Below are 251,586 nucleotides of genomic sequence, written 5' to 3'. Positions count from 1 at the left end.
GGACGCTTACTGGATACCGGGTGGAAATCGAACTTGTGACTCTCGCTCCGAAGGTGTGTAGTCTTATCACTAGACTACACATTACTAGATGTATGCACACCACTCAAAATCAAGACGCATGTATACTTTAATGTCTTTCTGGGTTACCTCCTTCCAACTGTCTTTGTTGTACCTGAAGTTATTTACACTCGTTGTTACACAAAATGGAAGTGTAATGGAAGAAAAGAGAGAAGGCCACTAACCACAGATCATCACACACTGAGTGTACGGGTCACATACAAACACATTCATTTATACAATTAATCATTTCATTTCCAAAAGACCATCTTCTTCACATTTTTTATAAACAACCCTTTTTTAAGTTTATAAACTATTGCAGTAGTGATACTGTTACGTCTACACTCTTAACCCTGGACTCTAAACTAGACTTTATAGAGTCTGTGTGGAAACTTTCAATTAAGTAACAACTTGAAGTCGTGACAGCACCCAGACTCGTTTTAAGAGGCTGATGGCAGGAATTTCAGACAAACAAAACTGAAACATACACAGGTGTAATCATGTTGTCAGGATTGTTTTGTTTTTATTTTCACAGAAATGAAACTCCTGGCTGACTGGATACATTTTCAATGATGAGAAGAAGTAACCAGATAACATGTTTTACTATACTTGTCCAATTTGAATGTAATTTGTGTTCACTGTAGTTGGTACTTTACATTTTTATAGATTCCTTTTTGTGGTAAAAGTTGTTAGAGTGTTCGCACAATGATTACAAATTTAAATCACATTTTAAGGCGACAACTTAATAAACTTGCCTTTTTAAAAGCAGAACTTTCAGATTAAACAGAAACCAAACACATATAATGTATTTTTTTGTCTCACACAGTCACCACAGGCATTTTATTTTCTAAGGGTAAAGAACGTTCAGAGACAACCCTTTGTTATGTACATCAGATTCATGACAGCAGGGAGAAAATGTGAGAAATGTCACAAGACACCTGCTACAACCAGTTTCACATGCATACCAGAGAAAATGACGTAAAAACAGTGAGGTGCCACCGTGAGGATCTGGGGCTGGAGAGCTTTCAGTGTGTGTCATTGAATGTGTTGTGCTTATGGGTTGGTAGAGCAGGTCATCTACTAACCGGAAGCTTGGGGGTTCAATCCCAGTCTGTTCCAGTCTATATGCCAAGATAGTACCCCCATGTTGCTCTCCGATGCATCCATCAGAGTATGAATGTGTGTGAATGTTAGATAGGAATTAGAAACAGTGTAGAAGAAAGTGCTTGGGTGAATGCACAAGTTGTGTAAAACGTTTTGAGTGCTCAGGTAAAGTAGAAAATTGATGTATAAGAACCCGTCCATTTGCCATAATGCATGCGACTTTTTTTTTCTGTTCAGCTTGAAAAACCAACACAGCATGTTGTGAGAATTCACTGCATCCTACCACCTGTGTAAATCATGATATACGCTATAAAAAAAAGCCACATGTCATTTGGATCTTTGGTGTTGCCTGACCACAAAGCCACAGCAAATCCAAAGAGGTCTTCTGTAATCCATAAAAAACAAATATGTCATGTCTCTGTGTTTTGTCTTTGTTTATCCCCAATCCTGTGTCAGGTTTGGGGGTTCGTGTACTTCCTGTTTTACTTTAAAGCCTTATTATTTTTATTTGTAACTTACAGCCTCGCATCCTGTGTTCAGTGGGTTTAGTTTTACTTCCTCCTGTCTCCTCATGCTTAATTCGTACCCCTAGTGTTTCCACTTCCCCCATCACCCTTCTCCATATATATTGTGTGAGTTTCGTTTTTTTCCTTGTTAGGTCATCTGCTTATCACGCATCATGTTCTCTCAGGAAAGCTACGTTGAATTTAGTGAAAGTAGTGTTCAGGAGTAGTTCTCCAGGTTTTTTGAAGTGCATTCAAAGCTCTTCTTTTGATGTTTCTTCCTTTTCTTCTCTTCTATGTCAAGATGATCCCACGCTGCTACAATAATATAAAAATGTTGAGGTCCACAGTCTTCGGAGGCCAGTCCATGGCTGACGTGTGGTTTTCTTTTATCGTTTTGATACATGCTCAATCATCCAAATAAGGAAACCCCCAAAAGTTGATTCTGTCTATCTGGATGTAACGTTTTCATTGGGAGAAAACAAAAGAATATTATATCAAGAAGGCCCTGAGTAAAAGTGATCATCCCAGCAGGATATTTGTCCAAGCTGGGAAGGCTGCTAAAGAAACCTCGAGGTGATCCAGGAGAGAAGAAGGACAACTGCTGTCTAACCAAAAACTGTTAGTCATCCCATATGTGTCAGGAGTATCAGAACAGCTAAGACACATTTTTTCTAAACACAGAGTCTCTGTGGCTTTAAACCCCAAAACATGCCGTGCCAAACATTGGTCCACTCCAAGGATCAGGTCCCCTAATGAAGCCATTGCCAGTCAGACAATTTCCAGATAGTTTTGCATGTTGGATCAAAATGTGATGGCAGTTTTCTGAGTTTGTAATTGAGGAGGTGTTTAAGATCTCTTATTGGAGTTGAGAACTGACAGAGGAACTTTCAGAGAGATGATTACAAAATGTTTGTCAGTCCAGGAGAATGCAAACATTTCCTTTAGTGTTTAGTGTGAGTACACAACATTGTCTGTACACATAATGCAGCTGAACCTGGTTTTGGAAATGGACAGATGAAAGCAGTTTCATTTTTCTAACTAAAAGGTTTTTTAACTCTTGTTTCAGACATCAGGGCTCGAGGGGGTTCACCTAAAACATCAGGCTTTTGCAAGAATATGAGTATAAATAGTCTTACATTGTCTATTGTAACGTGAGGGTTCACTAGATGGTTTGGAATCTCTCTGAATAATTAGGAACAGCAAGATGGAGACTGATAACTTTCTTAGCAGCCTCCTTACTCTCAGCACACAGCAACAACAACCAACACTTCCTGTGTACCGCTCTCATGAATACTTCACTGGCCTCTCAGAAGCTAGGAAATCTTATATGAAGCGCCTTGAGGCGACTTTTGTTGTGATTTGGCGCTATATAAATAAAATTGAATTGAATTGAATTGAATTATACTCAGATCAATGCACGGAAAACAAGTACCGGTAGGTAGTTATAATACATACTTATTACTGCTTTGAACATGCATGTGTAAACATTCAAATGTGTAAACATGTAAATATCAAAACACGTAACCACCAAATAGCTACGTAACCAGCTCTATAACCCTTGTAAACACCTCTTTGTATATCAATTTATATTTAAATTTACTTCTACACTTTACAGTATATATAAGAATTTTCAATTAATCAATAAAGCCCTTAGGCTTTATCTACAGTGATATTACTGTTCTGATCACAGTAATTTCATAGAAGCTAAACTGAAAGTAAACCTGTTCTACATTGTTGTTTCCTGGTTCAGGTGATTGTGCTTACTGAGGGCAAGTCATGCTACAATCTCTGATTTTTAATGGAAATAAACTTGTGTGACTGGATACACTTTTAGTGATTAGAAGATGTGATCACAAAACACACTCTACTATTCTCGTTGAAATTGAAGATAATTTGTGTTCAATATACTTGTGAAATGATCAGGTAGAAAAGGGGAGGAGTTAGTGTGGTCACATGGTCAGAAATTGTTATAAAATCCTGTCAGATCTTCCAAAACGTCCCTTTTGATCAGCGACCCACCTCTGCTGCCTCGTAGGTAAGTTTCTTTGTATCCTGTTTTTATACTTATACTTTGTCACAAGGGTTAAAACGCAAATCAGAGTTTCTGTGGCAGCTTAGGCAGTGAAGTGAACAATGTAACAAACTCTATGGATCAAAAAAGCATGTTTGTTTCAGCTTTACTACTATCAAAACACAAAAAGAAAAGCAATGATTTGGTATCAGCTTATTTGGCTCATAGCTTGATGAAGTAAACCTGTTCAGTACCGTAGAGCAGTTATCTTATCTGTCTACACAGATATAGATCTCTCTGTTCCTTACTTTACAGATAGCTATATGTATACATGCATGTGCACACAGATTAATCACCTCGGGCAATTTTAAAAGAAAGCTTGATAAGACAACACTTTCCTTGCACAAGAAACTGAAACAGCTGGGAGGACAAAAACAAGAAACATCTATAAAAGTAGGGCAGATACCTGCTGCATGTAGTTTCACAGGGACACAAGAGTGAATGATGCAATAAAAATTAGATTTGACTGTGATAATATGCGACTAGAGAGGGTTCAGTGTATGGTATCTAACATGCTGTGGTAATATGTGTAATATATTTTCTATTTAGGTTGAAAAATCGTAACAACTTTTTGTGAGAATCCAGTGACGTAAATCAGCTCAAACCAACTACAACCACAACCACGATTCATCAGTCCGTTACCATGGAAAAGTATCTGTTTTTAAGCCATAGAAAGCAAGTATTTTACATCATCTCAGTTTGGATATTAACTGTAACTGTCTCTAAAATCTTTTCTTCTTTGTTTTTATTCCAAGTGTAGCATATACAATTAGGTCCCTAAGTACTTGGACAGAAACACAGTTTTTGTGAATCTCCCCTTTGTTTGATTAAAGATGTGGTTGAAGTTCAGAACTTTAGCTGTAATTAAAGTGTTTTATTAAAATTTTGCATTCAGTCATTGTTCAAATAATTGCAAACCTGACTGTATATTCTGTTTCCCCATATTAAGTTAAAATGTTAATGATCTCAATTATCTGTTACAGGTACATGGCTATACATACCAACGGTAGGTTAATAACGCTTGTTTTTATGGGCTCAAATTGTGGTCATAAATATTTTGTACTTGTAAATCAGGATTTGTATGTGTAAAAATAATTTGTGTGTTTAAAAAAGGTTTGTGTGTGGACTTAGCCAAAAAATACGTGTGTCAATCACAAATTTAACTATCCAATCAGAGAACAGGTGGGTTTGGCTATTGGAGGGGTGCTTTATGGAGCTTCAGGTCCTCCACACATACTTTTTGGCTAAGTCTACACACAAATCTTTTCTTTACGCACACACAAATTGTTTTTACACATACAAATCCTGATTTACAAGTACAAAATATTTATGACCACAATTTGAGCCCATATGTTTTCCTTTACATTTTCTTGAAACTTGGAAGTTAAAAAAAGAAAGTAGTAGTTACTTTTATCTTATTTTTTGTCTTATTTTTACTTGTCTTTTTTAATTAAAAAAACACTTTTAAGTTAAAGTTAAGGCACAAATCATACAATGTTCAATTAGACTTTTTTTTTTTTCAATTATACCAGCTTATTTTGAATTTGATGCCAGCAAAACATTTTGCCTATAACCTCCTGTGGTTTGTCTTCTGTCCTGGTTAAGGCAATGTAAGAAACATTCCTCTGTTCAACACATGAAGGACAAAGTCAATTAAAAACAGTTATGATGATGAAATGGAAATCACTTTGTCAGGAGATAAAGCTCATCAGCGCATCTATTTAGACTAAGTCCAAGCTAAGAGCAAAAAAAGTGGAATGCTGTCAGGTTTTTGGTCATACACCAATGAGAATCATGATTTAAAAAAAAAAAAATGTATTTACTGGTGCTTCATTTTTGGAGAACATTTGTTGCTGGCAACAAATTCAAAGAGAGTAAATTCAGGTTTTCTTCTTTTCTTTTCTTTTTTAAAGGAAGGAAAATGCAAAATATCACTGGTAAAAAAGTTGATGTATCATATTATTAGTTTAATGTTTGTTCAAACAGTTTGCAAATTCATGGATTGTGTTTTGACTCATTTATTTACTTTCTGAGGAAAGTTGCTTATTGTGGTTTTAACTGGGATACCATATAGAAAATCTTTTTGTAATTTGGATCATCCAACCCTTTAAATAATGCAGTTAAAGCAGTTGTGAATTCCTTAATCATACATCTTTTTTACTCTTTTTACAGCTAAGAAATCAGCACCCTTGTTCCATAACAAAGAAAATCACATTTTTAAAATAATACCACAAATATCATTCAGTTTTAATTATCTCCATAAAGGTGACTTCATCTTTCGACGTGTTGTCTTTAAAAATTGGTGTGATAAATCAACTCAGGTTCATACTGTATCTAAAACAAAATCTAATAACCTCCTCAAAAGAAAATACGCATTTTCAAATGTTTTTACCGTTCCTAAGAAATCAAAAAGAAATCATGAATATATAAAATTCTCTGAAATTCCTTTTCCTTCAAAAATTCTCAGCATACCCGGCAATCAGATTTTTTTTTTATCCGAAGTTAAAAGTTTCAATGCACAAATTTTTTCTGAGATATTGACAGCAGCTGAAGTGAAACATTTAAATGATAAACTCAATACTTGTAGAATAGAAGAGCAGAAAGAACTGAAGCTTAAGGATGAATGTAAACCGATTCATCGACAGAATAACGATAAGAAATTTTATCATTTAATAATTGAAGAAATGCAGAAAAAAATTCCAAGTGTTGAGCCAAACAGATTTTTTCCATTTCTGAAAGAATACCTTCAAAGTAATGAACAAAAGCAGTATGCATTTGCTATTGTTGTCATGAAACATAGTAAAAATATCATTGTTTCTCCAGCATTTAGGCCAGATTTTAAAACCCAAAAAACCCAGAAAACGATAAAGCATAGTGAACCTTGTTTATGTGAAGCTTTGGAACCTTTTTTGCAACAGTTTGGAATTTTAGTGGAGGATATTCTGATTTATACATTCAATAGTCCTTGTTTAGGTTGTTTGTGTCTACTTCTTGGAAAAGCTTATCTCTGGCGCTTTAAATATGGATTTTCCACAACTGTAGCATTCACACAATTTTATAAACAAAATTGTTTCCAAACTCTCACCTACTCATCTACCAACATGTTAGGTCCACGCGGTGTGTTTTATGAAGACAGTCAAAGATGTAAGCGTGATTGCTTCAAACTGAAGTCTTTCACAGTCACACGTAAAATCTTCCAAAATATCAGGAAACTTAGTGAAAAAGAAGAAAGACGCAGCTTCCATAAGAAAATAAAATCCTATGTGTCTGTGCTGGAAACACTGGCAAAAAATTCCTTTTGTTCACGTGAAACACATTTACAACGTGGTAAAAACACAATTTATTCTTTCGTATTTCCCCAAGAGATCCAAGATGAATGTAGAGAGAGTCTTGTAGAGGACTGGTGTGAACTGGTGAACGACAGTGCCATGTCTATGATATGCTGTAGTCAAAATACTCCCAAGGCATTTGAAATTACTGTGGCAAAAATTAGAGAAAAAATGGCCATGAATTGCACTGATCCCACACTTGAACTTATTTACCAAAATCCTATCTCCTCTTGTGAGACCAACAGTCCTTTAAATCTTTACCATCTTCAAAATAAACCATAATTAAACTGAAATTAATAAAATTAATATTATTTTTGATTAATAATAGAAAAACAATTATTAGTAATTAATTAATAATATAATAATTAACCCTAAAACACTATCACTATAAATAGTAACACCATCACTAACGCCGGGTGATTTTTACCCAATATAATATACCCAACAAGAAGTACTTGGCATCAAAATATATCAAAATATGACAACACATGATCAATTAGAGTGGCCGTCTTTTATTTCCAACTGTGCCATGTCAAACAAAATGGAAAAAGAAGTGCCATGGGGGACCCTAAAAGATGCTCCAACATTACTGAAAAATTATGAATTTGAGAACAAAAAATTCCTAAACAAAAAAATAATGAATGGAAAATTTTAAACTTCTCTGGTGAAGGCACAGTCTCCTCGACAAGCGCACAGGTGCAGGATAGAGAAACAAAAAGTTGTACTTTGTTGTATTGGTGGGTAAAAACTAAGTGAAATTCACCCAAAACCTACTTTACCCTCTATCACTATTGCCAGGTGAAAATCATACATGGCTGTAAAAAAAAAAAAAAAAAAAAAAAAGAACAAAAAAGAAAAGAAAAGAGAAAAAAGCAGGCTGTACCTTCAAAGACATCAAAGACAATGCTGAAGCTACCCAAGGACCCATGACACTCAGACAAACGCAACATATTCAAAATCATTTAAATATATTTGCTCAAGTGAAAATCATCCGGCGTTGTTCTAGAGTTAATTAATAATTAATAATAAACCCTTTTTAAAAACGTATATTAAATTATATATCATAAGATATATAATTTAATAGATATTTATATACGTCCAGAGTAACAGCCGTAGACTGCAGTTTGCCGCCTGTCAGGTAGTCAGTAATCCAGGGGAGCTGAACTCTGAGAGCAAACAGCCTGGTGACTGTAGCGTGCCGAGGGGCTCACGTGGATCTGTGGCTGACTCTGGAGCTGAGACTGGAGGTGTTCAACGAGGACTCCTACGAGGCAGCAGAGCTGATGCGCTGATCATTAATGGCCGAGGCTGCTCACACCAAAGGTGGGTTGATGAGTTATAAACTGTAATAATATCTTGTAGCTTGGAACAGAAAAATCTCATCTTTGTTCTCTGTCTTGCTGCCTCCTCCTGTTGGTTTGTGTGTTAGTGAGTGGCAGGATTCTCCAGTCCAGTGAGCACAGCTCCATCAGCTGGTGGAGTTCAGTCAACACACCTGCTCTCAACAACCAGCAGTGTGCTCAAACATCGGTTTCTCCTCCATCCTACACGATGTTTTACACTCCAGAAGCAGTAAATCAGGATTACATCACCTCTCTGTAGAAGGAAACTTTCCAAGTGTCCTTAATTTGGATTCTTGTCTCCTTCTCAGTTCCTTCCTGGTGTGTGTGCTGGACTGGATCCTCTGGCTCTGTGCCATCTTTTACTTATAATAAAAATCATTGAAACTTGTGTCACTCGTCTGAGTCTGCATTTAAATCCATGTGTTCTTGTTCTCTGTGTCAAAGATGTGAGCCACAACCACAAACCAAACTAAATTTAGTCCATAAAGGCAAAAATTGCAAAAACAGCCTGAATGTTTGTCAAAAAGATGGAAAATTGCATGAGGTTCTCTTTGGGTGGGTGACTATAACCTACTCAAGGTGGCTCTGGAGGAATAGATCCACCCAGAGGGAGCAGAGAGGCTTTTCCTAGATTGAACTAACTGTAAGAACCTCAAGTTCCTTCACTTGCCAAGAAGCTAAACCCAAGACAAGCCAGGTGGGCTCATCTTTAATATATTTAATTTCACATGTCATATTGACCATGCTGTAAGAACACAAAACCTGATGCACTCTCTCACCTATGAGTCAGATTCTTCCACTGAACCTTTGACCACGGTTCTTCCAGCCTGCAGCTTTGTGGAAGTCGTTACCTGGAAGAATGAGGAGAAGGTCAGGCAGACTTTGAGGTGTCTGTCAGGAAGAATGCAAAGCTTTCATTTAAGATAAGATAAGATAAGATAAGATGACCTTTATTAGTCCCACACATGGGAAATTTGTTTTGTCGCAGCAGGAAGTGGACAGTGCAAAAGTTATGAAGTAAAAATTAGAATACAATAAGAATAAATACAGTACACAACTACACAAATAAAATAAATTACTATATACAGTAGAATAAAATAGAACATTCTATTCTATTTCGAGGGCCTCCGGCCTCTGGGCCTGCAGCTCGATTCACTCTGGCGCAGCTGGCTGCCGGCAGAGCCGGCGGGCACGCCGGTGCAGCCCCCTCTAGCTTCTGCTCGGTGGCTACTGGGTGACGCCTCATCTGGGGATCCTCAGCCCTTCCCATGAGGGTGGCACGGATGCCCCTCCGGTGGTCCTCCTTGGGCTCTTGCACTCTGAGGCCTCTGGATGTCTGGGGCCTGGATCTCCTCCATGCCTGCTTCATGCCCTGGGGGACGGGGCTATGGCTCGCTACATCCTCTTGCAGACCATTACATGTGGAAACCATTTGAATACAAGCGCGCTGATCCACACAGGTGTGCACACGGATGTTCACTGCTCGTAGACTTAAAGTACACCTTTCTTGGCTGCTACTTCAAAGCACATTGTGCGCTGTCTGTCCTGCGTGCTGCACAACAACATTGAATAAATAGTATTTACTGCTGTTTACACTTAGCTAGATTATTGCGATGGTGTTGTGTTTAGTATGTTGCTTTGGTTTTTTTTTTTTTGCTTGTTTTCTATTCTTTTTCTCTCAACAGGTGATCCAGGAGATTTTTTTCTCCCCCCCCCCTTTCTCACTGTCCCTCTCCCCTTTTGTTTTTCTTTTCCTTCATCTTTCTTTCTCCCTTTCCTATCCCTCACTCATGTCTGTCCCGTCTGTAACATCTGAAAATAAAATATAATAAATAATAAAAACAAAGGTCGATCAAATGGACCAATACGGCAATGCCACGATGATTCATTTGGCAAAGTAAATCCATTGGGTATCCTTGTTGGTCTTCAGACAACAATTCTGATGGCTAAAGAACCAAATGGGACAGGCAAAAAAATAAAAATAAAATAGAATAAAATATACAATAAGATAAAAATAGAAAACAAATGCTATATACAACTGAGTAAAAATACAACGATGCCAGAAAAGATGATTGCACTTAGTGTTATTGCACATGTGTGGATGTGTGTGTTTGATCAGTTAAAGTCTTTATTGTGGAGTCTGACATCAGTGGGGAGGAAAGACCTGCGAAATCTCTCCGTCCCACACCGTGGGTGCCGCAGTCTCCCACTGAAGGAGCTGCTCAGTGCTGTCACAGTCTGCTGCATGGGGTGGGAGATGTTGTCCAACAGGGATGACAGCTTAGCCGCCATTCTCCTGTCACTCACCACCTCCACTGTAGCTTGCCATCACCAGTGTGTGAATGGGTGGATGACTGGATATGTAAAGCGCTTTGGAAGCGCTATATAAATACAGGCCATTTACCATTTACCTCCACTGGGTCCAGAGGGCATCCTAGAACAGAGCTAGCCATTCGGATCAGCCTGTTCAGTCTCTTCCTGTCCCCGGCAGAGATGCTGTCGCCCCAGCAGACCACACCATAAAAGATAGCAGAAGCCACCACAGAGTCATAGAAGGTCTTCAGGAGTGGGAGTTCAGTGTGAGTGCCCGACATCATCACGAAGCTTCAAATGTTCATTCATTCATGACAGTCATAGCTCTGTTCTCTGATCTTTGCAGCCTGATGTCAAAAAGTGTGTGAGCACCACTGTTATGGTGGAGTTTGCCCCGTTTGTTAAACCTCGATGAGTTTCTACTGTTGAAGGCATTTTTATTTTCTAAACTGGGAGCACACCAACATCTGCTGCTTTGATGGACTTACAGCAGACCATTAAAACTGAGGTTAAATACTCAGCCTCACCGATTTGTTCAAGTACTCAGCTGTGCCTCATTACAAATTTGAGGTTCTTGCACTTTTCTACACTGCAGTTCAAGTTAAAATATTCTTCTTCTTCATTTTGGAACACATTTAGCTTTATATCTTCAAATAACTGGCAAAGCATTAAAGCACACCCACACAGGTTTTTCTCGTGATGATGTCAGGGATTTCAGAGAAACAAAACTGAAAGTGAGAGTATTGTACATTATAGTTTCCTGGTTCACTGAGGGCTAATCAAGATATAATATCTGGTGAGTTTTTGAATGCTTAAATGATTCAAAGTTTAATGCTGAGTGGCTTAAACAAATTAATCTGAAAATAGAAAAAGGACTGGATTGAGAATGAGTGAAAAAGCAGCCAATGACCCAAAAAATAAAAAACAATTGAAAGACCTTCAGAAAGCCTGATGAACTATTACTCAAGACCACTTAAAAAAATTTACAAGAACAGCTGGTTGGGAAAAAATATATATAAAGAAATGAGGAGCAGGTCAAGACTTTTGCACAACACTGTCCTCATATCGACTGGTCGAAGGTTTCCAGCTGGTGCTACAGAACCTTTACAGAACCAGATACTTCACCACACAGAGCATCTTTACTTCCTGTCGGCTGATGAACCGGAGACCATGGAGACCAAGTACAGCAACGTGTCCCTGGCATCATTCATTAATCCTCCTCAGCAGCTGATTCTTCTTTGTAGTATAAAAGGATGTCAAGAGATTTATTCTAAAGACACTTCTTCAGCTGAGAGTCAGAGAGTAGAAACACACACGCTGCAGTTTTTACTTGCAAGGGCGGTCACAGAGCGCTCACACCAGAGTGGGGGCCCTGTGATGTGCGCTCTGTTCTTGCACTTGTCTTTATTTATATACAAAAACAATACAACAGTGAATACGTCTATTGATAGACACAGGAATGTTAGTGCGTATGTAGGTGTGTATGTGTGATTCTGAAGGACGCGGCCCCTCTTCTTGTTAGGGAGTGCAGATAAAAGTGTCCAGCTCTCCTCCTCCTGGTAGGGAGTGAAAAAACTATCTCTGTGGTAAAGAATTTATAAAACAGAACAAGTCATAAAAAGGTCATCATGCAGTATTCTATCACATGTAAACTTATATCATTAAAAGCTTATACTGACTACTAAGTACAATTTTCCATTGACAAAGGACAAATTTCTTTACTGTTTCATTTACTTCAATTAAGCACAGGTACCTGTTCCCTTTAATCTCTTCAGCAGTTGAAGTGTTACAGAGCGCTAAGATTAACTAAAGTTTCAGCTTCACTAAATTAAATCTGTGTAACGTGATCATTTGGACAGAATAAGAGAAGGTGATGAATCAAAGATGACTTTTTGAACCTGAAAAAGGCCTCGACCTCATCTCCAAAACTTTAATGTAGTGTTGGTGTTAGTGCACTTCACTGTGTGTGCACTGTGTGTGCACAGTGTGCTGCTCTCATTTTGTTTTAAAATATTAATTCATGAGCTGCAGCTCGTTTGCTTAACTGACAGTCGTAGCTCTCAATTCTGCTGGTCGTTCAGTCAAACTGCTTCTGAGATCTATACAGAACTATAACACTACAAAGAGTGTGTGAGCATCACTGTCATGCTGCATTCTGTTTAAACCTGCTGATGGCAGCTTAAAAGTAACATTTAAACTCTTTTTTTCAGACTCATTGTGGTTCACCCAGAACATTACAATGGTGTTTTGCAGAGTGTACACTAATATTGACTCACCCCAGCTCTAAAGTAGACCTTATGAAGGCAATATAACACTTTTCAGTTTGCCCACAAAGCACTTAAGAATGTCCAGAGTGTTCCTGCAATGACGACAGTGATTTCAGAGAAACAAAACTGAAAGTCAGAGTGTTGTACATTAAGGTTTCCTGGTTTGAGTGCTGAGAGCTTGTAAACATGTAATGTCTGTTTTTTTTTTACTGAAATAAAGTCCTACATAGTAGATACGCCTTCAGTGGTTAGCAGAAGTGATCACATAACACACACAGCGCTGTTTAGAAAGCTGTGAGAGTTGTGAAAAAACCAGGAAGGAGGGGAGGAGTTAGGCTGACCACATGATCAGGAATCCTCATAAATTCTGTCCGACCTCCCAAAACTGCCCTAATTGATCAGCGCATCAGCTCTGCTACCTCGAAGGTAAGTTTCTTTGTTTATTTGAATCTTTTCTTTGAATTATAATCCAGTCACAAGAAGGAATAATCTGACTTATTCCTTCTTGTGACTATAATTACTAGAGAAATGTCACAAGGGTTAAAGATACAAATAAGAGTTTGTGGGGCAGCTCAGACAGTCAGATGAAAAAAAATAAACATGGCTGCATCAGCACAAAACACTCAGGGTTAAAGCTATTAGACAAAAAGAAGCCAAACTATTAATGTAAATGTGTTAGTTTTTCATACATCTATAAATCTCTCTATATGTCTATATGAATACAGAGCTCTGTCCCTCTGTCACGATCTCTTGGTGAGTGCAGATCGTGTGAGGTTTGTACGAGGACCCAAACATAGACCACAGGAGACAAGGTAGTGGTTAACTAAGGGCGTGCTGTTTATTTAGGCAGATTTTCAAAATGTGAACTCAGACAGGAAAAATCCAAAATAACAAAAAACTAAACCGAGAAACACCTAAACTGTGAGAACTAAATAAGTAAACACAAAAGTTGGAACACTAGAAAAATCTTGGAGGCAACACGGAAACACGAGGAGGGATTCACTGGAAGAAACACAGACAACTCCCGGGAGGAACACAACACACCGACGAAGACCAAGGCAAAACTGACACAATAAATACACACAAGAGGGTGATTGGGGAATTACATTGAACATGGGACGCAAGACTGTCAAAATAAAACAGGAAACACACAGGCTTGACACAGTGGCCGGCATGAACAGGGAGGGAAAAGATGAAACACGAGGAGAGGAGCAGGGCAAGACAGGTGAGACTAAACACGGTGACACGACTAAGACACAGAGCGGGCAAAAAGAGATGAAAACATGGAGACACAAGACACACGGAGGGGCGAGAGACAAATGCAAACACACGGGGAGGAGACAAACACACAAGAGAAACCTCAGGGAATAAATCATAATAAAGGAAAAACCAAAAAACTCGATACAAATATGATACAAAGAGCAACATGCAATAAGCTCAGGATGCTCCTGACACCCTCTCTCATATAGATGTACGGACTACTCAGTATTTGGGTAAAACTACATTACATTTTGAATATGAATGGCACAACATGACTGCGTCATTTATATTCCCAACAAGTCATCTCACGGCATTCAGTTTCTTTTGTGTAAGACCTTAAGAGGAACAGAAAGTTGAGTCAGGAAACTTCTGTAAAACTGCAGGGCGGTAACCTGCTTGGACATGCAAACAACAGTGAATGATGCAAAACAACGAGGTGTGTCTGACATGATATGAGGCTAGCAGCTTTCAGCGTCATTCAAAGTGCTGTAAGACTGTAATATTGTAACATGTAATATTGTTTTTTCTCAGGTTGAAGTCATCACATCTTATCAGCATCCACTGAATGCACAGTCAATCAACCGTGTATCTCAGTGTATACCATCTATACCAACACCAAGTTAATGAAACTGATGTTGCTTGACCTCAAAGTCAATTCAGCATGTACCCTTGGGATCCACAAAAGGCAAGAATCTTATAACAGTTTGGATATTAACTATAACTGTTTCTAAATAGTATGCAGTTAGGATCATAGGTATTGGGAGAGTTTTGTAATATTTCCTCTGTATACCACCACAGTGATTAAGAGCTCAGATGTGGTTTGAAAGTTCGAACATTTTAGACTTTAATTTTAAGGTGTTAACAAGAAAAGTTGCATAACCTGAATTGCAGTCTTTTTTTACACTTTGTTATAAAATTACAAAGTTTTTTCTTACTTTTTGATCTGTTTTCATAGACTGCATTTCCTCAAATCAAGTTGAAAATAATCTCAAATCTTTGTCTTTTTTCAGGCCGAAAAGGAAAATGAGAAAGATGAGAAAGCTGGCACGTTACAGCTGCGAGGCTGTTCGCACCAAAGGTGGGTTGGAAGTGAAAAATCTAATGTAGTGTACTATTTTAAAAAACAACCGTAAAGTCAAAGTTTTTCTGGGTGTTTGGGTGTTCTAGTGGAGCGTATTATTACATGATTTACATGTTACATGCAGCCCTAGTTTTATATATAATATATATCACAGGTTCTGGTTAACAAACTGCTTCTGAATGTCACGTAGAAAGAGACAGGCGACTCAGTCGCAGACTCGGTTTGGCAGTTCAGTTCGTTTACAGTGAGTGAGCAAATGTGCCAGGGAGTTAGTGGTCCAAGGGGGTCCAACCTGTCCAATATTTACAGTGCTCTCAACCACACCACTGGTGGGGTCCAAAACCTGTGCACAGAGATACTGGGAGGTCAGGCAAAGCACAACGAGGGACAATGTCACACAAACACAGAGAAACGATAGTCAGGGTTGCAGTTCAACGATCCAGCGAAGACAGGATTCAACCTCAGCTTAATAGTGGTCTTATCAGCCAGGTGGTCAGGAACAGGTGGAGCCTCACAGGTGCGCACAATCAAAGGCGGGATGAGAGACGAGCCCAAGGACCCGGGGCAAAACACCAGACACAGAGAGCAGAGAAACCGAACCCCTGACACTGAAAGTGTCTCTGTGGGACCAGAATCATTTTGTTTTTACATTTTGAAGTTGTGAGCAACATTTAATTACATAGAGAGACAAATTATTTTGAAAATTAAGCCAAATCTTATTTTGAATTTGACTCCAGCAAATTGTGTCTGCACTCAAGCAGCTTGTTTTTTTCTTGTCCAATGAGAAGCTTTGTTTTGTTTTGTAATAGTACAAACATAGTAAAAATAGATTTTGTTTTTCAGTTTAATATCATTGGATTGTGTTTTTATTTATTTCCAAAGTGTTTTAACCTTTCGGGAAATGTTGCTTAACGTGGTCGTTGCTGCATTGTGACATCTCTTTTGTCATTTGGACAAATCAACCTTTGAATTCCAGTTTCTAGCAGCTGTGAATGTTCTCATCACGCCTTTTTGTCCTCTCTTTCTTTAGTGAAGAGATCTGCACCCTGGCACCAGAAAATAGAAGATAAGTTCAAATTCACTTTCAAATACAAGTTATATAAATTTAAAAAATCAACCCAGATCAGCACCTTTACTAGCAAAAAAGCGCAACAATTATATTTTGGAAATCTTTTACAAAAATCATTTGCAAATGGCAAAAAGTTTGAATTCAAAATTAAAGAAGCTGAAAACTCTACCGATAAAAATGGCCATAATAATCTTCTTGTATCTGAAATCAAAACCAGTCACTACCACACAGTCAAAAGAAAGTTGTCGTTTCCAGATGATCTTGCTGTTATTAAGAAACCAAAAAGAAATCCTGCCTATCCAAACTCTATCAATCCTTTCCATTCAAAGATTCTCCACATATCCGGTAATCAAATTATTCAAGTTCAAATTTTCACTACACAATTTTTTTCCGAGATGTTGACAGCAGCCGAAGCAAAACATCGAAATAAAATTCTACCAAATTTACACCACAACAAATGTAATACTTGTAGTACGGAAGAGCAGCAAAAATTGAAGCTGTTTAAGGATGAAAGTGAATCGATTTGTCAACAGAATAAAAATGAAGAGAAATTTTATCATTCAATCAAAGAAATGCAGAAAACAATTCCAGAAAAAATTCCAAGTGTTGATGCAAACAGATTTTTTCCATTCCTCAAAGAGTACCTTCAGATTCACAAACATAAGCAGTATGCATTTGTTATTGTTGTCATGAAACATAGTAAAAATATCATTGTTTCTCCAGCATTTGAGCCAGATTATGAAAAAAAGGAAAATCCTGGAAAAATAAAGCACAGCGAGCCTCGTTTATGTGAAGCTTTTGAACCTTTTTTGCAACAAAATGGAAATTTAGTGGAGACTATTCTGATTTATACATTCAATAGTCCATGTTTAGGTTGTACTTCTCTACTTCACGAAAAAGCTTATCTCTGGCGCTGTAAATATGGATTTTCCACAACTGTAGCATTCACACAATTTTACGGATTAAGTGGACAAAATTGTTTCCAAACTCTCACCTACTCATCTACCAACATGTTAGGTCCATGCGGTGTGTTTTATGAAGACAGTCAAAGATGTAAGCGTGATCACTTCAAACTGAAGTCTTTCACAGTCAGCAGTAAAATCTTCCAAAATATCAGGAAACTTAGTGAAAAAGAAGAAAAAGACAGCTGCCGTAAGAAAATTGAATCTTATGTGTCTGTGCTGAAAACACTGGCAAAAAACTCCTTTTGTTCACGTGAAACACATTTACAACGTGGAGAAAACACAATTTATTCTTTCGTATTTCCCCCAATGATCCAAGATGCATGTAGAGACAGTCTTTTAAGGGACTGGTTAGTACTGGTGAACGACAGTGCCATGTCAAACATGAGACAAAAAATAACCCTGAATTTTAATGTTGGGTTAGTTGAAATTATTAACCAAAATCTTAAGTCCTCTTGTGGGAACAACAGACCTCTAAAGCTTTGCCACATCCCTCTGAATCTGCAATGATTGAGACGACTCTAAATCAATTATAATTAAAAGAATTTTATGTGTCTGTGCTGAAAATAATGCAAAAATTATCCTTTTGTCCACATGAAACACATTTACAACGTGGAGAAAACACAATTTCTCTTTCATATTTCCCCCAATGATCCAAGATGAATGTAGAGACAGTCTTTTAAGGGACTGGTGTGAACTGGTGAACGACAGTGAAACATTAGAGAAAAAACACATGAATTCCAATTTCATAATAGTTGTGGGAACAATAGTCCCTCTAATTTATGAAATTATATATCTATAAATCTAGAATTGGATGTATAATAAATAATGTATATTCATTTATTCTAAATAAATGAAAAAAATTAAAAACATTTTTTTTTAAATATTAAATTATATATCATAAGATATATAATTTAATAGATATTTATATACGTCCAGAGTAACAGCCGTAGACCGCAGTTTGCCGCCTGTCAGGTAGTCAGTAATCCAGGGGAGCTGAACTCTTGAGAGCAAACAGCCTGGTGACTGTAGCGTGCCGAGGGGCTCACGTGGATCTGTGGCTGACTCTGGAGCTGAGACTGGAGGTGTTCAACGAGGACTCCTACGAGGCAGCAGAGCTGATGCGCTGATCATTAATGGCCGAGGCTGCTCACACCAAAGGTGGGTTAATGAGTTATAAACTGTAATAATATCTTGTAGCTTGGAACAGAAAAATCTCATCTTTGTTCTCTGTCTTGCTGCCTCCTCCTGTTGGTTTGTGTGTTAGTGAGTGGCAGGATTCTCCAGTCCAGTGAGCACAGCTCCATCAGCTGGTGGAGTTCAGTCAACAGACCTGCTCTCAACAACCAGCAGTGTGCTCAAACATCGGTTTCTCCTCCATCCTGCACGATGTTTTACACTCCAGAAGCAGTAAATCAGGATTACATCACCTCTCTGTAGAAGGAAACTCTCCTAGTTTCCTTATTTTGGATTCTTGTCTCCTTCTCAGTTCCTTCCTGGTGTGTGTGCTGGACTGGATCCTCTGGCTCTGTGCCATCTTTTACTTATAATAAAAATCATTGAAACTTTTGTCGCTTGTCTGAGTCTGCATTTAAATCCATGTGTTCTTGTTCTCTGTGTCAAAGATGTGAGCCACAACCACAAACCAAACTAAATTTAGTAAAGGTGAACATTTCAAAGGGAACAGGTTTTAAAACCAAACAAAAATCCAAATTCCAGTAAAACAACAAATCTGCTAGTAACAGATACATTAATGAATTTGTAACTTATAAAAATTAGCTTGTTAATTATGAAAAAAGTCCAGCACTCCTGCAAAGTTCAATTTTTGAGCTCACAATAATAAAAACCTTCCAAATGTTATATAGTTACATTTCACAATAAAGGCATAAGACAAACCCAGCATCAGCGCTGTCAAATCGAATTAGTTCCCAGAACTCAAAAAAATTATGCAAACTCGCTGCCTCAAAAAAACTAAGGCTTACTTAAAATGACTAAGTTAGGGCAACTTATTCATTCTAAACTACCCCATACTAGCAATTTATTACAAAGCAGCTGGTGCCTCCTGTTGGACACGAGACCACATCAATTGTTCTCAAACTTTTTACATCATTCCCCACATGTCAGAAAGAAATATTTTCACTCCCCATCTAAACAAAACAATGACAGAAAAGGCTAGCAGCAACTTTATTTAGATAATAAACTTATTCACAATAATTCCTTCACTAATTTTTGTTTTCAATAAACAACTTTCATTTCAAAAAACTATTTGTAATTTTTGTCACTAGACTACTTCATTAGTCTGCGCCACTTAAAGTTAAACAGAATGTGAACATTGCCAGACGTCTTCATGCATTCTTAATCATACAGCTAAGTAAATCTCCAGAAGATAATTCTGTTCATCTGGACGCAGTGTTTTCAGTGGGAGAAACATTTCGTCACTCATCCAAGTGACTTCTTCAGTCTCAGCTGACTGCAGGTTTCCCAAATCTTATAAACAGGACATTTGCATAATAACTGAAACCAGCCCACTGAAGGAACAATGGGCTGGGAGGTCAGTTCCTTCATCTTAATTATGCAAATTCTCGTGACCATTGATCAACAATCACTGATCAATGGCCATGAGTACCATTAACAGAAAGTTCACCCCACTTTGCAGTTATGTATTTGTAAAAAATGTTTGGAATCATGTATGATTTTCATTCCACTTCTCACGTGTGCACCACTTTGTGTTGGTCTTTCACGTGGAATTCCAATAAAATTGATTGATGTTTGTGGCTGTAATGTGACAAAATGTGTTAAATACCGAATACTTTTGCAAGCCACTACATATAATATATAAGTTCAAACACACTCAAGGTATGCAGCAGGGCAATGATTCGAGTCCACTTCTGAATTACCTCAACAAAACAAAACATAAATAAATACATTAATAAAAAAAAATACAATTAAAAAACAGACAAAGGATTTGGAGAGGCCTAACCAAAGTATATTCTAAAATACTGGTGGTAAAATGAAAATATCCATCCATTCGCTTCCGCTTATCCTTTTCAGGGGCGCGGGGGGCGCTGGAGCCTATCCCAGCTGTCATAGGGCGAGAGGCAGGGTACACCCTGGACAGGTCGCCAGTCTGTCGCAGGGCCAACACACAGGGACAGACAACCATTCACACTCACATTGACTCGCACATTCACACCTAGTGGCAATTTGGATTATCCAATTAACCTATCCCCTCAAGCTGCATGTCTTTGGACGGTGGGAGGAAGCCGGAGTACCCGGAGAGAACCCACACAAACACGGGGAGAACATGCAAACTCCACACAGAAAGACCCCGGCCTGATGGTGGAATTGAACTCAGGACCTTCTTGCTGTGACGCAACAGTGCTAACCACCGTGCCACCGTGCTGCCAAAAAAATGAAAATATATAGGGAAGAATTTAAAGTAAGAGTTTAGCAAAGACAAAGTGGGTGTACAGTCTGTTGTTGGTGTAACAACAGAGGAATAAATCAGCTGAGCCTGTCGATCTTCAGGACCAGCAACCTATACACATCTGTTTGGCTCTCTGAGGTAATGCAGAGCTCAGATGGAGCCAGTGTGGGTGAAGGGAATAGCCCAGCTTTAACAAACTTGGTGTTTAGGTGTGTTCCTTGGATCCGCTGATAACATAATCAAAAACCTGTGCATCCTTACAAGTCAAATCTTACCAGTCACACCTGTTAACGATAGCTCTTCCATATATCGGTGCATTTACTAATCAAACGGGGTTAATGAGGGGTCTGGACAGTAGGCCTCAAGTGACTCTTATACTTAAAAGGCCGGCATAATCTGTAAGAGTTATTTATATAAATAAAGATTACTACTCAGATTTCTTGTCCTATTTCACAGAAGTCCACAATGTCCATAATTTAGACTTTAATTACAGGATATTTTATTAGAGCAACTTAGTAAGGGCAAAGAAAACTCAAAATCAAATAATAATAATCAGAAAACAATAATAAAGTCAGCTGAATCATTTTATCTCATTAACCTACTGTAGGAGCCTACATGCAGTTTAATTTGAAATGTATGCTTTTATTTCGATAGTGCAGAAAAACAGGAAATTGGGCGAGAGGAGAGTGGAGCCACATGGTTTTTTGACCTGGCGATCTCTCTTCATTTTGAATTGAGCTTTATAAGTTTTCATAATTTGGAATTCTGTTGCTGTTTACCTGTTTGGACTTTTGAAGTAAATATTGAGAAACTATCAAGGAGTGGAGCGTCAAGCTAAGGCTCCATTCGCAGGAAACCTACATTAGTCAAAAAACTAAGTTTTAAATTGCTTTGCCCTTTTACAATTTGCTGAGGTGCATGTGTATTGTTTGGAATTTTGCTGCCCATGGACAAACAAAACAGTGGAAAAAGGATTGTAAAAATGACTGAGAAGGCTGTGGAAGACTGCAAGACTAGACATGTCAACGCACGTAGACATAAGCTCTCCCAATTAACAGGCATGATAAAAGAAATTGAGCAATTTGTTTATTTTTTTTGCCTGTCCCGTTTGGCTCTTGTGCCATCAGAATTATTGTCTAAAGGCGAAGAAAGATGCCCAACGGATTTACTTACAAATGGACCATCCCAGCCTTGCTGTAATGGTCTATTTGATTCACCTTTTATTGTTAGAAATATGTAACGCATATGTTTTTTTTTTATTATGTTGCTCTTTGTTGTTTGCTTTCTCTTCTGTTTTTTTTTTCCTCCATACAGGTGATCCAGGTGTTTTTTTTTTTTTTTTTTTTCTTTCTTCCCCCCCTTCTCACCGTCTCTTCTCCCCTTTGGTTTTCTTTCTCTCCCTCTCTTTCTTTCATTCTCTCTCCCTGTCCTATCCCCCAGTCATGTCTGTCCCGTTTGTAGCAACCGAAAATAAAATAAATTCATAATTATAATAAAGGTCAATCAAATGGACCAATATGGCAAGGCCATGATGATCCACTTGGTAAAATAAATCCGCTTGGCATCTTTCTTGGCCTTAAGACAACAATTCTGATGGCTAAAGATCCAAACGGGACACAAAAGAAAAAGAAAAAAAAAAGAAATATGTAACGTACCCAAAAAAAAAAAAAAACGATTCTAGGTCTTACCAACCGTCTTAGCCGTGGGCAAAAAGATGACAGTCAATAAAATTCTAAAAGATAATTTATTGACAAATAATCAAAAGATAAAAGATAAAACAGTCCAGTGTCCCATTTATGAATCAAGTAAAACGCACAGTCCCAAGGCCAGAGCCAGCTATGCCACACTGCCAGTTGCACTCCACGTGTTGAACCTCAACAGGGTTAGAAGTCGTCTTCTGAGACCCACCACCCTGCAAGTATATAGCCAGTGGTCACTCCAGCCTCTGTGTGGCATATAATAGGCCCTGGCCTGCACAGAGAGACAAAATGACACATTCACTACAGAAAACCTATCCAGCCCAAACATATCAGATTTCATCACATTACATACCTGCACAGAGAGACAAAGCACAGCAGTGTTTGTAGTGTGGGCTATAAGTAGACCAGTGTATCAGTGCAATCAAGTACACCTGCCTCTAATTAGTCCGACCCCATTACAGCCATTGGCTCACCAAAAATGTGACACACACACACAACCACTCCCAACCCAGTGCAACTTCACACAACAATATGGAGCTGAATTAACACAGGCACATTAGTCTACCATATTACAAATACAAAGAACCATGAGCTGTGTTGTGTGACTGCTGCCAGCTCTCTTTCGGCCATGCCGGAAGGAGCTGTGCATTTTATAACTTTATAGACTCTACAATAATGTCATAAATGAAATGCAGTGAATTGATTGCTTTAAAATATCAACTTAAGCTCTCAAAAGTCAACAAAAAGCATAAAATATATAACATAAACTAACTGTTAACTTCTTCAACAGGTTTGACCAGCCCACAACCCCCAACCTCACCTTTACTACAGAGCCCTCTCCCCAGTAAGTAATCTGGGCGCTACAGCTTTAAGCAGCTGCGCGCTCCCGCGGACGGTAATCACGATCACTGTCTAGCACAACAGCTGGACATAAGGGGGCAAAACATTCGCATGAGTGCTGCTGCTTGACTGAGGAAGAATAAAGGAGTCGTGGTAAGCCAATCACATGACCACTTAAAGACAAAGCAACAAGGTGATATGTACCAGTTTATAAATTGTGTTGAGCGGCCACGTAAAACCAGAGTCATGATAAACAAGATATACGCGGCGTTTTTTCCTCCATAGTTTCGTCACGTTTACTGTCTAAAGACAGCGCAGCGAGACCTCTCTGCTTATGAGCAAAAAAGAAAAAAACCCGGGAAGTTTTAGGAGTGACGGAGAGAGAGAGAGCCGAAAAAGAGAGAGCGAGTTTTGAGATGTGAGAGATTTGAGGCGACTGCTGTCTCCAGGTAGAAACAGGAGTGATACACCTGCTGCTGTCCGACCTGCAGGTATCAGGCTGTGATGTTCTCCTTTATAGTGGACACAAATTTTTGGAGTGGCACAAATAATTTGTGGCATCTTATTGAAGAACAGCTGATTGTTCTGTAAATAGTTTGAAATGGTTATTTAAAACATCAAGGTAAAAGGTAAATGGATGCAAATAACTTTGTTGTTTGCAAAACTTGTGCATAGGATTTTAAAATTGACATTTATATTTGCATTTAAAGTTATGAAATATGATCATTAAACATGTTTGTGGTTGTTACAGTAAAAATATAACTTTTTCTACTCTGAGTTTATGTTTTTAGTCTGATTTTAGATCAATTGTGTTAATACAGTATGTCAAAATGAAAACATAACTGTAAATTCAGACACGTGAGGTTGTGCTGAAAACAATGATACCAAACAAGGTAAAACGTGGAGGGAAAATCAAAAGTAGTTAAAAATGGCCAATTATACCCTGGACCCCAGAGGGTTAAACGTTTTTTAAAGTAACGCAATAGTTACTTTTCAAGTAATTAATTACTTTTAGAATATCAGTTACTAACTCAGTTACTTTCTTGAAGAAGTAACTAGTAACTATAATTAATTACTTTTTCAAAGTAACTTGCCCAACACTGCTGAAAAATCACTAAAAACGAGTCAAATATTAAACACATCAAAACGCAGCAGTTCAGTCATATTCAAATTACAACTAATGGCCATAGGAAACTTTTATTAGCTGAGGAAAAAAGGAAATAAAATAAATTATTCAGGGTTTATTTTAAGCTTTTCAAAGTTTCAGTTTTAGTTCAGATTTTTCTTTTTTTTTGTTGGAATGTGTTGTTAGTCAAAACTTCGAGACAATTTAAACTTCTGTTATATTGCCAAAGCACCACTCTGATGAAAACACAACATTTGACTCCCAGCTTCTAGTTTCCAGCCCCGTGTTATTTACAGTAGTAACATCTCTCACGTGAACGCGTTAGATGCTGAACACAAGTTTACGCATGTAGGTTTTTACAGGATAAACAGGTTTATTACAGTCAAGTCTGTAGCTGTACACTGACAAACACAGATACCACAGATGTTTCAGAGACATCACTTTAAAACCGAGAATGAAAATGACTTTCATTTTCCTCAACACCTCAGCAGGGAGGCTGATGACATCTACTGACTGGTAAATAACCAAACTCAATCTTTAATCCTGTGTTCCTGTGTGACATTACATTTTGTATTGTATTTACTTTTGTTAAAGAATTTTATTTATTTATCTTTTCTTTTTTACTGCATTTCCAAGCTAAAAGCAGGCTGTTTCTTTGAGCTAAATCTCCTGTTTGTTGACTGTTTAAGGGAATTACATGGGAGCAACTGTGCGAAAAAAAAGCTGTGCGAGATGCACATTTGACATTAAATCAGAACATGTCGGTAAAGCATAAATGCCTGGCCCTGGATGAGAATCTCATTTACCAGTGAAACTGAATGTGTAAACAATGTCAGGTTTTACTGTTCTGGTCATAGCTGTTATTTATTAAAGTTTGTCAATGAGTTCATTAGATTTCTGTTTACTGTGCCGTCTACATCCACAGATTGAAGTGCTAATGTCTCCAAAGTCTATAATGTAGTGCAGTAACTGCAATAAGAAAGAAGATGAGGGTTTTTTTTCAATATCACTTTATTTTTACACCAGTTTCTGTTCTGAAAAGGCAAGCAGCATAATTAAGAACGTGTCATTGGCATGAAAGCTCACGTTTATGAGAAACAAGTGGAGTGTCTACGCCCAAAAGCAAATACAATTTCCTACAAGGCATTCTTCTTTTAGACAAAGAAACTCACAGTGAACCACTGTGTCTCATCTTAATTAGTTTCACACTATCTGAACATTGAAATGATCGATTCAAAGTTTTTCCAGATCATCTATATCCAAGCAGCCTCTCCTAATAATTCTGCTCCTAAAGCACAAAAGAACAACCGAAACAAATCAAGATGGTGTCTTCTGAAGTTTGTCTTTTTACCACCAACTCCTCTCTTAATGTCGGCACATGAAGTAGGAAAATAGATCATGAAATAGCAGTGTGAGGCTGGCAGATCACATCCTCCAGTGCAAGGGGAGTTTTTGATGTCCATCACAAACATTAATGAAGAAAAATAGTTTAAATGAAAAGTGAAACTAAGTGTTGAAGACTTTTTTTTAACACAGGGATTATAAATGTGCATCCTGTGAGCCAGAACCACCAGTGGTTCCAGTTTAGCCTGCAGCATGCCTTAGCAAAGGATGGAGACATATTTATAGCTCTTGATACATTGTTTGAATCCTAAAGACAAATAGTGGTGCTGGTTAGTCATAAAATACTGCACAAGTAAACCACTGTGATCTGCAAACTGTAATGGAAGCAGTGGAAATTTATTTTATTTCAAATGTTCTTCTGACGTCACACATAAGACATCTCATACTGTGGATAATTGTTTAAGCTTTTTTAACTTAGGTCTGTTTTGACTTTTAACGAAAGACAAAAATGTTGTGTTTTATCTACAACTTGAAAAATGAAAAATGTTCAGCTGTTCATAGGCGAGATTTCGTTGTTTGCATGATGCAAAAACAGCCTTAAAGGTAATCTTCACAGACACAGTGATGAAAGGCTCTGGTGAATACTTGAGTTAAAGAATATGTCTGAGATCAGTACTTATGAAATTGATTGTATACAAGACGGGGAAAAGCCCATCCAACCCCCTGAGCATGATGAAATGCAGCACGCAGAGGTGCAAGAACAAAAGGTGAGCACAAGAAACAAACAGATGCACTGACAGCTGACAAGGAGGACGCAGGACTCTATACACATGTGTGGAATGGGTGGGGCAGACAATCACAAAGGGCCCGAGTGGAAGCTCCACTATATGTTACTGTAGGGCGGGGGTAGGGAACTCCAGGCCTCGAGAGCCGGTGTCCTGCAGGTGTTAGATGTGTCCTTGATCCAACACAGCTGATTTAAATGTTAAACTACCTCCTCAACATGTCTTGAAGTTCTCCAGAGGCCTGGTAACGAACTAATCAATTGATTCATGTGTGGTGACCCAGGGTGAGATCTAAAACCTGCAGGACACCGGCTCTCAAGGACCAACGTTCCCTACCCCTGCTGTAGGGTCTTTACCTCACAATATAAAGTACATTGAATTGAATTGAATTGAATTGAAATGAACTCCCTCATCAGTGTAGTATATATCATGCATACATAAAAGTATGCAGTACTTGGATACTTATAGCATTGTATTGCTATTATTGTCGAGACCCCCCTTATCTAAAGCTGACCTTTGCATTTGCTCGTGAGCTCTGGGTGGTAATAAAGGAAATAACTGTGATGCTCTTGTACTCCACCAGGCTGCTGCACCTGGACTTCCACAGAGCGATCTAAAAGAGGCAGACTGGAAGCAGTGCAGAGGTGCACAAAGAGACCACCTTGAAGGGAAATCAAGTCTAAAAAATAGGTATGATTTTTTTTACTTGTACGGGCAGTTTTCCACTTTGTAACCACACATTCTATTTTTTCTAAGAATGTCTTGGGCAGGAGAAGTTGGAAAAGGTTACCAAAGATATTGTAAAATATATCCTTAAGTCACTTTGCATTATATCTCTCACATTCAGTCACTTTCATACGTCTGACTGGAAGATTTATGACTTTAGTTTGCCTAACTAGCTTGACACAGCCATGCCTCTGCTAGTAGTGTCACGAGAGCTGACATGAGATTTTAAACCTTTTTGTTGTGTGCACATGTGAGGGCACATACATATAACTTGTGGAAAACTGCCATGTAGGGCCTTTAGCGGGCTGTATGAATAAGCGAAGAGGAAGTGACATATTGAGAATATTCGACAGTACAGTGCACTCCAGGCAGTCGCTGTTTCGCAGGTTTGGGCCCTGGAGCCCTTCTTCTGTGCCTGTAGCAGCCAGACAGCTAAAACCATTCTTATAGAAGTAAGTATCGGGGTCAACTGTACTGGGATGGGGGTCGTGGACTCAGATCCCACCACCCTTTAGTCGTTCAGGGCAGCCTGTGCACTTCTTCAGCCCTACATAGCGGGGCTAATAGCCCCTTACACACATACTTTCCAAAAGGATAAAGTTTGTATCAGGTTCAGCTCAGTTTAGTTCAGTCTGTTTGAGTTTACTTCACCGTAGCACCATTACAGTCACGTTAACTGTTTTACTTTCTCTGCAGCTGATCATGGACTACGCTGAAGGTATCTTGTCACTTACCACAACCATCAAAAAGATGGCTGACACTATGAAATCCAATAAGGAGCGCTGCAGAAGGATTACAGAAAGAGTCAAAGCTGTGGAAAGGCTGGTTTTAAACATCACACAGAGTGATCCAAGCCAAATATCTGATACTGTTGATGGAGCTCTGAGGGAACTCTACGTCATCTTGAATTCTGCCAAGGATCTGATAGCAAAATTCTCACAAACCAAGTCTGTTAAGACCTTCTTCAAGGCTGGAAACATTGAAGAAAAGTTCAGCGAGGTGAACCAAAGGCTCACAGAGAACTTCCAGGTCCTTTCTGGTGCTCTGCAGATTGAGCACACCACCATGCTGCAAAAGGTGTATGAAGCCGTTTCGAGACAAAATACTGAGGAAGAGGTTTGCAGTATGATGGCTAATACTAGTCTCACACCCCTGATGCTTCCCTCTTCTCCAGTGTCAAGTCCCACAGCTTCTATATTTCCCCCTTCTCCAGTGTCACGCCCGCTATATCCTGAGCTTCCTCCCACACCTGTGTCCAGTCCTACAGCTTCTGTGCTTCCGCCTCTTCCAGTGCCCAGTCCTATAGGTTTTATACTTCCACCTGCTCCATTGTCCAGTCCTACAGCTTCTATGAGTCAGCCTGCTCCGTTGTCAGGGTCTCTATATCCTCAGCTTCCTCCCACACCAGTGTCTAGCCCTACAAATCTTATACTTCCCTCCATGCCAGTGTCTGCACCTTTTGCAGCCCAGCCTCTCTACAATACTACAACATCTCACTTTATCGTTAACAACAACATAGCCTCCACCCCTGTCATTCAAGCCATTTCCCAGGGGTCAGTCACTGACAACGCGAACACCATGCCTGTCTTCAGAACTGTTCGCTCAAAACCCACCAGCTCATGTGGTCAAGAAGCTATGTTAAACTAAAAAAAACCCACAAAGGTTTTTCTAAGGAAGTTTGTTAAACTTGTTTACAGTTAAGAATGAAACTAAACATAAGACTGCAGTCAAGGTCAATTTGGGACCATCTTGCAATGGGTTCACATCAACCACATCATGAGCGAAGCCTTCTTTTCGATGTCAGCTACACAGTTATGCTGAGTTTTGTGACTATTTGGTCATTTTAATCTTTAAAGCGGACCCATTATCACTCATTTGTATTTGTCTGTGTTTCTCCTGATTGGCTGCCATTGTGAACAAAGTTGGTGCAGCTGGTGGCTGGGACTTCTGCCCGACATGACCTTATTAGGGTTATACCCTCTCACTGGTGTCACATGCAGCAAAGAATAGAAAAAACACCATGTGAAGCATCATGAAGGCTGAGCTTTGTGCTCACAGAGATTACTTGTACTTACCCAGATCATCATTTGAAACTTTGGTTTAAAAGTTTAAAATGAGCATCCACCATCGAAACGCGATATATAAGTGGTCACATCTGACTGCAAAAAAACAAATATACAAGCAGCTAAAATGCAAATATTGATGCTCTAAGTGACAGCATGGTGTGTCTTTACATCTTTTATATACAGTCTGTGGTTACGACTTAATAAGGCAATTTTATGATTTTAAAAAATCCAGAAAGGCTAGCAGCTAATAGATAATAATAAAAAGAGTTGTGAGTACTTTGTTTTGGGAAAATATCTTCTTAGATTGGGGGGAATCACTTCTGTAATCTCTCCTGAAACGTCTTCAGCCTGTACAATAGTTATGCTTGGTGACTGGGAAATAGTGAATGTAACTTCAGTCTTGGAAAATTGTTTCGTGTAAGAAACTAGTGCAAGTAGCTTCTGTTGCTTTCTGTTGCATTTCTTTTCAGTTTGATATATTTTGCTTTATTATTCTTAAGTAATTTACAACTTCTTTTGCTGGTGAACCTATAATAAATCATTTGTACGTTCATCCAATCAAATTCAAGCTGTCTGAGCGTTTTATCTGAAGACTTTATGGATTCAGCTGGCCATCCTCTCACCTCTCATCCAGTTACAGTCACTTCTGCTGCCAAAATAACAGCAACATTCCAGTTTGCTAAAACACTAACACTGAGGCTTCAGAATGAATCAAACCTATATTCAATCATTCATTCAAGTTTATAGCGACAGAAAGTTTTGCAATAAATAAAAATACTGTCTAAATACGTTAAGCACTCTGTTCTACATGGAGTGATTTTACAGTTATCTTTAAGTCCATCTCTTAGAAGCTAAATGTAATCTTTTACTCCATTCAGTGTACCTGCATGATGGTTATGCACACCACTTACAGCTGTGAGATTTTCATTGCAATGTTTTGCAAACATCACAGGTATTACTACTTTAGAAAAATCACTGCATGGCGGATAACACATATTTTGGTGACCATTTTCCTGAAACATTTGGTACTCACTGTGTTTAACAGACACATCTTGGCCAAGTAGAATGTGACTTGTTGGTATTTCAGTGTATTTTTGCTCTCACCTGGCTGGCTGTCAAAAAGTTAATGAGATATTCTGATCAGTGTTAAACATAATTTACTATCAGCAAAATCACATACAAAGAACTGACACCATTATGGAATTATGGTTCTGTGTTCAACCATCAATATCCCTACTTTCAAATCATGCAGCTTGATGGTTTGAGTTATCTTCTCACATTCACACTGTCACCCACTAATCTACCAAAGTTGAAGTTGGATCATGCGCACACACAATATTCAGACATGTGAACATTCAGTTTTTCTAGTAAAACTAGATTTCTCATTTATATACTGATCAAAGAATAAATAATAAAAATGCTTTATTATTAGGAAATAAGGAGAAGCTCTGTTTTCTTAATCACATAAGGCTGGATGAGAGGACTTTCTTTTTCTTTCGCATAAGAACTTCAGAGAAATAGAAAGTTGAGTCAGGAAACGTCTATAAGATGAGGGAGGTATCCTGTTTGCACATGCAGAGAGTGAATGATGCAAAAACAATGAGGTGTGTCAGTGATGATATGAGGCTAAGAGCTTTCAGTGTCATTCACAGCTGTCGAAAACGTCAGTGTACACCCACACCATGTTCTCGAAACGCCGATGTTGCCTGACTGAAAAGTCAAAGCAAATCAACATATACTTTCTGTGATTCACAAAAAGCACACATCTTATAACATCTCAGTTTGGATATTAACTGTAATTGTTTCTAAATAGTGTGGAGTTAGTAAGTATAAGTATTTGGACATCTGTATACCATCTTTGCTTCTGTACACCACCACAGTGGATTCTAACCTAAGCAATCAAGATGTGTTTTTTTTTTCATATACTGTATATATGATGTATAGAGGGGCTATTGAAATCTGAGACAATATTTTAAGGAGGGAATGGAGGTCACATGTTTCTCCTTTCTAAATCATCCAAAATGTAACAATAAAGACTTCTTGCTTTAGCAAAACCAAGTGGTAGTTAAAACCTAGACACTAAGATCAGTTCTGGGGCCTCCTGCTGGACACAAGAACAAATGAAAATCAGTTGATTCCAGTTTCAAAATAAACTGCTGACAGAACAGAAACACGTTTGCTCTGACAGAAAGAGAAAACCTGCGTTAGGATGTTGTGACTGGACGAACAAACCAGCTAAATAAATCATTGATGTGCTCAAAACTGTTTGTGTGTGCGTCACAGTGAAAGTGGAGAGCTTCTGTACATCGGATGTGCAGCAGTCAAAAGTCAAAAGGTCAAATTTCAGGTCAAAAAACTCTCATTGTCTGTCTTTTGTCTTCTCTGGGATCTTAATGATGTCACAGAGAAACAGTATCAGTGATATCCACAATGCCACAGGCACAGAAGCCCCCCCCCCCCCCCAACTAGTTATTTAACCCTCTGTTTATAATGGGCAACCAATGAGAATGTTGCTTTAAAGAGGGGAGGAGCTAAAACATGTCAGCTCAGCTAGGTGATGGACTGAGCAGCTGCATCAAGGCCCAGTATAAGAAAAAAGTTGATCTTGAGCTCTTATCCATGCAAAGCTACTATAGTAGATTCGACTAATAAAAATACAGACCTGGAAATGAGCAGAATAACCCCAACTCCAATATTTTTAGCTGTAAACGTATAACCTACACCTGACAGATGAAACATAACAAGAAATGCTCAGTAAAACAGGTCCTGATTGCCAAGTGAAAAACTTGGACGTGAGGTGGGACTCTGGAAAAGCAAAGTCAGCCGTGGCTCGTATTTAAGTTTGAGGCAAGGATGACCTGACCCTCCAGCTCACTTTCAAGTGTCCCCTTGTTAAGGATGGACTGACAGAATTCTGGCATGTTGACTTTGCAGGCCTTTGTCAGCACGAGGTTCAACTCTGGAAAGTAACAAACACATAAAAGTGTATTTTTTTGTGAGTGTGTGTGTACCCCTGCCGTCTGTCCATGCTGTTTATTTGTGCCCTTGGTCTCTCCCCATTCTTTTCATTGTATAGTTGTTGTTTTTTTAGTGGGTTTGTCATTCTTTTTGTTTATAAGGATCATTTGTGTTTAAGCTTCGTTTTGTTTGTAATATAGGTTGTATTGTTTCTATTTATCCTGATGTCATTTGTTATGTCCTCCACCACTCTCTGTTTGTCTTTTGCCTTCCAAGTCCTGCTTCTTAGGTTATGTTTGGCTATGGCCTCTGTGTGTCTCGTCTATATAGTATTTAGTTAATCTCCTTTTATATTCCTATTCTGTTCCTCCAGTCTTGTCATTGTGTGTGTGTGTGTGTGTGTGTGTGTGTGTGTGTGTGTGTGTGTGTGTGTGTGTGTGTGTGTGTGTGTGTGTCTTTGACCTGTGTTACATTGTTCCTCGTGTTTTGAAGTCTCCCTGTGTTTCCTACTGTGTATATCAGCCTAACATCATAAAACATGATGAGTGATGCAGTAATGCACTTTGGTATTTTGGATATCTGAAGTATGTTAGCGTCATACTAGATCTTTTTCTGTTCCTTTCTTTATGGAGCACCTTTTTGATCTCCTTTCAAGTAAATATGGCCCCATCCAAATTCAAAAAACCAACAAGGTGGCTGCTAATACAGTGTCTAAAACCACTAGATGATGATCTGTCTTTTATAAACAGTTTGTGGCAGCTGTTCCCAAACTTAACAGCTTGCACACATAAAATTCATCCTCCCAGCAGAGATTATTTAAATACAGATGATTCAACCTCATAGTCAGTGCAAAACCTATTTACTGCATACTGCTTTGGTAAGTTGTGTTTGTTTGCAGTAGTGCTGTTGCTCACGTTACCTGTGAATGCTGAACACAAGGTTACGCATGTTGGTTTTTACAGGATAAACAGGTTTATTACAGTCAAGTCTGTCGCTGTAGACGGACATAACACAGATGCCAGAAATGTTTGAGACATCACTTTAAAACCTGCAAAAATGAAAATGAGCTTCATTTTCCTCAACACCTGAGCAGGAAGGCTGATGACACACACTGACCGGTAAAGAACCAAACACAATCTTTAATCTTCTGCATGGTATTAATCTTCTCCTGTATGTCATTAGATTCTATATTGTATTTATTTTTATTAAAGAAGCTAAATCCTGCCCTTCAGTAACTTTAATATTGTCCATTTTTAATCAGTTTTGGCCTGCCAGGTTCTAGCCGGGTGTACTGAGGCAGTGCACTAGGCAGACTGAGAGATGAGACTATAATGGGCAAAGAGAAACGTGTATGTATTTGCCTTGAGACAATTTTTCTTTTCAGGGAACATATTTTTGTCTTTATTTTTTTTTCTGTTTTAATACACCCAGCAGCAAAAAGCAGAGTTTTGCAGAGATCAGAGGCTGTAGAGACTCACTGTTTGTTGACTGTTTCAGGGAATTACACGGGAAATACTGTGAGAGGAAAAAGCTGCGTGAGACACATTTTGCATTAAATCGGAGCATTTCAATAAAGCATACATGCCTGGACCTCAATGAGAATCTCATTTCCCAGTGAAACTGAAGGTGACACATCTGATTGTGGATACAGCTTTACAGTCCCAATTCTAGCTGTTATTTTCTAAAACTTGCCATTAAATTCTTCACATTTTTATTTACTGTGTCATCTTCTTCCACAGATTTGAAGCTTTAATGCTTCAATAATCGCTAATGTATTCCTTTTACTCTTACACCAGTCTTGGCCCTGACAAGGCAAATAGCATAATCGAGTAGCTGTCATTAAAAAAATAAAATAAAATCAGTCTTGTAATTTAAAACTCTTCATCATGTCCTGCCATGAATGCTTTCTTAATGCTTGCATTTTTTAAAGAAACGGGTAGAGTTTCTACACTGTTAAAGGACTGACTCAGTTTTTCCATCTATATCCAAAAGGCCCGTCCTAATCCCACTTAAACAATCAGAGACAGAAACAAATCGAGAAGGTGTCTTCTGAAGTTTGTCTTTTTACCACCAAATTCTCTCTTTATGTCCACTCATGAAGTGGGGAAAATGGATCACGTATTGACAGTATGAGGCCAGCAAACCTTTCACAACATAGTTTCACTTTTCATTTGAACTAAGCCTTGAAGTCTTTTTTTGAATGCACGATGCTGTTGCACAGGATGGAAATTTCTCTCTAGCTCTAGATGTGCTGTTTGAATTCTAAAGACAAAGAACAGGTGTGCTGGTCAATTATGAAAGGATGTGCAAGTAAACGTTTCGTACTTCTGTAATCTGCTGAAATGAAAGTAAAAAATATAATTTATGACTGAAACTGCACCCAATTTTCCTGTGACATCTCATGTTGTTGTTGTGGGAATAAGATGTCTTACACTGTGGTTTATTGTTTTAGCTTTTTTCAAAATTTGGGTTCTGGTTTGGGTCTGTTTTTAATCTAAACAAAACCGTTTTATCCCCAGTATGAAAAATAAGCTGTTGACAGGAGGCTGTTGTGGTTTTCATGCTAAAAAAAACCACCTTATCTTAAAGGCAGTCCTCACAGACAGACCGAAGAGCCGATTCTGGTGAAGACTACTTAAATGATGTGTCTGAGATCAAAGCTTGTGATGCTGATTGTTCATAAGATGGGAAAAATCCCATCAGTTGTTGAATTCAATTTGCTCCAAAGAATGACAAAAAAATATATAATCTGACTTTGCTGAAGCAACCGCAGGAAGGTAAAAATCTCTTTAAAGAGAGATCTGAGAACAAAAAAACATTCAACACACATTTGCCAGACAAGAACTTTAAAAAGTATTCGAAAGGCAGTCGAGTATTTGCAGAAAGTTTGCGCAAATGCAGCACACAGAAGCGCTTAAAGAACAAAAAGTGAACTTTCAATGGCTAATATGAAAACACCTGAGTTGCACAAAGTACAAATGGCTAAAACAAAACAGGTAAAAAAGCAAACTGATGAACTGAGAGCCGACAAGGAAAGAGTTAAGACTGTATACAGCATTGCAGACAATCATAAAGAACAGTGACGAAGGAAGCAAAAACATTGGAGGCGTACAAACGAAGTTGTTATCAAAAAACAAGGACAGATGATTAAACTGATGAGCAAGAAAAACTGCGAGAACAAATACAAGAAAACATGTGAAACAAAATATGAAGACACCCAAAAGAGAATTAATACGATGCCAGGAATGCCTCCAAAACCAGACTCAGGGTTGAGCTTTGAATACCTTGGATAACTTACCAGTGCCTCATAATAATTAAAGCGAGAATATAGTAGAAGGGTGGAGTGACAACTGTTGGTTTTAAAGGAAAAGAGAAAGAGAATGCTTGAATAGTAAATGGACTGATTCTTATATAGCGCTTTTCTACTCTCCCAGAGTGCTCAAAGCACTCTATACAACATGCCTCATTCACCCATTCAAGCACTTCTAAACACAAGTGCAAACTAATCTACATTCACACTCCGATGAACGCATCAGAGGGCAATTTGGGGTTAGTATCTTGCCCAAGGATACTTGACATGCAGACTGGGAAGACAAAGATCGAACCACCAACCTTCCGATCAGTATATGATCTGCTCTACCACCTGAGCCAAAACCACCCCATAACTTGAAACGTTGTGTACACTTTGTCCTGAAGAACTAATTTTTTTCAAAGAATACAGGCGGGCTCAAAATGTGATTTTGGCCCACAAGTCCAGCAGATGAGTGGCATCTCCACATAGATGTGGCCTATATCACACATACAAAATAAATAAATGAAAGACTGCTGTGGTTGAAACTGGAAAAAAAGTATTTCCATCTCTGACCAACTCTGACCTTTGCCTTTGCTCATGAGCTCTGGGCGGTTAGGAAATAAATAACTTATCTTCTTATGATCCACCAGGTTTCTGGGCTTGGACTTCTACAGAGGGATCTAAAAACAGCAGACTAGGAGTGCAGAAGTGCACAAGGAGACAACCTTGAAGATAAATCAAATTTTAAAAAGGTAGGATTTTTTGTTTGTATAGGCAGTTTCCCACTTCATGACCACACATTGTATTTTTCTAAGAAATTTGGGGGATTTCCCAGACAAAAGTGGAAAACGTCACATATCCTTCCAGTTACTTTGCATATAAGCTGTCACATTCAGTCTGAACACACCTTCATACGTCCAACTGAAAGATTTCTGGAGGAGGAGGAGGTGCACAAGGAGACAACTTTGAAGAGAAATCAAATCTTTAAAAAAAAAAAAAAAAAAGGTTTTTATTTGTATTGGTAGTTCCCATTTTGTATTCACACATTGTATTTTTCCAAGAAGGTGAAAGGGGAAAGGGTTGCAGTGGCAAAAACAAAACATATCCTTCCAGTCACTTTCAGTCTGAACACACCGTAATACGTCTGACTGGAAGGTTTATGGCGTTAATTGGCTTAACATAGGCACATCCCAGCTTATCATGAGTGCTGAAATGAGATTTTAACCCTTTTTGTTGTGTGCACATACAAACTTTATCCTTTTGGAAAATTTCAGGTTCAGCTCAGTTTAGCTCAGTCTGTTTGAGTTTACTTCACCGTAGCACCACTACAATCACGTTAACTGTTTTACTTTCTGTGCAGCTGATCATGGACTACGCTGAAGGTATCTTGTCGCTTACCAAAAAAATCAAAAAGATGGCTGACACTATGAAGTCCAATAAGGAGTACTGCAGTCGGATTGCAGACAGAGTCAAAGCTGTTGAAGGACTGGTTTTAAACATCAGACAGAGGGATCCAAGCCAAATCTCTGATACTGTCGATGGAGCTCTGAGGGAACTCTACGTCATCTTGAACTCTGCCAAGAATCTGATGGCAAAATTCTCTCAAACCAAGGCTGTTAAGGGTTTCTTTAAGTCTAGCAGCATTGAGGAAAAGTTCAGCGAGGTGAACCAAAGGCTCACAGAGAACTTCCAGGTCCTTTCTGGTGCTCTGCAGATTGAGCACACCACCATGCTGCAAAAGGTGTATGAAGCTGTTTCAAAACAAAGTACTGAGGAAGAGGTTTGCAGTATGATGGCTAATACTAGTCTCACAACCCCTATGTTTCCCCCTGCCCCGGTGTCAAGTCCTTCAGTTCCTATGCTTCCCTTTGCCCCGATGTCAAGTCCTACAGTTCCTATGCCTCAGCCTGCACAAGTGTCAAGTCCTTCAGTTCCTATGCTTCCCTTTGCCCCGATGTCAAGTCCTACAGTTCCTATGCCTCAGCCTGCACAAGTGTCAAGTCCTACAGTTCCTATGCTTCCCTTTGCCCCGATGTCAAGTCCTACAGTTCCTATGCCTCAGCCTGCACAAGTGTCAAGTCCTTCAGTTCCTATGTTTCAGCCTGCTCCAGTGTCACACCCCCAACATCCTCAGCTTCCTCCTACACCTATTTCTAGCCCTACAGGTCCTATATTTACATCCATACCAATGTCTAACCCTACAGCTGCCATGCCTGTCACCTACGTTATGTCCCCTATGTCGGTGCCTACACCTTATGTGAGACAGCCTGTCTACAATACTACAACATCCCGCTTTATCGTCACCAACAACATAGCCTCCAGACCTGTCATGCAAGCCATTTCTCAGGGGTCAGTCACTGGCATCAGAACTGTTGCTCCAATCACTCTTCCAGCCCAAAACATGCCCATTGTGTCAGCTTATGTGGTCAAGAATGCTTTTTTACGTTAAAACAAGACAAAAGTTTTGCTAATGGAATTTTCTTACATTGAATACAGTTAAGATACTGCTTTCAAGAGTGCAGTCAGGCTCAACTTAGGACCATCTTGCTCATCTTCACATCAACCACATGTTTCCTGGTTGGCTGCCCTTGTGAACACAAAGTTTGTGTAGCTGGCAGCCGGGGCTTCTGTGCCTGACATGAAAATATTATGGTTATTCTCTCTCACTGGTATCCTATGCAGCAAAGAATAGAAAAAAAACTGTGTGAAACTGAGTGTTTAATTGAGCTTTGGACTTACAGGGATTACTTGTACATACCCAGATCAACATTTGAAAGTTTGGACATGTTTGAAATGAACATCCACCATTGGAACAGGATATATGACAGAAAACCTGCACGCTCTTTGGACACAGCTTGCTAATTAAGCTAGCTAGCATGAGGTGATTATTGTGCCCTCCACCCTCTCATTCACTGGATCATCCAGTGGTCACATCTGACTGCAAAAAACAAATATAGAAGCAGCCCAAATACTAACTGGCTCTAACTGACATCATGGTGTCCACATCCATCGTTTATATACAGTCTATGGTTACAGCTTAATAAGATTATTTTATATGACCTTGTGTATTTTTATGATGTATTTTGAGATATTCAGGAAGACTAGTAGCAACTTCATAATAAACAAAGATTACTGACTTTTTGGGGAAAATATCTTCTTGGATTTTGGAGAAAAAAAAAATCACTTCTGTAGTCTCTCCTGGAAGGTCTTCAGCGTGTAGCATAGTTATGCTTGGTGACTGGGTTTCACCAACTGGTGACATCCTAGCCTCTTTGTTTTAAATTTTTCACTATTAACAATAGTTTCTTTTTGATAATAATGTTTGTTACATTTGTAGTGTTTGTTTTTCTGTTGCATTTATTCTGGTGGCTCCATAGGATAGTTTGCAGGTTTGCCAGACAAGCAAAGGACTCGTTATTAAAGCCTGGGAGGATTATAAACCCCGTTGTCACATATGGCATCTGCTGCCAAAAATCTGCCAAACCAAATATGTGGAGCTACCCGCTGTAAATAAGTGAGTGGATGGAAGTAGCTTCTCTTCTTTTCTGATGCATTTGTTTTGCCATTAGATATATTTTGCTTTATTATTTTTATGTAGTTTACAACTTGTTTTGCTGGTGAGTCTATAATAAATCAAGAAATCTCCATATCGTTCTCAAAAGCTTCAAGCTGTCTGTTTTATCTGAACACTTCAGCTGAACATCCTCTCACCTCTCATCCAATTAAGGTCACTTCTGAAAATAACAGCAACATAAGTGGTTAAAATGCTAACAGGGTGGCAGAAAGACAGCAGCAGAAATACAGAGTAAGAAGCAGAGAATGGAGGCTACAGAAAACAGCTACAGCTCAAAAGGCTGTTTCTTTATGTGCAGCCAGTTTCATGGTTTCATGAAGAATGAAATTAATGACAGACCAAACCAGTTTTTTAAAATGAAACTTCCTGCACAGTAAGTCGACCTGTTTTGTTGAATTGCCTCACCTGCAGTAGCGAGTTACAGGTTGTTGTGAACTGGATGCTAGAATACATTATTTTTGCTTCAGCATTTGTTATTAAAGTTAATACTCTTTTTGATTATCTGTTGAGAACTTTACGTGAACCAAACTGTCAGTGAAATGCCTGATGTGTCTGGTGTAATATATCCTGAATAATGAAGAAAACTATGGATGTTTTTGTCTTTACACCACATTTGACTCTGACAAGACAGACGGCATAATTATGCATATACTTGTCATTTTCATAAATCAATCTTGTCATTTAAAACTCTTTGACATTTCCCAACATGAATGCTTCCTGTATGCTTGCATTTAGGAGAAATGGGTGGTATTTCTAGGCTCGAAGGTAAATATCATTTCCGTGAAGGCATTCTTTTCGGAAAACAAACTCACTGTAAAGAGTTTAAAGGTACAAATGTGCATGCAGCACTGTGACGTATCCTGCTTAGTTTTATACTAGTTCAACATTTAAATGTTCCAAGTTTATCGATGTAATCTATATTTAAACAGCCCCTCCTGATTACCCCCTCCTAATGCACATATAGCTCTAACAATCAGACACAGACAGTCTCACATCAGACACCAAGAGGGTATCTCCCAAAAACTGCCCTATGACCAACAAATAACTCTTCATGTCCCTGCATGAAATGGGCCTGCGAGGCCTGCAGATCATGTCTTCAAGGGAGCTCTTAGTGTCCATCACAAACGCAGGTGAAGAAAACTAGTTTCACTTTCCATATCAGAAAAGCAGATTTTGCTGATATCACTTAAGCAAATTAAGTAATAAAATATAGTTTTCTTTTTCTTTAATTGATTGATGGATTGAAGAATTTATTGCAGTTGCCTGCCAGCAAAATTAGATCTCTTTATACATATAATACACAAACATCACAATGGGGAAACAGGTCAGAACAGTTAGCACAAAGAACATAATGAAATGTATAACACAGAAGGTAATGGGCTAATGCATATAAAACGAACACTCTTCCTATTTTCAAGTTACAAAAAAGAGCTATAAGAATTATAAACCAATCAAACTATATAGAACCAACTAACATTTTGTTTATTAATCTGAATACCCTGAAATTTTATGATTTAGTTGAATATAAAATGGCACAGATAATGTATAAAGCACAAAATAACTTGCTTTGCCCGAGTACTCAGAAGCTGTTCAAAGTCAGAGAGAGTCAATATGACTTAAGGGGAACAGATTTCTTTTAAAAAAACAAGATAAGGACAAATATAAAGCAGAGATGTGTTTCTGTTAGAGGAGTTAACCTGTGGAATAGTTATGACAGCGATTTAAAAAGGTGTAATTCATTTTCCTTGTTTAAAAATATGTTTAAAAATAGAGTATTAGAAAAATATATAAATCAAGAATGAAAAGAGCAAAAAAACCAAAAAAAACCCCCCCAAAAAAAAAAACAACAACTCTTGATTCTTTTGCTTTGATGTAGTTACTTAACTAAGGTGGAAAGTTTTTTGTTTTTCTTGTTTGTTTTTGCTTTGATTTATTATTTGCTTCGAGCCCTGTGTACAGGAGCTCCATGCAAAAAGATCTTTTGTTAAAAGGGTTGGCGTAATAAGCAAATGCTTCAGCCGATACCTTTTGATTAGCCTTGTCTCATGCTTTCTTGCTTTGCGGTAGATCTTTGTTCTGTCTTCACTGAGATATTTGAATGCTAATCAATAAAATCAAATCAAACAAACAAGACGGTGTCACTAGGGATGGGTATCGTTTAGGTTTTATCCGATACCAGTACCAAACCGGTACTTTTGAAACGGTGCCGGTGCTTAAATGGTGCTCGAACCGGTGCTTAAAGAATGGAGAACACAAACTTTGTCCAAAAACCTCTCATGTTTAGCTGTTTTTTTGTAAAAAGACAAAGTACTCTTTCCAACACTATATACTAACTGAACAAATATACTAAGTGAACAGTTAGCATATCTCTGTATTTAATGACTCTAATCTGTTGCACATCCATTCAGACTCAGGCTTTCTGCATAGCCGGTTGATGCATGTCCTTCCTTACTGTCCAACCTCACATGCACATCACATTCACTATAAGGATTTTCCTTTGCCATCACTCTCATTGCCAAGTCTCCCAGTAGTGCTGTCTACTTCCTTCTTTTTCAGCCTCTTCCTTTAAATACTTTACTTCCACCACCAAGTTTCCTTGCCTTCTCTCCTCTGTCCAGAGAATACAACAAACACCTTCTTGGCAGTTTCCGTCACCACTCCAGCTGTACTTTCCCAGCACACAACAACCTTGTTGTTTATTCCTGCATGACTGCACATTCTTAATAAGATGACAGGAGAATATAGTTACTTCAGTAAAATTATTAATATGACATTAAGATAATACATTACAAGTAAGAAGCTGACATTTAAAATTCTAATTAAGTAAAAGTTTTTCATGATTATTATATTTATCTTTATTATTTTATACTTTATAAATATCATCAGCATAATACTTGGGAAAACTTTGAGTACTTTAGCAACCTAGCAGAATTGTGACAGTGAGTAGAACTGAATATGAAGTAAAAATATGAGCCTTTTTATTGTAAATATTAACATAATATTTAATTATCTGTTAAACCAACCACATTTAATGAGCAACACATTCACAAAAAGATGAGCAGCCCAAGATGTCTTAAGGAAAATAACAGGAAAGGTTTTCCACATTTATTACATCTACTGACTTTTACATCACAATCAATTTACAGATCAAGGTTGATCTATGAAGGCACAAACACTTCACCTGCAGTCTGATTTGGACATTAAACAATGCGACTGACAAAATTAGAAACTTTTATTTTACTGCATATTGATTGAGGAAGCCATATCCTTCCACTGTTTTCTAAAATATGTCTGCATTTTTCTGTGTAAAACACTTTTAGATGTTCAGAGTTAAGTGTCATGCCTGAGATACTCGCTCACAGATTTGCACTGAATTGTCAGCAGACTCTAAAGAGCATCTGGGGAATCTGCTGCTGTTACCTACAACTAGCCAATCATGAAGGCAGTCCTCTCCTCAGGGACCTGCTATTGTGGCACCTCTACTCAGGACCAGTTTAATATCAATTCAAATAGAGACCCTCGACATCTAACTAGGTTCAGAAAGAGGTTTTGATTTGGGACTCACAAAAGGAGCTGGCTTGAAAATGAACAACTGGCACCTTCATTGCCTCAGTACAACTCATAAACACATACAATCACAGTCAACCAAATTGCACACTAATAGTGCTTTTTAAGGGTGAATAGATGGAAATCAAAACAAAATAAAATAAGACACTGAAACAAAAAGACTGACTGAATTGTCCTTTAAAGTTTGTTGAAACCCAAACAGGTGTACTGTAAGGGAAATGTCCCTGTGCAGAACCTATTACCTACTGCCCAGGAAGGACTAACAGTGCATCGGCTTATCTGAAATTCAAGGTAGGGCTTGAATCAGTTCTTCAGGCAATCCCCATAATCCGATCACATGGCTGGTCACACCATTTCACCAACATCCAGGATCTCTTTTGGACTGGGCTCAGTGGTTCTCCAGAATCCTCTCTAGCAGTTCAAAATACAATCAACACAAATAGTGCACACCAATGAATTTCCATTGCATTTTGTGCTCATTAACCTCTTTTCCTCCAAAAGGATATTATCAAATATTATCCACATACTTAAGAATCTACTTGGATTCCAAATGTATTAATAACAAATGGTATTTCTTTTAGCTTTAACAAGTAACCACAGTTACAGTCAAATTATTTTATCACAATTATGTCACAGTAAAGAACATAAGCAGCTTAAACAGTAATAACCACTGTTTACAATGAAAGTGACATTTATCAATCTTACATCTTAACAAGCAAATGCAACTTAATTTACAGTACAAACACTTGAAATGTGCTGTTTCTATTAAAACTGAACCATTTTAATACAGACAGAGCAAGTACTTATAGTTGAATACCTCCCTGATTGTGATATGGCTTGGGGGGCAAATAGCAGCTAGCATCACACCTAGCATCGGCAGTAACATCAGTAGCTTAAAACGTTCAACACTTACACCACACTGTATAAACAACGAGACAAATAAAACGACACAAAGCTCCCGATTGTTTGTTTTCCAAAGGTTTCTGAGCTTAATCGGTTAGTAAAATAAGCTTAACAGGAAGCTAACGGAAGGATTTGACTCACCGGGAATTTCCAACACAAATAACTCGACTGATGTTATTCCCTTATTGGTCAGAGTTCGGGGCCTAATAAAACAGTAGTTTAATAGCATTGATATGTAAAAATAATTTGGTCTCATTAACTGGTTTGCAGCACCGCATACCGAGATATTTTCTGCCCGTGCTCACACACACACTTGACCGTAATTTGAGGGAAACTCTCACAGGAAGAGACAGACACTGCTTCCTGCGCACGAGACGCAAGACTGCATTAAAGCGCCCCCTTGTGACAATAGTAGGCTATAGCTTTAGATGACAAAACGGGATTTTGTAGCCCTAAATTTCGCGCAGTTACACTGTGCTATCAAGTTGCTTGACCATTACGCAACTTAAATTTAGTCCCAACTTATCACATATGATTAGGTGATGTATTTGTGAATCAATACAAGTTTGTGACATGTTCTTTTAAATGACTCAACCTAATAAATTAACAAGACACTGTGCTACATCGAGAAATATAGAAACCAGGATATTATTATTATTATTATTATTATTGCTGCTCAACAGTAGCCGGGGGTGGAGCTTAGCAAATGCGTCAGACGCATTTAGAATGCGTTTTGTTCAAATGAATGTTAGCATTTATGGAAACAAACACATTTTGAAGAATGCTGGCAGAGCTGGTACATGTACTTTGGATTACAGAGGAGAAAAAGAGAGGAGAGGAAAGAAAAAAAGATTATTTTTTAAGGTAAGGACCGCTCGACAAGTGACATTTGCTAAGGTGGAATTATTAAGGGAACATGCAGTGTTCACGTTAATGTTAAACTTTTCTAAACACAGTGTGGAGGGGCTCGGAGTGGGTAATCTGGTGCGCGTGCGAGAGGTGGTCCGGATTGAGTGGTGGCTGGGTGTGGCACCCTCTCGCACGCGCAGGAGGGGCTCCGAGTGGGTAATCTCGTATGCCTGCGAGGATGAGCTTGAATTGTATATCATGGCGTGGGAGCAGCGCCCTTTTCGCGCATACGTTCCTGAGTGCGCGTGCGAGAGGTGTCCTGGATTGAGTGGTGGCTGGTTGTGGTGCCTTCTCGCGCGCGTGTAAAGGGGCTCGGAGTGGGTAATCTGGTGCGCGTGCGAGAGGTGGTCCGGATTGAGTGGTGGCTGGTTGTGGTGCCTTCTCGCGCGCGTGTAAAGGGGCTCGGAGTGGGTAATCTGGTGCGCGTGCGAGAGGTGGTCCGGATTGAGTGGTGGCTGGGTGTGGAACCCTCTCGCACGCGCAGGAGAGGCTCAGAGTGGGTAATCTTGTGCACCTGGATTTTATGTGGGAGCAGCGCCCTTTCGCACATTAGCGAGAGGGCGCTGCTCCCACGCGTTTTTCCTGTCCCTGCGGGAGCAACAGGAACTAAAGGAGGAGCAGGAGCGGCTGGAGAAGCGACCGGAGAAGCAGGACCTGCCGGACGAGCAGCCATCATTAATAAATGCAACATCATATCAAAATAATAAAATCAGTGTCATTCATAAAGTTGAAGTTGTGTCACTTCAGTCTTCAGCACTTCCTCAAAACATGAAGAAATCCTTTCTCCTTACAAATATCTCAAGGTTTTATGACAACATGATTCTTTGATTAAAATTCATTGTTTACGGTTATTTGTTAGGTGTGGCTGTGTGCAGGCAGGAATAGGACCCAAGGTGCAGACTCCGGAGACAGATGTGAACTCAAAACAACTTTAATGTTAAACTCAAATATAACATAACTGGAAAAATCAAAATAAACTTACACCGGAGGAATGACAGCACACACAGCTAGGAAAACGGTAGGTCGCGACACTGACACAGAGAAACACAGGGCTTAAATACACAGAGGGAGTAATCAGGGAATGAATAACAGGAGGGAAATACAGCTGGGGCAAATCAGAACTGACGAGACAAAAGGAAGCGTAAACTGAACACACTAAGACAGAGACCTTCAAAGTAAAACAGGAAACACATAACATAGACTCACATGCAGGCACTACAGAGGGAACAGAGACGTGGGACCAGGGCAGACACAAACACTGACTGAACACGGGGATATAGGAACTAAGGATACATAGAGACGCGAACTAGACAAGGGGATGCAGGTGATAGGGGAGACAGAGCAACTAAAGAAGACAGAGACATAAACCATAAGACGGAACTCAAAGAAACCAAAAACTAGAATTTATAAATAATAACATTAACTCAAAAACCCTGGGTCGACGACCCAGGCATCCTAACATTATTGGTAAATATTGACCCTTGAACCACATCTTCACACTTCAACAACACTGATACACACTGTGAATGTGTATGCCAGTGTTGGTGGTCATCTCAAGTTCACTGTACAGATAAATCCTGTGAGTCTTTGGCACACCTTTGCGTTCATTGAACGTCTTCTTCCTTTTGATCAACTGATGGTCAAGTGTGTGGTGTTCCTGTGGATAACCAATCCTCCTGACATCACCACCGCGTTGCTTTTATAGGAAAATATGTGAAAGGAAAAATGACACAACAGCAACAAAGACAAAACAATGTTTACAATTAAATACATGAAATACTTTTAGGTTCATGGTCATTCAGTTGGCCAAAGAACCCATCTACTTATACAAAAATCCATGAGCAACACAATGTTTGGAGTAAAGCACTTTTAAGCGGGGGTTAAATATACAAATAGATTAGTAAATAGTGACAAAGTAAATTTATGTTCATGTGTGTGTGTCAGTGTAATTCAATGTAGTCTGATATTTTCAACAAACTTCAGTGCTCTTTGAAAATTCCCCAAAGTATGCTTGTCATGGTCCCCGTGTCTCTCTGGCTGGCTCAAGCTGGCGACAGGTTTTTCTCTCTCTATTTAATGATTAAATAGCATTGATTTAATTACCCTGAACCCCCCCTTCCTGACCAGGTTACGGTCCTTTCCTGAGTTTCCGGTGTGTTGTGGCGTTTGTGCGGAGGAGCTGCGGCGGTCATTGTGCTGAAGAGAAAGCGTGTATGTTGATTCCCCCCTCTCCCTGGAGCCCTGGACCCCCACCCAACTAACTGTACATATCTATAGCACTGAGATGTTCCCCGTTGTAAATAAACTGTCTTCTTTTGTTTGCAAAGAACTCTGTCGAGTCCGTCCGGTAGCCATGACAGTGTTGTTCAGAAGAAAAAGGAAAAGATGAAATCTCTACATGGGCCAAATCTGAGTCAGGCTAGTTTGTTTATTAAGGATGTGCTTTGTTTCATACAGTAAAACAAAAACAGTTTATTATGCTTTATTTAGTGAGGAGGCAAAGATTTGGGTTTATGTTTAAAGGAGAAAAACGTTGCTAAAGTGAAGTAAAACAGACTGATAATCAAATAAAGACACAGTGCGGAAACGGAACATGATAAATGGTAAATGGCCTGCATTTGTATAGCGCTTTTCTAGTCCATAGGACCCCAAAGCGCTTTACACTACATTCAGTCATTCACCCATTCACACACACATTCACAACATGATAAATGTCAGTGTTACACATTTAAAATATACCACCATTCGTCTGTGTTTAAGTATCCTAATATCTTAGACCGTATTTAAATTCACTGAGATATTAAATGAAAACGATCCAGCACTTACGTACAGATATTTTTCACTCTAGCAGACACTTGTGTTAAACAGATCCTTTAATTTTAGTACAGGTTCTGTAATGTAAGTACAGAAAATTAAAAAGTAGCTCTTCTGATGACATTTCTGGGGTCTCCTCCTCCTGTGTGACCAAACATAACATGTATCAGCTGCTCGCTATCGTAGATGGTGTCCAGAAACAATAGGGACTTTCTAAATAACTGCCAAACTTTCAATGGAAATCCTTTTCTTGGTGTGTCTGCGTGTGTATGAGACAAAGAGACAGTTAGAATCCATATTAATTTTATGTGAAATTAAATATTAAATTGAGTGCTTAGAGCAGTCTGAAGCCTCGGTATTTAGCTTAAAGGAAATACTTGTACAGACACAGACCTTTTATTGTTTTAGTGTGTGGCTAAAACACAGCTGACCACTTTTGCTACACTTGCTGAGAGACTGAAATCGTTATTAATCAGGAAGCCTCCATCCCCCACAGTGATTTCTACTTCTGCTTCCAGGATAAAGCAGAGTAATCCAGGCCTGTCAGAGGAGCACAGGGGACCAGGAAAGGCGTGTTTATCTGTCAGACAGAAACAGGAAGCAACGAGGAGCAGTGCCACAGTTCAAGGCGATAGAGGCGGTTTCATTTTCTTATAGCATTTAAACTCGGCACACACCTGCACAAAGACAGGAAGACAGGTAAACTAGCTTTCTGCTTTCTTCTTATCTTGCTCTCACAGCAGGTCTTTTCCCATTTGATGACTCTGTGAAGAAACAAGTTTAAACATTTACAGAAAAGCTGCACTTCCTGCTGTGTAGTGATTCTGTTGTGTGTACGTCAGGATGTGTGCGTACTCCAGGGTCGTTTTTTCTTGTTCTTTGATTTTGTTTAAACTGAACCCTCAGTGAGAATTTGAGGGAAATCTTCTCTGAGTGTCTGCTGCAGCACAGTTTTAACTCTTTCACAGAGGAAGAATGAGGGGGGAGTACATCAAAGTGTTGGACACCTGTTACTTTCAGATTTCTGTTTGAGACTGGATCAGTTTAAGAATAAACATCACGGTTCAGGTAAACAAAAATCATTGGGTATTGTGTAAGAGCGGTCAAAACAGAGAAGTTAGAGAAATCCAGAGGGACTATATTTACAGGCGCATCTGTGGTTAAGTCTGAAAAAGTCTAAATTATTTCAGCTCTTTAATAGTTTTCATTAGCCATTTTTAAAATGATGGTTGGTTTCTTCATTTCAATTTAGTTTTAATTCATTCCAGACTCTGGAAATCGATGCATCACGTTTCTCTACAAAAACGATACTAATGCTTAAGGAAAAGAGCTATGATTCTAGATCGAAGTTAGACTTGTTTGATTTTTTCTTGTTACTTCAACTCATTCAAAATAAATAATATTGTACTCAGATTTTTTTTTCAGTTTCAGTTTATTCTGTATAAACTGTCCATCCTCTCTGTCTCTTTAGCTTGTCATGGACTTTGTAGATCCCATCCTGTCCATCGCCTCACAGATCTATGACCTGGTTGAGAATGTGAAGGCCAATAAAAAGCGCTGCCGACGTGTTTGTAACCGAGTCAAAGCCTTGGAGAAGCTGGTGAAGTCCATCAAACGGACGCCTCCAGGGGTAGAGAAACCTCTGAGAGAACTGTCCGTCACTCTTCAATCAGCACAGGAACTTATCAGAAAATATGCCTCAGCCAATTTGGTGGAGCGCATCCTAAACTCCAGCAACCATGGAGACGAGTTCAACAGTGTGAACGAACGGCTCAACGATGCCTTCCAGGTGCTGTCTGGAGCTTTGCAGGTGGAGCAGGGGAACATGCTGTATGAGGTATTTAAACAGACGACCAGAGAGAAAGAAGATCAGTTGGATGGGAGGGAGGACGACGCAGAACTGAAGACATGTGAGGGGAAACTGATTATGGATTTGCTTTTGTAGAGAGATTTGAGCAGAAACAATTAACTACTTGGTCTCAAATGTGATACTTGTCCATTGTTATGCAGGGATAAGTGGACCAAGAGAGCAGGATCTTTACCAGAAAGTTTCCTAATTTTGTTTACAGCTAACAAGTGTGTGTCTATGAAGAGGACTGAAAGTCAGACCCACAATCTTAAAATGAGTTCTTGAGTGAATTGGGAGCCAGTGCAGCTGGAGCAGCAACAGATTTGGTCAGAAGCCTTTCAGCAGAGATCTGAACAACCTGCAGACAATCCAGGGAGCTTTTGCTTAGACAAGTAAACAGTGAATTACAATAATCCAAACGTGATGAAATAAGTGCATTACTAACATTTCCCCATTCTAGAGTGATATAATGGGACTTAACATTGCAATATTTCTTACATGATATAAACAAGAGTGAACCAAAGATTTATAAAGAGAGCTGGGGATTTATAATTACTAATAATTAAATGCAGAGAGGTGTATAAACATTTAGTGAGTGAAAAAAAGTGACTGAAGAAGAAACACTCAATGCATCATGGGAATCTCCCAGCAGTCCACACCTATTGCAGCATAACTAAGGGAGGATTCAGGGTCACCTGGTCCAGCCCTAACTATATGCTTTAGCAAAAAGGAAAGGTTTAAGCCTGATCTTAAAAGTAGAGATAGTGTCTGTCTCCCGAATCCAAACTGGAAGCTGGTTCCACAGAAGAGGGGCCTGAAAACTGAAGGCTCTGCCTCCCATTCTACTTTTAAATACTCTAGGAACAACAAGTCGGCCTGCAGAGCGAGAGCCAAGTGCTCTAATAGGGTGATATGGTACTACAAGGTCATTAAGATAAGATGGGGCCTGATTATTTAAGACCTTGTAAGCAGAGATGGGCAGTAACGCGTTACAAGTAACGCGTTACTGTAATCTGATTACTTTTTTCAAGTAACGAGTAAAGTAAGGAATTACTATTGCAAAAACAGTAATTAGATTACCGTTACTTTCCCGTAGGAACGCTGCGTTACTGCGTTACTAAAACCGTGATTTTTTGCCAGAATGTCTCACGACGGTGACGTAAGCAGTGCCCCGTTAGTGACAACAGCTGTGTGCAGATCAACAATGGATCACATATCGATTGTGGGAGAGAGTATGAGCGTGCAGCGTTTAAAGTGTGGAAGTACTGACCTTACTTTGAGTTTGATTCCATAAAAAGTGACAAAAACATTAGTGTCCGTTGTGCGTGGGAAGAAAACTTCTTTTTACACCAAAAAAACCCCTAAACTTCCGAGCAAGCACCCAGTGCGCTACCACGTAATGGGAAATTCACAGAGAAACTCGCGGATTCTTCAACTGACCGCGGCACACCTGCACGAGGGTAAACCTCCGCCTACCTCAGTCCTGCTTTACAGGTAAAAATAGAGCAACAGGACCGCTGAGTCTTTGACTTTATTTATTTTCTGCTGTGTTTTACTTGCATCTATTTGAAAGAGTGAAGTGTAAACACAAAAAATATTTTATTTTATGTGCTGGAATGTGCAGAAAATAGGTTTAAATGTTAAACAAATTTCTTCAAGTCAGAGAATGTTGCATATAATAAAATTTTTGCTTGATGCATAAAGTTAAAAGATTAAAACTAATAAAACAAGTTTTAAAAACAGACTTTTCCATTTGATTACATTTTGTATGATGGATTATGTAGAAAAAGTAGAATTGGGCTGAAAGATCTATCACTTTATCACCTCTTCAGGTTGTAAATCGTGTTTTTAAAAAGTAACTAAGTAACTAAGTAATTAATTACTTTTGAAAATAAGTAATCAGTAAAGTAATGGGATTACTTTTTGGGGAAGTAATCAGTAATTAGTTACTGATTACTTTTTTCAAGTAACTTGACCAACACTGCTTGTAAGTGAGGAGCAGGATTTTGAATTCTGGATTTAACAGGGAGCCAATGAAGGGGAAATCTGCTCTCTCTTTCTAGTCCCTGTCAGGACTAAAAAGTCCAGCCTGGAAGTAATAAATGCATGAACTAGTTTTTCAGCGTCACTCTGAGACAGGATATTTCTCATTTTAGAGATGTTGCGCAAATGGAAGAAAGCAGTCTTACATGTTTGTTTAATATGTGCATTGAAGGACATGTCCTGGTAAAAAGTGACTCCAAGGTTCCTCACAGTGTTACTGGAGGCCAAGGTAATGCCATCCAGAGCAAGAATCTGCTTAGATACCATATTTCTAAGACTTTCTGGGCCGAGTAAAATAACCTCAGTTTTATCTGAAATCAGAGGCAACAAATTAGAGGTCATCTATAATTAACCTTAGTGTGTGAAGAAGAACTTATATGAACAAAGTTGAGCCTTTTAGATGGTTATAATTCAAATTGGCATGTGTCAGTTATACTGCATTTGTCCAAAACGGCTGTAAGCTGCTTAGCTACAGCCTTTTTATAAAATCTTAGCAATAAACTGTAATTTTGAGATTGGTCTTTATCTGCCAAGAAGTGAAGGACCAAGCTTGTTTGTTTTGGGGTTTTTTTTATCTGTGGATGACAGCATTCTTAAAATAAGGAGGGATTTGGCCAGAGAGCAGTGAGGTGCTGATTATAGTGAGCACTCAGGGACCACTAGCCTGAAAGACATTTTTCAACAAAGACACAGATAAAATGTTGAGAACAGGAAGTTGTTTTTTTCTTTCAAGAAAAAACATTTTCACAATATTTGAGGTAAAGCAGGAGTAACGATATCAGTAATGTTGTCAAATTAGATCCTAGAGTTTGGATGGGGAATCAGAGTATGGCTTTCTCTGTTTGCTCTTCAGTGCTCCTGGACTACATGACGGATCAGCAAGAGAAAACCAACACCATGCTGAAACAGTTTGAGCATCTTAAAGTCAACGTGGAAAAAGTCGTGGAGATGTGTGAGTGCAGCACATATAGAGTTTCATTACGGATAGAAACAACTAAATCTGAAAAAACAAAGGCCCACCTGACCCCGTCAAAATCAGATGAATTTCACATCTACAGACCCTTAGAGTATATAGGGATGGGTCAGCCTCATAGGGTAACGTGAATTTATTTATTTAAAAGGGACAGCGCAGTTTAACATAGTTCAAGTGCAAGCCATGAAACTGATGTGCCGCACAGGTTTATAGCTACTGCTAATTTTCAACAATTGTCCCTTGTTGGGCTTACAATCTAAATAGATACATTTTACAATAAAACATACATTTTCATAAAACCAAATTACATCATAAATACAATTACAGTTACTCGACAATAATTTTAAATGAAATTAAAATCATTAGTTAAAATGACTACATCTTTGATTTCCCTTTAACCACACGTTAACCTTCAATGTAAAAGATCTAATGTCTGTAATCAATTTGATATCGGTTGGAAGTGTGCTCCACAGATGGCGAGCCTTTATAGAAAAAGCTGACTGACCAAATGTAGATCTGCGATATAATATCTTGCAGTTGCCGTTCACCTTACTCCTAGTAATACGAATACTTATGAAGTATTTAATTTACTTCATAAGTAAATTAAATATTCAGATGAAAAAGCCATTTAAGCTCTTTTAAAAAGAGTGATTAAAAACTTCACATCCATGTCACAAATTAACAACTTGTCCTGTATTCAGGACAATTTTTCCATAACTAACTTTGGCCATTGGGCTCTATCAGTGTCTGACTAAACTGCAGCAGTTTAATGTCTGTGATGCAGAGAAACAAAAACAACGACTGGGAATCTGGATTTTTAATCACTGGAGGAAACTCCCAAAAGGCTCATACCACCATGAATTTGGGCAAACAAAATAAACAAAATAAACAAACTGCTGAACTGTGAATGGTTTATGTTTTGGTTTTTTTGCCTGTTTTATATTGTCTGTTTTACCTTTTTATTATTTGTTATGTGTAGCACTTTGTGAATCTGTCTAGAAAGGTGCTACATAAATTTTAAAAAATGTATTATTTATATAATTTACTGACAAGTTTTTTTTCTTCTTTTTACAGTGAATAAGCCCAGCATCACTAGTGTGGACATCCGAATGATTAAACCACAGGAGCTAAAGTACAAACATCCCAAAAAGCCCTTCATGGAAACAGCAACCTCAGAGGTCTACAAAGGAGAATATCGTGGATTCACAGTTGCCATCAAGAGATATATCGACCCTGTGAACACCAACCTAGGGTCTGTGCCACAGTTCAGCTGCATACTGAGAAAAAAAAATAGATTTTTAGATTTTTTTTTACATAAAATAAGCAGTTCTATATAGTCAGAAGCCACCAATGAACTTAAATTCATTTGCAGACTTTGTTTATTCAGAAATACATTAAAACATTGGCTAGAAGAGAAATCTGTCTCCTAGAAACAAGGATTAAAGAATAATTTGATATGAAGGAGTTTAAACTAAACTTAAATTTGAGCTCAAACATTAGAATACTGTTTACGTGTATTTACATCGGTATGTATTCATTGACACCATAAAGGGTTTTTTTTTTACCATTTGCAGAAAGGTGCAGTCCATTTTCAACAAAGAAGTCGACACCATGAAGAGATTTGAGTCGCCCAACATCCTGCGAATGTTTGGTATCAGTATCCTGGGTGAGAATGGTGAGTTGAATGTAGCCTGTCAGTAACGTTGCAGACAGACAGAGGTGGTAAAACTTAGAGTCTAAGTCTTTACTTTGTCCCAGCTGATGTTTGGGAATATATGGTCTCATACAAATGTTCTTATTGAAGGATTCTGGTGGCATCCTCTAGGTCATTTGGTGCCAGTAGGTACCCATGTCATTGCTATCTGTCAGAGCTGATGAGTCTCCTGCAGGGAACAGTGCCATGGAGCTTGCACAAGCACTTTGTAACAAAACCACAGCAGACCCGATGATGTTTGCGTGCTTTTTAGCATTAACTTTATTTACACAGTCGGTCGCTGTTTGCAGGAACCTGAGGTGAAGAGACAACTATCTGACAAGGACTCAGGGAGAAGACGCAGACTATATACAGGAACAGGGATAACAAGGCATTCGTAAACTCAATCAAGACATTGTGCTTGTTTGGCAGAGCATATGATAAAGACTGAATCGTTCTTGTGGTCCTGTGTCTGTTTAAAAAAACAACAACAAGAGACAAGGAACAATTGGACCGTCCAATTTCCTAATATGCCACAGTTCCTTGTAGCATGTTAAGACATTGGACGGTCAGTGGCTATACTAAAATTATCGTATGTTATAATGTTTTTATTATAGCATGCTGATGTCAGTTTTCATGTCCCTGTATATTGTTGTGATATCTGGGTAAGGTAAAGTTTTTGCTGATTTTTGCATTTGGTGTGGCCTTGACCTGATTTTCATCTAAACAAATAGACAGACAGGCAAACAAATAAGGAAATAAGCCAATGGGACTGATTACATACCCCCTCCCTTTTGGGGGAGAACAAAAAATGAGAAGTAAAAACAAAGAAAGTCACATGAGAAGCTACAGTCCCCTTAAAAAACAAGTTTTCACAGAACTCTGTGCAGTCCTATAAAGACTTTCTGTAAAAATAAAACAGGAAGTAAAACAGGAAGTAAAATGAAGCAATTTTTCAAAATTATGAAGGAAGTGAAAATTAGAGATTACAACAAAAGATGGGGAAAAGTTTGCTATGAACTTGTAATAACTTGTCCTTGTGACTACCTGTAGGACCCAACCCTCAGTTCTTCATCATCATGGAGTACTGCGAGAAAGGAAGTCTTCGTCAGGTTCTGGACTCTGACTGCAGGCTGTCCTGGATCAGGAAAGCTCGTATGTGTTTCGATGCAGCACAAGGACTCTATCGGTCAGTGTTTCTGCTTTATTGACAAATTATTATATTATAAATAATTATTATAATTGCTTTTTTTTTAATCTTAGAAAGCACATTTAAAAAAGTCCAAACCAAACAGCAGGTGAGTCGCTGAGCCTGAGATGAGAATGTGTAGTTTATGCACTAATGTTTTTAACTGTCATATTTTAGACTACACAATACAGAAGAAAAATCTAAGGTGCACGGGTGCATCAACAGCAGCAAGTTCTTGGTGGCTGAAGGCTACACCGTCAAGGTACTGAGGGCAGTGCATGCTGGGATTCCTTGCAGTCCAAATTGAACAGCAGCAGCACTGATGATGTTGTTGTTCGTTTTAGCTCGGAGGTTTTGAGCTGGCAAAAACAGAGACGTCTCTGAAAAAGGTGAAGAAATCTACCAATGACGACGCAATCAGGTCCCTGTGCTACTACTCTCCCGAGAGGCTCAACAACATCAACCATCCTTACAGCAAAGAGTGTGAGATGTACAGGTGAGCACCAGCCTGGGATATGCTTCCACTCACACCAGCATTAAATGAGTTTTTGTTCAGCTGAAATGATGTGAAAAAGTTTTAGCACACTTACTGATTTATTATTTTTGGAATATTTGTCACAATGGCATGTTTAAAATTTTATATTAGACAAAGATAAGTTGAGCAAATCCAAAATGGTGTTTAAGTATGTCACGGTCTTGGTTACGAATGACGGAAGAAGGGAGCGGGAGATCGACAGACGGTTTGGTGTTACGGCTGCAGTGAGGCAGACACTGTACCGGTCTGTCGTGGTGAAGAAAGAGCTGAGTATAAAAGCAAAGCTCTCAATTTACCGGTTGATCTACGTCCCTTCCCTCACCTATGGTCACAAGCTGTGGGTAGTGACCGAAAGAACTGTAGTAACTGGATACAAGCAGCAGAAATGGGCTTCCTCTGAAGGGTGTCTGGCCTCTCCCTGAGAGATTGGGTGAGAAGTTCAGCCATCTGGGAGGGGCTCAGAGTGGAGCTGCTGCTCCTCCACATTAAATAGAGCCAGTTGAGGTGGTTCAGGCATCTGACACAGATGCCTCCCGTGTGGCTCGTCGGCAGTGTTGGGCAAGTTACTCATAAAAAGTAATTAATTATAGTTACAAGTTACTTCTTCAAAAAAAGTAACTGAGTTGCAATATTCTAAAAGTAATTAATTACTTGAAAAGTAACTATTGCGTTACTTTAAAAAACATTTAACCCTCTGGGGCCCAGGGTATAATTGGCCATTTTTAACTACTTTTGATTTTCCCTCCACGTTTTACCTTGTTTGGTATCATTGTTTTCAGCACAACCTCACGTGTCTGAATTTACAGTTATGTTTTCATTTTGACATACTGTATTAACACAATTGATCTAAAATCAGACAAAAAAACATAAACTCAGAGTAGAAAAAGTTATATTTTTACTGTAACAACCACAAACATGTTTAATGATCATATTTCATAACTTTAAATGCAAATATAAATGTCAATTTTAAAATCCTATGCACAAGTTTTGCAAACAACAAAGTTATTTGTATCCATTTACCTTTTACCTTGATTTTTTTAATAACCATTTCAAACTATTTACAGAACAATCAGCTGTTCTTCAATAAGATGCCACACAAATTATTTGTGCCACTCCAAAAATTTGTGTCCACTATAAAGGAGAACATCACAGCCTGATACCTGCAGGTCTGACAGCAGCAGGTGTATCACTCCTGTTTCTACCTGGAGACAGCAGTCGCCTCATTGTTCTGACACACAACACAAAACTATCCACAACACTACACACTAACTACACAAGACAACACATTAACTACACACCCCAAACACGCTAAACGTCACAGATTTCTCACATCTCAAAACTCGCTCTCTCTCTTTTTCTGCTCTCTCTCTCTCCGTCACTCCTAAAACTTCCCGTTTTTTTGTTTTTTAATTTTTGCTCATAAGCAGAGAGTGCTCGCCGCGCTGTCTTTAGACAGTAAACGTGACGAAACTATTGAGGAAAAAGCGCCGCGTATATCTTGTTTATCATGACTCTGGTTTTACGTGGCCGATCAATTTATAAACTGGTATAAATCACCTTGTTGCTTTGTCTTTAAGTGGTCATGTGATTGGCTCACCACGACTACTTTATTCTTCCTCAGTCAAACAGCAGCATTCATGCGAATGTTTTGCCCCCTTATGTCCAGCTGTTGTGCTAGACAGTGATCGTGATTACCGTCCGCGGGAGCGCGCAGCTGCTTAAAGCTGTAGCGCCCAGATTACTTACAGCTACTTCCGTGCAACTGATATAAGATGTGGTAAGCTGAACACAGCTTCAACCGTCTGTTTGTTGAAAAATAGTAACGGACCGCATTTTCTTGTTAGTAACTGTAACGGCGTTGTAACGATAGGAATAGTAATTAGTTAGATTACTCGTTATTGAAAAAAGTAACGCCGTTACTTGTAACGCCGTTATTCCCATCACTGCTTGTCGGTGAGGTGTTCCGGGCATGTCTCATGGGGAGGAGGCCCCATGGCAGACCCAGGAAAAGCTGGAGAGCTTATATCTCTCGGCTGGCCTGGGAACAGCTTGGTGTTCCCCTGGAAGAGCTGGTGGAAGCGGTTGGGGAGAAGGAGGTCTGGGCTTCTCTGCTTAGGCTGCTGCCCCTGCAACCCAGCCTCAGATAAGCGAAAGGGGATGATAGAAACTAAACTGAAACTAAACATAAAAATTTGAAACTAAACTGAAACAAGCAAACTCACTCTGGAAACTAAATGAAATTAAACTGAACTAAATAGAAACCAAATAGAAAAACTATAATATCCCTGATTTACAAGGTGGACCTGCTGGTGTGTTTCCACAACATCATCCTGCTGCATAACCTGGGTGAGTTTTAGGGCATGAACTGATCATGCCCAAATGCTTTAGAAAACGTTCCTTCTAAAACGTTCCTATTTTCATTGTTGTCTTTCAGCTTTGGAATCGTCCTGTGGGAAGTCGCAACCCGTAAGAAACCCTTTGAAGGTTTGTATCTGCTGAAAATCAACTTGTATTATCCTGGTATTAAACACTTCAAATAAGGCAGGTGGACTTCATTTTCTTTTGGGAAGACATTTGAACTGTATTCCAAGATGCTTATTCTGCTCTAAAAGCTGATTGAGCTACTATCTTAATGTCTCTGTATTACTGTAAGGGCTTTACTTAAAAATATACAAGGTGAAGGTGATTGCTGTGGTAATTTGGAGCTATATAAATAAAATTTAATTGAATCGAATTGAATAAATAATGGCACGGCATGGTAATGTCTCACAGAGCTGTCACACCTTGGCACATGTGACAGCAGTGGCCCAGGCCTTGATTCATACCTTGGTTCATGTGAAGTTTAATGACTCACATGCATACAGAAGTGAAATGTCTTCGCAAACCAAAATGAAATCCCATCGACTTCATTTTGAGTGCCTAACACTACCATGAACCTGAATCACTGAGAACTTGTGCAGTCAGGCATCCGTACCAAGTTGTCTGTACATGTTTTCCAGGTTTTTCAGATGAAGAAATTTATAGGAAGGCGTTAGAAGAGAAGTGCAAAGAGCCGCTTCCCGATGACTGTCCTCCAGAACTGGGTCAGCTAATAAACGAGTGCCGAGACTTCGATAGCTTCCAGAGGCCTTCAGCTGGAGGTGATAATAATAATAATGACTCCATCAGTATGTTCAGTTATCTTTCTGTGACTGTCGGGGTTCAGTTTACTAAATTTCTAACAATATTTTGTCTTCTGTAGTACTGGTGGATAGACTGCGCAGTGTGGTGGCACAGTTAGAGGACCAATGAAACTCTTCATCTGCCTTTCTGCTGGCCAGGCTCATCCTCAGGGGAGGAAATGCAGCTTTGAATAAAACTGGACTTTAACTTGTGGGCCACTAAATTGTATTTATATTCTACCTTTAGGGTACCTGGGTCGTTGACACAGTGATTTCAGTTTTGTACCTTTTTTTTAGTGTTCTCATCTTAGTTTATTTTTGTGAAGATTTTGGTTTTTGTTTTGCATTTCTATTTTTTCCCCAGTTCTTCTTGGTGTGTGTTTATGTGGTTCTCAAGTTTTGGCTTCCTTATTCCCTCTATTCTGTGTCCAGTCAGGCTCTGTGTCTGCCCTGATCCCACGTCTCTGTTCCCTCTGTTGCAGTGCCTGCTTGTGAGTCTGTGTCTGTAAGTTCAGTCTGTGTTTCCTGTTTTACTTTGAAAGTCTGTGTCTCATGTTAATGTGTCTGGTTTTGCTTCCTTTGTCTCGTTAGGCCTGATTTGCCCCAGCTGTGTTTCCTTTCTGTTTCCCATTCCCTGATTGCTCCCTCTGTGTATTTAAGCCCCGTGTTTCTCTTTGTCCGGGTTGCGATCTACCCTCGTTTCATGCTGTGTGTTCCGTCTGTCCGCTCGCTCGAGCTAGCGTAGTGATGGGTAGATGAGGCCTTGTGAAGTGTTTCAGCACATTCCCCAAACTGTATCGATACTGTGTCGACACAGTGTTGCTATTTTGCTCCATACTGACACCTGCTGGACCTTAAATATCATTGCAGGCAACTTACTTGAGACTCACAACAGACACTGATTCAATGACCTAGTCATATTTGTATACACTGTCCATGGAATCATTTTATATCTTTTACATTGCAAATATTGTAGACATCTTTAAATATATTGTGAATCACATTAAGCGAAAATTAAAACGAAAGTATTATGAATGTAATGTTACCCATTTAAATGTAATTGACTATTCAGAAAAATAAGTTTATCCAATGTTTTTGCATTCAGTCTATTGCGTTTTTTGGACACCATCTCCCTAGCTTTGGAAAAACACGCTCACAGGGCACAGATAAAGCTGGGGTACACAAAAACTGTAAAGCCAGGTGGAAAAGGTTCAGATAAGATGTCCTCCTAGTCCCCCAGTACGTTAAAGGATCCTCTGATCTTGGAATGTTCCTCTCCAACATTCTCCACAATACTAAGGGGTTGGCTGTCCTTTATAATAAAATTCAGGACTGCCTGGTCAAAAACAGTCTTCCTAGATGCTTGATTTCAAAATAATAAAACACATATTTAAAAAAAATATATATATATATGATGATAATGCTGCTCAATGTCTATATAGGACAACCTGTGTTCATTCTCAGTGTGTTTGTCTCCTCATTTTCATGTTTGGCTCTGTAATGCCTAAACATTGAGGAGGTGCTTTTGTTTGTGTAAGAAGCTCCGCAGAACAGATGCGACATTTAACCTGCATAAAATGAAGTAAATATTTTACACTGCAGGTCACATTGCTGTTTTTCCTGTTCTGATAGATTACACTGAAACAAAGACAGACAAACAGTTACCTTATTTGCAGTTAAAAGATCAAAATGACCCCACACAGCAGAAACATTTCTTTTTCTTTCGGGCTCCGTTTTTTTATGGAGAGATATGTTGTTGTTGTTTTTTACCCTTGCGAGAGTAATTTTGTGGGGTTTTTTGTTGGCGACTCATTCCGTTGGCAGATGCGGATGCGGTACCTTTTAAACACATTTTGGCGAGTTGGCAATGAGCGATACAGCAGCTGTATCGATCACGTGACTTTTTCTTAAAGTGACGCGCGCACCGATACAGGTTTGCTCTGTGAGCTTGATACAAGCGTCGGTGTGTCAGTGTTGCTAGACCCATCACTAGGTTATTGTTATTTTCAGTTTAGTATTTGTATTCTCAGTTTTGCTAGTTCTCTGTTTGCCATGTAGCAATAAATCTGAGTTTGAGTTTACTTTCTGCCTCTGTGTGTCTGTGCACTGGGTCCTCCTTACCACCACTCCTGCCTGCACACAGCCTTCAGTTGACAGCATAGCTGGACTGGCCATCGGGCATACCGGGCATTTGCCCGGTGGGCCGCTGGCGATTTTTTGTTTTTATGGGCGGATGGATTTATTTATTTATTTTATTTTATTTTTTTAGGAAGGGTATATATAATGAAAGGTGTTGGATTGGCCAATTGGTCATGATCGACATTTGCAGCACCGCAAAACATTCATTCTCAGGTTCCAATACCTTCTTTTTTTTTTTCTTTGCCGCACAAAAAAGGAATGTACAAAACAAAAGGAGAACAATGCCGGTCCGTACAAAGACAGACTCGACGAAAAGACAGAAAAGATACGAGGAAAAAATCAAAGGAGTGAAAGAGTGGACAAAAGACGTCAGCGTGCTGCCCAACTTTCACCACGCTCAGATTTATAATTATACGCTTCTTGGAGTGAGTGCATACACTCATGAACTTTAGTAACTTCAGGTCACTGCAACAAGCCCAGGTACAGTTTACCGACGGATGGGTACAGGACCTTGAAATGCACCGTGTAGAACGAAAGACTATTGTACGTATCATAAGTTTACCAGTCTCACAAATCGTCTTCATAAATACACATTCGTTAACCGTTTATTAATAGGACCTTTGAGCTCAACGGTAATTAATTAGTAGTGGAAATAATTTCTGGTAGTGTAACAGTGTTTATGTGGTATTATTCCACTTGCCACAAATATCAGTGTAATGGGGAAACAGCGCCCCCCCTCTCGGTGTGGCTGGCTGCAGTAATCGCTGCCAGTCTGCCGTAGCTATACGAGAGGTGAGTTGTATTGTTCCGCACACAATATAGCTAAGTAGTACAGACACATAAAACATGTTTGATTAGCTGACGAGCACCGAGTGTAATAAGTGCTTAGTGGACACATGTCCAACACCAGTTTTATGTACTTTTCATTTGTTTATTAATGTGTGAAACTGTATGCTAAAGAGGAATGCTAATGAGATGTTCTGCCGTAGTGTGCTGTGCGGAGTGGTGTGTGGCGAGCCTGTGCACTGATAATACACCGTTGTTTCCATTCAGGTACATCATTTGTTGTTGCTGTTATTTTATTGTATATTAGAAATTGTAATATTGCTGCAGTAATCGCTGCCAGTCTGCCGTAGCCATACGAGAGTGTGCTGTGCGGAGTGGTGTATGGCGAGCCTGTGCACTGATAATACACAGTTGTTTCCATTTAGGAAATAAAGTGGCAACGATCGATCAGAGACTCCTTGTCTTTTTAAAAACACTACACAACGCAGAGTCGAGGAGTCTGTTTGGGCCGAACTGTTGCAGCGGGATGAAGCAGAAACCGGTTACAGTAGCATTACAGAAATGTAGCAGTGACAATAATATTGTATGTTGTAATCGCAATGGACAATAAGTGATACAAAACAACTGTTTTATCCTGTGAATAAAAGTATATGTTTTTGTCAGTGTACCATGGTAATAACAGGAGTGAAACGCAATATTGTGTCAGGACAATTCACTATTTATGCACAATAAACAAAGGAGCATAGCGCGACAATTTCTGTTCAGCGCCAGACTTGCTTGTAACCTATATCACCAATTATGTTAAGAAAAATGACGTATTAACTACTACAAAACTCTGACCTTTGTGGGAATGCTTGGAGCAGACTAACATGTGAGCTGGAGTGTTCTGAGATGTTATATTTGGTATATCCAGACCATCCATCGGCTCTTACTTCGGAAACATGGCTTAAAAAATTTCACTTCAACGACGTAATCCGATAAAAAAAAAAACGATCTCTTTACCCGTCGGCTTCCTGTGGCTGTCATGCGACCGGCTATTGCAGTTAATAATACAACAGCTTCTTGCCATTTTTTGGGTTTCTTTTTATCGCTGTGTAACTGAGTTCAATTGAAAGCCTGCGTGCGCTAGTACCTCTTGCCACAAGTTCCCAGAATCCTTTGCGGTTTTATCCCTGAATGACGTCACATTTTCAATCTTTATCCTGGTGGGCCGGTCTCTAGTCAAAATGCCCGGGCCGATTTTTTGTCCCAGTCCAGCCTTGGTTGACAGAAGATCGCGACCAGAACATGGACCCCCGCAGACATTTTCACCTCGGAGTACAACGCTGAGATGAAGCGGATGGTGAGCCTGCTCGACCGCATCGCCCAATCCCCAGATTTAAGGACCATGGCAGTCGGGCTGAGTGCAGTAGATGCCGTCATTTGACATAACGTCTGTTGTCCTGGTGCAGCCACAACAACTTGGTGTTGAACGCCCAGACGACAATGGAGAGACTGCAGCATGTTGTGCGCTCTGCTGAGAAGGTGATTGGCTCCAGACTCCCATCTGTGCAGGACCTGTATACCTCTAGGACACTGGGGCGTGCAGCTTCACAGCTGACCCTTCTCACCGTAGACACAGTCTGACCTGCTCCCCTCAGGCAGGAGGGTCCAGTCCATTCGGACCAGAACCTCTCGTCATAAGAACAATTTCTTCCCCTCTGCTGTTGGACTGATGAACAATAACCATAAGACTGTTCCCACCACAAACACATGACCCTATACTGTGTTCTCTGCATCTGTTCCATTTTTGCACTGATCACCACCTGCATTCATGTACGTATCAATCTGCTTAGCATTTTTTTTTTATTTAAGTGTTTGTCTTATAGTATGTTTCACACAAGGTACCGCAGCAATTTCGTAATGTTGTAAGTCTGTTAAACATCTGGAAATAAAGCCTTTCTGATTCTGATTCAGCTGCACTTCTACACTAAAAGTTTTGGTAAAATGCTCCCACCTAGTGGTGAAAGTTCTCATCATCATTTACAGACAGTTTTAAAAAAATGCACCTTTTTAAATACAGAAAATATTTTGACCTTTGATAAGTTATATAACGGGACTCGCAGACGAATTACTAAAAAAAAGTAACTTAGTATTACTTTTAGTGACAAAAAGCAATAGTTATTTGTTTTTTTTTCATGTCACGCGGATGTTGATGTACTCGGAGCTGCTCAGTCCTGCAGTTTGTCAAAGCCGGGCCTTCAAGCACACAAGATTTGTAATGTGTTTTTCTGACCCAAGACACCTGCAGTCCCTTCAAACAGTAAGCATGTCTATTAATGCTCACTCTTTCTAAATATTTAGCAGTGTTGAAAACATGCAGTTCTTTGAATCTTTGGGCTGAAGGAGGGACAATACTCGGTGTATATATGCTCAATCAACAATCATTTATTTCCATACAATTCAACAGTCAGAGCATTACAACGTCCGGACGGGAGAGATGCTACCAGAGGGTCAGGCACATGTCTCAAAATGGTGACGGGTTGCTCAGCTTTTTATAGTCTCTAGTGGCCCCCAGCTAGTCGTAAAAGCCAAAACATCACATTTTTTCTCTGTTACAGCGCCTAAGTTATGACCTCGGCAGTTGTTTCTCTGCTTTCTGTAAGGTGGGGGTGTGGAATGTGGTCTGTCTATCTCCCCTGTCTTTAGACACAGAGTCTCCTGCTTACAACCTTCTCTTCATGATTCAACAATTAAGCATGTCAAGAAAACAGTGTAACACATTCCCAGCAGATCAAGGATACAGAGTGATGCACATTTATCTAATGAACTAATATGTGAATATGTTCTGTTAACTCAAAAGTATAATGAGAACTACACTACATACAGATCACACACTCTATTTTAAAGGGTATAATATGATCTACAGCAGTATACTAATTCAACTACTTTGATTACATATATAAGGTAACATATAATAACAGAATAATATCACAATACCCTCTTTTGATCTCTCATTAAAGAGATCACTAATAACAAGCACTTCAGCGTTGCAAGGTCCAGGTTTTCTTGATCCTGAGGCCCTCTGTCCCCCTTTAACGGGTGGACCATATGTGGGATGACCTCTGTGTTCACGCAGTTCAGATGCAAGCAAAGTTAGATTTACAACCATAACAGCAGTTACAGATGACACTCCCATCACTCCCCATTTTCCCACAGCTTTATTTTGGTGCTCCAGTTTTCCACTCCCATTTTAATGCCCCCTTATACCTTTCAAATGTACTTAGACTAGAACCTCTGTCTAAGGAGCTTTTAACCTTTATTTTTATTGCTGCAGCTACCAGTGTCTTCCAGTTGGGTGATTCTCAGCTTCTTTCTTCGACCTCCGGGGTTAGACCACCCTTTAGTCATTGCACAGTTCTGGGGATTATTCTGCCACGATTTCAAACAAAGATCTGTGTATTTTGGGGTCACCGGCGTGTCCCCCTTTTTGCCAAGAGCCTCTCGAACCTCGTTGGTCTGGTGTTCCTGGTTTTCGCCAACCCCTTCATGGTTATTGCTGTGTCTGTGGGATCCATCTTCTCCAGGAGCCCAAACGTCATGACACTTGACCCCAGTTGCTGTCTCGGCAGTCCCTACATCTGTCTCTGCTGTGAAGGGTCCTCACATCTCCGTGTCCCCGTCTGGTGTCTGTTCCTTTCTCTGCAAGAGACAGAAAACCAAAACACCTCTCCCCCTAGCCTTGATAATCTAATATTGTTATCCATTGTTGTTCTAATGATTCAAATTTGGTTTAAAATATTATGTTCAGGACCTATTCTAATCATAATCTATGTGTGTGTAAAAGAAATCAAAAATTAGTGAACCCTTTCTAAGTCTAACACATTATAAGCTTAAGTTTTACCATAGCTAAATTATTAAACACAGAAATAACGTCATAAGATGTTCATAAAACCATTGTTTGATGTTCGGGCTCAACTCCCCCTTTTTGACACACTCCCATGTGTCAATTCATTGGAGCTAGACAATTAAAAGAGAAGGTTAGTGACATCATATCTCAGAAAGTATCAGAAATTCTTCTCTCGAGTACCGTTGCTCCAGCCTTGTCATCCCTGAGGATCTTCGATCCCGAAAATGTCCCTTCTCCTCATGTAATAAAGTCTGTCATCCTTCCATGCCCTGGTAACTGGTCCATCCAGAGCTGTAACATTTTGAAATGTACATACAACAAGCCAAACCACACCTTGGTCACACCAACCCTTTTCTGCCCCGAAGATGTCCAATGCCATTCTAGTATGGACTGTCAAAAGTGGCTTTAACGCTGACTATCCTGACAATCCATTTTATAACGTTTCCTGGTCAGATTTGCCAATCTCTGCACCAGGGTTGTAATAGTTTTGCAATTTTCATCAGTTTTTATTTTTATTTAGCTTCGACTTCAGATTTTCAATTTTATATCAGTTTTAATTAGTTTTTACCAATTCTTTGCTAGTTTAGTGTAGTTTTTATTTTCTGAAAATCCTTAATTTCAATTTAGTTTTATTTGTGTTTTGCAAAAATTAAGTGTAACAAAATCCCAGTTCCATCATATCAGTCATGCTCTTCTGGTTATCCTTGGGTGTTGAGACTAATAACTATTTACTCTTGCTGCACCGAGTGTTCCTAATTTTGGTTCAAGTGAATTGATAACCTTTTGAAGGCGATCGTTTCACACCTTTATTTAGATGTCCCAGTCCTGTTGTCTCGGGATACATCACGCTGCCTTATCTGGGGTTAGCTGTTTTCTGGGGATGCGAGTTGAGTGGGTGAGCTCTTCAAGGAGGGGGAGTGTACTCCCCCTGATGAGGTCTTCTAGGTAAGCTAGGTTAACCTTCTTGTGTGGGCTTTTCAAGTGCGCTTGTAGCTCGCATACTCTACTTGCCACTCCTCTAAGTCCTGATGTTTCTTAGAGAGGGCAACAGTACCTTTAAAATTATATCACACGTGTGGGGGTGTGGCCTTGCCAATTGTTTTGCCCACCTTTTCAAAATGGCTGGCGTGCCCACTAGCACATTTCATGGAAAAAGAAAGGTAAGCTTGATATTTACATTTAAAATGTTTTGTTAAACTCAGATTTTTATTCTATTCTTTTTGCAAGTACCCCTCCTCGGTGGCGAGAAACTGTTGGTGTGGTCAAGTGGGTGCTCTGGAAACAAATGCTCAGGACAGAACAGTTACCAGTCATGTACTTCCTACAAATTTTGCATATGTTTTATTCCATATTGATCCTCTGAGTGTAATGGTACATTTTAATTTGAATTTATCCAAACTAAACACAATATTTTCTTTATTTACTTTGCTCTTGTTCTTTTTCAGTACCACATCCTATCAAATGTCCCTGTCGATTATATTCTACATTTAATAACTTACTATTTCAAGTGAGAACCTAAATCATGTGGACCAATGTTTATTATTGCATATCTCTATTCTGAATGTGGCCAGTCATTCATAGGTATTGTTCAATTTTGGCGCTTTTCCTCTATAAAATTTAATTGACTTTTTACAGTGGCCTGCTATGGTTAATAATAACATATTCCAGTCATGAGTGGTATCAAAAGTCTTCTCCACTGTAGCATTTGGCATTCCCAATAATATAACATGATACCTTAATCAAAACACAGCTAATATAGCACAGTTTTCTTAATGCAAACATCAGTAACTCAAAATCAGCAACCACAGTGTTAAGTCTGCAGTTCATACTTATGTGAAGCTAGAGTCTCCTCCTCCAGTCTCTCTTATCCTCCTGCTCCTGAAAAAACAAAACAAAACAAAGCGAAGCATCCACCCTTCTCTTGTCGGCTGGGTGAATTGTTTATTGGCATTTACTAATCCTACAGTGGGTGCAGTCATTGTCTCAGTATCAAGTCAGTCAAAACTTTTAGTCGTCAGTCCATCACAGTCCATTCGCATGCATACCTCCATACACATTCATACCAGATGTTGCTGATAATGGAGTCTCACGCGCAACCTATTCGAGCCTCCATCACCAGCAAGATGACGTCATCATTTTAAAGGAAAACAATTCCTTGTTGTTTTTTGGGCCGGATTGACTCGGTGCAATCCTTTTAGACTCAGAACTTCTCAGTGTTCCCTATAAGTGAATTTCTCCCAAGCCAATTACAATCATGGAGAAGCACACTTTGCAACTGTTTACAGTAATAATATTTCATAGCGCTTTAAATTCCAATCTTTCAGGCCTTGTTTAAAGAGCTGATTGTTAAATCATGAACTCACAAAATATCAACATATCACCACCGGTGGATCACACCTCTCAGATGTTTTTTCTCCAGTGCACTGTAACAAAAACGAAAACAGACATAACCAACAAAATACTACTAAAATAACACAAACTAGGGCCCGTTGCAGACATGTCCAGCATAAAGCTATCCCTCTCTCGCTTACGAGAAAGAACACAAGCCAAAGCTCACTGATAAAATCAAGCTAGCGCTAAGCAAAACCAAACAATCAACCAGAAATTCACAGGAACATTTTGCTTCCTGCCGGGACAATATTGTGTGGGAATGAGAAGCTCAGGTGCCGTAACACCTTTTGTTCCTCCTTGAATTAAAACTCAATCACAGAAAATGCCGTACTCCAACCTAACCTTACACTATTAATTCATCAATTTCACTCTGTGCCACTGTTCCTCATCAGGGCTGTGTGAAGCACAGCAAAGAATTCAGTCAAGGCCTTGAGCCATAAACAGACATCACGCACAGACATTGTTTTCATAACCAAACCGTTTTAGAGCTTATTCCTAAAATCTACATAAATGCCTTCTAGGTGACATATAACACATTCTAAGTAATCAATGGCTCCTCATAAAAATTATGCATTGGGATGTTTGTGTGCAGCATTTTGCATATCAGCATAAGCAAAGCATTCTTCATTGCATCAGCGTGTGTGTGTGTGTGTGTGTGTGTGTGTGTGTGTGTGTATGTGGATCACTTCTCAGTGAATCAGCATTCCAATGTGTGTGTGTGTGTGTGTGTGTGTGTGTGTGTGTGTTTGTTTCTCTTCATTCTGAGTCAGTGCATGTAGATGTGTGTTTGTGTGGGTGTTTGTGTTCATCACTTTCCTGTTCTGGTGTTCTGGGTAAACCACGGCCTGAAGCATGCCCTGGGGTCCTGCCCCCCTCCTTTTCAGTTTGTTTGCGACCATTGCTGCTGCTGCTGCTCAAAATTCAGTCCATCCTGGTTCTGACCCCAATTGGGGCAGTCCTTTCTCCAGTGTCGATGTTCACCACAGGTGAAACCTGCATCTTCTTCTGTGTTTTTGTCCATTCTGAGGTGCCTTCTGTCCTCAGTTACTCCTCTTGTCTCGGTCACGCCCTTTTTCGCCACCCGATCATCCGTGTTGGTCCATCACTGTCCTGCACAGTGTGAATGCAAAGTTATCAAGGTCAGCATTCTTTCGCTCGGCCTTACTTTTCATTCGGGCTTGGCGGGCGTCTCGTCACAGCTCTGTCAGCTGACGCAGTCTGGGAATTTTCCCCCGTGTAGTGAAACGGGCCTTAGGTTTAGTGCTCTCCGTCTCGGCTGCATGAGATCACATTCCTGCAGGTCTGTTGACATTCTCAGGTCGTTGTTGTGGGTCCAGCTGTTGCAGCATTTGGTCAGTGTCACGTATGGGGGAGAGCAGGAGTCCAGTCAGCCTCGGCTTTCAGGGCCGGCAAAGCAGCCTGTAATTAAATATGTATAGAAAAAACAAAAACAAAACAAAACAAAAAACAAAAACAAACGAACAGGAAAATGATGTTGTGTTGGCTGTGTTATTCAGAGGGGAGACACACCGGGACCAGGCCCTGTGTCAGCCTTCTCTCCCGATATAATCAACTCCTAACCCACCAAGTTGACAGGACAACACCGGTATATGTTAAAATTCTTAAGATCATGTTTAAAAGCCCAAAAAAGGAACTTTCTTTCATTCAGTAATCACTTTTATTAATCAATCAACAGAAAACATGTCACAATTTGAATCTTTTAACCACTAAATTTGTTGTGTCTTGCCTGGTTGGTTAGACCAGTGTTCCTTTTTTTTTTTTTTTTTTTTTTTAGTTAAATTGTTGTCCTGCAACCCAGAGGGTTTCTTTGTCAGTAATGTATAGACTTCAGTGGCGGCTGGCCCATAGGGGGCGCTCGGGCTCCGCCCCCCCAAATGTGGAGGAGTAAAAATATATATTTTTAAAAAATTCATCAATGATAGTTTTACTATGTGTGTGCCCATATACAGCCAGGCGTATTTTAACATTTTCACCAGCTGACTCATTAAAGTTCAACCAACAAACGGTGTTTTTCTTCTTCTGGGGCGCTCGTCAAAGCGCCCTTGATATGCAGCGAAATAGCCTATCATTAAATGGTTGCCAGGGGAAAATAATAAATATTTGACCTATCAGCGTCGCTGAATTAAATGGTTTGGGGGCGCTTAAAATTGCGCCCCTGCAGAAAACGCGCGAAGATTTGCTGTTCTAGAATTTTACCTCAGTCAGTAGCCTAAGTGAGCTATAAGGTCAGAGAGAGACGATGGCAGCGGTATTGTTAACGGTTGAGGCACAGCCTCCCCCAAATTCGGTTAGATCGCTTCTAACCTACCCTTTTGCCAGAAGGACAATGGCAGAAAAACTGCAAGTTAAAGAGTTGGGACCTGACAAGCCCGAAATTCAACTAACCCAGGCAACGAAGGAGAAGTCAAAAGCATACAACAGGACTTTTTGTCGGAGTTGGTTCCAGCGCAAGTCGTGGCTGACAGGCTGTGGAACAGCTAATGCACTTTTTTGTTTCCCGTGCATACTGTTCAAAAGTGACAAGTGTGATTTGACGTGGACACAATCTGGACAAACCGACTTAAAGCACCTCTCCGAACGAATCAAGAAACATGAAAGCTCACGAGTTCATATGGACAACAGTGTAAAGCTAGCTGTGCTAGGGAAAACTAGCATAGCGGCGCAGCTAGATGATGGACATCGGATTGCTTTAAGAAGGCACAACGAAGAGGTAGATAAAAACCGTCATATTTTATCTAAAATCATCGATTGTATTAAGTTTTGTGGTGCTTTTGAGCTAGCAATGCGGGGACGCATTTAGCCCACCCCCCCAATCAGTTTACAGTTGTTGTTTTCAATAGTTATTTTTCATTCATTCATTCAAAAAAAAAAAATCTGTTCATGTTCATTTTTACAAATCTATACAAATGGCCAGAATATGGTTGTTCATTTTTACAAATCTATACAAATGGCCAGAATATGGTTGTTCATTTTAAATTTAAATTAAAATTGTGTTGTTTGATGTACTCATTAAATGGGTCATTTTAGTCGATATCATAAAAATTGCCCCCCCTGAGATTTTTTTCAGGAGCCGCCACTGATAGACTTCATCATTTAAGTATGTTAATTTTTCTTTAACCTTGCTGGAAAATCTTCACGTGTTCATGAGTGTAAGCTGTTTCTTCATTGCGTGTATGTGCATTTGTATAAAAGCAGGTTAATTTTATCTTTTCTCAAACTAGGCGTTACCTTAAAAGGAGCCTTTCTCTCAGATTTCTCTGCTTGTGTGTGTTTTTGTTTCACCTTTTTGTTGTGATGCTCCGGACGCCTTCCCAACCTCCACAAGTCCGTTGGCCCCAATTTTATGTGTTAAAACTTCTCTTAATTTCTCCTCTAATTCTCTCCTCGCTGCTGTCTGTTTCACAGCTGCTGATTCGTGCTGGGTGTGGTTCCCATTACCTATAATTTTGCTTCGGCCGCTGTGCTTGTGGGGGCAGTTGGTCCAGGTCCGCAGCTTCCTGTATTAACACACTAAGAGATTTATTTAATTTCATTTTCATCACTGTTAAACAGATAAGCAGGCAACACGCCTACCTTGACAGCGTAAACTGTACGCCAGTCTCCCAACACATTCCTCTCTCTACTCCTCCATAATTCTCCACTGCACACCTCTTACTATCTCTCCTTTTTATTTTTATTACACCACAGAGTAATACACCCAATTATGCCCGTCTATCTCTATGTGGCTCCAAATTCCCTCTTTATTCTAATTTCACACTCGTCAGGGGACAGGCACACAACAATTTCAACCACTGAAACGAGGAATTCAACCTTTTTATATTTCTTCACTAATCTAGACTCAACGTTTGTTCGCAAAAATGTGTCTTGTTCTAGTCCGGAATAAATGTGAACCCGTGATTACACGGCCGTTCCAGTGTTATATCCGTAGCTATGCGGGGGCCCTCACCTCCCCAAGTCACCACCTCGGCACCCGGACGCCGCCGGTCCTGGCCAAGCGTCCCTGGACAGGAGGGTCGCCACTCCTAGGGCAAAGGTCCACAGGTACACTAGGCATCAACGTTTGATCCTAAAATGTGTCTTTGCTCTAATGTCCTCCTAATCAAACACATTAACCGTCACTGTCACTGTGTTCACGCTTCACACTCCACACAAAACACACTCAGAGCGCGCCTCAGTCACACTCTCCCTCAGTGCGCGCTTCACCCACAAGACAGCACCCAGAGCGCGCCTCGCAGCTTCACACACACTCTCTCACCCAGAGCGCGCTTTGACACTCACACACAACACTTTTCCTCAGCGGGAATTTTACACAGAAACCTCTGAGCTCAACTTCAATGTACTGAACTTATGGCCGCGTCTTCAGAATAAATTCTAACGTATTATTGCTACAGAAGCCAGTATTAGACAAAATTAAATGTGGAAGGTAAAGTGGCTGCACTCTAGTCCAACGTAGTATGTTATTAGTATCTCGGTAGAGGCAGATTACTGCAATCTAGACCAACGTAGTGTGTTATTAGTATCTCGGTAGAAGCAGTTTATTTAACACACTGGAATTCAGCCTCAACTTATGTTGTTAGTATCTTGCGCCAAAAACCAGACACCGACAAATTTACTGTGAAAATACATGTGACTCAGCGAACAGATTAATTTGGAAAGCCCAATATGCACATTTGGTATTTATAATACAACAGGCTGTGCTTACCTTTCTGTTTTAGGCCGGCCTTCTGTTCACCTCGCCTCACGATCTCACCAAAGGCCAAATCTACACCTCCTCAGCACACCAAAGATCCGGGTCACACGGCACCAAGTTGTTGAAAACATGCAGTTCTTTGAATCTTTGGGCTGAAGGAGGGACAATACTCGGTGTATATATGCTCAATCAACAATCATTTATTTCCATACAATTCAACAGTCAGAGCATTACAACGTCCGGACGGGAGAGATGCTACCAGAGGGTCAGGCACATGTCTCAAAATGGTGACGGGTTGCTCAGCTTTTTATAGTCTCTAGTGGCCCCCAGCTAGTCGTAAAAGCCAAAACATCACATTTTTTCTCTGTTACAGCGCCTAAGTTATGACCTCGGCAGTTGTTTCTCTGCTTTCTGTAAGGTGGGGGTGTGGAATGTGGTCTGTCTATCTCCCCTGTCTTTAGACACAGAGTCTCCTGCTTACAACCTTCTCTTCATGATTCAACAATTAAGCATGTCAAGAAAACAGTGTAACACATTCCCAGCAGATCAAGGATACAGAGTGATGCACATTTATCTAATGAACTAATATGTGAATATGTTCTGTTAACTCAAAAGTATAATGAGAACTACACTACATACAGATCACACACTCTATTTTAAAGGGTATAATATGATCTACAGCAGTATTCTAATTCAACTACTTTGATTACATATATAAGGTAACATATAATAACAGAATAATATCACAGCAGCAATGATATTTTAAGCCGTGTTTAAAACTTTTATTTAGTTCACTCCTGAGTGTTTTGCATTTAATAAAGATCTTTTTAGATTTTTAGCTCGATACCAGTTTCAATCTTTGAAATAAGAAGGATACTTAAGCGTATCACCCCAGTCACCCCTCAGGCGTTCTCGTACCCGTTAGTGCATGAACTTGCATTAGAGAACTCTACTTTTCCTACCACAGTCTGTATGTGTCATCTACAACTTTATGTACTTTATGCGCTTTCACAGTGGTCACACTATCTTGCAAATTTCTAAGACTTTGTTCAACATTGACAGTGTCTTTTAACTCAAACAGGTAGACTTCTGCCACTCCTCTGGAGTGAAGCCCTCCAAATGCAGAATCTTCTGTGCTGCAGGTATAAAAACACCCATTCCAGTCTTTTTGTCAGCTATGAAAAAGTAATATTTTTCAAGTGGAGAACGGCATGAATGTTTCATTTTACACCTTACGCAAATATCTTGGTGGTGCATTGGATAATTGCATTTAGAACGGAGGTGAGTTTGATAAGCTCCAAAATTGCTGTGTGCAACAGGCTGTCTGTCTCGTCGTGGTGCTGAAAAGTTGGTTCCTGGGGCTGGAGATTCAAGGGACCGCAGACTTTTTTAAGTGCTATTTGTCCAGAGTTTTGGCAACCCAGTCGAGATCCGCTGGCTCTCAGACATTGGTACAGAAGACATTACTTCTTTTTTTTTTTTTTCCTCCAGAGAATCTCCAGAAACCTGATGTTTTTTTTTTCTTTTCAGAAATGTAGATCTATCTAGTCATCATCAGGTTTTATATCACTTGAGTGTATGAGGAATATGTAGTTTCATTTAATAATGGATTCTTTGAATTGTACATAAATATGAATTTTACTCATGGCTGGTAAAAATGATTTGTATGCATATGCAGAATAAAATGTTCTTATGGATACTTTTATTAAAGCTGTACCGGGCACCAAACATAACTACCAAAAAGACAAAAACAAAACAAGTCACGGATTTATTCAAAATCTGAGTAGTGGTATGCTTTTAATCCGTTTTTTGACAATTTGACTCTGTTTCACATACCATCAACTTAAAAATGACTTTCCTGGCTCTTTGAACACTCTCTAACATGGGCTATTGTTTGCAAAGACCAAAAGTTTTTCGGTGTGTGACATGATTTCCTTTACGGAAAGACATGAAAATTAAGGAAGATACATGAAAAATACACACTCCTTGTTTTTTGACTTCTGAGTCATGACTTACATCCTGAAAGATCTGTTTAAACTGTAAGGTGCCAGGGAAGTTCCTCTAATTCACAGAATAGGGGTGAAAACTTCACATTCTTTTTCTTGTTGATGTAAAAACAAATGAGAATTAAAACCCTGTGTTGCCTCGGGGCTTTTGAGTCACCGAGATATTTGAAAATATTCCTTCACACACTCCCCTGTTGCCGATACTGTAGTAATACAGCGAGATGATTGTTTATCTTATTGTCATCTGTGTTTCAAAGACATTATGTTCTGATTTTATGGAGTTGCATTTTGCCCTACCCTTTCAAGAGTATTGTTAAAGTTTATAGTTATAGTATGTTTTTATAAATATATTTATAAAAGACCTGGGCTGCTTGCTGAAAAATGGGACCAGGGTTTCCCCCACACTGAGGTGTGGCTTGTAGTAAACAACAGGTTCAGCTTGATTCACATAACGGGGGTTGAAAACATTCTTTGTCTTACCGATGTAACAGACAAAAACAATGAATACTAAGGACCTTGATGAGCAGAGCTTTTGAATGGAGTCCTTTAATGCAGTTTCATTACACACATAAGATAAGATAAAGATGTTTTAAGATGTGTGGTTATCTGCAGAGACCACGTTGTAGAGCAGGGGTCCCCAATCCCAGTCCACGAGGGCCGATGTCCCTGCAGGTTTTAGCTCTCACCCTGGGTCAATACACCTGAATCACATGATTAGCTCATTACCAGGCCTCTGGAGAACTGCAAGACATGTTGAGAAGGTAATTTATCCATTTAAATCAGCTGTGGTGGGACACATCTAAAACCTGCAGGGACACTGGCCCTTGTAGACTGGGATTGGGGACTCCTATTTGGACAAAGAAGACAGATGGTATGAAAGAGGAGTGAAAGAAGCCATCTATGTCCACTGTGAACACAATCTTTGGACAGAGATGGTGGTTTACCACACCAACTGTCTGCCATCTACAATCCAGTTTTGAGATGCCTTCCCAGGTGCCACTCACATTCTGAGCCTTTTGACCTCAGGAAATCACATGATCGGGTGGATCTAGGTCACACAGCAGGTTTTCCCCAAAACCTTGGCTGATTGTGACCTACACACATTTTCACACCTTGGCTCATGTGATTAGGTAAACAGACCATCAGGGGGTCCATGTCTCTCTCCACCATTTGACCTTAGAACTGAAGAAGCTTCTGGGATGAGAGGTGAAACTATGTATTAGGTGCTTTTTTTCCTGAACACCAGCAGGAGACTGACTGAGAGAAATGCCTTTAGTCATCCACTTTGAGCATTCTGAACATTGAACATGGAATGTTCAAATCCATACTTTATTATTTTTTATAAATAAGTTAGAAACGATCTTCGTTTTATATTTTCATTTTGCTTTTCTTACTACATTAGTATAACCACTGAATCGCTGATTCCACACGCTGACGCACGTGTGCAGGTGAAGAAGCCGAAACTTTCCTATTACTACTTTTAAATGCAAAATTTTTCCACATAATAATATAATACAGCGTTTCGTTATCTTTTGCTTTTTTATTTTCTATTTTCATTTAAATTTGGAAAACAATTTCAGGTCAGAAGGATAAAATTTGATACTCTGAAATCACACATCGACGATCCTCTGTTGACCGGAAGATAATCGTCTTATTTACAAACGATCTTCGGCAGTGACGTCGCGGCAGGCTGGAGCGGGCGGAGCGGACTGGCGCCGGGAGATTCGAGCTCTGAAGGCGGGTCTGCCTGACTGCATTAACCGCTGTGAGAAGAAGTAGTAACTCGTCAACACAGCAGCTGGACCCTCTAGATTTGCTTCTTCGACTTGCTTCTGCCATGTTGCTAACTACTGTGGAAGTTGAGACCGGGATCGGCAGCTGTTAAACCCTCACAGGTAGGTAGGGTTCGATCCTAACCGCGCCGCGACGACTACCCGAGCACAGCACAGCCAAGCTGGCTAACAGCGCTAATAACGAGCCTACTAACGTTTACTTTTCTTTTTTGTGTACGTACAATGGTTACCATTACCTTTGGTAATACGCCAATATGTTTAAGCACTAAGCATAAGAGTAAATTTACATTAAAGCGTTTTTACTGAATCGCTCCACTCCAATGCTAGCTAACTTTAGCTCCGTGGTTATCTGGAGGTAAAACGGAAATCACAGAAAACAACAGGTGTTCTCTCCAGATTGTAAAACGTTGCTCTTGTGCCGATAAGTAACAGTCAAGGTGAAGCTGAGTGGAGTTTGAATAGCAGTGACTGTTGGCGGTTTTCTTGCTCCGAGGCCTCTATGACCTCGGGCTTTAGTTCGGGGCTCAACCGAAGAAGGCGCCTGCGTCTCCCGGGGAGCGCAGCGAAGAGTATCCGCTGGAACGACATGGTAGAGACTTTTCAGGAATGGTTTTTCAGCTGTTTGTTGATAATGACTGCTTTAACTGTAGGTTATCCATATTTTAGCTTAGTGATGCTTTTAAAATCAGACCTAACGCGTTGTTCCAATCCTCCTCATGTCCACAACCGACTTTAAGTTTTTGCCAGGTTAGGATGCAGTTAGATCTTTTTGCGTTACCTAAGTTTCCCACCACAGTCTTGTAGTCTTCCTCATCACTCTTTCTGTTATATCCCACTGCTGCAGAATAATCAGACAATTTCTGAAGGTGGCAGGTCTCTGTGCAGTAGCTGAAGTCTGTGGTGGAGAGGCGCTGGTCCCTGCAGGGACCAGGGTTGCTGACTAGGGCTGGGCCATATTATACCGTTCACGGTAATACCGGTATAATGTTAGGCAACGATAGGAAAATGAAATATCGCGATAGAATGGGAGTAAAACGCGCATGCGCAGTGCCTTTGTTTTCATACGCACATGGCCGATTGTTGAGTGAAACAGATGAACCAGAATTGGTTTGTAAAAATGGTGCAACTTCCGTGATAAAACGATCAGCATTGCTGCTTTACCAGGTGTAACTATAAAGTTTAACTTCCAGGCATCCATGAAAACAAAAGTTATTACATTTAACGGAGTTAGAAGTTAGCAGGAAGCTAGCGGAAGTTAGCTCGCTAGTTTCGCTAGTTACCTAAGCATGATATTGCATGTTCTGACTGAGAGATTTCTGAAAAAAATCAAACGTACAGCTCTGCTATCACTTCCAACATAAATGAAGACAGGAAACTAAACAGCAGTGACGTTTGTAGGGTTACTGAAGTTGGGCTAGCTGGTATATAATGATGTGCTACGTGATCGCTAGCGACACAGCTATGTTAGCATAACATAAACAGTGAAGCTGGAGGACGAACACTAACACTTTTCCACTTATAAAAGTTAACGTGAAGGTTCTTCATGGTTAGAAACAAATGCAATCGCATGGCAGGATGCTGTAAACGGACCAAACTTCAGTCAGGAGAACAACTGAGATAATCCATCCACAATATGAGGTTAGTCATTAATATACTGCAACAACATGGGAATAGAGCAGCTGCAGAGAATTCAACATTAATGAATCAAGGGTACAGAAGTGGAGGAAGCAAGAAGAATGAGTTTAATAAAGTTTGATTTATCTGACTGCTTTGTTTCGCTTAATGTGCCTTATAATCCCGTGCACCTTATGGTCCGAAAAATGCGTACTGCACACTGCAGTTTAATGTTGCAAAGCACCTCTTTTTAACCATATAACCATATTATACATGGTTATGCTCAGGATATGTCAGCCCATTTCTACTGGAAATGCCTTTTGGTTAAACTTTCAGCAAGGAATTTGCATTTGCACTGTTACATTTTTATAAAGCTTTAATGTACATAAAAACCAGCTTCTTGTTTAAGTGAAAATAAATGGAAGGTTGTCTTTTTGCGCTAGTAATGTTGTGGAGTTGTATTTTGTCTCGCATCAATTATATCGTCGGTTATATCGTTATCGCAAATTTTCAAATATATATCGTGATAAATATTTTTGGCCATATCACCCTGCTCTATTGCTGACCACACTGTCTCTCACATACTGTATGTGTCCACCTCCCTCATCTAAGCTTATCGCCTAGTAGAGTTGGACAGATGGTGTTAAAGTCACTGGAGAAGTTAAAAAATATTATTTAAAAAAACAAACTTTTTTTTTCTTGAACTGTGCTTGTTAGCTTGTCCAGGTGGGTGTAGAGATAGTTGAGCAGGTAGAGACTGGCTGAAGGGGGTCATAAACGGGCTGATCATGGACCTGAGCTGATTTGTGCTGATAGTGCCACAGGTCTGTCTTGGGCAAAGCCACAAGGTATGTGACCTCTGTGACCTCTTCCACTGCATGGGGACCTTTTCCATATTCGGGCTTGTCCTAAAGATGCAATGGAACCACATAACTGGGTAGCGCAAGCTCTGAGGACTACTGGCCCCATCTGACTCTGCATCTGGTCAGCAGTGTGGTGACAGATGGGGGGAGGAGTTGTAAAATTCGGAAAACACAGTGAGCCTGTGAGGAGGGGCAAAAATGGGGGAGGGTTGAAGGTGTATGGGAGGAAGGCTCAGTGTGGGGAAGGAGGGAGCTGCAGCCACAGGTTTTAAGCTGTTAAAGAGCAGAATTGGTTCACAGATTTGGTTTGGCTCACACCACTACTCCTGGGTAGCCTCTCCACTCCAGACTTCACTCATGATGTGCTGCTTCCACTCCATATTCTTTCTGTAGTTTCTGTTGGCATGCATTTGTTTTCACTTCCCTTTGACTTGTTCATACGTTCTCCCTGCTGAAGGCTATATTCTTTGTTTTAAGCAGGACATTTGTTACCCCCCCCTTCCTTGTTTGGATAAAATTTGACAGTCTCTGTAGTTGAGATCTCCTCATTCCAAGTTATCACAGGCAGCCTCTGTGTTTTTTTTTTTTTTTTTTTTTATTAATTCTTTCCTTCTTTTTCTGTGCCTCTTTAAGGTGGCCCCCAGAGACAAAGCACATACAAACTCCAAAAAGCACGTACAAACTCCAAAACACAACGGAAGTGCTCCAGAACGCTAGGGACAGTGTTGAGCTCGATTTGTAAAATAAAGTGCAAGTTTGTTGCAAACGCTTGGAGTTGGATACCGGCAGAAAACACCTGCAAGAATAGAACAACCACGCTTTATAAGAAAGGTAATGTGCAAACTGTTGTTTGTTTGATATGTTTTTAATTACTATGAACACTTGGTTTATGGTGGAGTCAAATCTGACGTTAGCTAACAGTCAGTGTGCTTTGCTCAGAGAGAAGCTCAACACTGCCCCTAGCGTCCTGGAGCACTTCCGCTTTGTTTTGGAGTTTGTACGTGCTTTGTCTCTAGGGGCCACCGTACCTCTTGACTAGCGGGACGTACCTGAGGGTGAGGAGAACCGAGCTGTGATCTGTTTCCAATGGACAACCTGGTCAGGTGCACGAGAGGCACTAGAGATTTGCTTGTTTACTGTCCAGTGTGCAGGGATGAGTCAGATTAAACATGTGAAAGGTTTTGTTGTGGAATTTGGCTTTTTAGGGTTTTATAAAGAATAAAGTTTGCAGGGATCACCCAGTGGAAACTTCTATAGCAGAAGGGAAATAAGGATTATTGTTTAAAGCCGGTGGGTTTAATGAGCCACACAGCGCAAACTAGGGCTGATATTTATTAGGGGTGCAACGATACTCGTATCGATATTGAACCGTTCGATACAGTGCTTTCGGTTCGGTACGCATATGTATCGAACAATACAAAAGTTTTTATTTATTTTATCAACTTTTCTTCTGATGATGCTGTCTGTGTTGAGCGCTCAGTGGATCTGCGTTTGACTACTCCGCCTAGGCTGCACTGTCGAGTGCAGATCCACTGAGCGCAGCGCAAGCTAGCAAGACAGAAGCTAAGCTCGTTGCAACATGGCAACTGCCTCAATGCTACCCGAAATTGAACCTCCCCCACCCTCATTCAGATCTGGCGTTTGGAACTATCTTGGTCTTTATGTGAAGCATGACCCTGAAGGTAAGCACGTCATGGACAAAAGTAAAACAGTATGTCGGATGTGCCATGCAATGCTCAATTGGTGGGAACTAGTACATTAGCGCAGTTTGCTTGTTAACGTGTTGACGCCGTCCAGCCCCATGCATGGGGCGATCCGCGGTAACTCGTTAACGGAGTTTTGCGGCGTTATGGCGTTAATGTCATTTTAACGAGATTAACGTTGACAGCACAACGAATATGACTGCACATTTACTCCGACATCATCCTAGTGCAAAGACAAGCAGACAAAAACAACAAGCACACATGCTACAAACTTTACCCGAGTCATTTAGACAGCCGTTAGCACAGGATTCTCCTTATGGGGACCTGATATGTTTAATATGCTGCTGAGAATATAGCCCAGAAGAAGCGTATAGTGTAGCTTTTATTTTGGAAAGAGCCATTTCTCTGTAATAAACTCTCTTTTCCAAAGATGAGATAAATCTATCTTGATCAGATAGATTTATTTATTTTTAATTATTTTGTTGTTTCAGCAACATTAAATTTAAAAACTGTACTTTTGAGTTAAAATATATATTTATAATTTTAATAAATGAGAAATTAAAAAGGCATGAACATTGAAAAACTGAAAGTTTGTGGAAGGCGCAGTTTTTGGCTTTCCTCATATTCCAAAACGTGCTTAGTTTTGAGGTGATAAAACAAATGACTTGTATTCCCTTTCTTCGCTATTACTGTCGCCCGGCATAATTTGCAAATGATATTTTTCTGCTCAACCTCTGACTGCTTAAACCCAAACCAGGTCCATGTGACCAACGTTGCACCGGTCTTCTTTATGCGCACCACCTCCTCCACCCCACCTGTAAGCTCCATGATAGCTTGCAGCCACTGCGATGCTTTCAACCAAAACAGGCGCATCAACATGAGCTATCGCGGTACAGCGATACAGTAAAAATCTCTACCATTGGCCAAATTCATATAGTTTCTACTGTATACCGTTTACCCTACACTTAGCCGTTTGGACGAGTTTACACATCAGCCACGATTAGTCTGCATGTAGTTGCTGAACAGAAAATAATGTAGTTTCCTGTCTTGTTTTTTTGGCTTTTTGATACACATAATGCTACCCTGCAGATGGAGGCCATGGAGGTAGACTCTCCTGTGGAGCTGCAGGGGATTGGGCAGCCAGAGGGTGGCGTTGCAGCTCCTGCAGGCGATGCTGAGAACGCCAACGCTGCTCTCGTCATGTCCGACTCTGGCAGCAGCACTGAAGTAGATGACGATGATGATGATGGCAGCGCCGAGGGACAGGCAGCAGCTTATACTCCTCCAAGGCTTCCTGCCACTTGGGCGTTTAGTCAGAGGGCGGTGGGCGGGGCTACATCTACGCCGCCAATACGAAGGAGAGTCAGGTAAGCTGGACAGCACAGAAGAAACATCACATGTGCTTTGTGTGCTTCATCAAGGTGATAAACCTGTGTTTGTGGTGCAGGCAGGGCCTCAGAGTGCACTATCCGAGCCAGACTGCAGCGCCTTCTAGAGGCTTTCCAGACTTCCTGCTGCGAGCGCCGGCTGCCAGCACAGCAGAGCCAGAGTCGGGCAGCGCCACTGAGATAAGTGAGTCTGAGGATGAGGCAGAGGGTGAAGAAGAGAGCACGGCTGCTGCTGCAGAGCCCATCGACCCTGTGCCACCTGCTGGGTCTGACCTCAGCGTCACTGTCCAACCTGCTCAACCACAGGAAGCCGCTACGACCAGTGAGTCTCAGCTGAATCCATTTCAAGAAATCACCCTGATTAAAGCTTTATCATAAAGCTGCAGCTGGGCTTATGATACATGAAGGTAACCAATGAGTGTCCACGATGATTTTTATCTCCGTTCAGACTCCAGTGGCACGGCAGAAGCCGAGAGGGCAGAAGCTCAAGTCCAGGGTGTTCAGGTAGCTTTCAGACATTTTTCTTTTGTGCTTTCTTGTGCTTTTTACACATGTAAAACTATTTTTTTATATATTTTAAAATTGTTTTTAGGATAACTTTATTAAAAAATTCTTTGGTTGTAAAAAAAGAAAAATCTCAGCATTAGTATGCAGTTACTGCTGAAGAAAAGTCGCTTTCCTTATGTTTGCTGTGATGTTTGGTGTCTTCTTAAAGTGTGCTTGGCTTTACCACACACAGAGTGAGTTGGTCCTCAGTTGGTGGAGGGGCCTGGTCTGGTCACCGACCATGGGGTACCAGCCCTCGCTTCATCCTCTCTTAATTGGGTTCACAAGCTCTGTGAACTTGTAGTTATCATCTGCAGTGACCTATAACCACCATGACACGGATGGATTACGCTAAATTGTGTCTTTTAGCTGTTTTCCAAAGTGGTCTCACTGTCTTCATTCTAGCACCCACAAAAACCAGGGTTTCTTTATTGCATCAAAAACAAAACAAGAAAAATATGTTTACCATCATCATTTTGTAACAAGTGTAGTCTTGTACAGTATTCCTTGACTGGAAATTGTCCTCGGAGAAGACCAGCTCCGTACAACACCAAGTCACTGATGCGTTCTTTGATAAGTGTGCAGTTGGTGTTAAATTTCCTTCCACAACAGTAAAGTCTTACAAATCCAACTTCTGCTTAAATATTAATAATTAATTAATTAAAGGAAGACATAATGTCAAGAATTTATGTCAAAACTATTTATGCATTATGTGGAAAATATATCAACTCAAGCCTCACGTGGGTGCTGATGCGTTTCTGTAATGCCACTTTCCACAACAAGGTGGTGCAACAAGTCAGTGTAACCTTACTTTGAGCCTTTGAAACACATCGACAGGCTAAAAAGAACTCGCATTCACTGATAAAACGCTGTCCCCAGTTTGTTTGTTTGTTTTTGGTTTTTTTAGGATATTTACAAAAACGATCATTAACTGTTGATCCTCCCTGCTTCCAGGTGTCCTCAGCAGTTCTGTCTCCCAGTGACGAGAATGAAGGTGACACCTGCACCATCTGCTTCGAAGCGTGGACGACGGCCGGCGAGCACAGACTCGCCGCTCTGCGGTGTGGTCACCTCTTCGGTTACACCTGTATCCAGCGCTGGCTGAAAGCTCAGAGCCCTTCTGCTAAATGTCCGCAGGTGAGAAGGAAGAAAAATCCCATCGACCACCGGTGGAAGATTGAAGGTTAAAATATATTTGGGGGTTGTTTTTATTTTCTTTTTTTTTTTGTGATTTTAGTGCAACAAGAAAGCAAAGCGTTCCGACATCGTGCTCCTGTATGCTCCAAAACTGAGAGCGCTTGACAACACGGAGCAAGAGAGCTTAAAGAAGTGAGTGATCGCCTTCTCTGCTCTCTGCACCGTATCTGTTTAGCTGTGCTAACGAGGAACGCTGCTCTCCTCCAGCGGGACGAATCCTGAGTGAACTCTGTTTATAAACTGTTAAATATTTGCTTAAGAAATGAAAGATAAACCATTAAAGAATCATCACTTGAAATTGACAACAGCTGTCTCACTCCATACCTGCAGGTGCAAGTAAATTCTATATGTATTAATATTTAAAAGGATAATGTCTTACATTGGAGACTGATAGATCAAATGAAAGAATCTGTAATCTGCAAACAGGGACTCTAAAAGATCTCTAGGTAGAGTGGTCGCCCCATGATCGGAAGGTCGGGGGTTCAAATCCACTGAGCTACTCTGAGGTACCCCTGAGCACGGTACCATCCCTACACACTGCTCCCCGGGCGCCTGCTTAGTGGCTGCCCACTGCTTCACTGAGTGACTGGGTCAAATGCAGAGAAAGTAATTTCCCCACGGGATCAATAAAGTATACACTATTATTATTATTGTTATTATCTTATTGGGTCATTCCTCCACCCGACCCCCACAAAACTGGGATGCTGAACACAATGTCACGTCTGTCACTGTTATGGTTTCACTTCGGCTGTAAGACCACCTCTCGATTAAGTCACAGATTGTTCATTGAGAGATGTTGCAACAGTTTGAAAAACATGAGAATTTGTGGAAAACACTTGGATTTTGACTTCTTCTCTTCCTGTATCAGCGCTGTAGTGGCCACACCTGTTGTTCAGGAGAACACTGCAGTGCCTACCTGCAGGTTAGCAGCTAGCATAAACAAGCGACTGTAATATGATGTTGCGGTGGCATGCAAAGCGAACAGTGCAGAGGGTGTACTGGATTCTTAATGGCATCAGCAGAAAAGTTGCTTTACCATCATGTTAAAAAAAATCTAATTACAGTGACGGATCACAGAACCTGCAGCCAGCTCACAGTTGCCTGTTTGACAAGCCTGAAAATGAAACTTAGGTCACGATGACAAAGCAAAAGAATGAATCTTTCAGTTTTTTCTTGCACACTTTTTCCCAGTCTGCATTCACAGGCCTGCTGTCAAAATGGCAAAAATTATGAATAATTGTCTAAAGCCAGCTTCAGCTGTCCTTGTTTGTGCTGTTCTTGTTAGATTTCAGTAGATCAGGATCAGTAACAATATAGTGACATGTTAGGTGGATTTAGTCTGTGGGTTGTTAGTCCCATGACTGATTCCCAACAACGTGTTTGTAGGTCTCTGGAGCAGGAGCAGTCGCTGAGGAGGAAGGCTGAACTGGAGTCGGCTCAGTACAAAATCAAACTGCAGGTCGTCACCAACAAATACGGACAAGCACAGCAGGAGCTGCAGGTATTTCATGTGTTTTTGTTTAAACACAATCAAAGTGCGTAAGTCTCCCTCTGCTTTAGTTTAGTGAAGAATGTGATGCTAATAATCTGCCTTCTCTCCCTCGTACAGGAGCTGAGAGCCCTCATAACCGAGACGAGCAGGAACCTCTTTTCTTCCACGTCCTCGTCCTCCTCCCATGTCCTGAGCCTGTCTCAGAGGGCGGACGGCTCCAGGTCAGCTCAGTACAGCTTCTCCAAAGCGGTGCTGGTGTCTCAGGCTGGAGGCTGCAGGGTTTTATCGTACTGTGAACCTTTGAGCTGCCTGCTGGCCTCTCAGCCGTCGCCTCACACCACGCTGGTGCCCGGTGAGACATCCTTCTTTCCACTTGACAAGTGTGATTCTTTATCGCTCACACCAGACACGAAGAACAGTTTCACCCCGCATTAGTTGTGTAAATGTAGTCGCGTTAGACATGCACACATAATGAGAGAAGTTCCACTAATAGATCACCCGAGTTAGTGTGTGTGTGTGTGTGTGTGTGTGTGTGTGTGTGTGTGTGTGTGTGTGTGTGTGTGTGTGTGTGTGTGTGTGTGTGTGTGTGTGTGTGTGTGTGTGTGTGTGTGTGTGTGTGTGTGTGTTTTGAATCACTCAACTTCCCCTTTTTCCTCTTTTCCTCCATTCAGGGTGCGGGGTAAAGAAGGTCAGTGTGGTGAACATGAGGGCGAGTCAGTACGTTCCCATCCACAGCAAACAGATCCGAGGTCTGTCCTTCAACAGGCAGAACGACAGCCTGCTGCTGTCTGCTGCATTGGACAACACTATCAAACTGACCAGGTACGAGCACGTCAGCATCTCCAGCCTCACAGAGGGTTGAGTCGTGCGCGCCTGTGAGTTAATGTGTTGTTGTTTTGTTCCAGCCTGCTGACCAACACGGTGGTTCAGACCTATAATGCGGGTAAACCAGTGTGGAGCTGCTGCTGGTGTTTGGACAACAGTAACTACATCTACGCCGGCCTGAGCAACGGCTCTGTGCTCATCTACGACACGAGAGACACCAGCACGCACGTGCAGGAGCTCGTGCCGCTGCGCTCCAGGTACGCAAAAAACATACGAAGGCAGAGCGAGCAAGACCAAAAGTTTTATTAAACCACAGTTTCACAAATTCACTCAACTTAAAAACTTTGAATTGTGGGTGTGTGATGTTTCCAGATGTCCGGTGGCATCTCTGTGTTACGTCCCGAGGGCAGCGTCCAGCTCGTTCCCATGTGGGGGGCTCCTTGCTGGCTCTCTGGAGGGCGGGTGTTTCTGGGAGCAGGTGAACGAGGCCACCTACAGGCCCCACGTCCTGCCCCTGGAGACCTCTGGCTGCACCGACATCCAGGTGGAGACGGAGAGTCGACACTGTCTCGTCACCTATAGGCCCGGTAAGACCCTGACCCCTCAGTTCCTGATAGAACACCACGTATGTAGGTAAAAGATGGAGGCGGTGTCACGTGATCTAAACTTTACACCCTCTCATGGCACCTTTTGAGTAACCATCATCTGTCCTGCAGGACGCTCCAATCCGTCTCTGCGCTGTGTCCTCATGGCGCTGACTCGAACCCCTCAGCAGGAGTCGAGTGAGCTGCCCAGCTGTTCCTGCGAGCCGGTGCAGACGTTCAATGCCGGCTCGTCCTGCAAACTGCTCACCAAGAACGCCGTCTTCAGGAGTCCGGACGGAGGCGGGACGCTGGTCTGCGCCGGGGACGAGGCCTCCAACTCCACTATGGTCAGTCCTTTTACATTTGTCTGTTATTTGAAAGAGCAAATTATTATTTTATATTTTGATAAATGATCAGCTTTTATTTTAATGAATTTAGTATTTTTTTATTCATATTTGTTTTATATAAAATATTTGTGGTTTGCTTCGTTAAATTATTTTTGCATTCTAAATTAATTGAAATGTATAAATATAAATACCATATCATTTTTGTTGGTTTTTTTTGTGTAATTTCAATTATTTTAAATATAATTTAATAATTACATGTATTAAATGATGTATTAAAATAAATAAATGTATTAAATTAAAGAAATATATTAAATGGTTTTATTTATTAAATGTAATAATTATTCAATTCCCAATTACATTTTGTAATATTTAGTAACATCAAGTGTCCGAGAGTTTATGTTCTTTAACCCTTTAAAGCCGGTCGGAGCAGCACGCTCCGTTTTGCGTAACTATTTTTAAATCCTGGTAGCTCTGCAACCGCGTAAGCTAGCGCAATCATTTTTTTTTTGCATATGAAACCGGAGGAGTTGTACTTACATCTTATGCCATCAGCTTGTCCTCGGTCACGGTTTCCTTCCACATAAAGCTTTGCAAAAACTGCATAAAAAGCACTTGCAGCAACAAAAACATAATATTCCAGATGCTTTGCTGATCGGATCAGCTGTTCATAAGAACGTATTCCTACGTTAGAATAGACGTCAGCGTGAACTATTGCATGTCCGCCATGACCTGCCCGAAACCGGAAGTGACGTCATTTTCGCGGAAATGTAGTTTTTTTTTTTGTTTTTGTTTTTTACCATCAGGGCCTTGTGAGCCTACACTGGTGTTTTTAAAAGTTATGTTTGACTTTATGACTTTCTGTTTCGTTTCTGGGATGCTTAGGACTCAAATTGCACTGCTGGAAATAGTTTATTTTGATGCATATGCTGTTTTTTTTTTGCAAATATGCATTATAATATTTATATTTGTTTTTCCTGCAGTATATAAAAATTGGTGTATTTCAAAAATAAAACTATGAAGACACTTAAAATAAATTTCCTGTGGTGGGAAACTATTTTGTGCAACTTTTTTGTATTTACAGTTTTGAGGGTTAAGCCTCTTAAATTTCTCTAACTACAAATATATGTTAAAAAAGCAAAAACGATTTTCAATTTTTTGTAGTTTATTGCAATTTATGTAATACACTTAATGCATACATATTATTAAAATTTAGGCTGTAATGATTGTATAGCAACTTGAAATGCTCCCAAAAATGGCTCCACAGCATGTAAAAATATAATATAAGCTCTGGCGGACTTGGTTCTATGGTAGGTCTTAAAGGGTTAAATATTCCTTAAAAATTAAGGAAAATCAGTGATTCTCTTTTAACCCAGATTTTTTTTTTGATTGAATAATTTTTAAATTTAATTTTTATTTTTATGAAATATTAGCCCAAATTCTTTTTAATTGTGCTCGTATTTTGAGCACAGTTATTTTAATTGCTTGGTAAAGGTGTGCAAACTGTGGGTGTTCACAACAACCTGCTAAGAACTAAAGAAATCACAAAGGAGGTTTTTGGTGCAACGCCTTCTTTAGATCCCATTTCACCTCCACAGGCCAGAGGTTGCCACAGCGTCTCTGACTGACACTGAGGCCTTAGCTAATCACTCACTCACTTAACACCTTACTTATGTGCTTGCATATTTAGTTACTGACCTACTTACACAATTAATTATTTACTTAATGACTCACAGTCACACTTACTGAGACTTGCTTATTTGATAGTTTAGATAATTTTTTTTCTTGAATGTTTCTTTTTAAACTTTATATATGATCATTTCTGATGAGTCAGTTTCCAGTTTTGACTTTGCCAAAAGTGTTCTGATGTTGTCTTTAGATTTTAAAATTGTATTAATATTCTTATTTTTTTCTTGAATATTAAGCTTGAAGCTTAAATGTTTCCTTCTGTCTGATTTGTCATCTCGTTCTCCTTTTCCTCCTCAGGTGTGGGACGCCAGCAGCGGCGGTCTGCGCCAGAAGCTTCCGGCCGACCTCCCGGTGCTGGACATCAGCCCGTTTTCTGTGAACGGCGAGCACTTTTTGGCATCGCTTACGGAGAAAATGCTGAAGCTCTACAAGTGGGAGTGAAGTGGGAGGAGTGGGTGAATGCGACAAGAGCAGAAAACCAAGAGACAAACCTCAGTCCCACGAGGAAAGGACGCCATCTGTGAGGAACTGTGGGAAATGTAATGCTGCTAAACTTTTACCTGTGCGTTTACACCGCTGAACAGGTTACCGCGAGTGATCGGACTGAGGAAGCGTTTCACACTCATCGCTTCTTCTTTTTGAAGTGATTCAAATTACGCAGGCGGATCATTTCTGTTCAACATATGAGTGTGATTTCAGGAGCCAAAGATCAGATTAATAATGTCTGTGTGTGAAAGAAAACATGAATGTAGGCCAAACTCGTCTATCTTTGTCATGAAAGTGAGTTCGGTTAGTTCAAGCAGGACTTTCCAACACTTGATGCTAAATTTATCAGATTTTCAGAGTTTCCCCAAAAATTCAACATAAGCCCCCCTTTTCTTTTCTTTTTTTGTCCGCCTTTTAAAAATTTCAGGTTTTCATTTCTGTCAAACTCTGTCCATCTCTGTGGCTCGTTATCGGAGTCAGATTTTATTTAGCCCTCTGACACGGATCACAAAGTGCCAAAGTAATCTGCTGTCGTTTAAAAGTTTACTTTCTTTGTCTTTTTAAAGGAAGTTGTATATATGTATATTTGCCACCAGTTGTTTGTGTACGCCTTCAAAAGTTAATAATAAAAATGTGTTATTTTTAAATAAAGTCAAAATGTTGGATTTAAACTGCTGTGTAATTCATTTATTTTTTAACGTGTGTTCATATGTAGTATTTTTATTTTTTTCCCCCCCAAATAATCTCAAGGGATTATCAGCTGTAGAAAAATTTCTTCTCCATTGGATTATCAGAGAACAGATCAGCTAAAATTATGATCTAGACTGATTTATGCTGAGGATCAAAGATGGATGCTGAACAGAAACTAGATTTAGTTTCAGATTGTGAGACTTTGAGTGTAAAATTGACCTGTGAATAGGTGTTGGTAGTTTCTACTGTTTCCCTGCTCTTTGACATTTGGTCTCTCAGCGTGACTATGGCGCTTACGATGGAGACTGACCACCAGATCAGTTGTTAGAGCCTCCTACATGAGATTAATGTGCTGACTAGAACTCTGTGGCCTGTCACTGTGGGATGGTTCAGTCTAGAAACTTTCAGTTTTTCTGCCAGCTGAGCAAATCAGCTAGATGCTGCCTTCATGGACTGCTCGTACATCTTATCTTCTTAAAAGCTTTTTGTTGGGGGAAAAAAAAAAAAAAAACTCCGACAAACGCTCCTCTTTTAAGGGATTTTTCTTTCTGTTTTTTTTTATTGTTTAAAAAAAACTGGCCACTTCAAAACTATGACAATATACATAATTTGTCAGTTTTGAACCAGAAGTCTTGCAAACTGTAAAAAACTGGCTACATATAACCAGTGTTGGGACTAACCATTATTAAGTAATGTGTTACAGTAACTACGTTATTATTGTGGTAACGAGCACGGTAACTAGTTGTTATGCCAAAATTAGGAACGCGTTAGTCGTTACTGGGATTACCGCGATAGTCACCACACGACTATCATGGAGTTTCCACAGATTAGCCACAAGTAGTGGAGGAGGGAAAGGGGAGGCAAGAGGAGAGTCGCCGGTCCAAGTGTGAACTGAACTTCAGGTAAGAAGTTATGACCTGCAGTCTCTCTGGGTCAGATATAAACCATGCTGACTTTTTCCGTACTGCGTGCTAGCTAGCATGACAGAGTTTCTATACAGCTGGGTGGGTGCTATGATGTTACTGATGTTGAACTTTATTTTGTTCATAAGGTTAATTATTAGAGTTTCCAACCGTCCTGTAAAAAACAGAATCGTCTGGTATTCAGAGAAAATATTATGCATTCCTATTGAGCTGAAAAGGAACAGTTTGTCCCGTAATTCAGCTACAATGAAAAAGACACAAAGCTGGTGTTATTCTGTGTCTTTGCTGCACAGCTGCCTCTTCTTCTCTCATTCTCTCCCCTCCCTCTCCTGTTGCTACTTCAATCATGAAAACTGATCAATGATCAGCTGATCGGCTTTTCTCTCTTGTTTATTTATCGACCACTTTGCGCCAGAAAGAGGAAACCAGCAGATGTCGCGCTAAACAACAGCAGCACGTTTAAGTTTAATAAGCTGCTGTTAGAATATATTTAATATTAATTTCTAGTATCAGCTGATGTTTGCTGGAGCCACAGCTGTAAAGCTGCTGGTCATGATATCGGTTTGAATATGTGATGAGAGTGAAACATGAAGATGAAACCAGGAGATGTCCTTACTGAATCATCAGAGATGGGCAGGTGATGGAGAAACAGGTTTACCTTTTAGGTGACATGAATGAGTTGAAGTTATGAACTGTTTCTGAGAGACAAATAACACCAGGATCCTTTTCTAAGCAGCTGACAGCTGGTAACTGTGCAGGGGCGGGTCTAGCAAAGTGTTGCCAGGGGGCCAGGTAGGGCATTAACAGGGAGAGGTGGGCACAAAGACATACTTTCTTATTCTCATTTAAAATGTCTCACTTTTAAAAAATAATTATCTGAATCTTACAAACGATTGATAGATTGATGCATATATACCATCAAAACAGTGAACATCACTGTCACAACAGCGTTTGTTTTCATTCAAAGGCTTTATGATTTTTCCTATAATGGTGGGCCGGTCTCTAGTCAAAATGCCCGGGCCAATTTTCTGTCCCAGTCCAGCCCTGTAAGCAGCTCATCTGCAGTCTGGTGTTACCTACATCTTCCTATTCAGAAGGCAGAATTTCCGAGTTCTGAGTACAATCGAAAGCACCACGACTGCAGTTTTTGCGTTAGATGTAAAAAAGAGCACATGACGCTGTGACGTAGGCTAGAATCATGGCGGCGGTCAACGACGGTCCAGGCGTGGGATTTCTCTCGTGGAAATATGCACATTATTTTTTTTTTCTATTGGTAGGTGGCACAGTGCACTTGTGGCAAGTAAGCAAGCTAGAAGACTGACAAAGTTATGGAAGCAACACATTAACAAGAGAATTCTGAGTAAAACCAAACTTACTTTCCCTAGTAACTAGTTACTTTGAAAGTAACAAGTAACTTGAAGTAACTGAGTTACTTTTGATAGAAGTAACTAGTAATGTAACTAAGTTACTCATTTAAAGTAACTTACCCAACACTGCATATAACAGTTCCTTTGTTTTGAAGAAAGTACACTGAACTACACCTACATTCTGCTTCAGACATTTATCAACCACAAGACGAGACCACATCATTCTGCTTTCAGTCATCCTAAACCCACGCTCATTTATCTGTGACTTATTGATTTATATTGCACAGACAGTAAGAACGGCATGCATGCAACATCATTTCAATGCACGTTTGACTACTGTTTGTCCTTGTGTTATTCCTAAAATCTTAACTTTCTTATTAAAAAATATCCAGTCTGAACTCAGAGCTTGATTGATCCTGGGTGCCACATCACTTAAGTTTAAGTGGTTTCTTGTGTGCAGTACCACAGCTTTGGACACAGCTTATAATTTTTACATGTTTTCAGCTGTTCTTAAAGGTGCATGTAATAAGAAAACAACATTAAAAAAAAAACCTCTACCACTAGCATTTTAGTTGAAATTCCTACTCTAATTATTTAATTATTCTTTAATTATTTTTGAATTACCGGCTTAAGCTTATCATTTCTAATTAGTTAATGTTTTTTATGTGTTTACCTTAAAGGAAACCGCAGAGTCGCTGTGTCGCGCTATCCTTAGCACAGGGATAGGGTAAAATGGAGGCAGATGATCGTATATGGTGACCCTTAAACGGAGCAGCCAAAAGAAGAGTTCTGTTAATAAAGAGATCCACCATACCACTCCTGAGGGCTGAAAATGCCCAGCTGATGATATTTAATGATATTTGAGAAACACTGAGGTTTTGTTTCCGTTTCAATGCACACTTCGAAAAGTCTGCATGAAAATACCAATTACAATTATTTATTTCCATAACATCCAATATAACACTTTCATTTTAAGACATGAATCAGTTGAAAGTCCAAACTTACCATTACATGTGTGTTTCAGGTTCACACATCAGAGTGACTGAGAACGTCGTGCTGTGTTCTTTCCTGAAATAAAAAGCATCCCCTGAAAACAGCCTGGATCCATCTCCGTTCTCAGGCTGATATGAATTTGAAATCAAATAAGTTATTGTGAGCTTAACAAATGCAGCAGTCTTGTGACTGAAAGGTCTTTAATCATAACATACTTCCAGGCAGAGGAAACATGACCAAATGTGCAGCTTTAATCCGGACTGGGAGGTGTAAACAGATCTCACCAATTAAACTGGAACAGTAGTAACTGAACTGCTCTGAACCACACTGTATGATGTTTAGACATCAAGTTTACACGCAGTGTTCACAGGTTTTAATTTAACTAATTAACTTTATAAAAGATTAAACTTTACACTAAACTAATATCATAAAGAATGCCAGGAAGAGACATTTCCATGGCTGGATGACTCACAGCATGAACACACGAGGACTTATTAAATATTTATGAACTATTCACTAGAAGAAAACAATCTGTCTGGAACTTTATCCTCAGTGCCCATATTTCCGACAGCTCCTGAAAGCAGCAGCAGGCTGACTGGCTCTGTGAAGATGGCGGACTGCATACGTGTTCCTCTGCTCCTGCTCTTGATGTGCATCTTTTTGTTTGTACATCCGATTCAAGCTCAAAACAAAGCTATTTCCAAACTTATTGCCGGTGTCGATAAAATGCAGAACCCAGTTGGAGGTCCGGGGCCCGCGGTGGGAAACCCTGGAGTCGATGAGAGGAACCAAGGCGCCGGGGCCTCGCTGTCTCGGAGGCGCTCTACAGGCTGGAAGTTGGCTGAGGAGGCGGTGTGCAGAGACGACCTGACCCGGCTTTGCCCCAAACACTCCTGGAACAATAACCTGGCGGTGTTGGAGTGTCTCCAGGACAGGAAAGAGGTATATTCGCGGGAATGGTAGCTTTAATCCCGGAGAAAGAGGCAGGGTGTGCCTGCAGAACGAGCTAAAGCTAGCTGCTAGCAACCAGACAACGTCACGCCAAACGCCAGGCAAAATTACAGCAATTTATGATTTTTTGTATCGTTTTTAATGTAACACCCAGTGCACGAGAGGACTCAAAACATTTTCATAGTCGTTGAAGTTTAGTTTTCAATTCGGCGTGCTACAGTGCCAGGAATGCAAGGAACTGTGTCTCAACTGAATGCTTCAAATTGGAAAAGTGAGACGTGGATAAGAAAAAAAGAAACTGGTTACCATTTAAATAAAAGTTGGACTATTAACAGGCCGAATTTATCTGAATATATTACCGACTCAGATTAACTATAAACTTGGATCAGAGTACCTATAGGGATTTAATATTGGGCTAAAACTGGTGGATTGTTGGTGCTCTACGGAGTAGTTAAAACACCACGTATGTTTCGGATTAGCTAGCGGTTAAATGTCAAATTATCAAAGAAAAATGCTCCTTTGCTGGTATAACAGTCCGCAGAAACCCAGCGGCACTCTGGCGTGGACAGATGGGTAACCGAGTAACTTTTTAAACCGAGTGACTTTACATTAAAGCTGTTAACTGTTCGGCAGCAGTTGTCGCTAGCTCTGGTAGCCTTGGCGAGATGCTAACCCAGATAACGTTACCAAACCTGCTGCTGGGTGATTTTAAGCTTTTTTTACTTTTAATTTCAGACCCCGATGGTGATTGATAGGGGTGTTGTCCACCTAGTGTGCGGTTGTTATGTGTTAAAGATTGATGTGAGACAGACTGAAGTGTTAGGACTTATTTTGTCTGATGGTTTCCCCCCTGGGGAAGGCTGTTGGTGGCCTCTCTGTGCAGCCCCGTTATTCTCTGTGGTTTTGGGGGTTGTGAGTGTTGACTTGGCGCTGTTAAAGGTACCTTTTGTAATTACCCCCTGGAAATGTGATTTCAGCTTTGACCACAAGAGGCAGCGTTTTATGTTGGGATGTTCTTAGATGTGCACCAATCTAAGAATAAACTTTTTTTGTTTTTTTGTTGTTGTTTTTTTTTTACAGTAAAAGTCATTTAAATCTAACCTTGTACTCTTGCAGTAGCAGAGGAAGCTTGTGCTGAAAAGGAACCCAAAAATGCTTTACAGTACAGTGAGATATTAAATTGTGATGTTATCTTTAGTTCTAATAGAAATAAAAGTATATGTATTTTTATATATGTGTATCAATATGAAGATAACAAAACGGTTAATAAAACTCTGTAAGAAAGATTTTCTTTTAGATTATCACAGTGGCTGGAATTATGTACATCTGATGACTTTAATGACTGGCCTGGTTAAACAGGGAAGGTACCTGGTTTGACTAGCTGCACTGATGTCTAATCAGAGCAACACATTGACATTATGGATAGACGGTAGGATGATAGTTTTAGTAAAATTAGGATAAATAATAAATCTCCTCATCTTTGGTCTTTGAGAAAATGTGGGCATCTTACCACAGCTGTTTATGTCCTGCAAATAAATCCCTCTTTCATTCTCAGGAAGCTGTATGCCTTTATAAAACAATATGTAGAAAAAAAAGTAATGAGCTTTTTAACTTTATAATGCATTTTCACTTTCCAGGCAGTTGTTGGCTCTGGTTGTACATAATTTAAAGCATTTTACAAAAGGGGCATAAGAACTATTCATTACAGTGGACATTACGAGGCCCTAATTTGCGAACCTATTCACCTATGAAATTAACTTAACTGGAGATCTACCAATAAATTCTTTTCATCCATCCATCCATTCGCTTCCGCTTATCCTTTTCAGGGTCGCGGGGGCGCTGGAGCCCATCTCAGCTGTCATAGGGCGAAAGGCGGGGTACACCCTGGACAGGTCGCCAGTCTGTCGCAGGGCTAACACATAGGGACAAACAACCATTCACACTCACATTCACACCTAGTGGCAATTTGAATTATCCAATTAACCTATCCCCACAAGCTGCATGTCTTTGGACGGTGGGAGGAAGCCGGAGTACCCGGAGAGAACCCACGCAAACACGGGGAGAACATGCAAACTCCACACAGAAAGACCCCGGCCTGATGGTGGAATTGAACTCAGGACCTTCTTGCTGTGACGCAACAGTGCTAACCACCGTGCCACCGTGCTGCCCCACATTCTTTTCAAGTCCAGTTAAAAATATGGATATCTTGCCTTTGTGTACCTTGTCATACTGAGTACCAGACACCCTTCAGAGGAAACTCATTTCAGCTGCTTGTGTCCTCTGTCTCATCCTTTTAGTCTTTACCCACAGCTCGTGGCCGTAAAGAGTAGGAAGATAATCAGTAAATCCAGAGCTTTGCCTTCAGAAAGATATTTGTTCCTCTGCATGGAGCCTGACTGTGTACACCACTGTAAAAAATGAAGCATCTGAGAATACGCATTTATTTTTATTAGTAAATGGTAGAGCTGGGCGATAGAACGATAAAGATATGTATCGCAATATAACTTTTACTCGATAGAGAAATTAAGCTATCGCGATAGACCTCGCCGCTCTTGTCCTCTTAAAAAAAAAAAAAGGTCAGCCAATCCAAATCAAGTAGCGCAGAGCCGAACCAATCACAGCCGAAGCGTCGCGTCGCGTAACTTGTTACGTACAGCACAAGTGCCAAGCCGCACGTGTGTTTGTTTGGGAAGCAGCCAGCGGGTAATGGAGCCAGCGCGTAATGGAGGAAATGAGTGTGCCGACTAGAAAAATCAACCGAGCGTGACCGAAGAGAAAACAGATGGTGGTTCCAATGCCGGAGAGATTGTCGAACGGAAGAGCCAAAGAAGTTCCGTAGTGTGAAGGTATTTCGGCTATTTCAAGTCTGACAAAAAACAGAGTAGCGTGCACTGTAAATGTGCCGAAAGCAAGTCTGGAAATACAATAAACTGGTGCATGCGTCACACTGTGCGCCACGTTATTGTTTCGGTGAAATGAATTTCTACAATACTGTTACTGTTAATTCTACTCTCTGCAGTGTTTAAATGCTTACATATACACACAGTTACTGTCCCTCCACACATACGACTCGGTTCTGCTTCTATGCCCCAGCTTTGTTTACTTTTTCCCACCGAGGCTTCTAGACTTCTGATTGGCCAACATTTCTGCACGGTTAGGAATCTAGCGCCACCTGCTGCTTTGGCATGTTCATAGCAGCGTTTTCCTTCATTTCTGCCTTTATGTGTGGACGGGATTATTTTTTAAAACGAAAACGGAAAATCTCCGTTTTCAAAAATACCCGTGTACGTGTGGACGTAGCCTCAGTCTCTGACTGGAAGCGCTAATTCGTCATTCGGCTTTTGTCAGACTAAAGTAACTGTTAAAACTGTTTGAAAAGCTCAGCTATACAACAAGGAGAGATTGAGAATTTCCTTTTAGTTCTCAGTTTATTTGATATTGACAAAAGTTAGTCAGTTTTGTCTGTTCTTCTGTAAAACAAACTAAGATTTATTTTTAGAATTAATATTTTGTTTCTAAGTGGAATTGACAATTTAGTCTGTTTCATTTGTTCTATTTTGAAACTTAAACGCTTTAGCGGCTGCCTTTTGTGTAGTTTGCAATATTTGCCTTTATTTATCTGAAAAAGTCTCATGTTCCTTAAGTACATCTACCCTGTTGAACTTATTATGGGAAATAAATATTTAAATAAAAACAAGCTGCTGATTATTTCACATTTTACTTGTGAGCAACGGCACATTTAAATCTTACAAATATAGTTATTTGGCTTATATCGTGATAGATATCGTTATCGCCTGAAATGAAAAAAACATATCGTGATATGAAAAAATCTCATATCGCCCAGCTCTAGCTGGGTGCAAGATTTGGCTATTTTCAAGCCGCCAAACTCTGAGTACGTCGTCATTCATACCAAAGGAAGTCAGCTGGAGTGCATCGAGTGAAATAGCCATTTTCCACCCCCCACCATAATTAATGTTACACATTTATCATTGAACTGCTAAAATATCGTTATCATATTATATGCCCATAATTGTAAAGTACATGTAAATTAACACATTGATAATCGGGCAAATTATTAACGCCAATTTGTGTCCTTCCTGTCTCATTTCATTTATTGTCTTTACATCAGCCAATCAAGTCACTCCATTCTATGTTTGATCGCAATTTCTATAACTTCCGAGACCACCAACGATGATATTATTCAGCTATAAAGTGTGATGTGAACATATTTAGAACTTACCGGAATGAAAATGTCTTGAGCACACCAACTGATATCTGGAGACGTAACAGAACTTGATATCAGCTCGTCTCACGGCTGCTATCCAGGCTAGACGCCTTCGTTTGGTAATATCCGATACATGAGCTCCTTCATGTTGCTTCCAGGTTGGGAAAGCATAAAAAGACAGTCCAAACTTATTCCCGTGCCGGTCGTAAGATCGAACATTGCAGCCGACCACACAGCAAGTACGAACCATGGCTATGCTTTCGCTCCTTACTTAGACCCCCAAAATGGCGGATCGGGCCAAAATCCTTTCCACGCCCACCCCTGTGACATCACGCTCCAAAGCCCTATTGCTCTAAAAAGTGTAATAGACACACAGCTCCACCGTGCTCCGTCTTCACCACGACGGACCTGTACAGCAAAAGCACGGCAGACACACACATTAAATGTTCAGGGCTGAAAAACGTAAATGGTAAATAGCACAGCTATCAGGTCTCTTTTCAGCTCAGTGTGAGAGCCTCTCACTGTCCTTGTTTCCTTTCCTTGTATCCTCATGCATCGATCAGTGCATGAGCACATTCAGCATCTAATACTGAAAAGCGTGTTTGTGTGTGTTTGTCTTTTGGATAATGCCAAGCAAAGACCACAGTCCAAGCATCACTATTTCTTTATGTTACCACCCACATTTTGATTTCTGAAGGACATTAATGCAGAAACATTTACCTCACAAATATCACTTTTTTATCATTGCTGTCACAAATCCCTCCCCCAAATAATTAGATAATAAAAAAGTATAAAAATAACAACAACATAGAATTGATTTGAATCGACTGGTCTGTTGTCGTGATGCTCAGTCGATTCTTTTGAGCTGGGATCAGGTTGATGTCAGATATAAAAAAATGTTGGATCGGTTAAATATTCAGTCAGGGGGAGATTTCAGGCCGGAGGAAGTAAGAGGTGGAGAAGGCTGAACCGTGGATGAAGGAGAGTGGCCGTAGGTCTGATGCAATTGGAGGCAGAGGTCGGACGGCTCGACAAACATGAAATGTGTTGGAGCTGTGTGGTCAGTTTGAAAATGTAGGTGCTGTCCTGTTCAGTCTGTTCGTCCTTCTTTATTTTAGTGCAGCTGAAGCGACATCCTAATTAAACTTTCCCTAATACTCAACTTCTGTAATAATGAAGTTATTTACAGTTGGGTCTGTAATTTTGGGCACATTTGACACATTTTTCGTAAAGCAAGCAATCAAAATGTGATTATATTGTGATTATATATTATATTGAACGTTTTACAGTCTCTAATGAGTCTGAATCATTTATAAAACTCATAAAACCTCTAAAATTGCCTCTTAAATGTTCATTATTTTTAGAAATCTTACTGGTTATCATAAAAATTATATGCACATTAAAAATATCTTTAATAAATGAGATCTTTAGCTTTGCTGCCAGTGGTGCAGCAGATGGTTTAAACGTAATCAGGTTGATGTAGTTGAACTTGTGGTGGCTTCAGATTGATTTGGGAGACTGTTAGCACTGAGTCACGTTCATGGTCGCTTTTATTCATCTTCATCCAGATGTGTTCCAGAGAGAGTTGTTTTAAGGAATGTGTACTTCAGCTGCTTTGTTTAAGCTCATTCGACAGCTCCTTATGAGAGACCTGTTGGTGTGGCAGCTTCTGGCTGCTCGCTCTCTCAGTTAAGCTCATTAGCTGTTTGTCTTCAGCAGATCTGCAGCAGACAGAGGCCTCTCTCTGTACGCCACAACAGCAGCTTAGAGCAGCTAAGACGGGTCCTCTCGCTGTGCCCATTATCTGCTTACTCACAATCACAAGACTGCGCCCTCTCGGCTGGTAAAAGTCATCCTGAAATCCTTTGTTTGTAGCCTGCTTATGAAAAATGTAGGGCAGTGAGCTGCTTATAGGTAGATTTTTAAGTGGACAGGATTTGGGAGGTGGTAAAAAATGAATTTATGAAGGCGTTTTAATATTGAGTGTCAGTACAGATGGCCTGCATTCACCCAGAAGGCTGTGGTATTGTTGTCTTCTTGTTACTCATGTTCATCTACTGTTAAGGCCATTTACATGTAAAAATGTTCCAGTTCTAGCTTCTCTAAAGGGCTGCTTTTCACTGCAAATAATCTCTTTTGGGGTTTTAGACCCTGGGCATGAATTACCACATCACCAGGTTAGTAATTGTTTGTGGTCATTTTTCAAGAAAAAAATGTGAAAAATTCAGAGTTGAACCTTTTACTCCTGTTTATCTTTTGGCTTTTGACTCTTTTCTGACAGAACAAAATGTCAGATTGCTCCTCGTTTCGAAATAATAAAAGTTATGGATAGCACTTTCTTAACGTTTTCAGACAGAAATTTAAAAGTATGTTAAGAAATACCAGAAATTTTAAAACATGTTTAAAAAAAAATAAGTAAAAAGAGAAGAGATGAGAACGACACGAGAAGTGAGGAAGGAATGAAAACGAGCCCTCGCTGTTCTAAATGGCGGCAGGTTGATGATATTTTCTGTCTCGGCGCCATCTGCAGCGATTTCCGGAGGATTTTATTTAATTTGCATCAAGACCTTTCCATTCCTTTTTAATGTCACTGAGAACAGTGTTTAAGGTCATGACTTAAATTAATGTGATAGATGAAACAGTTTGTGTTTGTAGTGGGTGGAAAAAGACAAACTCGCACAGTCAGAGGATTAGACGCTTGTTTGATCTCAGCTGAAGTCTTTTGTTTTGTTTGCTCTGACTTCCTGTGAATGTTAATACCCATCTTTGCTTGGAATAATTTCTTTGTGCATCTGGACCAGCTGATTGGTTCTTCACTTCTTCTGTTTTGGAGTGGGTGGGGGTTGTTTTTGTCAAATTAATGCTCAGAACTCAATCTGTGGGCTAAGACAGTTTATGGAGGTTTACTTGTGTAGAAAATGTTATTTTTAGGCCTAAATTTCCCCACTGTTGCTGTACAGGATGTTTGATTCACTGTAAAATATGAAGCTTGTTGGGCCTTACATGTTTACTACTGCAGTATTTTTGCAGTTTAACAGGGAAAAGGGAGAAAATCATTAAGTGATTGACCTAAGATTCAGAGATTAAAAAAGTAAGCATTAAGACATAAAATACTGCAGGCTTTGGGGCATTAACACAGTACTATCATGAAAAATCAGTGAGTGCTACCCGTCCCCCTTGGAATCAGAAGCAAAATGCAAAATTTTACCTTCACAGTATTTGGTGCTGTTTATTTGTTTCTATCATGTTTGAACACTCATAGCTTCATAAGGACAGGAGGTATCTACATGAGATTTTCAGGGCTGAAAAACAAATTTAATCTCTTTAAAATCCGCAAACAAATCAGTTTTGGTTCAGCACAGTTTGTGCTGTAAATATGACCCTCTTTGGTCAGCTGGGATATTGTGATAGACTTTGGGTTTCCCAGTCATTTCTTGCAGGGATATTTTTGTCCCGTTCTCACTCCGCTGAGCGGACAAAGCAAATGACAGGAGGGGAAGTCGGCCTCCCGAACCCTCAGTGAGTCTCAGTTCTGCTGTTTTCACGCTATGAGATGAACGCAGTCAGAACGAGCTTTTTTGGGGGCGGTGACAGCGGTGGAGAGGGGTTCTGATATCTTGCCTCTCTACGCCCACTCTGCATGCCCTGTAGCCTGCCCACATCATGTGTATAAGGCCCAGCTGGCACTCTGCAGGTGTGAGAGTGAGATTGAGAGCTGCTTTTAGACTCGGTGCATTTTTGTGTCTCCGTCCTGCCCACTGTCAGGGCTGCTGCTGGTGGTTGTGGTTTTGTGTACGTGGTGCAGAGGGAGTCCAGAGGGCGGAGGCCCCAGAGAGCGAAGGCTCTGCTCCGGCCTGTCCGCTGAGCCTCGTCTTGTTCCTCCGCCCAGCTCCATAATTACTAATTGGCACATTAAGGCTGCAGGAGCTGTGTTTACAACTGGAGTGCTGTGTTTGATGAGTTGGCAAAGATCAGAAGCTCCACAGAATCCAATCAGTCCATTTTTGAATTTATTAATTAAAAAACTAAAATTATTGTCAGGATTAGATGTTATTAGCGGTGATGCAAACACTGTACTACAGAGCTGTCCACTTTCCTATCCTCACATCAGAGAGCAGTTTTTGTTTCTTTCCATAAAATCTAATTTATAGAACTGTAACAATATTTCCCCCTTTTAATAATCTTTGAACCATTCATCTTCCATACTGACATATCATTTAAACAACGGTAAAACACTTGTGTCTTTAACCCGGCTGTGGTGGCACAACACAAGTAAATAAAGCAAATAAAGCAGTGATACCTCAGCATCTCTGAAACTGAATTACCGCCTCTGTGCAGCTACTTTAATCTGATCTTTGATTATCCTAAACAAAGCGTGCAGGTATTTACTTTGTGTGAACACTACGTTATAAATACTGAGAAGGTACTCAACTGGCAGATAAAACAACGTCGTCAGCTTGACATCAAAGTTAGAGCCAGTGCTCCTCCATATTAAAGCTGGGGTCTGACTCGGGTATCTCCCAGGTGTATTTCTGGCATATTCTACTGAGAGGAGGCTCCAGGGTGGATCCAGGGCATGCTGGTTAGATTACATCTCTTGCCTGGTTTGGGAACACCTTGTCCTCCACCTAGAATAGCTGGAGATAAATAGCTGAGGTAGCTGTGGGTGTGTCTGCATGGACCTGGATATGCAGCCGAAAATGAAAATGTCGATTTAATATCAATAAGTAGAAAAATGCTGAATATTGGCCCCAATAATTGGCCTAACAGTACCACTAGCTTTATCTGATTTAGATATCCATTTACTTCCAGGGTTTTATAATGCAGCACAAATAAAAAGCAGACTAATGGAATAAAGTTCACCGATGTTCTTGGAGCTGGTCTGTAATTGGACCTGTCGGATAAATAAAGCAGCGATACCTCAGCATCTCTGAAACTGAATTACCGCCTCTGTGCAGCGACTTTAATGTGATCTTTGATTATCCCAAACAAAGCGGGCAGGTTTTACTTTGTGTGGATATTTTGTTCCTCAGCCAAGGAGGAGGAAAAAGGTTGCTAAGAAACATCATCCGGTGTTTCTGCGACGCTACTTTCAGGTTCAGCATTGACATTTGTCTAAAAATGATATTTCCTACTGTTGTGTTCACACCAACAGTGATAATATCTTTATGAACGCACGCGTGCATGTGTAGGCAGCGAGCACTCTGCTTGTTATCAGAAGCTTTGCGGTTTCCTACTGTTGTCTGCATTAGGATGTCATATTTAAGTAGACGTGATGAATGTTGGTGTTTATGAGGGAGCACGCCTCTGCCACATGCTTTATGACAAATATAATTGAGCGACGAGGCTGCGCAGTTTATTTAAAATCAAAATTTAAAGAAAAGGATGACTTTGTGCTCTTGTTTCGTCGTTTACTTTTGGATTTCCTTTACAGCTGTATGGTTGTGCTTAGCCCCGCCCCCCTCCCATCAGCTACGGTGGGTTTATTTCAGCTCAAGACAACATGACAGGAAGAGAGAACGATATGTGTTTAGTGTAAGCAGCTAATGTGGCCAACAATAACATCTGTTGGCTTCTCTTCTACTTTCTGTGGTCACATGAATGACATTTTAATGCAACCAGATTCACAATAAAGCCATTCTCACTTTGTGTGTTTCTTATCCAACAACAGTGCTTAGCATGAAATAATGGCAGTCACCTCCTGTCAACACTAGAATGACTATTTGGATAAAAAGTTTGAAGTCACATGAGGCTAAAGTTTCCTGTTCTTTAAGCAGTGTTTATGAATACTTCTCCAGGCTTCTTAAAGGACATCCAAAGCTTTTTTTTTTTTTTTTTTTTTGGATGCTGGCTTTTGTTCTGTTCTCTGTCAAAATGATCCCACACAGTGCTTTAATATTGTTGAGGTCCAGGCTCTGGGAAGGCCAATCCATGACTGTTCCACTTTGCAATTTTATCCAGGTATACTCCATTGACAGTGTGTTTGGGATCATTGTGATGTTTAAAAATGTAGCTGTGACCAATCGCAAGCGTTCCTGATGGTATTGCTTAGAGTCTGCATCGTGTTTTATAGATAGCTGTAAACCGGGGGTGGCCAACTCCAGGCCTCGAGGGTCGGTGTCCTGCAGGTTTTAGATGTGTCCTCGAAATAAATGCAAAAGAACCAAGTTTTGTGTAAATACTGTGGTGTTATTCTGGCTTTTGGAATATAATTTAGAAAACTAATTGTTCAACAGTTATGGCTGAAGCATGACAAAGGAAATTTTAATAGGTGCAATTTCCTGTTTTTTAAAGCTCCTCACTGTGTGATGAGGTGTCAGTGTGTGAAATTGGAGGTAGTGGTAACGCACACATCAGTCACACTCCTGGCCCAAATACTCTCCGACTGCCTGTTTGGTCTAGACAAAAACAAGAGTGCACATCCTCTGCAGATAGCCATTTTAAAAATGTGAGAGAAGAAGCTAAAGCTTTAAAGTGGTTGTTTGCACTGGTTAATCTTTAACTGGCCAATAAAAATCCACCACACACAGCTTACAGGATGCAGTTCCTTGTTTGCTCAGGCTGACTGTTTCGATCTGTTTGCTTTTCTTCTTGGTTGGCTCATGTCCACTGAAGGGTTTCATTTGTAACACTTCCTCCTGCTGCGCTTTCTTCACGCACAGCCTGCTTTTGCTGATTCTTGTTTTCTCTCAGGAGTGTATGCAAATGTGTTGAGTTTTAGTTAAACATTAATTTTTTCTTGTTTCCAGTAAACAGACTACTTTCCTCCCCTCCCCTGTTGTCTATATTTTAAGCTAAATAACTGAGAAGGTGTCAGAAATGGCCATGTCCCCCCTCCGGATTCTCCTTTTCTCTCACATGATGTCATTTTTCTCCTATCTTTTCCTCTCACCCGTTTCCAATTATAGCTCAGCCTCACACCAGCTTCCCCAAGACAAAGGAGGAGAGCTGATTAAGTTTAATTTAGCTGCAGCTGTTAAATGGGAAGGCAGCTTTAGCAAATTGTTCACATTTGGCGAGCGGAGCCTTAAAGCTGGCAAACAAAAAGGCTGAACATCTCAAATATGTGAATGGGTGTGTCTGAGGAGTGAGAGGGTTTATTTACTCTGGTGTTAGATCACAGTTGTAATGCGTGTTCAGCGAGTCTGCAAACTCAGAGATGGATTCGTGGAACAATCGGGATTCAGGTCAGCTGCATGTGAACAGTTTGGCTTTTTGAAGCGATCAGATCCTGAGATAAAGCCGCGCAGATGTCCACATGACTCACATTTTGTTCTGCAACAGTGTGATGGGATACTTAGCTGTTCACTCCACCTTTGGACTGAGCGTGTGCAAATGAGGGTTTTTTTCCCTGTAGGCTAGAAATGGAGGGGGAAAAGTGGAAAAACAAAAGTCCAGCAGTGTTTGATGTGGCGTCAGGCTGTCCAACTCCCTCCAGGTTTCTCCACCCAGCTTTGTACTGCTGTATGTTGACACACTCAACTTTCCAACAAAGCACTGATGGTCAGGAAGTGGGAGAAATATTGAAGTCTTAAGGGCTCAAAAAAGAAGGCAGCTGGACTGCTTCAGGGTGACTTCACAAGACTGCCACGACCTGGATGACTGAGCAGCTCCAAAGACGAGAAATATTAAACTAAACTATTTTCTTTTCTTTCTAGTTTGGCAGCATTCATAACATATAGATAAATTAAACTCAGCTGCTTGTAAAGCTAATTTCTTGCGTGTGCTTTCACTATTATGATCTGACAACAAGAACTGTAAGCTCTTACATCGTTCTGTTGTGTCCAAAACAAAAATGGATATAGATTTAAAGAAAATCATGTACTCTCTGGGCAATATTTACTTTAATTTTGTATATATTCATTTTGTTTTCTTTTTTCCTTTAAAAACTTTAGTGCTGTAAAAATGAGAACAGTAGCATTTTGAGACTTTGATCTTGGTAATACTTTATTTAAAGATGGAGCAGGTTTTGGGTTTAACATGAAACAAAGGCAGATATGAAATGTAAAAGTGAGATCAGAGATCAGATGTGACATATTTGGATGCAAACTGTAATGTGATATTTGGTTTTGTCATATATCACAGTCATTTCCTAAATGCTGACAATACAACGGCAGTTTAACTCGAACCCTTTATGTGAACCGCACATCTCGGCAGAGGGGATTTTTCGGCCTGTGTTCAGACTGCAGTACGTTGTGAATGGTTTGCGTTACTGTGATACGCCGAGTATCCCCGAAAAGCTCATTTTCACTTCCTTCTGAAAACCAATTTAATTTTGTCTCTACCAGAGAGGGTAACAGAGGTACAGTCGTTTAAAAAGGGTTTGTGAAATGAGCCCGCTGACGGGTTCAAAAACAAAAAAAAAAAAAAAAAAAAAGGGTTAAGCATAGTTTTAAAGATAAGACATTTTGCGAAAGTTTGACCTTATTTGACCTTGAAGAAGAGGTCAGACGTCCAAAGTAATGTGGTATTTAGGATCGCCACATATCATTCCCTGTATCCCCAATCTGATTTACCAAAAAAATACAAAGTAGAAAAGTGGCATGTGTGGGCTTCTTTAAAACATGTATTTTAAGGGCAAACACTGTGATAAATGGCTAACAGCATGGCTGACAAGGCAGTAACCAGCGCGGTTTCACAGTCATTTTCCTCCTCACGAGACGAGCATTAACCCTGCGCTGGCGATAATGCTCATCTCAGCCGTCCGAAATGAGCCTCCAGAAAGCAGCGGGTGATGTCACCGTAGCCTCATCCATCTTTCCCCTCTCTGGGGACTGAACTCTGCGATGTGAAAGAGAGGGGGGGACATCGCTCTCACTTAGCTTTTTTTAATTGGTGTCAGTTTGTAGATGCTGCTTGTTTTTCTCGTCCTGCTGTTCTGCGTCAGTCTGGTTCCCATTTACAAACGGAGTCCTCCCAGTGCTCTTTAAAACTCAACGGTACTATCGTGTACAGTCTCCCCCTCCCCCTCTTCACACTGCACTGTTTTTGTGAAGAGCATTGTCACACCAGTGTGTAAAATACGTTGTAAAAAGAGCACACAAACACACTGGCAGTTTATTCCTAGCTGACTGTGGCTACCATGTGGTAAATGGTCAGAAAGTCTTTGGTCATCTGCAGAGCTGTTATTTCACAGACCCACACAGTGAGTTTTCCTCTGGTCGAGGGTGGGGGCAGGAAGTCGGGGGAGGGGTCATCTCGGGTCAAAGCAGAGCTGCAGGAAAATGCCTCGGTGACCGCACTGAAGCAAGAAGCTGAATGCCTGAACGCACCATCCCACAACACACAAGACTGCAGTGGATTATGGGATGTTATAGATTGCAAAATTTCAGTAATTAGGTGTCCTCTCTGTTTAGTCTCAAATATTCAGACCCAATAATTAAACTTTCTGAAGAAGCTAAACTTTTTTTTTTCTCTTCCTCTTTCAGGACTCTGAAATCGCTACAGATTGCAACCATGTAAGTGTGTGGGGTTTTTTTCTTCTCTCTCTACCCTCACACTCCACCTCCTAGCATGCACTATGATGTCTTATAATTTTATGACGCAATGATTTTCCACTAAAAGTATGCACAAGTTTTGTAATGATTCATATAAACAACCGATAGCCAACATCGGTACTACTGCTTTTTTTTTCCCCCCCCGCTATCCAGAAGTTTGTCTCATTAATGAATGTCTGTCACATTAAATAACAGAAAGACTTTATAATATAAAATGATTGACATGTTAAAATGTTGTTTTTATTTTTTATTTGTCCTGTTTTTCTTTCTTGGGTTTTTTCTCCACTCTGTCCTTATTGGTGTAATTGTCATACCTCGTATCTTCTCTCCCCCAGCTGCTGTGGAACTATAAGCTGAACCTGACCACAGACCCAAAGTTTGAGTCTGTAGCGGTGGAGGTGTGCAAGACGACCATCTCTGAGGTCAGTCGCTAAAAACAAATCTCTGCAGCTCAACTTGATGGTCTTCATTCAAGCCTCCAAACGGTTAAAAGAACATCAGATAAACTGGCAAATTTAGAAGTTTTAAGACTGCTGTGATTTTGGAGTAGACTTTAAAATCAGGAACTAGAGCTGTCAGCACAATGTTAAGAAACTGCAGCCAGTTTTTATGTCCAAAATGTCGAAGAGATGTCAGAGGAATCGGGGCCGGGGCTGGTCGGTACTTATGTGTAATACTACAAGGTGGTGGAGTTAGTCAGTGTAACCTTTATTGACCAGTTAAGTCATTAACCCTTTAAAACCGGTCGGAGCGGGCACGCTCTGTTTTGCGTTACTATTTTTAAATCCTTGTAGAACTGGAACCACGTAAGCTAGCGCAATAATTTTTTTGCATATGAAACCGGAGGAGTTGTACTTACATCTTATGGCATCAGCTTGTCCTCGGTCACGGTTTCCTTCCACATATGGCTTTGCAAAAACTGCATAAAAAGCACTTGCAGCAACAAAAATATAATATTCCAGAAACACGCTTTGCCGATCCGATCAGCTGTTCATAACACTTCCTACGTTGGAATAGACGTCAGCGCGATCTATCGCATTTCCGCCATTACTTGCCAGAAACCGGAAGTGATGTCATTTTCGCGGAAAATGTAGGGTTTTTTTTGTTTTTTTTTAACCTTCGGGGCATTATAAGCCTATACTGGTGTTTTTAAAAGGTATGTTTGACTTTATGCTTTTCTGAATAGTTTCTGGGATGTTTAGAACTCATATTGCACTGCTGGAAATAGTTTATTTTGATGCATATGCTGTTTTTTTTTTTTTTTTTGCAAATTTGCATTATAATATTTATTTTCGTTTTTCCTGCAGTATATAAAAGTTGGTGTATCTCAAAAATAAAACTATGAAGACCATCAAAGTAAATTTCCTGTTGTTGTAAACTATTTTGTGCAACTTTTTTGTATTTACAGTTTTGAGGGATAAACCTCTTAAATTTCTCTAACTAGAAATATATGGTAAAAAACCAAAAACGATTTTCAGTTTTTTGTACTTTATTGCCCTTTTTTTGCACTTTATGTAGTTTCTATGGACTTAATGCAGACATATTCTTAAAATTTGGGCTATAACGGTTGTATTGATGCATTGCAACTTGAAATGCTCCCACAAATGGCTCCACAGCATGTAAAAATATAAAGATAAGTTCTGGCAGACTTGGTTCTATGGTAGGTCTTAAAGGGTTAAAGCCGCTTTTCCAGATTAGTACCTACTCGGATCGGCAGGTTTTCACTTACAATTGAGTAACACGTAATGTGAGTGGTCGTCATGGCAACGCTGCCGAGCGTCCTATGACGTAATTAGTATGTGACACAAACGCTATGGGACAAAATCATAGATCATAAAATTTCAGCTGGTTCCTGATCTGGAAGTGATGGGCATGTTGGAAAATATGAGTGGTTAATTGGATTTTATTTATTTAGTTTTAATTAATGGCTGCAGAGGGACAAACACATTTTTCTGCCATTGAAAAGTTGTCACACAGCACTGAGGAAAAACTGCTTACAGATATTTCTTTTCAGTCCCGGTGGTTTTCCTATGGAAGGGCAAAATCTGTTCACGACCCTCACCAATGTAAACCTTTAGCATGAATTACAGTAAAAGGTCCAAATCTAGAAACGATTGGAGTGCAGTACCAGGTAGCACGAAGAAAAGCGCACAGATACAAATGGAGAACTTTTAAAAATGTATTTATTTTTTTCAATGAAAATCACAATTTCTAGATTTTTGTAGGAAAAAGGACATTGGTACATTCAAGTGTAAAAATAAAGCTGAGTTAATCAGAAGTGTTCAGACCTCGTTGTTCTGGACAGGTGACACGAGGTGCTTTTAAAGGCAGGTTTATGTTTCAGCTCTCACCGAAGTGTCGCCTTCGCTTTTCTCCATTCAGATTAAAGAATGTGCCGCGGAGGAGCTGGGGAAAGGTTACCTGGTTTCCTGCCTTGTAGATCACCGTGGCAACATCACCGACTACCAGTGCAACCAGTACATCACCAAGATGACCACCATTGTTTTCAGTGACTACCGGCTGATCTGCGGCTTCATGGGCAAGTGTCGCGATGACATCAACACGCTGAAATGTGGCAGCATCAGCACCGGAGAGAAGGTGAGGAGAAGGGATGTCGGACTTCAGAGAAAGAAGCTTGTTGTGTTTGACTAGTGCTGCTTGGTTATTGGTGGAGTAACATCTGTGTCGCTGACTCGTTGTTTTTGGCTCTTATTTACACTCATGTTGTTAGATGTATAAATAATGGGTTTGTATTCAGAACATTTGCTTGATTAGATAATTCTCTACTTTATTTTTCTTCTATTTTTTTTTAGGAGATGGAGATGAGATTGTAGTCAGTAATGTTCTGCACATTGTTATATTGCCCATTAACTTGAGTCAATACCTACGAACCAATAATCTGCCATGTTTGTTGTTGTTTTTTTGGGGGGGGGGGAAATCATGCATTTCATTTGTATGAGCTGTTAAAAATGAATGTTATTAGTTTTTAATGTTTATTTCAACTTGTTTTTTCAGTTTGTACCCAACAGGTGCTTGCTTAGGATACTAATGTGAACCTATATCGTGACAATTATTGAAAACATTCAATACAATACAAAAAAGTTAAAATATTGACGCGAGCTCTAGTCGCAGGTTCATATAAATCGAAGCCCTAACTGTTATAAATTTGGTTGAATTAGACAAGATCTTGCAGGAGAAACTATAGCTGGTTGTCAGGAATCTTATGTTGATGTGTCCAAAGAAACTGCAGCACCAAATGGACTGCTGCACACACCACAGTTGAAGTAGTTTGTGCTGAATGAGCGCTCCCAGATGCCTCAGGATGTGTTTCTGATGCTGGAGGGTGAATTTGTGGTGCACGACTTGATGAATGTTTCAAATGGAAATCTCACAGTTGTTGCAGGTTTACAGCAGAGGTTTAAAAATGGCGGCCTCTCTGGAGGTGTGTCGATGTGTCAGAGAAGATGACATGAGCTCTAACTATGCCGTAGCTGTACATCGAAGATTGTTTATAGTGCTGCTCATATTCTTACTGACCTGCTGGATTTTGGTCGGAGAGCAGATAAAACTCAAAGTGGACTGAGCTCAAATGAGAGAAGAGGAGTTTGTAGCAGCTTGTCAGCGAGCAGAGCGAATCAATCTTCCACTGAACGTGTTTCCCTGCCGCAGAGCTCCATAAGCTCCTCAGACACACACTTATTATCACGCTGGCACGATTAGAGCTCAGAGAGGATGATTTATCTGTGGGCGGGAGTGCTTTTAGTTTCATTATCAGAAATTTGTCACAGTGGCTCTGAGTGGAAATCGGACAGACCATGTTGGCGCTTTAACTTCTCGCACACTGGAACGACACGAGGCAGGATTGTTTATGAACTGATTCTCAAAATGAGAAAATGTGTTATTAACTCAGCTTTAACTTGATGTTAAACTTTAAAATCAAGCTTCAGCTCTCTACTTTGTGAAATTAATCAGAAATTTGTCTTCCACCTGTTGTTAAAACTAGATGGTTGAGATGAAACGACTGTTTGCACTCTCCTAGATTCCTGAATATAAAAAGATAAAGCCCATCTGGACTCTTATCTAGTCCTTGATCTCACAGGCTTAAAAGACAAAGGAGGAAACAAAAACTGAGGAAAAGGAGCGCGTGCAGTAGCGAGTAAAGCCATTGTTTTATAGATGAGGTGTTTATGTGGATTTGGACGGGAAAGCAAACCCTGAGCCTCCTGAGCATTTAGCTGACAAAGAACAAACGTTTTCCAAGAGCAGAAGCACAAAAGGTCGCTGAAACTGTGTTTAATTTATTTATTTTCTGCAGCTGACCTCTGTATTTGGTGATATCTCACTATACGAAGCGGCCCGGCTTCTTGTAGATAGCTTGTTGATATCATTTCTTGGCTTATCTGTAGAACTGACAAAGGAGATGAGGTTGGTGTGTGTCATTGAGAACTGCATGACCCAATGTGCATGTTCTCTTTGACACATTACATAATAGATGGAATAAATAAAAATAAACTGGTGCTGTTCAATTCAGTTTACACCAACTCCAATCAACTTTGAATAAGTATAAAGGAGACGTTTCAAATGCACCAACTTGTTTTGACCACCCACCTTTCCCACTGACTGATATGAGCCTTTACCCACAATGCATTTCTTTAAGTTGCATTGTGAGTTTCTGTTCCTCACAGGCAGGAAACTGCTGCACTTGTAATAATTCATGATATTGGGGCACAAAGCTGGAAAAAGTGTAGATATCTGCTGGACTAATGAAGTGATAATGTTAAAATAGCTGCTGTCTGGAAACGAATCCTTGTCGTACCGGAGCTGAGCCACACCGGCAGTAGTAACTGTGGTACCTTTGCCCTCCTCACAGGACGTCCACTCTCAGGGCGAGGTGATCGCCTGTTTGGAAAAAGGTTTGGTTCGTGAAGTCGAGGACCAGGCGGGGGCGCACGTCATCAGGGAGGAATGTAAAAAGGCCATCATGAGAGTCGCCGAGCTCTCCTCCGACGACTTCCACCTGGACCGCTACCTCTACTTCTCCTGCAGAGACGACAGAGAACGCTTCTGTGAAAACGTAAGAATCCTTTATTCTAGAGCTCAGAGGATTCTTTTATTCAATTATTTTAAATTGATCAGTAATACTCTTAAATGTCACATTCTGGAAACACTTTCTAACGTTCTCTTCTCCCGATCTACCTTTTTTTTTTTTAAATATTCTATATCCTATTTAAAAAAAAAAAAAACTGCTAAATTTGTATTATTTGTAAGCTGAAGTACCATCCAACTAGGGTCTTCTCAAATTAACGTCCCTTTGTTTCAAGATGAGCTAAAATGTGTTTCTCTGAATGTGCAGATTAGCCGAGACTATATGACGTTAGCACGAGAAGTTAACGATCAGAAAAATGCAGATGTTTTTATTTACTTTGAAAGTTAGAAGACAAACCTTTAAACCGTGAGGGAGAAATTACTTTGTGAACATTCAAATTAAAATGAACTAACAGTACCTGACAGTATAAACTACCCAACTACATTATTAAATATTATAATGGAAGACATTATTCATTTGTTACTCGCTCAAAAAAAAGTTCTTCAGTGGATCCAAAGTGATAAACTATAAAGAAAGATTGCGGTTTTCCCACGTTGGTTTCTTTTCACTGACTCCTGAACTGAATTGAAAGTTCACGTTAAAGACGTCATAGTTATCTCTGACTGCAGGCTCGTTTGTGGTTCCTGGGAGATTTAAAATTAGAATGTGAGGTAGAGACTTCAGCTTTCAGGCCCGTGTGCTCCGAACCCAGCTCCCAGTTTGGATTCAGCTGCTCTACTTTTTAAGATTAACCTTCAGTCTTTCTGTTTTTTGGTAAAGCCTATAGTTGGTTAGTTAGTTGCTGCCTTCTGTGTCACATGGGATAAAGAGAAGTTGTAGTTGTTACCTAACATTAGTAAAGCACCTTAAAATGACTGAATTTGAAAGTTGATGAACTTTTTCCTTTTTTTTTTTTTTTTCCAGACTCTGGCTGGGGAAGGAAGAGTTTACAAATGCCTCTTCAATCACAAGTTTGAGGATTCCATGTCTGAGAGGGTGAGTGCCATTTACTGTGTCCACATTTTATTTATAGAGATTTTTTTTCCTCTACAAAATACTTAAAATGAACCTTTTCCATCTCCTGGTGATGGGGAAAAAGTCTTATAGTGATGATGGTTACAGAACAATGAAGTGTACAAATTGTGATGGATACGGCCTTCCTGCAGATTAAAAATCAGACTCGTTGAGCATTCAGTTGTGTAATAAGTGTCTGTGTATGTTGTGTGTCATCAGTGCCGCGAGGCGCTGACCACCAGACAGAAACTGATTGCTCAGGACTACAAGGTCAGCTACTCGCTGGCCAAAGCCTGCAAGTCGGACCTGAGGAAGTACCACTGCAACGTGGACACCAGCATGCCCCGAGCGAGGGAAGCTCGCCTGTCCTACCTTCTGCTGTGTCTGGAGTCAGCCGTCCATCGAGGTGAGCAGACCTTTATCTGTCGCTCTTGGCTCCAGCAACTAATTAATGTCCCTTTTTGTTTGTGTGGCACTCAGAGGCCACTGAGAGCTCAATTACATGTCAGTCATTGCTCTGTTTCTCCACTACGAACCCGCTCCTGTTTATTTTGCTGAAGACTAGTCTGAGGCAGACAAAGTAAAACTGTCGAGTTTGTGTGAGGGTAGAAGGTTAGTTTCATTTAACCTCAGAAGTCAGTTTCCAGGTTGGTTCCTCGAGTTGTTTTTGTGAAATGTGTTTGAATATTTTGTGCTTAAACGAGATACCACAGCTACAGTGTGTGTGTGTTTTTCAGGTCGTGTGGTCAGCGGCGAGTGTCAGGGTGAGATGATGGATTACAGGCGGATGCTGATGGAGGATTTCTCTCTGAGTCCTGAGATCGTGCTGCACTGTCGCAGTGAGATTGAGAGTCACTGCTCCGGTCTGCACCGCAAAGGACGAACGCTGCACTGCCTAATGAGGGTCGGCCGAGGAGACATGGGCGCCATCGATCCCAGCTGTCAGAAGGCGGTGAGATGGCATTTATAATATTCACTGTATGGTTACAGAAACATTTACATAGATATCACTGTACAGATTTACCTGCATGAACACAACTGTTTGACCGTCCCACAGCCATATTCCTACATGTCCCAGAATGTCGTGTAATGTCTTGCGCTCACTTTTTGATTTTATTATGATATTTTTTCCATCCACAGCTGCAAACGTTGATCCAGGAAGCCGACCCCGGGGCCGACTACCGCATCGATCGGGCGCTTAACGAGGCCTGTGAGTCCGTCATCCAGACCGCATGCAAACACATCCGCAGCGGCGACCCCATGTGAGTCCTCGTGGAGGGAGAGGGATCCAGCAAATAGAAATCCTAAAATTTGACACAGTAGAAAGTGCAATGATCCCACCTGCTGTATGATCATGTGGATAAAAACCTGAAGAAGAACCGACCGTTCAAGGTCTTATGGCTGCTGCGCCGTGTGGCTGAGATGTGAATGCGTTTGTGTTTCCTGATCCTGCAGGATCCTGTCGTGTCTCATGGAACATCTGTACACTGAGAAGATGGTGGAGGACTGCGAGCACAGACTGCTGGAGCTGCAGTACTTCATCGCCAGAGACTGGAAGTAAGTCCTGCCGACAGGCTGAAGAAAGTCTGTTTTCGACATTAATGAGGTTCAGATGATCATCTTCAATTTAGTATATCAGTTTATTGGTATTTGGTAATTGATCATTTTAGTTGTATTGCTTTTTAACAAGGCTGCTGTAAAAGTATTCTTGGTTAGTTGATTGCCTCCATTTAATACTGCGACCATAGATGGTATAAAAACACTTGTTAGTAAAGTGCTGATTGGAAGCCTTGAGAGTTTTGCTGTTGCCATCTGCTTTGAAGTGAAAGTTGACAAGTGAGGATCTGAAGTGAACCTGAACTTAGGGAGGCATTTAGACGGGGTGGTTTTTCTCATAGATGTCTGTGGGACTGGAAGGATTTTTACAACCACAAGCACCGCCCCCCTGGTGTTTTTTTTATATTTTTTTAAAGTAGGTTTAAGACAGTTCTGCATTGGTTTTACGTTTCAGAGCCAGGATCTTCGTCTATCTTTTATTCTGTCTGTGCTTTAGTCCCAAAGAGACAGCTGCAGGTATTAATCTGCCTGTTACATCCTGTGTCGCTGCTTAGGTTGGATCCGATCCTGTACAAGAAATGTCAGTCCGATGCATCCCGACTCTGCCACACTCACGGCTGGAATGAGACCAGCGAGTTGATGCCACCTGGTGCCATTTTCTCATGCCTGTACCGCCACGCCTACCGCTCTCTGGAGCAGGGACGAAGGGTGAGTCTCTGCCGTTGATTTAATCTAATGATTAAATGTGAAGGTTACAGCACTTGGAGATCTCCAAGTGCTGTTTTAGATTTGTTAATAGAACAGTTTGTTTCAGGAGAGGTAACTGTAAAGCACAAAAACCTGGCTTATAGGGCATTCATGCAGCCATAGGAGCTCTATTTACATTAGGAAAGTAGACTAATTTTATAAAGAGACTGTGCACTGTGGCTCAGTGAAGTGTTGCCTTAATTGTGTGACTGCTTACAGTATTGCAATTAGTACAGTGTACATTTTGTTTTCAAATGACCACTGCAGTTTTTTGGACTAATTTGGACATTTTTATGCCAAATAAGCGATTTACAGGGGGAACGTTTTGTATACTCTCAGTGGCTTGAAAGGCCTCTGAATTCAAATTAGTTAAAAAAGTGCATTTTTCTACAGTTTAGGCTTTTTAAATAAAAGGTCATTTAAATGTTCCTTGCTTTAAGTTTTCTGTGTCTCCACAGTTGTTTCTGTTTTTGTTCTCAAGGTTGTGACTTATCTGTAGGCTCAGCCTAAAAGTGCAGATACAGAAGTTAAACCCTTGTTTAGTCTGATGAATTTCTGCCAAATGTGAAAAATACTGGAAATGTTTGCAGTTTGAAGGAGGTGAAGACAGCTGTGACGAATTCAGATGAAGTGACTTTAATCTTTATTTAATATAAACACACAAAGTTGCTTTAAGCCTGAACTGACAACAACTTGCATGTGTGAAGAGGTAAATGTAAGGTGCCAAATATATACAGGAAGTCTCTGACCACAGAATGCTCTCGTAGTTCCCCAGTGGGGAGTCTGAAGCGGAAAACCATGGTTCGATGGTGAGTACCTCTTACTGCTGCTGATCTCATGATGCTGCTCACAGAATCGCATCTTGGATGATTACTGGTGGTTTGTAGAGGAGAAGTGATTGTGTTGGATAATTCCCACCCACTCTCAGTGCATGTGGGAGCTGGCTTTTAATTGCTGAAGTGAGCTGCTGAACCCTGAAGTGAAGAATCAATATGACAATCCACTTACGGAAAACTTGGTGATGCTGATGATTCAGCTGCAGCAAAATTAAGCCTTTGATTTAAACAAGCAGTGTAGGAAACGCTGGCTGTGTTTAAGGTGATACTCCACCCAAAATGTGTTTTTTCCAGTCCTGCTGAGGCTTGTAACAAGTTGTGTGAAATTAGTTAAACACCCTATGATGTTACAGAGAGAACCTTGCTAATCTAATTATCCTCTGTGTAGCATCTGGCAGTGGTGGGGAGGAAGAATTCCCTTTTGACAGGAAGAAACGTCCATGAAAACCAGGAAGTTGTAAAACGCTGCAGTACCTGGAATGTCCACTTGAGGCTTGAGTGTAGAGTCGGTCCCCATAGACTAAACATGTTGTAAACATGTTTACAGCCTGCTGCAAAAAATGTTTTGGCCTATATGGGAAGTTTCACACACCTTGAGCAGGTGTCTGTGCTCCAGCGGTCATTAATATCAATGCATTTTAGTAACCTGGGAATGTGCAGCTGCATTACAAGTACAGACTGGAGAAATACAGTGTGACAAAATCATTAATAGCTTTTTAAAGAGCTCAAAAATCGCAAAGACCTGTATACAGTGCAACGCTGATAATGAAGACTTGATTAGTAGAAAGGCAATGCTGCTCTCCGCCATTGTTGTCTTTGTTAATGAGAAATAAATGGCGAAAAACAAGTGCCACAAAAGTATTAACGTTTAATGTCAATATCACACTCACATTTTATCTGTTAATACTGAATTAAACGTACAAATCTAAAGGCTTTTGAGGATTAAATGTGAAGGACAGACGCACTGAAAATCTTGGGTGGAGTATCATTTTACAGTGTCCGTGATTAACAGCAGCCGATACTTTGGAGGGTAATTTGATGACGATGTCGTCATCGTCGTCCTCCTGCAGCTCTCCCGGGACTGCAAGGTGGAGGTGCAGAGGATTCTCCACCAGAGGGCGCTGGATGTGAAGCTGGACCCTGAGCTGCAGAGGCGCTGCATGACTGACCTGGGAAAGTGGTGCAGCGAGAAAACGGACGCCGGGCAGGAGCTGGAGTGCCTGCAGGACCACCTGGACGACCTGGTTGCTGACTGCAAGGAGGTGGTGGGAAACCTGACCGAGCTGGAGTCAGAGGTTAGCTTGTCTCCGCACACTGCAGTTTCTTTAAAGCGTGCAACGTGCAAAACATTAGGCACAAACATGAGACAACTGATGTTTCCAAGGTTCCTTTGAGGCATTAAAGGTATTAAAATCAAAGGAAGTAAGGGCTTGAAATGAGTTTTGCATAAATTTTCTGTATGTAGTTAAAGATGATTAAGGATGATTAAAAAAAAGACTTGGCCCTTTTTTATAGGTGTTTACAAACCAGTTTCCAGTTGTCTGAAAAGTTGTATTATTTGCACTGAATTACTGGCAGGCAGCAGGTGGGGCATCAACCTGATAATTAACTTCTCAGTACAGTACGCAGACATTTGGACTGAAATAGTGAGTTTGAGCCGTCCCACTCTGATAAAAGCAGGTAAACCTGAACTGGCTGAAGTCATTTTGAGTTTGTGATTTCCGTCTGCAGGATATTCAGATTGAGGCGCTGCTGATGAGAGCTTGTGATCCCATCATTCAGGCCCACTGCCATGTAAGTATGAACTGATGAGCACATCTTCCTTCAAACTTCAATTCTTTGGACATTTTCTGTGTTTTGGTTGAATATACTAAGTTTGGTTGAGACTCTACAACAGCCTCCAAGCAAACTGATGTTCCTGTGACTGAAGCTGCGACGCGTAACGTTTTTCCTTAGCAGGTCAGAGACGCCATATACTCAACAATGGAATTGAAGCATGATGCACAAAAAGCTGAAGGCCTGCCAAGGAGGATATTTTGCAGTCTAGTTAAATTAAAAAAAATTCATCTGTAACAGCAAAATCAAATTTTCTCTTGTGGACAGTCCCCATGCTCTTATTTTGAAAATTCTCTGCAAACCAGCAGTCCTTTCACAGCTCATGTTTTCCTTCCAGTAGGTTCATCTTTTCACAGTTGTGAGACAGTCATTTCCAAAGCTGCCCTCTTATTTATTGCCACAGTGTTGTCTGGTTTATTAATATATATGTGCTTCTCCTTTTGTGCCCCCCTGAAGTTACAACTTCTGAGGGGTTATTTGTTTGTTTTTAGGATGTTGGGGGCTGGACTGAAATGGTCCCTGACCTGGGTTTTCCCATGTGTGGTCTAAGTTCTTGACCACAAAACAAAATTTCAAAGTTTCTGTGTTTGGTCAAAGCTGGCGCCACACGAAGAGCTCGCTGTACTTTGCTAAAATGCTCATGAACAAGTTCTCGTCACACTGAGAGGTTATTTTTGATCAGATGAATAAGACGGTGACTTTTATTTTTTAACTCACTTGAACCATCTTGCATCTATGCAGTGTGCAGGAAATTATTAAGGCACTTTAGAGGAGAAGCACATTTTTCACAGCTCTTTCAAAGCATCTTCTGCTAAATACAGCATGTTGATTACTTTTGTCAGTTTCAACATATTTCAGAGGAAGTTCTCGATGAGTTCAGTCTTCCTTCTCCTTTTCTCTGTGCGCCTGGCAGGAGGTGGCTGATAACCAGATCGACTCTGGTGATCTGATGGATTGTTTGGTTCAGAACAAACACCAGAAGGAGATGAATGAGAAGTGTGCCGTGGGAGTGACACACTTCCAGCTGGTGAGCAGACTGATGGAAATGTGTTGGTGCAGGAGTAGAAGAAGAATGAGCTCCTAATGTTTTGTTATGCAAAATCTTATCAGTTTAGAAAGGCTGTAATATTCCTGCAGCTTCTTGAAATCATTAATAACCAACTGCTCTGACTGCCCTTCCGCCTGTCCACAGATTCAGGTTAAAGATTTCCGTTTTTCCTACAAGTTCAAGACAGCCTGCAAGGAAGACGTCCTCAAACTGTGTCCCAACATCAAGAAGAAGTAAGACAAATACAGACTTGAGCAAAATCAGCCATAGAAGATATCACAAATACAAAAAGCACCAGTATGTCCAACAGTTGATTGGATATGTGACCATACAATCTGAATCTACTGTCTGATTGGGTTGTTTTTCTAAACATACCCTCAGTTTTTAGGTGTTCGTGTTAGTGGTGTCCAGTCAGATACAGTCCTGTTAGACCTGCTGAGGTTTCCAGCTCTCTGTGTTTCAGAGTGTGACCGATGGCTGAATTATACTGTGAGCTGCCAGCAGCCTTTTTCCATCCAGCAGTCCAAACACTGAGGACAGTTTCACATGTAGGATATTTTTTAAAGGAAATTATCTGGACTCACAAGCCTTAGAACTCCGCACTGCTCTGTGATCACTTCTAAGTTGTTGTTTCTGGGTTTGAGAATGTAAATGTTGTAGAAACCTAAGATTGTAACACTGCAGTTGGTGGAAATGTATATTTATGCATTGATGTTGACCACTCAAAGCTCCTTGAACTGCATGCTACATTCACACAGATCTTTATTCTATGCATTGGAGAAATTTATCTGCATTGCATAATTAGCTATGGTGATACTCGTGTCCATTGGATGTCTGTGAAAATCATAACTCCCAAGTTATGATGATGGAAAAAGAGCTTTTCAGGTTTGCAAGCATGAACCTGTGGATGGATCTTTACTGGTTTCCTGTAGTTTAAGTCTGCAGATCACTGAGGGTCTCTCAAGCAGTCCGCTGCTTACTGGGCCTTCTCACCTCTGTCACCTGGCAGGCATGCTGCAGGCCAGCAGGGGTCTGCAGTTAATATTGAAAGATGGGTTTTAGACAGGCTAATCTGAACCTAGTGCTGGATTTGCAGACCACTTCAGGGTCTGTTGCATAGTTTTTCTTTCTACATACAATACAGGTTGAAAAGTGGGCTTCAACAGGAAGTTCACCGAGGGGGAAAATTACAGCACTAGATTGCAGCGAACTGAATTCTGTCATCTTACTCCTCCTGACTGAAGTATGTAGTCTAGCTACGGTGGCTGCTGTAGGACAAATAGCTTTGGCTGCCATCCATCTGTAGTGAGTGTCGGCTGCCAGTTTGCTGTTTACATCAACTGGTGTCTATTCACTCTGGAGGAGGCTGTAGAACGAGTGTGTGTAAGATCGGTCGATGAGTAAGAGAAGCTCTCTTCTGACCGATAACAGCGACACTGAGGTGAACTGTTGAGCTTACTCCTCTGTGGGTAAGCTCAGCCGGTGTTAGTGAAGTTGTGGAGTGGATCTAACATTGTTGGATGTGGACACTTGTAATTAGACATGAATGTTTTTTATTTTGCTTTTTTTTTTTTTTTAAATAAACTCAGAAAATGACTGACTGCACCTTTTAAAGATGAAAGAAGCACTAAGAGAAGTACAGGCAGCAGCTGCAGTGGAAAACTAATTATTTAAACCTCTGTTTCACTTTGAAGCTGCTGAAGCCCACTTTGGTTGTTCTAAATATGTTGACACTGCCCCCTGGTGACAGTGCATAGCTACAACATGTAGCTGTAGCTTGGTGTGTAAGCTTTGGGTCAGATGAATTCACACCCATGCTGGCCACTAAACTCCACTCTGTCCATCTCCAGCTGTGGTTTTCCCCAAAAATGTATTTGGTGTAATTTGCTTAATTGAGCTTCACTGTTACTCAGCAGTTTATCCTAAGACAGATCTTTCTACTTCATTTTTTTCTTTAATTAAAACTTTGAATTGGACACTTTCTGCTTTTCCTGCTTTACTTTTTTCTCATCTGCTGATCATACTGAATCTGACTGGTCGGGTGAACCTCTGTGACTTCCTGTCGTTGTCAGGGTGGATGTCGTGATCTGCCTCAGCACCACGGTGAGAAACGACACCCTGCAGGACGCCAAGGAGCAGCGAGTGTCTGTCAAGTGTCGTAAACAGCTGCGGGTGGAGGAGGTGGAGATGGTATGTTCTCTGACTCTCTGTCACAGTCGGGCAGTGTAACGTCCTCAGGTTTGCTGTTGGTTAGCGAGAAACCGCCCAGAAACGTATGAAACAGCCCAACATGCTGTTAAAAGAAAATGATTTTAGAACCTTTATTTTTAGGCTAAGTATGTTTGGTTTTCTGTGAGTTTATAAAAGAGATTTAACCCGTGTTTGTAAAAACAGTTAAAATATATTTCTTTATCAGGACGCATGTGCAGATGGTTCTAGTTCACAGCAACAGCAGCTGCAGTTTTATAACACCTTTTTGTGCAGTTCACAGCACATCACACATGACTGACAAACCCAATAAGACACAAGAAAATGAACAAAAATGGATTAGAAGCAGTTAAAAAGAAATCAAATATAAAGTAATGCTTGGAAAAAGTGTTACGAAAAGAAAACACTAATATATAATGATAGAAAACATGCAGCACAAAGACTTAAGAAGTCAAAATATTAAGATGGAATAACACTTGGATACCCTGATGTCAGTAGGTGCGTATTGAAATGTAAATAGAGTAAACTGAGATGAGCGGATCTAGTTTATGTTCCTTTCACTTTTCCAAACCTGGAGTAAAAAGTAGCAGCAAACGGCATCGTCTAAGGTTCCTCCTGGGAGCATCTGGTGTTTTTTATCTTTTCTGGTGTGCTTTGTTGAAGCGAGCAGAGATCCTTCGTGTCTTTAAAGTTTTTATTTTGTGTCTGTTTCCTTTAAATTCTCCAAATCTACCTCAAACGTCTGCAGTCAGAGGACATCCGTCTGGAACCGGAGCTGTACGACTCCTGCAAGACCGACATCAACAGGCTGTGTCAGAACGTGGCCTTTGGGAATGCACAGGTCAACACACACACACACACACACACACACACACACACACACACACACACACTAGTTAATGAGTATGAAGGATCCTCCTGAGTTGAACCCAGAACGTTATTTTTGCCGTTCGCATCTCTTCTGATATAATTAAAAACAACCTGTAAACACTCTGTGGACCATGTTAGAACCAAACTTTAGCCGCCACCGCCACAGTGCAGACAAAAGTGTTTCCTTAACACTGAACGAATGAAGTGTTAAGAAAGAGTCGGCAGCTTTAAAACCTAAAACAATTTTACTGCCAGTAGATTTTACCTGTAACTTTGTTGATAAATCCGTAAAATACAAAGTACGAATGTAAGGAGTTGAAGAAAATTTTTAAACAGTCTGAACTGTACAAAAAAGAATTTATTTATTCATTTATGTCTTTATTGGCTTCATCTCTGCAGGTTATCGAGTGTCTGAAGGAGAACAAGCGTAAGCTGAGTTCGCAATGCCACCAGAAGGTCTTCAAGCTGCAGGAGGTGGAGATGGTTGATTCTGAACTTGACTATCAGCTGATGAGAGTCTGCAAGAACATGATCAGAGTAAGCAAGAGAAGAAAAACAAGATCAGTTTCCTTCACTCTGAATTGTGGACATGAATCTTAGGATCAGGATTATTTCTTAGCGAGTAATTCAGACCATGTAGCAGCGTGTTAATGGCTAACCTTATGTTGTGGATGGATCATCTCAGACATTCTCTTGGCTGAAGTCTTTTCATCATCACAATCTTGTTTCTGGGTTATGATGGTGTTTGTCTCTGCCCATCGGGAACGCTTATCCTCAATCTTCTCTGTGCTGTTTTGTAATTTAACGAAGAATAAAACAGTTTTTCATCAAATGACCAGAAACATCACAGACTCGTTATATTATCCTCTGGTGTCGGTGGCCCCTCAGAGGGTTTCTTTTGGTTAAATATGGGCCTGGGGGGGTGGGCGTTTCTTTAATTGTGGGTCCACGAGGGTTTGATGTTTGTTATTGTGATTGAGCCGAATGTAACGGGCTGTTTGATGTGTTCAGCGCTTCTGTACAGAGTCAGAGGGGAAGAACGTTCTTCAGTGTTTGAAGCAGAACAAGAACAGCGAGATGATGGATCCCAAATGCAAGCAGATGATAACCAAGCGGCAGATCACCCAGAACACAGGTACGCACGCACACACACACACACACACACACACACACACACACACACACACACACACACACACACACACACACACACACACGAAATGGAAAGATTAATTAGAATAAAGCAGCTCAAGTCTAAATAAGCCGAGGTGAGAGAACAGATGAAGTGTTGCTTGTTAGCATGAGATCAGATTTTCATCTGTTATGCGTTTGTTTCCAGACTACAGGCTGAACCCGGTGCTGAGGAAGGCCTGCAAAGCCGACATCCCGAAGTTCTGTGACTCCATCCTAAAAAAGGCCAAGGATGAAACCGAGCTGGAGGGTCAGGTCATCTCCTGCCTCAAACTTAAATACGCTGACCAGGTGAGAGCCACGGCTGACTTTACCAAACCACAGTGTTAGATTAGTTTCACACCTCACATCCAGGTTTTACTGGCTCTAGGGACGCTGCTTCACTGAGCAAAAACATTCAAACTGATTTTATTTCAACAAATATGGACCTGTAATTTATTTGTTTCATCTGTTAGGTGTTGATCATACACTTACAGCTAAGAATAGTTGGGTCGGGGGTTATTCTGCTCATTTCCAGATCTGTACTTTTATTCTTTGTCTCCAGTGAAGTAGCTTTAGTGCAGCTCCTCAGTTCATCCTCTGACTGAGACTAGCTGTTTAAGTCCCTCCCCCTTAAATCAGCTTTCTTCTTATTGGTTGCCCATTGTAAACAGAAGGTTTGAACAACCTCTATACCTGTGACATTATTTCTGATATGTCCTCATTGTCTGGGATCATTAGGATCCCAGAGAAGACAAAAGACTGAGCTTTTGGCTGCTGAATAATTATTTGAAACTTCAGAAATGTTTAATTTGAGCAACCCCGGATCTGCAAGAGAGTGTTGCTCTCTATCCACACAACTTTTAATCAATCACAATAAGATGAGAAGCGTTGGTGAGTCCGCCTGTAGATGGTGAAGGAGTTATTTGTGGAATAAAAGTTTATTTTTGTGTGTGTGGCAGCGTTTGTCTCCTGACTGCGAGGATCAGATCCGGGTCATCCTGCAGGAGTCGGCGTTGGACTACAGACTGGACCCTCAGCTGCAGATCCAGTGTGCAGAAGAGGTTTGCTGCTCTCCACTTTCACTGTGACACACAGTTTATTCTTCCCATCACTCCATCCTAACTCAGGTGTTCATTTTGTGCCCGAGCACATGCGTCATAATTATTCTTATTGGGTAAATATTAAGGAATAAAAACGGCTGACATTCGCTGTGATGTAGTCATGTCTCCAGCAGGAGGTGCCAGCTGCTTGGTAATAAATTACTGCACAGATATCAGCTGTACTTTTACGTTCTACTTGCTTCTGGGTTCTTTTGGATCATTTAGAGGGGGAAACATGGATATGACCTTCCTGTGCACCTTTACATTTGAAGGCATGCATGCAAAAAGCAGCTAAATATGTTCATGAAAACAACACAAGTGCTAAAATTAAACAGAGTAAAAATATGAATGTCTTTCATGCACACGTGTTGCTCCTACGCTTCGTTCTGTCAGAAGATGTCGAACAAAAGATGACTGGATCGTGACTGAGGCAACAGATTTAAGAGAGAAATATCATCAGAGTTTAAAAATATGGATTATTGAAGCGCTGCTGAGAAGCCAGAATGTGACTCACAGTGAGCAGGCAGGAGCTCAGAGGGGCTCTGACAGCATTAATGGCTTTTTATTGATTATTGTGTGTTTGCAGATCTCCAGTCTGTGTACAGAGGAGGCAGCAGCTCAGGAGCAGACAGGACAGGTGGAGGAATGTCTGAAAATCAACCTGCTGAAGCTCAAGAAGGAAGGATGTAAGAAGGTAAAACGAGCTCACCGCTGCCTTCACTGACCACTCAGACAAACAGACCATCATTTGGATTTCAGTTTCAGCTGTAGACGCAAAGTAACCGTTTCTTTTATTATTTCATTTTCATTTACAAACTCTTATTCTTATGATAGAAATCAAGCGTACCTCTTTGAGTTACAGTGATGTAACTGTGGCTATTTTCTGGCATCAATGTTTAAATGAATCTTTTATAAAGAAAAGGAGGAATCGCACTACAGAATCAACTCATGATCCTTTCTTTCTAGAAGCTTTTCTAACAACACATTTATGCTCCTCCTCTCCCACGCTGACCCCGCAGGAGGTGTTGAACATGCTGAAGGAGAGTAAGGCGGACATCTATGTCGACCCCGTCCTTCACACGGCCTGCGCTCTGGACATCAAACACCACTGTGCTGCCATCCCACCCGGCAAAGGACGCCGTGAGTCAAACTCACTCAGAAGTCATGTGACTCAGACACGAAAAACAAACATCCCACTTTTTATTTCAACGACTGGCTGCTATTCAGCGGCCGTCAGAACAAAAGAAGGGCAAACTTTAATTTTGCTGACTCCTGCAATGCAATGTTATTTATTTTTAATCAGGTAGAGAAAAGGTAGCAGAAACAAACTGCTTCTTCTGCATAATACACAGAAACTACAATCCATCCATCCAAATTCTGTTTGTCTTTCAGTTTATTTATATCTAATGGAAGTTTTGTGTCCCATCAGAAATGTCGTGCCTGATGGAAGCGCTGCAGGACAAACGTATCCGTCTGCAGCCCGAGTGCAAGAAGAGACTTCAGGATCGCATCGATATGTGGAGCTACGCTGCCAAGGTACACGCACCGAGCAGGGAAACACCTGTGACACACGTGCGCACATTTGAGGAGGGTGGAGGTCTGCAGGTGCTATCAATCAAGTTCAGCATAACAAGGACCGAGTTACATGATTTGGCTTCACTTAATCTATCGCAGGATCTTCCAAGAGTGGGAGTGCTATTTTCCAGAGCTCTGACTGGTGGTGATTTTGTATGTCTTGCTCTCTTATCGTCACATTACCTGCTCCAGAGTAAGTTAGGCCTGCAGCATAGGTTGCTATGTTAGTGGTCATTAAAACCAGCTTTAAACCTGCTTTAAACCTGAAAACACAAGATTAAACCTGAAGTTGTCGCCTTTGACCTTTTTGAGTCAGTTTTAAGAGACTTTTATTTTGAAATTGATTACTTTAATTCAACATGCTTTTACCTCATAATTGGGCGATTGAACACATTTTTATTTTTTATCGAAATATTTTTGAATAATTAATTTGCACAAAAGTTTAAAGGTGCTTTTATTTTCCCTCTGAAATGACGCAGGCTTTTAATTCTTTCTCTCTGCCGTCCACCAGGTGGCGCCTGCTGAGGGACTTGGGGACTTGGCCATGCAGGTGATGACATCGCCGTCCAAGAACTACATCCTGACCGTGATCTGTGCCGGTGTGGCGCTGCTCTTCATGATGGGGCTGTTCTGCGGCAGGTTCACCAAGCGAGTCACTCAGGAGCTCAAGGACAGGTAGACTCCGCCCCCCCCTCTGGGGTCAGGACATATTTAACGACCGCAACTGAAAAAGACCTCCTCGCCATTTCACCCCTGATGCTCCTGAAAGTCCACCGCATCGTCTTTACTTTCCTCCTGCAAGCTTTTTCACCCTCTCTCACAGCTGGGGCCATCTACATGGGAATGACATTACCCACAATCCTAGCTGTCAGAGATTTTCACACATTCTTATCTGATATATCTGGAGGGTTTTTTTTTGTTTGTTTTTTAACTCTTTCTCTTTTTGCTGTTGGTTTAAGGGGCAAGGATAGGGAGGGGAATTGGTAAGAATGTGGGGTCGGAGGTCAACGGTTATAAGTCAAGGTGAAAAAATGAAATGCGTAGGTGTAAATGTGTAGAATGCAGGGTGGGCAAATGCTCATGTGTAATAGAGCAGTTTAATGACTCCAGTATTTTATTGATAAGAGTGTGTGTTGCTGTGAAGGTATGTGTGTGTGAGCGCGAGTGTGTGTTGCTGTGAGGGTGTGTGTGAGATCCAAACTGTCTTTATGCCGCCAGATTGTTTTCTCCTTCTGCTTGAACAGGTTTTTGGAGTTTATTACACTTTTTTCCCCCCTTCTTTTTTTTGTGCTGATTCATATTAGATTTTATCGCCAAGGGACTGCCAAGTGGGCGGTGCCAGCCAGCCCTCGACCGAGCCACAGATAAAGAGGCGAGGGTGGGGCCACAGAGTTGCACCTCACACACTTTGGCCAACTCGCTACAACCGGAATCGCTTGTGGTTATTTTACTTGGGTTTTTTTGTTTGTTTTCTCCAGATGGAGAAACCTCATCAATCCGGTGTCTTATTTTCCCACAGCACAGCCTGTGTCATAAATGCACCGTGTGTGTCCACCTGCTGCTCCCATCATTGCCATCTCGGGTGGGATTTTTTTTTTTTTTTTTTTTTAAAACATCACTCTGCTCAGACTGGGATGGAAACCAGACGTTTTGATTGCCGCCCATCGCCGCGCAGAGTGGCTGTCGGTTTTGTGCTGGTTGGCACGAAAAAGCTGAGAAGCAATGCAGGAAAAAAATAAAGACAAAAAAGAAACAATTCTAGATTACTATAGAGATGTGAACATTTTTGTGTAAAAATGATACTGGAATCATTGCACATCTTTCGTTCTTTTTTTTTTTTTTTTTTTTTTTTAAATATCTATAAATATATATATATTGTTTTGTCATAGCCTTATTTATTTGTTTACTTTTTTTTTTTTTTTTTTTCATCTATTATTTGAATGTTCTCTGGTTGCCTTTTCTCCAGCGAGACTCCCTTCTTCCTGCAGGAGGGGTGGGAGGAGGGAGAGGAGAGGCAGGGCGGGGGGAGGCAGCAAAGGTGTGAACACCTCCAGGTGTCGAACTCCTTGAGGAACTAGTGGATTTTCACGTGGGACAGTGCGGATTTTGAAATGCTGCATGCCTCCAGCTCCGTGTTTTTATTCTTGGGCTTGACCAGAGTCACTTTGCATGATTCCTGGTTCCAAATAATCTTTATTTGCTTCCTACTGGTTGACTGTTCCTCCTAAGAAAGAGGTCTGAGCAGCAGATGGGGGTAAGGCTTGTGTGCCTGAGATGACCGGATTAAGGATATCTTCTCTTTTTCTCTCTCTCATCATACAGATCCAGGATGTAGAGCAGCCTGAAGCCTGAGCTTTCCAGTTACTGTACATACACTGGCCTCGTTATTAGAAACATTGTAATTTTTTTTTTTTTTTTTAATTTTAACATTAACATCCATCAGTTCAACAGAAGTTGTGTAGGTTCACCTGAGGCAGTGTCGAGCAGCAGAATGCAGTTCCGCCATTGTCAACTTGATGCCGACTCCAGCATGAGTCAGTGTTCAAGGTTACCGCAGAAATAAAAATGTTTAAAGCTTGTCACAAAAATCATTTTGATCTCTGTAGATGGTTTCTCCTTCATAGCTGCACTCTGGGTAAATTCATTCGTAGCTCACCTGGTCCAACTTTGTGAAGACTTAAAGTTGGGTGAGGGTGTGCCGACACTGGCAACTAATTAGAATCACTGAGCTCTGGAACGTGTTTCGGGTGTCTTCTCCTTTGATGATGATGATGATAATGAATATGACTTTGACGTGCAGGTAATTCTTCTAACAAACCATCCAACAGGTCTCTGCTTTAGTAATCGTGGCATTGTCTTTATTTTTTCGCTTGTTACTTGCCACTAATGACTCTGTTACTGTAAAGTTGTCTCAACAGCATTTAACAAAGCATGAGATATTGCCAGGTGCATACCAGTTTTTACCACGAGATGGGGCAACAAGGCAAGAGATTAAGAGCATGTTCTTAGTCTCTTAAGGGAAGGCAGAAATATTTCAGTACACCCCCTGGAAGAATTCTGCCCCCTGGTGGTGAAAGTGTTACAAATGTTACCTTTAACACTAACTGGCAGGTTATGCACACTCACACAGTTTACAACTCTCCCCTCTCGTCCAGATACGGTCACTCTGGCTCTGTAAAAGCATATACACAGACATATATAGTCTGTGGTTCTGTAGAGGAGGACGGATTGCTCGGAGGGCGTGTTTGCGACGCTCAGCCTGCAGGTCGATGCCCGAGGAGGCGTTCAGTCTCATATAAACACGTGTGAGCAAACACTAAATCGAGGGCCTCTCCTCTCCCTGCGTGAGCTGATCACATGTACATGTGTATGATACTGAGTGACGATAACTTGCTGTAAACTACATGTACCGTTCCCCTTCTAACTGTTGAAGCTTGGCGTGGTGAGCGCTGCCCTCTCTGCTTGTAAATGAGACGTTCTGCTTCATTGAAATGCCTTTTTTCCATCAGATTTTGTTTGTTTTTAAATCGAAGTGTGCCTAACCGCCGTCCCGCTGTACAGGACATCCCAGACGACCTGTTGCACCCAACAGAGGGTGACGTGTGGCGTATTTGACCGATCTTTTTGTAAAACTCTCTTGTTTGTTTGTTTGAATCCATTGAGCTCCTGATTGGTTTGGGGTTTTTTTTGTCCACTTTTTTTCTTTTGTTGTTGTTGTACAGATGAAAAATTGGACAGTTTGTTAATGATAATAATAAAGTCTGCAAGGTTTCTACTCCACTGTTTCTTTATTTCAAATCCGGCTCAACCAGAATTTACGCTGTGAAATGTAATATCTGTACATGTGGTAATACTTGAGCCCTGCACTAAATGTAGTGCTTTTTTTTTGTGCATCTATATAAACTTTGAGGAAATGTTTGATTCCAAGTGGGACAGATGTTTGTTTCTACAGTGAGGTATTTGTGTGACATCTGGATGTAAATGAATAGGAGCCAGAGCGGGTGTCCATGTATATGGCATATGTATATGTGTCTGCTTTTATAATATGGAAAAATTGAGATTTGCTAAAAATGCACTTCGGTTGCTGAAGTGATATTTATGTGGCATCAATGAGTAAGTTTAAGATGCCTTCAGAACAGACCCTTACATTTAGGAAATAAGTTTCCTATTCTTTAGGTAATTATGGTAAAACTTTTCTTTGTTTTCACATCAGTTTGTGGGGCTTCAGCTCAGTTTTTTTGAAGCTTAAAAAAAATCCCAATTTAATTTTGAAAGGTTAAAAGTTCTCATCTTAAGAAACCGCTGTGTCCAAAAATCTGCGTGTAGTGTTGGAAGAGACCAGCTCGAGCAAAGTGTGGATCGGGCTGTACTTGCATGTAGTTCCAATTTGTACCACAAGGTGGCCCAACTATTTAAACTAGTGTTTGTGTAACCAGGCACATCACTAAAAACACTTTATATACCACACTGCCTCGGAGACAAATCAAAGCCTCGTGAGACTAAAACTGTCCTCCGTGGTTGAAAGTTTGAGTTTGCAGTGGGCGATCACAAAAAATCAAAACCATGTGGTGGCGTCCTTCGTTGTCAGACTGCAGCTCTCAAGCAAAATCCCGTCAGTGGCCTCAAACATCAACATCCAGACAGTTGCAGTGCTGTGGCTTCACTCTCATCTCCAACTATAGACTCTCTCGGTTGCTCGCTGCACAATGCAGTACAAAGTTAAGCCCCAAAACGTGAATGAATGCAGTGAAACTTCCTCTGAATTAAAGGACATGTTTTGCGGTTGTGCAAACTAAATCACACACAGTACCTTTTACGTTACAGCCCACCATTGTTTTAGGCGTTTTGCTGTAATCTGGCTTCCCCTCTGCAGCCTGCGGCTCCAGTGTTTTTCACTCTGGTCTTTCCTGCTTCTATTTGTGAACAGCACTCGCTCCATTATCCAGAACAATAGACCTTCACTCACAGAATGAAATGGTGCACAAAAGCCGGAGCGCCCAACAGTGATGCAGCCATGAATCCACCCGCTTTCCCTTCAAACTGGGTGGGGCCGAGCACTGTCTAAACTGAAATACTGGGTGACATCACCTGTGTGTGCATCAGTGAAGGCCTGAACGAACACATCCAGGTGCTTTGATACACTCTCACAACTGAGAGTAGATCTTTACTTCCCCTAAGAACAGTTTTCTTCTGACTTTCACACTAAGCTTTATTAGGTAGGGCAACGTTTTAGGCGGACATGGATGTACCTGAACCATGAAAACAAAGTATTTTGAGTGCCTAACTCTATCCTGCAGATGAACCTGGAAGCAAAGAGCATAAAGGTCAGAGTGGGATGTGAATAAGCGTGATAGCCTTAAACTTGCTCTGCCTAGTTTCCCTCCCTGACACAGGCTTGTGAGTCGTCAGTGGTGGACCACTTTTCCTGAAACACTGATATCTTTTCTAAATCTCCTGAACAAACCTGGCTGATATGAGGTGCGTGACTCTCGAGCTTGGCGGTGTTTTGATTCGTGGTGACTTCCTTGTTGTTGCTAAGCAGCATTTATCTGGCCATTGCTGCAAAGACTAACAGAATTTCCACGAGGACGATAAATGTGATTTACGTATTTTCTCAATTTACTGAGCATTTCCTCATCTTTGCATTAAACTTGCTAAAACTACAATAACCAACTGCTTTGAATTAATGAGACCTTTAAAACCGCCTGCATATTTCTGGAGAGTTTTTGATACGTTACTAAGCTGAGACCACAACAAGGTACTTAAAGATGTGAACGTATGAAGTGATTCCAATTAAACTAAAGGGGGGAAAATAATCAAATGCAGGGAACGTTGTATTCCATCATGATATTCCCCTTGTCTCATGGTGGGGCTGATCTGGCAGTGTGGATGCTTCTCCTCAAACATCTGTGTTCTGCGCTGTGCTCTCTGTACTCTGTGAGACTCTCTGCAGGCATGCAGGGTAAACATACATGTCTGCGTTTGTGCTGCCTGTTTTTATGTGTTCTGTCTGACCCGTGGAGGCTTCGGGCCGTCTCGCAGAGCCGTGTTAAATTCTTCAGCCCTGCAGACCGAAACGCATGGAAGTCATATACTGCACAAAAGACAAACTACAGTTTATGTTTTTAACATTTCAAGACAAAAAACATACCTTCCATTATTTACAGCTTTTAACTCGGCACATGTTAAAGGCTGACGCGATGTCGAGGTAAATGTGTTTATTCTGTAGTTTGGGGAAAATCATAATACAAAGTTTGCGAACAGTATCAGCAAAGACCTTGAAGTTTTAATACAGAGTAAAAATGCTGAGCCTGCACAGCCACGGTGTATCAGCACCTCTGATGACGTTATCATCAGGTAAATCACCGCAGGTTTTTCCAGAATCCTTCACCTTGCAAAGCCTGATGAATCATGAAATAATTGCCATATAAATTATTTTACTTTATTCCATTCAGCGTTTTGGGGCAATTTATTTAGGAACAAAAATCGTCACACTGATGATGTAGAGGTCTCAAAAACTCATGTCAAATACGTTACAGGGTTAAATGCTTCTCAGTATTTGAATCATTGGAAAATCCAATAAAACGATTGCTTAGACAATTTACAGACGGTTAGATGTGCTAAGCTGTGTTCGGGGTTAAATGATGTCTTTTCATTATGCTGGATACATTTTTATGGTCTTACAGAGCTTCAAAAATGTTTTATGAAGGGAACATTTAACTAACTCGTTCCCAGAAGACAATATCTCGTTCCAGGTGTTCTCATTTCCCACAAGAGGATAACTTCTTTTCACAATACAATTACCCTTAAAAACAAAATCACACCAATACCTCCTGAGAACATTCAACATTATGCACTCCACACTGTATATAAATGCCACTTGTTTTGCACATATTCAACTCTGTATATTTTATATATTTTATTATTATTATTATTATTTTTTTTTTATTATTATTATTATTTTTTACTATTTAATTTGTAAAAATGTGTATACACACACACACACGTAGGAAAATATTTAGTATACACATCCAGAAATGCATACACTATTATATATTGTACATATATTTATTAGTTTCAGGTTGGCCATTCTTGTATTTTGCTCGTTTGTGTTGTTGTGTTTGCACATCTCTGTTGCTTGTGGGGCTCGCACACAAGAATTTCACTCGCATGTGCTGTGCCAGTGTGCCTGCACATGTGATGTGACAATAAAAGTGATTTGATTTGATTTGAGAACAAGATAATGAACTTGTTCCTGGAATTCATTTAACTTGTTCAAATGGCGGATAAAAGTTTCTTATCTCCTGCACACAGCTGGTTCCCAGAAGTAGTTTGATTCCTGCACACGAGTGAAGCTTGAGGTTTAGTTTGTCATCGCTGAAGTCAAGGTTGCTATCATGTGGTTAAAGTTAGGAAACAGAGTCACTGTTTTCATGAGATCCACAACATCCTCAGCACAAGAAAATATTAAAACACAAAATGCCTCATTTTTCTTACAGAGTTTGAGAAAACAGAACTTTTGAATAAGTGATGATATCAGCTTCAGTTGTTTGAACATGTTACAGAAACCTTTGTGCTTCCTTTCATGTTCATTTAGCTCAACTAGCTGGGTTAGGCTCCTGACCTGAATCAGTGGAAGTAAGATGATGGATGGTTGAATGGATGCGTTGTTTATGGTTTTTATTGTTCCAGTGAATGGACTGGAAAACAATAACCACAGTTGTAAACATAAAAAAACAAATGTGGGCGACACATCCCTGCATGTGTTTTAAAATTGAAAGTGACATGAACTTTTACCTGTAGTTTTTCAGAGGTGATGGAAGGACTTTCTCAAACATATAATTTGCGCAACCTTTAATTAACTGGTTTGGCTGAATTTGTGCTCCAGTTCGCTGACTTTTGTTTTGCGTCCAGGGTCACTGAATTTCCTCATTTCCAGCTCCATATTTTAATGATGGCATCCGTAGAGTAGCTCTATATGACTGAAGGAAGGTTTTGTATAAACATGTGTGTAAAAAGCAGTATTAAACCTTTTAATATGAACTAAACCAATAAGGAGAATGTACAGGTTGTACTCTAACATCCATACTTAGAATGGTGCACTAAGTAGTGCCAGTGTAGCGTAGCATCCTAGCAGTCTAAGTCCAAGTTAGTGTTAGCTTTCTACAGAAGTGACTTTGGTAGAGAACAGACTCTTAAAAACGACATGTAACAAACATTAGATTAGTTAGAATGTTTTTTGGTTTTTTTTAAAGATTGTTTTTCAATACAAAATAATTTAAAATATTGAAGAATGTGATGCTAGGTGGGACCCAACAGAGTCAAGGTCTTTATAAAAACAAACAAACAACAACTTTAATTTATTCCTGTCAGTTCATGTTTCTTATTAAGGCAACTGTCTCTGATTGGCTGTCCTTCCCAAAAACAAAAGTGTATGGGAGGGACTTAAGATGACCATATTAGGAATATCTACTACTTGGTAACATCATTCCAACAGTAGAAAAAAAACAACTTTGTGAAGCCTGAGCTTTTGTCTCACAAGGTTTACTTCTACATGTGCTCACCTCATTATCTGAAACTTATCTGGTTGTGTTCAAAAACAACATATTACACATATGTCAAGAAAATGATGTAAGGCAGAGCAGGCCCACTTCAAAATCCTAAATACTAACTATTAGGTCTTCTTGGATCTGGCTATGTTATGCTCTATATACAAAATTCATATTTTTGAAAAGAACTAGAAAATTACAGTTAGTCACCTACAAAGAGGTCAAAAACACTCAGTGGTTCCACGTCCACTCTTCATCCTGCCCTGAAACGTCTTCATCAGTACAGTCAGAGTTCAGCTTATCTCCTTCTACAAACCCCGGGTAACCGTCATCGCTTCCTTTCTAAAACTCGTACGGAGACACGAACAGGGTGACCTTGGTGAGGTAGCGGCCCAGCAGGGTGTTGTGCTCCAGCTCGCTCATCTCCACCTCGGCTTCTAGCGTGGCCGGCCCCTTGATGGGCGTCACCAGGAGGAGGGTGCCCGTCTGTCTGCCCGAGCGCTGCACACTAAAGTGGCCCCGGCTGCGACCGCCGGCGAGGCCGAATCGCAGCGTGTCGCCCAGCACGCGAGCGGCAGACACCCGGAAGAGGATGCGCGGGGCGGACATGTTGGACACTACAGAGAGGAAGTGGAAGGAGATGGAGTTTGGTGCCTGAGTGCATGGCTTGTCTCCCAGCATGCACGGGTTCCTCTCACACCGCCTGAAAGAACACAAAGAGGGTAAACATTATTGGTTTTCAGTTATTCACAGGTTTTAGTCATTCTTATGGAACAACCGGCCTGCTCTCTGTCCTAATCTAAGATGAACAAGTACAAAAAACAGCAGACCGAGGCCTCAGGGCTTCAGCTGCCCTCAGCAGCACTGAATTGGATAAATGGAAGAACAAGATTTCAACATACTCAATTACAGAAGGACAACTAACTAACATGTGATCAAAAAGATTTTCTAAAACTGGCTCACTTCTCCTTAAGACCATCTTTTTGGACATGTCCAGACAGCTTTCAGAGTAGCGTCTACTTTTAAAGCACTACATGGACCCTGTGATGTCACCTCACACTTGAGGGTTATTGCAATCATAAAGAGTCCACCGTTCCCAAGCCTGAATGTGGCCTCATAGATTCACATGCACTGCTTAAAAAATCAAAGATCCAAATCAAATCAGTTTTATTTATGTAGCACTTTGGTCCACAGTTGTTGTTTTTAAAAGTACAGTACAATAGAATAATCAGGTAACATTTAAAAGGAAAGGAAAATAATAAGAATAAAATAATGACAGACTCCTACAGAATTAAAAGCCAAGGAGTAAAAATGGGTCTTTAAAATGCACGAAAACCCAGGAATGTCCTGATGTGCCTTCCTGAAGGAGTCGGATTACCTGTGAAACCTCTGTGAGGTCCACGTATCGCCTCAAGCTAAACCATTCCTGTTTTCGAGTTTTCTCATGGTTGCCCCTCTACTGCACCTGTCGTTAAAGCAACTGACACAACCAGCGTTTCTTAACTGACTAGATCGAGCTCACAGAAGGACTTGATGCTAAACTCTAATAAAAAAGTGTCATGTGTTAGTGCTACTTATATGATAAGTTAGCTGATACAAATTTCAAAACTCATCATTTAATTTGTTTTTGATTGAAATTGAATATTACTTAAACTCTCTTAAATTGACTTCCAATAAAAAAGGTTTATCATTGATTGAAATTCATTCAGAAATAATCCTTCTTACTTCATTGTACTGTATATTGTTACTGTTATTTGCCCTGTATGTCTACTGTACAAACTGAACTGGAATGACTGACTGTTCGCTTTATCATTTCAAATAAAGTTCGAAAAAAAAGTTAGCTGATACAGCAAACCAGACAAAACATGATGATTAGAACGAGAGAGCGAGAGAGAAGAAACCTGTTTGGATGCTTGACATGATCTGAAAAAGGTGATTTAGCTGTAATTTGAGAGAAGTGCAGATTATTAGTTAGAGAAAATTAATTAAACTTTTCAAGCTATCGTTCTGTCTTTGTGATGACTCTTTTGAGGGCACCGATTGGTTTTGAATAACTCTTTTCACTTCCTGTAAAATGCTTTTATATTCATCACTCTGTGACGTATATCTTTTTAATCCAGTTTAATCTGATTATCTTCAGCATGCTAATGCCTCCTACCACGTAAAGCTACACTTCATGGTTAGCTTGTGAGTCATAGTTAGCAAAAAAACATCTGAGGTCAGTCTTGGGTCAAAAACATCTTCTACATCTCCAACAAAGTGTGGTTGCGGGTTGGAACGCATTCTTGTATTCTTCATCTTCATCGACTTCCTGTCTCCTCTATAGTAGAATCCAGTCTGATTGTTTATGGTTCTCCAGAGACGCCATGATTGTTTAGTCATCCCCAGAGTAATCTGTTAAAATCCTGAAATGATCCTAGTCTCCTGAAATGATACCCTGCTCTTGTACTCATGGGTAAGGACCTGCTTTTCTCAGAAATTGACACAAACACTGAAAGTGAACACATGATTTTGTTTGTTATATGCTGGAGAGAGTGCAGGCGTACTCTGCACCCTCCCAGATTCAGAGTTAGGTTTGGGACGGTGTTTTTTAGACATACATGGCTGAAATGTTTGACAGAGTTAGTGTTTTCTGTCATATATGTTCTGTCCCAGTAGTGAACGTTCATATTAAACATAACAAAAGTTGAGTGATAATAACTCAGCATATATACAAGTAACCTCTGTGAGCCAAAAGCTCAGATGGTCTGAAACATGGACTGCCACTAAACTCACAGTTTATATGTATATTTTTTCTCTAAGTGGTCAGAGAGAGTTATCCTAGGAGTTCAATTTTCAATTATATTTTGATAGAGCGCCAAATCACAAAAACAATTGCCTTAATGCGCTTTATATTGTAAAGGTAAAGACCCTACAATAATACATACAGAGAAAACACCAACAATCATATGACCCTATGAGCAAGCGCTTTGGTGACAGTGGGAAGGAAAAACTCCCTTTTAACAGGAAGAAACCTCCGACAGGAATAGGCTCAGGAAGGGGCGGGGCCATCTTCTGCAGCCGGTTGGGGGTTGGGGTGAGTTAAAACAGCTCATTTCAGACAGAGCGTGAATGAATGAAAGATTTATTTTGAACTGTGAATCATGCAAATCTTAAAAAAATATTTTAGATAAGATTTGACCTCGAGAGGCTTTTGTTAATGTTAATATTTGACGCATTTGTAAAATGGTATCAAGGGTTGATATTTGTTAAAGGTTTTGTATCAAAGTTAGAAATTCTTTTGTGATGGCACTAATGTGAGGAATTTCACTACATACAGTCTTTTATCCTTCCTCTGCTGCCTTTTGTTCTAGTCTTATGCAAAATGATTCTTAGTTTTTAATTGATGTGTTAAAATTTTATAGTTAAAATACTTCAGAGTAACGTTTCCACTGCAAATCTTCTCAGAAAATATTTTGCAGAACCCTTGAACTAAGCCAAACACCCTGGAGAGCCTGTGTGCCTGCAATTTTCATGTTTTTTGTGACCAAAATACAGGAAACAGATGATACAACAGCTGTTTTCTGCAAACGTTGGTGTTGAATTTGTGGCTTGCTAAATCATCTTTATCCAAGTCCCTCTTTAGCTAGTGAGTCCAACAAAAGGCTCGCTCAGATTACATGCCTTTGACATCCTCTTTCAAATCGAAGATGAATGATGGGCAACTTTTACAGTAAGTTCTCCCAATAGTTTATTTTTTCTTTTGGTGGTTTTCCCCACAAAGAAGTGATCAGGTCAATCCTCATATTATTTGCTTTTCATGCAATTACTGTATTGACTGTATTTGTCTTGCAGTTTCTTGGGTTTGACTGGGGGAATTTTTGCAATTTGGCATCTCCGTGATTCCAGGTGTGGAAAAAGTACTTGAACAATCTGCTGTGGTAAACATGTCCAGTGCTGTAAACACGTTTCAAGGTTCTTGACCGATTAGCTAACTGGAGCCTGAAAACTTAGCAGTTCATCTGAGGCCAAACCTCAGCCTGACTCTCAGCCCAGATTCTGCCAGAGCTAAGAGATGGGTGGAGGAGGGAAGTGGTTAACTGTGAGGTCGAGGTCATTGTTTGTCAAATATTTCTTTATCGCTGTCCCTGTCATTGACTTTATGTCTGATTCTTTTTCTTCTGAGGTGACAGGTTTATGGTTTTGATTGTGTCTTTGTGTTTCTGGGTGCTGTTTAATTGCACTCTCGATGTGTGATTTAAATTGAGTGTAGTTCAGGGCAGTCATTCTTTTGACTGCTTGTTCGCTAGTTTCAAATTCAGACTGTCAGTTTTGTTTTCATCCACAGTTGTTGGACAAATAGACAAAGTCCATAGAACTTGGAGAGTTTCCAGATGTTTTGCAACTCTCTGGATTGCCTCAAACAGCATGTGGACTGATTTTTGACCAATGGGACAAATATCACACCACTGAGCTCATTTGAATCACAGACAGATTGTTTTGGTTTTGGGGATCAAATCACACTCTAACCTTTCTTTATTCGAGTTAATATTAGTGAGTCCCACTCACACAGACTTAGAGACTGGTTGGCAATCATTTGGCAACCATCGGTTGATAGGAAAAAGTGTCTAGCACTCGACCCACTGCTGAGTGGTTGCTTCTAGTGTGAAACTGGTTGCAAACAGGTATTTGGTGCTGTACCAAAAACCTTTTTATTATTGTTAAGGCACCACAGGTTGCCATGGTCACCAGTACTTTGCATGGAAGATGCCAGTTTGTCTGTCCACCATCAAAAACTACTTGCCAAGTAGTGCTGAAACTGTGAAAAGTGAGCTGCAAACTGGAAACTCAGACTGTTTGCCTTTAAAGTAAATAGTGAGATTCGCAAACTTTCAGATTGTACAAACTAAAGGTTTATGTGGAGATATGGAGACACAAACGGGACACAGAAGGTAAGATAGAAGAGAACAGCTCAGAGGAAGGTTGAGGAGAAAAAGGTCGGTAAGTACTCTTACATGGACGATGTTTTGATGTACGTGGCGTTTTTCAAGCGAGGACACTCCACCGTCACGCACTGGAAACCTCCGTAGGTGTTCACACACAGCTGGTCTGCTGTGCAGTTGTGCATCCGGTTTTCACACTCGTCAATGTCTGAATGCGAAAGGTCAAAGGTGAGAGGTACAACTACAAGGGCGCAGCCATCTTAAACATTCCCCAAATAGAACAGGATGACCTCTGAACTCTGACCTGTGCAGCTGCGGCCGTCTCTGGTCAGGTCGTACCCGGACGGACAGATGCAGTGGAAGCTGCCGGGTGTGTTCACGCACTGATGGACGCAGAGCAGGCCAGGCTGACCGAGGGGAAACAGATGGCACTCGTCGATATCTGAAACAGACACAAGCAAAATTCTAGTTGATTAATCGGTCGGTTGATTGAAAGAAAATTTACATCCAACAATTTTGGTTCTCAAGCGAAGACATTGAAAATCGATTTTTTTAACTGCTGAGAATGATCAGCGTTTTGTTAATGTGGTGGTTATTGGTATGGACTGATCACCTGTGCAGATGTTGTTGTCACGGCCTGATATGGTGAAGCCCACGTCACAGGTGCAGCGGGTGGAGCCCAGGAAGTGTGTGCAGTGAGAGGGTCGTACTGAAGAGGAGGGAGAGGATGACGTGGGTGACTGGTGAGAAAGTGAAGTTGCTGAAGAGGATGCTGACAGAGCAGCAGAAGCAGGAAATGATGACGAAGAGGAGGCGGAGGAGGAGGGAGAAGCGGGAGAGAAGGAGGGGAGGGAGTTGGCGGTGCTGTTGAGGTCTGAAAAGAAAAACCAGGTTTAAAAAAACAGAAGCACAAAACTTTGAAGCAGAACTGTGATTGACCTCCGGAGACTCACGTCTGCACATGGGCTGCTGACCGCTCCACTTCAGAGACTCCAGACACACTCGGGTCCGAGGACCAATCAGCTCATAGCCGGACTTGCACAGGAAGTGGACCTCGTGTCCGATGCCAAATACCCTGCCCAGTCTGCGGCCGTGAGCGGGGGGATCCGGTTTGGGGCAGGATGCTGCAAGGCAAAACATTTCTGTCTGAGATAATCTTAATCCACCTGCTGGACCTCAGAAAAGTTATACACCAGCTCAAACCCTGTGGTCATCTGGAACAGACACCAGGAACTGACGGTGCTCCAGTGTGTCAGCCTCCCCTGCAGCTCCGCCACAAACCATGCCCCGCCACAGGGACACTACACCAAAAACTCCTCCCACTTTTACCATTTATTTTTTTACCTATTTTAAAGACGGCCATGGTGCTGTTGTGCAGGGTGCTAATCTTCTTCTTTAGGGAGCGCAGGCTCTGCTGGTAGGACGTCTCATGGACCGCCAGCATCTTCTCCACCTGCCGCAGCGAGTTCAGCAGATCGTGAGTGGATGGACACTCCTGTGGGGGCGGGACGAGGAGGGGTTAGAGAAGGCCTTCCTCCATCTAATCTTTGTCTTTTTTGGCACTTTTATAATAAGCTGAGTAAATTCTGGGGCCAGAACACCAAAACCATCAGCTGACTCAAGCTCAAATGTGCACGGTGGATGTGGGTGTATACTTCTAAATGCCTCCTATCACAATAAATATTCATTAATTACTATTAATTCTATCTTTAGGCCCAAATATGAAAACACAAAGTTTTTCCAAGGTTGTAATAATTTGTTTGGCTAGAGGCAGAAGATGACCATCACATTCTGTTTGCAGGTGTGAGGTCTGCACACAGAGGTGAGGTTTTTCAGAGCTGCATTTAAGCCTGGGTGAAAACTGAACCAGAAGCGGCCGCTCGCCTCACAATCACTGTTGAAACACAGCTTAACTCGGCGCTGCTGCCACACAGCGAACCTGTGGTTTGTGTTTTCGGTGTTTGGAGGCGTTCCTTTGGTTTCTTACAGGCAGTGAAGACTAAGGAGGGTGAACCTGAGCTCTGCGTGCTGAGCTGCAGCTACTATGTATTTAAACAGACTTTGGTGTTGGTGTGAGTAATCAAACTCTAATGACAATAAAAACAAGAATTTGTTCGTGCACTTTGATTGATTTGACCAGGGCTAAGGGTGTGTCATAGTCGTTGAATTTCTTTTTTTTTATTTTAGTTTTTTGGACATTATTTAACGGTACACAAGATTAAAAAGTTCAAAGAGCTCCACTTGATTTAAATTTACCTGAATCAAATTCAAGGTCATGCTCCTGTGCACCTTTGCTCTGAGCAGAACTCCTAATGTGTCGTCTTATACTTTCTGCTTCTAGCTGGACCTTCTCCAACATGTCAGAAAGATGAATCTTCAATTTGATCTTAATTTTTTGAAGCACACAAAGCTACAGTTTGAAGATATGTGTTTGTGATGCCTGAAATTCCAGGTCAGGTCATTTCTGCTGAATGTTCTGACTCAGAAACATCTGGATATTACAGATGCTGAGAAACATGTGTCCCTGCTGCTCTTTGCCTTCAGGTTGGAAAACTGGATTCTTGAAAACTGCTCAGTCTTAGTTGGAGACCGAGCTCTCATCATCAGCGATGATTGTCTGCATAAATGTTTAATTGAGTTTGAAAAACGAGTTGATGTTTATGTTTAGCATAGAAGAATCTAAAAATATCAGCCATGCTTGAAGCTCTCAGGACTTGCAAGAGAAGATGATTATGAACATCATATGGCCAAATTTACAGAGCTAAATGGATTTTTCTTTGTTATATCTATAATCATAGTGTGTGGTACTGCACTATGCTTCAATAAATAATCTCAAATATATTTTTAATATAAAAAAGATCACGATCTTTCTCTTGATCAGATCATGTTCCAACTTTTTTGACTCTCTAAGAAATAAAACCTGGATATAAAATCATTTTGATGTCAACTTTTACTCAAAAAACATTTAGACCCAAAATGCTGACTTAAGTAATTAGATTACATGTAAATCTACCATGAAATTTTGTTACATGAGTACAATGTAAAAAAAAAAAATTAAACTTACTTCATTTTGCTTGATTTTTTTATTTGAACTTTATATGAACTTTTGATTTCATATATTTCATTTTCATTTTACTCAAAATTGTTCCTTCAGTGTCCTACTAATTAGAGAGGGGTCAGCTGACATGTTAAACATGCATTATTTTAGCTTTAGGGGATGACTTTTTTTTTCAGGAATATCATCTCCAAGACTGGGAACATTAAAGTGTTATAGCCTAAAAGCTATAAAAGTAAAATGCAAACATGATAAGAACTATTCTTATGTATTTTATTTAAGAAAAACAGTCGTAATTTTTTTAATTACATTGAATTCGATTGAATACATACATTATATTGAATTAGTCTTATGAGACCTTCGGTCCAAATATAGATGATTTCACGTTTTTCTTATTTTTTTAAAAAGCATGACCAGGTCAGACACCGGTACCAACCTGAGCAGAAGAAGAATAAATCTGATGAAGGCTGATCATCATCATCGTCAGCGTAATGACCCCAGCAGCCTTCATCCTGGAAAAAAACTCCATCCTCATGATGATCCGTCTTCAGCTCCTCTGCTGCGTCCTCAGAACTGAACCATCTCTTCTCCTGCTCTTTCTTTTCAAGGGCACTTGCCAAATTTCTCCTGCGCTCCCTCACAACCCTCCCTCCACCTCCACCTTCACCTCCACCCACCTCCCTGTCAGGCATGTTGGAGGTGGAAGCTGAAGCCAGAGGAGGAGGAGGAGGAGAAGAAGGAGGGCCCACATCTGGAACATGCTGTCCCTTCTTTCTTTTTTTTTATAAACCATCAGCAAATCCAGAAATAGACTTAAATTATAAGGAGAAGTCAGCTGGCAGTGGTGTCTTTTAATCATCCCCCGTTGTTGGGGAGTATTTCAGATTCGCTCTCCAGCTCAGGAATGTGGCTCTTGCTCCAATTACAGTCACTATAAAGCCCCACTTTTTTTGAAACCCCAAACTCGCCTCGTTGCAGCATAATGTCATGTTGCTCCTAAATGACAAGGCAGCGATATCTGAGGCAGAAGCCCCCGCCTCGGTTATCCCCCACTCAGAAAGAGAAAAAAAAGAGGTGTAGAGATCCTGGAAGAGATGTTAGAAAAGACCCTGCAGCTGCTACAAGTCCAAACTTCAACTTAAACTCAGAGTCATATATAAGGTATGATAATGGCAGAGTATGCATGCACACTATAATCTCCTATACAGCACCCTAAACACATGAAAATCCCCAAAAGGAAAAACACATCTGCTGAATTTGGAATTATAACGTTTAATTGGAAGTAAATAAAAAAGATGATTGAACTCCATCAAACAAGGCCTTGAATTTCCTTGAAGAGCCTGGAATTTCATGTGCAGTGAGCGCAGAGGGACACACACTCTTTCACGCATTTGTTAAAAACACAAAAGAACCATTTGCACAGCTAAAAACTGTCTTTATGGAAGATTATTGGAAAAACAAAAAGAAGCACATTTTGATTTTTAACATGCCTAAAATTAGAACACTGAGTCCACACAAGATATGTGCTTAAATAACAGATATGTCATCATAAGTAAACTAACAGAATACAAACCCCAAAAAGGGGGTTGGGTATTCATACCAGATACCAGCTGGTATGAAATAGAGATGCTTTAGTTTTATTCTCTTATTAGAGTTATTCTTGAATTATCATAATTAATGTTGGTCCAAGTTCAGCATTGCAAGTGAGCATATTGTTATGATGTCATAGTTTTGTGACGTGTAAAAAAACAAAAACGGCCAATGAGCACTCAGGAAAACATTGTAAATAAAAGGCTGTTAGGATTGGGGCTGGGGGTTGGGATGTGATCGTGCTTAGGGTTGTAGCGCTATAGTTAGGGTTAAGCTCTTCTGGTTAGGGTTTAGTGTGTGGTGTAACAGTGTGTCCACATCACAAAAGTATGACATCACAGAAATGAGAGTGGTCACTTGCAATGTGGAATGTGGACCAAGATTAAGTCTGATTATGCGGGAACAACACCCACATGGAGCTATCAGATTGTGCTTTGCTCATCAGCCAGTATCACCAAAGACAGCCTGAGACCTCCTGGAAAACAGGTGGAGCTGTGAAGCACTCACCGGAATGAAGTGAAAGGCTCATATTGTCATCTTTTTTCCAGGTTTTAAAACTTTTAACAGATTTTTTTTTATTACAGCAAGAAATTTGTTAAAATATTAATTTCATTGGTTTTCTGTATTGCGCTTACAAAACGGAGCATCTGAGTGGAGAGGTGTTGTTTTGTAATTTTGTCTGTCTTTTAGGTGTTTTGTGGTGATCCTGATGTAGCTATAGCTGACTTCAGTTCTTAAGCGTTATAATCTTAAACTTTTAAAAACTAAACATATGTTGGCATTTTCGACTAGAACAAATGATGATGATCATCATGCAACAACATCAAAGTGTTATATTTCTGACACCACAGGAAATACATGCTTTTATTCTGGGACTTTTCTAGAACAGCTTGATTCTTATGATTATGAAAATAATCCTTCATCTTTTTTTGGGCTTTAACGCAGTCCCTCAGGTTTTTCACATTAGCTGAAAAAACATTTGTTTTAGCACCTTTCTCTGTTAATAAGATATCATTCCTCTAATTGTTTAATATCAGGATTCGCCTTGGTTACACTTTATGACAGAAAGTAAAGAGAAGAAAAGTGATGAAAAAAAAAAGTAAGTTATCCTGAATGTCGTGCTTGTGCCAATGAAAACTTTTACTACTGTTGGCAAACGACAAAGGAAGAGGAGAGGGGGAAGGCATGTTAGAAAGCAGTGAGAGAGCAGGAAAGTGTAGTGAGAGTAGGGACTGGATGTATCGTCTATGAGCAGTAAAGGGAGAGAGCTGGCTGATATTATATTGGAGCATACTTCATTGGACATGTAGCTGAAGGGAACAGGTGATAAGGAGATGTTGTGTAGTAGCTGATACAGGCTCTGGGTGGTGGGGAGAATTGCTAGATGGCTGGATAAGAATGGCTGTAGTGATGACGGAAACTGCAAAGAAGGTGTTTGATGTGACCTTTGGACAGAGGAAAGGGGACAAGGAGACTTGGTTTTGGACTGAGGACATACAGGATCACTTAGGAAGAAGTTAGCAGAGAAAGAGCAGGATAGTCAGGGATTCAAAGAAAGTAGACAGGAGTACTGGGAGGTGATGTGTACAGTGAGGAAAGATTGAAGAAAGCATGGGCAGCAGGTTAGGGTGGTTAATGATAGAGACAGAAATGTGCTAACGAGAGAAGAGAAGAAAGTTAGAGAGAAGTAGATGGGTGGAAGACAGTTAGAGAATCAGGAACTGCAGAGGGTTGGTAACAAGGAAATGAGGGCGGCTATGGAAAGGATAAAGAGTGGAAAATTATCCATATGACATACCTGTGGAGTGGTGGAGAAATCTAGGAGAGAGGGGAATCATCTTTTTGACCTGATTGTTTAAAACAACCTTGGAGTACGAGAGGATGTCTGAGGAATGTAGAAGTGTACTCGTACTGATTTTCAGAGACAAGCGTGATGTGCAGAGCTGTAGTAACTACAGAGGGATAAAGCTGATGAGCCATGGCATGTGGAAGGAAAAGAGTTGTTGAGGTTAGGTTAAGAAGAGATGTGATCCATTTTAAAATCCTTTTATTTGTTTTTAAGCGTCTTAATGGTCTTGCCCTTTCTTATTTGTTTGATCTGCTTCAGACAAATAAGAAAGGACAGCACTGCGGTCAGCTGTTATGTTGTTTTTAAAGTGCTTTAGAAATAAAGTGAAAGTGAAAGTAAAGTGAAAGTGATGATCAGTGAGCAGTAGTATGGCTTCATGCTGAGAAGAGCGCTACAGATGGCATGTTTGCATACATATTATTAGGTGCTAAGAAAGATGTGGTGCTGCATCAGGAAGTCGGGAGTGGCAGAGAAGTCTAAGGCTGGTGGAGGACAATCTGCCGTGCAGAAGGAAGAGAAGAAGACCACAGAGAAGATTGATGCATGTTTTGATGCATTTGTACATTTGAACTTTATGTTCACACGTGGCAAGATGGCGCCGGTGTGTGTGGCTGCTCGTCTGTCACTGCCAAGTTTGTTCCTGTTTATGTTATTTTTAATTTGTGTCATCCATGAAACAAAGTCTCTGCTGAGGTATGATCGCCAGACACTATTGGACCTCAAACCTGTGGTCCAAAATATTGTGTCCTTTGGAGCTGGTGGGCAGCAACCCCTGCCCCCATTTGCATCGGAAACCCCGGGTTACCTGTACCGGGTTCCCACGCTACCTTCCCGGCGAAAGCGTCCTCGTCGCCGGGGTAAACGAAGCGGTCGCCTGGTGAAGCTAAAGGTTTACCTAAAGAATTATTCTGCTGTTTTCCGACCAGTACATGGATTCTTGCCAAGGCTGTTTGCGTCTCGGCGTTTTCTGGATCCTGTTGATGCCTGTTTGGTGCCTGTGGTCGGCTTTGATGATGATGCTCCTCGGCCTCGCTGCCCATGCCCTCCCAGGCTAAACCTCCGCTGTCAACATTATCGGAATCTGAGATCGCTGCGGCGGGTTTCTGGACCCCCTGAACCCCGAGCGCCAACTCCAGCTCCCGCTAGGATTGGCCTGGTGAACGCCAGATCACTTTTAAACAAAACTTTTATTCTTCGGGACTTCTTCAGTTCCCGTGATCTGGATTTTCTGTGTGTGACTGAGACGTGGCTGAGTGTTGGTGAGTCCAGTGTCCTATCTGAACTTTTACCTGTGGATTGTTGCTATTTTAACTCGCCACGGACGTCAGGCAGAGGTGGAGGCACAGTGACTGTTTACAAAAAGGATTTTAAATGTAAGCAGTGTTTTCTACAGCCTTCGTTCTCCAGCTTTGAACTTGCCTCATTTGAGGTGAGTCGTACAAACCCGATTTTCTGCGCTGTCATCTATCGCCCCCCGAAATACAATAAGAACTTCATAAACGACTTTTCTGATTTTTTAGCTGGGATTATGCCCAACTATGATAGTGTTCTTATTGTTGGAGATTTTAATATACATGTATGCTGTCCTGATAAGCCACTGGTAAAGGACTTTTTAAGCCTTATTGACTCTTTTAGCCTGGTACAGTCCGTACGTGGCCCTACACATGAGCACGGACACACACTGGACCTTGTTCTGTCATATGGTCTGCCTGTCACTGACTTGGAGATTTGTGACTGTGCACTCTCAGATCATATGCCTGTGTTATTCAACGTTGGTTTGACATATACCGCAGTTAAACCTGGCGCTGCTACTCGGTGCTGTCGGGTTATTAACCCCGCCACTGCTGCGCAGTTTTCTGCTGCTTTTAATCAGCTCGGCGGGCCTTCTGACTTTGTTTCCTCTGACACAGAAGACCTACATTCCTGGTTTAATTCTTGCTGTCAAAAAATCATGGACCCTGTGGCTCCTTTAAAAACCAGGCAGCTTAAGGCTAAACCTGAGCCTTGGTTTAATGAGAGCAGTCGTGCTGTTAAGAGGGAATGTCGTCGAGCAGAACGGAGGTGGAAAAAGGATAAACTGCATGTATCATTTCAAATTCTCAAAGACTGCTGGCATCGCTACCAGAACACTGTTAAAGAGGCAAAAAGGGAATATTTTGCAAATATTATTTCTTCCAACTGTCATAACCCACGTGTGTTATTTAGGACCATTGACACTGTTCTTAATACTCCTGTTAACCATTCCTCGCCGTCAGTCCCCTGACCGTGGTCGGGAGACACGAGGGGAGATGCTTCCTCCAGGGCCGAAGTTTGTCCTCCTTCGGGGTTAACTCCCTTCACTTTTGTGGAGTAGTGAGGCAGACAGAAATCAGCCGAGGCACCGGAGAGTACTGAAGAGATGAGGCTTTAATAACAGTACTGCACACTTTGGAAACACACTGCATAGCCTGTAGCCCGTTAGAACGCTGCTCCCGGTCGCCCTCTACCCATGACACACTCTCTCACTCTCTTTTTCCTCTTTCGCTCCCCGCGTTTCCTTCACGCGCATGCTCACACACACATTACATACACTCCTTACTGCACCCAGTCACACACAAGACAGCAATTCCTGCAACACTACCCCCACTCTGGATGGCAATTAAACAATAATTCCACTCCAGCATTGTAATGCATAAAACTGGTACACAATCCCCTTTACCACTTGGAGCCCACAGGAGATAAAAGTGTTAGCCATTACCGCATATAAGGTGAGGTATAGTATCAACGAGTGCACTTCAGTGACAAAGAGGTTGGCTCAAGTAAGGTGTACATACATGTGCAAAATAAAGCATTTCAAGTGCTGTTAAGTAGAAAAGAAATTACACAATTGTAACTATTACATGGCGACCGGGAATAACCAACTTATCCTAGCATCTAGGAAGGCACAAATACAAATGGATAAGTGCATGTAGATAACCCCGTAGGTCCTTCAGATACTTTTTAAAAAAAAATGTAAACACTGGAACAATGAAAAAAAAATATAACTCTTTTAAACCATTGTAGCTAACAGTATAGGAGGCTGAAACGATTTAAACTTGAACCGAATCTTCAGTCCTACTTGGAACTGTCCATGGTAGGTAAACCAAGTTACGTGATCCACACTCCATACCAGTCTGGAGCTCTGCGCCGACGAGTTGGTCGCTGAAACTGCTGGCCCGGGTGGTCTGGCTCACCCACCACACCCCCACCATTCTCATGGTCTACATGGGAAGGGGACGATGGGACAACCACAACCAGAGCGGGATCAGCTGCAACTGAGACAGAAGGCTGAGAGGAGCTGGGGCCATTGCCAGTTGCAGTAGAGAACAGACTGTGCAGACCCAGATCACGGTCTGCTGGGTCATCTTCTAAAGCTGGTGGTGGGACCTCTGTAGGGGACCACTGATGAGCCTGATCAAGGACCCAGGTATTGTCCAGTGGCTCGCGGCAGCGATAATGCTTTAGCTGGTCATGGTGGACAACTTTCACTTTAGACCTTGGGTTCTTCTGGATCCGATAAACTAGGTCATCCAATTGTCCCAGGACAAAGAATGGTCCTTCATACGATGGGAGGAACTTTCTGACCTTGTTCTTGACGTGACGTGTTCCTTTGATGAGATACCACACAGGATCTCCAGTCTTATACTGTGTGTGGCAACAGTTCTTGTCATATTGCCTTTTTGCGCGCTTGACTGACTCACCCAGGGCTTCCCTGGCGATGAGGTGGGCCAGCTCCAGCCGCTCACGCATTTGCTGCACATACTCTGGAACTGAGGGTTGGTTGCCTGGATCAGGAGGTAGACCTGCGACAAGGTCCACTGGCTCACTCAGTTCTCGGCCAAACATCATGAAGTTCGGGGTGAAACCTGTAACACTGTGTTTGGTCGCCCTGTAGGCCATAACAGCGTACGGGATCATCAGGTCCCAGTCCCAATGACAACGCTCTGCTGTGGAGGCCAGGATCTTCTGGAGAGTGGCATTGAAACGTTCAACCTGGCCATCTGACTGGGGTCGGAATGGCGTTGTATGAGTCTTATCTATGCCAAACAAACTGCACACCCCTTGGAACACATCAGATTCAAAATTGCGTCCCTGATCACTGTGTAGTGCTTGAGGTATCCCGTAGCGGCACACCCACTCAGACGCAACGACCTCGGCAACGGTTGCAGCCCGTTCATCTGGGATAGGAAAGGCTTCAGTCCACTTTGTAAAGTAGTCTTGTATCACAAGCACATATCGGTTTCTGCGCTCTGTCTCATTCAGTGGTCCCATAATGTCCAGCGCAACGCGCTCCATTGGGGCTCCTACCCGGACAGTTCCCATCGGAGCTTGCGGTGTCTTCTGGGGTCGGGCCCTGGATGCACAGCTGGTACAAGTACGGCACCAAAGAGCGACGTCTTCCCTCATGTGATACCAATAGAATCGGGTTCGTAGTCTGGCCACAGTCCTCTCGACACCAAAATGTCCACCCACTGGCCCTTCGTGCATCTGGCCCATCACTTCTGGTTGTAGCTTACGTGGCAGTACGATTTGGGGATAGAACTGGGTCTCGTCAAGGCAGTAGAAGCGACGGACCAGAACTCCATCTCTGAAGTAGAGCCGTTTCCATTGAGCCCAGTATGTCTTAGTTGCTGGGCTGCATGGTGAAACAATAGTCCATGGGGGGCGCTCACTGCTGGCCTCCATCCAGGCGCGTATGGGTGCAATGTCTGCATCAGCGTCCTGGGCTTGGCTCAGCTCCCCCATGGTCCAACCATGAAACAGAGAAGCAGTATCAAGGGTTTTAGCCACATATACTTTCTCAGTCAGCTTTACAGTGTGTGTATTAGTGGACATGTTCTGGTGTGATATGTCTGTTCTAGTGTGAATTGTCTGTTCTGAGATGTCTGTGTTGATAGAAGTGTTTTGACATAAAATGTCTGACTTTGTAAGAGCAGTTTGGTCTAAAGTCTTTGTTTCTGGTGTGGTGGTGTTATGACTTACCCCCACTAGACACACCGCTGTAGTAGCCGGTTGTCCCTCCACCCTCACCGGACTCAGCAACAGGGAGCTGGTGTCAGAGTCCAACTCGCATTGAACTGCCTGATGACTGGTCCCCCCGAGATGCTTGGGGGGGTCCTGCACTCTGCATGGACAAGACTGGCGACAGGGTCTTCTGGAGAGGCTATCAGCATTGGTGTGCACTCGACCTGGACGGTGGATGATCTCAAAGTTGTACTCGGCAAGCTTCTCGAGCCATCGAGCTAATTGTCCCTCTGGCTCTTTCATTTTTGTTAGCCACCGTAGACTGCTGTGGTCTGTGCGCACTTTGAAAGGCCGTCCAAGGAGATACTGGCGAAAGTGGGACGTGAAATCCACGACGGCTAGTAGTTCACGTCGTGTGGTGCAGTAGTTTTGTTCAGTTCTTGATAGCTTACGACTGCCATATGCCAGCACACGCCCTGTTGCATCTGTGACAGCACCGCGCCGATGCCAGTGTCGCTGGCATCAGTGTCTAGTGTCATTTCTCCATGGTCAAGTGGATAGCCAAGAACAGGGGCAGAGGTGAGTCGACACTTCAGCTTGTCGAAAGCTGCTTGGTGCTCAGCATGCCACTGAAAATGTGCATTCTTCTTGGTCAGGTTGTGCAGGGGTTCGGCTATAGAGGCAAAATCTTTCACAAACCGGCGGTAATATGAGGCCAGGCCGATGAAGCGTCTGACCTCCTGGATGGACGTAGGTGTGGGCCACATCTGAACCTTTTGAACTTTGCTGGGGTCGGTAGCCACACCATGCTCGGATACCACATGGCCAAGATAAGCAACTTCGCGGCGAAAGAGGCAGCATTTGGCAGGTTTCAGTTTCAAGTTAGCTTGTTGAAGTCTATAGAATACCTGGCCAAGCCGTTGCAGCATCCCCGACACGTCCTTAGCCAGCACGATGATGTCGTCCAAGTAGACCAGGCAGGTCTCCCACTGCATGCCAGCCAGGACGCGGTCCATCAGCCGCTGGAACGTTGCCGGGGCATTGCATAGTCCAAATGGCACGACGTTCCACTCAAAGAGGCCTGTCCTAGTGCAGAAAGCGGCGGCCCTGCGTGCTCTAGGCGTCAGCTCAACCTGCCAGTAGCCAGATGCGAGGTCTAATGTGCTGAACCATCTGGCAGTTGAGAGTGTGTCCAGCGTGTCCTGGATGCGGGGCAGCGGGTAGGCGTCTGTTATGGTGCGGTCGTTGAGAGCCCTGTAGTCAATGCAGAGACGGTATGTCCCATCTTTCTTACGCACCATAACGATGGGCGAGGCCCAGCTGCTGCAGCTGCGTTGGGCGAGACCGCTCTGTAGACTGTCGTAGATCTGCTGATCAGCATTTTGCTGCTTTTCCCCTGCCATTCTTCGTGGATTTTGTTTGACTGGGGCACCAGGACGGGTTATGATGTCATGCTGCACAAGGCTGGTTCGGCCCGGGTCAGCAGGCCCTGTAGAAAACACATGTCCATAAGTGCAAAGCAAGCGTTTCAGTTGGAGCTGTTCATAGTCATTGAGGTCTGTGGAGCTCTGGGCATAGAGCTCCTGCAGGTGCAGAGGAACCACAGGAGGGCTGGTCAGAGAGTCTGCAGCTGGGGAGACCATGGAGGGTTCCACGGCCTCAGCTGGCTGGAGGAGCCCGGCAATGGATCCCGCCTTAATTGTTACTGCTTTATTGCCAAGGTTAAAAAGGCGAAGTGGGACAGCTTTAGAAGGCTGTGCGTTGACTAGGACTCTGGCGATAAGTACTTTGTGCTTCTCAACAAAACCTTTGGTGGGACTAAGCATCATGTCACCTCGAGCTGCTGCACCAGGATGCACGTTGCCTTTCACCATATACTCTTGCCCCGATTCCACCACCACAGTTCTAGCTATTCTCACTGCGTGTGACTTTGTACTGGCTTCGGTTTGGTAGTAGAGCACCTCTTCACCGAAAAGGATGATGCGGCGTTTGCCAAAATCAAGACGTGCTTCAGCTTGAGTGAGGAAGGGATGCCCAAGCAGCACCTCATTTCCTGCTATATCTGCCACCAAGAAATCAACATCCACCTGTCGATTGTTGATATTGACAGGTATCTGGGCTTCACCTAGCACCGGCACGTCCCCAGGTCCCACACCAAGCAAGGTCTCAACAACTGAGGGCTGTAGTGGTGGTCTCACGTCTGGGTGGATGGAGTTGTAGTAGGGCAGCGGCAGCACGCTCCTCCGGGCTCCACTGTCCAAAACAGCACATACCTCCACTTCGCATGGGGATACTCATTTCTTGGCTTTGGCACTTAAGGTGGAGCACAGTGGGTTTTGGGCTGTCCCAAGGGCTACTGTTCAATGTTAAGGCCTTGGTGGTTTTGTGAGGGGAAGGGCACTGCTTTTGGACATGGCCCCAACCTTGACAGTTATGGCAGCGAACCCCACTCCTTTTAAAATTTCTGTGATTGTTCGGTGTTGTCGAGGGTGTGTGTGGGACAAAACGATTCGGTGAGGGGCTAGCTGCAGGTGCATGCTCAGCAACAGTCTCATCTCTGTCTTTTTCTCTGACGACGGCAGCTCGGGGCCGGCGTTCAGCTGCATTACGGGCTCCTTGCTGCATGGCACTGGTTACATAAGATGCAGCCCTTTTAGTGGTTTCGTGTCGGTGGGCTATTTCGTATGCGCAGGCAAGTGTGGCTGGGTGCCTCTCTAGCAACTTCTGTACTATTTCTGCATCACCCAGCCCATTGGTGAAAACTTCAACAGCTATAGAGTCTTGTTCAATCTCTGCTCTATTACCATATGCAACAGCCACTTTCCCATAAATGTCATCTCTGAAAACATGCAGGGCCTCACCAGGTTTACGCACTCGCTGCCTCAGTTCTACAGCAACAGCAGCTGCATGGTCAGAAGAAGGGCCATATGCAGTTTCCAGTTCGTCCACCAGGCGGCGGTAATCCCATTTGGATGAGCAGGGATTTCTGTGGATAATGGCCCCTGCTGCTCCAACTAGGCAGAATTTTTGTCATTGTTTTTTCTGACCAATAGTTGGCTTCAGCGCAGCTCTCAAACCTGTGCAGAAATTCCTTCCACGGTGTGGTGCCGTCATATTGGCCCGGACGTAGGGTGGGGACTCTCTCTCTAGTGTCACCGTCCTCTTCACTGTCAGATGGGGGCTGACGGGGCACACAGCGGGTCTTGCCTGGTTTCGAGCGGGGTTTATGCTGTGCAGTGATTTCCCCATAGCTAATGGCTTCATTAAGGCTACTGGAAGGCATACATTGCATGGGTGTATTTAACATTGCGTTAAACTGAGCCGGTGTGCTGTGTACAAAACTGTCCATGTGAGCGGAGGAAAATGGGTTTGAGTCTGGATAGTGGATTTTCATTTGGGGAGTAGGAGCTGGATAATAGTTCATGCTGCTGCCTGTGTTTCTCTCACAGCCGTAGCTGCGGCATTCAGCATCAACGAAGGGATTCGTGCGGGAAAACTGCGGCCGGGCAGGACCATCGGGCGGCGCGAATACACACTCTCCATTAGCGTGTGTGTTAGCACAACTTTCGGCACACAGGAATGGGTTCATATGTTCACATTTAGTCACAGCTCTGTCTCTGTTAGCTTCCCTAATGCTCGCGGCACCCTCGGAGACACTGGTCAGCGATATGAACGGGTTGGAGTAATTGGTCTCAAGTCCGTACTTTTCACGAGAATGGCGAGCAGCGGCCATCGCGAGTTAGCTTAGCTGCGGGCTAATACACTTGTAATTACAGTCACTCGGCTTTATCGTTAGCCGCTTTAGCCTGTCGGTTTTTCTCTGTGCTCACCACTTCTTTAACAACGTGAGAGGGTCCCTTCGTGGTCGCCAGTGTTAACCATTCCTCGCCGTCAGTCCCCTGACCGTGGTCGGGAGACACGAGGGGAGATGCTTCCTCCAGGGCCGAAGTTTGTCCTCCTTCGGGGTTAACTCCCTTCACTTTTGTGGAGTAGTGAGGCAGACAGAAATCAGCCGAGGCACCGGAGAGTACTGAAGAGATGAGGCTTTAATAACAGTACTGCACACTTTGGAAACACACTGCATAGCCTGTAGCCCGTTAGAACGCTGCTCCCGGTCGCCCTCTACCCATGACACACTCTCTCACTCTCTTTTTCCTCTTTCGCTCCCCGCGTTTCCTTCACGCGCATGCTCACACACACATTACATACACTCCTTACTGCACCCAGTCACACACAAGACAGCAATTCCTGCAACACTCCTTTGAATGTCTGTTTGGAAGTTTCTCCTGAGATTTGCAATGATTTTCTGAACTTTTTTATTGAAAAGGTTGTCACCATCAGGGCTCTTATCACAGCTCCTGACTCTGACCCCTCTGTCTCTGTCCCTTGCGCTGCTGTTTTCACTCAGTTTGAGCTTGTGACGCTCTCCTCTTTAGAGGATGTGGTTCGCCATATTAAGCCCACAGGTTCCCCACGGGATCCTGTCCCTCCACAATTCTTTAAAGAAATTTTTCCTAGTATACAACAGTATGTCCTTGACATTATTAACAGCAGTCTGTCTTCTGGTGTGGTTCCTGCAAATTTCAAACATGCAGTAGTACAGCCACTGCTTAAGAAACCTGGCCTTGATCACACAGTTTTAGCGAACTATAGGCCTATTTCCAAGCTGCCTTTAGTCTCCAAGGTTTTAGAGAAAATTGTTTTTAGTCAACTGAAAGATTTTCTAGATGAAAATGGAATCTTTGAGGTTTTTCAGTCAGGTTTTAAAACCCTTCACAGCACAGAATCTGCATTACTAAGGGTTTTTAATGACATCCTTCTGGCATGTGATTCTGGTAACCATGTTGTTCTTGTCTTGCTTGACCTAACTGCTGCCTTTGACACAGTAGACCACAATATTTTAATTTCTCGATTACATGATGTAGTGGGTATTGGTGGCACTGCACTCAATTGGTTTAGGTCTTATTTGTCAGATAGAACTTTCTCTGTCAGCCTTCTCGGTTACGAATCGTCTTCTGCTCCTCTGTCATGTGGTGTCCCACAGGGCTCAATTTTAGGGCCACTGCTCTTTTCTCTGTATCTACTGCCTCTGGGTTCTATCCTTAGAAGGCATGGGATCTCATTTCACTGTTATGCCGATGACTGCCAAATTTATTTGACACTAAAACGCAAGGATGCCATCTCCATAAAACCTCTCTTGACATGTCTAGATGACATTAAAGCTTGGTTGGCTCGAAACTTTTTAAATTTTAATAAAAAGAAAACAGAAGTGTTGGTGTTTGGACCCAGTGGTCCCTGTGAGTCCTCCTCTGTTGTTTTAGGATCCCTGGAAGTCTATTTTAAATCTGTTGTTACTGACCTTGGTTTTAAGTTGGACAGTGATTTTAAATTGGACAACCAAATCAGAGCAGTGGTGAAGTCCAGTTTTTATCATTTAAGGCGACTGGCAAGACTAAAATCTTTTCTTTCGAGGCAGCACCTTGAAACAGTGATCCATGCTTTTATTTCTTCCCGCCTGGACTACTGTAACTCACTTTATGTGGGGGTCAGTCAGTCGTTGCTCTCACGTCTGCAGCTGGTTCAAAATGCGGCTGCACGACTCCTAACAGGAACTCGAAAAAGAGAGCATATAACCCCTGTGCTGGCCTCTCTGCACTGGCTGCCTGTGTCTTTTAGAGTTAATTTTAAAATTCTTATGTTTGTTTTTAAATGCCTACACAGTCTTGCCCCGCCTTACCTCTCTGAGCTTCTTCATCCCCACATACCCTGTCGGTCTCTCAGGTCAGCTGACCAGCTGCTCCTGGAGGTACCGAGATCCAGGAGGAAGCTCAGAGGGGACAGGGCCTTCTCTATTGTGGCTCCAAAATTATGGAATAATTTGCCCATGCATGTTAGAGAGGCCCCTTCACTGTCCACTTTTAAATCACGTCTTAAAACCCACTTTTATTCCTTGGCTTTTAACCTCAGTGAGACTTAGTTTCTTTTTTTAATGCAGTAGTTATTTAATTAATGATTTCACTCTTCTTTTATTTGTTTTTTATTTATATCTCATGTAATTTTATTTTACAGTTCCAATGTACAGCACTTTGTGTCAGCTGTGGTTGTTTTAAAGTGCTTTATAAATAAAGTTGATGATGATGATGATGATATACAGAGGGTTGGTGTGACAGAGGATGATGGTACAGATGGAGTGAGATGGAGGCAGATGATCCAATGTGGTAATCCTTAACTGGAACAGCTAAAACAAGAGGAAGAAACAGTCTGGCTTGACAAATTATGGATGTTGGTTGGTGTCCACCAGGTGGAGCTTGAGTCTTTTCAGAAAACCAAAGAATTCAGGTCTCTTCACAAACATGTGGCACCACCGCACTTTGGAAAATGATAATTTACTTTGGCAAAGTTGCTGATTATAGTTTGATGCTTTGATCCAAACCACATGAGAACTGAGAGTTCTGAAAACAAAGATGATTTACTCACGTTTGTCTTTTCAGGCAGAAGCAAACTGACGGATGGTTTTCTGTGTTTGTGATGTTTGTTTGAGGTTTTTGCTGTTGTTTCCTTATTGGTTCTGGATACATTTTGCAATCAGTCAGTTTCTGGCCTGTAATTTTTTAATACAGCTTGCAGGGACTCAGTGGAAATAAATTGTGTTTAACCAGGATTATATGAGTTATGACATCTGCTTTCCAAGTGTGTCCTGCCCAAGACAGGAAACAGTGGTGAATTATATGAACAGAAATTCACACGTAATGAGTTTACAAATGTGGATGACTAAAAGAGTAAGATAAAAAAACACTTCAAATGAGGGAATGTAATTGAGAATTGTTTTTGATTTGAGGCTACAGATTGTTTTTATGTGTTTGAAGCTACCTGGTACCTAGACCTGAATCTTGTTCCATTTTAAAAACTTCTAGGCTGGGCTGTGCCTTTGGAGGTGGTCCTGAGGGTCTTGATCCACACTGTAATGATGTGAGTCATTAAGGGTCACATCATGAGCCAAGACGTTAAATATTTGCGAGACATCTCTTTACCCTGACATCATTTGAGTTATTGAGGTCCAGAGATGGGCGTTACAGTAACGCGTTACAAGTAACGCGTTACTGTAATCTGATTACTTTTTTCAAGTAAGGAGTAAAGTAAGGGATTACTATTGCAAAAACGGTAATTAGATTACCGTTACTTTCCTGTAGGAACGCTGCGTTACTGCGTTACTAAAACCGTGATTTTTTTGCGAGAATGTCTCATGACAGTGACGTAAGCGAGTGCGACGTTCGTGACAACAGCTGTGTGCAGATCAACAATGGATCACATATCGATTGTGGGAGAGAGTATGAGCGTGCAGCGTTTAAAGCGTGGAAGTACTGACCTTACTTTGAGTTTGATTCCATAAAAAGTGACAAAAACATCAGGGTCCGTTGTGCGTGGGAAGAAAACTTCTTTTTACAGCAAAAAAAACCCCTAAACTTCCAAGCAAGCACCGAGTAGCTGCGACGTAATGGGAAACTCACAGAGAAACTCGTGGATAAACACAAAAAATATTTTATTTTATGTGCTGGAATGTGCAGAAAATAGGTTTAAATGTTAAACAAATTTCTTCAAGTCAGAGAATGTTGCATATAATTTTATTTTTGCTTGATGCATAAAGTTAAAAGATTAAAACTGGTAAAACAAGTTTAAAAAAAAGAGACTTTTCCATTTGATTACATTTTGTATGATGGATTATGTAGAAAAAGTAGAATTGGGCTGAAAGATCTATCGCTTTATCACCTACTCAGGTTGTAAATCATGTTTTTAAAAAGTAACTAAGCAACTAAGTAATTAATTACTTTTGAAAATAAGTAATCAGTAAAGTAACAGGATTACTTTTGGGGGGAAGTAATCAGTAATTAGTTACTGATTACTTTTTTCAAGTAACTTGACCAACACTGTTGAGGTCACATGGGTCAGGATAGGTGCAGATGTGGAGCTGGGTCTTATCCTGCTGAGGTGGTTCTCCTGTGTTGTGCCGCGTGCTTGTGGAGTGGTTGTTTGGTTTCTCCTTTGCAAATGTTTTAGTATTACTTACTGCACTACATTGTTCAGCTTGTGCTTGGATGTTTCATCCTTGGGTTTTTGTCTGAGTTGTTGCTGGGTCTGAAGTGCACTGGGATTTTGGAAGTTCCTCCTTTAAAAGGTCAAAAGAAATTGATGGCATTAGGCCAGCGGTCCCCAACTTTGTCGCTCCACGGACCGGTTTAATGTCAGACAATATTTCCACGGACCGGCCTTTAAGGTGTCGCGGATAAATGCAACAAAATAAAATGATACGACCAAGACAAAAACTGTGGTATTTTGTAAGTACAATAATAAACATGAATTCACTGTGTAATTGTGCAACTTTATTAGCAGCATCCACCTGAAATGCGCCAACAATATTGAGAGTAACATCCTCCTCTCTGCCCCTTAATGCTCTCTGGTCACTATAGTAACGCGTAAATATTTCTTTCAAAGTAAGACACACAACTACAACACGGTAAAAGACCCAGGGCAACCAAGTTAACGATAAAAACCCTAAAAACCAACTCTTGCTCAGTTCTGTTTTTACCCCCTAAAGTTGGGACTGTAAATTAAAATTCAGCTTCTAGGCTCCTTATTTAAGTTTCAAGACATAAGATCCGGTTCACCCAACAGTGCCAAAGTGGTGATTAAACTCCAGAAGTGTTGACCCACACGATGACTGTCACAGTGGCCTTCAGATAAATCAGTGGGGAATGCAGCCCAGAATACATGCACTAATCAAGGAATCCAAACACATAGTTTCTTTTTGCCATTTTTGTAGTTAAATGCCAACTCATAAAACATTGTGCCATGAAAAGAAACAAACCAGCCCCACCAACATTTCTTTTTTAATTTTTACATGAATGGTGGAGTAAGTTTGTTGGACATCTACCAGGTCCCCATCAATCTACCAGAGGTTGGTAATGGCTTTTGTTTGCCACAAGCCTAAATTGGTACATTTTCAAAAACTGGATAATATTAGCTCACAAATGGCTTTTCATTGATTCAATTAAGATGACAGTTTTTCCATTACTGGGGCTCCAAACAAGCAAAACTTCTTTAAAAAGGATTGAACTTAAACTAAACAAACCTTAAATAGATGGGTTGCTAATGATTCGAGAGATGTTAATGGCTGGGGACTTACGGTGGAATTTCTTACAATAGTTTGTGTTAATTTTAATTAAACTAACACTATCCCATCATTGATACCTGTGAAGTGTAACCCTTCACAGATGAAAACATGTTATGATCTCTCTGTACATTTTGGTTTATTTCTGTTACATTTCAGATTTCTAAAAACATTTCTAAACTCTGTAAGTAGAATCAAATAATTTATGGATTTAGGGTTTTGTTTGGATACTTTATCTTTTGTTGCAGATTCCCTCCTGCATGCTGACTGTGTGTGTGTGTGTGTGTGTGTGAGAGAGAGAGAGAGAGAGAGAGAGAGAGAGAGAAGCTTTGCAGGTGTGATTTTGCATATTTTCTATTTGGCTCCACTCAGCAGAGAGATTAGCAGCAGGTAGAGTGACAGGTGGATTAAAATGGACTGCATCTCTGGCTCGAGTACAAAAAAAAAAAAAATTAATTAGACCTTCATCATAGAGCAGTTACTTGAATTGTCATTGCAGCAGTGCTGAGGGTTTAACTCCTGTGTTGATGTTGTTCTGTTCATGCTATTAACTGCAATAAATGCCGTTATTAGACAGCAAAATATTAAATGAAACTTTAAATGAAATGAAAACAAAAACTTAAATTGAAGTGTTCCAGGTATTTCCTACTGGAAGGAAGACCATGAGGCAGTTCCAGAAATGCTGGAAAGATTATGTCTTTTGGCTTGCCCATCCATCCATCCATCCATCCATTGAGACTGGTGCGCCCAGGATGGATGGATGGATGGATGGATGGAAAATTTTACACATCTATTCATGCATCCATTTTCTGCTGCTTATCCAATGGAGCAGCAGTTTCTAAGAAATGCCCAGCTCTGGCTTTCCTGGCTGCCTCCTCCGGCTCTTCTGGCAGAACACTGAGGTTTTCCAAAGCCAGCTGAGAGACATCATCTGCCTGGTTCTGCCCCTGATTTACTTTCATTTAAACATACCTGAAACACCTCACCTGGAAGACATTCTAGTCAGATGAAGAAGCAGCTGAACTGAATCCTTTCAGTGTAGGAGCACCTCCACTCAGAGGTCCTCATTGACTGAGCTCCTCACCCCGAGCCTGGCCACCCTTCAGAGCGAGCTCCGCTGCTTGTTTCTGAAAATGTCTCGTTCCTTCATTCACTGCCCAGAGTTTCTGTCTAAAGCTGAGTGTAGGAAGGTAGAATGAGTTTTTACTCCGCCAACCTTCGACCTTGAGCTACTTGAACTCCTCCACTTGGGACAGCAACTCATCTCTAACCTATAGTGGGGCTTCATCCCATTCCGGCCAAGAATCACAGCTACAAAATGAATAAAACTGCTCCAGCTGAGCGTCAATCCAACAGATTTTTTTAAAATCTGCAGCTTCTCTACAGACAAACACATTTGATTTTTCAAATTAGTCCATAAAATTAGCCTTTCTTGTGTGTTATCCCACACCTCTTGTGGTCTGATGGGTAATTGCTCATTGAAATGCATGTGGGGAGGCCGTTAGCCAGCTGCTGACATGAGGCTGACTCCAAGATAAATAAAGCAGCCCAGGAGACAGCCCTGCTCTCCTCATCATCATATCTTAATTGGAAAGGACAGCTTTAATTAAAATGAAACCATTTAATGTATTTTGTAATTAAAGATGAGTTAGATGGCGACTGCTGGGTTGGGCCAGCAGGGCTGCTGAAACAGAAGCAGGCTTTGATTTCATCAACACATTAGAGTTAAATCTCCTATTTATTCTTTTCTTAGATAAATATCATCCTGTTAGGAATTTAAAGACATTGAACTCTGAGATGGATTATGGCTTGAAACATTAATTCAGAAGAACATTGGAAGAAGCAAAAACTGCAGTTCCCCTAATTTCCACTTGAAGCTCCAGCAGTGGGTTGTTCCCCTCGACTCCCATTAACCATCTTTAACCTGGCTACAAAAAACAGCTTAGTTTGCATTATTAGGGGTGTGGCCTCTTTGATTGACATGTGGATGGTGACCCAGCTGCTAACTGCAAGGCGTCACCTCAGCTAATTGGAGCCCCTGGAACCTCTGGAACATCTTTTTATGTGGATATCATCTGGAGGTTAAAATAGTGACTTCTGGTTTCCAAAACACAAAACATGATGTCAGCCAAAACGCTGATGTTGAAAAATGGGTGATGTTACATTTATTAGTCCCTGAATCCTCCCTTCGTTATGCTGCAATAGACGTAGGCTGCTGGGGGATTCCCATAATGCATTGAGTATTTCTTTTCACCCACTATGTGTTAATAGACCTCTCTGCATTGAATCATACTTGTTATTAATCTCTGTCTCTCTTCCACAGCATGTCTTTATCCTGTTTTCCTTCTCCCACCCCAACCGGTCGCAGCAGATGGCCCCCCCTCCCTGAGCCTGGTTCTGCTGGAGGTTTCTTCCTGTTAAAAGGGAGTTTTTCCTTCCCACTGTCACCAAAGTGCTGCTCATAGGGGGTCATTTGATTGTTGGGTTTTTCTCACCTTGAGGTGACTTATGTTGTGATTTGGTGCTGTATAAATAAATTGAATTGAATCTTTCAGTTTACTATCAAACTGTAATTAATACAGCTCTCCAGCTGCACTCTGGCTCAGGATAATCATATTTGTTCTGTCTAGAAAATTAATTCTCTATATATGTGGGGGAATAATTACAAAACTCAAATAACAATTCTCCCTTTTGGTTTGCGATCACCTCCTCCCAGAATGCAGTAGTGTTGCAGAACAGTGGGTTTTGCTTTAACAGGCAGAAAAGCATGCACTTCAATTTCTGCTAGCCTTCAACAACCTTGCTTTCATCCACTAGGTGGTGTGACACCTCCATCAGCCAAACACTGAGGCTCACCTGCCTGCTGTTACAGCTAAAGGTACACAACAAATGGAAATACATCTTAAACTTTAAAGTACAAGTTAAGTGAAATGTGCCTTTGAATAATATTTCATTCCACTGATTCTGTGTGTCCTTCTCTACAACACTTGAAGCGGTGATTTCACATTTTTCTCTTTTGCATGCACACTCACTCTTCCTCCCCACTTTCCCGCAGACAAATAATTTGGTCCTGCCTCCTCCATCCCTCTGCTGTTAGGTGGTACAGCCCACTGCCATACTCAGCAGTCAGCCTCTCTCTCGGAGGAGGAGGATTCACACTCTGGTTTTATTTCTCTCCTCCTCTCCTTCTCCTCTTGCTATGACCCATTTGACAAGCGGCTGCCACCAAGACCGATGTGAGTAACAGACACACGCAGACACAGAGTTACATGAGTGTGTTTTTGAGAGAGTGAAGAACGATGTGGTTAGGGTTCACCGGGAGTGCAGTGATGTGCAGGTGTGCATCTCAGGTGTGACCAAGTGTTCATGTGATGGAAACAACTCATGGAGCAAGAGCTGGGCTGAAACTAGATGCTTTGCCCTTTACACTGATGTGAGGAGTGGGCTGAAAGAGCTTTAGCTGTGGCTCAGGAGGTTTAGCAGATCATCTACTGATCAGAAGGTTGAAGGTTTGATTCCTGTCTGCTTCGGTCTGCATGTTAAAGTATCCGTGGGTAAGATACTGAAACCTGAGTTGCTTCTGATGTGTTCATTGGAGTGTGAAAGATAGATAGAAATAAAGCACTTAGACATAGAAAAAATGCTTGAATGAATGTGTGTGTGAAGCAGTGAATGTGACATGTTGTGTAAAAGTGCTTTGACTGCTCGAGTAGAAAAGTGACATGTAAAAACCAGTCCATTCACATGAGGAACAGTGGTCTCAGCGTGTGAGTGTGTTGATGGACATGAAATACGTGTGTTTGATCTCATTCTTCACTGAAAGACTAAATTGTGCCTCTTCATCGCTCTAAAGTGAGATGCTGTCACATCACTTGTCTGAATGGGTGTCTGTGCAGGTGTTAGACAGCATTCAGAAACACAGTGCTGTTTCTCAAAAGCAGGAATCAGTCATTTACAGCTTTTTTAAGCCAGGATGTGTTTTTTGTGCCCATGTGAACTTATTCAAGAAGTATGGTGGATATGTTCTGCTGCTGATTTCAGCTTCCGAACATGCTTTGTTGGTGCAGAACGTTTTTGACACGGCACAGACAGAAACTAGGTTACTTTTAAAATAACGTGAACATGTTAAAAATAACATTTTTTTATGTAAGCATCATAATCTTTAAGGATTGGTATGACTAAAGGCGGCACAGCAGTGATGAATCTCAGCTTGTCTGAACCTCTTCTTGTCCACATGTCAAAGAAAACAAACTCAAATACCTCCTGATGGTACTCAAAGTGTTTGTGTGAGTCTAAAATATATCAAATACTATCAACATTCACCTTAGAAGAGACACAAAAAGACATGAAAATGACCAACATGTTCTGATCTCAGGACCTCAGATGCTGTTGTTCTGTCAGATGTCTCCGGTGTCTCTGACTCACAGGTAAGGCGTCCTTTGGTGTTTCTGTTTTGACACACCCACCCAGCGATAACAGGTTAATTTATATTAAGAGGGTTTAAATCAAACTTTCTTTTCTATAATCGGACTTTGGCTAGGTTTAAGACCTGAAAACTACTTGCTTAGATTCAGGAAATGGTCACTGTTTGGGTTAAAATGTTCTCCTTCTCAGCATTAACCATGCATGTAATACCTGAAACGATCAAAAGAAAATCAACATTATTTATGCAAGATAATTCATAATTTTATTGGGGAGGGGGTTCGTGGCTCAAAGAGTTGGCAGTTCGTCTTGTAACCGGAAGGTTGCCGGTTCGAGCCCCAGCTTGGACAGTCTCGGCCGTTGTGTCCTTGGGCAAGACACTTCACCTGCTGCCTACTGGTGATGGCCAGAGAGGCCGATGGCGCGATATGGCAGCCTCGCTTCTGTCAGGGCAGCTGTGGCTACAACTGTAGCTGCCTCCACCAGTGTGTGAATGTGAGAGTGAATGAATAGTGGAATTGTACAGCGCTTTGAGGGCCCCGAAAAGCGCTATATAAAATGCAATCCATTATTATATTGGTTGGGTTTGATTATTGGGGGGGGGGGGGTCATAAACCCCCTAATCCCCCTGGAAATCATGCCCCTGAGCTGCACCTCTGTCTGGTCCTTGTGGGTCCCCTTTGAGTCTTTGTTTTTTTGACTTCTTTCCAGCAATAAGAACAAAGCTCTAACTACAGCAGCACAGGGACAGTGACTCTGAGGTCCTTTTCTTTGTTAAACACTCATCTAATCATAACAGATCCAATCATGTTGTCTCCTCTTGGGACTCAAAACTAATTAATGAGAGTTAAGCTCATGGTTGTGTTTATGCATCCTTGAAAAACATGTAACATCCTCACCATCCACACTGACAGATCAGTGTCACAGTTTGTAAAAGTGGTGTGAACATGGCTGAAGAGGCATCTCTAAAATATTTGGGACTCAGTAACACTTTTAAACAGATGCTGAAGGCATTAAATAAAATATAAAAATTCCAAAATAAAGCAGAAGTCAGGACACATGAAGTTTAAGTTTAACACAGGGTGGAGAACACGACGACAATGTGACTTTTTCAGTTTTGATAAATGATTTTAAGACGTCAACCATCTTCTGAAAGCCTGAGCTGTGACACTGAATTTTTAGTGCAGCAGGATGAACATCAGAGACATAAAGTCACAAACTAATGAAAGCAGGATGCAGAGGAGATAAGGAGATCGCTGCAACAGGAAACTGAATGGATCTGTAATCGGCACACCGATCATCCAGACTGACGCTGTGGATGAGAAGCTCCTGTTTTATTTCTTCCTGGAGACATTAAGGAGCTGACAGATGGGCGCTGATGGCAGCGTTTGTCTGTCACGTATAGAATGAGGATGTTTTTCTAATGTATGTAGACAGTAATGTACGCATATTGTCACTTTAAGGTAATTCATGTGGCAGTACGATAGCAATATACTGCAGAATAGTCAGCAATTCAACACTGTATATGATCACACAGATTACACTAAACATCAAAGTCAGCTTGGTATGTGTCAGCCATTCCCACCATATTTTCCTAATCTCTCATAAACTGACATCTTTATGACGGATAACAGTTACATAAATTGATTTATTTCTATTCGAAATCAGTTCATCTTCTTCCAGTGGCTTGAAAGATGTGAAAAACTAAATACACTGAAAATATGAAACTATCTAAAGTTTGATATATTTCAAGGAGTTACCCTGAGTTATAAATGTTTGCAGTGGGTGCATCCACAGATGAGGTCAACTAAAACCAAAAACCAGCTCCGTTTTTTGTCCTAAAACACGAGTTGCTTCACTGGATTCACACTTGTCTTTATGCTGGGCCTTGGTGCAGCAAGAAGTGGCTCTTCACTTCCAGTCACTAAAAATATGAACAGAAGCTTCATCAAGTCACAAAATAAAAGACCCCGTGCAGACTAAACACGGCACTTTAGAAATGCTCTTGGTGTGATTTAAAGTCGTGTGAAGAAAAAAGTATCCCAGAGACATTGCATCCTGGTGTACCATCCTCTCTTTAATCTTTTGATTGGCTGACCCTTGCAGATTAAAGGCTTGGACATTTGGAGGGTGGGGTCTCTCTGCTCGGAGCCAAAGCTCTGCTCCTGAGATGACCATATTAGGTACTTCCCCTTTTTGTGACATCCAAGAGTCAATTAAATAAAATACCAGTCTGCAGCCCGAGTTTTTGACTCAAAGAGATCACTCTACATACACTGACCTCATTGGGCATATTTAATATGAACAGCCAACTTGTAGTTTTACAAGATGGTAGTGAGATCTACTAGGATATATGGCTTGGACAAAGACAGTTTTCAAGCTGGAGATGTTAAGATCTTCACTGGGATGATCAGGATGAGTACATCAGAGGGACAGCTGAGGTTGAGCGGTTTCGAGAGAAAGTTGGAGAGGAGGGGCAGCAGAAGTGTTGGACAATGGATGAGAAGATTTATAAATGTAGTGAAGGAGGACATGTAGAGGGTGGTGAGGCAGAGGAGGATGCTAGGGATAGGATGAGACAGAGACAGATGAATTGGCTCTGGCAACCACTAAAGGCAGCAATCGAAAGACAAAGAAGAGAACAGCGCTGGAACATGAGATATATGACAGGAAATAACCAGAAGCAATAGGCCCCTTTAAAGACTTGATTCGACCTGATGAGTAAAGTTTTAAGGCAGAAACAGTTCCAATTTTATTCATATAAAACCAAATCACAACAACAGTTGCCTCAAGGTGCTTTATCCTCCTAGGACAGGGGTGGGCAATCTCAGTCCACGAGGGTCGGTGTCCCTGCAGGTTTTAGATGTGTCCTCGAACCAACACAGCTGATTTAAATGGCTAAATTAGCTCCTCAACATGTCCTGAAGTTCTCCAGAGGCCTGGTAACGAACTAATCATGTGATTCAGGTGTGTTGACCCAAGGTGAAATCTAAAGCCTGCAGGACACCGGCCCTCGTGAACTGAGATTGCCCACCCCTGTCCTAGGACCTGGGGTCCACATATGTGGACATCACATTTTGGGTTATTTAGACCAAAATATTCAATTTTGCTCCACAAGGGCCTGATATCCACTTATGAAGACGTTATACTGCTACTGTTCTATCGAAATTTTAAATGAATATCCTCATATGTGGCTCTCATTTTTCTTAAAAACAAAAATTAGGTAAAAAAAATCTGCTAATTCTTTGTTTTTACATTCATCGGGTTCCAATCAGGCCAAATATCAAAGAGAAATTAAAAATGCATGCTGTGGAAGAGTTCGGGTCTTGGGAGGTTAAGATAAGTTAACGTTTATTAGTCCTACATGTGGGAAATTTGTTACATTTACATCGTAAGCTAAGGATCCTAAAATTACACAAGAAAGAAAGTAGAGAAAACCCCAACAATCAGATGACCCCCTATGAGCAAACACTTTGGCAACAGTGGAAGGGAAGAACTGCCTTTTAACAGGAAGAAACATCTGGCTTCCCTTGCCCCCAACCAGCTGCAGCAATCATGCTGTGGAAGAGAACCAGAGATTAAGAATAAATAATGATTAAATGCAGAGAGATGTATAAACACAAAGCGAGTGAAAATGAGTAAAATAATAATAATATTAAAAGTGGCTATTGATCCCAAGAGTTCAACGATGTGAATCTCATTCCAACTTTAAAAAGTAATTTTATGCGCTTTTCCTCACCAAAAATCATGTCTGTAATCCTCATTTTCTCTTAGAATTATATTAAAACCTTTTATTACTAAGTTTGAAGCATTTTATAAAAAGTATTAAGTTGTGTTTTGCCTCAGACTGTTTTAAAAGCAACACACAAGCTTCTGATTAATGTTGATTGCAATACAAGTGGCCAGTTGATTCATCAGTGCAAAATGCAGATACAGGTATTCTGCCGATAAAGGGTCATAAACTGATTTAACTGCTGAAGCAGCCATCCACATTCCACAGAAAATGTCGGCGTTACTTAGCCTAGTATACATTTTTCACAGCCTTTTTTGCTGTTGCTATTTTGATAAATGTTGTGTTTTTCATGAATCTGATGGAGGCGGACAGACCATCATCATCACTGCAGAGCGAACGGACGCTCTCTGACAGCTCTTTAAAAACTTAGACAGATAGACAGAGAGAAGTAGCCTTATTGGCCTCATCCAAACGCCAGCACCCGCCCTCTGCTCTGCTCTGGATTTCCTGCCAAACTCTGAAAAGCTCGTCCCTTAAAACCAATAACCAGGAGGGTGTGAAATTATCTTGTCATCGCTCTCTTCTATCCCTCGTCTCGCATTTCTCCTCTTCTTCTCGGTCTCCACCCTATAAAGCTTATGTGCCAGCCAAACAATGCAATGCAATATAAGCAATGAAACAGCTGTAATCACTCAGTCACCCGTTCAGCGCGCTGCAGGCACTGTGGCGACCTGGCAGGCTTATCGATCTCTGGTGGCGGGAACGATTAAAGGCACCCCGGCAGTTAACAGATGGTGAGTGACGGCACTCATAAACCTCGCACTAAAAGACTAATGTCCTACAAGCTGCATCCGGCGTGCCAGCAATAAACAACCCTGCCGCAGACTGTCAGCGATACGAGCAGGGAGAGAGGGATGAAGGGAGGCGACGGGCCACCTGCTGTCCCACCAAACATGGTTTGACATGCGGGGGGTCCTCGGAGCCGAATATGGAGCGCTGATGGAGGTCGTGAGAGACAGTCTGCTCTCAGCTTTCAATTACAAAACCCAAATGGTGCCTGAATGGTTCAAATCTGAAGGAAAGAGGACAGAAAGAAACCCAGAGGAATACTTTGGAAGGAAGATACTTTACAAAAATACAGCAACAGATGTAAGCTTGACAATGGCGTAGAAACAATGGCGTAGCTCCATGTATGCTAATGTTGGTCAAGCTGACCACCTCTTAAGTTTAGTTTGAAAAATCTCAACAATTAATATCTTGCATCTAACAACTTAGACTAGATTCACACTTAGGTGTCTTTAGTTAATTGTCATGACAACAGCAACTAATCATGGAAAGATAAGCTTCAGTTAGCAGTTAGCATGAGCCAAGCTGCCTCCATGTTACTGTCTTTGTTCATGTAAAACAGTCTGATTTCACAACACAGTGATAGCTTCTCCTAGATTTTAATGCCAAACTACATGAGCCAGAGTATGTAGAGTATGTAGTCTAGCAGAATATTTACATTCTGAGTAGGATTTGACAGACTGATGCCTGCAGTGGCTTTCAAAGAATGTCTGTCTTCCATGCAAACTATAGGACACCATGACTATCTGCTAGCGACCAATGCAAGTGCAAGGAGGCGTTCAGTTTAGCAAACTTTACTTCTTTGCAACCGATATCACGCTATCGACTGCCAGCAACCTCTTGCAACCAATCACCAACCAGTCTTAGAATATACGTTTTCCCCTAGACTGCTGGTTTTCAGGGGGCCACTGAACATTGTCTAAGCCTAAATAAGTATATACAGTAAATGTGGCTTTAGCACTTAATTTCATGTTAGCTGCCAAATGGCTGGGGAACACACATTTTTCTCTCCTGATCAGTGATTGCCAGATGGTCACCACCTCATCATAAATGCCGAGACCAAATCTGAACTTGGGGGGAATGAAAAAAAAAAATTAATTCCAAGTGACACATCAAAAACTTCACATTTGTTTCAAAATGCCAGTTGTGCCTTTCTCACAAACATAGGGTTAGGGTCATGTACAGCCTTAGATAAAACGTCATTTATTATACTACTCATTCTAATATTAATCCAGAGAGCACTCCACTGTGATCACCACACTGATTCTACTGTAGAAATAAGGCTGCTCATCACTGCTTTGTTACCTACTGAAAATCAGGCTCTGGCTCCTGGGCTGGAGACTGCATACACCACTCTGGGTTCTTCACAACTAGCTTTGTGTGCTTTGCAGCTGTCTCTGCAATTTAGCTTCTCGTTAGTGTCCTGTCATGCAATAAATAAATAAAAGTCCACATCTCTACTCCTAAGCTGTAAATCACTCTAAAATTTCCCACCTCACAGCACATGAACAAAAAGCCAGCTGACTGTAGCACGTTTGCAGAAAAAAAAGGCATTTATGTAAAGAGCATAAGCTCAATAACTGAGTTACTATGTTACATAAATATATATGGCCACACAATGCATATAATATATAGAGTTTGAACCATTTTGGTGCATACATGTAAATTTCGTTATGGTGAACTTGTCGTACATTAGCTTGCTTGTTCTGATGCATTATAAACTTGTGGTTTCTGAGTTAGCTTAGCATTCAGATGTGAAATGGGTTTCAGCGGACGAGGATTGGAGTTTAAATTGTTCTCAGCACAGCTGATTTCAGTGGCTAGATTACCTCCTCAACTTGTCTTGATGCTCTCCAGAGGCCTGGTAATGAACTAATCATTTGATTCAGGTGTTTTGACCCAGGGTGAGATCTAAAACCTGCAGGGCACCGGCACTCGAGGCCTGGAGTTCCCCACCCCTGGTCTAGATGATGACAATGCTGCATCTCCAACTTTGAGATAAATAAAATAAAATATACCCGACTAGATAAAATAGATGCTAGTCGGGTATATTTTAGCATCTTTTCAGCCAGTGAGTCTTGTTTGAGAAACTTTCTCTCATGAGGTAGATGTAAACCAAAGCATACCTGCATGGTTACAGATAGCTTTTTGGATGTTAAGAAGTGAAATGGAAGTGAAACTTTCAGTGACCCCAGAGATTGCAACTTTTTAACTCAAAGTCATACTTGGTAATAAGTCTGGGCAGTTGTTTGGGGAGCTCCCATCTAAATGGATGAAGACAGAGCCTCAGTATCAACTTCTGTGGTCAGAGCGACATAAAAACTGTGTGTGTCCTGTATGTATGAATAAACAAATCCATGAAAAACATTTAACAAATTGGAGGACTTTGCCCCAGGATAAGGTTTCAATTTTTTCCCCTTTGCAGATTTATGTCTACTTTCAGTTTATGAAACTTGCTCAGGAGAGTAATTCTCTCATTTTTCTGGAGCCCGTTCTCTTTGCTGTAACTTCCAGACACAACCTCAGAGATTTATCACGGCAGCATGACGTAACAGCCCGGCACAAGAGTTTACAGGGGTTTCTGAAATCAAATTTTCTGCTTCCCTTTTGTTAGGGCATACCCCATTTTTGTGCTCTCTTTGGCTGACAGACATGCTTGTTGTTGATAGGAGGAAAGCAGCATGAATGTGAGAGAAAATTAACTCCAGTCTGACAGATGGAAGCCAATTAGTTGCTCTGGCCACTCGTTAGGGCCACCGGCTGAGCCCGCTGGGGCTGTGTGTGTGTGTTTGTGTACAGGGAGGGTGTGTAGCTGTGCACTTTGTTTGTGGTACAGTTTTTCTTTATTAATTTACTTTTGGGAGTCGTGCAAGTGCTGTGTGAGAGCTGTGTGTGGCTTATGGCTTTAGTTAGTGTTTGTAGACTTGCTTTAAGGCCAAAGTAAGAGTGAGTCTCTAGGAAAGTATGTCAGTGTAATGCCACGTAACGTGATGGATAGTGTACTGTCAGTAATACAGGTGTGTGTGTGTGTGTGTGTCAGCTGTGGGTTCAGGCAGTGTTTTATGTCTAACTCCATTACCGTCTTCCTCGCGTCAGGTGCTGAGACACCAGGCCTCAGTGTCTAACTTAATTTGACGGTTTGTTTTCCAGACGCCAGGATGAACGGTGAACTGAGAGCCGGTCGGACCACGACAGCCAAGAGAGGAAGCAGCGCCATTGACAGGTGCGTCTGCATATCTACCACTCCACCTGAGTTACAGATATTGCTTCTGTGGTTACATTTATAGAAACTTCAATTTAAAAATAATGAAAAAGATCATGACTTGCACCCTCACAACACTATGAAATAAGCTTAAAAATAATGAAAGTTTGACTAAAGAGTGTCCTAAAGAGGAATTCTATTCACTATCCTCAGCTGGAAATTGTTTTATGCTGGTTCTATGTTGACATTTAAACACATTTGGAGGGAAATCTTGGAGGAAACTTCCAGCATGAAGTTTAGGGATTGCTTGGAAATGGGCTTTGCAGTTGTCACTATGCATTCTTGATAATTTAGAGATCTGCCTTAGAGACATGATAAGATGAAGAGAAGCAGTAGCATCTCATAATCTCAGTGCAGGTGGAAGTGGTACATCATCAAGGTAGAGAAAAGGCGGTTTTAGGAAGACACTTTGATTGCTTTGGAGTAGAAAGTTTGCACGTTTGTACATTATCTTGCACCGGTTACTGAAAAGTGTGCATAATTTAATACGTTTATTGTTATAAATACCAATAAATCTTAAAGAACTCAAAAGAAGTAATGTGGAAATGTTAAAAAAACAACTAAAGATAAAGAATATCCAAACAAACAAGCCAGCAGCCTTTCTTGATAGCTTGAGCTTGATAGTTGAGATGATTATTTATCAATCTTAAACATCATCTAGATGTCCTCCTTAGACTTTCCAGAAAACAAAGCTTGTGTTCAGAAGCTGTCTCATATTTTTCCATCGAGAAATTAGTATTAATGTCAAAAATACTGCTCCCTAACAGTAAGTTAACGACCAAATCTCCTTCTTTCTCATCCTTCTGAGTTAATTAATTAAAGCATCATTAGCGTCCATCACAGGTTTACAATGATAACATCAGGTGGCAGAGTTGATGAGTGTGACAATAAAGACGTGAAGTTTGCCATGAAAGAAATCAGACAGTTTACATGCAGACACATGTAACTGACTTAAAAGTGTTTTATTGCTTCATTCACAGCTGTTTAGTAACCAAATGTGAATCAGACGCCACTGCATTAAAAACAACAACAAAAATATATGCAGTTCTTGATTTTATCATCATCACTCTTTAGAAGCTGCTCTTCTTAGAATTTCTAATGAAATTTTGACGAGGAAAGATGAACATTTTTGATTTAACAGCATCATCCAAATCCTCACATTGATCATTGCTGAAAACTTTGGGTTCTCCTCTGTTATCTTGTCCTGTCGTGTGTCTCAAGGTTCTGTTTTGGGCATTTTTAAAGGTGTCACATATCTTACATATGACATGATATCCAGTTATACGTTTTATTTCTTCACAGAATGTTGCAAAAATAATTATCAGTTATCATTATCATTATAAGTTCTTGTTTGTGCTCTTGACAGCTTTGTTGCCACTGTGATCAACAATCTTGGCCATCATTGGTTCAATCAAAAGTCAGAAATGTACTTATTACATTGGACCAGGCTCTTAGCTTTGATAACCATGTTAATAGTCTTTGTCATACTACTTTGTCCATGTTTTGTGCCTCAGTTGAATGGTGTCAATTCAATTCAATTTTATTTATATAGCGCCAAATCACAACAAAAGTCGCCTCAAGGCGCTTCATAGATACAGAGAAAAACCCAGCAATCATATGACCCCCTATGAGCAGCACTTTGGTGACAGTAGGAAGGAAAAACTTCCTTTTAACAGGAAGAAACCTCCAACAGAACCAGGCTCAGGGAGGGGCGGGGCCATCTGCTGCGACCGGTTGGGGTGAGAGAGGGAAGACAGGATAAAGACATGCTGTGGAAGAGAGACAGAGATTAATAACAAGTATGATTCAATGCAGAGAGGTCTGTTAACACATAGTGAGTGAGAAAGGTGACTGGAAAGGAAAAACTCAATGCATCATGGGAATCCCCCGGCAGCCTACGTCTATTGCAGCATCACTAAGGGAGGATTCAGGGTCACCTGGTCCAGCCCTAACTATATGCTTTAGCAAAAAGGAAAGTTTTAAGCCTAATCTCGAAAGTAGAGATAGTGTCTGTCTCCCGAATCCAAACTGGAAGCTGGTTCCACAGAAGAGGGGCCTGAAAACTGAAGGCTCTGCCTCCCATTCCCCCGTGTCCAATTGTAATTCACTGTAAACTAGTCTCAGTAAGTCACTTATAAATGGTCCAAAGTGGTGATTACTTTGAGAGCTCTGCATAGTCACGTCTGCTGACATTAGTGAACTCCTGCATTAATAAATATCATGCAGGTCATTGAGGTCATCCGACTAAAACCTTTCAATGGTTCTTTGTTCTAGAATGAAAACTAACAGAGACGTATATGTAGATACATTTTGCTTACTTGCTTAATTTCCTTCACTGCAGTAATCTGATGGCTACTGAACCTTTATTACAAATAGAAACATTAATATCTAACAGACACGTTTGATGAGTAGACAGCATAACAAATCAAGGTGATGCTTATACACACAACCTACCTGACTATTTAAATATGACACCTGAAAAGTCTATTTGGATGAAAATCTGTATCTAAGAAAATGTGCTGTTCCCAGTGTCTCCATACAAGGCCCCGTTTTTCAGCCTTGTATCATTCTATCAAAATAGCTTTGACACATAATCTGTTAAAACTTTACAATACGACATGCGACTCCCCTGCATTTCATTTATAATTATAAAGGTATTTTATTTTGAATTACAATGTAATTACATTTACCTACAAATACTTAAAGGTAGGTACACTAGAATAAGGGGCTAACAAGTCTGATTTTTACAGGAATCAAAGAAAGAATTATTATCAAATTAAATGTATTTAATGCTTAATGTTATTTAAGGCTATTACTTCATAGTATGGATATAGATAAACACTACACTAAGTAAAGCAATGCGTACCTTTAGGTAGAGCACAATTTAATAGGAATTTTGTGGAAAAACAAACAATAGGAGGAGCGAGCGAGTGTTCAATCTTGCACTTTTACATCTCTATCATCATTATGTTTATGTACATGATGTTCTATTATTCAATTTCCCTCACTTTTTAGTAATTATTTAGCAGAGATTTGAAACAGTTTATTGATAATTTAGTTAATGAAATTTGTTTAAAGTTAAAATAAATAAATAAACATTAGTCTTGTGCATGATATGGCCCCTGACCAAAAGCTACAGCAGACCTATGAGGTGAGATGGAGAAACATTGTTTTTCTGCAAAATTACCATGAAATTACAGACTTTAATTTATTTACACTGCAGTTAAAATTATGTACAGAATAATTTCTGTCTGCTTTCCTGTAAAATATCTGAAGTTACACACTACATAAATGTATTTAGAGTATAAATATTTCTTTGTTTCCTGTAAAAACTTGACTCCCTACCCCCTTATTCTAGTGAACCAACCTTTATGTATTTGTAGGTAAATATAATTGTAATTTAAACGTAATTAAATTATAATTCCATTTAATTACAGGGAATTATACCATAATCCAAATTATCCAAAAAACAAGTACAACTAGTGTTGCTTCAGTAAATCCATTTACATTAGAAGACATCCATGAGCGGTTCACAGAGACAGCATTCCTCTGCGATACAGGGACGTGCATTTGAATCTTTGAGTGTTCGAGATCCTTTATGTCGTTTAAATTCTTTGGAGTAATTTTGCTAACATTACATGTTAAACTTGTGTTTTTATAGTAGTACCACCAGAACAGCAGCTCTATCAATGCTGGTTTTCTGTGGTTGTTAGTGCTGCAGTTGGCATTTTGTTTGAGGCTGAAAGTGAATGACGGTCCAGCTGTCCCCAGCTTTAACCTCATTCTCTGTTTACATGGAAGCTAAAGCCAAACTGTCCTCCAAATCCCACCGCCGCACGCCGCTGGACGGATTAAAGCCGGGACGAACACGACTCAGCGACGGCCAGAGTTGGGATTTACAGCCAGGCAGCTGCACAGCCAACCCCCAGAGAGGCTGTGAGGATCTGTGGAGGGAGCCAGTGGGAACAGTTCACTGTGCGTGAACCCTCGTTGCTCAGGATTTCACATAATTCACTTACCACAGCCTGCAAAAGGCGGCAGGCTTAAATAAGCTTTACTTCTTAAACCTCTACCATCATGAGAAACTAAGGTGGAGAGTCAGAGCTCAACCCAAACATCCAGAGAATGTTTGTGGATGCTAGAATTAACAATACGTCCACAAACACAGAAAAATGGACAAAGCTTGTTCCCACTTTGTCTTTTTTTATATAATTTGACCTCGAGAAATCTCCCGCCAAATTACATTTGATTTGTCTTTCAAATGTGCTAATTGTTTTTTAAAAAAGTTTCAGCCTTTTGGCCACATGGAGAGCAGGTACACAGACTTTTATTCATCAGTGTGTGTTTTCTGCGACATTTTTCCGTCTGAACACCCCAGCTTGTCTTCCAGATGGGTTCGGCCTCCTTCTCCGTGTCCTAATCAAAACTAACGACACCAAACCTGCTTTGAGCAGCAGAGCTCTCGCCTGAGGTACAAACACACAGCAGCTCATTGTAGCTACAACATTTATCACTGACAGAAGTATTCACAGGTAGCAAGCCAAGAAAGTTCACGTGATGATGCAAAAACCGGCAGCGTGTCGACCCAAGTTCAGTAATGTTTACTCATCAGAGGAAAATAGTAGTTTGGCGAGTCTGTCACAGCTGCTGCGGAAGCCCCAAACTTCCTGAGAATTCTTCTGTAATCAAAAACGTGGTGTAATTTCAGGGGGTCTTGGAGGGGTTTTACAAGGAGTCTTAATGGGAACCATGTGCACAACTGTCTCATTAGCTTGCAGTGCCTAAAAACAGTATTCCCATTTGCATAGGTATATAGATATACACATATAGGTATACACAGCCAGCAGCACCTGGACCACTGATACAAAGCAGGACAGATCCATGGTGTCGTGTTGTTTACATAAAAAGTCTGAGCCTACCATCTCAGTGTTGGATAAGTAACTGAGACTAATCAGACCAGGCAATATTTTTTTCCAAACCTCTATTGTAATCACACTGTTAGCACAGATAGGAGAGTTCAGTCAAGAAAAACCCGCAAAGTGGACTTCAAATTCTTTACACTCAAGTTTTGCATGACAAAAGTACTGCAGGTACTGCACGTTTCAAAGTACAAAGTTGAGTCAAATGAAATAAAAATGCAGCATTCAAGCTGAAAGTAAAAATCCAAGCAAAGTGCAAAACACAAATGTCTCAATGGAAGGCAAACAATGTTTTCCAGGCTGTTAACCCTCCAAATTACACTGTCGCTTTGCACATCTCTGAAATGGGAGCGTCATCTCGCAGCAGCCAATTTTGGAGTGCATCAGAGCACCGACCCCAGTGCAGGAAGCATCCCGAGAAAAGAAATTTCATTACAATATGATGACAGGGTGACTAAGAATATTTGAGTTTTCTCTAAAGCTACTTTGATTTAACAGTAATCAAAAGGTACACGTAGATTAATCATCATACTTAAACTGTTTTAAATGTTGCCCATAGTGAAAGTATTTTCAGGTTAATTAAAAACACGCCGTGCTTTAGCATGTTTTTTCTTGTTTTAGCTTCCAGCTCTGTTGCCCTGGATACGAGGTAAACTTGTGTCTGAGGTTTTTGGCAAACTGAATGATGCCACACGTTGCTTTCTCTGTAGCTCAATCTATCATTATCCTAGTTTCAAAATTTATAATTTTGTTACTTTTGGGTTTTCTTTTTGAAAAATTCAACTATTATGACAGTTTTCTTGCAAGATAACATAAAGAACATTAGAAAAATAAACTTCCTAACTGCGATGCTTAGGTGTATAATCACTGATAAATGTGTGATCGTCTGAATAATTATTTACGCTCTGATTCTCAGCTCTGTCCCTCATCCTCTAAAGGTCTGTCTCACAGTTTGAAGCCCTCTGAGAGGTTCTGGTTGCTCCATCCTGCATTTTAAATCTCTTTCCTCGCTGCAGACGTCCTTTCATGTTAGCAAGAAAGACTTTTTAAAAGCAACGTATGCATCTCTAAGCTTCAGAGACCAAGACTCTGGGGGAAGGCTCTGAGCTCCAGTCTGAGGTGAAGGAAGTGGGGCTGTGTGGCGTGACTTATACATTATCAATACTTCACTGCACCGGTGATGTTAAACAGTGCAGAGGAAAAAACATGGCTCTCTCTGGGATGCTGAGAGCTGAGCACGACCGCAGGTGGCATTGTGTTTTTTAATTGTTTGATGATCGTTAATCAAAGGGCACGATTAACTGCTCAGATGCCTCCACACAGTGTAGTGCACAGTTTACTCTTATATCAGTAATACAGGATTGATTCAAATCCAGTTACTGTTTGATCTGCATCAGAAAGCTCACTGTAACCTACAGGACATCCTGATTTTGCCAAGTGGTTGTTGTTAACATTGTTATGATAGCCTAACATGCTGTTTGTGTTGTCATAAGGGAGATGCTGGCAAAAATAATACCAAAAATACCACGTGTCACCTGTTATTACTGCAAAGAAGTGGAAGAAGCATCGCACAGCACGGTTTATGGTGCTTCTGTAGGGATCAAGGCTTGTGGACAGTGCAAGTTGGCCGATGTGGGTAAATGACTGGAAAGTATTGAGAGGACTGGCTGGTGATAGGGGTGGAAAGCATGGCTGATTGTTGGGAGCTGAGAGGATGACAGGGTGAGGAATGATGTGGGACTGGTGGGCTTAAGGTAAGCTCAGCTAGAGAGTCATCAGCTAATTCTAGCACCGGAGCTGATTAGCTGGGTTAGGAAAGTGAGTCCCTAATTCAGTGTGATCGTAAGTGAGCCCACCTACTGCAACTTTTATTTACCTCACGCAGTTTAAATGCAAGAGATAAATGTGTAAAACTGCAACATTATCTATAAAAATCAATTTTGTTTTTTGTAGAAGGCTGTGAACATGGTTATTTGTGCTGTAACATTGAAGTCTGACTTACTGCTGGAGCCTCTAGTGGACATTAGAGGAACTGCATTGACATCATTGTTCCCATAAGGAGGTTTCTGCTTGAATGTAACTCAAATAAAAGCTGATATGATTAGAAAACAGGTGGAGAAGTGATGCCATTTGGGTTTTTCATTCACCTTCTTCTTGCTGCTTTGTACTAAGTCCGTTTCTATTGGACTGCCACATTTTTTGATGTGTTAATTCTGTGTTAATAGTTCTAAAAGTAGCTGTGGAAACTTCCACAGCTGTGGAAAACCCAAATGAACTGTAATTGCTCTAGTTTTTTAGTCTCGCTCCAAATCTTTGTTTATTTTGAGTGCATGTCAGTGTGAGGCGAGGGTGTTTGTCATCATGGTGGATGAGCCGTGTGACAAAGTCCAGCAGCTGCTGGCTTACATGACATGACAGTCTCACACACACACACACACACACACACACACAGAGGGACTGTTGTGCGATTACGCCGCCTCTCACAGAAGCTTTACTGAATCTCTCAGATATGATCGATGGCTGCATCCTCTGTGTTTGGGACTCATGCAGACACACAAATACTTTTGTACTTCTGAGGACCCTGAATTTTTTTGGTCACTTCTAACTATTGTGACTTTTTTCCAGTAAGCACAAAACTACTAAGTGGAATATCAGAAACCTGATGTCTTCTGGAGAACAGAATCATTTTTCCAAACATCCTAGTTTTATTTTGAAAGCTTGGATTATTTTACTTTTCACAAAAAACAAGAACCACCAGGGTAAAACTGTTATATCCTCTGATGTCAGTACTTAACCTTTTTGTATCCTTTCTGTGGGATAAAAAAAAGCCACCAGTCACGGAAGTTGGCCACTCCTCCCTGAGCTCGGTTCTTCCTGTTAAATTGGAGTTTTTCCATCCTATTGTCGCCAGGTGTTTCCTCATGCGGGACTCTTATGGTGTTTTCTGTCTATTATTTTAGGGCCTTTACCTTAAAATATAAAGCACCTGGAGGCAACTGTTGTTGTAATTTTGGCACTCAATTAATAAAGCTGAATTGAATGGATAACAGCCTGCAGTCATTTGTTGTAGTTTTCAGCGAGTCTCTCATGCGTCTCCTGAGCGATCCCAGCGGATTCTTCTTTGGAAAATTTCTTGAGCTTCTCCAGATTTGATGGTCGTCTGGCTTCAGTTCACCCCTCACATTTTCAATGGGATTCAAGTCAGGCTTTGTGCAGGCCAGTCAATAACATTCACTTTGGTGTTGGAAGAGAAAAAAACCAATTCAGACTGAATTTGTTGCTGACTGCTTGAGGGTTTTACGGTTTTTAAGATTGGATAAGTGGAAGAGAATGGATGGATCATGGTTGTTAGCTTTTTCGTGCGACTCTTGTGTCAAACGATATGTGTTAATTATCCTTAATGCTGAGTGTGTTCTCAGTGCTGTTCTTCATAACTCCACCTCTTAAAAAGTGGGGACAGGGTGTAAGATGTAAATAAAAATAGAACACAATGATTTGCAACTCTCACAAACCCATTTATTTATTTTATTTAGTCAAAATGAGCTAACATTCTTCCTAAAATGGTAACTTTTCTCAATTTAAACATTTATGTGTTCTCTTTGTGTTCTGTCGATGTCCTGCACTTCGGCCTGTTTAGCACTTTCGCTAAATCCTAATGGCTAATCAACAGCCTAAAACTAATTGTGCTCTTCTTCTAAAATCAAGTCTCCTGAAAAATTTTAGGTCTCCAAAAAAAGGCGTCACTTTCCAAAGGCATCATCGATGTTATGGTTGTGCTTTCTAATGCTGGAGGAATGTGATTACTGATGTACAGACAGATGGTGTTTCCAAACTGATCCGGGCTCATCGCTTTAGTCTCTGGGGCTGCCGTCCAGTCCTCTGCTCAGGATCCAAGCACACAATGACAGACCCACACTCGTGTGATGTGCCAGTTTGGCACAGCGCTGTTTCCATGATTTTCTTTTTAACCTGTCTGCTGACGGGAGGAGGGTCACAGGAAATCAAGAATATTTGTAATTTGTATTTTGTAATATAATGTCGCAAATTGGGGTGAAAAATATTAGACAAACATTTTAGGCTCATGTTCAGCCCCTTGCCCTGACACAGATATATAGTCGTGTGAAAAATTAAGTACACCCTCATTACTTACATAAGAATTAAAATGTCAAGTAGTAGTCAGGTGCTGCTACTCAAATGCACTTGATTAACTGATGACCAGTAAGAGTGAGCACCTTTAGAAAAACAGAGGTTCTGGCAGTTTGGTGGTCTGGAGCATTCAGGTGTGCCACAATCTTCATCCAAGCAGAAAAACTGCAAAAAACCCAAGAGCTCCATCTCAGCCTCTACAGGCCTCGGACGGCAGTTTAAATGTTCTTGACAGTGAAATTCGTAAAAGACTGAACGAGTGTTGCTTGTTTCTCTCCAGAAAGGCTGCATGACTTAGGTTTGCAAGCTGTATCTGAAAAACCCACCACAACAATGTCCTTTGTACAGATGAGACCAGAAGTGGAGATATTTGTCCAGAATAAACAGCAGGACATTAGAGAGAAAAATACAACAACAACAACAAAAAATAGCATATCAGCACAAACAACTCAAACCAACTGTCAGCACAATGATGGAGGGCTGATGATTTGGGCACCTGGGGGTCACTGAGTTGACCATTAACTCCTCTGTATATCAGAGTCAGATCTGAGGACACATGTCTGACAGCTAAAGCTCAGACCAAACCAACTGGACAATAATGCAAAGCCAACGAATCCATACCTCAAACTGACCGAAATGCTGTGGTGGGACCTTCAGAGAGCTGTTAATGAATCCTGCAAACCTCAGTGCAGCTCTGTAAAGAGTGAGCCAAAATGTGATGTGATGTGAGAGGGCGATAAAGTCATGTAGAAAATCATTACTTCAAGTTATTGCTGCTAAAGGAGGTTCTACAAGCGACTGAATCTCAGGGCGTACTTCGTCTTTCACAGGACTGTATCTCTGTAGTTAAATAAAGTGTCACTTTAATTCTCTAGTTTTTCCTTAGAGAGAAAGAAATTTTAGATTAGATTAGATTCAATTTATTGTTATTGAAATGTATATGACTCAAACAATGACCAAAGTACAATCAATATGGATACATACACAGATATATACTATACACACACATGTATAAATACAACCCAATTACAATATGCACAATATTTAAATGAATGCACAGTTTTATTGTATGAAATGAGTGGATGTAATGTACATGTAAATGAGTGGTGTGTGTGAGTCCACAAGGTAGACTTGAGCATGTGCATTGCTACCAGTGTCCATTAAATTACACATAAAACATCGAATTCCAGCGTTCTTCTTCTGCAGGCAGGCTGTTGGTCGATTTAGGATTGATGACAGGACACATTCCCTCGATGTTTTCGTGCCATACCTGGGAGTTAAATAAAGTTAAATAAAAACACTTTCACAAGAAGCTACAGATTTTCTGCTGCTCCTCACATTAAAATGGTTCATGGCATAACGTGGATGAGACATACGAATGTGTAGAACTGTGAATGATGCAAAGCTGCTCTACTGCAGTCCAAGAATAAAGACATGGAGCTGGTAATGATCTACTTAGTAGGTCCACTTTAAAATGTGTTTAACTATCAAGTGAAATTACGGCATTAAAAGCAATATTTTGTATTTTTGATGATATTGTAAACGTCCAATAAGGGAAACATTTAACAACTGTGTCCCTGACGGGAAACGCTCAGTGGGTTCCAGCCACCGTTTCACCTGCAGCTCCATAGCTGTCTGTCTCATTTTCTAATTGAGACGTTATTTTGTTTCCTTTTTTTCTATCAGCTGCAAAAATCTTAGAGAACTTTTGACTTCAGTGAAGCCTCCTCCTTCCACGTGCAGGGCTGCCTGCAGGTCGGTGCCTCCTGAATCCATGTGAATCAGCATTTAATTAAACGATGGGGAGGCCTCTCAGGTTCCCGGCAGCTCTGGGGTTGTACAGTCCTCACATTGATCTGCGCTTTTGTTGAAGGCAGATCTTCAGACTGCAAAGTGTGTTTTCCTACCTCCTGATTAACTTCACATCAACTACGCGAGGGCAAAAAAAAAGAAATCAAAGGAGAGACAGAGGACGAGGGTGAGATGGAGAGAGAGATAGCGATGATGGGAGAGACACAGAGCGAGGGCACCGAGCAGAACTCTGTAATTATGTCTTCTTGTCCCTCGATCGCCCTGCTGAGATGAGCGTTTAGCGTAAAGAGATGAATCAGCGTTTCTTTTGAGGAGAAAAATAACAGCTCGATAAAGAGGCGGCACAAAAAACTCCCAAGAAAACAAAAACCATTTAACACACACACTCACGCACTCACACACACACACACACACACTCGGAGGGAAGATAAAGAGAGGAAACTAAACAGCCTCCTTGTTTAAATTTAAATGTCGCCTTTGATGGAGCTGTGCTGCCGGCTGCCGGTTTCACCTCATCGACTCTGAAATGGCCGAGTGTGTTTACATGCAAACAAAACACGCAGTTTAAATATAATTAAGATAAGACTGTGGACGCAGGTTGGCCGGCAGGTCCTGTTTGGAGCTCACAGTGAGAAAAGATTTAAAACTGTTTACGTCTGTCATCTTTTTCTGTATGTTCACTGAATGTGAGAAAAGGATAATCCCCACATCGTCCATTATTATGCAGTGAAACAAATTATTTTTCACTTTAAAATATGTTTTTGGTGCTTTTGTATTAAAGCATTTATCTAGCAAAGTGCAGAAACCACAATGCAGGATGTGCAATTCATATTTCATAATTAGTCTGAATTCCCACTTTGAATACTTCCCGGGATTTTTACACCTTTTGGGTTTAAGCACAGGCCGTACATTGTCCTGTTCTCGCATCCGATTGTGCTTTGTCTTTCTCCTTGAACTACAGCCTTCCTTCCTCTCATCTGTATGCGTGCTCTGCATATATAGCTTCAGAATAAATAGCTTTAGAAGTTTGAGCCATGGATATATTCTGCCTGAAACTTGTCTTTGGGATTATTACCACACATTTCTGAATGCTGCTTGTAGTAGTTTATGTACTACTAATACATAGTATTAGTAGTACATAGTAGTATTTGGGGTGGGGGGTGAGTTTAGAATTACAGTCACAGTTAGAGCCATAGGTTTGTGCACAGTGTTGCAAAGAGTTTAACAAAAGTATCACATTAACGGTTTAGGATTTAAATATTATTGCCTCCAAGTACCAAATTTAAGGTAAAGACCCTACAATAATACAGAGAAAACAGAGAAGACCCCAACAATCGGATGATCCTATATGAGTAAGTGCTTTGGCGACAGTGGGAAATAAAAACTTCCTTTTAACAGTAAGAAACCTCCAGTAGAACCAGGCTCAGGGAGAGGAAGGCAATCTTACACATGTTGATCAACTCATCTGTTTTCAGTCAAGTTGTGCTCAAGATCAAAGTCACATTTGTCAGTTTTCAGGCAATAAGATGTAAAGAGTGATGGAGTGTGAGCCATTTGAGCTACGAAATGACAGGGTAAATGTTACGTTTCTCACCGTCTCCATGCTTTTCTCTTCCCATCACTCACCTTGGTTCCATCTGCCCAAAGATCTTTTTTCCTGGACTCTGCAGGTGCGTTTAGATGTTTTTAAGAGCTAATCTGACCTAACCAGTGGTTTGCACATTGTTAAAAAGAGTCTATTTCCATTCATAAAGGAGCCTTTTGATTGTAGATCTTCACAAGAAGACACCTACCTCCTCGAGAGTATTTTTCACTGAGCGAGTAAATACTCTGACTTAAAGCTGGAAATGTGTACTTGAGTCACGTCTTCACTGATTTAAAATGCACTGTGGTATACAGAGGGAAGCAGAAAATTAGCAAATGTGTGTTATTCTCCAAATAGCTGTGGACTGAACCACAGACTGTTGATGAGCTCAGTTCTACAGTTTTAAATAGGGGAGACCGGGGATAGTTGTAACGTGGGTCAGTTGTAACACTTCCAATTTCTCCAATCAGGGCTAAGTTTCAAATGATGTGACTCATCCTGTGTACGCCCAATTCAGTTCTGCTATCACATGTGAAAAATCAGCACATTTTGTCAAACACAGACAATTTAACACGAAAAAAAGTAATTTGTACGCCAATTTGTATGCCAAAAAGTAAGTTTTTCTACTTTATTTCAATTTCTAGTAGCATTATCTGCTTTGCAGTTAAACTCATCAAACTTAAATTATGTTATTTGTATGTCTATGGGGATATATTCTGTGTAGGTCTTTAGTGCTAGTGTTTTAGCCGTTGGCTGTAATGTTAGCTAGTTCATGGCTATAGGAGTCTGGGTCAGTTGTAACAGCAACAGTCTGGGTCAGTTGTAACAATAATGCAGATGTTACAACTTACCACACTATTACTTTAACTTATATTAAACAAGTTGGGGCAACGACATCAGCAGAGAGAGGTTCACTGGTGGCTTTTGTATATGCGGTTAATGCCATTGGCAACACAATTCCTCCACTGTTTGTGTTCCCACACATACATTATGCAGACCTCTGTGTCAGAGATGGACCAGTAGGAAGTACTGGTAGTGGAAATAAATCAGGATGGGTGCAAGAAACAGATTTCCTCATCTTTCTGAAGCACTTTGCAAACCACACCAAGGTAAGCCGTGATAAAAAGTAATGGAATTGCGATGCTGGTGAACAACTACATTTTTTCAGCTTCATTGTTATGTTCAAAATTGGTGCAAGAGTTGTAGGTTATAATGCCCACTGAGCCAATGAGGCCAAACTCAAGGAAGACCAACCAAAATTAATGAAATATTCAGTTATAGAAAATTCCATAATTTATCTTTTTTGGGGGGTTGGAATATGTTCAAAGTTAGATTTCTGCATTCTGTCACACACACACAGCTACATAAATGGATGTAAGTGCATTCATGTGTTGAATAAACAAAGATTACATGTTAATATTTTGTTAGTACCCTTATTTCATTGTGTTACATTTTACCCCAGGATATGTTACAACTAACCCAGACTATGGGGTTAATTGTAACATTTCACTCTTCGTGTTTGAGACCATACCATGCAATGGGTAATTGTGCTGCAGAGAAAATAGCTGCACTATTTAATAGCAGAGACATGTAAATACTTTGCATTACATTTTGAATCCACTACCTTAAAAGAGCTCCAATTTACAGACAGAAATGTCAAAAATGTTACAACTATCCCCGGTCTCCCCTACTCAGTTTTGGATATTGTAGAAAGTGGATATCACTAATATGCTCATATTACGCACATAACTGGTGGTGTGCACAGAAGCCTCACAATCTTTTCGGAGGAGAAAGTTGGCACAGGATGTACTGAGGGGCTACATTAAGGTCAGGTTAGGCTAAACAGGGATTATTTATAACTGTGACTATTGCAAAGCTGCTCTGGTAGTGCCCAGTAAGAAGAACACGGAGATTAGCAGAATTTTTCAAGTTTCATAGAAATTGTTCAATTTGATGGTGTGAAACATTCATTATGTATCCAAATAATTTGATTGGAGTGCTTTACTGGGGGATTTTTCCTAATGTACAGCAATGTGTTACTACGGCAATCCAAGGAGTCAAAGTGCTTCAGCTGTGAGTTTTCTTTTGGATGAGTGAATGGATTTGTACTTTCAGATCCATAGGCGACTCAAATTTCATAGCCCTGTTAAATCTGGTTTAATTATATAAACGAACAGCATATTAAACTGCTTTCTTTTACTTTTTGAGACACTTTTTTGTTGTATTTGCTGAACTGTAGGTTTTCTCAGATGTTGACATAAGCTGTATTTGTAAAACAATATTAGTGCTCCTGCAGCCAGCTCACGGTGACCTCAACGCTCACGGCGCTCACCAGCCGAGCCACGTCTCCCCACTGCCCTGGCTTTCTGCTCGGACCGAGTACGGCTGAATGGCCCATTAACCTCCTCCTCGCCAAGCTACGGTACGCCGCCTGATTTATGACACTGCGGCGGGCTGCTGAGGGTGAGCGGTAAATCAGAATAAATGGAACCGTTGGAAGTGCACAGCATGGTCTCACCTGCCGTCTGACACTCACTCAGGAGCACATGAATATTGATGAGCGCGCACGCACTGATTTGATGTTCAGCGCGTGAGAGCGCAAGCAGCGGAGGGGGGTTCCCGATGCTGAATGCTATCATTAGCGTCGGAGGAGGGTTAGCATTAAGTGGTGGTTGGTAAAATGCAAATTCTTCGTCGTTTCCTTGCCGTGTCACCTCCCATTGTTCGTTTTAGTTCAGCCATGTTTGCTCACTTTGTAAACATTCAAATGCTTTTTTCTCTCTCCGCGTTTTTCTTTACAAAACGGCGAGCAGATTCTCATCCCCCTCTGTGGAGAGGGGGAGGGATGTTTGAACACATCATTGATTTCTCCCGCTCTCGACAAACGCTCTCTCTCAGTGTGTTTGTCCACGATGTTCATTGACGTTCCTCGCTGCTGTGTAATTATTCCCATCAGGAGAAAAGCCACGGAGCTCGATAATAACACCATTAGGGTCTACAGCAGTGCAGTGCAGAGCAAATTAAAGCCCTTATTAACACCTGAAACGGCTTTTCTGTGTGATTAGGAGCTCGGTTCTACACTTTTATAGCGTCCTGGATTTTATACCACAGCACCAACGCGTGTAGTGATCTACTATTGAGGAAACATTTACAAAGAAATTAAATAACAATAAAAAAAACACAATAATAATAAAGAGCTTTGTAAAATAACAATTTACTGCTAAGAATCAGCACACCATTAATTATTATCACATTTGAGAATATTTGAGCTCTTGAATTTAGACTTCTCCTCTTAGCTGGTGGGAAATGATAAATGGGAGTGGGATAGTCAGTGAATACATCAGCAATCAGTCAGTGAGACATGGAAAACGGGCAAACCTGTGAGTGGGGTTTTCCAACAGCTTTTGGATTAATGCAGAAGATAAACTCTGTGTTATGTTTAAAGCTCATCTTAAACACACTTCAGGCATCTAACCAAAAAGCCATCAACATAACCCACTGACCAGGGAGCCAAAAAGCCAAAAATACTAACTCATTTCTGGGTTTTCAGACTCATTCCTGCAGCACTCTGTTGGCCGAGCCAGTGACGGACACGATTTGATTGGTTTGTTTTACTAATGAAGTGGTCGGAGAATTCAGTTAATGAACGAACTCTGAATCAAAATGAGTTGTTTCATTTATAGTTCTGTTGAGCTGCAGTGTGAATTTTACAGCGGCTTCCCAATCCAGTATAGGGCTTTGGAGTTGACGTCACGCCGCAATGCATTGTGGGAGCGCAGCTCCATTTTCGGGGTCTACGAATCAAAACAAACACACTGTGTTGGAACGACGACGACAAGAAAGATGCTTAAAAGCAGCTCAAAAAGAAAACGGACGGTATAGAGACCGATTGCGTCCAGAGGCGAAGCAGCGGTACTTGAAAAAAAAATAGAGTGCATCGCAAATCTGGACCCATATGAAATACGGCAGTGGAGTAAAGACCCAGACGACTTACCGCCACTGTCCTACCCCGATATCTTCACGTATCTTGTTTGTGGAGTAAGCGCTTACACAGCGAACCAGTTTCGTAATTACAAGTCACTGGAGGCGCACATCCAATTTACAAATGGCTGGGTGCAAGATTTGGCTATTTTCAAGCCGCCAAACTCTGAGTACGTCGTCATTCATACCAAAGGAAGTCAGCTGGAGTGCATCGAGTGAAATAGCCATTTTCCACCCCCCACCATAATTAATGTTACACATTTATCATTGAACTGCTAAAATATCGTTATCATATTATATGCCCATAATTGTAAAGTACATGTAAATTAACACATTGATAATCGGGCAAATTATTAACGCCAATTTGTGTCCTTCCTGTCTCATTTCATTTATTGTCTTTACATCAGCCAATCAAGTCACTCCATTCTATGTTTGATCGCAATTTCTATAACTTCCGAGACCACCAACGATGATATTATTCAGCTATAAAGTGTGATGTGAACATATTTAGAACTTACGGGAATGAAAATGTCGTGAGCACACCAACTGATATCTGGAGACGTAACAGAACTTGATATCAGCTCGTCTCACGGCTGCTATCCAGGCTAGACGCCTTCGTTTGGTAATATCCGATACATGAGCTCCTTCATGTTGCTTCCAGGTTGGGAAAGCATAAAAGGACAATCCAAACTTATTCCCGTGCCGGTCGTAAGATCGAACATTGCAGCCGACCACACAGCAAGTACGAACCATGGCTATGCTTTCGCTCCTTACTTAGACCCCCAAAATGGCGGATTGGGCCAAAATCCTTTCCACGCCCACCCCTGTGACATCACGCTCCAAAGCCCTATTGCTCTAAAAAGTGTAATAGACACACAGCTCCACCGTGCTCCGTCTTCACCACGACGGACCTGTACAGCAAAAGCACGGCAGACACACACATTAAATGTTCAGGGCTGAAAAACAAATTTAAGCTCTGTTAAAGACTCCGACAACATCAATGCACCAGCTCCAAGCATCTGCATCTCACCATTTTGTTTCTCTTCAGGATAATTTTTTTCTAACATTAACTTTGAGCAGTGATATCACAGGAAATAGTCTCAACCGCGAAGGTTCCTCATTGTAACGTCTGTGATGAAGCAAGTAGTACAAATGCTTGTTCCTGCTAATCTGGAGATATTCTTAATATTGAGGTAAACATTTTCAGTGTCTTTGATAAATACACTAAGATTACTTAATTTAATACCAAATGACACGGACACCAAAGAAAAGTCCCTGGATCCAGATGGCTTTGTGATATTTTCTTGAGAAAATCTAAATCATGTATCATATTTTTTCTTGTTACAGTTTCATATTTGTGAAGATGTGACACAAATAAGTTTAATTTTGTCCTGTTTGATAAAAGCAAACTTAAAAGCTCCTAAATTAAAATCAAGAGTTAATCACTTCTGCACTTGTTCATGCAAATCTGTGCACATGAAGGGCAAAAATGATGCAGCCCCCAGAACAGGAATGGTTTTACAGACGGAGGCTACTGACATTTCTTTCCTCCTCATCTTTTCTGACAATTTTTTTTAAACTAGTTTTGCACTTGGCTAGGGTCAGTGTTACTACTGGTAGCATGAGGCCATACCTAGACCCTTCAGAGGTTGCACAGGTAGCCTAACTGCTCCACAATAGCACATTAATACGTGTCCCTGCCAGAGCGTTTGCTGTGTCTCCCAGCACAGTCTGAAGAGCATGGAGGCGATCCCAGGAGAACTGGGCAGGGCAGTAGAACGCAATTAACTCACCAGCAGGACCAGTATCTTCTTCTTTGTGCAAGGAAACGGGATGAGCACTGCCAGAGCTACAAAATCACTTCCAGCAGGCCACCAGTGTGACCCAACAATCAGAACCAGACTTCATGAGGATAGCCTCAGGGCCCAACATCCTGTAGTGAGCCCTGTGCTCACTGCGCAGCACCATGGAGCCCGATTGGCATTTGCCACAGAATATGAGAATTGGCAAGTCCATCACTGGCACCCTGTGCTTTTCCCAAATGGGAGCAGGTTCACCCCGAGCACACGTGACAGACATGAAAGGGTCTGGAGAAGTCGTTATGCTGCCTGTAACATCGTTCAGCATGACAGTGAAGATGTGGGAATGTATATCCATGTAGGTACACACAGGCTAGGAAGACGCCACCCTGACCTTTGGAAACACCCTGTTAATTTCATGACTTCATAGGCTTCAGGGTTATTTTAAAACTTGTTTTAAACATATCCCCCTGATTTGATTAATTATGTTTATTATTTCAGGGCGTCACATGTGTGTTACACTCCTGAACTTTTTGTTTTTAAAAAGCAATTAGTGCTTCAAATTAGGTGTTTTATTTGTAGAGAGTGGCAAATTAATATTTTAGAATCCACCCCGAGGGCTGTGGAAAGTGTTTTGGCACTTTTAAATTAATTTGAATTCAGCGCCTGACCCCGCTTTTACCCCCTCAGGACTCAAATCTGGATATTCCTGATCTAATTAGCTTGTCGTAGCCTGAGGCTGATCCTGTCCACTAAACCTCAGTGAAAGCTGCTGACGGAGAGACTGCAGCTTAACCTCTGTGGCAGAGGTTGTGAAATGCCCCTGAAAGGACCAAAATACTCCACAATATAAGTGTTAAAACTGCTGAATAAAAGCTTTCTATCTTTAAATACTGTGGACCGATTAGGTGGATTTGAGTAATTTCATCAGGAACACTGCCAGCTGAGATGTATGTCATGGGATTACTTCCAATCCTCCTCCAATCTGGAACGGCTGCAGAGGTTGTGTTAATCTGTGATGAGCTGCAAAAAGTCCTGAATGAACCAAAATTTCCAATCTGTAAATTCTTCCTGATCTTGATTAGCCAATGAAATACTGAAATAAAATACAAGCACAGTCTGTGTTGGACTGCTTTCAGAGCATTTGTCCAGATGATCAAAGTTCATGCATGTTTGTGTAGTGTGTCCCGCTGCTTGTTAGCCATGCATGTGTGTGTGTTTTACACTGCAAAGTACTCACAGAAACGCTAAAGTTCGAACGTGCTATATGAGTGCAGAACATTTATTTTTGAAGAGGCCTGAGTTTAAATTACTTCTCTGGGCCACAGTGCTGTTTATCCATATTTTGGTGTGTGTTGCACAGCATTGAATATATTACCTGGCTGTAGACATCTATGTTCTCTTGAATATAATTTAACTAAATGGCACTTACTCAAACTGCCACGAAATACATCTGAAAGCTCATCAGCCATTTCTGGAGAGAATTCGTGACCCGGTTAGTCAAAGTCTGAACTATTTCTGAAGTGCACACACACTTTCTTCCTCCTCCCGCTGTCATCTACAAGGACATCACTTTACTGTGCATATGGTTTCATTTTTAAGTTATGTTCCGTTCCAGCTGGTTGATTTGTTTTTGTGCCAGTTATGCAAAATTTTACCTTCATGCTATGAATATTTTCTGAGTCCAGCCCTTGAACATATGGGTGAGTTAAAAAATAGCACTGTTTAAGTTCTAAGGCTGAAATCTGCCCTTTTTCAGGTTATTTTTGTCACAGGCCAGCACTCTGAGTTCTCTTTGTATTTTTCTCATTTTTTGATATGTTATTAGTTTTTGGGTTATTTCCTATTTTGCCTTTAGTTTGGGCAGTTATTGGTCATTGTTCCTGGGTTTTCTATGTTTTGGGGTTTTGTATTCATTCATCACGTATTAGGTCTGTCTTATTGTGTTGTCATGTTTAGTTTTCAGTGTTTCCTGTTTTATTCTGACAGTGTCATGTGTTCTTTGGTCATTGTATTTAGTTTCACTCTCTCTTGGTCCTGTCATTAGGGTTATGTTTGTCAGCTGTTCCCCCATGTGTCTTCACTTCCCCTGATCAGCTCTTGTATGTATTTAAGCCCTTTGTTTTCTGCATGTCATTGTTGGGTCGTTTGTTATGTTGACCTTAGCCTTAGTTTTCGTCTTTGCCTGTTTATTTTCTCCACAGTTATAGTTTTTGGTTTTAGTACCTCTTAGTGTTTTGCCAGTTTGTTTTGGTTTCCTGGTTTATCCCTGCCGTCATTTAAATAAAGCTTCACTTTTCTGTTTAACCTTACAACTCCTCGTCATCATCTGCTTTTGGGTCCTGTTTCCACACACATCGGCGCACCCCGCCGTGACAATTTTTTTTCATGAGGTATCATCGTTTCAGTAGCAAAACTGCAGCGACTCACAGTCTGTGACAGAGGATGGATTTTTATGGAATAGGTGGCTGTTCAAACCAAGACAGAGCATGTGAAAGTTCTCGTTCAGCTTCCATCATCTCAGTAACATTTACGTCGTAGAAATGCTCAAATGTGTTTTTCATTCTGGAAATTTTCTGTGCGTGTTTTGTACTTCTGAATTTTTATGATGGGTTAATATTCTATAAAAAATAAACGAGGTAAATAAAAAGGCTCCAAGTTACAACCTTCTTCTATAAAAATATTCAGAGTATGAAGGTAAAATTTGAATGACTTCAGTTGGGAATAGATGGTACACATGATAAATATATACCAGATAATCATAAAGCATGTGAACCCCATAATAATAATTTTTTCTCAAAGTGCCTGTAGAATTGGGTGTTGGAAATACACTAACTTTAAATGTGCCCACTCAAACTAGATCAGAGTTAAACAACATCTTCACTTCATTCCTTTTACTGGAGTCTTTTAAATGCTCATGAAGCTGCTGTGGAATCAGTCAGGCGACAAGTGCTCTGACACCTCCAGGAGTCACGAGGAAGAAAAAATTCATTTTTCTAAACATGCCACAGTCGGCCTGAGCGCATATATAAAATGCAGAACAGCCTGAAGGATATTTTTTACTGGGATTAAGAGGAGTTTGTAGCTAGTTATATGGCCTGTTATGTGCTCATAATCAAAGCGGCGCACATCCGCTGAGGTGAGCTGTAACATCAAAACTAATTGCACAGATAAACCAGCAGTGTGCGCCATAACAGAGTTGTTTAGTGTGATCCCGGCGCAGAGGAGCAGAGCTGCCCCACAGATCAATAGTCACGTTTAGAGCTTTGCTCTTACAAAGCTCGATAGGAGATGCACGACTGAGCCGCAGCTCTAAGGTGGCGCCTGATCGATGCCGCTGTTAAATGCTGATTAATACCCATAGCTGCTGATGAAGATGAATGATGGCAGCAGCCAGAGTGATGGTGGAAGGACATGGATTTTGCCCCAAATCTCCTGTTTTCCTATTAGCCTTCCCCTTTCTGTCTGTGCATCCCTGTGCGGCTCTCTGGACGCCTCGCTGCGTCTCCTCCTGTCCTATCTTTATTAAGCTCGGTCCTCAGTTACAGAGGTTCATCTCTGCTGTGTTTGTGTGAGACGGTTATTGATTTTACAGCTGGATGGATGAATAGTGCCACAAGTCCGGGCTGCACTTTTCTTCTCTGTGTTGTTATCAGGTCCAGTTGTGCCACCTGTTTTCAGAGTGGTTTACACATTAAAAAAGGATTCTTCTCTCCTTTGTCTCGATGATTCTCTCTGACTGTTATCACTTCAGAGTTTCCATGTCTGTTACCTTTTGGGATTTTTGCATGACTGGACTCGTCTCAGTGTCCCACAAATAATTCATAATGACATTTTAACAATTATTTAAATTTTAATATTTTTATGACAGAGACATTCATGGTGAAAAGTAAAGAAAAAAACAGACGGTGTCACGTCAAAACCACCAGAAGTTTTTGTTTTTCTGCATTTAAAACAGAGCGTCTAAAACATTGCAGTCAGTGCATTTAAAGAGGTGAAATAAAAGCTAAATGGACTTAAATCGGTGTTTGAGCATAATCAGATGCATCAAGGGAGGTTGATGCAGAGTTGATATATTTTTCTGTTTTATGCATTTCTGCGGGTAGATAAATTTTCCTGTTTATTTTATTCTGATGGCTCACCCCTCTTTGCCGCAGTGTGTGCTGAAGTTACCGGTGTCATTTCAGACTGTGATCAAAAGTCTCCCAATAAGGAGCTTGCTAAACCAGGAAGCATCTCACTTCACTGACAGATAATCCGGTAGTGTGCGCTGCTTCTGCACCCAGGAGCACCTACGCCTCTGTCCCTGTAGTGATCGCAGAAGATCCAAGATTGTGATGGAGGATTCAGCAGTGTAGGGTTAATGTTATGAAAGCAGTGGCGTGCAGTGACTTTTACAGAAGTGTAACGTGCCATTTTGTGCCGCCTGTCTTTTATTCTTTTAAATATGCTGACAGCCTCCTGCAGTTTGCTTCACTCTGTGTGGATTTCTTCATCTTTCTGCACTCATTCCTGGCTGAATAATTGTAAAATATTATTAACTGTATAATTAAATAAATAGCTACTATGTTACCAAAAAATGCTGTTAAATTTTTTTTTATTCCTTTAGCGAAGGAAGCAATAAAACACTATTAAAACACCTCACTATACATAAAACTGTATTATTCACAAACTGTAGGTAAAGTATAAAAACTAAAAATAATCTTTGTGCAGCAATTTGTTGCCAATCAGGGTTTTACTGATAAATATTACTGCTGCAAAATAACAGCTGAATCCAAAGGCTCAAGCACTCTGTGACATGGTTAACTAGTTTTCATTAATAACCTTTTTTCTGATGAAAACAACAAAGTGATTAAATAAAAATAAATGCACAAAGGCAAAACTATGATAAAATCGCTACTTTCATCAACGAATAAAAACTATAAAATATTCAGATCTGACTTTAGAAGTGATCCAATCAGAAGTGATTTCCTTGTACAGCTGATCACATTTGAAACATCCATCCATTCTCTTCCACTATCCCAGCTGTCTTAGGGTGAGAGGCAGGGTACACCCTGGATGCTCGCCACTCTCTCGCCCTTCAGTTTTTTTTTTCAATCCTTGGGAGGAAGAGAACAGTAGACACATGGATACATATACAGATGCTGTTTAAACTCTGTGAGCCCCTCCAGGGAACACACTAAATTCTTTACACTTTTTGGTCAACCGTATCATTCATCTACTATAATCTTATGATATTCAGTCAACTAAAACAATACCCACATTCTAACTAAAGCTAAATCAAAATTTGCTCTTAAAATTAACCCTGCAAACCATCAACACTGACAGCACTGTTCTTCATAGTGCTGCATTTAAGAGCCACAATCAGTTCAGCGTTGAGGTTTTTCTGTTGAAAAGACTCCATCGGTGCTGGAAAATAGTCAGTTAATGTAACTCTGATGTGGTCAGGATGAGGCAGGGGTGACCAAACATTTGCCCTTTGTTTGCAAAAATGTTCTGCCCAAATCTGAGCTGCTTCATGTCACATGCCACTGCTTCATTTGGACTATTTTAGGGGATTTGGGCCAGCACAGCCTAGAAGTATGAAAATGAGAACATGTACAAGCAGCCTGTGGCTTTGTTGATGTAATGAACCTAGTGCAGCCCTGCCCAGAGGCTCTTTGGGATAAGTAGGTCTGGATGCCATCTGGTCTGCTCAGCCTGTTGAGCAGCTTCATGAAGCTCAGACTGAAGAAGGACTGTGTGTCAGATCTGAACATAAAAATACCTTAAACCGTGTGTACATTTGAACAGAATCAGTGGTTACCTCGAACTAGTGAGCTTTACTGTGTGTGCATCTCAAAAGTAGTGTAGTTGTTTTCCACTACATCTAGAACATCCCAATGAGCAGGACTGATTCATTTGTCTCTCACAATTCAAAAATACACCCCTCTTATTTGGTGACAATGCTGACAAAGCCTGGCACAAAATCACAGTATGTTTAGTGCAACTGTATCATTTTGTTGATAGAAGTCAGTGATGATGTGATTTTTGGTTACGGTTAAAGGAAAACCTTTAGTGACTGGAAACAGGAAACAAACACTCTTCTGTTTCAAAGTCTGCTGAGCCATCCATCCACCTTCCAACATTAACCTGACATTCTCTGTTATTTGATTCAGAATAATTAAAACATGAACAAATGACCCAGTTTGTCCCAAGAAGACTGCACGTGTCCAATCTTTAACATTTTATGTAATGAATACAAATAGTTTTCCAACATCAGGTTGGAAGAATATCCTCCTCCAATCATTTCTAAGCTCTTTATTCTTGCTCTCTCCTCAGATCTGATTATGACATGGAGTATGACAAATACCCGGATGACTGCTATAACCGGTAAGTCCATGAATGGTTCATAGAACTGCTTTTTAAATGGGGGAGACCCCAAGAAGGATCAATGATCAGTGATCTATACAAAGTTAAATGTGTGTTGTTCAGTTGCACTGGCACTTTGGTAAAGTTCAGTTTGGTTTGTTGCCACTCAAACAAAAAACACTGCATTTTCAAATTTTAACTCAAAACTGAACCTTTTTCTAAACCTGTCCAAGTAGTTTTGGTGCCCCAAACTCAGCCCACACAGTCGCAATCAACTATGGAAAACAGCGGCTGGAGCTTGTGACATGACCAAAAATGATTACCATATGCAATGAACTTGTGACCTGCAGACCCTCGCCAATCTTTCTGTGTGTGTGCAGTCAGACTGGGAGGGACTGCAACTGTTTGGAGACAGGTTGCTTCTTGGCAGGTAATCCGTGCAGTCACATGGTGGTTGACACTGATTGCCCTTCAGAGGTGAAGGTTGTTGCATTTCCAACTTCTGGATGACCAGAAGCGGCTCTTTCGGCTCGGCTCACTAAAAACAGACGGCTCTTTCGTTTATATATAAATATATACGGGGGCCTCTAGAGACAAAGCATGTACAAACTCCAAAACACAACGGGTGTGTGTGTGTGTATCTATATATATATATATATATATATATGCGCAGCTGGATAGCGTAGTGGTTAAACTACACGCCTTTGGAACAGAGGATCGCAAGTTCGATTCCTGCCTGGGGCGTCTGTATCCAGTAAGGGTCCTAAGGCTAGACCCCCTATGCTAAGCAAGCCTACCGCAGACATGAGCGAGACAGATAAATATGAAGGCATGCCGGCTCGGACGTCGCCCGGATCAACAAGGTCCGCGTCAGGTGTTGAGGAACCAGGGCACCCTGACGAAAAGTGGGCTACTGGAACAAGAAGGCATCGGTGGGCAAGGGACGAAAACAGGGCGTTGTTGGAATGCTACTACGCAAGTAACCCCGGCGGAAGGGGCTACATGAATAGGATGAGGGACCTATGGATTCTTCGATACCCAACATCCACAATGACGGCGAAACAACTAGTAGCTCAGTGTTCCAACATTCGAAAGAAGGGACTGCTCTCACAGCTAGAGATTGACGAGGTACAACACAAATGCTACGGCAAGGAGGAGTCAGGACGCCAGGTCAGGGGGGAGATATCATCACCCCCACCCGAGATTGGGTACATAGCCCCGATAGGAGAAGGATCGTTGAGTGCGAGAGGAACTGACCTGAAAAATAGGATCATGGCCAAGCTTGAAACCTGGATCCCCCGTAGCCGGTTACCAAGATTACGTGAAGTACCCTCAGAAGGTCTGCTAGATGATGTTAATACAGCACTACGGGCAATACCTACAACCACGATTACCGACACTAACAAGCTGATCTACAATACGGCAGCAGTGATCAGTGAGATGCTTGGCTACAAGTTGAACAGCCACAAGGGGCAGTACCCTCCATGGAGAAGGAGGCTAGAGGGCAAGATCAAAGTAGCACGGAGGGAGGTTAGCCAACTAACAGAGTTGCAGAAAGGTGCGACAAATAAGGTGCCTAAGAAATACAGCAAGCTGTCCATACCTGAGGCCTTGGAAACTGCCAAGCAAAGACTCACAGCCTTGGCCAGCCGCTTGAGGAGGTACACCAGAGAGATAGAAGGCAGGAGAATAAACCAGCTGTTCTCCACAGAACCAGCAAAGGTGTACTCTCAGTGGCAAGGGAACAATAAGAGAACAGCACCACCAAGGCTGGAGACGGAGCAATACTGGAAGAGCATATGGGAGAAGGATGCAACCCATAACGGCAATGCTCAGTGGCTAGTGGATCTGAGGGCAGACCACAGCGACCTCCCTGAACAGGGTCCAGTAACCATCACAGTGGCAGATATCCAAGAAAGGGTCTCCAGTATGAAGAGTTGGACAGCACCAGGGCCCGACATGGTTCACGCCTACTGGCTGAAGAAGCTGACTGCACTCCACGAGCGTCTGGCAGCACAAATGAACCAGCTGCTAGTGAAAGAGAGACACCCGGAATGGCTAACTGAAGGCCGGACGGTCCTGATCCCCAAGGACCCCAAGAAGGGACCGGTCCCCTCCAACTACCGACCAATAACCTGCCTCAGTACTACATGGAAGCTCCTGTCAGGCATCATATCGGCTAAGATGAACAGGCACATGGGTCAATACATCAGTGGGACACAGAAAGGAATTGGCAAGAATACCAGAGGTGCAAAACACCAGCTACTGGTAGACAGAACAATCAGCCGAGACTGCAAGACCAGACTGACCAACCTGTGCACTGCCTGGATTGATTACAAGAAGGCCTATGACTCAATGCCCCACAGCTGGATACTGGAATGCCTAGAATTGTACAAGATCAATGGGACCCTAAGAGCCTTCATCAGGAACTCAATGGGGATGTGGCGTACAACACTAGAGGCCAACTCCAAGCCCATAGCACAAGTTACCATCAAGTGCGGGATCTACCAAGGAGATGCTCTGTCCCCACTGCTGTTCTGCATAGGCCTGAACCCCCTCAGTGAGATCATTAACAAGACTGGCTACGGATACCGACTACGGAACGGAGCAGTTGTCAGCCACCTCCTGTACATGGATGACATCAAGCTGTATGCCAAGAGTGAACGAGACATCGATTCACTGATCCACACTACCAGGCTATACAGCAATGACATTGGAATGTCGTTCGGACTGGAGAAGTGTAGTCGGATGGTAACAAAGAGAGGGAAGGTAGTCAGAACTGAGGGGATTGAAATACCAGAAGGCAACATTGCAGACATAGAGGACAGTTACAAGTACCTGGGGATCCCGCAGGCAAATGGGAACCATGAAGAGGCCGCTAGAAAGGCTGCAACCACCAAGTACCTGCAGAGGGTCAGGCAAGTCCTGAGGAGTCAGCTGAATGGTAAGAACAAGATCCGGGCCATCAACACGTACGCCCTGCCCGTGATCAGGTACCCTGCTGGGGTAATAGGCTGGCCAAAGGAGGAGATAGAAGCCACTGACATAAAGACAAGAAAGCTCCTTACCATGCATGGAGGGTTTCACCCCAAGTCCAGCACCCTGAGGCTGTACGCTAAGCGGAAGGAAGGGGGCCGGGGACTGGTGAGTGTCAGCACCACAGTCCAGGATGAGACAACGAACATCCAAGAATACATTGGGAAGATGGCCCCAACTGACCGAGTGCTCAGTGAATACCTCAGGCAGCAGAAACCCAAGAAAGAGGAGGGAAACGAGGAACCATCATGGAAGGACAGGCCCCTGCACGGTATGTACCACCGGCAGATAGAGGAGGTGGCTGATATCCAGAAATCCTACCAGTGGCTGGACAAAGCTGGACTGAAAGACAGCACAGAAGCACTAATCATGGCAGCACAAGAACAAGCTCTGAGCACAAGATCCATAGAGGCTGGGGTCTATCACACCAGGCAAGACCCCAGGTGCAGGCTGTGTAAAGATGCCCCAGAGACAATCCAGCACCTAACAGCAGGGTGCAAGATGCTAGCAGGCAAGGCATACATGGAACGCCATAACCAAGTGGCCGGCATAGTGTACAGGAACATCTGTGCTGAGTACAACCTGGAAGTCCCGAGGTCAAAATGGGAGATGCCCCCAAGGGTGGTGGAGAATGACCGAGCTAAGATCCTGTGGGACTTCCAGATACAGACGGACAAAATGGTGGTGGCTAACCAACCGGACATAGTGGTGGTAGACAAACAGAAGAAGACGGCCGTAGTGATCGATGTAGCGGTTCCGAATGACAGCAATATCAGGAAGAAGGAACACGAGAAGCTGGAGAAATACCAAGGGCTCAGAGAAGAGCTCGAGAGGATGTGGAGGGTGAAGGTAACGTTGGTCCCCGTGGTAATCGGAGCACTAGGTGCGGTGACTCCCAAGCTAGGCGAGTGGCTCCAGCAGATCCCGGGAATAACATCGGAGATCTCTGTCCAGAAGAGCGCAGTCCTGGGAACAGCTAAGATACTGCGCAGGACCCTCAAGCTCCCAGGCCTCTGGTAGAGGACCCGAGCTTGAAGGATAAACCGCCCGCAGGGGCGTGCTGGGTGTTTTTTATATATATATATATATATATATATTAGGGGTGCAACGATACATAAAATTCACGGTTCGGTTCGATACTTTGGTGTCACGGTTCGATATTTTTTCGATACAAAAAAATGTTCATGCCTTTTTTAATTTGTAATTTATTAAGATCATAAATATTTCTTTTAACTCAAAAATACAGTTTTTAAATTAAATGTTGCTGAAACAACAAAATAATTAAAAAAAAATAAAAGAGTTTGGAAACGAGTTTATTACAGAGAAATGTCCTTTTTCAAAATAAAAGCTATGCTATACCCTTCTTCTGGGGTATATTCTAGGGAGCATATTGAACATATCAGGTCTCCATAAAATGAACCACTCTTTAATGGACTTCCCCTTACACTCATCTTCTGGAGTGCTAGCACTTAGCTGCATATACAACAAAAACAACTTAAATAAAAGATCCACTTAAATACAAACTAAAACATAGTTTACACAATTTCCATGTTCTTCTTCAGAAAAATTAGGATGTCCACATGTTCTGCTGACAGTACAGATCTGCTTGCTGTGACAATGTCACCTGCTGTGGAAAACACCCTCTCATTTGGGACAGAGGTTCCAGGTGCAACCAAGTAACACTGTGCCAACTTGGAAAGATGAGGGTAGAAGCTGTGATGTTCCTGCCACCATCTCAGTGGGTTATCATCTGTGGGAATGCAGTCTGCTAAACTGTACAAGTTAATTTCCTCCTCTGCCACTTCGGCTGCAGACCTGGTCCTTGGCTCTTGTGCCATGAACAGTTCTCCAAACAACTCCTTCATGGCCGACTTTTTCTCTGGTGGAGATGCTGTTGGGGAATCTGAAGAGTTTGCTGCTTGAGTCTCTGCGGAGCTCGCAGTTTCTGTTGTGCCTGCAGCTTGGTCCTGAGGAAATATAAACGACCAAACTGTTGTATTTGTTTAAATAATATTATAAATTTTTATATTTATAAATCAAGCAGTAGCAAAATAAAATTTCAAAAATGAAAAAAAAAAAGTACTTGTTCAATGCTCAGGACAAGCTCTGTGGTGCGTGCTCCATAGACTCTCAGCTGAGTGACATCATCCAAGTGTCACAGGGACTTGAATCGTGGATCTAAAGCTGTGCACTTGTGTAGGTAATTCTGAAGGACACGATCAGCGTATCTCTGCTCCAGGTTCTCCCTGATGTTGTTTTTTTTTTTTTACATTTCTCACTGCTGGGCTGTCATCACCAGACTGCGCCATAGAGTTCAGGATGTTCATTTTAAGTGGCAGGATCATGGAAGCTGTTGGAGATGACGCTTCACACATCATGACTGCCACAGTTTTTAGGGTTTTCATGACTGTAACAGGATTTTCAGACAGTGCATGTTCTTCCTGAGTTAGATTCTGAATGTACTTCATACTCTTCTTCACAGTGTTGTCGGCCATAGCAGCATACACTGCTTGCTGTTCAAGGTATCTTTCCATCATATCATGAGAAGAGTTCCACCTAGTTGGAACATCTTGAATCATTTTTTTTTCACCAAGCTGTAGCAGTTGCTGTTTTTTCTTAAACACATTGCATCCTGTTGTGCTTCTGTGAAAGGAGACAATTCTTCTTATCTTTGCCAGGAGATGGGAAACCTTCTGCACTGCCATTCCTTTCTGAGCAGCTATATTAATAGTATGCGCAAAACATCCGATTTGTGGCCCCAGTCCAGCAGCTGTGACGGCATTAACTATGTTCTTAGCATTGTCAGTAGTTACAGGTATTATCACATATGGTTGCACTAACTTCCAATCTTCCCCAGCTTCAGACAGACCTTTGGCTAAGTCGTTAGTGGTGTGACTTTTGACCAGGTGTGTCTGCAAAACAAAGTTTTTCATCTGCCATTCCGGACAGTCAGGTAGCTCTGTGTAGCTCTTGACGTCCAGCCGTCTGTGTTTAGAGCAACAGCGGGTGCTGCTGACACTGCCATCTCTAATTTGGCTTTTGTCTCCTTGTACATAGCAGGAACTGCGGTATCAGTGAAATAGGTTTGTGAAGGAATACTGTAACGGGGCTCAAGTACTCTCAGCATTTCCTGAAACCCGGTGTTTTCTACAACAGAAAAGGGTCACATGTCGACAGCAATAAAAGTAGCAATTGCCCTGTCGATCTTTTTTGCCCTCTTAGAATCATGTGCTAACGGCTGTCTAAATGACTCGGGTAAAGTTTGTAGCATGCGTGCTTGCTGTTGTTTTTGTCTGCTTCTGCACTAGGGTGATGTCGGCTTAAATGTGCATTCATATTTGTTGTGTTCCCACCGATGTAATTAACCATGGAGTGGCACATCCGACATAACTTCACATGAAAGCCAAAATAGTTCCAAAAGCCAGATTTCAATGACGGTGGAGGAGGTTCAACTTCGGGTGGCATTGAGGCAGTTGCCATGTTGCAACGAGCTTAACTTCTGTCTTGCTAGCTTGAGTGCATGCATGTGGGCAGCGCTCAGTGGATCTGTGCTCGACAATGCAGCCTAGGCGGAGTAGTCGAACGCAGATCCACTGAGCGCTCAACACAGACAGCATCGTCAGAAGAAAAGTTGATAAAATAAATATAAAATTTTGTATCATTCAATACATATGCGTACCGAACCGAAAGTACTGTACCGAATGGTTCAATATCGATACATTTATCGTTGCACCCCTAAAATATATACACACACATAACATATGTGTGTATATATACTAGAGATGGCACGATACCACTTTTTTATGTCCGATACCGATACCGATATCATAAATTTGGATATCTGCCACCGACACCTTCACCCTCCACATCTTCTCGAGCTCTTCTCTGAGCCCTTGGTATTTCTCCAGCTTCTCGTGTTCCTTCTTCCTGATATTGCTGTCATTCGGAACTGCTACATCGATCACTACGGCCGTCTTCTTCTGTTTGTCTACCACCACTATGTCCGGTTGGTTAGCCACCACCATTTTGTCCGTCTGTATCTGGAAGTCCCACAGGATCTTAGCTCGGTCATTCTCCACCACCCTTGGGGGCATCTCCCATTTTGACCTCGGGACTTCCAGGTTGTACTCAGCACAGATGTTCCTGTACACTATGCCGGCCACTTGGTTATGGCGTTCCATGTATGCCTTGCCTGCTAGCATCTTGCACCCTGCTGTTATGTGCTGGATTGTCTCTGGGGCATCTTTACACAGCCTGCACCTGGGGTCTTGCCTGGTGTGATAGACCCCAGCCTCTATGGATCTTGTGCTCAGAGCTTGTTCTTGTGCTGCCATGATTAGTGCCTCTGTGCTGTCTTTCAGTCCAGCTTTGTCCAGCCACTGGTAGGATTTCTGGATATCAGCCACCTCCTCTATCTGCCGGTGGTACATACCGTGCAAGGGCCTGTCCTTCCATGATGGTTCCTCGTCTCCCTCCTCTTTCTTGGGTTTCTGTTGCCTGAGGTATTCACTGAGCACGCTGTCAGTTGGGGCCATCTTCCCAATGTATTCTTGGATGTTCCTTGTCTCATCCTGGACTGTGGTGCTGACACTCACCAGTCCCCGGCCCCCTTCCTTCCGCTTAGCGTACAGCCTCAGGGTGCTGGACTTGGGGTGAAACCCTCCATGCATGGTAAGGAGCTTTCTTGTCTTTATGTCAGTGGCTTCTATCTCCTCCTTTGGCCAGCCTATTACCCCAGCAGGGTACCTGATCACAGGCAGGGCGTACGTGTTGATGGCCCGGATCTTGTTCTTACCATTCAGCTGACTCCTCAGGACTTGCCTGACCCTCTGCAGGTACTTGGTGGTTGCAGCTTTTCTAGCGGCCTCTTCATGGTTCCCATTCGCCTGCGGGATCCTCAGGTAATTGTAACTGTCCTCTATGTCTGCAATGTTGCCTTCTGGTAGTTCAATCCCCTCAGTTCTGACTACCTTCCCTCTCTTTGATACCATCCGACTACACTTCTCCAGTCCGAACGACATTCCAATGTCATTGCTGTATAGCCTGGTAGTGTGGATCAGTGAATCGATGTCTCGTTCACTCTTGGCATACAGCTTGATGTCATCCATGTACAGGAGGTGGCTGACAACTGCTCCGTTCCGTAGTCGGTATCCGTAGCCAGTCTTGTTAATGATCTCACTGAGGGGGTTCAGGCCTATGCAGAACAGCAGTGGGGACAGAGCATCTCCCTGGTAGATCCCGCACTTGATGGTGACTTGTGCTATGGGCTTGGAGTTGGCCTCTAGTGTTGTACGCCACATCCCCATTGAGTTCCTGATGAAGGTTCTTAGGGTCCCATTGATCTTGTACAATTCTAGGCATTCCAGTATCCAGCTGTGGGGCATTGAGTCATATATATATATATATATATATATATATATATATATATATATATATATATATATATATATATATATATATATATATATATTAGACTTAATAGTCACTATATACAGTAATTGACTTCTATTCATTTTACATCAAATTAAAACTTTGGGTGTAAGATTCAGATAATTATTTATTAAAAGCTCGACATTTTAAATGAGAATAAGAAAGAAAAGTATGTCTTTGTGCCCCCTTTTCCCTGTTAACGCCCTATCGGCCCCCCTGGCTAAACTTTGCTAGCTCCGCCCCTGCACAGTTACCAGCCGTCATGCTATCCAGACCACCGACAGGTCCCGCATGCCACAGCCGCTCTATCACGTGATGCATACTGCTCCGACGTGCTAACGTTCTGAGGCGAGTTACGGCGTGTTGCAAGTTTTGTGAGGTGCTTTCGTGATATTTAATGGATCGGATTACATTTTTTATTTTTCTCCGATATCCGATCCAGTAATTTAGGTCAGTATCGGACAGATACCGATACGTAATATCGGATCGGTCCATCTCTAATATATACATACATATATATACACATACATATATATACACATACATACATATATATACATACATATATATGTATATGCAGGGCTCTAGACTAACTTTTTGACATGGGCGCACCGGTACGCCTAACTTTAAAAATTTAGGCGTACTGGCACAAAAGTTAGGTGCACTCCAATTTTTGAACCGCATCGCTTAACACCTGAGTTTTACATGTGCACTTTCTTTGGGGGGGAAGTCCATACAGACAATATTCATTTCTAAATTATTAACTAACAAACTTGTGCTTAAAGTGCTCAATATTGTAGAAAATGTTAAACGTAATCATCATCTTGGCCTCCTCTGACGACCTGTTTGCTGCTGTCTGTTGCTGAAAGGCAGTGGGGAGAGGGGACACTCGGGCAGTGCATTTATTGCAGCATATTGTTAGGATGCCTGGGTCGTTGACCCAGGGTTTTTGAGTTTATTATATTATTTATAATTTCTAGTCTTTGGTTTCTTTGAGTTCTGTCTTATGGTTTATGTCTCTGTCTTCTCTAGTTGCTCTGTCTCCCCTGTCAGCTGTATCCCCTTGTCTAGTTCGCGTCTCTGTGTATCCTTAGTTGCTATATCCCCGTGTCCAGTCAGTGTCTGTGTCTGCCCTGGTCCCACATCTCTGTTCCCTCTGTTGCAGTGCATGCGAGTCTGTGTCTTTAGTTCAGTCTGTGTTGTGTTTCCTGTTTTACTTTGAAGGTCTCTGTCTTATCTCAGTGTGTTCAGTTTACGCTTCCTTGTCTCGTCAGTTCTGATTTGCCCCAGCTGAGTTTCCCCTCCTGTTGTCCATTCCCTGATTGCTCCCTCTATGTATTTAAGCCCTGTGTTTCAGTTTGTCATTGTTGCGATCTACTCTTATCTACCCTCACTTATGCTGTGTGTTTTGGCTTTTCCCTGCCTGCGTTAATGTTTGTACTTTGGAGGTTTGTTACTTTGAGTTCAGCATTAAAGCTGTTTTTTTGAGTTCACGTCTGTCTCCGGAGTCTGCACTTTGGGTCCTTCTCCTGCCTGCACACAGCCGTCACATAACACATATAATGTGTTTCCTGGATACACTGTGCTTTTTCAGCATTCAAAGATTGATGGCACCGTGTCAGAGCACTGGCTATGAATTTCAGACAGATCAGGCTCACTAGGGCTGGGTATCATCACTGATTTCTATAATCCATTCGATTCCGGTTCTCAAAGTCCTGATTTGATTCAATTTAGCCTCAGACAGTCAGAAATATTATAATTCTGATCATTTATCAGTATTGATACATGAGACTTCATCAGAATTGTGAACATCACAGCAGATACCTTTGTGTGAAAGTAACTGAGAATAAAACACAGAAAAACATGAAGGAGATTTTCCTGGTCTGGCTTTTTATAGCAGATAACCTTAAAAATATTCTGCAATATTCTGCAATTTTGCACAATTTTAATAAGTTTAAATTTCTTCAGTATTGAACAGCAGAAATTAGGCTTTCTTGTCCGAGGTCATTTAAGTGAAAAAAGAAAAAGACAGCGCTGTAAACAACGGTAGACTGGTGGGTAATAAGTGAATGAATAATGCAGAAAACAGAGATTTGAGACGGGAAACTGTTCTTGAAGTACACACAGAGAGAGGGAGCTGTGCAGGAAGTGTGATTTTTATCGTGGTGGAAGCAAAACAGCAAAAGTCAGAGGGAATTCATGATGACATTTATCAAATGTGAAGCACAGTTTGCTGCTTCTTTTGCTGCTGGCTCGGCGAATTTTGGTTGGAGAGACAAAACCTGCAGCTCAGAATCAGCACAAAAAAGACGTAAACACAGAGCGGACCCGACGCATCAGAATCGCTAAGCTCCGACAGCGTGTCCGTGTACGGGCCGTCGGGTGAGAAAGCAGTTTAATCTGCACTGGTCACTCCACTTTATTGTCATTGATATTTATATTTAAAAGTGCAATACTGTAATTTTCTGCTGCTCATTCCTGTGCAATATCCCATCTGCCCTCCCGTCATATTTCTTTTCAAGATTTTCTTATTTAATCACTAGTGTACATATATTTATATTTATAGATACATATATATTTAGTAATCTTTTCTCTTTTACCATGTCTCTCTAATATTTTGCTCCTTACTATTTTTCTATTTTCTTTATTATTTTATTTTATTATATTTTCTCCTACTGTACCATGCTGCTGAGTGACTGCTGCTCGTCAAACACATTTCATTGCAATGTTGACCCTGTGCTAACTTGCATATGACAAATAAAACTGAAAACTGAAACTGAGAGACAAAGCTGATTCTGATGCGTCGGGTCCACTCTGTGTTTACGTCTTTGTGTGGATTCGTTAATGAATTGATATCGCTTTATTCAAGCTACTCACCTCTCTCTTCCACCTGCACTTTCAACTGGACCACGGCCAATCAGAGGTCCCGCCCCTGACTATCTCTGATTGGTTTAGTCCATGATAGGGGCATAATGTGTGTCTGTTGTTGACCACACGGAGAGTTGCAGAGATATTTAAGTTGGTCGCACAGGTGCGACCAAATATTTATTTTTAGTCGCACCACTGAAAAATTTGGTCGCATATGTGACCAAATTGTTCGCACTCTAGAGCCCTGATATATATATATATATATATATATATATATATATATATATATATATATATATATATATATATATATATATATATATATATACATACAGTGTGCGAGTGAATGGTTGTCTGTCCCTATGTGTTAGCCCTGCGACAGACTGGCGACCTGTCCAGGGTGTACCCCGCCTCTTGCCCTATGACAGCTGGGATAGGCTCCAGCGCCCCCCGCGACCCTGGAAAGGATAAGCGGTAGCGAATGGATGGATGGATGGATATATATATATATATATATATATATATATATATATATATATCAGGGCTCTAGAGTGCCTACCTGAAGGAGATTAGGAATCTGGAGAACTGGTGCCAGAGGAACAACCTCCTTCTAAACGTCAGTAAGACAAAGGAGCTGATAGTGGACTTCAGCACTAAGCAGGAGAGGAACTACCAGACCCCCGTCATCAACGAGTGCCCAGTGGAGAGAGTGGACAGCTTCAAATACCTCAGAGTTCACATCACGCAGGACCTGTCATGGTCCTGTCACATCAACACCGTGGTGAAAAAGGCCCGACAGCGTCTCTACCACCTCAGACGCTTGAGAGACTTCCAACTGCCCTGCAAGGTGCTCAGGAACTTTTACTCCTGCACCATAGAGAGCATCCTGACGGGAAACATCTTAACCTGGTTCGGGAACAGCACCATGCAGGACAGACGAGCTCTACAGAGGGTTGTGCGGTCAGCTGAGCGCACCATCCGCTCCGAGCTCCCTGACCTGCACTCAATCTACAGCAGGCGGTGCTGGACCAAGGCCAGGAAGATCGTGAAGGACCTCAGCCATCCCAACAACAGACTGTTCTCTCTGCTGAGGTCAGGAAAGCGATTCCGCTCCCTGAAGACCAACACAGAGAGACTGAGGAGGAGCTTCTTCCCGCAGGCGATACGGTCTCTCAATCACACCACCACACAGTACTGACCCACACATATGGTTCTTACACACACACTGGACTTTCTGGACTTTGGTTTTGCACAACACTGGTCACTATATTCTTCATTTCCGGTTAATACTTGTACAGCTGCTGTTATTGTGTATATATTTATTTATATTTATATTTCTTCATACATTCTTATATATTTCTATACTGTGTATTGTGTATTTTGCTGTACAGTTATTTTATTTTCAACTTTAATTTATATATTTATCTTTATCTTATTCTTCCCAGTTAAATTTACCCTTCATTCTAATTTGTGTTGTACAGTTATTTCATTTTTAACCTTAATTTATATTTTATTCCTTCCTAGTAAAATTTACCCTTTTTAATTTTTCATATTTATTTCCTATCTTATTCATAGCCTTTTCCTTTTTTGTTTTCTTTAGGTCACGAGCAGTTGTCCAAGCATTTCACTACATATCGTACTGTGTATGACTGTGTACGTGACAAATAAAATTTGAATTTGAATTTGATTTGAGATATATATATATATATATATATATATATATATATATATATATATATATACACACACACACACACACACACACACACACACACACACACACACACACACACACACACACAGTGGGGCAAAAAAGTATTTAGTCAGCCACCGATTGTGCAAGTTCCCCCACTTAAAATGATGACAGAGGTCAGTAATTTGCACCAGAGGTACACTTCAACTGTGAGAGACAGAATGTGAAAAAAAAATCCATGAATTCACATGGTAGGATTTGTAAAGAATTTATTCGTAAATTAGGGTGGAAAATAAGTATTTGGTCACCTCAAACAAGGAAAATCTCTGGCTCTCACAGACCTGTAACATCTTCTGTAAGAAGCTTTTCTGTCCCCCACTCGTTACCTGTATGAATGGCACCTGTTTGAACTCATCATCTGTATAAAAGACACCTGTCCACAGCCTCAAACAGTCAGACTCCAAACTCCGCCATGGCCAAGACCAAAGAGCTTTCGAAGGACACCAGGAAAAGTATTGTAGACCTGCACCAGACTGGGAAGAGTGAATCTACAATAGGCAAGCAGCTTGGTGTGAAAAAAATCAACTGTGGGAGCAATCATCAGAAAATGGAAGACATACAAGACCACTGATAATCTCCCTCGATCTGGGGCTCCACGCAAGATCTCATCCCGTGGGGTCAAAATGATCATGAGAACGGTGAGCAAAGATCCCAGAACCACACGGGGGGACCTGGTGAATGACCTGCAGAGAGCTGGGACCAAAGTAACAAAGGTCACCATCAGTAACACACTACAACGGCAGGGAATCAAATCCCGCAGTGCCAGACGTGTTCCGCTGCTGAAGCCAGTGCATGTCCAGGCCCGTCTGAAGTTTGCCAGAGAGCACATGGATGATACAGCAGAGGATTGGGAGAATGTCATGTGGTCAGATGAAACCAAAGTAGAACTTTTTGGTATAAACTCAACTCGTCGTGTTTGGAGGAAGAAGAATACTGAGTTGCATCCCAAGAACACCATACCTACTGTGAAGCATGGGGGTGGAAACATCATGCTATGGGGCTGTTTTTCTGCCAAGGGGACAGGACGACTGATCCGTGTTAAGGACAGAATGAATGGGGCCATGTATCGTGAGATTTTGAGCCAAAACCTCCTTCCATCAGTGAGAACTTTGAAGATGAAACGAGGCTGGGTCTTCCAACATGACAATGATCCAAAACACACCGCCCGGGCAACAAAGGAGTGGCTCCGTAAGAAGCATTTGAAAGTCCTGGAGTGGCCTAGCCAGTCTCCAGACCTCAACCCCATAGAAAATCTGTGGCGGGAGTTGAAAGTCCGTGTTGCTCGGTGACAGCCCCAAAACGAGAAGATCTGCATGGAGGAATGGGCCAAAATACTAGCTACTGTGTGTGCAAACCTGGTAAAGACCTATAGTAAACGTTTGACCTCTGTTATTGCCAACAAAGGTTATGTTACAAAGTATTGAGTTGTATTTTTGTTATTGACCAAATACTTATTTTCCACCCTGATTTACAAATAAATTCTTTACAAATCCTACCATGTGGATTCATGGATTTTTTTTTCACATTCTGTCTCTCACAGTTGAAGTGTACCTCTGGTGCAAATTACTGACCTCTGTCATCATTTTAAGTGGGGGAACTTGCACAATCGGTGGCTGACTAAATACTTTTTTGCCCCACTGTATATATATATATATTAAAATTCCCCACTCGCCCCTGTGGGCGGTCAATCCTTCAAGCTCAGGTCCTCTACCAGAGGCCTGGGAGCTTGAGGGTCCTGCGCAGTATCTTAGCTGTTCCCAGGACTGCGCTCTTCTGGACAGAGATCTCCAATGTTGTTCCTGGGATCTGCTGGAGCCACTCGCCTAGCTTGGGAGTCACTGCACCTAGTGCTCCGATTACCACTGGGACCACCGACACCTTCACCCTCCACATCTTCTCGAGCTCTTCTCTGAGCCCTTGGTATTTCTAGAGCTTCTCATGTTCCTTCTTCCTGATGTTGCTGTCATTCGGAACCGCTACATCGATCACTGTGGCCGTCTTCTTCTGTTTGTCTACCACCACTATGTCCGGTTGGTTAGCCACCACCATTTTGTCCGTCTGTATCTGGAAGTCCCACAGGATCTTAGCTCAGTCATTCTCCATCACCCTTGGGGGCATCTCCCATTTTGACCTCGGGACTTCCAGGTTATACTCGGCACAGATGTTCCTGTACACTATGCCGGCCACTTGGTTATGGCGTTCCATGTATCTCTTGCCTGCTAGCATCTTGCACCCTGCTGTTATGTGCTGGATTGTCTCTGGAGCATCTTTACACAGCCTGCACCTGGGGTCTTGCCTGGTGTGATAGACCCCAGCCTCTACGGATCTTGTACTCAGAGCTTGTTCCTGTGCTGCCATGATTAGTGCTTCCCTGCTGTCTTTCAGTCCAGCTTTGTCCAGCCACTGGTAGGATTTCTGGATATCAGCCACCTTCTCTATCTATCTATACATACCGTGCAGGGGCCTGTCCTTCCATGATGGTTCCTCAACTTCCTCCTCTTTCTTGGGTTTCTTCTGCCTGAGGTGTTCACTGAGCACGCTGTCAGTTGGGGCCATCTTCGTGATGTATTTGTGGATGTTTTTTGTCTCATCCTGGGCTGTGGTGCTGACACTCACCAGTCCCCGGCCTCCTTCCTTCCGCTTAGCGTACAGCCTCAGGGTGCTGGACTTGGGGTGAAACCCTCCATGCATGGTAAGGAGCTTTCTTGTCTTTATGTCAGTGGTTTCTATCTCCTCCTTTGGCCAGCCTATTACCCCAGCAGGGTACCTGATCACAGGCAGGGCGTACGTGTTGATGGCCTGGATCTTGTTCTTACCATTCAGCTGACTCCTCAGGACTTGCCTGACCCTCTGCAGGTACTTGGTGGTTGCAGCTTTCCTAGTGGCCTCTTCATGGTTCCCATTCGCCTGCGGGATCCCCAGGTACTTGTAACTGTCCTCTATGTCTGCAATGTTGCCTTCTGGTAGTTCAATCCCCTCAGTTCTGACTACCTTCCCTCTCTTTGTTACCATCCGACTACACTTCTCCAGTCCGAACGACATTCCAATGTCATTGCTGTATATCCTAGTGGTGTGGATCAGTGAATCGATGTCTCGTTCACTCTTGGCATACAGCTTGATGTCATCCATGTACAGGAGGTGGCTGACAACTGCTCCATTCCATAGTCGGTATCCGTAGCCATTCTTGTTAATGATCTCACTGAGGGGGTTAAGGCCAATGCAGAACAGCAGTGGGGACAGAGCATCTCCTTGGTAGATCCCGCACTTGATGGTGACTTGTGCTATGGGCTTGAGGTTGGCCTCCAGTGTTGTCCGCCACATCCCCATTGAGTTCCTGATGAAGGCTCTCAGGGTCCTGTTGATCTTATATAGTTCTAGGCATTCCAGGATCCAGGTGTGGGGCATTGAGTCATAGGCCTTCTTGTAATCAATCCAGGCATTGCACAGGTTGGTCAGTCTGGTCCTGCAGTCTCGGCTGACTGCTTGGTCTGCCAGTAGCTGGTGTTTTGCGCCTCTGGTATTCTTGCCCATACCTTTCTGTGCCCCGCTCATGTATTGACCCATGTGCCTGTTCATCTTAGCTGCTATGATGCCTGACAGGAGCTTCCATGTGGTGCTGAGGCAGGTTATTGGTCGGTAGTTGGAGGGGACCGGTCCCTTCTGGGGGTCCTTGAGGATCAGGACTGTCCGGCCTTCGGTTAGCCATTCCGGGTGTCTCTCGTCAACTAGCAGCTGGTTCATTTGTGCTGCCAGGCGCTCATGGAGTGCAGTCAGCTTCTTCAGCCAGTAGGCGTGAACCATGTCAGGGCCTGGTGCTGTCCAACTCTTCATACTGGAGACCCTTTCTTGGATATCTGCCACTGTGATGGTTACTGGACCCTGTTCGGGGAGGTCGCTGTGGTCTGCCCTCAGATCCACTAGCCACTGAGCATTGCCGTTATGGGTTGCGTCCTTCTCCCATATGCTCTTCCAGTATTGCTCCATCTCCAGCCTTGGTGGTGCTGTTCTCTTATTGTTCCCTTGCCACTGAGAGTACACCTTTGCTGGTTCATTTACCTGTTACTACCACACACCAAGTCCGGTCATTGGTACTTCCTGGCTTGTCTAGAATCAGAATCAGAATCAGAATCAGAATACTTTATTGATCCCTGGGGGAAATTATTTTTTGTTACAGTGCTCCATTTTAAACCAACATTAAGACAAGACAGACAATACGCTAACTAAGAATAGTACAATATATACATATATATACATACATACATACATAAGTCACTTATAAATAAATATTTGGAAAAGAAACATGTGTAGTTGTAGCAGCAAACAGTGTGTTAAGTGGATGCGTTGTACAGGGAGATGGCCACAGGCAGGAATGATTTCCTGTGTCGTTCAGTGGTGCTTTTCGGTAATCTCAGTCTCTCACTGAACGAGCTCCTGTGACTGACCAACATGTCATGGAGTGGGTGGGAGGTGTTATCCAACATTGTCTTTATCTTGGACAGCATCCGCCTCTCCGACACCACCTTGAGGGAGTCCAGCTCCATCCCCACAACATTGCTGGCCTTACGGATCAGTTTATTAAGTCTGTTGGCATCTGCGACCCTCAGCCTGCTCCCCCAGCATGCAACAGCATAGAGGATCGCACTGGCCACCACAGACTCATAGAAAATCCTCAGCATTTTCTGGCAGATGTTGAAGGACCTCAGTCGCCTCAAAAAATAGAGACGACTCTGGCCCTTCCTGTAAAGTGCTGTGGTGTTTTTAGCCCAGTCCAGTTTATTGTCAATGTGTACTCCAAGGTATTTATAGTCCTCCACAATGTCAACACTGACCCCCTGGATTGAAACAGGGGTCAAGTGTTTCCTGGTCTTCCTGAAGTCCACGATCAGTTCCTTGGTCTTTGCCACGTTGAGCTGCAGATGATTCTGCTCACACCACGTGACAAAGGAGTCGACCACAGCCCGGTACTCTGTCTCATCATCCCTGCTGATGCATCCAACCACCGCAGAGTCATCAGAAAACTTCTGAAGATGGCAGGTCTCTGTGCAGTGGCTGAAGTCTGTGGTGTAGAGGGTGAAGAGGAAGGGGGAGAGGACAGTCCCCTGTGGTGCCCCTGTGTTGCTAATCACCTTGTCAGACACACACTGTGGGAGACGTACATATTGTGGTCTTCCTGTCAGGTAATCAACAATCCAGGACACCAGAGAAGCATCCACCTGCATCGCTGCTAACTTATCATCCAGGAGGGTCGGCCTGATGGTGTTGAAAGCACTGGAAAAGTCAAAAAACATGACCCTCACAGTGCTCGCCGGCTGGTCCAGATGGGTGTAGACACGATTGAGCAGGTAGATGATGGCGTCCTCTGTTCCGAGACGAGGCTGATAAGCGAACTGAAGGGGATCCAGATGTGGTCTTACTATGGGTCGCAGCTGGTCCAGGATGAGCCTTTCCAGGGTCTTCATGATGTGGGAGGTCAGTGCCACGGGCCTGTAATCCTGGGGGCCACTGGGACGAGGCGTCTTTGGTACAGGGACGAGGCATGATGTCTTCCACATCACTGGGACCCTCTGCAGACTCAGACTCAGCATAAACAGTTTATGAAAGACTCCACACAGCTGGGGGGCACAGGCCTTGAGGACAAGGGGACTCACTCCGTCTGGTCCAGCAGACTTGCCTGAGTGAAGTCTCCTCATTTGCATCTCAACCTGGTATTGAGTGAAGGTGATGGGTGGGGGAGGGGTGTCAGGAATCTCACAGGAGGCAACATGTGAAGAGAGAGGCTGGCACAGTGGTGTGGTTCTGGATTCCAGGCTGACTGCAGGTGAGGTTGTGGGGGTGGGAGCAGACACTGTGGTGTCGAATCTATTGAAAAACAGATTCAACTCGTCGGCTCTATTCTCACCTCCCTCAGCTCCCCTGCTGTTGGTTGGCCTGAATCCAGTGATGGTCTTCATGCCCCTCCACACCTCTCTCATGCTGTTCTGCTGGAGTTTCCACTCCAGCTTCCTCCTGTAATTGTCCTTAGCCTCTCTGATCTTGTCCTTTAGTAACACCTGGACCTTCCTCACCTCCTCTTTGTTGCCCCCTCTGAAAGCCCTCTTCTTGTTGTTGAGGAGGGCTTTGATGTCCTTAGTCACCCACGGCTTGTTATTTGGGTAACAATGAACAGTCTGAGCTGGAACAATGGAGTCGGTGCAGAAAGTTATGTAGTCTGTGATACACTCAGTAAGCCCATTGATGTCCTCGGCGTGAGGCTCACAGAGTGTTTCCCAGTCGGTCACCTCGAAACAGCCCTGTAGTTCCGCTATTGCCTCCTCTGACCACCTCCTAACAGTCCTGGTGGTCACAGGTTCCCTCCTCACAATTGGCACATAGCGGGGGGTGAGGTGAATCAGGTTATGATCTGACCTACCAAGTGGGGGGAGGGAGGAGGAGCTGTATGCATCCTTGACGTTAGCATACAGTAAGTCTAAAGTTTTCTCTCCCCTGGTGGGACAGTCCACATATTGTTTGAATGTTGGTAGTGTATTGTCCAGTGATACATGGTTGAAGTCACCCGAGATCACAATAAAGGCACTCGGGTGCGGAGTCTGTAGCCGAGCTATGGCAGAGTGGATAGTGTCACATGCAGCTGTGGGGTTAGCAGAGGGGGGAACATAAACAGCCACCAAGATGACGTGAGAAAGCCACTAGGTGAGAAAAGTTAAACACTGCTCCTAGCATCCTGGAGCACTTCCGTTGCGGTTTGGAGTTTGTAAGAGCTTCGGAGTTTGTACGCACTTCATCTGTAGGGGCCACCGTAAATATACTTTTATTTATGCACTCCACATGAAATGTAATAAATAAACTATAAAATACAAAAACCAACTATTTACATTTCAACTTCTAACTATTTAAATTTTCAGCTTTCTCCTTTTAAAGAAATGTAAAGTGAAACAACACAAAACACTGCAAATCACAACACAATTAAATATAAATTAAAATATGAAAACAAAAAGAGGATGCACATTCTGTCATATGGGCCTGGGATGATTTTTTTGGGAGAGTGTTTTTCTGCTTGGAATTGCATACATAGGATTCACTGCATGAATAAACTTTCTGAATCCTTTATCATCCGCAACTGAAAATAATTGTGGATGATTATTATACCTTTCTAATGTGACGATGTTGTCTCTTGTTGTTGTCCCTGGCTCTCTTTCGCTCTCTTTTCCCCCTGCTCTGTTTCTGTGCTACTGCGAGTGTAACTACCACCACTGCACCAATGCTAATGTAGTGTAACAGGTTTTCTCTGACAGCCCGGCAGATTCTGACCTAATGGCAGCATTTGACACCCTGAGAATGAAAATGACGCTCCACACAACAATTGAGCTGATATTTTTGTTTTGATGTTCCCCAAACAATTTGCTCATCAGGTCTGAACCACCTCCAATCTCACGTTTGCAGCTTTTCAGCATCTTCTAAAAGTTATTTTCAGAGTGACTCAGACTGCACTTTTACAGCTGAGAGGTGAAAATTGGTCACCCTCTGAGAACATGAATTGTCTCGACTCTTGCAAAGTGGCAAAGTGATTTCCTGTTGGTTGGCAGCCAACACAAGACTGTGGTTAGGAGAGGATCTGCTTGTCTCAGAAAGCTGTTTCATGGCTCTGGGAAAAGATAAAAATCTCAGTTTGACCTTGTTGTGCTCAAACTTAAGCCAGTTTGAAGAGGCATTTTGTGAAGAAGAGTGCAGCTGTTGGCCTCTCATCCACCAAACCACCAAACCAGCTCAGAATATTTTGCTCTATGATAAAAACAGAAATGGGCACACATTCAGCAACACAATACAGTCATAAAGAACCAAATATCAGGCACCAAACAGACAGAGAGGAGGAAATGACAGAGCTAAGCTGGGAAGATTAAAATCAAGCAGGATTATTGAAAGAGAAAAGCAAGAATGAGATAAAGATGGAAAAGAAACAGAAAGCTCAGACAGATGCATGTCAAGAGTCAAGAAAATGAAGAGAATGAAAAGAAATATAAAAAACAGAAATATGAGTAAATTACTCATAAAAAGAGACAATCAAAAACAAGATAAATGGCTGCCTCTCTCTACAACATGACAGATTGCACTATTGAGCTGAAAAACAGACCACAGTTAAAAATTTAACTGTCTTAAAACTTCAAAAAGAAATGTGTTTTTGTTCACTTGTCTCAAATGTAAGTGAACATTATGTTATGATCTGACATGCAAGTTATAGATAATGTCAGGAAAACTGTTCATCAGGAAACTGTTATAGTACTAAGTGCTAACATCTGCAGTTCACAGATGTTAGCACTTAAAAACAGGATACTATAATCATAAATATACATAGATACTGTGTAATAATGCCATCTAACAGATTGATGCACTCACTTATAATTAATGTATTAAAAGATACATAGGAGCAGGTTTGTGGAAACCATCTGTATTCTGAAGTAATCGTGTTTTACGTATGCAGTAGGTCAAAGGAGGATAAGAGGAGTTGTAGACGTTCGCGTGTCATTTCAATTTGAATCAAAAGGCATTGTGTGCACTTTCATTCTCCAGATATGAAGGATCAAAGCTTTGTTTTATCGTCTGAGAGGGTATCTTAACCAAAGAAACAAGAATGCGAAGGAAAGAGACAGCACCACCGGTATCTTAATGTGACCAAGTGGTCGGAGGGGTTATATAAAAACTAATAAAAACAACAACGCCACCTAGGGGAATTTCACCCCCAGGAAATATATATTTAAGAAAAATAGATAAAAACGAAAGAGACCCACAGATTCAAGGATGCACACCGAGGCAGGTTGGCTCCGATATTAATACAGTTTTATTTATGCTGACAAAAATAAAATGAAACATTAAGAAAATACTGAATATAGCGTCATAGTTGACAGTGTCCTAAAAGTACCATAAAACAACCATGGAACCGTGACTTACCAGTAGCTGTGGACCCAAAAGAAAACCACACGAAAAGAAAATCATGACAGCCGGCACCCAGTGCTGTACAAAGGAAAGTGTGAAAACGACCCACCACCTAAGGTACCAGGACCACTGGACCATGATCCTGATGTAGCTGCCTCAAGGTCTCAGGCTTCAGAGCCTCTGGAAGAACAAGTTGGAGGGCTTCCTCACCTTCACCCGGACGCAAAATCCAGCGATAGAGGATGCCATCCTTCTCCACCAGATGATCCCACTGATGCAGCAGAACCATGACTGGTTTAGGGACCTGACTCCTTTCCCCCCGAGAGGGCAGGGACTGCCTCCTCCAGTATACCAAGAAACCCTTCAGGAGGGGGTCAGCCTCCTGCAAAGCACGAATATCCCATGGAGAATGAGAAGGAAAGGCCCCAATCTCCGACTGAGTAATGGAGGGCAACACTGCTGGACACGGAGCCTGCTGTAGCAAAGTTGGGACAAGAGTCCCAGGCAACATGCCCTCGGCCAGGCTGGAGCTTGTCTCATACTGTCGGGAGAGAGTATCAGCATTCCTATTACTGTGGCCTGATCGATACTTAATCTCAAAATCGAAGGCCGCCAGTTGGGATGCCCATGTCTGCTCGGTGGCACCAAGCTTAGCTGAAGAGAGGTAACTGAGTGGATTGTTGTCAGTGTAATCCACACACTTCTGCCCCAGCAGGTACTCCCAGAACTTTACGGTCATGGCCCACTTGAGCACAAGAAACTCCAACTTCATGGAGCTGTAATTGTCCATGTTGCTCTCATGGGCCCGGAGACCTCGGCTAGCATAAGTCACTGGCCTAACACCACCTTCTGTTTCCTGTGAGAGAACCGCACCCAAACCACTGTGGCTGCCATCAATCTCCAAGATAAATGGGCGTGTGAAGTTGGCATACGCCAGGACAGGGGCAGACATGAGCTTCGCTTTCAGGGCCTCAAAGCTCTCCTCACACTGAGGTGTCCAGATGGCACTCAAAGTCTGTCCCAAGCCCTTCTTTGACTTGGTGCCAGCCAATTTAGCCACCACTTGATGCAAGGGAGCCGTCAATGTGGCGAACCCTTGCACAAAGCGCCGGTAATAGCTGGCGAAACCCAAAAAGGATCGCAACTCTGACACAGAACGAGGACACTGCCATTTGGCTACTGCGTCAACCTTGGCTGGATCGGTGGAGATGCCCTTGCAAGAGATGACATGGCCCAAGTAGCTAACCTTCTGCCTGAAGAAGGCACACCTTTCTAGCTTAGCCTTGAGCCCCTCTTGCTGCAGCCTTGCAAGCACCATTTCCAGCCATTGCAGGTGCTGAAAGACCGACGAGGAGAACACAATGATTTCGTCCTGGTACAGCAGTAGCGACTGGCACTGCTGCTCCCCGAACATCCTCTGCATTAGGCACTGGAAGGTACCAGGAGCATTGCACAGCCCGAATGACATATGATTCCACTTGAACAGGCCAAACGGTGTGCAAAACGCAGTCTTGGGCTTATGCTGCTCAGAAACTGGTACCCGATTGTACCTGCTGGCCAGATCGATTGTAGAAAACCAGCGTGCGCCAGCTAGCACATCCAGACTTTCCTCGATGCGAGGTAAGGGGAAGGCGTCCTTCCTCGTTTTGCTATTTAGCAAGCGGTAGTCAACACACAGATGGAGGCTTCCATCCGTCTTGCGGACGAGGACAATGAGAGAGGCATAAGGACTGCTACTCTCCCTGATTACCTGGGTCTCCAATAGCTGAATGATGTGGGCCCTGATAGCCTCATAATCAGAAGGAGGAATTCGCCTGTACCTCTGCCGGATGGGTACGTCATCAAGTAGAGGTATGTCATGCGAGATCAGATTGGTGCAGCCCAAGTCTCCCTCGTGAGCAGAGAAAACAGAGTGGTACTTCTGCAAAAGTAAAATTACCTCATGTTGTTCCAACTCAGCGAGAGCAGACAGGTCGATCGCATCCACCATGTCTTGAGCAGGGTTGCTTGTGGTATGGGAGGAAACTGTGACGGGAAAGGAGTGTTCCTCGCTAACACCAGCAGGGAGGCTCACAACAGTAGCTTGGCTTATCACTCCCAAACGGGTCCACCTGGACCAAACATGGAGAGGCCAGCAACCCAACTAGCAGCCCAGACTCAGGAGGTTCAAAAAGCACGGCCTGGCCTGACAACTGCTGAGAACAGGTGGTAGCCACCAGCTGCATGATGCCACCAGGTATCCGCATGGCCCGCGGGCTCTGTACCTTGACAGTACCGACAGGGTCCTCTGGGGCTTGGGCTGCAGACTGGTGACACTGATGTAAGGCCTCCAAAACTGATCTTGGTGCCTGTGATACAAAAGGTGAATTAAACAAGGAGCCACCGAAAGCCCCAAACAGCTCTTGATAACAGCGGCGGATTACATTCATTCCTAAGATGCCAGGAACAGAGGGCGTGGCACCAGGAGGGTCCTTCACTATAAGGATCCCACAAAAGGGCATTTCCTTGCCACACAGGAGTACACAGAGCTCCAAATAGCCACTGTACGGAATGGCAAGCCCATTGGCAGCCCAAAGCTGTGCCAAAAATAAGCTCTCTGTGATGGTGGATACCATGGACCCAGTATCCATCAAACAAGGGACTGTCACCCCGCTAATCAACACATCAATCTTTGGACAAGATCATATTAGCCGACCAATCCTATCCTCTGGTGAGCCAGTGAACTCCCCACCTGAACTGTGGCTCTGCAGCTCAGAGGGCTTTAGTTTTCTGACTGGGTAGCGGGAAGGTGATTGCCAACTGCCATACGAGGGGGGCCTGAACCACTCCCTAGCAAAGTGTCCTGGCTGCTGACACTGGCGACAAATCACCGGGCCACCCCGTGAAGGACGAACACCTCTTCAGGGGTTCTGCAAAGAAACCACTGTCTCCGTGAGCTGATTTAACTGCTCTTGCTGGCGCTTTAGGAGTTCCTTTAGCCCACGCCACTCAGACTCGGGTGTACCAACAGGAGCAGACCTAGAGCTAGTGTGCACCCCACACTAGAAACCATACGCTGACGGGTTGGAATAGCCATGGTCGCGTACCCCGCCTGAAAACCCTTCTCTTTCCCAATGCGACAAACATATTTTTTAAGCACTGTCAACAACATGTTACACAAACTGCTCTCGAGGCAATATTTCTGCATTTCGCATGCCATCAGTCCCAGCATTTACTTCTGCTTTTCGCCAAAAACACGGGAGGAATGAACCAAGAGAAAACTGGCTTCCTTTTATACAGACTGACGCTGCCCTGCAATCAATATGCAGGTGGATTCACAATTAACCTAGTTGCGTAGCCAAGAGCGAGCGCAGGAGAGAGTGAGGGTGGTATAGCAAGCGAGGGAGAGAGAGAGAAAGAGAAAGGCCAGTAGTCCATCCGGCTACATTAATAAAATATTATCTTTTTCCTCTTTGCCTCAGACAACAACCTCAGAACTGAAGTCAGGGCTCTAACACACAAAATGAAGCACAAACATGCTTCTTTTTGTTTGTGTCATTTATTTCTGATATTGTTACTTACAGACAGCAACAACAGCTGGTTATAGACAAACATTATGCCAGCTAATGTTAGCCTTGTGTGTCCTAAAAATGTCACTTTTTCCTCTGATAAACAGTGTTGCTTGTATTCTCACATCATATGAGAATTCATTAACTAAATGTCAGAGTTAAACAAGGTTACATCCACTTCAAAGACAGTTTTGCTAACAGCAGCTAACAGTGGCAAAAAACAAACAAACAAAAATGGTCTTAATGACAGAAAAGTTCAGCATATCCTCAACAACTCACCTGATTATCACTGTCATAGGTCAGAAGTGTGCTACTCTGAATCACTGACCCATATCAGACAAAGTTTTACAGCCTCTTCCAGAGTAAATAGATGTGGATGCTTCTCCCTCTGCATACTGACAGCTGAGATAAACCACTGTAAGTAGGATTATGCACTTTAACTGGGCAGGTTATTAAAACAGAGCTCAGTTGACTGCAATCTCCTGACATCTAACAGTAAAAGTTTTACTCAGTTCAACTTTAGGGATTTCAGTCTGGAGCCCTGTAGGATAGGTTGGCATAGGCTCCACCCCTAATCCCCCAATGATAGATGAATTAAAGTAGGTGTGCCTGCAAAGGCCGCTAGAGTTGCTTGGTACTAAGGTTCACCCAGTGGTAACTGAATTCGGTACCTCAAACACTCTTATTAAAATTATCTTACAAATGATAAAATAGACTGTGAGTTACACACTGTCTAATAACATTATCAGCTGTCTTTAGTCACACAAACACGGAGATGCTGTTGGCAGATATGACCTCTTGTAGTTTGCACAGAAACAAAAACTATTTTTACTGTGTCTGCCCACTTTTTTCTATACTTGAAAATTCTCATAATTACCAGTGATGAGGATAGGCTTTAACATCGTGTGCCTCTGGGAAGGACAATGATATACCCAGATGTCTTCATCTCTCTACATGCACACATAAAATATTAAAGACATAAATCATACTGAAATTTAAGTATATGAATACATATTAATATTATAGTACTTGTTTAATATGAAGTGTTCTACTGCACTACAGTGTTGTTGAGTGAGATGCTAGTATTTTATTATTCTGTAATAATCAGGTAAATCTCTGTCCTTGGTTAATCGTCTCTAAAATGGGAAAATAAGAACAAATTTTTTTTTCGAGATCTGGGTGAAGGAAAACTGAAATAAAAGCATCAGTTTAAACAAAAAAGCAACCTCATTAAAATGAGATCACATTTGCTGTGATTTAGGAACTAAATTCACAGCTAAGGTTTTCTTTCTCACGAAATTACATTCAATTAAAATGGTAGTGATGTGGAAAATGGGAAAATAGAAGTGTCGTCTTGTAAGTGCATGTTTCTTCTTCAGTTCATTTGTACTTATTTTTGCTTGGTTTTTTATTTAAATTCAATCAATCTCTCATTTTTTTCATAACATCGAGATTTTAGATCTGGCTGGCTATGCTGTGATTGACTGATTTAAAAAAAGAAGCTCTTGTTTTTAATGGAAAATTTTTAAAGGGAAAAGGAGGAAAAGGATAAGAGACAAAAGCCATGCTAACTAGTGCTGTTGTGCTTTGATGTTAAAATTCACTATCTGTATATCTGTTTGTCAGATTAAAGTGAAATATAACCAGGTAACCGAAGCGATGTGTAACCACCCACCAGGGTGTGGATGTGTTAGAGAAGACAGCAGCGCTAAAGTTAGCCAAACTCACACAGGATCCAAAGGATCATGAGTAGCCCTGTGGTTTTTACACTGTGACTGATGACCACATGCTCGCAACTAATAGTTTACATGGATGTTAAAGACACAGAGCAATTCCTTTTCTCTGACCTTAATGCTAAATGAAAATCTGCTTGGACACAGCTCTACTTCACTGACTTGTTTTCAAAGAATAGAATTGATTTTAAAAACAAATGACATGTCTCAGTGCTTGTTGTTGCCGAATGTCTGGGGCAAATTCAATTAAAAAAAAATTGCGTTATTTATTCAGTAAAAACTGTGGAGCAGACAAGCTCAAGTGATGCTGTGCCTCCTGAAAATGTAATTTTGAGTTGTACTTTTCTTTATTGAGGTGTTTTTCATCGGCACATTTGTCAGTCTCAGGTTATGCCACGGTTCATTGTATTATTCTCAGTACCAGCAGCTCACAAATCAGCAAACACGGGAGTGGCACAAGTTAATTTGTTTTGCTCCAGATACATTTTTACAGGATATCTGCAGCCTGTAAAAGCCTGACACTGCTGAAGGTGACTTATTTGTGTGTGCACAGCAAATTCTGGACAACAGAGGGAAACTAACAAACACTGCGCCCGTGTTTGTTGGAAAAAATTGCAACTACGGCAATTCAGCGTGACAGAGTCTACAATTGAGTGCAAAGCAGGAGTCGGGCTGCGTATAAATCATCTCCCCTCACTCAGTCAGTTATCCTTCCTCCCTCCATCACCTGCTATGAACTCACCTGAGCTGCCGGCTGTGGAAAGCTCAACTCACAGCAAGGGTGCAAATGAACCAGATCACACACTGAGAGGCAGTGAGAGTCAAACAGCGGATTTCCTTGCAGATAGTTCAAACGAGGACATAAATGCAACGTGAACAAAAGCGGAGCATGAATAACCTCAGGCTGCCTTGAATGTGTGTTTGCCTTTTCAAGACCGACACCACAAACTCCTCTGTGTACCAGAGTTTTCTAGAGTCAAATGTGAGTTCATCTGTGCAACAGCTAAAGCTTAGTCTAAACTGAGTCGTGCAATGCAGCACTGATGGTGCTTTCAACACCATCAGGCCGACCCTCCTGGGTGATAAGTTAGCAGCGATGCAGGTGGATGCTTCTCTGGTGTCCTGGATTGTTGATTACCTGACAGGAAGACCACAATATGTACGTCTCCCACAGTGTGTGTCTGACAAGGTGATTAGCAACACAGGGGCACCACAGGGGACTGTCCTCTCCCCCTTCCTCTTCACCCTCTACACCACAGACTTCAGCCACTGCACAGAGACCTGCCATCTTCAGAAGTTTTCTGATGACTCTGCGGTGGTTGGATGCATCAGCAGGGATGATGAGACAGAGTACCGGGCTGTGGTCGACTCCTTTGTCACGTGGTGTGAGCAGAATCATCTGCAGCTCAACGTGGCAAAGACCAAGGAACTGATCGTGGACTTCAGGAAGACCAGGAAACACTTGACCCCTGTTTCAATCCAGGGGGTCAGTGTTGACATTGTGGAGGACTATAAATACCTTGGAGTACACATTGACAATAAACTGGACTGGGCTAAAAACACCACAGCACTTTACAGGAAGGGCCAGAGTCGTCTCTATTTTTTGAGGCGACTGAGGTCCTTCAACATCTGCCAGAAAATGCTGAGGATTTTCTATGAGTCTGTGGTGGCCAGTGCGATCCTCTATGCTGTTGCATGCTGGGGGAGCAGGCTGAGGGTCGCAGATGCCAACAGACTTAATAAACTGATCCGTAAGGCCAGCAATGTTGTGGGGATGGAGCTGGACTCCCTCAAGGTGGTGTCGGAGAGGCGGATGCTGTCCAAGATAAAGACAATGTTGGATAACACCTCCCACCCACTCCATGACATGTTGGTCAGTCACAGGAGCTCGTTCAGTGAGAGACTGAGATTACCGAAAAGCACCACTGAACGACACAGGAAATCATTCCTGCCTGTGGCCATCTCCCTGTACAACGCATCCACTTAACACACTGTTTGCTGCTACAACTACACATGTTTCTTTTCCAAATATTTATTTATAAGTGACTTATGTATGTATGTATGTATATATATGTATATATTGTACTATTCTTAGTTAGCGTATTGTCTGTCTTGTCTTAATGTTGGTTTAAAATGGAGCACTGTAACAAAAAATAATTTCCCCCAGGGATCAATAAAGTATTCTGATTCTGATTCTGATTCTGATGAAAAGCACAGCAGCAAATCTACAATCGAATGGTTGAAAAATGAAAAAATCAAGATTCTGCAGTCGTTGCCTCAAGTTACTGAACCATAAAGTGTACTTAGGCTTTCACAGACTGCTTTTGCTTAGTTTTGGCTAAAAAAAAAAAAATTAAAATGGTTTAAGGTTGTAGTTACTTATTACCTGTTAGTGTAGCATTAGGAGCTTTAATAATTGCATTAAGGACATTAAAAGCCTGATTTGTGCACTTGTTCAGACGCCTTCCTCCCGTCTTTGGTGAAAAAAGGTGATTCTGAAAACCAGCAACCTCATTTCCTGTCTTGACTTTCCCCAGTTAAAGGTTAAATAAAGACTAAAATAAAAAAAAATAAAAAAACCTGAACAGCAGTGGACTGACAGCGTCTGACCTCACCGCCATGGGCTGAAAACACAGATCACTGCAGGCAGCCAAGGACAGGTGGAGGAGGAGGAGGATAACTGTATGGAGGCTGTAGACTAAGAGGAAGAAGATGAAAGGGAGGAACAGAAGATGGAGAGAGAAAGAGGCTGACGGCATTAAAAACAAATCTGTTGGCAGCCGGCAGATAAACGCTCCACTCACTTTACATCCACACGCTCTCTCTCTCATCTACTGTTTACCTCCCTCAGCCTTATCCTATCTCTGTTCACTAGTTTGCATCATCCTTTTGTCTTTCCTTCACACGTCTCCTCACTCGTGGCCCAATTTCCACATGATTTGTTTGTGTGGGGCAGCTCTGGTTGTGCTTCATGCATTGCAATTATGTACACTTATGCCTCTCAGGGGTTTGCCCTGTGCCAGAGTCTTTTTAGCTACAATTTCAGGATCAGAAAAGGAGGTTTAAAGACTAATTAAAAACTGTGATAGTTCCCAGTTTGTGCAGAGCTAAAGCCAGTCACTCCGTCCAAGGTGAAAAAGTACACCTGATCTGAAGAAAGGACAACTTTAAGGCTAAAAAAAAGGACAGAAATTAATCCAACCTGCAGTTCCTCTAATGTCCACTTGAGACTGTCTACGAAAGTGAGTCAGTCCGTGTAGACTTCCATGTCCAACTTTATAGCAGACAGAGCCGTGTTTACAGACTGCGACAAAAATGGTTTTAATTTTTGTGGATATACTTTTTTTTAAACACATCCATTTTAATAACGTGAGGCTTGAAGGTTGATGTCCTAATGGAGGGTCACACAGGCGGCTGTAGCTGTTTACTGTCTGTTGGGCTTTGTTGCAGCTAGTTGGAGTCTCTTATCTGGATGTCTGGACTGTGTTGGTGCCTTTTGAGAAGTAATATGGCCTCCTGTAGATTTAGTTGTAATAACAGACCATCCAAAAAGCAGCTTTGATCTGCATCTATTTTACACGTATACAGTTTATACTAACCCAGCTGGCTAGAATGAGTACCTTAGCAGCTGTAGCCTTTTCTGACACTAGAAATCCAACACAGGGGCAGCCAAAAAATAAGTTTGCATTTTTCGTAATGGCCAGTAGGGGGTGATAGTTTTGGTTACAGAAAATGTTTCTGTGTTTTTGTGGCTGTGGAGGTAGAGTGGATCGTTTACCAATGGGAAGGTTTTATCCAGGAAAGTTTATAAGGACGATTTTCCAGGATTTGCTCATTTGCTAACAACCTGTCAATCACAAAATGTGCAATTTCACAGATCCGCCCCTCGCTTGTCACACCTGGTTTCAAAACACTAACCTGGCAACAGTAATAGCACTCAGCATGCGCCTTCATATTTAACAGACCAGGATTACAGTACTAGTCAAGTTCACATTCGCTGTGTACATCTTTCATATACAGTCTGTGGTCTTCCTGCCAAGACTGAGCACCTTGTTTTTATGCTTTACCCATGGATCAGATGTCATTTTGTACAAAACTGTCCAGCATTAGAATATTTGAGCCTTTCAGTCAGTTGAAGAACAAAATATGACCCGTGCTGCATTCTGTGAAGATCCCCCCACAATAATCAGAAGTAATGTATTCATTTGTTTAGCTTCCTGAAGATTTACTGAAGTTTTTCAATGTTAGTCCGCCCTGCCTCACTCTGTAGGAAGCTAGGCAGGATGCAAAGCTGTGTCAACACTGCTGCCCTGTAAATATTTATAGGCGTTTATCTGCTGGGCTGCGGATTATCAGCTTAGTGTGGTACAGTAGCCCCCCGACCAACACAAGCACAACACGTTCACCTGTTACCCTGATGTGTTGTGACTGCAGGGACAAACACAGCGGGACGTCTGAGTGTGTTTCTGTGAGCGTGCAGATCATACAAACCCACAAATCAAGGGTGCTGATAATGCCCTAAAACATCTGCTGTATGCCTGAACTTTGCTTTCACTGCACTGAACTGTTTGTGTGACACAAAATAAAAACCAAAATGCTGAACTTTATTAGGAGATAAAAATAAAGTCTCTTTGAGGAGATGTCAGGTCTGTCAGGCACCGTCAGCGACGCAGGCAGTAAAGTTTCTGTTTAACGACACGATGTTCCAGCCCTCTTTGCACGAGGGCTGCTTGATATTTTTAGCTTCTCTTTTACCTTCCCCATCAACTTCAAACTCTATTGAATTCTAATAAATTAAAACTATCAGGTTCCCTCTCAGGTGGTTTCCATAGACATGAGCATTAAACACAAGATTCACAAACACTATTTATGTACTTATACGTATGTATAAGTCATCACTTATATTGCTTTTTAACCTTTATTTGCGTACTTATCGATGTAACAGTCAGTATAAAACTGAAGTTAATACAATAATACAGTATCCAGTTGTTAAGTGATGACATGTAATCCCTGGTTCATTAAAGCTGTTGTCATTTTAGTGAAGTGTTTTAATGCTTTGTATCTTGCTTTATTTAATCTGAAGCCCTGCCAAAAAATATTCAGTGATCAGTGCCGGCCTCTCTGGGTTTTTATTACCACTAGTTGTCTGCAGGACATCTTAAAGCTTAGTTTTTAAAACCTTATAATGTAACTACACCCCATTACCTCACAGATTACAAGACACCAAATATTTGAACGGGTCAGAAAAGAATCACTCTGAGGCTAACAAAGATATGAATGGGTACATGAAGCCAAGAACCAGGAATTTTAATATAGTGAGTAATCTCAACCATGCAGCAGTAGATTAATGACAGTGTATTATGACTAAGCTGATGGTGTGCATGGATCCTAACGTCAGTAACCATACTGTTGCTGTTGTTTAGTTTTTTGTCTTCATTTATGTCTGAAGTGATAGCAGAGCTGTTGGTTTTAATTTTTCAGAAACCCCTAATTCAGAACATGGTGTATCATCTTTAGGTGGAAACCAGTGAGATAACTTTATGTCCTGTTTTTCATGGATGCCTGGATGTTAAACTTGATGGTCACATCTGGTAGAGCAGCCACACTGATCACTTTATTAAGTATGAGAGAATTCAGACAGTTTTTAACTCTCAGTCATGCTGTAGAGTATTTTTGAGTTTGGGAACTGAAGAGTTTTGACCTGGAAACATCCAGGACCTGGAAGACATCAACTTAGGACTTGACTTAAGAGGCAGGTATGGACAAAAGTATTGGGTCACACCTCTTGGTCTTTGAATTCAAGTGTTTCCAGTCCATTTGCTACAGGTATATAAAATGAAGCACCTAGCCATTCATTCTGCCCTTAGAAACATTTGTGAAATATTTGGGTTGTTGTAAAGAGCTGGTGAATTGGAGGGTGGTGCTGTAATAGGATGCAACTGTTGCAACAGTTATTTCTCCTTCAGCTGTGTCATATATTATGGCAAAGTGAAAGTACGTAGGAACCACATCATCTCAGCCATGAAACGTCAGACCACATAAAGTTGGGTTGCCGAGCACCAAATCACAGCAACAGTCACCTCCAGGTGCTTTTTTTCTTCTTGGGTTCTTGGGTGCATTTATTTTTCCCATTTTAATTTACAAAGCTATGAATGTGTATAAATTCGGCAGCAGTACACGCTCCTTGTGGTCATTGGATTCCGTAGCTTCATGCAGCTTTGCTTCAGTTTCACTACTTCTGTTCTGGCCATCATAGCAGACGTACATTTTCAGCATTGGTGTCAAGAAATGGCACCTCACTAACTGTTAAAAAGCAGCAACCATTATTCCCAACATACGCTGCCATCCTCTGACACGTTACAAACACTAAATGTGCTGATGTGTGTGGCCTTCAGTCATTCATGGCTTCCTAATTTGGCATGAAATCCTCAAAACTGGGAGAAAACAGGCTCTAGATGGAGTTAAATTCTGAACCTGAATATCTCTGCATGTTTGTAGGTGCACACAGCTTCTTTCCCCGGCCTTTAAAGTGTAAATGATTTTTTTTCCCATGTCACAGAAGAACCTTTTAAAATGTACTGAGCAGACATATTCGTGTGTGTGTGTGCGTATGCATTTCTATTTGTGTGACAGTGAAAGAGATGAAGTGTATTCATGTTCCCCCTGCAGTCATTGCTCCTCCAGCTGTAGATGGCTGCTGTGATAGGCAGCAGAGGTTGGCAGCGAGAGGAAAGGCTTCTCCTCATCCTCGCAGTCGCCTCCTCTATCGTTCCCTGCATCAAATTGGAGCTGTCAGTCAGCTCTCACCCGCAGCACAGCACACTCTATCAGACCGCAACAACCGCGGGAAAAAACACGGCATCAGCGAGCGGCGACATAACACCAAAAGGGAGAAGGTGCAGCGAGTGCTGAAAGGAGGGCATCTGGGATTATTTGATGAAATGAAATCAGTGCTGGTTATCCGCTTATAGAAGATAAATCACTCTGTCCTTTAGAAAGTTTCATCTCACCTCCAGCAGGTAACGCAGCCCGACAGAGGGAGCAGCTGCAACTGATTTAAGACCAAATTCACTTTCAGCTGACTTTCAACTGCAGCTACATACAAATGGCACAGCTTTCATTCTCAATTAATTTCCTTATAAATCAATTTGATACTTTCATTACAAGTAAGGAGAAAAACTAGGCTGTATGAAAACTTCCTTCAGGGGGAGGTTTTAAACACTTGTGTTATCCTGCTGTGTCTTAAAATACAGCTTTAAATTGAAGTTTTTCTTTATTTTCTACCATATATATCCTGGAATATGACAGATGTGTCTCATATTTTAAATAACAAGGCCAGCATATGTACAAGTAAGTGTGAGCCAATCACTCTAAATGCTCATGGTCATTATATATGGTCATTACAGCTGCTGTCCTAACCTACGGTTTGCAAGAGGCAGCCAATCAGAAGGAAGTTAGGACCACAAGACGACCTACATATGTATGATTTTGAAGTCTGATTCATGCAAAGCTATGCTGGTAAAGTCCAAGAGTCCCCTTTGATAAATAGGTGTTGCATTACTATATATTTTACTTAATAGTTTCCAAGGTAACGGTTGTTAACACACACACCAAAATAAATAATGGCGTACCATCTAAAATAGTCACGGTTTTGAATTCCCAAATTTAGAAACTCATAAGCAAAACATTTTAGAAACAGAAGTGATTATGCTGTGTCATGAGAAAAGCGTTGGTTCTCTGGGTGATGCACAACAATTAGTTTGGACATTTGTGGGGGAAAAAGTATTTTTCCCAAACACCCTGTAAATGCTGGTTGGTATGTTCTGTATACTTCCTGTCAATTTAAGAGTGTTTTCACAGCTGCACCTGAACTCTGGTTTATTTTCCCTATTTGAGAAGGTATAAGAGGAATAGGAGGGTAACAAGACACAGCTGTGGACAGTCAAGACAGAGAAGGGAAAAGTAAAACTAAAAACGCGACACCGGAGCTAAATAACTACCTAAAGCAGGACGTAAGAAGCAAGAACAGGGAAATTCAGAATAAACTAGAAAGACTGAATAAACTCAGAAACTGTAATTAAGGACTAGTTGATAAAACTCAAAATGGACTCAAAAACTAGCATAAGAGCTAAACAGGCAACACTTTAATAAACAAGAACTTTCAAATCAAACTGGAAAAAGCTACAAGTTCTAATCTCATCAGCTGATTTGGATGCAAACGAAGACCAGCCATGAGGAATGCTTTGCATTAAATGAGTCTTACATGAATGTCAAGTTCGCATCAAGTTATCCAATAAGCTATATATCTCTGCTTGTTTTTACAAACATCAGTCTTACTGTTGAGCTTCATTGCTCCTGTTACAATCATCAATCATTAAAATAATAAAAAAGTAAAAAAAAGACAAAACAGAAAAGAAACTGGGCTTCCTGTACAGAATGGCAGCATCCCATCATTCTGATGTGTTGTATTTCACATACAGTTCAGAAAGAACTGCATAAGTGCATGCATGAAAAATAAACTATAAAATATATAACTTTTAGAACACGTACCCGTCCAAATATTTACAGTTTAGCCTGTATGGATTTGTATTTTACAAACCGCTGGACAGCATCGCTTTTAACAAACAGGAGGAGAAGGTGTAGGTAATGTTTTTAGCAGGATATTACTTCAACTTTGGTTCTCTAAAAATCTAATTAATATCCTGCTAAAGCAGTGAGTTAAGCACGACGGGAACATTTTAAAATAAAATACAGTGTGAGTGTTTATGGTGACGAAAGAATATGGAACATTCCTTATTAATGGGGTTTTAATAGTTTGGAGTAATGATGCAGCTCTTTGGCATAAAGCAATGCAATGTACTCAAACAGTTTCACTTGGATGCATTCAGTGTTGGTTTGTCTCTGTGTGTGAGATTTATTTGAAAAGACTCTTAACCTTTAAATACTTTTTTATTCATGCAACCTACCCTAACCTCAGCCTTCTATACGCGTTTACATCTGAAAGTATTAAAAGGAAATTTGGTTTTTAATTGGGAATTAAACTCAAAGATCACAAAATCATTAAAGCATCATAAAAAAATCTATACAAATAATTTGAGGAGAAGTTATTGGTTCAGCTTCTCAATGCAGATTAATAGAGCACATTAGTGCCTCATAGTTTGGTTTCTCATATCAGGAATGAAGCATTCTTGCAAGAAGATGAACGAGAGGAGCTGAAGGACGACTCATGACCTGTCCACTTGAGCAGACTGTCCTGTTGTCTCTGCTCTTTAGTATTCAGGCCTGTAATTGGATCACAGTGATGCTCTACGAGTTGTATGTCATCCTCATATTAAACCTCTTCCTCTATTAGTTTAATTGGCATATTCAACCTCTGAATGGAGGGAGTAGTGTGACGGTTATTTGAACTAAATCTTAACATCAGACCACCTGCAAATATTTAGTCAGGAAATGTATTAAATCTACTTTCCATGCACCATCAACACAGGAGCACCTCAGGGATGTGTCCTCTCGCCACTGCTCTACTCCCTCTACACTTCAGACTGTGTGGCCACCCATGGCTCCAACACCATTGTGAAGTTTGCTGACGACACAGTGGTGTTGGGTGCCATCTCCAACAACGATGAGGGGGCCTACATGGATGAAGTGAAGAATCTGGCATCGTGGTGCCAGGACAACCACCTCCAGCTGAACGTCAGCAAGACCAAGGAGCTGGTGGTGGACTTCAGAAGGGGTCAGCACAGAGACTACAAGCCCATTATCATCAATGGAGCTCCAGTGGAGAGGGTGCAGTCCTTCAAGTATCTTGGTGTCCACATCTCCTCAGACCTGACATGGGCTGCCCACATTCAGGTCCAGACCAAAAAGGCTAGGCAGCGCCTGTATCACCTACGACAACTGAGGAAGTTCAGGGTCTCTCCAAAGATCCTCAGGATTTTCTATACAGGCGCTGTGGAGAGCATCCTCACACAGAACATGACATCGTGGTTTGGGAACAGCTGTGTGAAGGACCAAAAAGCTCTCCAGAGAGTGATCCGTACAGCAGAACGCTGCTGCAGGATTGCTCTCCCCCCGCTTCAGGACACCTACACCAGGAGATGCCGGACTAGAGCAGCGCAGATACTGAAGGACCCGTCCCATCCTGGCAACAAACTGTTCCAACTTCTGCAATCTGGTAGAAGGTTCCGCATCATCCGGGCAAGGACAGAGAGACTCAAGAGGAGCTTCTATCCCCAAGCCATCCGTGCCCTAAACACACACACCCGCCCTCTCACATCATCTATAATTGACTGAGTCAGGACTCTTCCAGACACTAAACCAAGGCACAATGTACATTTCAATTCCTTTAATTTTAAATATGTTTATATTGTCTATCCTGTAAAATAGTCAGATATCTATTCATATTAATGTACAGAATTCACCTGCTTGCTGCTACTACTGCACATTCACCCAGTATATATATATATATATATATATATATATATATATATATATATATATATATATATATATATATATATATATATATGTTCTTCCTCTACACCCCCCCCCATAATTTTTGCACATGTCGAGGAGCGTGTCAGGCTACATTTCACTGTGTGTTATACTTGTATAACTATGCATGTGACAAATAAAGAACCTTGAACCTATGTTGCATGTATTCCCCGTGTTTTCCTTATGTTTGCCTTTCATATTTGCAACAAATAGGTACACGGGCAGCTTTGTTGTAGACCACATGGCCACTGGTTTTCGAAGCCTCAACATTAACACTTTGGTCACCAATGTTTTGGGTTATTGGAGGCAGAAGTTATCAAATCTGGACAAAGGATGACTTTGTTGGTTACCGCAGTCTGTATCCATAAAGACACAGATAGCTGCTAATTAGGGCTAAATAACAGAATAAAATCTTGGACTTTGATTCACCAAAACTTGAGCACAGGCTTCCTCATGTGAGTGCATGGGCATATATCAAGGAGAGACCACATCAGGTACTCTACAGATGCACGGTGCACAGTAGTAGAGTCATATCTTCTCGTAGAGTCAGCTGTGCAGAGGGACATTTTTTAGAGCACTGAGGTGTTCACACAAATGCTTTGAGAGAGGTGTAAAAGAGGCCAGCTGTCTCCCTGGACGACCACCAATGAGCAAAGATGGAGGTTTATAACGTGAACGTCAGCCACCTTATAATGCAAACCCTTCTGAGACACCTGTGTGACCTCAAACACTCGCACGATGGTAGGCTGGGGCACCGACTCCAAAATGATTCTCCTATTTGTTCTGATGAGTTTTTGGTTTGTCTTTGATTTTGGTCGTCAGATATTTAAATTAACCTTGAGACTTTTTTTCTGCAGATCATAACAGAAATCTCTCGGTCACTCAGACATCTTACTGACGCAATACTGAAGCATCAAATGTGGATTAATCCACCACTTAAATTCACTGATTCCTCCAGATTAAGAAAAATAGCTGCATTAGGAAATTATTGACTGTTGTTTTTAAATGAAGGTATATATTTTACAAGTTCATTCTAAAGATTTGTGTTTGGAGTTGCAAGCCAGAAACATTGCAGGGAAAGTTCAGAGAAATAAAAGCCTTTAAAAAATAAAAAGATTATTCTTTGTTTCCTCTCCGCTTTCTGCTTTTAAAACTTTAATAACAAAGATTTTTGTGTATAAAAATGACTTCAAACAAGCTGCTCTTCATAAAGATGAACTCTGCTCACAACATAAATTTGCCTTCATTTCATTGTAACAATAAAGTAGCCGAGATGGAAACGAGCAGCATGACGCTACCGCCTCAGGCACTGGTGCATCATGGGACTCGGTCTGCGAGGGTGTGAGTATTTAAAGCTTGCATGTGTGTGTGTTTATTTTCAGTGCGTTTGACTATCAGCGAGTTCCCTCTTCGGTCCCTGCGGATCCCAGTCCTGTAAAACAGCCCCGCCCTTCGTCTTCGTCATCTTCCTCCTCTTCATTGTCCAAAGCGGCTCTGAGAATGAGGAGCAGCAGGCCGTCCAGAAGGAGCAACAACACACACACCTCCGCCTCCAGCAGCAAATGTAAGAGGATGCTGTGCTGATAGAAAAATGACTTTGAACTTTTAAAGTTTAAACAATTTCAGATACAAAATTACAAGGTTTATATTTCTGGTATTATTTATATTATAGGTCAGTTATAGGGTGATGTAGCCGTGGATATTAGCTCTAAGTAAATGGCATTAAAGTACAAAACTTAACTCCAAATAATTGAACAATACTGGCAGTGGACATGCTTAATTTTCTATATTTAAAGTGGTAACATTTCACTATTTTGATATTTATGCACATTCTCATATCCTGCAAAAACAAAGAAAATTAGTTTTGTCTCCACCAGCTTGGAAGTGGTGAAGATGTGTGTTTAACCTCTATGTTTGTGTTTAGCAACATAAAAACCCAGTTTTTCATTTGTTTGGAGCCTTGGGCGGCCGTGCATCGCTTCCTCTTCACCAGCTATTTTCAAACTCTGTTGAAGGCCCATTTTTCCGGCCTGCACATGTGTAGTTGAGTGGCAGTGATCACAGTGATCTTTCACCTTGGATTTCATTCAGCTTAAATTCAGAAAGGAAAGATGGTTAATAGGACAGGTGCTGAGAAAAGGCTCCAGTCACACACCTACTGCCAACTGCCTGGCAACCATCAGTCGCTAGGGGAAAATGAGTATTCCCTGATCAGCGAGTGGTTGCAGGAGGCTGTTTGCTGGTAGTGAAAGAGTGAATTCTATTTTATTTATATATCATCAAATCACAACAACAGTGCCCTCAAGGTGCTTTTTCCTGTAAGGTAAAGACCCGAGAATAATATAGTGAAAACCCAAACAATCAACCCCCTTGCCCACCATGTTCAGATACAGAAACTTATAATCAGCATGTTTGACCAATTACTATGATCCTATGATTCCTATGATCAAGTTGTATCCTTGTTTGATTTAATTGTCTTTATTCTTTTCCTCTTTTTTGTGTAAAAACGTGGTCTTTTCGATGTATCATTTAGACACTCCTGAAATAATCACATGGCGCTCATATCTATAAGTGCAGAGTCCTTCATAATGCACTTAAACAGGTGCTGCACTTTCAGAGAGTGAGCTCAGTAGGCTCGTCATGGCAGTTTCTGTTAACCAAAGACAGAAAGTCTCCATCAAACATGTGGATTTTTGAAATCACTTAATAAGCGTGTTTGTTTACAAGGCAAAATAAATAAAGTAAAATAATACTGTGCTTAGCACTTGCCTGTTAACTGTACATATGCGTTCTTTTACCTTCACAGCGCCTAGTTGTCACAAACTGTTCCGAGTCTTCTTCTCTCGCTTTTCCAGTAAACTGTTTTTCATGTCCCAGAGAGACGTGCACTTTATCCATCCACTGAGAGCTACATGACCGTTAAACCTAATGAAAACATCAGCAAACATTAAATCCAGAGTCGTGGCTGTAACTCTGCCGAGGGTAAAGGACGAAGGGAAATACTGTGGCACGAGAAGTTCAGGAAGTTCAGCTGTTAAAAGGCTTTTATCGAAAAAGGGCAGAGACACCAACTCCCCGCTGCTGTCAGAGGACGATACGCAGGGGTGTTTAACGCCACATCCCTCACCAATTAACGGCTTTTAAATTTCAGACCCACACATGAGCCTCGGCCTTGATGTTCACATTTGTACATAGTTGTGATGTTCAGCCTGTTTCCCCCCCCCCCCCCTTTAAATCTGCAGCTCCTGTGGAAACCTGCTGCACTCTGAGGATATTTCCTCTCCAAAACCCTGTTTCATGTTATCTCCCGCCTGTGTGACAGCTCATCTCGGTGGTAAGGCCCCAGGGTGCTGGAGAGAAGGCGGGTGAGGGGGGGTGCTCCAGATGGTCTCTTCATTAAAAGCTTCTGTACCGCAGGGCTCTCCTCTCCTGCTATAACCCAGCCGAGCCTATCAGCTCTCACAATTAGACCGAGTTAATAGTGCATGGAAAATAAGAATTGTTTATACTAGTTTATTACAAGCCTTAATAGTTTTTACTGCGCCCCATCACAAGGAAATTAGATTGCCTTTGCAAGCTTCAGAGGTCGAAAAGCTTTCAGGATTGAAGTAGTTTTCAGGGTCATTTGGAGAGCTGTGTGCAGCAGAGTCAGTCCATTACGGAGCACAGCGAGGGCGAGGGCTCATGCAGCTGAAGAAGGCGGCAGCGCAGCGCTAAGAGTAACTGATGGTGCAGGAGCGCGGCCTTGACGACTGCACGGGTCACTGAATGACACTCGAATCTGCATGGAGCTGTAAAATCCTACTGCGGTCAGCGCTGACTTTTGAGTTTGCATCGGCCCACTTATGAACAGAAAATGACCCTGAAACACATCAGCGCAGCAAAGACAGAAGAAGAAAAAAGGACTGCTCAGAGTTGTTTTACATTACATGTTGGTTTCTGTTGTCATTTGTGGGCTCAGACCATCTACCAGTTGTTGATTCTCTCTGTGGGAATGTGGATTACAGAGGTTCATTAAAACTGCTGCTGATGAGATTTGAGATTTTCTTCCACACCCAGCTGCAAAGAAACATTTCTTTATGTCGCTGGATTTATGCACGCTGATATTGAAACAGACAAATCACTGCTGTCTAAAATGTTTTTGTCTGCTGCAGATTTGTCTAGACTGGCACTAAGATGCCCCAAACATGGCAAGACAAAGGGGTGTACCATCTATTTTTCTTTAATTTCCCTTTTTACACCCTTCTCTAAGCCCTCGCTGTACTTTGTGTGTGTCAGCGCTAGGATATCAAATAATTTAAATTAAACCCATGTTTTTAATAGGGGTGCAACGATACACAAAATTCACGGTTCGGTTCGATACTTTGGTGTCACGGTTCGATATTTTTTCGATACAAAAAAAATGTTCATGCATTTTTAATTTGTCATTTATTAAAATTATAAATATATATTTTAACTCAAAAGTACAGTTTTTAAATTTAACCCTAACCCTTGTGCGCGTTTTTTATTTTGACAGCGAATGCGCACCTGCGGACCACTTATGTGCAGCCCCGGTTATATAGCTCGTCATATTGCAGCCACAGAAATTATTTTGTCCATGAAACCATAAAGCTGCACTTTCTTTTTGCCTTATAGTCTGATTTGTCATAACTTTTCCGTTTTGTGGTAAGCTTTTCTTTGGCTGTCACTTCTTCACCCTGACCTGTCTTATTTGGCTCAGCAGAACTAAAATATATATCCTGCTGCTTTTACACGCACACTCACATAATGCTCAGCGATTCTCTGCGCGATCAACCTCTCACATGTTTAAGCTGCGGGAGATTTCACTTGTCATGTTTGCGTAGTAAGCTAACGATTAATAAGACGATGTCAGAGGAATTGGTGCACAAATTATCATCACTCACAGATCAGTGCTGTCGCTCTCTATACACAGTTCGCACGATTGCAAAGTGAAAGCAAAAAACAAGCGCAAATTCAAACGCGATTTCAATATGTCACATATTGACAGTGGCTCACCGATGCCAATGACATAATTACCCAGCTACATTTCCGAAAGAATGCAAAAGCATTGACATAGATTTTTCCTACAATAGCCGGACGGGCAGGGCAGAGATAGATTTTGGTAGCCCGACTGGAAAAACGCTAGCCCCGGGACGTCGGGCTAGCGATATTGCGAGCCCTGTATCTGATTGAGGAATCACTCATCTTTGGAAAAGAGAGTTTATTACAGAGAAATGGCTCTTTCCAAAATAAAAGCTATACTATACGCTTCTTCTGGGCTATATTCTCAGCAGCATATTAAACATATCAGGTCCCCATAAGGAGAATCATGTGCTAACAGCTGTCTAAATGACTCGGCTAAAGTTAGTAGCATGCTTGTTGTTTTTGTCTTTGCACTAGGATGATGTCGGTGTAAATGTGCAGTTTATATTCGTTGTGTTCCCACTAGTGCTTTCAGGTTAATCTCGTTGAAATGACCTTAACGCCACAACACGGCAAATCTCCGTTAACGAGCTACCCCTGATCGCTCCGTGCATGGGACTAGACGGCCAACACGTTAACAAGCTAACTGCGCTAACACACTAGTTCACACCCATGTAATTGAGCATTGCGTGGCACATCCGACATACTGTTTTACTTTAGTCCATGACTCACTTACCTTCAGGGTCATACGTCACATGAAAACCAAAATAATTCCAAACGCCAGATCTGAATGAGGGTGGGGGAGGTTCAATTTGCCATGTTGCAAGGAGAGCTTAACTTCTGTCTCGCTAGCTTGCCCTGCGCTCTTCCTTCTGACTATGCTGTCTGTGTGGAGCGCTCAGTGGATCTGCGCTCGACAGTGCAGCCTAGGCGGAGTAGTCGAACGCAGATTCACTGAGCGCTCCACACAGACAGCATCGTCAGAAGGAAAGTTGATAAAATAAATTACAAATGTTGTATTGTTCGATACATATGCGTACCGAACCGAAAGCACTGTATCGAACGGTTCAATATCGATACGAGTATCGTTGCACCCCTAGTTTTTAATAACTAGTGTCACTGTCCACGTGTTATGTCTTATCTGTACACCACATAAATTTCAAATGCAGGTTTGACATTAAACTGCAGGTCCAGGATTCAAACCCAGATTTAGCTTTATGTTCTAAACAACTGCACATTTGTTGCTTATAGGTTTTTACATGCATTCATTTGCATACTAAAAAGCTGTGTGTATTCTATGTTATGCACCCTCCTCTTGTGTTTGTTTCCTCATTTCCTTTTTCCTCTCTCACAGATCTCTCACAGTGTAACAGAGTAATTGATAAACTGTTCTGCCTCTATTTAAAGGAGGCTGAGAAAAGGGTCTCTTTCCCTCTCCCAGACCAAGCAGCTCTTCGGCTTCCTCAGATCGATCCCTGCCTCTTTGTGGGGATTTACTTCCTTTGCTTTTGACATGAATGTTCTGGTTGTCTGTTTTTCACAGCTTTATTTGCTTGTTTAATGTTCTTACCCCATTAGCTTAGGGAGGGAAGTTCTGGGTTCTACATTTCACATGGTGGTTGGTGCAGACAACTTCTACGTTTAGGTCATTCTGCTTCCTGTTGAACTAAAGGAACCTTGTTAGTAAACCAAATCTCAAGTGCGGTCACTGAGGCAGCTTGAGCCTTCATCTTCTCAACACTTGACAACATGTAAATAAAGCCATGCATTAGCCGGTCACATTCACATAACTTTATCTGTTGATTTTAACATAGAATACTTTTTAACCTGAGTAGTCGTTATAGCCTCATGCGTCAGTCTTTATTTTATTTTATGCATCATGAGCCAGATTAATCCCCCTCTCTTTCTTACATCTCTCCCTGTCTCTGCAGTGAGAATGGCAGAGCTTCTTTCCATCAAAAGGGAGCTGACAGTGATCAAGGTTCAGATCGATGGCCTGCTGGACTGCGTAGACAAGATGGACAGACAGAGGAAGGATGGCTCAGGTAGAGACAAAGAACTGTGCTGAAAATAATAATAATAAAATTTAATCCTAACGCCTTAATTGCAATTATTTTCAAAATTAGAGCTGCTGTATTTAGTCTGTGTGTGAAGCAATATTTCTGTGTGGAGTTTGTTTACACAGCCCGTGTTTGCATGGGTTCTGTCTAGATACTCCAACTGCCACTCACAATCCAAAGACATCAGTTAGTGGGGTTAGGTTAACTGGTGATTCTATATTGCACATAAGTGTGAATGCCAGATTGGTGACCTAAGCCTAAGATAGGCTCCAGCCCCTCTGTGACCCTGATAAAGATAAGGAGAAGAGAATGGATGGATAATTAGCTTCACTCCAAACCTTCCCTTACTTCCATGTCTTCCGCATGAGTCATCTGCTACTGAAGACCTTGACTTTTCACTTGACTGCTACACGTATTGCTTCCATTTTGAAATGCATCAACTGACCCCCAGACCGCACATCATAGATAAAATTTGTCAAGGTGCTGTAGTGGTAAGATCTATCCATCTATTTTCTTTAATCCCCCCATGGTGCTGGAACTTATCCCAGCTCCCACAGGGCAAGAAGCGGGGTACACCCTGGACAGAGACACAGACAGCCATTCACACCCACATTCATATGGTCGATTTAGAATCACCTGTTAGCCTAGCACTACTAAGTGCATGTCTTTGGTCTGCGGGAGGAAGCTGGAGAGAACCCCCACAGACACAGGGAGAACATGCAAGCTCCACACAGAAAGGCCCTGGCTGCACAGTGGATTCAAGTCCAGGTCCCCTGGAGCTTCCCTGGAGGACTGATTTACAGTAACTATAGACTGTATATAAGTAGCAGTCAGGTGTTTCCAATCAAATGTACTTGATTAACTAAACATCAGTAAGTGTGAACACGTCTTTGGCAGTTTGCTGGTCTGCAGCATTCAGGTGTTGATGTAATGTCACAATCTTCCCAGGACTGGATGTCCCAGAAAATTCACCCCAAGGTCAGACTTGACTTCAAGAAGTCAGGCTGGCTTCTTCTGCCTGTTTGAAATCAATCTCCTAAGCCCATGACAGTCTAGTTGTTGTCTTTGGTGCTTTGCCAGAATATGAAAAGGCCTGTTAGCAGGAATGTAAAACCAGGCTTTGAAATATATTCAGGACTACATTTCTGTTTACAAACGAATGAGAAACATCTAACGTATTCAGTCTCGGTCATTACTTTAGAGGTGTTTGACACTGACACGCATCCCGTTTTTATTAAATGCCTATATCAACCTCAAACATCAGACTGATCCAGGTCTAATCCTTCCTGAACTCTAAATTTGAGTTTATTACGGCAAATGATCCGTCGGAGCGTTCGGTGATGCAGAGAGAGTCGCTGTGTTTACCATCAGATGTGAGCCGGCTATCATACTGCATCTGTGAGTAATGGTTCAATGACAAAACTGCCACCAGTGGAGCGTGGATTATGACAGTGAGGTAAACAGCGATAAACACGGTCCTCATAACCTTTCATAAGCTCCCCTTCAGCGCTCAGGAGTTATCGTGTCGTCCCTGTGCATGTGTGTGTGTTTGGGTTTTATCTCCTCGGGTTGATAAATAGATGAGGAAATTATCCGATGTGACACGTTGACGGTCTTCAGTTTTTTGCGATTATTTCCTAGAAATGTGTTCCAACACTCAAATGAGAACTTCTCTCGCACACATGCAGCGAGTCGTCGAAGAGGGAGGTAATACTGCGGGTATTCGAGTTATGAGGGTTCAAATTCACTACAAAACTGACATTTTTAGAGGTTTGCATTAGATCTGAAAATGTTTCAAATAAAAATTTAAATTACAATATTTTGTTGTGACATGACTTGTGATTTTGCTTTAATGAGACCTAAAATCATCCATAACCACGTCTCGACACTGTTGGACGTCCACTTATTTATCGACAGAGAACTGTCACAGTGACTACTCTCTGTATAATGAGGAGAAATTAAAGGCTTAAAGAAAAAAATTGTTAGAAAAGGACTGTATTTAAAAGATGGATGTAGCCACGGCAACACCCCATTTGGTTTCTGGACTTTGAAGTATCAGTGTTAGCATTTTGACATCCTCCACCAAAAGCGATCGTATGAAATCAGGGATGCTATTGAAACGTGTTCTGTGATGTGACAAATCTGATGGACGAATCTGGGTTAGGTGAATGGAGAACATTACCTGAAAGACTGTGCCAACTATAACGTTTGGTGGAGGAGAGATAACGCTGCGGGGTGTTCTTCTGGAGTTGACCTGGGTCTCTTAGTTTCAGTGAAAGGAAAACGTAATGCCTCCACTTACCGAAACTTTTTGGACAATTCTGTGCTTCTGTGTGTGAACAATTTGGGGATGGACCACCTTTGACTCTGCCCCAGTGCAAAACAGAGGCTCATAAAGACACACCTATAGGATCAACTTGAAAATCAGTGTTTGTCTTTTCAAATGTTCTTCTAAATGGGCAGAAGTCCCCACACGCACTTCAAAGTCTTCTCAAAGGAGTGTTGTAGCTGCAAAGGGGAACCAACTCCATATTAATACCCAAGAATAGATGTAGCATTTAGGTGGCATGATATTGTGTGTGTGTGTGTGTGTGTAAGAGTGTCCTGAGAGCAGGGAGCCCAGTGTGTCGGATTCCTCTCGCCGAGGTTCAGTTAGCAGTCTGGAGCGAGAGAGTCCGGAGCCAGGGGAGGCCAGTGAGGACGAGCCGCTGCACTACCAGCACTACTACCCCTACAGCTACACCCACAGGGTAAATATACGCCCCTGCTTCCCCACAGCTACACCCATGCTACCATTGACTTACAGAATCAATATCAATCAATTTCACATACAGCCAAATTTTAGCTTTGCCTCCCGATCTTCAAATAGCTCCCAGCTTTCAGACACAGTCTCATGCTGAATAAATAGGAGTTTGTTTTCTTCTTTTAATGATATTAAACAGCTGTGGCATCACACAGCAGCAGGAAGCAGTTAACGCAGGTGTTACGGCAGCAGGGACTCCATCAGTTACTTTCCTGACGTTTCACTGTGGTCTCACAAAACCAGCTTGAACGGGTTTCAGTACAACAGCTGATGTGCTGTGCTTACACACAGCGATTATTCTTCAGTGCGCTAATATTTGCAGTAATGGTGTGACATTGCATTCACTGAACTCATCTAATTGCCTAAGTAAATGAAAATAAGACAGCAGATGGTAAGCCTAATAAAAAGTAATTACAGTAATACATTTGCTCAGTGGTTCTCCAACTTTTTTTATTTATTTTTTTATTCCTTTTTCTTCTGCCTGTAGTCTTCTGGGGAATGTTCCCTTGTCACAAATTCCAAATTAAACCCTTTCCCATGGCACAACAGTACTGGATAAACATATATTACTCACTCTATATACCACCACTCCTACTGTTGCCACTACTGCAGAGCAAATATGGAGTATATGGAGCATAGTTTCAGTACAGACAGTTCACAAAATAAAGCTCAGCCATAATCCTGGCAGATGGAACAATCTCCTACAGACCTGTTGACATTCATTGATTTATAGTGACTTGTTTAGAAAGTCTCAATCCAATCTGCAAGCCTCTTTGCAACCGACCTCCAGATACTCCATTCATGCACTTCCTAACTTAATCATTTATGGAGCTGTTGTTATGGCTGCCCTCTCTATTCTGTGCTGAGGTCTTGCTGCTCCCCTCAGAGATATACCACCACTATAAATGTCTGCCACTGGTAGCGTCTTTTGTCAATAGCGGTCCTGACAATTAATATATAGGCTCCTCCATGGAATACGTATCACTATTACTCACCCATTCTACTACACAGGATAAATATACCTTCACAGGGTAAACACACAGTATGTTTTTCCCTTTCAGTTACTTTATAGGATGAATTTAGCTACCCATAGTGTAATTTTACATGCCTGCTACCATCACTGCTAGTATAGATGTTTTACTACTACCCAAACAAGTTAAAGCCTTTTAATACTCAATCACTATCCCACAGAATGCATAAGTATCCCTATTACACACTAAGCTAGTCAAACAAGACGATGTACCTCCCACAGGGTAACCTCAACAACCTCTGGGGTGGCCAGCTCTGCAATAGCAGCTAATGCAATGCTGCCCTCTTGTGGAGAATTGGCTAACTCTGACTCAGGTGCGTTAACAAAACTGTCAAAACTCTCAGAATTATTTTTCAGTGTTTCACTAGTTATTATGGAGATTATTTTAATAATCAGTCAAACATTTCTTTTGCCAAACAGAAAGTAAGAAGTAAAAAATAATGTCCGCCACGATTTCCATATATCCAGTTAGAGTTTGAAAAAACAAACAGTTCATCTGTCCCAGTCCATCCTTTCACCTGTCTTCCTAAATCTCTCAGTCATATAGACTTACCAGCAGTAAATCTGTGACTCACCCACACTGCAGAGACACCATCTGTATAATTCCTGGTGGAAGATGTGTTTACCAGTCGCCTCGCAGGTCTTTTGATTCAGGATCTCACCGGAGTGGAGCAGATCGGCCGAGCGGAGGAGCGATGCTTTCAGTGTTTCTGTTTCTTTACAGGGAAACATAATGACATAGAATTAGCCTGCAGGCTTCCTATACCTGCCTGACAGAGCAAAGCTGCCTCATTAATCTGAGAGGAGGCAGAGAACAGACCGGCCCTTAATCTGTCGCATTGTTCCTCTGACAGGAAGAAGCCGAGTGTACATGAATAAAAGAGTGTTTTAGCAGGCTAATTACCATTTACCTCTTTGTGTGTGTGTGTGTGTGTGTGTGTGTGTGTGTGTGTGTGTGTGTGTGTGTGTGTGTGTGTGTGTAACACAATGTGTTATTATGAACAGGAAATGAGCATTTACGTGGACTGTGAGGATAAAGGACTTCCGGCTGCACTGAACATGAGGCGATGTGCAAATAGAGGCTAAAGCAGTGTTTTAATTAACCCACTGTCCTGTTAAGAGTAACTTTCTCTTTCTGTTTTCAGATAAAGCAGTCTGATCAGGAGGAGGACCTGTGATGCTGCAGTTCAGGTATGAAGGTGGCAAGCTGCCTGGCCTTATACGTTCCTTTGAAATGAACCTGCTTTGCTTTTCTTTGTTTTCTTTCATGTCTGTCTATCTAATGTTGGATGCTCAAATTAAACACAAACTGAAAATTGGGTTTGGGTTTGGAGGGCGTTGTGCTTTAATTTATGGCTGTAGACATAACTGAGCTTTCTGTGCATTTTTGAGCATCTTCATTGAAATTATTTGGGAAATAATATTAACTGTGAAGGATTACACCCTTACAGTTTATGAATACAGCTTGTTAACCACTTCAGGCTCAATAATGCTAATGCACTCAGTCCAAAAGTAATGTGTTCTGTAACAGCTGTCTTTTTATTAAGCAGGGCCAAACTTTCAAATAAAGGATCCAGCATTTGTACAAGTATTCCTCATGAGACTTAGTTTTGGACATTTGTTCCTATTCTTCGAGCTGCATCATGTCAAAGATAGAGGTTATCCATAATATTGGTCATCTCAGGCGCACAGCTCTAGCTGTGAGCACAGAAGCCCCGCCTACATACAGTTTAAACCTTCTGTTTCCAAGGAGCAGCCAATCTGAAGGAAGATGGGTTAAAAAAAAAAAAATCCTGCAGAGCTACTCTAATAGAGTCCATTAATAAAAATGTGCAAACCTACACTTTAATGTTAGGTCAATAAAGAATAAGTGCCATGTGTACATGTGCATATAAACATACAGATGTTTGCACTCACTGTGCATTAAGCCATGTTTCTAGAAGTTTTTATCAAGATTTGTTCACTGGCTTAGGAGGAGATAGGGGACGTACAAATATAAATACACTACGACCTTTATAGCATGAGATGGAGATGGAAATGAACAGAATATGTCCTCTTTAATAGGTTTTGGATAAAAATGGAGCTCAGAAGGAAGAGCAGTATGATGTAATAATAATATGATATGACATAACTTTAAATATTCTTTTATTGTAGAATCATTTAAACTATTTCCAGATCTGTCCTCTACCGTAACGTAGCACTTACTTTGCTGTGGAAGACTTCAACTAGCTCTTACATCAGTTGATTTTTGCAGTTAACGTGTGTTTGCTCTTTGTTTTTGCTAAAGCAACAAAGAATGCAAAAAACGGACTGTTTCCTGTGTAAGTTTATCCAACTAAAGCCAATGACTGTTTGGTGGTAAAACACATGGAAACACATTCGGCAGTGGTCAGCAGTAATTGGAAGTTGGACATTTGCGCATTAAGTATCCAGCCCTATAATGAAGATAGATCTGCTTTCTCTTTCCTTTACTGCCCAATACCTACAGCACATAGTTAATGGACTATAAAAGATTATTGTAGACACGGTAATCTCACCCATCAGTTTGACAAATCTTATTTGTGAAGCCTCATGCTGACTTTTCTCACCATCTTAATTTTTCGAAACAAGACGGTGATGAGTGGAGCTGAGAAATTGAGGGACAGTTAACACTCAAAAAATAGCAACAAGAATAATAATAGTGGCCAAAATTAACATCATATTGTTTTTAGTAAGACTTCAAATCAAATATTACGACTGTAAACTCAACAGCAAAGTGTTTCACCAAGGTACAAATCCTGGGAACAGATCACACTTTTTCCTTGTACTTCTATGGAACAGCCATATTTTTGCAGCAAGAGGAGTCGCCCCCTGCTGGTCATTTAGATTTAAGTCACTTCATGATTAGTCATTTTGGTGGATAAGAAGGACACATAAACCTTATTGTAGTTTAAACCAAATCTTTAAAATCATCAGGCTCCACTGATATTGACCTTAAAGTGTATTTCATGCCAACTTATGAGTTTTTTTGCATGTTTTACTCTCTCTTTGTGTCCTTTGTGTCCATGTTCACTTCCTTCCAGAAGCAGACGCTCAGATCTGTAACAGCTGGGATGGACGAAGCTTCAAGACGACGCTGGCAACACGACCTGCATTTGGACTGACTCTCCTCCACCCCTGATTTTTGATTTTTTTCACATATCTTTGACATTTTTATTATGTTGCTATGGTGGCCCTGAGAGGCCAAACGAACTGCAACTTAAGAAAACACCAGCAATAAGAAAAACGCTGCAAAAGCAAACAAAACAAAACGGAAACAGGAAAAACAAAATATAAATAGGGAAAAGGAAACAGAAATAGGAAAAAAGCCAAGGGAAGTTTCTGGGGAGACAATAACCTAACGCAGTGGTTCCCAAACTTTTTTTTGCTGGATTTTTAGGCTAATAGTTAGGCTAACACACTTATCTCTCATCTTTTCTTTTGTCACAAAACCGATAGATCCTCAACTTCTTTTAAGTGTCTCCCAGTGCAATCTTAGCATATTTTGGTTCCTGCAACGGGTTATTGTCTCCCCAGAAACACTTCCCTTGTGCTTTTGGAAATCTGTTTTTTCCTATTTCCGTTGTGTCTTGTGTGCTTTTGCAGCGTTTTTTGCTAATTGATGGTTGTTTTCTTAAGTTGCAATCCGTTTGACCTCTCGGGGCCACAGTATGTTGCACTGCCGTCACCTATGTTTTCCATTCCAGTGATCCACATTCACATGTTGACACATTAGACAATATCTGAACATCATAGAAAAGTTTAATAAAACATACTGATGGTTCTGCAGCTAAATACCTCCTCACAGCAGATTATTTTATTTTGGCCTCTGGGCCAACACCTCTGCACCGCCAGAAAACACTGCATTAGTGGGCTACACAGGCAAGAGCAGACTCATGAGCCTGTTGGATTATTTCCTTAACGTTTGAGTCTGTTTCATCACCCTAACCTTGCTTCTCATGTCAGACTCATCACTGTTATTAAAGTCTGTGTGGGACCAGCTGGCGGCTCCTTATCGCACAGTTTATTTTCATCAGGCCTGTTTTCATTATGTGTAACCAGCTGTGTGACCACATAATGCTTCTGCGGTACAGGCTCAGTGAGCACGGCTTTATGACTTTCTGGGTAAATTTCACTGTTCAGTCCACTCAGGAAATCACTTATAAAGTTATATATAGGCCCAGACAATTTCCTGAAATGAGCATTAGCTCATTAGCTCCATGTAGTAGATACGAATAGGGAAATGTACTTTTTCTATGATCATGAGTGATAGTTGGTTTCATGTGCTTGTTTCAGTTTAGCTTGGGTTAACTGACAAATAAACTGACAAACAGTTTGAGTTCAGTTTATTTCATGGATTAATTTGGCAGGTGTGGGTAACAATATCCTTCACGTGAACTAAAACTGTTGGGTTCATGTTTGCTAAGATATCTAGCTGAATGAAAAAGTTAAGTTTAACTTACAGTCCTGGTAAAAAGAAAGCACAGCATCATTCCACAGCGAGAAAGTGGAAAACATTCAAGACAGCTGCCAGACTTCTCAGGAGGAAATATTCCAGCAAATTTACCCCAAAGTCAGATCAACTGAAAAAAAAAGACTGAACAAGTGAGTGTGACTACGAAGGGTTCCTAGGAGGCTACTTCTTCCCTCTAAAAACAACATGGCAGCATATGTTAAGTTTGCTTTGTTTCTTCATAATATACAGCAGCACATTTGGAGAAAACCAAACACAGCACATCAGCACAAACACCTTACATCAACTGTCAGCACAGTGGTGGAGGGACGATGATTTGGGAAGCTTGCAGTCACTGAGTCGACCATGAAATCCTCTGTACACCAAACTGCTCTAAAGTCACACATGCGGCCGTGTGTCCCGCAGCTAAAGCTTTGCCCAAACTGGGTCATGTAACTGGACGATGATCCCACACACAGCAGCAAATCGCCAACAGATTGGCTGAAGAAGCAAAAAAAAATCAAGGTGCTGCAGTGGCCCAAAGTCTAGACCTCATCTCAA

The 251,586-nt window shown here is 41.5% G+C and overlaps 8 protein-coding genes and 1 long non-coding RNA gene across 16 annotated transcripts; 7 read left to right on the top strand and 2 right to left on the bottom strand.

The window, feature by feature from the left end:
• The first annotated feature begins 3,663 nt into the window (after positions 1-3,663).
• On the top strand, positions 3,664-8,798 carry LOC113025121 (uncharacterized). Its single transcript, XM_026172564.1, has 5 exons — positions 3,664-3,702; positions 4,288-4,413; positions 4,722-4,744; positions 5,911-8,390; positions 8,497-8,798. Exons 2-4 carry the CDS (start codon positions 4,382-4,384, stop codon positions 7,347-7,349), a joined length of 1,494 nt encoding a protein of 497 aa, XP_026028349.1. The 5' UTR covers positions 3,664-3,702; positions 4,288-4,381; the 3' UTR covers positions 7,350-8,390; positions 8,497-8,798.
• Positions 8,799-13,389: 4,591 nt separating this feature from the next.
• LOC113025120 (uncharacterized) lies at positions 13,390-18,931 on the top strand. Its single transcript, XM_026172562.1, has 5 exons — positions 13,390-13,416; positions 14,782-14,935; positions 15,261-15,328; positions 16,362-18,523; positions 18,630-18,931. The coding sequence occupies exons 2-4, from the start codon at positions 14,874-14,876 to the stop codon at positions 17,870-17,872; spliced, it is 1,641 nt and encodes a 546-aa protein (XP_026028347.1). The 5' UTR covers positions 13,390-13,416; positions 14,782-14,873; the 3' UTR covers positions 17,873-18,523; positions 18,630-18,931.
• Positions 18,932-23,339: 4,408 nt separating this feature from the next.
• LOC113027220 (rho GTPase-activating protein gacO-like) lies at positions 23,340-29,590 on the top strand. Its single transcript, XM_026176840.1, has 3 exons — positions 23,340-23,482; positions 27,168-27,274; positions 28,007-29,590. Exon 3 carries the CDS (start codon positions 28,013-28,015, stop codon positions 28,955-28,957), a length of 945 nt encoding a protein of 314 aa, XP_026032625.1. The 5' UTR covers positions 23,340-23,482; positions 27,168-27,274; positions 28,007-28,012; the 3' UTR covers positions 28,958-29,590.
• A 3,828-nt stretch (positions 29,591-33,418) lies between these two features.
• On the top strand, positions 33,419-39,287 carry LOC113027219 (uncharacterized protein KIAA0754-like). Its single transcript, XM_026176839.1, has 3 exons — positions 33,419-33,452; positions 36,277-36,378; positions 36,987-39,287. The coding sequence occupies exon 3, from the start codon at positions 36,993-36,995 to the stop codon at positions 38,073-38,075; it is 1,083 nt and encodes a 360-aa protein (XP_026032624.1). The 5' UTR covers positions 33,419-33,452; positions 36,277-36,378; positions 36,987-36,992; the 3' UTR covers positions 38,076-39,287.
• A 5,216-nt stretch (positions 39,288-44,503) lies between these two features.
• LOC113025119 (mixed lineage kinase domain-like protein) lies at positions 44,504-59,157 on the top strand. Its single transcript, XM_026172561.1, has 12 exons — positions 44,504-44,534; positions 47,912-48,092; positions 48,865-49,303; positions 52,139-52,237; positions 53,333-53,510; positions 53,833-53,933; positions 55,005-55,140; positions 55,318-55,402; positions 55,485-55,636; positions 58,110-58,159; positions 58,675-58,815; positions 58,917-59,157. The coding sequence occupies exons 3-12, from the start codon at positions 48,871-48,873 to the stop codon at positions 58,964-58,966; spliced, it is 1,425 nt and encodes a 474-aa protein (XP_026028346.1). The 5' UTR covers positions 44,504-44,534; positions 47,912-48,092; positions 48,865-48,870; the 3' UTR covers positions 58,967-59,157.
• A 16,832-nt stretch (positions 59,158-75,989) lies between these two features.
• On the top strand, positions 75,990-89,942 carry rfwd3 (ring finger and WD repeat domain 3). 4 transcript variants are annotated; one of them, XM_026172552.1, is made up of 14 exons: positions 75,990-76,206; positions 76,434-76,653; positions 81,821-82,098; positions 82,179-82,441; positions 82,568-82,623; positions 83,620-83,802; positions 83,903-83,994; positions 85,249-85,363; positions 85,472-85,706; positions 86,026-86,176; positions 86,260-86,436; positions 86,552-86,766; positions 86,896-87,110; positions 89,094-89,942. In XM_026172552.1, exons 3-14 carry the CDS (start codon positions 81,821-81,823, stop codon positions 89,235-89,237), a joined length of 2,124 nt encoding a protein of 707 aa, XP_026028337.1. In that variant the 5' UTR covers positions 75,990-76,206; positions 76,434-76,653; the 3' UTR covers positions 89,238-89,942. The 4 variants fall into 4 exon arrangements, with proteins under 4 accessions (XP_026028337.1, XP_026028336.1, XP_026028335.1 ...); XM_026172551.1 differs by having other exon boundaries at positions 76,339-76,653; XM_026172550.1 differs by lacking the exons at positions 75,990-76,206; positions 76,434-76,653 and adding an exon at positions 76,664-77,140.
• LOC113025118 (uncharacterized) lies at positions 87,071-93,715 on the bottom strand. The gene is made up of 3 exons (XR_003272767.1): positions 93,268-93,715; positions 92,936-93,023; positions 87,071-87,130 (listed from the first exon to the last, which is right to left on the bottom strand). It is a non-coding gene; the product is annotated as an uncharacterized LOC113025118 (long non-coding RNA).
• A 79-nt stretch (positions 93,716-93,794) lies between these two features.
• Positions 93,795-249,762, top strand: LOC113025114 (Golgi apparatus protein 1-like). Of its 5 annotated transcripts, XM_026172549.1 has the most exons (34): positions 93,795-94,197; positions 107,860-107,889; positions 108,264-108,350; positions 110,311-110,526; positions 112,799-113,002; positions 113,939-114,010; positions 114,248-114,434; positions 114,766-114,980; positions 115,169-115,290; positions 115,484-115,585; positions 116,140-116,293; positions 118,239-118,463; positions 118,900-118,962; positions 119,918-120,031; positions 120,197-120,285; positions 122,125-122,242; positions 123,009-123,101; positions 123,530-123,667; positions 124,142-124,265; positions 124,470-124,612; positions 125,263-125,364; positions 125,990-126,097; positions 126,423-126,543; positions 126,833-126,939; positions 127,490-127,653; positions 163,910-163,970; positions 164,190-164,328; positions 173,244-173,316; positions 197,919-197,969; positions 237,121-237,302; positions 242,593-242,706; positions 245,320-245,471; positions 247,700-247,745; positions 249,617-249,762. In XM_026172549.1, the coding sequence occupies exons 1-33, from the start codon at positions 93,865-93,867 to the stop codon at positions 247,730-247,732; spliced, it is 4,236 nt and encodes a 1,411-aa protein (XP_026028334.1). In that variant the 5' UTR covers positions 93,795-93,864; the 3' UTR covers positions 247,733-247,745; positions 249,617-249,762. The 5 variants fall into 5 exon arrangements, with proteins under 5 accessions (XP_026028334.1, XP_026028331.1, XP_026028333.1 ...); XM_026172546.1 differs by lacking the exons at positions 163,910-163,970; positions 164,190-164,328; positions 173,244-173,316; ... (4 more) ...; positions 247,700-247,745; positions 249,617-249,762 and adding exons at positions 117,100-117,141; positions 128,283-128,356; positions 128,457-128,779; XM_026172548.1 differs by lacking the exons at positions 163,910-163,970; positions 164,190-164,328; positions 173,244-173,316; ... (4 more) ...; positions 247,700-247,745; positions 249,617-249,762 and adding exons at positions 117,100-117,141; positions 129,301-130,753.
• Positions 135,323-144,089, bottom strand: LOC113025116 (fibulin-7-like). The gene is made up of 7 exons (XM_026172554.1): positions 143,941-144,089; positions 141,794-141,944; positions 141,403-141,573; positions 141,063-141,323; positions 140,754-140,891; positions 140,522-140,657; positions 135,323-136,230 (listed from the first exon to the last, which is right to left on the bottom strand). The coding sequence occupies exons 1-7, from the start codon at positions 144,037-144,039 to the stop codon at positions 135,870-135,872; spliced, it is 1,317 nt and encodes a 438-aa protein (XP_026028339.1). The 5' UTR covers positions 144,040-144,089; the 3' UTR covers positions 135,323-135,869.
• Positions 249,763-251,586: the final 1,824 nt, after the last annotated feature.

Source organism: Astatotilapia calliptera, chromosome 7 (genome assembly GCF_900246225.1).
Source record: "Astatotilapia calliptera chromosome 7, fAstCal1.2, whole genome shotgun sequence".
Classification (NCBI taxonomy): Eukaryota; Metazoa; Chordata; class Actinopteri; order Cichliformes; family Cichlidae; genus Astatotilapia; species Astatotilapia calliptera.
This window is presented reverse-complemented; position numbering and strand designations above follow the sequence as displayed.

Excerpts from the sequence above, each read along its gene's own strand:
- LOC113025121 (XM_026172564.1), top strand. The coding sequence starts at position 4,382 with ATGGAAAAGTATCTGTTTTTAAGCCATAGAAA. Across the intron at positions 4,414-4,721 it reads CTGTTTTTAAGCCATAGAAA|GTACATGGCTATACATACCA; the intron begins GCAAGTATTTTA and ends TATCTGTTACAG. Across the intron at positions 4,745-5,910 it reads CATGGCTATACATACCAACG|CTAAGAAATCAGCACCCTTG; the intron begins GTAGGTTAATAA and ends CTCTTTTTACAG.
- LOC113025120 (XM_026172562.1), top strand. The coding sequence starts at position 14,874 with ATGAAACTGATGTTGCTTGACCTCAAAGTCAATTCAGCATGTACCCTT. Across the intron at positions 14,936-15,260 it reads ACCCTTGGGATCCACAAAAG|GCCGAAAAGGAAAATGAGAA; the intron begins GCAAGAATCTTA and ends GTCTTTTTTCAG. Across the intron at positions 15,329-16,361 it reads CGAGGCTGTTCGCACCAAAG|TGAAGAGATCTGCACCCTGG; the intron begins GTGGGTTGGAAG and ends CTCTTTCTTTAG.
- LOC113027220 (XM_026176840.1), top strand. The coding sequence starts at position 28,013 with ATGGACTACGCTGAAGGTATCTTGTCACTTACCACAACCATCAAAAAG.
- LOC113027219 (XM_026176839.1), top strand. The coding sequence starts at position 36,993 with ATGGACTACGCTGAAGGTATCTTGTCGCTTACCAAAAAAATCAAAAAG.
- LOC113025119 (XM_026172561.1), top strand. The coding sequence starts at position 48,871 with ATGGACTTTGTAGATCCCATCCTGTCCATCGCCTCACAGATCTATGAC. Across the intron at positions 52,238-53,332 it reads GGAAAAAGTCGTGGAGATGT|TGAATAAGCCCAGCATCACT; the intron begins GTGAGTGCAGCA and ends TTCTTTTTACAG. Across the intron at positions 53,934-55,004 it reads CAGTATCCTGGGTGAGAATG|GACCCAACCCTCAGTTCTTC; the intron begins GTGAGTTGAATG and ends GACTACCTGTAG.
- rfwd3 (XM_026172550.1), top strand. The coding sequence starts at position 77,051 with ATGACCTCGGGCTTTAGTTCGGGGCTCAACCGAAGAAGGCGCCTGCGT. Across the intron at positions 82,099-82,178 it reads CCAATACGAAGGAGAGTCAG|GCAGGGCCTCAGAGTGCACT; the intron begins GTAAGCTGGACA and ends TTTGTGGTGCAG. Across the intron at positions 86,177-86,259 it reads AACACTATCAAACTGACCAG|CCTGCTGACCAACACGGTGG; the intron begins GTACGAGCACGT and ends GTTTTGTTCCAG.
- LOC113025114 (XM_026172549.1), top strand. The coding sequence starts at position 93,865 with ATGGCGGACTGCATACGTGTTCCTCTGCTCCTGCTCTTGATGTGCATC. Across the intron at positions 114,981-115,168 it reads ATCCCAGCTGTCAGAAGGCG|CTGCAAACGTTGATCCAGGA; the intron begins GTGAGATGGCAT and ends TTCCATCCACAG. Across the intron at positions 118,963-119,917 it reads TCATTCAGGCCCACTGCCAT|GAGGTGGCTGATAACCAGAT; the intron begins GTAAGTATGAAC and ends TGCGCCTGGCAG.
- LOC113025116 (XM_026172554.1), bottom strand. The coding sequence starts at position 144,039 with ATGAGGATGGAGTTTTTTTCCAGGATGAAGGCTGCTGGGGTCATTACG. Across the intron at positions 140,892-141,062 it reads TGACAACAACATCTGCACAG|ATATCGACGAGTGCCATCTG; the intron begins GTGATCAGTCCA and ends TGTCTGTTTCAG. Across the intron at positions 136,231-140,521 it reads TACATCAAAACATCGTCCAT|GCGGTGTGAGAGGAACCCGT; the intron begins GTAAGAGTACTT and ends GTGTTCTTTCAG.